This window comes from Lingula anatina, chromosome 7, assembly GCF_051362555.1.
Source record: "Lingula anatina isolate TDL-2025a chromosome 7, LinAna3.0, whole genome shotgun sequence".
In the NCBI taxonomy this organism is placed as follows: Eukaryota; Metazoa; Brachiopoda; class Lingulata; order Lingulida; family Lingulidae; genus Lingula; species Lingula anatina.
The window spans coordinates 4892771-5136563 of NC_141773.1; the positions used below are offsets into that span (position 1 = coordinate 4892771).

The following is a 243793-nucleotide window of genomic DNA, read 5'->3' on the forward strand; positions in this document are numbered from 1 at the left end:
CATCCATACATAGTGGAAATAGTGGAAATGAAACTCAACTACATTACTGCACATCTTTATATGACAGAAGTACGTATAATAAGAACAGTAAGTACAACCTGCCCAAACAAACTGCCTCTGGAGGCAGAGGATACTGGGTAAGCAGCTTCTCCTGTACCCGGGGAATTTGTAGAATGGAACGGCCCAGCATCGCTGTTCTTCAGGACGCTCACTTCAAAATCGACCCCTTTATAATTCATTCGAGGGTATGTATGTCGAAGAAAAGCGTCGATTCCATCAGTTAAATTCTCGAATAGTCGTTGGGCCTCGCTGAAATGATCAACAGTTTTCCGCAACCGCACCGAAAAAGAAGCAGTGAAGAAAATATTCTCGTAGTTTGGGAGGGCGCATTCATCTGGCTTTGCTAAGTCATATACCCAAGCGCCATATGGGTAAAATGTAGTTATATCTTTCTCGACAAATAACGACCTATACGTCATACAAATGCTTTTATATCTGCATGGGTCGTTTAGCTGCTTTTTGGGATCAAATCTGAGAATTAAGGGGAAAGGGAGATTACGCATGTGATGAAGAGGAGATTCGGAGCATTCGTCGTCCTGTTTACACATGTTCTGAAAAAGAATGCAACGTTTTAATGGATGTAAAATTTGTGAGTCTGTCTTTAATTTTATAAAACTGTGTCTAAGTCGAATTTGTTCATTGGTATTTTCATATATATTTATATCCAAAGAAACATTATGGTCAGAATGCATTGGAGTATTAACAAATATTTTTAATCTAAAATGAGGATAATTTAAAGAAAACAGGTCTGAAGAAGTGCAATTCACGTTTAAGTGTTCAGCACTGTTCTAAGGCAGACGAGGTCCAACTTTTTCACGTCAAACGATCAAAAAAGCATGATTCGCTTAGATCTGCATACGCCTTTTTAACAAAACAGAAGGAAATATCGACATCCCTTCATTTATGTTTGGTTTTATTTTATTATTTCTCACGTCTTAATCGGAATGAAAGTGCTCTATAGCATATTCAGTCATACTATTGAGATTTTTGCATAATTCTGTTTCATATTCTCAACTAAAAAACGCATGTGATATTTAAAAGACGCGGGTCATTATTCGTTTCAGATAACAGTTATTAATACATACGCCATTCGATTTTCCCTGGCACATTAAGTCCCTTTCAACATTTATCAGTGCAGAAAAGCCACGCGGTTCCATTGTTTTCAACTCCATGTCACCTGTAAAACAAGATGAGTCTCTATGATAAATTGATACGAATGCGTATGTTTTGACCGATATAGATGTTGTTGAGGCTGTGAATTTCTCATGGAAAGACAAAAGGCAAATGATAATAGAAAGTGTCAACATGTATGTATAGTTGCAGATCATAGTAAGATACTGTGCTGTAAAACATTTTGCGAATTAAAAAGAGTATAGGTAAACCATTTGAAATATGGATTGAAGAATAAAAAAAATACTAAAATGCTATCCATGCAACCCAGAAACGAACAAGCTGTCAAAGATTCTTCAACCGAAAACAAAACGTGAATGTAAATAGCTAAGCTGGCATATCACTTCCTTATTATTCAAAAGCTCCTTACCGACGTCGGCGCATTCTTGAATCTTCTGCAATGTGTTCGGCAGTACACGGCAAATCCAACAGAAAATGTTTCGACTAAATAAATAACCTACTACTTTATCATGAGAGTAGGTCACCGACACGGGGCCAGACTCGCAAAGTTTTGCATATTCAGCGTCAGCGTCCGGTGAACATTCAAGGGAATTCAAACCTCTTAAAGGGTCATGGTTTCCCTCAGGACCGATGCAAGGGCGTCCTGGATAATATTCTGGGGAATCAAAGATTAGAATGCAATCGTCCATATGAAAAATCATATGCAAAATCTCAGCAACAGTCCAAACTTTTTGAAAGGTTTCAACTTGTGTTTCGTCACACGCAATCGTGGGTTTCCAGGCTTTGTGTGATGTAACTTTGTGACAGGTTGCGCAGAAAATGTTTTTGAATGTGACGTTTGCCTCCGTTGACGAGACAGGCAGCATGATATTAATGTCATTAGACCAGCCTTTGAACTCACATTTTTGGCGGACAACTTCGTCATGCCAGTGACTTGGGCATGAAGAGACAATCCAAAAATACTTACTGCCTACGCCCCATATTTGCTTGTTCCCCTGTAGCCAACATTCTGTGTCATTTTGGCTTATATCAATTTCCGTGATTTTTGTCTCCCTACAGTATTGATTGTATGGCCAACAGCAATCTCCAAACACGTTGCACAAATCGTCACAGAAGCAGGTGACCAAAATCATGTCTTCATTTGGCTGGCCTATACGACTGGCACAGAATGGGGTGTTTACTGTGACGTTAAACGGTATCAAACGACCAGGGGGATCTTTTGTTAAACTAGCTTCATCGTTTTTGGGGGATATCGATACGGGACGGAACGTGTACTCCCCGAATTTAGAATCGTTTTGGTGTGCACTCCTAAGGCTTGTCTATTGGGCAGCGTTCAAGTTCGGTACTTCTGATGTGACTCTCGAGAAACCATAACGTCCACCCGTTCCCTTCTTCACAGTTTCTTGTTCCCCCTTGGTCGACTGGTGATAAGTGAAGTTTCTCAAGAAAAATGGTGTTGAAGACGTGAATGATCTGACATTATTCTGACTTGTAAGATGGTTAGCATTTGTCAGTTTCTCAGCATTTCCCATCTGCAGCTGCTCTATAAAGACAAAAAAACATAATGTCTGCCTTAGAAACTTCATTGTCCAATACTTCTTTCTAAATAGCGGCGATAGCGGCCAGTAACATTTATATACCCCCGGCAAACTACTTCTGACCGGATAATATTCCCCATGTATTGCCACGAAGGAAGCGTATCGTGTTTTTGAATGACACGACAATAAGAAGGAAGGTGAGATCCGATTGAGAGAAATATCACTAACAACATGACCTTAGCTAATTGCTTGTCTTGGCCACGAAAACATGTTGGGCATCGACAGCGTTCTTATAATGCCTGGAACAGCTTCTATCATTGTGGTAAAGTTCTACCCTGCGGATAACATTGTCCACGGGTGAAATTCTTATCTTCGGGATGCCAGTTCTCTGTATTTATCGGTGTTTCACATAGGCAGGTTAAACAGGTTTCTGGTGGGAAATATATTCATCCAATACCATAATGGTACTAGTTGCTATAGACTTTGTGATCATCCGAGCTAGTTGCTAATGAAACATTTATTCATAGCATATTGCGTTAATAAACCCCCCGCAGTGGCCATGTTTCGCTTTAATGAAAAAATAATTAGGTATAAGTACAGTTAATGATGTGAGAAATTCAGTCCGTTAATGTAAAATAGTTAACTTTATTAGATTATATCTGGATGTAATAAAGATTCATCACTATTAACTTGACATTTTACACTGTTCTATTAATATTTTCCCCATCTCTTCAATTTTCTAAGATGATCATATAAAAATGGCAGTAAACTGTTAATTTTGTTTTATGTTAAAAAATTGTTAAAAGTGGAAAAAATATTTCACAACAGTGCAGTCTTGTTTACATTTTGGCAATTTCAAGTTGTGACTTTGAAGTTCTATGGGCCTGAAGACCTTTGCTAGTCACATTTTCTAAATATCCATGATGCTAATTTTTTATTATTTAAACTTGATTGTCATTATGCTGCTAAACATAATGTAATATTGCATCAAAATTTGAAGAAACCCCTATTTTGGGCACTGCTCACATGATGACCATTTAAGGAAAACCATGTCACTTACTGTTCTCAAACTTACAGGAAAAAACATGGGACTAAAATCCAGCTTCAGTAGGCAATGCAGTCTGTTTGGTAGTTCTTTCTGGCAGTTAAACAGTTTTTTGTGAAAATTTAATTTTTTCACATATTGGCATTTTCAAGGTGTGACTTTGAAGTTCCATGGGCCTGATGACCTTCACTAGTCACATTTTCTGAATATCCATGATACTAGTATTTATTATTAAAAATGATGGTCATTATGATGTTAAATATTATGTAATGTTGCATCAAAATTTGAAGAAACCCCTATTTTGGGCACTGCTTCCATGATGACCATTTAAGGAAAACTATGTCACTTACTGTTCTCAAACTTACAGGAAAGAAACATATGGGACTAAAATACAGCTTCAGTGGGCAATTCAGTCTGTTTGATAAATTTTTCTGGCAGTTGAACAGTTTTTTGTGAAAATTTAATTTTTCACATATTGGCATTTTCAAGGTGTGACTTAGAACCTCCACGAGCTTGAGGACCCATGCTAGCCACATTTTCTGAAAATTCATGATACTAATATTTTATTATTAAAAATTGATGGTCATTATGCTGTTAAGCATTATGTAATATTGCATCAAAATAGAAGAAAACACAATTTTGGGTGCTGCTGCCATGATGACCATTATGGGAAAACCGTGTTACTTATGATTGTCAAACTTTCAACAAAGAAACACAGGACTAAAATGCAGCCTGAGTTTGCTTCTTTTTCTGGAAGTTATACATTTTAGTGAAATATTCATTATTATCGTATTGGCATATTCATTGTTGGACTCAGAGCTCCCATGGACATGAAGCCTAATGGTAATCAAATTTTCTACATGTCCATGCTATTTATAGTCAATAATCAAAAATTGGTGATAATTTTTTTATGTAATGTTACATCAAAATTGACAAAAAATCTTGTGTTACTTATTATTATTTTAATAATTTTATTATAATTTTAACATACAAGTATGATTTTTAGGATTTTTAGGATTGGCATGCAGTTCAAATTAGAAAGCCAGCTCAATTGGGTTATCTGTTATTATTGGATTTATGCAATTTTGTGTGGAATTTTCATTATTCTTATTCTGGTATTTTCAAAGTGTGAACTTGAACTTCCATGGGCCTTCTGCTTGTTACACATTTTACTTACATCGGTATTACCTGTTGAGCATAATTAAATTTTGATGGTGAATTTGCAGTAAAGCATAATGTATCAGAATTGACAGTCAATGAGAGTAAGAGAGGTATTACATACAGCCCATTCTTAGTCAACAATAACTGGCCTTGGTCACGAAATCGTCTACAGATTTTGAAACTTTTTTATAAAGAATTATTGTGTTTTTAAAACGTTTTTTAAAAAAAACGTGATGGTACAAATGTAAGACGTTACTTCTATGGACGTTTTGGTATAATCATTAATACGTTCGATTGGCTACTACTTGATGCATCAACCGTGAACGGCCCATTGGGCCTCATAAAATGGTATTTTAAGGAGTTTGAAAAATTAATAAGTACGGTTGTTAAACCTCTCGATTATGTCGTTAGTAAATCATCACAGTGACTGTCTCAAGATTAAGTTGTGTCTAATAATAAGTGTTAATTCTAGTTGTAGAAGTTTTCCTTTTCTTCAAGCATTAAACATACCCCGCATATCATCTGTTCTAGACTAAAGAGGCCATACGTATAATACCAGCAACAGCATGTGTCTGCTTCCAATCTTATCACTGTGTCATTTGACACATCCATTGCATTTTGCCATTTTGTTTTTATTTTAAAGTCGGTGTAACGTAAATGAGAGTTCTCCATGATAAAGAGTCCTCTTCCCATTCAATGTAAGCCTCGCTCTAGTTTTGGCCACATTAGTTCAGGCGAAGCCTAAATGGAGGTCTGGCTTTCTGTTACACGGACCCTCAGTTTCGTTACACTAAACTTATCGATTTTATTCCAATGAATACAGAGCGCTATGTGCAGTGCTGATTTCACTGAGAATACGAATAAGGATAGAAGGAGATGGGCAGTGCTTCCAGCAAGACAAAGTACAAATCCACTGTACCAAATGAATTGAAGTTATCATAAACGCAATTCATTTTCCATCACACTAGATGTCATACTTGCCCGCTTGGGGGCCACCAACCTTGCAACCCCACAAACGAAATTTGTGCAAAATTGTTGGTAAATAATTACTTTTGCTGACTCGTCGCATCATAATTTTTAGGATGATGAGTCTTATTGAATATTTGATATATAATTTTTATCACTAAGGCCATAACATTTATTACAGGCAACAATTTGCTACATTGTTATTATTGTTAAAACGATTAGGATAGAAGGGTTAAAAGCGGCCTTGTTTGGCCAAATAACGAACAATCAATATTCCTTGTTGCCTTCTTTCTTGCTATGAATGAGACTATAAAAGTTTGTGGTACACTGAGATGGAGGAGACATAAACATCTAAGTAGTCAACACGTCCTACAACATAACTGAACCCAATTGGACAAGTTTTGACCAATGCCTGGAATGTTATTCCAGATTAAACTCTAAAAAACTTTTCCAAGGATTGCCTTGCCTGGTACATGTTAGGCGTAACAATGACCGTTGCTGTGACTAGATACAGACGTGAAGGTTCTTTGTGTGGCGTGTAACTTTTTTACAGTCGACAATTTGGAAAATACGGAGATCCGAAATATCGCTTTTAACGGTTGTCGTAGGATTTATAATAGGCAATGTATTTTTGATTGCTTCATTGGTAAATTCAATTAATGACCTGATGTCACAATGACATCAATGAGATAATTAAAACACGATTTTAAATCCCAATTTTCATTTATCAGTCCGAAAAATAGGAAAAACTGATGAAAAAGGATTTGGGAAAAATATTCCATATTAAATGTCAAGTCTGTATAAGCATAGGCAACTCAAAGTTTAAATAGTCCTTTCTATTTTGAGATGAGACAGCAATCGGTATGGGGCCTAACTTTACTCCTGATCAAGATTTTATCACGAAAATTGGCAACACGAGTGTATAGGCTGCAATCCCGTACCGTCATTTTGGTTAAATGGTTTTGTAATGGAGTTACGAGCCTATGATTACAATTTTCATTAAACAAAGGCATCGTCAGTTTTATCAACAAAAACAGCTTAACTAAGACATTAAAGAAAAATCGCTGGCCGGATTTTGGAGTACTAAATGGAGTCATTAAATCAGCGTTGAAACGCTGATTGTGGGTGCTCGTATAAAAGAGAAATCTGAGAAACCGATTTTCAGTTTTCATCCCAATATCGCAATTATGTCGTCATCCATACGATGACATATGTGGAAATGTTATTCACTTAAGTAACTTTACACTGTTGGATATATAGCAGTAGAAAAGGAGTTTTTGGATTTCGACTTCATTTTTATCTAGCTGTTATTTATGATGTCAATGTCTATCTGCTTATTGAACCAACTACACCAGGCAACTCCTCCCTCGCACTGGAAGTGTAACGAAACTGAGGGGCCGTGTAAAAGAAAATCCACCCTCCATTTATAAATAAGTAACTCATGACTAATGTTTTAACCAATATATCATGTGGGTTTATAACTTTAAAACAAAGAAATCGATATATAATACCTTGGAGTCGCATTTTTAGAGAAAAATTATGGTGTGCTTTTTCGAACAACTAGTGCTACGATTCTATTTTCTATGAAAAATAGAAAATTGACTTCCACCAAATATTCTGTACGTAGAGCGCGGTAACAGTGTCCAATCGAGTTAGAGTTCTCATAGGCCAAAACATATCACGCTGCACCTATTCTAAGAAAACAAAAGCGAACACGATCATTTGGATGGTATTAAGTTACCCATTTTGCTTTGTGACTCGAGCACGAATGCTTGATTTAATTCTGTGGACATTGAATACAATAACGACTGATGTTCGGGTATTATTTTTATCACATTTGAGATGTTCTCCTTTGTTGTATGGTGGTCATTCAACATGTTAGGGCCTTGTCCCTACACAAACATCTTTTCAAAACAAAGGCGGTATCGCATGTTCGGATAACATTTCTACCACAATTCACAGGTCTTTCTTTGTTGTGCAGTCACCATTAAGATATCTTAAGCCTGACTGTATTTCCTTCTATCGCAATTACCTTTTCAAACCAAACCGGGAATCGAATGGCAAATTTAACAGTATAAGTGTGTAGTGTAAAAATATCATATGTATTGTCTTTCTGACTTAAAAAAAGCTGCTGTGTGACTCTTGGAACAGAATCTCAGTGATCGCCATACAGTGAGCATTTTCCCAGGCCAGAGAACCACCTTAAGCATTCTATTACCCACAGTATTCTATTAAATAAGCTGACGCCAAAAATGTACCTAGCCATTATCTGAACTGATCAATTAAGATCTAATTGAATAAAACTGACGTTGACACACCATTGTGTCAGTTACACCAATTCATTATTCACCAATACAATATCACCTGCACCTCACAATCGCATTTAAATTCTTCCTGGCGTTGAGAAGAGTACTGCAAAGCTGGTGATTTTAAGAATACGAGTAGTTGTAAGAGTGAGAGTAATATTGTAAGGATATGTTACCCACAGTACAGGGAAAGCAAAGTTATACACTTAGCAAAATATCAGCAGACATAATGTCAAGTGAGACCAGAAGAGGTGAGTTTATGAATTTATTATCATTTATGGACGTACAGACAGGCACACAAGAAAATGTAGATACCGGTAGAGTATTTGAGAATTTATGTGAGTTAATCGAAAAAGTAATAGATGATAAGATCCAGAAATGGTGTCCAAAAAAGGCCCCTTTTTTTTTACTTAACCATATTTTAAAAGTGTGTTTGTCATACTCTTTATCAGAGCTTTAGGCTGATATAAAAAAAAAGGGAAATGCTTCTAACAAATAAGGACGGTAACACGATTTAGCAACAAATAGGAGTAAATATACAAAAGACAGAGATATTTTTGACAAACAGTAACGAAAAAAGGCGTTTCAATGAAAACGTATTTCCAATTTAGCAATAGAAATTTTCTTAGACCTCGGGTGGTATGCATTTTTAGACATTTTTTCAAGATCATATGACTTTTAAACAATCTCTTTTTACGCTGTATTAACGTTCCTTTTTCTAAATTACTTTGACTGCATTTAGAACGATCCACAGATTTAGAACGAACCATCTGGATCGACCTAACTCCCTAGGGGTTCACGCTAAATTGCTGTCAGCCGAGTCCACTTTAGTTAGTTACTCCCTTACAGCTTTTAGTAGGAGGGACAGACATTTACGCTGATTAAGCTGACACCAATCTCGTGAGATTACCAGCGGGATAGATCGATCTAAAAATCTCTGGGAATGCAATCTTAGTCAAGTCTAAATTCATCTTCAGATGCCCTGGTTTTGTCTGAATGTTCTCAACGCTATGGAACGTTATCCATTATTCATCAGTTTCTCTTGGTTTGTTCAAAATCCAGTTCTCCGCTGGTTCTTGCAGTTGAAATTATATTTGCGTTCTGAATAAATGTTGTGTAAAAAATTGCATAGCTAACACAGTCTGCTGCGCAAGCATTAAGGCCAGTAGAAGGGTAAACAAGGATTTTAATCATGTTTTTGAGTTTTTTGTGTTTTTATATTAATCAAAAAAGTATTTAAAAAATTGGATGTAATAACTTTTTTGAATTTGCACCGCAAAATGTGTTTTTTGATGCGTTTTTCAACCGGCACGCGCCCCTGTCAGGCTGACGACTGGGCCACGCCTCTGTTGCTAACGGCCGTTGCCATGAGGGGGTGGAGCAAAGTTAAGGAGTTATAAGCCGATAACGTGTGCTGTAACAGTCCATAAGTCTTCCATTAGCTAGGCAGTAAAGATGTATAGTACGCGATGGGGAAGACAAAAGTTCGTGTTAAAAGTCCTTTTCCAGAGGAAAGAAAGAAAAATTTAAAAGAGAGTATGCGCGGCGGTTGGGGAAAACTGTTCTTTTAAACGTACTGTTATTACAAAAAATCCAAACTTCCCCTTGTCATTATATGCTTGTACATATATACAGGTATATGTATAATATACAGGGGGTACGCCCAGCTGAGCGTCTCCTTTTTATCTTAGCTGGCATTTCGAGAGATACCGCTCTGAAGTAATCACTGGATTTTTCCGTTGACCTGACAATTACCAAGTGCCGAGAAAATAATCCTGCAGCGTTACCTTTCAAAAACTCGTATTAACACGAGTGACAGCCACTTGCTCTCGACAGACAGTTTCATCTGATCACTTTGACAATAACAGAGAAGGAAGCTACCAGGTAAATTTGCTCGATTGGCGAAAAAGGCAACTTCACACCTCTTAATTGCGGTTACACGTAATTGCCTTTGTTAGCGCTTCCTTCTACATATCCTTGACACCCTACTTGGCATCGCTAGGGCCTCTCCAGAGCTATCAATCAAGTCTAACGCCTGATCGGAAAATGTTACAAAAGCGCCATTTTCTGGCATTTCAAAGCACCCAAACAGAATATCTTTAGATGACAATGAACAATGGTTCCATCTGATCATATAACCGATAACAGGTAAATTTGTCAGCTAAGCATTTGACTAATAAGCTCTGTTAACCAACCTGTGAACGTTTTTGGCTGTTAAAACAGCTTTCTTGATAAACGAGATAAGTGAATCGGTTTCATGTATATCTCACTATCTGAGCAACTGATCGTTACTAAAATTACACAAATTGTTGTTGGGAATGTGGACTACAGTCCGATGTCAGGGATTTTAGAGGAAATTGTTTGTTTGAAAGTAATCATCTTTTGAAGTGAAAACCCCATTGAAATATGGGTTAATTTAACGTAAAAGACGATTAAATCAAAAGTAAATAGTTTACGGCAATTCCCTGGTACCCAATTGTAGTGCTTTCACCTAGCTTTATGAGGCTGTTGGAATCACTTGAATAGCTGTCTTGGTTATAGAGAAAATCCCAAATTCAAAACGGCATCCCCCCCTCCCCCCCCCCCCCCAAAAAAAAATGGCACTATAGCATCATTCTACAATCTGTTTTTAATTGGCCTTTTGGGAAGTATTTTTTAATTTCTTTATAAAAATTCATAAGCCCAGGGCATTGTTTCTATGCCTTTGGCCGTTTTTCTACTAGTGGCCTTAAAGCGATTGTTGAGCGTGCAGCGCTAACTGCCAAAATATTTGATCTAGGTACATCTGCCTGTCGCCAAACTCTAATGTTCCAATGCTGTCCAGAAAATACCTTAATTCTAATGTTCATAACTACCATAATATTAATAACATTAAAAGATCTTTGAAACGCACATTTTATTCAGATACATAAATGACAATCTCTTTGATAGACAAATAAATATAAATGGTGAATTCTGAGGTTGAAACAGTTAAAGATTTAACTATCTTAGCATATATATGATGATTTAAAATATCGCATCAACAAAGACAAAATTGTTTGTACGGCTCGGCAACGCATCCTGAATTCATCTGGTGTTTGATATAAATCCATATCATCCAAGAAATCCTGGTAATCACAAATTTTACCAGGAGGTGACACTCTCCTTCACAGTCTGGTATGGTAGCGCTAAAGTGAAAAACAAGAATAGCCTCGATAGCGCAGTGAAAACTGGTGGGGCAGAAATTATTCCACTGGAATCCTATATGAGAGCTGATTGCTTAAGAAAATGAAGTAGTCAATCGAGAGACTCTGGTCATCCAGCGAATAGTTTGTTCAAGCCAATGACATCAATGTCTCGAAATTTGTCCTTTTGATCAATTGACGGATCACAGAGATTGTCATATATATATATATATATATCAACAAAAGACGGTGACATAATTAAGTGGTTAGGTCCCCTAAACACCTTACCCTTCTTAATCGTTAATTAATCTCTCGTTCCATCCGTCAGATTGCAGTGCAAATGTTTCTCTGAATATCAGTTAGGTAATTAAATATCTTTCTACGACAAACGCGTAATAAAAACAATGAGCACAACCTGCCAAAGAAAATAACTTCGCGAGGCGGAGGATGCTGGATAATCTATTTTCTTTATGGCTTCTTCCGGCACGGTAGAACTGAGCGATTCAGATGTGTTCCTCACGAGGCTCACTTTAAAAGTGACCCCTTTATGATTTTTTATAGGGTGAACTTGTCGAAGGAAAGCGTCGAATTCATTAGTAAAATTCTGGAACAATAGTTGAGCCTCGTTGATATGGTCAACACTTTTCCGCAGCCACACTGGGACGGTAGTAGTGATGAAATCTCTCTCGTAGTTTGGGAGGACACATTCTCGCATCCCCCCTCCAGTGATCGTCCATGCGCCGTATGGAAAAAATTCTGAAATATCTTTCTCTGCAAAAAACAACATATACGCCGTGCAAAGTGGCCTGTGCCTGCATGGGTACTCTAGGTGCTGGTTGGGATCGAATCTGAGAGTTAAGGCGAAAGGAAGGTTACGCATATGACGAAGGGGGGGTGAGCAGAAAGTTTCCTCCACGCAACATCCCTCGTCTTGTATACTCTTGTTCTGAAATAGAACGTCAAGCGCTTATTTTAATATTAAACATGTTACACTGTCGATAATCGTATAAAACGGGGTCTAAAATGACTATCCTAATTAGTATTTTCAGCAAATAACACAATTCCTACAAATTATTATGTTCATTACATATTGGGACATTTGATGGAAGATGGAAATGTCGACACCGGATTCACTTACATTTGGCGTTTTTCGTTTACAGGTCTGGACTAAAAAAGTAAGTTGTTTTGAAAAAATATTTAAATACAAATGAGACTTTGTCAATTTCGAAACGTGAATAGAATACCTGCGTTGTTGTAATTTCAATTTTACGCATTTGCAGATACGGAGTATCATATTTAAGCAAACACATGTTAAGAGATAGCAATAAGGGCAGCGGTGGGTCATTATTCCTTTCAGACAACAATCATTTATGCTTACGTCATGCAGTTTCCCTTGGCAATGTAATTCCCGTTGAACATCTATCACTGCAGAAAAGCCAAGCGGTTCAATTGTTTTCGTCTTCCTTTCACCTGTAAAAGAGGATTAATCTCAATGATAAAGTTAAACAATTGCATATATTTTGACCAAAGATGTTATGGGGACGAAGTCGTTTTCCATCAAAAGACAAAAGCCAGATGTGAACAGAATAGAACAGAATAAAAGTTAGCGTAATAACTACAACTGTTCTGGGTTAACCTAAAACAAGTCGTGAAGGAGAAAGGTCATTTATAAATCAACCGAAATATAGATTGAACGGATACAGTGATAATGTCATACATGCAACTCTAGCACAAACAAGTTGTCAAAGACGTTTCAATCGAAAAATTGCGTGTAAATAGCTAATATGGGAAATGGTATTTTTTACTGAAAATAAAGTAGCTCACCAATGTCATCACATTGTTTTATCTCCATTTGTGTTTCCAAGGGCAAACCACAAATCCAACAGAAAATGTTTCGACCAAACGAGTAACCGAGGGGGCCGTGAAAGTAGGTTACCAACACGGGTCCAACCTCACAAAGTCTGGTAAATTCGGGATCAGCGTCCCTTAAGCAATTTCCATAATTCAAGATTCTTCCAGGATCATGGCTTCCCTGAGGACCAATACAAGGACGTCCTTGGTAAAAGTCTGGGGTATCAAAGAAAAGCATGCAATCTTTCATATGAAAAATCAAATGCAAAATCTCAGCAACCGTCCAAACGTTTTGAAAGGTTTCGACTTGTGTTTGGTCACACGCAATCATGGGTTTCCATGCTTTATGTGATGTAACTTTGTGACAGGTCGCGCAGAAAATGTTTTTGAATGTGACGTTTGCCTCCGTTGACGAGACAGGCAGCATGATATTAATGTCATTAGACCAGCCTTTGAACTCGCATTTTTGGCGGACAACTTCATCATGCCAGTGACTTGGGCATGAAGAGACGATCCAAAAATACCTACGGCTAACCCCCCATATTTGTTTGTTCCCCTGTAGCCAACATTCTGTGTCATTTTTGCTTATCTCAATTCCCGTGACTTTTGTCTCCCTACAGTATTGGTCGTATGGCCAACAGCAGTCTCCAAACACGTTACACAAATCGTCACAGAAGCAGGTGACCAGAATCATGTCATCCATCGACTCTCCTGTACGATTGACACAGAACGGGGTGTTTACTGTGACGTTAAACGGTATCAAACTTCTCGGTGGATATGTTGTTGGACTAGCTTCATCGTTGGTGGGGAATATTGAAACGGGTCGGAAAGGATGGTCCGCTAATTCAGAATCATTTTGGGGTAGACTCCTAGCGCTTGTATATACCTGGGAGTTTGAGTTCGGCACTTTTGCTGTGACGTTAGGGAAACCATTTCTTTCTTCTGTAAACATCTTCGCTGTTGTTTGTGTCCCCTTAACCGATTGGTGACCGCCATCACTGAAGTTTGTTAAGAAAAACAGTGTTGAAGGCGAGATTAATATGGTATTACTCCAAGTTGTGGGATAGGTCGTGTTTTTCACAGTCGTAGCATTCCCAATCTGTAGCTGCTCTAGAATGACAAAAACACATAATGCCAGCATTAGTAACAGCTTCATCGTCAACTGTCAAATGTTTTTTCTAAAAAATACGAGACAGTGCTTCCAGGGGCTTATATACATGTGCACGTGGATGACTACTTTTGACTGGTTAGTATTTCCAATGTAGTGCTGCAAAGGTGGCCTTTTGTGTTAGGAATCACGTAACAGTATGATGACAAATAGGAGCCAGTGAGATTGAGAGAGGTATTACATACAGCCCTTTCTTAGTCAACAATAACTGGTCTTGGTCAAGAAATAGTATACTGATTTTGAAACTTTTTTGTAAATGGTCATTCAGAATTCTTGTGTGTTTAAAACGTTTTAAAGAAAAAAAATGTGATGTAAAGAAGTTACCTCTACAGACATTTTGGTATAATCATTGATTCGTTCGATTGGCAACTACTTGATGCATCAACCGTGAACGGCTCATTGGGCCTCATAAAATGGTATTTTAAGGAGTTTGAAAAATTCATTAGTACGGTTTTAAAACCTTTCGATTATGTCGTTAGTTAATCATCACTGAGACCGCCTCAAGATTAAGTGGTGTCTTATAATAAGTGTTACTTCGAGTTGTACAAAGTCTCGTTTTTGTCAAGCCTTCAAAATATCCCGCATGTCAGCTGCTCTGGACTAAAGAGGCCATACGTATGTATAATACCAGCAATAGCATGTGTCTGTATCCATCCTTATCACTGTGTCTGACCGTACCGAAGGCGTCGCTTTGTCATTCGACACATCTGTTGTTTATCCTCTTACTGCTAGACGGCATTTTGTTTTTACTTTAAAGTCGGTATAACGTAAACGAAAGTCCCCCATGATAAAGAGTCCGCTTCTCATTCATTGTAAGCCCAGCCCTAAATTTTGACAACATTAGGTCAGGCGAACCCGAAATGGAGGGCTGACTTTCTGTTACACGGACCCTTGGTTTCGTAACACTAACTTTACCGATTTTATTTTCAATACACCAATACAGAGCACTATGTGCAGTGCTGAGAAGGTTTTTTTTTCACTGGGAATAAGAAGAAGGATAGAAGGAGATTGGCAGTGCTTCCAGCAAGACAAATTCACTGTACCTAATATAAATTGAAGTTATCATAAACCCAATTCATTTTCCATCACAGTAGATGTTATACTTCCCCTCTTTTTTTGGGCACAAATCCAACTTTGATTTATTTATTTTTATTTGTTATTAATGCTGACAGTTTTGGAAAGAAAAGAATTGGATGCAAAACTGCAAATTATGGCCGTTTTATCGGTTACAATTGTTACTTTATAAGAATAGAAACTGTGGTTATAAGTTACTTTTCACATTGTTACTATTTCTTTCATCTTTCTGACTACTATATGCACGGAAAGTACAGAATTTCTAATGGAAGCTAAGAAGAAACAGGTTGTATTTCATTATATTGATTATGCGACACCGCAAGTTAAATTAAATTACAGATGCAACAAGTTAAACCTGCAGTTAGCTGCAACATCTACACTATAAACATAATCCGCTGCTCGTGCCAAGCAGTCGAATAAAAGAACAATTCGCGACGGGTATAAAAGTAAACAAAGGGGTCTTCCTACACAGTCGACTTGGTGATTAGGCCAGGTATGATATTCTGGTTAAGTTGAGCGACTCATCCTGTATTTATCCAATGTGCCCTTTGTTGTTATAACCTTGTAATTTCCAATGTAATATTCGTCTGTTGCATGTGTTTAGGGCTCAACGACGGACAATTAGTGGTCGTCAACGGTGCGTTGATGTATCGTATTTCAATTACTGCTGACGAGATACATCTGCTGACATGTAAAGGTAACCAATAAAACGCGCTTAGGCTACTGTTTGCCTGAAATCGGAGGGTTACTATATTTGGTCAATGCTTGAGAATGCTTACTGAGATCAGACTTTAAAACCATTGTTGTTATGATCACTCGGTGATTGAGAAAAACGCACATGCTAGCGGTCGTTTAAATTGCAGTGCGTAACAGTGTTTCACAAAATAGAAAAAGACAGACATTGCCAGAAAGATTATTGTGCCACACTGAACGGTCCGCACAGTTTTATAGCGTTATCCCAAGTCTGATGTACCTACACAGAGGCCGCGCCCAGAGTATCAAAATCTTACTGTCAAGGGTTCAGGACTCGGTGTCTTCTGGATATGCTGATGCAATTAAACAAAAACATCCAGTCTGTTCAGAATGAGGGAGAAATTGCCACCAAAATGCGATTTTCAAATCTCATAGCAAACACCTAACTGGTTTAATCTGATAAGAATACCAGAAGACCTAAGAGGAACCACTGTAAACAGCAAAACAACGTCGTCTGTTTCTCTAATGAGGAACCCTGACCGTTTCTGGCTAGAACACTGAATGTGTCAACTAGTCAAAACAGAGTAAAGGGACATCCTGAAGAGGCCTAGGCAGAAGCATGTGTCGCGTCTCAATTGACTAGGGTCATTGACAGCGTCAGTATCTGGTATGCATACCACATTGGTACCAAGACACCAAAGGCAGTCATCGCTGAAAACCTGAAACAGACCAAATAAAATAATAATCTGGAAACCACTTGGCTGTAATTTGATAGGGGGCACCTTAGGAAAAAAATTAAGTCGCACGAAGAGATTGCCCGTTCACACAGAGCGCTTTTAGCAGATAGCCTACAGAACCAAGGGAATGAGCAGCTAACTTGGTCATCAAAATCAAAATATTTGAACCACATAGACAATATATGGGTAGGTCATTGCACACCGAATGAACGGCCAACATTTCCCACAACAAAACTGAACCAAAATGCACAATTTTTGACCAATGCCTGGAATGTTATTCCAGATTAAAATCTAAAAACCTTTTCCGAGGATTGCTAGGCGTACCAGTGACCGTTACTGTGACTAGATACAGACGTGAAGGTACTTTGTGTGGCGTGTAACTTTTTTACAGTCGACAATTTGGAAAATATGGAGATCTGAAATATCGCTTTTAATGGTTATGGTATGACTTATAATAGGCAATGTATTTTTGTTTGCTTCACTGGTAAATTCAATTAATGAACTGATGTCACAATGACATCAAAGAGATAATTAAAAGTTATTAAAACACGATTTTCATTTATCAGGCAGAAAAATAGGAAAAACTGATGAAAATCGATTTGGGGAAAATATTCCATTAAATGTCAAGTCCGTATAAGCATAGGCAACTCAAAGCTTTAATCGTCCTTTCTATTTTGAGGTGAGACAGCAATCGGTATGGGGCCTAACTTTATTCTTGAACAAGATTTTATCACGAAATTGGCAACAAGAGTGTATAGGCTACAATCCTGTGCCGTCATTTTGGTTAATTGGTTTTGTTATGAATTTATGGAGTTACGAGCCTTGAATTACAGATTTTCATTAAACAAATGTATCATTTGTTTTATCAATAATCAAATCTAAACTAAGACATTTAAGAAAAATCGCTGACAGGATTTTGGAGTACCAAAGGTGTCATTAAATCAGCGTTAAAACGGCGATCGTGGGTGCTCAGGTAAAAGAGAAATTTGAGAAACCGATTTTCAGTTTTCATCCCAAAATTACAATTATGACGTCATCCATAAGATGACATATGTGTAAATGTTATTTACTCACTTAACACTGAAGAATGCATAGCAATAGAAAGGAAGTTTATGGGTTTCGACTTCATTTTTATCTAACTGTTATTTATGATGCCAATGTCCATCTGCTTATTGAACCAAATACACTCCTCCATCGCACTGAAAGTGTAACGAAACTGAGGGGCCGTGTAAAAGAGAATCCCACCCTCCATTTATAAATAACTCATGGCCAATTTAAACAAATAGATCATATGGGTTTTAAATTTTTAAACAAAGAAATCGATGTTTAATACTTTGGAGTCGCATTTTCAGGAAAAAAATAATAGGGTGCCTTTTCGAACGCCTGGTGCTACGATTCTATATTCTATGGAAAATTGAAAATTGGCTTCCATCAAATATGCTGTACGTAAAGCGCGGTAACAGTGTCCAATGGTGTTATCACGTTGCATCTATTCTAAGAAAACAAAAGCGAACACGATGATTTGGTATTAAGTTACCCATTTTGCTTTGTGATACAAGCACGAATGCTTGATTTAATTCTGTGGACATTGCGCGAATACAATAACGACTGATGTTCGGGTATTATTTTTATCACAATTGAGATGTTCTCCTTTGTTGTATGGTGGTCATTCAACATGTTAGGGTCGTGTCCCTACACACAAGCATCTTTTCAAAACAAAGTCGGTATCGCATGTTCGGATAACATTTCTACCACAATTCAGAGTTCATTCTTGTTTGTGCAGTCACCATTAAGATATCTTTAGTCTGAATGTATTTCCCGCTATCGCAATTACCTTTTCAAACCAAACCGGGAATCGAATGGCAAATTTAACAGTATAATTGTGTAGTGTAAAAAATATCCTATTTATTGTCTTTCTGGCTTGAAAAAAAACCCGCTGTGTGACTCTTGGGGACAGAACCTTAGTGGTCGCCATGCAGTGAGCATTTGCCCAGAGAACCACCTAGAGTATAATCTACCATCATGAATTGATTAAATAAGTGGACGCCAATAACATCTTTTGTCACATGAACTGATTAATTAAGATTAAATTGAATAACACTGACGTTGAGACACCGTTGTGTTAGTTTTTTATTCAAGAGTTCAATATCACCTGCATCTCACAACCACATTTTAATTCTTCCTGGCGTTGAGAAGAATACTGCAAACCTGGTGATTTAAACCCACCGTCACACTTATTCAAAATCAGCAGGAATCAAGCAGAACCAAATTTCATACTATATTTGGGAAGAAATTTCAAATTGACCTAAATTCTTGTAAGAATGTAGTTGGAATACACTGAATGCGCTTGAATCCGCCTGGAATGATTCCTGCACATTTCGGCTGTATTAGCTCTCAAATGCAGCTCGAATGTAGTTGGAAAACTAGGAATATCAATAATGCTTTCAGAATGCAGTCAGAATATTTAGAATACATTTCGAATGCCGTACGAGTGCAGTTCGACTGCTGGCTGAAATAGGATCGAGATGCACTCGAGTTGCATTCTGGCTCATTCTAGCAGGATTTGAAGTGTCTTGCCATTTCGGTTCTCCCTCGAATGTAATCAGAATGTTTCGAATGCTGTTGGAATGCCGTAAGAATATTTAAAATGCAGACATAGTGCAGTTAGAATTGTAAGAACAAAATGATTGTATCAAACTTTGTTTATGGTTTATTGCACCAGATATGCTGAGCAGGCACGTCTATCACATTCCTTTAATAAAAGGACCCCATTAGCATAAGTGAATAGTCCTAGTTGTCACACCCAGGAGAGTGTGGGTCAGTTAGGTGTGTGCTGCAGAGGAGTGCAGAGGTGTAGAAATGCAGTGGCAATTTCATGTTTACCCAGTAGAGACATAATGGTAAGATGTTTATGCCAATTTTGTACATAATGTATTTTATCAGTATTGCTTTGTTAATATTATATAATTTATTCATTAATAACCTGGTTGCTAAATTTATTTAATTTGTAATTTGTATTATAAACTCAGATGTTATGTGAGAAGTGGTGATACCAGCTAGACAAATAAGTGACAATTGTATTTTCTTTGTTTTAGTTACAAGGCTGTTTCAACCTGAGAATATTTGAAAATAAAGCTCAAGTAAAGGAATATGCCAGTTGTCATTTGCCTCGTTTTTCTGTGGCCCCTGCGAGCTACAAAGTGTAACATTGCTGAAAAGAAAGCCACGCCCTAGTGAAACTCACCATTGAGAAACCTCTGCCAGATTGATATAACTGTTGCTATGTCTGAAAAAAGGAAGACCCCCACGATGAGGGAAGACATTATTACTGAAAGGGCCGAAGCGCTCAAATTGTCTAGGGCCTCCTATATGGGCAAATTAACCAAACTTTACCATGATATAGACATTTTAATGGTGGATTTTAGCAACTACCTACCAGTTATGAAGAAAAGGGAAGCTGTAAGCGAGATATTCGGTAGACTTTCCCAGACTCACCAAGATTATATTGACATCCTCTATCATCTAGATCCAACCAAAGCAGAAGAAGCTAATGAAGTTTTTAGCTGCGTACAAAGCAACAAACAGGAATTCGATCGTCGATGCAGAGAATGGGAGGAAACAAGAGCCAACCAAAGACAACAAGAGACAGCCACTTTAAAGGATGACGCTAAAGAAGAAGCCTCCAGCAACGCTAGTACCTCCTCTTCTCGCAGGTCAACAGCCTCAAGTAGGGCGAGTGAAAAACTGATGGAATCAAGAGTGAAGGCACAAGTAGCAAAGCTGAAATTACAACAACTGTCAAATGAAGAGGATGTGAAACTGAAGCTGTTAATTGATGAGCAGGAATATGAGCGCAAGAGACGTAACAGTGAAAGAGAAGCTAAGCTGTTAGAAGTAAAAAATGAAGCTGATCGCGCTGAACTAGAAGCTAAATTGTGGGCTGAGGAAATCGCCAAGTGGGACGATATTTTACATGAACAGTTGGCAAATAAAACTGAAATAAATACTTGTTGTATTTCAGGAGTAGTTCCTGATTCTTTAACATCTGTTGCTAATCCTGTATATGTTACCTCCCCGATGACATCACTTGGTTTCAGTGTTCCCCACTCTCCCACTGTACATGATAGTCAACATTTAGATGTGCCATTAGCTGCCGTCAGTGCTACCCGACCTCCAATGCTGAATACCACTGCACCGTCAGAAAGTCAGCGTGTTACCCCGCCGATGTCCATTACACCGCAGCAGATTAATGTGACACCAGCCAGTGTGACCTCGTCAGTTCAAAGTACCTTCCAGAATGTCATACACTCTCCAGCTGTGTATCCAAATACACTGGTGGTCAGCCAGCAGGACAGCAGACAGGACACTCTTCTCTTTCCATTGCAGCATATGGTTCAAAGTATGAATATGCCAAAGCGTGAGTTTTTGTATTTTGATGGGAATCCTCTTGATTATCCTTCTTTTATCAAGAACTTTGAAATAAATGTTGAAGATCAAGTGCAAGATAATCGTGTCAGACTGTCATATTTGATTCAGTTTTGTACAGGCAAAGCAAAGAGTGCCATCAAAGATTGTATAATTTTACCTCCAAATCAAGGTTACCAAGAAGCAAAAAATATTTTGTTTACGCATTTCGGTCAACGACATGTTGTGATACGCAATCTCATCCAAAGGTGTACTACAGGTCCAGCTTTGAAGCCACAGCAATGTGTAGAATTATCACTGTTAGTCAGAGATATGAAATCTTGTTTGTTGAGCTGCAGACAGATGGGATACAGCGGTGACCTCAACTCCTTTGACACCATGAGCCAAATAGTTAAGCGGCTTCCGTTACATTTACAGAGTGAATGGGCCAAGGAAGCAGGCAGAAGGCAGTCAGGACTACATGGGAATGTTGATGTGACCTTTGAAGATCTAACGAACTTCCTCGAAAATAAGGCTGTTATAGCTAATTCAAGTTATGGCATGCTGATTGGTTCCAAACCAGACAAGCCAAGTGGTCACGTCATATCAAGATCCAAACCAGCACACAGGGTGACAACAAGTGCAACAGCAGCAACTGTCCAGCCATCATCCAGCCACACAAGTCACAGTGAAACCAAATTTTGTTTGTTTTGTAAAATGAAAAACCATGATTTATCTCATTGTTTTAAATTTGCAAAGTTGCCATATATTGAAAGAAGAGAATTTATCAGAAAAAATAAACTATGCAATCTGTGTTTATCATGTGAACCCCCACACTTTGCAAGAACTTGTCGTGTGAAACAAGGGTGTACCATTGAAGGTTGTGGAAAAAGACATCACACTCTCATGCATTCAGTATCATCTCCTCAGGGTGCGGACACAGATCCCTCACCAGGTGATGTGGCATCGATCAGCTTTGGAAGAGTTAAAAGGCAGTCGTCCCGCACTGTGCTCCCAGTGGTACCCGTCAGAGTGTGTAGTCAAAGTGGAATAGAAATACAAACATATGCATTTTTAGATAGTGGTTCAGATTCCAGCATTTGTTTATCCAGTCTAGCTGAAAAATTGTCAGTTAAGGGAGAGCCAATTAAATACAAGCTGTCCACAATGAATGCAGAGAACGTTGTCCATGGAAGGGAAATCCAGCTTGAAGTGAAACACCTTACCTCCAATGAAGGCATTATGATTGACCGACTTTTGACGGCAAACACGCTACCTGTGTTAAGTAGACAAATACCAAGTGTTGAAGATATTTCATGTTGGCCACATCTTAAGGGCATTGAACTACAGGAATTAGAGCAGAAGGAAGTTGGAATCCTCATTGGCTGTGATGTTACTGAAGCCCATTGGTCACTTGATGAACGCCGTGGTAAGAAGAAACAACCAGTTGGTGTAAAAACAATCTTAGGTTGGACTATCATGGGCCCCATCGATGAAAAAGGCAGTGAATCGCCATCAGTTAATTTCATTCACTTGGATCAGACCATCAATTGCAGTGCTCCCATAGAGTGCATGGAATCAGTTTCCATGAAGCTTGAACGGATGTGGATGACGGAATTCAATGAAAATTTAGCTGATGTGAAGGACGGCATGTCTATGGAAGATCGGCGAGCTAAAGATATAATGGACAAGTCAGTAGTTTTAGTTGACGGCCATTATCAAATTAGCGAATAAGAGCTACAAGAACTTACAAGAATACTATCATAATGCCATTCGATAATTTTCCACTTGGAATGCACTTCGAAAGTTTTTAACATGAGCAAAATAATCGGGCCGGCCACAAGAATGGGTAAAAATATTTGGAATGACTCGGAATTTTTGGATTGCTCTTCGAATATCCAGGAACGCACAAAGAATTGTCTTTCCGACGGCATTCTTGCTCATTCCTCCCCTAGTGTGACGTGGGTTTAGCGAATAAGATTGATTGCAAGAGTGAGAGTAATTGTAAGATGTTACCCACAGTACAGAGCAAGCAAAGTAATACACTTAGCAAAGTATCAGCGGGCTTAATGTCAAGTGAGACTAAAAAAGGTGAGTTTATGAATCTATTCCGATACATGGCCGTACAGACAGGCACACGAAAAATTGTAGAAACCCCTCCTGAATTCTGGAGATAGGTAAACAATATCTAGTTCTGGGGGGGGGGGCAGTTCAGTAAATGTTTAGTGCGTTATTGTGTAACCGACTGGCTGAATGACAATAACTTAAGAGCGGACGACCAAAATAGTTTCAGAACACAAAGATCATGTATTTGCATTCAAATGCATTGTTGAACCAACACATAAGCTTTTGCCAAGTTCAATGATTTACAAAAATATTTTCATAACGTTTTATTGCTTAGATATAGCTATTATGTTATATAAGTTAAAGATAAATATTTTTCAACACTCGATAAAATTTTCTATTTACCCCATCTATGAAATAAATATTTCACTTACTCCCATTCTTGACTTCCATTGCCTCGCCTTCCACAAGTCAAAACAATTAAAACTCAAAAATCGAAAAGGTGTTATATCGACTACTTGTCGCCCATACAAAAAGGCTTTCGGTGATCACTTGTTTTCAATTTAGAAACAGGAATTTTCTTTGACTTCGGTTACCATGCATTTTTATGCATTTTTCAAGATCATATGACTTTAAATCAATCTGTATTTACGAGATACACTTGTTTTCTGTCTTCCTAAAATGTTCCTTTTTCTAAATTACTTTGTCTGGACTAGTTCCAGCTTCAGATGCCCTGGTTTTGTCTGAATGTTCTCCTCGCTGTGGAACGTTATTAATTTTTCATAAGTTTCTCTTGGTTTGTTCAAAATCTAGTTCTCCGCTGGTTCTTGCAGTTGAAATTATATTTGTGCTCTGAATGAATGTTGTATAAAAAAACAAAGTCTGCTGTGCATACAATTATACAATTGTTGAGCGTGCAGCACTGACTGCCCAAATATTTGATCTAGGTACGACTGCCTGTTGCCAAACTGAAGTGTTCTAATGCAGTCAAGAAAATACCTAAATTCTGATGTTCATAACTACCATAAAAGATTTTTGAAACGAACCTTTTATTCAGATACATAAATGGCAGTCTCTTACATATATAGTGAAAAATGAATTCTGAGGTTGAAACAGTTAAAGATTTTACTATCTTAGCATATATATCTCTGATGATTTAAAATGTCGCATCAACAAAGACAAAATCATTTGTACGGCTTAGCAACGCGTCCTTAATTCATCCGTTGTTAGATATAATTCCATACCATCCAAGAATTGCTGGTAATTTAAAATTTTACCAGGAGGTGCTTGGGGTGTGTTGACACTCTCCTTCACAGCCTGGTATGGTAGCGCTACTGTGAAAAACAAGAATCGCCTCGATAGCATAGTGAAAACTGGTGGGGCAGAAATTATTTCCACTGGAATTCTATATGAGAGGTGATTGCTTAAGAAATTTAATTAGTCAATCCAGAGACTCTGGTCATCCAGCGAATAGTTTGTTCAAGTCAATGACATCAATGTCTCCAATTGGACCTTTTGATCAATTAACGGGTCACACAGATTGTCATTTTTATGTATATGTCAAAAAAAGCAGTGACATACATGCAATTAAGCGGTTTGGTCCCTCAAACACCTTTCCCTTCTTAATCGTTAATTAATATCTCGTTCTATCCGTCAGATTACAGTGCAAATGTTTATCTGAATATCAATTAAGTAATCAAATATCTTTCTACGACAGACATGTAATAAAAACCATTAGCACAAAACGCCAAAGAAAATAACTTCGCGAGACAGAGGATGCTGGAGAGTCTGTTTTCTTTATGGCTTCTTCCGGCACGGTAGAACTGAGCGGTTCAGATGTGTTCCTCACGAGGCTCACTTTAAAAGTGACCCCTTTATGATTTTTTATAGGGTGAACTTGTCGAAAATAAGCGTCGATTTCATCAGTAAAATTCTCGAAAAATAGTTGAGCCTCGTTGATGTGGTCAACGCTCTTCCGTAGCCACACGGGAAAAGTAGTAGTGAAGAAATCCCTCTCGTAGTTTGGGAAGACACATTCACGCATATCCCCTTCAGCGATCGTCCATGCGCCGTATGGAAAAAATTCTGAAATATCTTTCTCAACAAAAAACAACTTATATGTCGTGCAAAGTGGCTCGTGGCTACATGGGTACTCTAGGTGCTGTTTGGGATCGAATCTAAGAGTTAGGAAGAAAGGAAGGTTACGCATATGACGAAGGGGGGGTGAACAGAAAATTTGCCCCTCGGAACATCCATCGCCTTGTATACTCGTGTTCTGAAAGAGAACGCCAAGTGCTTTATGAATATTAAACATGCTAGACTGTCGATAATTGTTTAAAATGGCGTCTAGATTGAATATCCTAATTAGTGTTTTCAGCAAATAACATATTTCCTACAAAATATTTTGTTCATTACATATTGGCATATTTGAGAAAAAATTAATGTGGCATATTTAAAATGAACAGATTTGATAAAAGTTAAATGTGTTTTGATGTTTTCATCTATGTACTAATTCAGAAACCTGAGTTTCCTCCTTTTAATTTAAATGTCCATACATGCAAATTGATTATGATCCGCTCAGACATTGCAAATGGAGACAATGGGTTCACTTACATTTGATGTTTTTCGTTTATAGGTCTGGATTGAGAAAGGTAAGTTGCTTTGAAGGATTTTTAAATACAAATAAGACTTTGTCAATTTCGAAACGTGAATAGAATACCTCCGTTGCTTCAATTTCAATTTTACGCATTTGCAGATACAGAGTATCATATTTCAGCCAACACCTGTTGGGAGATAGCAGTAAGACACAGTAGTAGGCCATTATTCTTTTAAGAAAACATTCATTTATGCTTACGTTATGCAGTTCCCTTTGGCAAAGCAATTCCCTTTGAACATCTATAACTGCAGAAAAGCCAAGCGGTTCAATTGTTTTCGTCTTTCTGTTACCTGTAAAATAGGATTAATCTCAATGATAAAGTTACACAATTGCATATATTTTGGCCAAAGATGTCGTTTTTCATCAAAAGACAAAAACCAGATGTGAACAAAATAAGAGTTAGCACAAAAACTGCAACTCTTGCGGGTTAACCTAAACTATGTCCTGAAGGAGAAAGGCCATTTACAATAATCAACTGAAATATCCGTTGAATGGATAAGGTGATAATGTCATTCATTCAACTCTAGCAACAAGTTGTCAATGATGTTTTAACCGAAAAACGGCGTGTCAAGAGTTAACATGGGAAATATATATATTTTTTTTTTATTTAAAATAAAGTGGCTCACCAATGTCATCACATTTTTTTATCTCCAGGTGTATTTCCTGCGGCAAACCACAAATCCAACAGAAAATGTTTCGACCAAACGAGTAACCGAAGGGGTCATGATAGTAGGTCACCGACACGGGGCCAAACTCACAAAGTCTGGTAGATTCGGGGTCAGCGTCCCGTAAGCACTTTCCATTATTCAAGATTCTTCCAGGATCATGACTTCCCTGAGGACCAATACAAGGGCGTCCAGGGTAAAAGTCCGGGGTATCAAATAATAGCATGCAATCGTCCATATGCAAAATCAAATGCAAAATCTCAGTAACAGTGCGAACTTTTTGAAAGGTTTCTTCTTGTGTAATGTCACAAGCAATCATGGGTTTCCATGCTTTGTGTGATGTAACTTTGTGACAGGTGGCGCAGAAAATGTTTTTGAATGTGACGTTTGCCTCCGTTGACGAAACAGGCAGCATGATATTAATGTCATTAGACCAGCCTTTGAACTCGCATTTTTGGCGGACAACTTCATCATGCCAATGACTTGGACATGAAGAGACAATCCAAAAATACCTACGGTTTACACCCAATATCTGTTTGTTCCCCTGTAGCCAACACTCTGTGTCATTTTTGCTTATCTCAATCCCCGTGACTTTTGTCTCCCTACAGTATTGATTGTATGGCCAACAGCAGTCTCCAAACACGTTACACAAATCGTCACAGAAGCAGGTGACCAGAATCATGTCACCTATCGACTCCCCACTACGATTGACACAGAACGGGGTGTTTATCGTGACGTTAAACGGTATCAAACTTTTCGTCGGATATATTTTTGAACTAGCTTCATCGTTTGTGGGGGATATTGAAACGGGTCGGAAAGGATGGTCCGCTAATTCAGAATCATTTTGGCGTGGACTCCTAGGGCTTGTGTATACCCGGGAGTTTGATTTCGCCACTTTCGCTGTGACGTAAGAGGAACCATTCCTTTCGTCAGTGAACATCTTCCCTGTTGTTTGCTTCCCCTCGACTGATTGGTGACGGCCGTCACTGAAGTTTGTCAAGAAAAATGGTGTTGAAGACGAGATTAATGTAGCATTACTCCAAGTCGTGGGATAGGTCGCGTTTTTCACAGTCGCAGCATTACCAATATGTGGCTGTTCTAGTGTGACGAAAACACATAATGCCAGCATTAGTAACAACGCCATTGTCAGCTGTTCGATATTTTTGTGTATGCCACGCAGCAGTGCTTCCAGGGGTTTTTATAGACATGGATGGCTTCTTTTGATTGGCTAGCATATCTAATATAGTGCTGCAAAGGTGACCTTTCTTATTAGGAGTCACGCTATGTACAGTGTGATGATAAATATGCACCTGTGACAATGTAAACCACCACTGGTCTTTTTATGAGTGGTCGTTCAGCATTCTTGCGTTTTTAAAATGTTTTAAGTAAAATTGGGATGTGTAGACGTTATTTCTACAGACATCTTTGGTATAATCATTAATACGTCTGATATGCGATTTGATTGGCTACTACTTGATGCATCAACCGTTAACAGTTCATAGGGCTTCATAAAATGGAATTCTTCAGGCGTTTGTAGAACTCATTAGTAAGCTTGGTAGACGTCTCGATTATGTCTTTAATGAAACATCACATTAAACCGTCTCGAGATTTAGTGGTGTCATAATAATTAGTATTATTCTAAGTTGTATAAGGTCTCGCTTTTGTCAAGCCGTCAATATCCCCTGTATGCCACTGCAATTTCGAATGTAATTTGTTGCAAGTGTTAAGGGCTCAACAATGGCGGTTTTGTGGCCAGGATCGGTGTGTTGCCGTTTTGACTTGTTGTTCCGATCACTTAGTAAGTGACTGTGAAAATTAATTGCTTTTGTTTTGTTTTAAACTTATAAATTGTTAAAGCTCAGTAAATGTCCATCCATTGTAGTTCAGCTTCAGATCTATATTCTTTTATCTAAATGATACAAAAAAGGAAAAAAAGAAAATAAACATTTACGCCAATGTCACTCAAATCATCTCTGTTACTGCTTTCATAACTTGACAATAAGTATTTGGTCTTGGTTAAGAAGCACTGGTACATTTAAGATTATTATGTACCTCAGTATCTGCATGATATATGTAAAACAAAAAACCATGGGAAAACCAAATATGGCTATCTACTGTGCATGCATATTATTTAATAAAATGTTATTAATTTGTTGACAAAACTTGGACTAAATGATATTGTAGCCCTTTATTATCATCCAGATACCGAAACTGAGTTGCTTTCTGCATCTAACTATTCTATTATGCATCTAGCTTTGTGCTGATTTAAAACAATGAAAAAACAAAACAATATAAAATATCAGCCTTTATATTTATCGTTGCAATGTATAAGCAACTTAAAGCTTTAATCGTCAATTTATCGCCTTTCTATTTCGAGGTGATTAACAATCGGTATGGCGCGTAACGTTATCCCGGAACAAGATTTTATTACGAAAATTGGTCGAGTTTTACAAGCGTGTATAGGCTACAATCCCGTGCCGTCATTGGTGTTAAAATGTTTTTGTTGTTAGGAGCTCCTATTACAGATTTTCATTAAATGAAGGCATTATTTTGCTTTATCGACGATAAAATCTAACTGAGACGTTTAAGAATCGCTAGCAGGAATTTGGAGTACTAAATGGTGTCATTAAATCGCTGATCGTGGGTGCTCAGGTGAAAGAAAAATTTAATTTCAGTATTCATTCCAAAATCCCAATAATGACGTCACACATAAAATGACGCGTGTCATTTTGTAAAATGTAAATGTCAATTACTTTGGTCACTGAACACTGACGATTTATTTATTACCCAACAGAATGTCTGTATGTAAGGCAGTAAATAAGGAGTCTTGGGCTAAGGGTAACAATATCCTTAGGGTCTTTTGGTTTTCGCCCTCATTTATATACCTGTAGCTGTGCTTTATCATATAGATGTTTATATGCTTATTGAACCAACTAAACTAGGAAACTCTTCCCTCGCACTGAAAGTTTAACGAAACTGATAGAGCGTGTAGCAACAGGGCTCCGTATCTCGAAAGGTTCGCTATGTTGCGCACGTACGTTAGTGTCTCGATTCCATAACCGATTCTATTTCGAGATACAGGGCCATGGAATCGAGACACTTGCGCACGTGCAAGTGCGTCTCGATTTCATTGCCCCGTATCTCGAAATAGAATCGGTAATGGAATCGAGACACTAACGCACGTGCGCAACATAGCGAACCTTTCGAGATACGGAGCCCTGTTCCGCCCTCCATTTCGTTATAATGGTTAGGGTTAGCCAGAATTGAGTAAGTCAAAATCTATGGCGAAGCTCACGCATACAAATGAATGGAAAAGAGACTCTTTGTCATAAGAAGCTCTCTGTCGCTTTACACCGACCCGAAGGACGCGCTTTTGCAGCTGCAGCGTATGCCGCTAAAGCCTAGGTCCCAACTGAACGTACGGGCTGCTACGTGTAGTCTACAGCCAAAAAAAATTGGGAAAACGCGGGAGTTCGTGCGTGAGGAGCACGTCCATCGTGCGACTTTTGGAGGACGGAAACCGTGCGTCCAAAACGTAGTTGGGACCTAGGCTTAACTCACTATATATCTACAGCACAGCCGCCTCACATGGAGCGGAACTTGAACAACTTGTGCTGTTAAGAGGGTCGACGGTTAGTCCTTCAATAGACTAACCAAATTTGGTATTGTCTCCATTATTATTTTAGCAGCCTTCCACAACAACAGATGAACTCAAACCACGAGCACCTGATCAAGCCCAGATTGGCCTATTTCCGGTATTTAGTTACCTATTTTGCTTTGTGATATTCACATGAATGCTTCGTTAAAGTCCCTGGGCACTGACTACAATAAAGGTTGTTGTTCGTGTTTTATTTGAAATGACTCTCTTTGTTGTAGAATTGTTATTTAGATACCTTCAACATTTTAGGGCCTTGTCCTTTACACCTGCGTCTTTTCAAAACAAAATCGGTATCGGGTGTTTGGATAACATTTCTACCACTATTCAGATGTCTTTCTTTGTTGTGCAGCCACCAAAACGACATCTTTAGTCTTAATGTATTTCCCGCTATTGTAATTATCTTTTCAGACCAAACCAGGAATCGTATGGCAAATTTAACAGTATAGTTGTGTGGTGTAAATATATCATATTTATTGTCTTTCTAACTAAAGAAAACGCCGTTTGACTTGGTGGTCACCATTCAGTGGGCATATTCCCAGAAAACCACCTTAAGCATAATCTACGCACATGGATCGATTAGATAGTTTGAATGTCAAAAACATACAATTACATAACTGAACAATAAAATTCCATTGAATAAAACTGATGTCGATACACAATTTTGTCAGAAGTACCAGATTATTATTCAACAGTACATATCACCCGGATCTCCTATCGCATTTAAATTCTTTTCTGGCGTTGAGAAGAATACGGCTTTAAGAATACGAGTAATTGTAAAAGTGAGAGTAATTGTAAGTAGACGTTATACCCACAGTACAGAGAAAGCAGAGTTATAGACTTAATAAAAAAGCAGCAGACTTAATGTCAAGTGAGACCAGAAAAGATGAGTTTATGAATTTATTCTCATATATGGACGTACAGACAGGCACATGACAAAATGTAGATAGTGTATTTGAAAATATATGTGGGTTGATTATGATAATTGGTGATAAGATGCAGAAATGGTGTCCGAAAAAGGTCCAAAGTAGACTTAAACCATAACTTAAACTGTATTGGTCATACTTCTATTATCAGAGCTTTGGACTGATATTGAAAACAGGAAAGTGCTCCTTACAATTAATGACAGTAAAACAATTAAGCAACAGATAAAAAGTGAATATATAAAAGACAGAGATATTTTGTGATAAACAGTTACGAAAAGCAGAGAGAAAATATAACTAAGCCCAAAGAGTGCTTAGGTAAAGCCTCGGTCACAACCGTCGTACGGGCTCTTACGGCCTGTTTGCGTCCAAATTTTGCGCAGAATATCAAGTGCAACGCATGTCTCCCTTGCGAAATCTGGAGTTCGCAGACAGCTCGTATGCACGTACGGAGGATGTTGGACATGTCCAAAAGATTCTACGAATAATCTGCGAACAGCGAGGCCGCAAACGTATCTTGCTTCACTCGCAAGGAGTTCGCAAGTGAGACGTGTGTGGTCCAAGACGCACGTCGCAAGCAATGAAGGAGCAAGTGCCTTCATACGCACGCCTTCACAACTAACGATCAAAGTCGAAAGCACCGCGGAAGTACGTCGCACGTGCGTCACCCCTACGCCAGGAGAATAACAGGTGTACTCACGACGCACGGTCGTGTCTCGAAAATTAACGAAGATCATGCTACCTGTGCAACAATTTTCAAAAATTTCGAATTTTGCTTAATTCAGCTTCTAATATGCCTCCAAAAGGCAAGAAAAAATTCTTAGAGAGCAGAAAAGAAGGGAGAAAGAAGAAAACAGAAGAGGAGAACAGTAGGCAAAATTGACGTACGCTGTTAGTAGGCCTACGTCATCACAAGTTTGTGAGGCAAGTGTGAAGCAAAATGGAACTACTTCGCCGTGCGTTGCTTTCTCTTCAATAGTGGTGAGTGCGTGCCACGTACGAAGGTAGCAAGACAAACTCAAGAAATGAGTAGAATTTCCACAGCCCCTCCACATTGCTTGAAAGGACATCTCATTTGGCCTTTGCAACTCGCAAGGCAGACTTTCGCCTACCTCTACGACCTCCACGGCTTCTACTGCACGCAAAATTCGCAGGGGACGTACGATCCTAAAATCCGTGCATCCGGTTGCGACAGTGGCTTACGGTATCAACAGAAAATCCTGCTGAATTCTGGAGAAAGGTAAACAACTTTTAGTTATAGGAGAAAAAATGAGTCTAATAAGCGTTTAGTGCAGTATTGTGCGACGACTGTCTGCTAAGCTGAAAAACAATAATTTACTAGCGAATGGGCAGAAATGGTTTCAGAAAACATACATAGTGACTTTGCATTAAACGGCATTATTACACCAAAATGCAGGTGCATGGATCATTCATTGATCTACAAAAACATTTTATTGCTTCGATAGAGATATTTTGCTGTTTAACATTGGAAAATGTCATAGAGTGTTTAAAATATTAACCATAAAACATCTGCTTGTGTTAAAATCAGTGACGTATATACCATCTGGTTCAACTCTCCAACTGGTGTGAGACAAGGCTACAATCCTTCGCCAACTTTTAAAATAATGTCCTCCATTTTTACAAATGCTTTGAGTCTTTCAGTGTATGTGACATACAAGGGCGTAATTATATAAAAGTGCAGCCAATCTATAATTTTGTCTACAATGGACGACGAGTAGTTGACTTATACCACGGCTGGCTCTTCAAACAATAGGAAGCGTATGAAAATACAGAAAAGCCCGTATGCGAAATACAAGTGCAATAAAGTGACTGGAGAAGAAAGGACTGTGCCCGAAGCGCGCGTCATATGACGTCGAGTGGTTTAAGAGGCTACCTGGTCATTGTAGCTGGAAGTACACGGGAGTGGAGCCGTGAGTGCGAATTAAAGCGGATTTTCTGACGGCATGGTAAGTTAATATTTTTGCATTTCGGTATTTTGAGCAGAGAATACTTGTAGAAATACGGGGTATATGATATGAGAACGTGTCACAAAGCTTGAAATGGGAAAACTGTGCGTATTTTCAGTCACCTTTTTTTCTAATTACTTGCTGCATGGACCGACAGCGCGCAAAGAAAAAAAGTAATACGAGGCTGTTAATGGTTGGTTTTCCTGTGCAACGTTAGCATTTATAAAGATTTTTTTCACCTTCTTGCATTACAAGTAGTTTCAGGGTCTCCAGATGACACCATCCATGAAGTAAAGTCAACCTAGACCTGCAGGTGGTAGAGGAGACATACTGTCAAGCATACAAATGAACCTTATACAAATGCCTAGTAACTGTTCGTTCTTACCAGGGAAGATGCGAAAAGTAATATAATCACTTAAATCTGTGCCAACTAAACTCAAAGACGAGTTGCATAGAATGACATTTAAAAAATGTAAAAGTGAATCCAAAATAATTCACCCTTATTTCAAAATCGTTGTGAAACTAAAATTAACATTGTAAAATATTTTATGTAAAATTTGATAAAGATATATTGAAAAATAAAAAATTACAAAAATACCAAGGCTGTAGAATTTGGTCTTAGGGTCAACATGATTGTGACGTTGTCCACTAAATTCATCATATTGTGCTTGTGGAGACAGCGATGAACCACAATCGTTTGCAGGGAACAAAGGATTCGCGTGCCACCCCTTGAAAAAGAAAGGAACGTGTTTTCTGACTTCTTGATGTCTAAATATTTTATTTTTAGGTGTTCCCAAAACGAAATTCTGTGTTATAAGGATTTTATTTATTGTCATGTAACACACTTTGGCTTGAAAAGGCGCATTTTAAAAAGAGGGGGTAGGAGAAGTAACGGTTTATAATTTCGATTTGTAATTGCTATCATTACTGCAAAAGGGTAAGTTAAATTGGCAAAAAAAAAAGATTTGAAAGGGCAGTATTTCTAGAACAGAATAAAGTAAGACTTGGATATGATCTATGTATCATTGTGTATGAAAACGACTTTTAACACATATATGAAGTGGGCGTAACATTGGACGAGTTTGGAACACAGGGTGACAATTGTATTCCTAGTTACAGAACTAGGCCCAGTTTTCAATCTTTAAAGGTTTTTGCTTTTATAAATATCATACAACTATAAAATTAATATTTCACTTGCTCCCATTCTTGACTTCCATTGCCTCGCCTTCCAAAAATCAAACTTACAGTCAAAACTAGAAAATGGAAAAATATTATATCAACTACTTGACGCCCATGCAAAAAGACTTTTCGATGATAACTTGATTTCAATTAAGTAATAGCAATTTTTCTTTGAACTCAGGTGTCATGAGTTTTTTGACATGTTTCAAGATCATATGACCTTTGAACAATCTGTATTTACACGATACATTTGTTTTTCCATCTTCCTAAAATAGTCGCCCTTTTTCTAAGTCTATTTTCAGTTCCAGATGCCCTAATTTTGTCAAAATGTTCTCAACGCTGTGGAACGTTCTCTATTTTTCGTAAGGTTTACTTGGTTGGTAAAAGATGCATACAAAGTCAATTTTTTGTCACAAAAACCTACCAAATGCCAGCATATACTTTCAAGTAGTATAACTAAGAGAATTACCAAAAGGCATCATTTGGTTTTACCCGAAAATGATGTTTGAACGGATTTTTCTGATACCATTCTATGCTGTATGTCAATGGGACAGAAAAGTAGGTCACGAAAGTAGGTTAAATTTCCGACCAAAAATTTAAAGAGAGGAGCAGTCTAAAGAGCTTTTATGGCTAATCGAGTGATCCATTCAGCTGGCATGTCGAATTTATTTGAGTCGTATAAGAAACTAGTAGAAGTGATTACATGTGTTACTGGGAATCCACGCTCCACCGATGCTCGGTTCGTATGTACCTTTAATGACTGGTTCAGATATTTGGCTCTCCACGGGCTCTTTCAAGTGGAATTTAATTATATTTGTACTTTGAATTAATTATGCATAATAATTGTGTATTTACTAAATTCTGCTGTGCAAGCATTAAAACTATATGTGCATTTGTGTTGAGCGTGCAGCACTTACTGCCCAAATATGAATTTGACCTAGGTACGACTGTATGACTGCAAGTGTTCCAATGCAGTCATGAAAAGACTTTAATACTCATGTTCATAATTACCACAATACCAGTAAAAGATTTTGGAAACGAACTTTTTATTCAGATACGCACTAGGTAGCCTCTTTTGACAAAAATACCAAGAGTGGATTTTGAGGTCAAAATAATCACAGATTTTCAGTACGTAATTCTGGCATACGTAATTCTGAAGAGCTAAAATGACACAAAATGAATGAAGACAAATGAAAACAAAATTGTTGGAACGACTCAGCAACGCCACCCTGCTTCATCTGGCGTTTGCAATCTTGATATAGTAAGCGCGAAATTCTAGTGATTTAAAATTTTACGAGGAGGTTATTGGGGTGTGATGACGTTCTCCTTCACAACCTGTTATGTTAGTGTTACAATGAAAACTAAGAATCGCCTCGATAACATAGTGAAACATGGTGGAAAAGGAATTATTTCCACTGGAAATTCTATATGAAAGCTGACTGCTAAAGAAATTGTGGTCAATCGAGAGATTATGGTCCAGCAGCGGATAGTTTCTTCAAGTCAATAACATCAATGAAATTGGTCATTTTCATCAAATAACAGATCATAGAGATTTTCATTTGTACGTCAATTAATTCAAGTATAACAGATTGTTAAGTCCGTTCAGACGGCGACATGAGCGGTTAGGTTCAGCAAACATCTTACAATTCTTAACTGTTAATCAATGTCTCGTTCCATCCGTCAAATTGCAGTGTATTGCAAATGTATCTCTGAAAATCAATTAAGTCATAAAATATATTTATGCGAAATATGTGTAATAAAAACCATTGGCACAACCTGCCAAAGAAAACAACTTCGCGAGGCGGAAGATGCTGGATAATCTGTTTTCTTTATGGCTTCTTCCGGCACGTTAGAACTGAGTTGTTCAGAGGTATTCCTAACAAGGCTCACTTCAAAAGTGACCCTTTTATGAATTTTTATAGGGTGAACTTGTCGAAGAAAAGCGTCGAATTCATCAGTTAAATTCTCGAACAATAGTTGAGCCTCGTTGATATGGTCAACGCTTTTCCGCAGCCACACTGGAAAAGTAGTAGTGATGAAATCTCTCTCGTAGTTTGGGAGGACACATTCACGCATCCCCCCTCCAGCGATCGTCCATGCACCGTATGGAAAAAATTCTGAAATACCTTTCTCTGCAAAAAACGACTTATACGCCGTGCAAAGTGGCCTGTGGCTACATGGGTGCTCTAGGTGCTGGTTGGGATCGAATTTGAGAGTAAGGAAGAAAGGAAGGTTACGCATATGACGAAGGGGGGGTGAGAGGAAAGTTTCCTCCACGGAACATTCCTCGCCTTGTTTATTCGTGTTCTGAAAGAGAACGTCACGTGATTTAATATTAAACATGCTAGACTGTACAAAACGGAGTCTAAATTGACTCTGCTAATCAGTATTTTCAGCAAATAACATATTTCCTACGAAATATTATGTTCATTACATCTTGGGACAAAAAATATATGTGGTATATTTAAAATTAACAGAAATGAAGAAAGTTCACGCAGTGTTGATGTTTTCAATCAAGCACTAAATCAGAAACCTGAGTTTCAGTGCTAAAGAATTCGAGCTTCTTCCTTTTAAATTTAATGGCCATACATCTGATTTGATCATGATCAGTTCAGACATTTCAGATGGAAATGGCTACACCGGGTTCACTTACATTTAGCGTTTTTCATTTTTTTCCTTTACAGGTCTGGACTAAGAAAGGTAAGTTGCTTTGAAGGATGTTTAAATACAAATGAGACTTAGTCAATTTCGAAACGTGAATAGAATACCTGCGTTGCTTCAATTTCAATTTTACGCATTTGCAGATACAGAGTATCATATTTCAGCCAACACCTGTTGGGAGATAGCAGTAAGACACAGTAGTAGACCATTATTCTTTTAAGAAAACAATCATTTATGCTTACGTCGTGCAGTTTCCCTTGGCCAGGCAATTCCCGTTGAACATCTATCACTGCAGAAAAGCCAAGCGGTTCGATTGTTTTTGTCTTCCTGTTGCCTGTAAAATAGAATCAATCTCAATGATAAAGTTACACAATTGCGTATATTTTGACCAAAGATGTCGTTATGGAGATGGTGTCTTTTCCATTAAATGACAAAAACCAGATGTGAACAGATTAAGAGTTAGCGCAATAATTGTTACTGTTCCGGGTCATAGCCCTGTCGTGCAGGAGAAAGTTCATTTACGAATCAATAGATATGTTGATTGACCGGATAAGGTGATAATGTCATTAATTTAACTCTAGCACGAACAAGTGGTCAAAGATGTTTCAACCAAAAACGGCGTGTAAGTAGCTTACATGGGAAATGAGTTTGTATTGAAAATTAAGTGGCTCACCAATGTCATCACATTTTTTTATCTCCAGAACCATGTCCAGCGGCAAACGACAAATCCAACAGAAAATGTTTCGACCAAAAGAGTACCCATAAAAGCCATGAACGTAGGTCATCGACACGGGGCCAAACTCACAAAGCCTGGTAGATTCGGCGGCAGCGTCCCGTAAGCACAGTTCATTATTCAAACTTGTTTTAGGATCATGATTTCCCTGAGGACCAATACAAGGGCGCCCTGGGTAAAAGTCCGGGGTATCAAAGAACAGCATGCAATCCTCCATATGCAAAATCATTTGCAAAATTTCAGCAACGGTCCGAACTTTTTGAAAGGTTTCCTTTTGTTCAATGTTACAAGCAATCATGGGCTTCCATGCTTTGTGTGATGTAACTTTGTGACAGGTCGCGCAGAAAATGTTTTTGAATGTGACGTTTGCCTCCTTTGACGAGACAGGCAGCATAATATCAATGTCATTAGACCAGCCTTTGAACTCGCATTTTTGGCGGACAACTTCATCATGCCAGTGAAGTGGACATGAAGAGACGATCCAAAAATACCTACTGCCTACGCCCCTTATTTCTTTATTCCCCTGTAGCCAACATTCTGTGTCATTGCTGGATATCTCAATTCCCGTGACTTTTGTCTCTGTGCAGTATTGATCGTATGGCCAACAGCAGTCTCCAAACACGTTACACAAATCATCACAGAAGCAGGTGACCAAAATCATGTCATCCATCGACTCTCTTGTACTCTTGACACAGAACGGGATGTTTACTGTGACGTCAAGCGGTATCAAATTTTTTGGTGGAAATGTTGTTGAACTAGCTTCATCGTTTGTGGGAAATATAGAAACAGGTCGGAATGGAAGGTCGAACTCAGATTCATTTTGCCGGGAGTTTGAGTTCGGCACTTTTGCTGTGACGTTGGAGAAACCATACCTTTCGTCAGGTAACATCTTCTCTGTTGCTTGTTTCCCCTCTTTCTTTTGGTGACGACCGTAACTGAAGTTTGTCAAGAAAAAAGGTGTTGAAGACGAGATTAATGAAGCATTACTCCAAGTTGTGTGATAGGTCGCGTTTTTCACAGTCTCAGCATTACCAATCAGTGGCTGCTCTAGACTGACACAAACACATAGTGCCAGCATTAGTAACAACTTCATTGTCAACTGCCTATTATGTTTGTTAACCACGCTACGGTGCTTTCTAGGGTTTATATACACATGGGTAACTACTTGTGACTGGTTAGTTTTCCAATGTAATGCCGGCAAAGTGGCCTATAATGTTTGGAGTGACGCAACATAGGAGCCAATGAGAATGAGAGAGCACAGCCCTTTAGCGGTCAACCACAGGTCTTGGTCATGATAACGTCTACTGATTTGAAACTTTTTCATAAATGATCGTTCAAAATGCTTGCTTTTTAAAACGACTTTTTGTTTAAACGTACTGTTAGACGTTGCTTCTCCCGACGTTTTGGTATAATTATTAATACGTCTGAAAAACGCTGCGTTTCGGTTGGCTAGTGCATGATGCTTCAACCGTGACCGGCTCACTAGGCTTCGTTAAATGGTATTTTAAGGCGTTTGAAAAATTATTTGTACGGTTGTTAGACGTGTCGAGTAATATGCCGTTAATGAATCATCACTGTAAACCATTTCGAGATTTAGTGGTGTCCCAGTTAATAAGTATTACTCCGAGTTGTACAAGGTCTCGTTTTTGTTAAGCCTTCAACATGGCCGCTGTAAAAGACTTTAGACGACATACGTATAATGCCAGCAGTCGCAACACCTTCATTATGTGCTGAATCCATTCTTATCACCCTGTCTGACCGTACCGTAGGCGTCACAGGTACCGTTGTCGTCCAACTCATCTTCTGTTTATCCTCCTTCTGCTAAACTGTATTTTATTTTTATTTTAAATCCCGTGTAACGCACAGAGAGTCCCCCGTGATAGAGAGTCCGCTCTCTGTCACGCGTTTCGTTATAAGCATCTAACCGAAATGTGCGGGGGGGGGGAAGACATCAAAACATGTAGCGTGCTTGAAGGACAAAATCTTGAGCAAAAGTGGCCATTGGAGCAGACGGCAACAAAAAATATATTTAATAAACAAGACCTCATTTCAACCATCTCCAACCCGAGAGCAGTTGCCCCTACGCTTCTTGCCAAAATAGTTCGCGGGATGAATAATAACTGTAGCACAGAAATGGAAAAATTGAACACAAGGAAAGAACACGCTGCACTTTCTACTTTGCAAATTTGATCTAAAAAACCTACTATTTGAATTTCTCTAATGACTCATGCAAAGTATGGCATGGTACATGTTAAGAAAATAGATGAAGCTTCAGGGAAAATTATTTCTTCTTCCTTGCTGATTTATCGATTTTTTTTTTTTTTTTTTCAGAGCGCTATGTGCAGTGCCGTTTTTTGTTTTCATCATTGATAATACAAAGATGGATAGAACGAGATGGACAGTGGTTCCAGCTAGACAATATCGTGCAAATTCACGTATACCTTGTAAAATGAAGGCACCATAAACCCAATTCATCTTCCATTTCACGAGCTAAAATTTGGGCACCAATTTAAATATAATTTGTCTTATTCAAACACTTTAACAGGTAATTCAGCTGTGGCCAAGTCTGTCGGAGTGAACAGACGAAACAGTCAGCAGGTAAAGCAAATGTCTGGATCCATCATAAATAAAAACTTTTTGACTATCAAAACTGAGATCCAATGACACTATTTTCACATAAATTTTCTTGTTTTTATTTGTTAATAATCCTGATAGTTTTGAAAAGAAAATAATTGGATGCAATTTTGCAAACAATGGTTGTTTCATTGGTTATAACTGTTACTTCCAAAACATAGAAACCGCAGTTTTAAGCTACTTTCCGCATTATAAATATTTCTTTCATTTTTCTGACTACAATATGCACGAAAAGGACCATCGTTCTTATGTAAGCAAAGAAGAGACAGATTATATTGGACATTCTTTGGATTATTTCATTGTTGTTATTCATTAAGTTAAATGGAATACCAGATGTCGCAGGTATAACCTGCAATGAGCTATCTACTATAAACATATTCCGCTACGCGTGCCAAGTAGTTGAACAAAAACACAACTCGCGACGGGTACATGAGTAGATGAAAGGATATTCCTTCGCAGTCGACATAATTATTAGACCAGTCACCATATCCTAGTAAGTTACACGACCCACCCTGTATTTACCCAATTTGACTTTCGTAGTTATGACCTGTAATTTCCAATGTAAGTCTGTTGCATGTGCTAAGGGCTCATTGACGGGGGTTTAGTGGTCGATAACGGTGCGTTGCCGTATCGACTAGAACCATTTTAGTTACTGCTGACGAGATGCATTTCCTGACAACTACAGGTCACTAATAAAAGGCGCTAAGCCTGTACTGTTTACTGAAATCGGATGGTTATTATATATGGTTAGTGCGTGAGAATGCTTACTGAGATTAGACTTTATAGTGTTGTTATGATCACTTAGTAAGTTGCTGTGCAAATGAATTGTTTTTGTTTTGTTTTGAATAAACACTGCCGTGTTAAAGCTCACCAGATTTCTTTCGATTGTCGCTCAGCTTCAAGTCTATATTTTTTATCTTAATGATACAAAAAAAGGAAAATAAAAATATACGCCAATGACACTCAAACCATCTCTATTACTATTATGACAATTGTATTCCTCGTTACAGAACTAGGCCCAGTTTTCAATCTTTAAAGGTTTTGACTTTTATAAATATTATACAACTATAAAATTAATATTTCACTTGCTCCCATTCTTGACTTCCATTGCCTCGCCTTCCAAAAATCAAAACTTACAGTCAAAACTCGAAAACGGAAAAATGTTATATCAACTACTTGACGCCCATGCAAAAAGACTTTTCGATGATAACTTGATTTCAATTTAGTAATAGCAATTTTTCTTTGAACTCAGGTGGCATGAGTTTTTTTGACATTTTCAAGATCATATGACCTTTGAACAATCTGTATTTACACGAAACATTTGTTTTCCATCTTCCTAAAATAGTCACAAAAACCTACCAAATGCCAGCATATAGTTTCAAGTAGTATAACTAAGAGAATTATTAGAAGACATTGTTTGATTTTACCCGAAAATGATGTTTGAACGGATTTTTCTGATACCATTCTATGCTGTATGTCAATGGGACAGAAAAGTAGGTCACGAAAGTAGGTTAAATTTCCGACCAAAAATTTAAAGAAAGAAGCAGTTTAAACCTCTTTAATGTATAATCGAATGATCTGTTCAGTTTATCCCTTGACATGTCGGATTTATTTACATATGTTACTGGGAATCCACGCTCCACCGATGCTCGGTTCGTATGTACCTTTAATGATTGGTTCAGATATTTGGCTCTCCACTGGCTCTTTCAAGTGGATATTATATTTGTGCTCTGAACGAATTTTGCGTAATAAGTGTGTATCTACAAAATTCTGCTGTGCAAGCATTAAACCGATGTGTGCATGTGTTGAGCGTGCAGCACTTACTGCCCAAATATGAATTTGACTTAGGTACGACTGTATGACTGCAAGTGTTCCAATGCAGTCATGAAAAGACTTTAATGCTCATGTTCATATCTAAACAAAAACAGTAAAAGATTTGGAAACGAACTTTTTATTCAGATACGTACTTGGCAGCCTCTTTTGACAAAAATACCAAGAGTGGATTCTGAGGTCAAAATAATTACAGACTTTCAACACGTAATTCTGAAGAGGTAAAATGAGACAAAATGAATGAAGACAAATGAAAACAAAATTGTTGGAACGACTCAGCAACGCCACCCTGCTTCATCTGGCATTTGCAATTCTGATATATTAAACGTGAAACTCTAGAGATTTAAAATTTTACGAGGAGGTAATTGGGGTGTGATGACGTTTGTTTATGTTAGAGTTACAATGAAAACTAAGAATCGCCTCGATAACATAGTGAAAATTGGTGGAAAAGGATTTTTTTCCACTGGAAATTCTATATGAGAGCTGACTGCTAAAGAAATTGTGGTCAATCGAGAGATTATGGTCCAGCAGCGAATAGTTTCTTCAAGTCAATGACATCAATGGAATTGGTCATTTCCATTAAATAACAGATGGTAGAGATTTTCATTTGCACATCAATAAATTCCAAGTATAACAGATTGTTAAGACCGTTAAGACGGAGACATGAGCGGTTAGGTTCAGCGAACATCTTACAATTGTTAATCGTTAATCTATGTCTCGTTCCATTCGTCAGATTGAAGTGTATTGCAAATGTATCTCTGAAAATCAATTAAGTCATAAAATATATTTATGCGAAAGATGTGTAATAAAAACCATTAGCACAACCTGCCAAAGAAAACAACTTCGCGAGGCGGAAGATGCTGGATAATCTGTTTTCTTTATGGCTTCTTCCGGCACGTTAGAACTGAGCGGTTCAGAGATGTTCCTAACAAGGCTTACTTCAAAAGTGACCCCTTTGTGAATTTTTATAGGGTGAACTTGTCGAAGGAAAGCGTCGAATTCATCAGTTAAATTCTCGAACAATAGTTGAGCCTCGTTGATATGGTCAACGCTTTTCCGCAGCCACACTGGAAAAGTAGTAGTGATGAAATCTCTCTCATAGTTTGGGAGGACACATTCACGCATCCCCCCTCCAGCGATCGTCCATGCGCCGTATGGAAAAAATTCTGAAATACCTTTCTCTGCAAAAAACGACTTATACGCCGTGCAAAGTGGCCTGTGGCTACATGGGTACTCTAGGTGCTGGTTGGGATCGAATTTGAGAGTAAGGAAGAAAGGAAGGTTACGCATATGACGAAGGGGGGGTGAGAGGAAAGTTTCCTCCACGGAACATTCCTCGCCTTGTTTATTCGTGTTCTGAAAGAGAACGTCACGTGATTTAATATTAAACATGCTAGACTGTACAAAACGGAGTCTAAATTGACTCTGCTAATTAGTATTTTCAGCAAATAACATATTTCCTACGAAATATTATGTTCATTACATATTGGGACAAAAAAATATATGTGGTATATTTAAAATTACCAGAAATGAAGAAATTTCACGCAGTGTTGATGTTTTCAATCAAGCACTAAATAAGAAACCTGAGTTTCAGTGCTAAAGAATTCGAGCTACTTCCTTTTAAATTTAATGGCCATACATCTGATTTGATCATGATCAGTTCAGACATTTCAGATGGAAATGGCTACACCGGGTTCACTTACATTTGGCGTTTTTCATTTTTTTTTTTTTCCTTTACAGGTCTGGACTAAGAAAGGTAATTTGCTTTGAAGGATGTTTAAATACAAATTTCGAAACGTGAATAGAATACCTGTGTTGCTTCAATTTCAATTTTACGCATTTGCAGATACAGAGTATCATATTTCAGTCAACACCTGTTGGGAGATAGCAGTAAGACGCACTAGTAGACCATTATTCCTTTAAGAAAACAATCATTTATATGCTTACGTCATGCAGTTTCCCTTGGCCAGGCAATTCCCGTTGAACATCTATCACTGCAGAAAAGCCAAGCGGTTCAATTGTTTTTGTCTTCCTGTTGCCTGTAAAATAGAATCAATCTCAATGATAAAGTTACACAATTGCGTATATTTTGACCAAAGATGTCGTTATGGAGATGGTGTATTTTCCATTAAATGACAAACACCAGATGTGAACAGATTAAGAGTTAGGGCAATAATTGTTACTGTTCCGGGTCATAACCCTGTCGTGAAGAAGAAAGTTCATTTACGAATCAATAGATATGTTGATTGACCGGATAAGGTGATAATGTCATTAATTTAACTCTAGCACGAACAAGTGGTCAAAGATGTTTTAACCGAAAACGGCGTGTAAGTAGCTAACATGGGAAATGAGTTTGTATGGAAAATTAAGTGGCTCACCAATGTCATCACATTTTTTTATCTCCAGAACCATGTCCAGCGGCAAACGACAAATCCAACAGAAAATGTTTCGACCAAAAGAGTACCCGAAAATGCCATGAACGTAGGTCATCGACACGGGGCCAAACTCACAAAGCCTGGTAGATTCGGCGGCAGCGTCCCGTAAGCACAGTTCATTTTTCAAACTTGTTTTAGGATCATGATTTCCCTGAGGACCAATACAAGGGCGCCCTGGGTAAAAGTCCGGGGTATCAAAGAATAGCATGCAATGTTTCATATGAAAAATCATATGCAAAATTTCAGCAACGGTCCGAACTTTTTGAAAGGTTTCCTTTTGTTCAATGTTACAAGCAATCATGGGCTTCCATGCTTTGTGTGATGAAACTTTGTGACAGGTCGCGCAGAAAATGTTTTTGAATGTGACGTTTGCCTTCTTTGACGAGACAGGCAGCATAATATCAATGTCATTAGACCAGCCTTTGAACTCGCATTTTTGGCGGACAACTTCATCATGCCAGTGAAGTGGACATGAAGAGACGATCCAAAAATACCTACTGCCTACGCCCCTTATTTCTTTATTCCCCTGTAGCCAACATTCTGTGTCATTGCTGGATATCTCAATTCCCGTGACTTTTGTCTCTGTGCAGTATTGATTGTATGGCCAACAGCAGTCCCCAAACACGTTACACAAATCGTCACAGAAACATGTGACCAGAATCATGTCATCCATCGACTCTCCTGTACGATTGACACAGAACGGGATGTTTACTGTGACGTCAAGCGGTATCAAATTTTTCGGTGGAAATGTTGTTGAACTAGCTTCATCGTTTGTGGGAAATATAGAAACAGGTCGGAATGGAAGGTCGGCTAATTCAGATTCATTTTGCCGGGAGCTTGAGTTCGGCACTTTTGCTGTGACGTTGGAGAAACCATACCTTTCGTCAGGTAACATCTTCTCTGTTGCTTGTTTCCCCTCTTTCTTTTGGTTACGACCGTAACTGAAGTTTGTCAAGAAAAAAGGTGTTGAAGCCGAGATTAATGAAGCATTACTCCAAGTTGTGTGATAGGCCGCGTTTTTCACAGTCTCAGCATTACCAATCTGTGACTCTAGACTGACACAAACACATAGTGCCAGCATTAGTAACAACTTCATTGTCAACTGCCTATTATGTTAGTGTTAACCACGCTACGGTGCTCTCTGGGGTTTATATACACATGGGTGACTACTTGTGACTGGTTAATTTTCCAACGTAATGCCGGCAAAGTGGCCTATAATGTTTGGTGTGACGCAACAATGAGCCAATGAGAATGAGAGAGCACCCCCCTTTAGCAGTCAACCACAGGTTTGGGTCATGATAACGTTTACTGATTTGAAACCTTTTCATAAATGATCGTTCAAAATGCTTGCTTTTTAAAACGACTTTTTGTTTAAACGTACTGTTAGACGTTGCTTCTCCCGACGTTTTGGTATAATTATTAATACGTCTGAAAAACGCTGCGTTTCGGTTGGCTACTGCATGATGCTTCAACCGTGAACGGCTCACTAGGCTTCGTTAAATGGTATTTTAAGGCGTTTGAAAAATTATTTGTACGCTTGTTAGACGTGTCGAGTAATATGCCGTTAATGAATCATCATTGTAAACTGTTTCGAGATTTAGTGGTGTCTCAATTATTACAATAAGCCAATAAGTATATACCAATAAGTATTACTCCGAGTTGCACAAGGTCTCGTTTTTGACAAGTATTCAACATCACCGCTGTAATAGACTTAAGACGACATACGTATAATACACATGTACCAGCAGTCGCAACACCTTCAATTTGTGCTGAATCTATTCTTATCACCCTGTCTGACCGTACCGTAGGCGTCACAGGTACCGTCCAAATCCTCTTTTGTTTATCCTCTTTCTGCTAAACTGTATTTTATATTTATTTTAAATCTCGTGTAACGTACAGAGAGTCCCCCGTGATAGAGAGTCCGCTCTCTGTCACGCGTTTTGTTATAAACATCTAACCGAAATGTGCGGGGGGAAAAGACATATCAAAACATGTAGCGTGCTTGAAGAATAAAATGTTGAGCAAAAGTGGCCTTTGGAGCAGACGGCAACAAAAAAAATAATAATAAACAAGACCTCATTTCAACCATCTCCAACCCGAGAGCAGTTGCCCCTACGCTTCTTGCCAAAATAGTTCGCGGGATGAATAATAACTGTAGCACAGAAATGGAAAAATTGAACACAAGAAAAGAACACGCTGCACTTTCTACTTTGCAAATTTGATCTCAAAAACCTACCATTTGAATTTCTCTAATGACTCATGCAAAGTATGGCATGGTACATGTTAAGAAAATAGATGAAGCTTCAGGGAAAATTATTTCTTCTTCCTTGCTGATTTATCGATTTTTTTTTCAGAGCGCTATGTGCAGTGCCGTTTTTTTTTTTTTTTTTTTTTTTCAACATTGATAATACAAAGAGGGATAGAACGAGATGGACAGTGGTTCCAGCTAGACAATATCGTGCAAATTCACGTATACCTAGTAAAATGAAGGCACCATAAACCCAATTCATCTTCCATTTCACGAGCTAAAATTTGGGTACCAATTTAAATATAATTTGTCTTATTCAAACACTTTAACAGGTAATTCAGCTGTGGCCAAGTCTGTCGGAGTGAACAAACGAAACAGTCAGCAGGTAAAGCAAATATCTGGATCCATCATAAATAAAAACTTTTTGACTATCAAAACTGAGATGCAATGAAACTACAGACTTGACATTTAATATGGAATATTTTTTTCCAAATCATATTTCATCAGTTTTTTCCTATTTTGCTGACTGATAAATGAAAACAAGGATTAAAATCGTGTTTTAATAACTTTTAATTATCTCTTTGGTGTCATTGTGACAACAGTTCATTAATGGAATTCGCCAGAGAAGCAAACAAAAACACATTGCCTATTCTATGCCATACGACAACCATTAAAAGAGATATTTTGGATCTCCATATTTTCCAAATTATTGTCTGTAAAAGAGTTACACGCTCCACAAAGGACCCTCATGTCAGTGTCTAGTAACAAGTAAAGGTTGCTGTTACGCCTGACCTCTTTTGGCTGCTACCAGCGCTCGCAAGTGGCAAGGCATTCCTTGGAATAGGTTTTTAGAGTTCAATCTGGAATAACATTCCAGGCATCGGTCAAAATCTGTCCAAGTTGGTCCAGTTTTGTTGTATGACATTTAGGCCATTGATTTGACGAGTAATAGCTTACCCACATATTGTCTATGTGGTTCAAATATGGTGATTTTGATGACCAAGGTAGCTGCTCATTCCCTTGGTTCTGTAAGTAATCTGCTATTAGAAGTGCTCTGTGTGAACCGGCAATCTCACCGTGCAACCTAAAATTGTTCCTAAGTTGCCCCCTATCAAATGATAGTCAAGTGGTTCCCAGATTATTCCTTTATTTCATTTGGTTCAGGTTTTCTTCGATGACTACCATTGGTGTTTTGGCACCAATGTTGTATCCACCCCAAATAGTGACGCTGTTAATGACCTTAGTCACTTTAGACGCAGTACACGCTTTCTCGTTGGACTCTTCTGGATGTCTGTAAACTCTGTTTTGACTAGTTGAGCGGTACAGGTGAAATCTAACCTCAATAAAGAAAGCCACGAGGTTTCAGTGTTCAACCCAGAAACGGTCAAGGTCCCCAATTCATTAGAGAAACATACAACGATGTTTTGCTGTTTACAGTTGGTTCCTCGGAGGTCGTCTGGTATTCTAACCTGCTAAAACCAGTTTGGTGTTCGCTAAGGGCCTTGCAAAAAGCGTTTTGTTGGAAATTTACCCCTCATTCTTAACGGACTGTGTGTTTTTGTTTAGTCGCAACAGCATATCCCGAAAGACAGGGGGTCTTGTACCCTGGTGGTAAGATTTCAATACATTGGGTGTGTCCTCTGTGTAGGTACATCAGTCTGGGCATTACTTTATAAAACTGTACGGACCGTTTCGTTTGGCGCAATTATTTGTCTGACAATGTCTGTCTTTTTCGCGCCATTCTGACACAGATTAACAAATTTGTAAAGCACTGCATAGTGCATTTTACACACTGCAAAACCGACCACTTGCATGCAAAATTTCAAAATTTTCTATGCAGTAGTTGCCGACATATGGATACTTTTTTGACAGAACCATGCTTTGCCAAAGCAATGCTTTGACCTGCCCAAAGGAGCACTACCCAATGAAATTACTGCATATTACATAATTCAGCAGCGCAACAAACCTGGTATTCAGTTAATTGGTAGCGACACACCTGACTACACACTTCTCCATTCACACATCTTATTTGAGATCAGAGTTTTTTTTTTAAAAAGAGCGCATTTTTACGTAGACATACCTTCGAAACTGAAATATTCCATATTAAATGTCAAGTCTGTATTTTCACATAAATTTTCTTGTTTTTATTTGTTAATAATCCTGATAGTTTTGCAAAGAAAATAATTGGATGCAATTTTGCAAACAATGATTGTTTCATTGGTTGTAACTGTTACTTCCAAAACATAGAAACCGCAGTTTTAAGCTACTTACCGCATTATAAATATTTCTTTCATTTTTCTGACTACAATATGCACGAAAAGGACCATCGTTCTAATGTAAGCAAAGAAGAGACAGATTATATTGGACGTTCTTTGGATTATTTCATTGTTGTTATTCATCAAGTTAAATGGAATACCAGATGTCACACGTTTAACCTGCAATGAGCTAGCTACTATAAACATTTCCGCTGCGCGTGCCAAGTAGTTGAACAAAAGCACAACTCGCGACGGGTACATGAGTAGATGAAAGGATATTCCTTCGCAGTCGACTTAATTATTAGACCAGTCACCATATCCTAGTAAGTTACACGACCCACCCTGTATTTACCCAATTTGACTTTCGTAGTTATGACCTGTAATTTCCAATGTAAGTCTGTTGCATGTGCTAAGGGCTCATTGACGGGGGTTTAGTGGTCGGTAACGGTGCGTTGCCGTATCGACTAGAACCATTTTAGTTACTGCTGACGAGATGCATTTCCTGACAACTACAGGTCACTAATAAAAGGCGCTAAGCCTGTACTGTTTACTGAAATCGGATGGTTATTATATATGGTTAGTACGTGAGAATGCTTACTGAGATTAGACTTTATAGTGTTGTTATGATCACTTAGTAAGTTGTTGTGCAAATGAATTGTTTTTGTTTTGTTTTGAATAAACACTGCCGTGTTAAAGCTCACCAGATTCTTTCGATTGTCGCTCAGCTTCAAGTCTATATTTTTTATCTTAATGATACAAAAAAAGGAAAATAAAAATATACGCCAATGACACTCAAACCATCTCTATTACTGCATTCATAAAGTGACAGTACGTCTTTGGTTTTGGTTAAAAATAACATTTAAGATTATTATTTACCTCAATATCTTCATGATATATGTGAAACAAACCATCATTTTGAAAACCAAAAAATGGCTATCTACATGTATATTATTTGATAAAATCTTTTTAATTTGTTGACAAAGCTTGGACTTGTGGGTGTTTTGGATTTTGACTTCAATTTTATTTGGTTGTTCTTAATCACATTGATGCCTATCTGCTTATTGAACCAACTACACCAGGAAACTCCTCCCTCGCACTGGAAGTGTAACGAAACGGATGGTCCGTGTAACAGAAAGCCAACCTGAGCTTCAGAGATAACTTGACACTAACCTCTTCACAAAAGCCTATCTTCATCGTGTCAAGTTACCTCTGACGAAAATAGTTTGACCTAGTTTATATAAGCCAATCGAATCCAAGTTTCAAAAATTTTCACCAAAGTTTGGTGAAAACGCTGATTGGTTGACCGTCAATCGGTAATCCTCGGCTGATTCCGCAAGCTCCATACTAACAACAAAGTTATTGTCGAGTGCGGAGACATCCGAACAGTGCCGAGTGCATAACCGTACACAAAGAAAGCATGGCGTCTTCTACGAGTGACTACGTAAAATAATGTGTTAAGTTATCTCTTGATAATTTGCAAAATATGAGTATATCGGAATTGAAACCAGAGCAGTTTGAGGCCCTACATCATTATCTACTGAGGGACCGCAAATGAACGGAAAGCGGACTCTCTGTCATGGGGGACTCTTATGTCTTTTTTTCTTTTTTTTTTTTGGGGGGGGGTGTCGGGTTGATTCGATATTTTATGAAAAATTTTAATTTGACTTCCATCAAGTGTGCTGTACGTAAAGCGCGGTAACAGTATCAAATCATGTTACAGTTTGTCGAAAACATTTAACTATGTTGCACATATTCTAAGATAACAAAAGCGAACACAATGGTTTGGATGGTTTCACGTTTCCCATTTTGCTTTGTGATATAAGCACGAATGCTCATTTAATTCTGTGGACTTTGACTACAAAAGCGATTGGTGTTCGGGTTTTATTTTTATCACAAGTGATATGTTCTTCTTTGTTGTACAGTCGCCGTTTAGATACGTTCAACCTTTTAGGGTCTTGTCCTTAACACAAGCATCTTTACAAAACAAACCGGTATCGCATGTTATGACATTTCTACCACAATTCAGATGTCTTTCTTTGTTGTGCAGTCACCATTAAGATATCTTTAGTCCTAAAGCATTTCCCGTCATAATCGCAACTACCTTTTCAAACTAAACCGGGAATCGGATAGCAAATTCAACAGCTAAATTGTGTAGTGTAAAGATATCATATTTGTTGTCTTTCTGACATGAAAAAAAAACGCTTTACTCTTGGGAACAGAACTCATTGGTCGCCATGCAGTGAGCATTTTCACAGACAACCACCTAAAGCATAATATACCCACATGAGTCTATTAAATAAGATGAACGCCAAAAACATATCTGGCCACATGAACTGATCAATTAAGATTAAATTAAATGAAACTGCCGTTGTCACACCATTATGTCAGATACGCTAGTTTATTATTCAACAGTACATATCACCTGCATCTCCCAATCTCATTCAAATTCTTCCTGGCGTTGAGAAGAATACGGCAAGGCTGGTAATTTTACGAATTCGAGTGTAATTGTAAGGAGACCGTTATACCCAGAGTACAGTGCAAGCAAAGTTATAGACTTAATAAAATATCAGCAGACTTAATGTCAATTGGGACCAGAAAAATGGTGAGTAAATGAATCTATGCTAATATATGGACGTACAGACAAGCACGCAACAAAATGTAGATAGTGTATTTGAAAATTTATGTGGGTTGATCGAAAACGTAATAGATGACAAGATCCAGAAATGGTGTTCGAAAAGGCCCATAATATACATTATAGTACTTTATAATCTTAAAATATATTGGTAATACTGTTTTATCAGAGCTTTGGATTGAAGTAAAAATAGAAAGGGCTTCAAACAAGGACAGTGAAACTATTAAGCATGAGAAAAGGAGTGAATATACAAAAGACATATATATTTTGATAAACAGTTACGAAAAGCAGAAGGAAATTATAAAGAGACCATGAGATGCTTCGGTGGGGTATCAACAAAAAATTCTACCGAATTCTGATAAAGATAAACCATCTCTAGATTTAGGAGAAAGACACTCCAGTTTAGTGACAATATGTATACCATTTGATTCATCTGTCCTACTGGTGTGAGGCAAGTCGACAAAATTTCGCCAACTTTGTCCTCCAATTTTGCCAATGACATGCAATTCATGATCTAGGAGCTGGAATAACGTATGAGGACAATCAAGTGTCAGTTCCACTATACACGACATTGTACTGGATGCACCGTCGGCAAATAATTTTCAGGTGTAAGCGCTGGAAGGCAACTCATGCTGCAATGAAATTGTAATTTATTCACCTCTAGACACTTCATTGTAAGGGTTTCTGATCATACTAGTCCATAAGATCTGGTGGGAAAATAGACTACGCTTAAAATTAAACATGCCGTTCCATTTTTGGGACTGTAAGATAATTTGAGTGCTATAAAACTCAAATGTCCAAGGGAAAGTACATCGTATTCCTTGCCATTCTATCACGATTTGAACACTTTGACTGGGACTTTTTTTCCTATCATTGTGGTGAATTGGCCAGCTAATAGGTGCAGTCAAATTGACACGTACTCTCTTGTGACCTTAATAATAATAGTAATAAGTTTTTTATTTGGTGCCTCACATACTACCTCAACACTCCTTACAGTGGATAATATAACTAAAATCTTTAAAATTACTACATTATTTAAATCTAAAACACTCATCGGAACCATTTACCTTTTTGAAAAATCCAAGATGGCCACCAAAAAAATTAAAAAGGATACAAAAACGGATAACATTTCAACCACAATTCAGATGTCTTCCTTTGTTGTGCATCTTTTGATGAAGTAAATAAAAGAACGGATGCCACAAAGCCAATAAAGAAATTATAAAGAGCTATAAAAATACGCTTAAAATCTGTTTGTTATTAGTATTCAGAAAAATAGGAAAATATTAAAAAAATTACATTAACAAAACGCTAATGCTATTCATAAATTGCAAACCCTGTATACGACTTATCTCTGTATCCTGACGGTGGGTGGGAGAAAAATAACCTGAAAAAATACTGACTTGGCATAAAGTATAATTTCATGATTTTTTTTGTTTTGCCTCTTTATACACAAAAATATTTACTGTTAACCTTCACAAGAAAGAAACCATTCTATTCTCAATTAAGAACTTCTGGTGTGACTTTTTTGTCCATTTTCTATATCCAAGCAATCTTCTACATCACTGTGGTAATTGCCATTTCTGAAAGTTTCAAGAAAACAAGTCCTGCAGAGAGAATGCCAAGCATTCAACTCACTTAAATGGCAAGGAGCTGTAGATAGTGTTCCAGGTAACTTGACCATATGTCGTGTTATGAAAACAGTCTTAAAACGCGTGCTGAACTATAATGGAATTCCCCTTACAATCTGACCAAGACAATAGTCGAAAAGAAGAAACTTCAGTTAGCATATCAGCTTATCTGATGTTAGTATCCAATACAAATTAAAGTTCGGATAACATTTCTACCACGTTTCGGATATTTTTCTTTGTTGTGCAGTCACCATTAAAATATCTTTAGTCCTAATGTATTTGCCTCTTTCACAACTACCTTTTCAAACAAAACAGGGCATCGAATGACAACTTTAACAGTATAATTGTGTAGTGTAAAAATATCATATTTATTGTCTTGAAAAAGAAAAACCGCCGTTTGACTCTTGGGAGCAGAACTCATTAGTGGCCATGCAGTGAGCAATTTCGCAATGGGCCACCTAAAGCATAATCTGCCCCCATTAGTTATTACATGAGTTTAACGCCAAAAACATATCTTTCCACATGAACTGATCAAATTAGATTAAATTGAATGAAACTGATGTTGAAACACCATTATGTGAGTTACACTAGTTTATTATTCAACATTACATATCACCTGGATCTCACAATCACATATATATTCTTCTTGGCGTTGAGTAAAATACTGCAAAGCTGGTGATTTTACGAATACGAGTTTAATTGTAAGGAGATGATACCCTCAGTACAGGGGAAGCAAAGTTATACACTTAATAAAATATGAGCAGACTTAATGTCAAGTGAGACCAGAAAAGGTGAGTTTATGAATCAATTCTCATATATGGACGTACAGACAGGCACACAACGAAGTTTATATAGAGCATTTGAAAATGTATGTCAAAATCGTAATATATGATAAGATCCAGAAATGGTTTCCGAAAAATGCCCATAGTAGACTAAACCATAAAGTAAAACTGCACCAGTCATATTTTAATCAGAGCTTTGGACTGATGTAAAAGAAAAAGAAAAAAGAAAAGAAAAGCGCTTTTAAAAAAATAAAGACAGTAAAACGACAGTTAGGGAGTGAATATATACAAAAGACAGATATTTTTCAGTTACGAAAAACAACAAGAAAATATAAAGAGACCCAAATAGATGCTTAGGTAGGGTATGGGCAGAAAACCCTCCTGAATTCTGGAGTTAGGTAAACAATCTCTAGAAAAAACAGTTTAGAAAATATATAGTGCGTTATTGTGTTACCGACTGGCTGAATGACAATAACTTACGAGCGGACGACCAAAATGGTTTTAGAAAACAGAGATCATGTCTTTGCATTCAACGGCATTGTTAAACCAACACACAGGTGTTTGCATCCTTTATTGACCTTCAAAAATATTTTATTACGTATATAGAGATATATCATGCTGTATAAGTTATTGATAAATGGGGTAAATGGAAAATTTTACCGAGTGATGAAAAATATTTACCATAAAACATCTGCTTGTGTTGCAATGACACCATCTGGTTCAACTGTCCTACTGGTGTGAGGCAAGGCGACAATATTTCGCCAACTTTATCCTCCTAGTAAGAACCAGGGGCGCGTATCTCGAAAGCCTCGCGCATTGCGACCGTGCGCAAGCGCCTCGATTCCATAACTCGCCCGTACTCACCCCATATAATACATTGTATATTTGATATAGCGATTCGCAATACGCGATGCTTTCGAGATACGGGGCCCAGGGTTATTTGAATTTTTTTTTTTTTTTTTTTTTGGGGGGGGGGGGGGGGGGGGGAGGGGGGTCCGGAACGACAGGCCTCGGAATTGAAGCTGATCATCGGCCGCTTGGCGAGGGGTTCGGGGCCAGCCCAAGAGCCCCGAAAAAGACGGTGTTTTGGAGAGCAAAAAGTGCCCTTTGGTGCCGTTTAGAACTATGATTTAACTGGTCAATGTCCTAATTTCAAGAGAGAAATATCGGTGTGATATATTTTTCGGAAAACGAAAGGGGTGTCAGGACCCCCTGCCCCTCCCTCTAATTCCGCCACTGAGTAGGCCTACTACTTACAACACGAGTAGTACAATGTATGCGACAAATAGGGGAGTAATTATACTGAAGCGCAACCAAGATATAATTTGCTCTTGTATGTCGCATACAGTGGATAACGAGTAGTTGTAACTGACTCATACCACGGCTGGTGCTTCGAACAATAGGACGAACGCACCAAACCGTATGACAATACAAACAAGCCTGCACAAGTGCAATTATCCTTTTGTTCGAAGCGCCAGTCAAGGTAGAAATGAAATTCGTGATCTAGGAGCTGGAATAACGTATGAGGACAACCAAATGTCAGTTCCACTATACATGACATTGTTCTGGATGTACCTTCAGCACAGGTGCTGACGCTGGAAGGCAACTCATACTGCAAAGAAATTGAAATTTGTTCCCTATATTAGCCTACGCTTCAACGTCAGGGGCGGATTTAGGCCGTCTTCTTTGTCTTCCAGAAGGCGGTCAGAGTTTCAAGTTAACATTGACGGGTATCCATTTTTCTGTCGCAAGACGGTCAGAAATGGAGGATGGATCAACAAAGGTAATTTGGAGACTGTCAGAAAATTCTCTGGGTCCGCCTCTAAATGTAAAGGTTTCTGATCATACTAGTCCAGAAGGTCTGCCTGGAAGATACGCTAAAATTAAACATTCCGTTCCATTTTTGGGACTGTAAGGGCGTATTCCCATAGATTTTAGATCGATCTATCCCCGTGGGGAGTCTCACTAGATTACTGTCAGATAATCCGGCCAAGATGATTTGAGTGCTATAAACCCCAGATATCCAAAAGTTATTACCATTGGGTCCGCTTACTTCATATTCCTCGCCATTATGTCACGACTTGAACACTAATTGGGACTTTTTACTATCAATGTGGTACATTGACCAGCAGTCAAATTGACAGAAGCAGTCAAATTGACACGTAGGCCTACTCTCTTGTGACCTTGACCGTTACTTTCGTAGGAAAACTTGGAGAGCGCTGCTCAGAAGTCAAGCCAGTCCTTTCACATTAGCCTTGTTATCGGCGATAGAACAAAGAGTTATGATTTTTACTGGCAACTTATGAAAAATTAAAGTATTAAGTATGACTAGCGGTCTTCAATATTTGTTATTCTACACGTTTTAAACAAAATCTATAAACATAAATAACGCTCACAATTATGTAAATGGTTTGAAACGATAATGAGGGACACATATAAGTTAGGAGATAAGTTCACTTTGCGGTCCGCGGTATACTAAAAGCTGTTACATGGGAATATAACTGAATTGTACAAGGTGCCATGTACCAGAAAGTCCCCCGTGACAGAGAGTCCGCTTCCCATTACTTCGGGTAAGCCTCGCCCTAGATTTTGACCCACTTAGGTCAGACTAACCCTAACCATTATAACTGTACGGAGAGCGGACTTTCTGTCACACGGAACCTCAGTTTCGTGACACTGGTGTGACAGAATGGTAGTCCTAGGCATTATATATATAAGTACAGGTTAGGGTGATTTCCCAGAGATTTAGATCGATCTAAAGATTAAGTTTTAGATCGACCTAACTCCCTGGGGGTTCACGCTAAATTGCAGTCAACCGAGCGGGCACCATAGTTAATTACCCCCTTACAGCTTTTAGTAGGCGGGACAGACGCTTAAGCCGGCCAAGCTGACAGTAATCTAGTGAGACTCCCCACAGGGATAGATCGATCTAAAAATCTATGGAAATGGGGTGTTAGGGTTAGTTGGAGTATTGGGGTTATAGTACATGGGACCTGCACAAAGTAATGGGGGACTGACTACGGATCCTAGCGGACTACCATTCCTGTCACACCGGCCGCTGTTGAGGGGAAGTGGCATCGTTCTGCCTGTGCTAAAATGATTGGGCATAATTCTCATTTTGTATTGTTATATCTCCATGCGGTGTAAGATACTTGGAGAATTGGATTGCAATTATGATGACAGAGAAGAGTCATCTAAAATAGTGATATGTTTAATTGTAAATAAACCTAAGGATAAGGCACGATATTTAAGGAATACATGTAGATTAGTTTAAGGCGGTCAGTTCGATTCAGAATCCCAAAAGTTCAATATACCATAAATTATGTTAGTGTGTTTGCTTTTATTTATAACATATAACCTTTATCTTATGTTTTTTATGTACAAAATTCGGTAACTTGAAGGCCAATGATACTTTTATATTCACGCCACCTTAATTAAAATAAAAAAATTAAAATTAATGCTATTTAAAACAATACGTTGGAAACAAGAGAGGTGTGTGTTAATCTGATTGCATTCAGCAAGGTCCCGGGGAGATGGATCGCTCTACTCTGAACAGTGGAGACCTCTGTGGACACATTTGTCACGTGCCCAAGAAGACCTAAACTGTTCTGTAAATGTTCAACCTCAGTCAGCAGCATTAATCAGCACGCGGTATATAATTACTCACGGGCTGCTCGAGGGCATGTCAGATAATTAATTTGATTACATTGACTGCTTTTAACGAAAATCCCCGCAGAGATGGATCGATCCAGCTGGTACGATGTCTGAATCTAAATGCTCCCATTGAGAATAAGCCATAAATGTGACCTTTTGTACGCGTTGGTTATTATGAAAATAAGCTAGTTGTATTTTTTCGTGAAAATTATAGAGTTGGATGCATGCTCCCCTTCCAAAAAGTCTTACCCTCCCCGCATTCATGTAATGAGAGGCAATATAAGGATGTGAGCAGTAGTGTATAAAACGATTCTAGGACAATACCCCCCGGACGATCCCCCCCCCCCCCCCCCCCCCAAGAAATATATATTTATATACAATATAAAGTGTAAAGTTTAAAATAATTCATCCATTTTCTTAATATTTTTAGTGTTATAATATAACTTCATCATGAAACAAATAATTTTATAACAAATTCCATTTTAATTGAGTACAAGTACAGGAAGATTTATTAAGTATCTAATCGAAGTATAACCACCTATCAGGTAAAAGTGGGGTAAACAGATGAAAAGGTAAACAGATATTTTATAAATATTTTAGTGTGGTGGGTGGTGGTCAAGCAATTAAAAGTGACAAAAAGTCACAGGGATATTTGGATATGAGAGAAAATCTGTTTATCCCACCTCTCCCTAGAGATGCACCTTGATTCAAGACTTACTGAATCAAGGGGGGGGGGGAGAAATAAAGCAATTAAAAGTAACAGTTAATTCATCAAAGGGCTACCTGGATGAGTGAGATTATCTGTTTACCCCTCCTTTACCTGGAGATATGTATACTTTGATCAGATTTTTAATAAAATGTTCTGTACTTCTATCTGGAAAATTTCATGTACTTGTACTCCTTGAAAGGAAATTGTTTAATAAAATTAATATTATCTATCCTTGATTTGCATCATCACACTAAGAAATATTCAGAAAATGGATGAAAAGATTTGAACTTTTATATTTGTATATAAATATATATATATTCTTCAGGGGGGGAATCGCCCGGGGGGGGGGGAATAGTCCGGGGGGGGGGGGGGGGAATTGTCCTGATACCGTATAAAACTGTCTAGCGAGGCCATTTAAAACAGAAATGGATAACATTTTACCACTTTTCAGATGTCTTCCTTTGTTGTGCAGCTTTTGATGAAGTTAATAAAAGAACTGATGCCACAAAGACACTAAAGAAATTATAAAGAGCTATTAAGATATGCTTAAAATCTGTTAGTTATTATTATTCAGAAAAATAGGAAAACATCGAAAAAAATTGCAATTACAATCATTTGATGCGATCTCTCGTTGTTGTGACATCTTTCTCTACTCAATCATAAAATACAATTCAATTAAGGATTCTTATAGAAATGAGATATTTATTTTCTTTTGGCAAGATATTTTGCACTATTGTTTCACGTGTGACAGTAAAAGCCATGATATCCTGGTATGTTGCCTTAAAACGACGGTATAAAAAGTCTTTCTGTAGTCTTCAAAGGTACTCACAAAATGGCGTTCACCTGGACAAAACATTTCAAAGTAACTCGAAAAATGAAAAGAAAAAAAAAGATCTTGTTGATAAAAATGCAAATGTAATACTACAATTCACAATTTATTTATGTTGGCAAACAAGTGTCCCTTACACAATGTCTTTCAATGGTAACGCCATGAGGACTTCTACCTTTTGTCTTGTAAGGTACCCCATTATCACCTACATGCCACTTAAGAAACAAAAGTAAAAGCCTTTATATATGCGTAGACACATGATAAAGGTCAAATACTACATTTTCATCACCTTATAACTTAAAGAAAAGAAAAAAAAATCAGATAAAATCTGTACAAAATTTCACATTCAATAATAACACAGATGTACCTTGTTAAATACATCCAGTGGACCCTGTTTTAGTTTGTACAAATAGATACAAATAGATACAATTTACATACAATATTACACTCTCTATAATACAACAGCACCTTCAATGCTAACATTCACCAGGTCTTGTTCCACTAATAAACCTGATAAATTAATCAGTCATTAGCTCATTCAAACCTGAATCAATCTAAGTACAAAATAAAGCATATAAGCAAAGAAGTCTCTTGTACCTCCTTGATTTAAGTAACCAAAATTTCATGTCATGTTGTTAACTAAAATTCATAAATAAAACATTTACATACAGAACTGAGTAGAAAAGATGCAACTTGTGAGTTATAAAGACAACGTGTAACTTGGGTTTATTTGTATATAGTCAACTGGCATGTCAAAGCCCGGTTCTTGTAAAATAGTTGGCATTACTGGACTGTAAAATTCTTGGGTAAACATATAATAGTCCAATAAGTAATATGCTAAAAACTGACATCAAGAAACTTCATTTAATATATTGTAACACATCAGTAATCTATACTAAGAACAGCTCTATACGCAGTGCTGGGTAAATCACTTCCATCAAAAAAGTTTTCAGACCTACAAATACTACAAATAAGTTAAAGAAGCCACATATAAATATACAAAACTCCAGTTAAACAAAACGTTGTGTTTGGAATTGCACATTAAAAAGATGATTTTTTTCTTACCATTAAGTTCCCAAGGACAGACATGGATGTGTAATCCCCAGAAGAAAATTGTGAAGAAAAAACATCCGAGCTCTGCTCCTTACATTTCTCACCTAACTTCCATAGCAACCAAAACAATGGAACATAAATATTATCCTAGGAACTGAACGCCTGACATTGATGGTTTTAAGCTTCCTTTCAACAGTGAACGCTACAATAATGTATGCTAATGCTATTCATAAATTTCAAACCCTGTACACGACTTCTCTCTGTACCCTGACGGTGGGAGAAAAATAACATGAAACAATACTGACTTGGTATACATTCAGTATAAACTGTATATGATTGAAATCTTGGGAACTGTATTTGCTTTTCTTCAAGACAACTACTTTCAGTTATCAACATAATATAATCTCAAATTCCATTTCTTTTTACGTTATTAATTACATGATTTTTTTTGTTTCGTTTTGTTTCTTTATACACAAAAATATTAACTGTTAAACCTTCACAAGAAAGAAACCATTCTATTCGCATTTCAGAACTTCTCCATTTTCAATATTCCAGCAATGTCATCATATCCCTATGGTGGCCATAATTCCCACAGCAGAAAAATGACATTTCTGAAAAGTTCAGGAAAACGAGTCCTGCAGAGAGAAGGCCAACCGTTCAACTCACTTAAATGGCAAAGAGCTGTAGATAGTGTTCCAAGTAATTTGACCACATGTCGTGTTATGAATACAGCTTCAAAATGCATGCTGAGCTACAATAGGTATTCTGCTTACAATCTGACCAAGACAATAGTCACAAAGAAGAAGCTTCAGTAAGCATATCAGCTTATGTGATGTTAGTTTTCCATTCAATTCAAGAAGTTCCCATCATACAATGACAGCAGTTTTTACAGAAATAATAGTTTACAATGCTACATTCAGAACACATCTGGTGTTGTCATGGTAACTACATGGTCCAAAAGAAGACTTACATTGGATCCAATAACAAGCTCCCCCTTTTGAAATAAAAAATGTCCTTGTATTTTTTTAAAACCTTGTACCTTCCAATAGCACTTCTCCCCAAATCGGCAAATGAAGCCTCTTTAACATGGTATTTCCTCAACATAAGAGGATTTCCCTTCATTCTTGGTATGAAACTAGGTTGCATCTCTTACTATGTGTTCCATCACACAGAAGTAACCACTGAAGGCTTTTTAAGGATCTACCAGAACACCCGTAACAATAGCCACCATGTGTATTCCACACCAGTGGACCTAAACGCAACAGCAGGCCCCTGACAAATGATGCCACATCTGTTTGCGATTGTTTTAGGTAGCCAGCATTGGTATGAAGAGGACCTCATGTAATTTAGAAGTGCTTCCTTTCTGGAAGTAACATTTAGCAGAGGAAATGCCTCTCTACTGGAGAATAGTAAATCACAAAGTTATTCTACAGAATACATGTCAGGCGAGTGCCTATAGTCTGAATGAGGTATGGGTGTTGACTGGGTCCTGTCTTGATGGTGGCCCTCTTGTGATGGATATGTAAAACTGCTGTCTAATGTGCCTTCTGAAAAAGACAGATAGAAATTAAGATCTTCAATTGGAAATTATATGAATACCTTACAAAATAAGTTTTGGGTTGACACAAAAAAATGGAAATAAAAAGTTGAAATTGTTACTTTTACCAACCATTCCCTCAAAAAAAAAAAAAAAAATTACCATTCTGGAGTATTTAAGGGCATAATCACCAAGTTCTAAGCACTGGAAGTGCGATATTTTCTATGTAAAACTTACCATTACTACTGAGATCAGTGTTGGTGGCCTGATCCTTCATCTGTGTTCCTGTATATGGGGACTGCTGCTCTCTGCTGGGACGCTTTCGCCTACGTTTGTGTTTTGCAGAGCCCTGAGAGGGATATGAATGCTCACTGGTTGTACCGAGATCATGTGACCTGGGGGTCTGACCTCTGACCCCTGATATGTGGTCATGTGACCTGAAAAAAAATCAAGCAAGCCAATTAGCAAATGGATGATAAAATGATTCAGCAGTTGACAACCAAAGGCATATCACCAATTCAAAAATCCATTAAATGCATGATCAAAAAGTAATTCCCTAGAATTTCCATTTTCATACAGTTTTGGACCAGACAAAGTTCTTATTATTTGTAGAAGTTCCATATTGAGACCAAAATGAGTGACATACCAAAATATATGCATTACTATTGCTTTGTAAATTTCATTTGTTATTATATCTGGACTTCAGAGCTGATCAGATAGTTTCAAAGACGGAAAAGGCAAATATACAAAGATATATTTGCCATATCCTATCACCAGCATGAATTGTATATTGCATTGCATTGCATTGCATTGCATTGCATTGCATTGCATTATATAACCCAGTCATACCTGTGGACATAGTTATTATGTAACCTGATGGCACTGTAGTCAGGTGGGTCACTAGGTATATGATCACGTGATTGGGGAATATTGGAATTCATATGTTCTGGAAGATATATACCAACACTTAATTGACATAAACACATCAGAGATGATGGTAATTAGATAAAATGATAATAATGGGGAAAATAGAAAGATATCGCAAAGCGGTATAACCATTTAACTTCATCTGCTAGATATTTGTAAAAAATATATTTTTCATTAAGAGGTATCACATAAGAAAGTGAAAGAGTATGTGTCATTATGACAAACAAAAAATTTTAATTTCTATAACACACTCAAAACATGGAAATTAAGGTTCCACTGCACATAAATAGAGTTATGTTCAAAGACTCTGAAATAGCTGAGTGCAAATAACTCTGACATTTGATGTCGTTTTGAAGAATAAAAAAATATTATAACACAATTTTATGTCTGAAATAAAAGAGCCAGTGGAAATACATTTTTGGAAGCTCACCTGTATTGTTATCATGGTATGATGGATAGGGATTTCTCTCTAAGGTATTATAATTACTGTCGTTAGGATAACCAAAAGTCTGCAGTGGACGATGAGGTAGAGTACTCTGTGTTGTGTACGGATCATCAGGATTTGACTGAAGAGGAAACTGATAACTTATCATCTTTTCATATTTTTTTTTTATCATGGATGAAAAATATGTGGAAGATTTTTAAGAATTCAGCGATTTTTTTTCAACCTTATGTAACTTTCAATATCTTAAGAAGATTCTTAGCATTTCAACACTGAAGATTTTAATGGCATCAACATGTAGATTTCCTAATTGAATTTAAACATAAAATTTACTTAAGTAAAGAATTCCAAATATATAGATCCCAAAATGCAACAAATACTTTCAATTCTCAACAAAATCAACTCTGTTCACTAACCTCATTTTCAGATATGGCTTCTTCTTCATTATCACTGTTATGCAGAGGCTCAAGCTGCGTCATTGGGTTCACATTTATATTCATCTTGCCATTGCCATTGGGAATATGGCCATTTCCTGCATGTCCATTGCTCAAATGTCCATTAGGGGTTTTCCCATTCAGGCCATTTAAGAGGAAGCCATTGCCGTGTTTTGCTCGCATGCTGTCATTGTGAATTCGTTGCGACGGGTCTTGGAATTTGTAGCGAGCATTTGCATCCAAAGCAGCTGCTAAAATATGGACCAAAATGGCTTATAAGCAATTATTCTTTTTAAATCTCACCTCGATGTCAATTATGTTTGAATAGTGAAGCATTTTGCTGTAGATTTGGAAATAATCTAAAAACCACTTTCAGAGTATACTCATTTCAGGTTTGCAGAAAGGGAAACCCTTTAAACCAATCAGTATAACTTACCCATCATCCTCCTCTGCTGTCGTTGTTTCCAGGCGCACATGACCATGAAAATGACCAGTAACAACATCATCACGCCCAGGACTACCCCTAACACCATGTACAGCAGCTCATTGCTCTTCTGGGTGCTATTGGCTGGCACTGCATTGTCATCTTTGACATCATCTTGACCATCATCTAGAATTATACATTCATATATGTTGTTTACCTGCATATGATGAGAGAGAGAGAGAGAGAGAGAGAGAGTGCGCCTGTGTGTTTAATATTTTCTCTTTAATACTTTGTCTGCCTCCTACCTAACCCTTTAATATAAAAAACACAATGGTTTAAAGTGTTTTGAAACAGTTATGCAAACACCACACAAAATCTGGGACACAAATGTTCACTTTTTTTTCCTTTGGACTTATAAATTTCATGTGTACCACCTACCTAAATGTGGGCCCAGTCCATTACCCGGAGGTCGCGTGACTGGGGTCAGAATACCTGTGGGGAATGGGGTGAACATAGGCTGACTGCCATCTGCAGCTAGAGAGAGAAAACAACACATTTTAACATCTCTTTATATTTCATATCCATTTTATAGAATCAAGCCAAATACATCACAGAATAAGTCAGAATATTATGGAGTTTTTTTTTTTATGTCATCAACATTATCTTCTGGCTTCTTATTATACTTAAAACTTATTTATAAAATCCACAAAAAGAGGAAGTTGCTTTTTCCAAACATAGCCACTCAGAAAATTTGAATAATAAAACAAATAGAAGGCCTTGGCTTTAATAAACCTGCAAAAAAAAACACAAAAAATCTATATCTTGTGTGAAAATAACATGGACAGACAAAATTATCAGAATATAAACAGAAACATAGTGTCTGTACACAAAATAGCCTGGTATTCAGATATAATCCAGTCATTAAAAAGCCATCATCAAATTATCAAATACCTAGAGTTTTCATGGCCACTTTGTTGCTGAAATCACTGGCCCCAGCCAAATTAAAGCACTGCATCTTAAAGGAATACTGTGTATCAGGGGTGAGCCCTATGATTCTGTATTTGGTCTCCACTGGCGGCACAGTCACCTTCTGGCTCTGGGAATCTGGAGCATTGTATGGCTTATAATGGATCCAGAAGCCATCTATTGGCCCTTCCCCGATGTGATGGGCATACTGAAATAAAATATTGGCAGAGAAGTCAGAAAACCAATTAATGTAGTTAATTAATTATTTTATGAAAATTTTGCTTAATGTTCATGATCCAAATACAAATTTTAAACATATAAAAGGAGCACACCACAGTTCTCCCATTAAAATAGTTTGTAACCTAAAAATCTGCATATTACCTAAGTTTTTCTTAATATCTCTGATTCAGAATAAAAAAAATAGATACATTAAAACAAAAACATGCTCCCCTTGAGCTTACCTGCCATTCAATTTCCATAGCGTATGCTGATGGTTTGACCTGTACTATGACAGGGCCCACTTCAGGGGCGCTGGGGTGTGAGGTCGGGCCAGCGACGAGGGTAAAAGGCGGCGATGTGGGACCCACTGCATTGTCATTGTTGGAGTAAACAGCTGCAATTCTGAACTTGTACGAGTGGCCTGAAATAAAACAGGAAGGCTGCATGACAACAAAAACAGTATATTGAACTTTGTAGTTAAAAAGTGTCCACCATTTATGCTGCTAAACAACATCTTCCCATCATTGTGTGATGAGACAATGTTAAATCAATATCTTTATCTGATCAGTAGACAAGGACAAAGTTAATATCTGAAATTTATCACTGTGCTTTACCCAGAGATAAGTAGTGGGTCTTTAAAAATACCTTCAAAATGCAGCTATACACTGTGGTGTGCAAGCATAGGTACAACACCCAGAAGCCAGATTTCTGGATAGAACTGAAAGACCTTCATCTCAATTAAACAAAACTACATTTATCAAATGACCTTTACCTAAGCTAAGTCCTCGAAGCTCATATCTGAACTGGTTATCAGGAATGTCTTCATCTATTGTCCTCCACCTTCCCTTATTCCCTCTTCTCTTGTGTCTTTTGTACTGAACCCTGAACAGCGTCACTCTCAGCCCGTCATTTGGCGGCACGCTCCATTCTAACATCACAGAGGAGTCTGACAACTGAGTAACCGCTGGTCTCGAAGGCGGAACTTTCTTCCTCCCTCCACTCCCTCGGTGACCTTGGTTCTCGCCTCTGCTGGAGGGAGTGGTTGGGGGATGGCGCTGGGTGGTGCACAGTGTGGACTGTTTGTATCGAGGATTGTCTCGGCTTCTGTCCACTGATGCAGGCTCTGAAGAAAGTCACAACATTCATATCAAGGAACAAAGAACACCACTCAGGGAGGGTAAACATCTGCCATGGTAGCTTAGTTCTCATTATCTTTCATCAATTATTAAGTACTAAATTGAATTAAAGATCATCATCAAAATCTGACCAATTTAAAGTTAGCGCATTTCTGAACTATCCTGAAAATTTTATTTCAAAAATGCCAATTACTTTAGGTTATTAATTTAAAAACCAACATAAACACAACAAAAACTCTTTCTTGGCAGGGATTACTTGTGAAAATTTCCTCTGCTCTCAGTTCAGAATAGTTATATTTAAATGCTCATCTTTGAAAACATATCAATATATCAGAAAAACATATTATTTCAGATAATTTTCAAACCAAAATATTTTTTACAAGTATAATTTTGGGGCAATTTTATGTCACTCCATAAACCACGAAAACCAAACTGCTAAAATTCCATCATATTCTTTCAACTGGGTACCTTCAATGCCCAGTGCTTAAATTGATACACTAATCACCCATGTCAGCCAGCAAGCCATTTCAACATGTCCCAATAAAATACCTCTCCCTAGGCATACACTTATTATGGACAGGAAAGAAACCTTGTCATCCCTATAGGAAGCAGTCTAATAGGCCAAGGAACAACACCCATGGAGAGACTGTAGCCCCTTTCAGGATCAAGTTTGCGGAACTCAGATTTACCACACTCCTCCCTCGGGTTGTGCCAATAAACACAGTCAATTATATTCAAATTGATGTCAATTTCCTTGTAGAAAAAAAGCTACCAAGAGAGAACTGATGGATACCAGATGAAACAGAAACCTGCGACCAGGTGGCAAAAACCATCACCTGTGTGGGAGTATGTGAAAAATGATTTACTGTCATTATATAAAATTTTTTTGGTATATCATTTTTGTGTTAAACAACCTGAACATGACTAACAACACATGTAAGTTGCCCATAAATCACCTGTATATGGGCATTTTTACAATCCTGGGCTCCTTTTTTTCCCACCAAGGGTCAAAAATAGAAGTCATTTTTGTGTTGAAATGTGTACTTTTCTTGAAAGTATAGACCTGAAGGGTATAAGAAATGACAATCCCGAGATAAAACCTTGTGTATGTATAAAGATATGATCATTTGAATTTTGAAAATCATTTTTTTAATTTTCATAAGCTAAACCTTGAAGTGTGTGACTTTTATGGTAATTTAAGGTATTGATCTCCAAAAAACCACTTAGTTTTACTCAGAGAGTATTGCTCTTTTATGTATTTGCAAAAAAAATGGATGAAAATATCCAAAATTTGACGAATCAATGACATTTTGCAATTTTCCTGTTTCAGTATTAAATGTGACTCCAAGTTTTTGATTCTGAGATATTCTGAGGACTTCTGTACTTCACTTTACCTTGCATTAGTTCTTTATGTTATGCTTCATGATTGTGTAAAATATTATTTTGCACGGACATGTGTGCTAATTGCAGTGTCATGTTAAAATAAATGTCCTTTCCGAAACATCCCTGTTTCGGAAAGGACAATTTTTTAACATTTATGATATTGTTTTAATATATTGTAGTATTTGAGTTTTTATAAGTTTTAGGTGAAGTCTTTGAATAACTGGGCAAAATAGGTGGAAGCTGAACTAAAATTGAAGTCTTTTTATTACATTTTGTGCTTGTTTTGTCTATTTTGTACTAGTAATTCATTACTGGAATTTTATTTTATTAAATATTGATTCTGAGATATATTCCAGGTATTCTTTACGCCATTATACCTTATTTCAGTTTCTTTTGTTACAGTGCATAGCTGTATAAAATATTATTTGACAATGTCAGATTTACCAACAGTAAAGACATGTTTAAAAATATGTCCTTTTAGACATGTCCTTGTTTCGGAATGGACATTTGTTTAACATTTATGAAATTGCCTTAAGATCTCATAGTATGTTGTTTTACAAGGTACAGGTGAATCAATCATTAGACAAAATATGAGTAAACTAGATTAAAACTGAATTGTTTTTATTACATTAATTGGTCATTTTGGATAGTTTTTTATTCTTTTTTGAAATGTTACTCCCTTAGTATTTGATCATGATATAAAATAGAGTCTTCTACACTCCATTATACCCTATTCTACTTCCTTTTGTAACAGCTCATAGCTGTATAAAATATTATTTGACAAGGTCAGGTTTAAATTTAGTAATTACATTTTTAAATATGTCCTTTTAGGCATGTCCTGTGTTTCGGAATGGACATTTATTTAACATTAATGAAATTGCTTAAATGGTTTATATATATATATATATATATATATATATATATATATATATATATATATATATATATATATATATATATATCATGATGTATGTATATATTATAGATAATCACAGGAAGTTTATTATAACCCTGTGTCTGCCTGCAAGCGCCTCTGTAAACCGTGCCAGTGAACTATTTTCGAATACTTTTTTGTACATCATAAGTAAGCAGTATTTAAAGTAAGGTAAGCTATATTATTCAAAATTATATTCTACATAAATTTGATGTGCTTCCCATCATCCTCTTCTTCATGAATAATAAATAGATGAGCAGACCAAAGAGTAAACAAGTGTTTTAGACAATGTGTTAAAAAATGTCCTTTCCGATACAAAGCATCCAAATTACCTATATTTCTATTTATACTGATATAATCTCTTCAATTAATTGTTAATTTAACTTTGAAATACATGAACTTTGGGAAAATATGCAATGGAAGTTCTAGTAGATCCAAAGAAAAGATCCTGACTGGCAAAAATGAATTTTTTTGTTGAGGATATACTGTATATAGAAATTTAAAAAGATGCCATTGAAGAAATGTTTTTCTATTATTTTCATGTCATATGCATGATGCTCTAACAGTAATTTGCTCATGTCAAGTGAAACATACAGCATTAAAGACAGAATTCTCTCTATTTATAACATTGGCAATGTAAAGGTACTTTGTTTCGGAATGGACAATTTTTAACAAGCATCTCAAAAAAGACCACAGTTAAATGGGTTTCTGTGCACTGGGGTTTTCTTATATAAAAATAAATATCACATGTCCTGGGCTTTAGAGAAATATATATTGTTACTGGCTAGGTGTCAACATGTTCTTTTTATGTAAGAGAAACCCAATGTTTCGGAATGGACAAATTTAACGGAAAAACACGGTAGGGTTATTTTGCACTCCATGTCAAGCTCCAGAATCATCGCGCAGATTTCATTATTTGATACAAACAATACCAATACATCCAAATAATGATTAGGATGGTAAATTATACTGTATGTTTTATGATATATTTTCTGGAAGTCATTTATTTTTGTTTCGGAATGGACATTTCGTTTAACAGAAATACCAGCATGCCATTAAAAGGCTTTTTTTTACTAGGATACACCTCTCTCCTGTTAATATTTAAACTTTTTTGCTTCCACCATACTACTGAGTGTTTTATAATCCAAGAAAAATGCAATGTCAAACACTGTTTTAATTTATTTCAGATTGCTTTTTATTTCATACGACTAAAACGGGAAAAATTTTTGGTCATTTTTCGGACTTTGCTTTAGCATATCTTTGGACTCGGTGGTGATATTTGGTTTCTATTTTCAGTGTTTATCTTCACTTACACCATTCTCTAACATAGTGATAAAATAATTCTTTGATCGTATGTATGTAATTTGTTAATTAGCAATATGTGGGAAAATCTGAAAAGTGCCCAGGATTGTAAAAATGCCCATATGAAGAGTTACATAGTGCAATGGGAGAGGGGGGGTGTTCTGATCACACATTTGTTAGAAAAAATGTCCTTACATGAATAATGCACTAATGAATCTAATGGGATATAAACTGCAAGAATGAAGACCAATTCAGCTTATTCAGTGCAACGAGGTGATCAAAAGTTAGGTAAATTAATGAAACTTTTTAATGGTCCACTGAATCCTTATTTTCCACACTGCAGAAGAACAGCTGACTTGACAGACACATTTCTGTCTTTCAAAAGAGAGCAATTCTTAAGTGTATATATGTGTACTGTACCGTACATGAAAATTGGTTTTGCTTACTCTCATCAACTTCATAATGGCTGTCAGAATTTTTCAAACTCAATGAACAAAGTGGACAATCAAGAGATACCTGTTGCTTATATTTTTACAGTTTTTGGAAAGGAAAAATACCAAATTACTTGCAGTTTATACCAAATCTTTTGGGTTAGAAGTGCACACTGAGTGAGGGTCAATCCGGGGCAGCGCTAGCAGTTTCTCTTTTGCTTAGACAAATCACTCATTTACTCTACTTTTTTCTCCAAATGGTTTTAAAATTGACTAAAACAAGCTAAATCAACCATTTTTTTAGCCAATTTAAGTCAGTTTTAGCATTTGGCTAAGTTTGGTGAGTTTTAGCGCCACCCGAGGACAATGCAGAGGACTTCAATACACAGGGTAAAGTTTACCTCTGATAGTAGCGTTCCCAGTAACCAGTAGATGAGCAGTAGCAATGGAGAACCCAAATCTATTGACAGCTACACACATATAAGCACCCGACTCCCACGGTTGCACATTAAATATCTTCAACGACCCATCCTCAATAATATGGCGTGGGTCTGGCCTCAAGGGGCGCCCCTCTTGCCTCCATCTCAACTCGTCTGCACCCTCGGCGATACAGTACAACACTGCCATTTCTCCGACTTTACGTTCAGTATTAGCTGGACGTAAAGTAAATATTGGTTTGTTGGGATGGTCGTTGTTACTGCTGACACCGTCCGTGTTGCTGTTGCTAGAGTCACCGTTATTGCTGCCACTGTTAGTGCTGGCAATACTGCTGCTGGTGGTAACAGCGGATGGGGAGACTGTGAAGCAAACGGTGCAATGTTAGTAGTTATGGCAAGCTAGCAACATTGATGGAACAATACAACCAACACCATGGAAACTCTGGAGAACATCTGATATATATATATGACATGTGCAGATTGAGAATGTCATATATTTATGTGTGTGTGTGTGTATGTGTGAGTGTGTGTCTGTGTATGTGTGTGTGTACTAGCATGTGTTCCTGTTTGTTTGAGTAACTCTGCCAATGCATACCAAGAGGCAAAACACTGCATTTTTCAGTGAGATGGTTAAAAGTATAATATACATCCAATTACTTTGTCTATAATTTTAAATAATGCTGTCATCATAGCCAATGAAAAGTGTAAGAATTTATATTTTTCACTGATGATGTCATACCAGAGTTCCTATGTTTTTAGTGCAAACGTGATAATAACTTGAAGGCAGTGAAAGTGCAGCAGCATACTAATATAGTGATGTGTCGTATAAAGTTATCAAATATTTTAATGCTGAACAAAAAAAGTAAACGAACATGAGCTCAGAATTCAACCCATAATATTCCTTACTCCATCTTTTAGCCACTTATTCTTACCAATTTATTTAAGGAATTTCATTTTAGATGAAAAAAATGTTCCGAATCGACAAAGATCAAAGATGCTATGAAAAGGGAAGGAGGGAGATATACTGCTTGCTACAGACATATCTAATATGTAATATTCAGCTAAATCATCTCTTAATAATAAGCCTATCTGACCTCCCCCTTGTTGTCAAATATGTTAACATTGAGATAAATCTTAGCAATCCGTCAAATTGCGATGTCAATTTCAACTTGGCCTAGCTGAGTTTTAATCCAAACATACATGAGGCCTTAGTATGATATGGAATTGTGATTATCTCCACTGCTTAACTGTGATACAAATTATATTTTTAGCCTAATTGTGATGTAAATCGGCCTTCTGTCCTGGACAAATCGATCACTTAATTGTATTTCAGATCAGTAACAGTTTTTAGGACAAACAGATTTTACTAAGTGATATACATTAACATGTTTATCTCTCCAATTCAATTCTGACTGCTCGATTTGATGATATTGAGAAAGTTGAAACATCTTTTTCCTTTATTTCTTGTGCTTCTACTCACAATTCAGGTTATATAAAATATCTATCTATCTAGCTTCCTCACCTGGACCGTCATCTGGTTGTATGTCCTGAACATTGCCATCGTCATCTGGGATCTTAGGTGCCTGCAGGAGCTTAAATCTCTCAGTGTTGGGACTGACTAGTTCCTCACCATTACTGTACACTGCAGCTATCCTGAACTTGTATGGAATTCCTAGGGAGGAAAAGCATGGGGTTTTATGATACATCATCTTTTGCCAAACATGCTATTAAATAAAGAAATTGGTCTTTGGATATATGTAAAGCAAGAGAATTAAAAATTAATAATAATGAGGTTTGAGCAGTCTTGGTGTACGTGCTTTCACAGTTTCTTCCTTTTTAAAAATTCATTTATCAACTTCTTTGACACTTCTCGTTAGTATCATCTTTTTGTACGTTTGATTTTCTTTATTTTGCTAAAATGGAACTCATTCGCAGAAAACACAAGAAAAAGCTAACAAGGGCCCAGACATCAAAAGGAGCCCTCTATTTACCTGTACGCAGTCCTTGGAGAGAAAACATGCAAGCGGAGCAGGCGGAGGTGTTAGCGTGGGTCTTCCACACCCCTTCCTCCTTATACTGCACCTTGAAGTACTTCACAGGGGTCTGCAGGTTCAGGGGCACTGACCACTTCAGAAGAACCATGTTTTCCTCGATCTGCAGTACCTCTGGCATGGTGGGAGGGAGGACACCGTCTGAAAAACAGGTAATATAAAATACATCACTTTGCAGTTTGGGCAGTCGACACAAGCACCATCTATAGTTCAGATAAGCACCATCTATTGCTGCCAGCAGTGACCTAAGCCACTGGTTATATCATGAGTGTCAGTTTCATTGACTTCCGACAAAGGGCACACCATCATTAAGGTGATGATTTTTTCCCTTCCTGCATCATGTAACTTGGATTCTTTGGTATACTAATTGTAGTTAATTTATTTGGGATGACTTATTGTTTGCACTGAGATAAACAGTTTACATAAAAAAAATTAATTTACTTTCTCTCTATTTTTCTTTAGGTCTCAAGATACCTTTGACTATTTAAACTTTTTACCTATACTTTATTTCTACTTCTCCATCCACAGACAGACAGACCTTTAAATACACTTCCAAACATTAATAAAAACAAAATGACAAACAGGCACACAGACAGACAAAAGCATTACTTTGTGAAGAACTAGACACCCCTTCCTCTCCACCCTCAGAGCCCCCTGGTGGCTGATTGGTGGTGCTGTTGCTAGGGATCACAGTCAACATGGCGTAGGCATAGGTGGCACCATACTTGTTGCTAACCAGGCACTGCCATATACCAGAGTGGCGCATCTGGATGTTGGAGACTGTGATGCTGGTGTCTGAAAACAGTTCGATTTTTGTATATATCAATTAAAGATAATATATATATATGAGATAAACCATCCGGCTTAAACACTAGCATGCTATCTTGTATAATTTTTTTTCTTCCTCTCCCTTTTTTAGATTTAAACTAAGATTTATCAGAGGAGAACAAATAATTAGAACTTATAAAACAAGCATGCATAAAGGGAAAATAACATATAAATTCTATTATAGGAAAATCTTTTAATTATCAGGACAAACAAATGTTTTTGATGGTGCAATTTCTGAGCTGTTTCTATGGTAACGAGAAAGCTTTACATGTTATACACCAATTACACAAAATACATATCCTTTACAGAGAGCATGCAGATTTCATATATTCCATGCATTTTTATACAGAGAGAATTTTATTTTTAATCCTCTAAAACATGCTTTTTTCTGTTTGACAACAACAAACTAGTACGCATTTTGAAACGCTTACCATTTTCACTTACTGTGGCCCAATGATAAACAAAGGGAGAAAATTTCAGTCAGTGACAATCAATTATCTTAAGTCAATCATCTTATCTGTGTACCTTATTTTTGCCTTCCATTCACAAAGGTTCAAGTAAAACAATTTATATAGAATGTCCTCTCTAAATGCCTTAAAGTTAAAAACAATCAACACAGTGACATTTTCTAATTGACATCTGGTATTAAATTTGAAAGAAGCTGTGTGCGCATGTGCGTGTAACCACAGAGAGTAATTGTAAATCTTATTTTTTCAAACACCAGCTCTTACCTTGCACCTGTATACTCTGATCAGTGTCTGGTACAGGCTCTCCGTCATGGACCCACTGTGTCTTTATTCTGGCCGTGCCATATGTCTCACAGTGAAATGTCACAGTGTCCCCTACTGTCACCACTTTATTACTGGGGGCATTGGTTATCTCTGGCGGGACTGAATCATGAAACAAAGTATGTGAGATGTAATTCTGACGTATTTCATTTAATAAAATATAATAATAATGACAACTTAATCAAAAGCAAATAAATACATGTAATACATTGTACGAGCAAAAAAAAAAAAAAAAAAAAAAAAAAACATGAAATAAATACTAATACATAAACAGTGCAATTTTATTGTAAATACACCCAAAACATGAAATCAAATCAGCTGTTAAAAGGTGAATATTATGTTTGCCTTCAAGTTCAAACCAAATTTGGACTCAGTTCTTTACTGAACTTTGGCATAGATAAAAATTCCAGCCATCAAATTGTTGTGTTGTCTGGAATCATTGTTAGAAATTAACGCTGGACTGTCTGCCCGGGGCTGACAACTTTCAGAATGGGCTGAGAAGTTTTCCTACCTGGCAGACATTCAGTCCACCTACTTTTCAAGATGGCTGGACTTTCAGTCCAGCAACTAATTTTCCTAAGAGGCAACACTGGCTGGAATCATATCTTTCACCACACCTATTGTGTTAGATGTGACTGGTAACAATGCTCACCTAACACATCCACCATTGCTATAGCTGTGACTGCTGAGTCCACCTCATTGTCTCCACTGCATATATACGTCCCTATGTCCTGAATCTGGACATTTTCTATCAGCAGAGTACCTAGAATCAAAAAGGAAAATATCATTATCTGCATCATGCATAGTACGTTATTGGAGAGTACGCACTTATTTTTCATTTTTACTTCTTTATCAATTTTTTTAGATCTTGAGTCAAAAATTTATGAGCAAATCAGTTAATTTCAAGTGTCCATCCACTGTGTATATTCATGAGCTTGAATGAGGGGGGTTAATGTCACTGTTACAGTGTAATCAGCATTTAATTTTCATACATGTGGTTATTCAAATTACAATATTCTATTAAAATGTAATATAAGGCAATCTACTTATTTTAAATTCTTCACCATATTTTGGCATTTAAACTTCAAAATGAATAAGCAGAATATGCCAGAGATTTTAACCTAAAGAAAATGTCTTTTCGTAACAGTCAGCCTGGTTCAGGAAGCATGCAAATCCATTTCACACACGCCTCATAGATCAAAGTCAGTGCTGCATTCCCAACGAGGAAAAATAGAAGTTGGGAACCAGCCGACTGTCACAAGTCTCTCACATATCAGGATGAAGAATTCAGCATACCCTTTCCATTCATTAAGTAAACCTTAATCACTCACTCACACATTCTCTCAAGTTACTCAGTAATTGCGGAGAAAAACACTGAAAACCAAACACTAGAGGATGCGTTAGAATACAATCTCTGAAACGGCACCAAAGCCTCCCAAAACAGCTCCAGGCTGTGGAGCCTAATAAAAGAGCTCCCTCCTCTCTCTCTGTGGTTCCGTGACTCTGTTTGCCTAAACTTTCAACATCTGTTGTTCTCTGCCATGTTGACAGTGGTTTTTGTTGTGTGGGTCTTGAACGCAGCTGGACGGCAGTGGTACTAAGGGTTAATCAAAACTGCTACTGCTGCTGAGACTGGGAGCAAAAGGGCCTGTAAACTGTGGAGTTTTATAACCTTTGTTTCTTTTTTCTGGAGCAAAGTTCCTACACCATTCATTACTAATACACCTTACATTGAGTTTTAACCTTTCAAAACATTTGTCCACCTTAGACTCTTTGATGATTTGATGAACCAAGTTATGAAATTTGTTTTGTGTGGATAAATTTTTCACAAAAAAAATCCTTTGTCCTTAATAATGAAAGAATCCAAAATGCTCTCACTTTTACCACAGCACAGACAGAAATTAATCATAGAAAAGTTAAAAAATCTGAAGTGGGACTAATAGAGACCAAGAACTGCACCCCATGAGGCGAACCAACTGAGATTTTTCTCTTTGATTTCTCTCTCTTCCCTAGAGAAACCCGTCCTTCGGTCCCAGACAACAGTCTGCTTGGTTCGTTAACCACAGGTCTTGCTTCATGTCTCAGTCAATCCTAATATCACCAAACACACTGATGAAACAAAATCATGTGCTTAATTTCATTTTAATAAATTGTACTAATGGGCTCGAGTCTGTAGAAAACTTGGAGCGGAAATTGAAGTGACAACTGACTGATTATGTAATTTGTACCAAAGGAGAACTGGCTTGTGTTTGAAAAAACTGAAAATTTGGTTGACGCTTTCCGTTTTCTTTCCATTTTTTAGTAGTGAGACACAGTTGACTCTTTTGTTCTATTTTCTTTGCATTCCTATTTTTTTCTTTGAAATCAACTTTTGCAAAAAGTTTCACAGGATATCATGGAATTTTATCCCTCAGTTCTATTCAATAACCTTTAAACATACACAGGGGCAGATTTAGGCCGTCTTCTGGGTCTTCCAGAAGACGGTCAGATTTTCAAGTTTACATTAAAAGGTATCTTATTTTTTCTGTTGGAAGACGGTCAAAATTGGAGGATAGATCAATAAATATAATTTGGAAGACTGTCAGAAAATAGCTCTGGATCCGCCCCTGATACATATATATTCAATGCACACAAATTGATTTTCATACCACAGATTAAAGTCTTATCCACACTTCCCAAATCAACTCGGTGAGTTTTTGAAATGGGAAAAGAAATCTGTTCAATAGTAATTGGCCCTGAAATACATGTTTAATGCATTTAACAAATACTACTTCATAAAGCTTTTTTTAATCACTAGTTAAAATAATTGTACCGATGAGCAAAAACAGATGAACAGATCTTAAGAAGCAGTAACAAATTCAGCATCAGGTTAACTTTCAAAGCCAAATACCTGTGAAACTGGTCTGAACTAACAACGAAGGAAAAATAATTAAAACTAAGAAAAAATCCGAAAAACTTTCTCGTTCTCCATCAACTTTTCCAGCCAGCTGCTGATGTCATGTTTGTGATGTATAAGGGCTCATTCAGAATGTAAGTATCGACCCAACTACTTGGGGACTCTTGCTGAATGCATTCAGATAAACAGATCAACACACTTTGAGTAGAATACAAATACAGCTGGTCATTATACCAGTATATTGGAATCAAGAAGAGGTGTGTTTATCTGTTAAACTGATTGCAATCAGCAAGAGTCCCTGCAGAGTTAGATCAGTCTACGTAGAAAGATTGGGAATAAGCCCTTTAAACACTGTTTTCACCCTTTTGCTGTCAGAGGTCTGATATGTCAAGATCACTTGGTTGACTTATGCAAGGAAATAATTTGATAACTGGCGAAAAGAAAATACATCTAATGACTAACAAGGGCAGACTGTGGTTTCCCTGGGTCGAATTTGAGGTTTTCCCTGGCTGCACCTTGCAATATCATTCACACATGATCATTTAAAAAGTGACGGGAGAAATAACACCTGGAAACTGAAAACATCCTTCATCATTTTCACTTTTGTGGTTGATTTTAAAAGTTATTACAAAACCATCACATACAGTCCTACACCAGTGACATCATTGAAAAGCAACGGCAATTACAGCAGCTATTCTTAATATGACAAAGATCATTTAAAGATAGGAAAAATAGCCTCATCCTTTCAAAATCTGTCACATTTTTCCTTAGCTCCCAAGTAAAGTATGACAGGAGAGAAAAAATATTCACTGTGGGAAACAAAAGACTGAGGTTTACTAAAGCTATATATACTATCTCGTAGATGGAGGCGGCAAAGAGAGAAGATCCTGTGAGAACAAAGCCATGTTTTCCCTAGCACTGAGATTGATAAGATAGCCAGAGGTGTCTGCATTGAGGGGAAGTCATTCTGACAGCTCCACATAGCATGCATTTCTACAGTCTGGCTAGAGTTTCCAATGCCTTGCATTACTCACTGGTCAGCAACTGCCCAGACCAGAGTCCATAAATTGACCAGTGTCAATCTGGGGGCACTTGCTGAGTATCTCACCTATGATATCTGGACAGTTTATTTCATAAAGCAACAACAAATAACTGAAGTCCCCTGTTGTCTGTTAGTTTGAGCTGGTTATTGATAAGCAATGGATGTGATGGCAATTGTGACAGTTGAGACAGGCCATCATTGTGTTTTTAGGCATTGTGTTTCCAGTATCTAAATAATCAATCTTCAACTGAATTTTCTATTGTCTATCACTCACAGAACATACTTCCAAAGATATCTGTTCTTCCCTTTCTTTCACGCACCTACATCAAACCTCACAACACCCACACACCATAACAAATCCATGGATGATACTTACCAAACTCTTGCCTAAATCGCCCCTCTGGCAGCTGTCCACCATATTTGTCCCATGATACCCTAGGGACGGGAGAGCCACCCACGGCACACTCCAGGGTCAGGGTACTCCCCAGGATGACCTCGGTATTCTTAGGGGGCGGCAGGATGAAATGGGGACCAACGTTAGCCAGTGGTGCTGGAATTGACAAGAATAGAAATAAATAATTATTCAGTAAACAAGAATACAAAGTAAAGTTCGGTACCTGTCATAAATGAGATAAGTTGATTAAAAATTTATAGATCTGTTCAATCTTTTGGAGTTTTCACCTCCTGGGGTAGCATACAGGCTCAGGCTGTTATCATCTGCAATTAAAACCATAACCATACCATGACCATACCAAAGCAATTAAAATAATCTTTTATGCTATTCTTTCTTTTCTAGGCATTTCATACTTTGTATCCAAACTGGTGAACTGACAGTATCTGAGAGATAAAAGTAAGATAAAAATATATATGGATTTATTAACATTACTAACTTCACATTTTTGGGCACAAACACAGCATATTTTCTGCCTGGTACAGATGTCGGAATTATGGAACAAATGCAAATTTGAACTGCACATGAATGCACTTGCAAAAAAAATAACAACTGTGTAAAACATTCATTTTCAAAATTCAAATACAGCCTTGTATAACATTCCCTTCAAGCCACTTCATTATTCTAGCACATGAAACTATCAACTGTTTCCCAAAAGAAAACACTGGCTTGCTAAGAACAATAGTTTACCATGGTGTATAAGCCTGAGAATCAGGTTCTATGGGCCAGTCTAACGTGTTATTTATCAATGGTAAAAGCCAAATCAAAATATTTAAACATACTACATAAACACACTACATGCTGAATTGGCTCTGTGTTGCCAGACCATCCATATCCCTTTAACCTGCTAAGTAAGCTAGAAAACTAAAACAATCAACAGTTCTGAAACTGTTTTTGCCTATCCAGTCTCTGGGCCCCAAACCTTTACATAGCAGGCCTTCCAAACAGGATTTTTTCGTCAGTTAAAATAGAAATATTTATTTGAACTTTGGGAATAGGATTACACTTCTTTCAGTGAGGGTTAGAGTTTAGGTAAACTGTGTTCAAATTGTGACTGGCCCCATAGTCAAAATTTTAAGAGGATGTTTTGGGAAAAAGATGACAGACATAATCATTTTACTGATACCAGAAACCATTACAAACAATCGCCCAACAGACAAGAAGGGATACAATTTAGCCTCTCCAAAATCAATGGAAAGATTTGTGAAAAGACTGCTTTTTCATAAATGACTGCAACTTAAATGACAAGAGTACACGACAGAGTAGACAATTACTACAGATGAAATTAAACACCACTTTTTTATCAGTGTCTTAAATCATTTTGGGGGGGATTAATTTATTATATAGAATTTTTTTATGGTTTTGGTCATTCTAATGATATCGTACCTCTTGTGTGACAAATTCCTTACATTATGTGTTCCTTTTTCATGCTTTTTTCCCAGGTAAAAGATAGAGAAAATAACAGATCGTACCTCATCTTAACTAAACATAATGATAGGACTAGAAGAAACAAAATGTGTTTTGTGTGATGGAAGATTGTACACAGAAGAAAAGCACTTTGAAATGGCCCAAACCTGAACTATCAATTAGCCACATGCAACATTTTAACACCATACCAGACAGGCATGTTGGATATTCAGAACAGCACTAATTATGCTCCGTTTTTCCTTGTCACATTTTGCTTGGAGTTATGCAAGTGGCATACCTCAAATGTTTGTTTTTAATTTGCCGACAGCTTTGTAACATTGCTACTCACACCCAAATCATGAAAGAATTCTGCTCGTTATTCGGTGCTTTGCTGACATTTTTTGATTGTAGTGAGGATAGAAGCAGAATGTAAGTTCTAAAGGTTGCCTTGCTGTTAACGGTAGTATTTGGGAACATTTCTGCCAGGGACCTGCAGTCTATCTGCCATCACATGATGATAAAAGGCAAAATAATGCATACATTATCTTTATGATGTTACTGACTTTCTTTAAAAGAAAGAATACATGCCACTGCTGATAGATGATTGACCCATCTTGTTCCAAAACTTTTAATATTCTAAGGTGCACAATAAACAAAGAATTATGGAATCAAAGATGCAATACTTTCATCAAGTCTAATAGATATGAAGGCATGATTATACATAGATAAAAGGCATGCCTATTCATCTCTTATCCTGCTAAACTTTCAGTATAAGTACATAAGTCGAGGCAGTATGGATGCAATTATATTTTGAAGAACCTGCCACATCCGAATGAACTGAATCGATTATCTGATAGTAATTAAAATAAAACTTGTTGAACATGGTGAAAAAATAGACAACTCTGTGGCACACACTCACAGGAAAGGTTGTCTTTGGTCTTTTGTAGAAGTCAGAGGGAAGCACGCACAGTTCCAACGAGGAGCGACAGTCGTGCCAGCCCCATGAGCGGCCAAATTTAGATCCACCCGTAATTGAAGCCAGCTATCGCATCAAACTCCCCGATACACACAAGATCAGGTTTGTTTCAGTACAATAGATGCCTTTCTGAAACTGATTTAACTGAACAGCAGGCAAGCATGTTTTCCTTTCCCTCCCGTTTTTAAAAGATAGTATTTTTGATAGATATTTGAGCTCCATGTCATTTTCTTTTAATGGGGGACCACTTTCATTTATTACAAACATATTCAAGGAACAATTTTTTTTTCACTTCTGTGTGACAACCAATTATGGAATATATCTGTTTTCCCTTCCTATTTCTCAAAACAATCTATCAAAATACAAACTGACAAATAATATCTTCTAAAAATAGCAAATTTGTCTAAAATATCTCATAAAAATGAAAGCACGTGGTATTTAAGTCAACCACTCTTGGGTTATATGGAAGACAAGGTCACCATCCACACCCACGTTTTCAATTAACTCCAGCAAGATGAAACTGTCTGCAGATAAAATGCCAGCTGAAATACCAGCGCAAACAATACGAGTTTGTCCTATACAAACCAGCAGGGGCACCTGTAACACCTCCCCTCCCATTTGTTTCTACCGCTACCATTTCAATAAAAAAAACCCTGCTTTTGTTTTTACGCCACCGAACACTATCTTTTCCCATGTTGGATGGATCAAAATGCCAAATTTGACCTTAATTTTTTTTCCGCGATAGCAGTCCCAAGTATACTGCTCTATAAAAACAGGCGCTGTTTGCATATGTTTATTTGGCACATATATCACCATGATATCCAACTGTATTTACAGCTTGGATGATTCTTATATCATTGCGTTCGTTTCTCACACTATGGTAGTAATACAAAATAATATCACCCGAGGCAATAAAACTTGTAGTACGATAAAAGTAGCATAGAATTTAATAAGCCCAAAGTGGCTACAGGTTTAGTAGTAGTAGAGAACGGAGTCGTTGCAACAGAAGAAACGGCGTCAATGAACTGTACTTGGCGTCAAGTACATACTCTAACCTGGAGCCTGTTTAACAATAATAGAACTTAAGCTTAAAAGTTGACCTGTACTTTTAGAACAAATTGTTAGTTTTCTCTGACCCAAGTTAATTCCCTGGTAGACAAATTTCATGAAATATTAGTTTTGCAATGAGAAAGAAAAGTTTACTGTTTCCAACATAATAATAGGCTTTAGGAAACTCCTGCACAAATTTTGCTGAACCGAAGAAGACCAAAAACTGTGAGGTTCTCTCAGTACACACCATATCTTCACAACAACCTTTTTTCCTCACAAAACATCAAGGACTTCAATTTTTTTCTTCTTTTTAGGAATAAAAAAGGTGTCACGATCATATAATACCATCCTGTTATCTCCACACCTGCCATCCACCAGTCTCACCACATCTTTCTGTCACAGCACAAAGTGGGTCTTAACACTGGCTAAAAAAACCTATTAACTTCCGTCACCCTGTCAACCCTCCCCAGCAAGACACTCTCCTTTCTATTATACACACCAAGGGCCATTCCTCATTTATACCATTGGGAAACACAAGGATAGATTGGGACTTTGATTTGTTATCCTCATCTTGGTCACGGCAGACTCGCAACACGGGCCCTAAATCAGGATACTCAGTGAAGAGAGACTGATATGACAACACCTGCCTCTGAGGTGTTATTAAAACTCCAAACTTATCCCCGTGCAGATCAATCAGTGTCACCATGTCACCATGGAAACCAAAAAAAGTCCCCCCTCCCCTTTGTTAGACTATACTGTTTAGGTATACAGGCAAGCAAGACTTGTGACGGGACTGGTGTAGTGATAGCCTATCAGGATTGTCAAGCAACCACAGACAAGTCAATGAGGACAAGATTTGGTTTCTAAGGTGATGAATTAAAAAAAAAAAAAAAAAGAAAACTAAGTGTCTGGAATGAACTGAATGTAAGGATGGGGAGCTGGGATTCCCTTTGCATTCCATATTGATAAGGTTTTTCAGTTTATTTTTCTCATCAAATCTATACACAGTACCAAGTTTACTGTAATTCTCTTTCATGGGTAACAGAATTGACAAAACATTCTATTATTTTCAGGCCTATTGGTAGGGGTATGGGGGTGCTGGAAAGTGTATGCTCTGAATGAAAATTTCATTAAAGTTCTATTACGTTTCTCAAACTGGACTTACTAAGAGGGTAAAAAGATCCACCTTTTCAGAAAATGAAATCCTTTGAAAACTTTGGCAACAGGCCTGATTTGAGAAAGTCACAGAAGCGTCAAACATCTTGGAACAACACACTTGCCTTTATTCCACAATAAATCACAAGATGAATCTATTATACATGGTCATCAGACCTAGTTGTACAGTGGGACAGAATACCACAAACACTCTAAATTCCTTTTTGTAATTCTTAGTCTCAGCTTTGACTCTCAGGGTGTCTATAGTAAATTTGCCCAGAGCAAATCACTAAAGGAAACTTTCCCCAGAAACACTCAGTGGCAGGCAGGGTGAGGTAGTCCATCATTCCTGGCAATTGGCACCAGGGGCTTAATTAGCCATCAGTTCCAGACACCAAATAGACCCAGAGATGGGAAGGAAATTGGGTTTCTATTAAAAAACTGCCTCTTTTAAGTGAATTACATGATGTTTTACTGACACTCCTATCTTTAGCTGACAAAGTGATAGCAAGTCTATCAGTAAGGGGGAGAAAAAATTCTACAACCAATGTTAATTTTTCTTAACTGCAAAATATGTTTGTAGCTTGCTTTTCCAGGAAATGGCTCCTGACTCTATATTCTTATCTAAAAACAAATATCAGGGGAGGAAATGGTTGTTTTAAGTGTTCACATACTTTTGAAACACTGTAAGAAGATCTGTAGTGTTTTCCCCAATGCTAACACCTTCCTGTGTGAAACCAATTATCTTTCAACAAGCAAATGAAGTAACTGTGCAATTACAACGAAAAAATTCACCGATAGGGTACTCGGGGTTCCTTAAGAGAGTTGAGAGTTTGAAGAGGCGCACCCAAATAAAACTGACACGCTTAAGTGCATTATCTAAAAGCCCCCTAAGAGACATGGCTGCTCTTTCCTCTGTCTGGTACGTGTTGGAACTTCTGCTTTAATTAAAAGGTGCTACCTTACAGGGTGTTGAAAAGAATGAAGTCTGGTTGCATAAAAGATGTCAGATTTTTTCAACACATTAATACCCTTAAACCCAGAGCGTGTTATGACTTAAGGTTATTATTTACAGAATTTTATACCACTTTCCACAACAGAGTGTAAACACATTTGTATAAGTATGTTTCATGTATGACACAGCCCAAAACAGTTTTCAGACACTCAAATGACTGCAAGGCAAATCTCTACATGAATTATAAGCAGAAGTATGGTCTTAAGATAAAATCTCTCCTATGGACATCAAATTAAAGACTGATAACTGACAGAAAATTAACCAATTAACAAAACCAGCCTCAAGCTCTCTTTCAGTCAATATTCCCCTCATTAAACGAACCCTGCCATTCCATTTTTGCTGGAGTTGGGGGGAGATGCCTGGAATAGTGCACCTGGCTGACCTCTGTGGCCAAAAATATGTACCTAACTTCACCATTAGACCAATTTCTACATGGAAAATCTGCCTGCATCATATGCTGATAAGACTTTTACAGGGAAAGGGCAATATGTGTTACTTAAATTTGGATACACTTTGCCATTTTATAAAGTTTCCCCGGGCAAAAACATACCATCTTACTTTGATTTATCGACGCCATTACATCTTTCAAATTTGGAGGGATGGAACTAGCAGAGTTGCCAACTAAAAAGGTTTATCTTCATTTTTAAGGAATTCACATTTTTCACAGTAGGCTTGCACCCATTCACCTACTGAGTTCTCAACAAGGCCTCAGAATAAAATATTTTACATGGCATGTTTTTTTTTCCCTAAATAACAATTTAAAAAGTTCAGCCTCAAAGCTGCTGCTTTCACTTTCAAATGTAGATCCAAAAACTTTCTCCAACTCACAAAATCCAGAAAAAAAAGAACTTTTGGTTACAACTGGTTCACATATGTTCTCCCTTTTCTGCAATTTCATCTCCCACGAAAAAGTTGGAGTTCTTCATTCCCATTGCTTTTTTAAAAGTGTCTGGTTACAGTGTTACATAGTGGAGTTTAGACGGCAGACTGCTGTAACACCTGGTAATCATAACTAGACTCAATAGTCACGGTTCCACTTAGTACACAGTAGAACACACTCTTCTAATCCCATCCTGATGAGCACATAGTGCTGGCATTCTTAGGATGTGAATTCCAGTTCAGCAAAAAGAAAAGAAGATTCACAAAAAAATGAATAAATAAATAAAAATAAAATTAATTGGAAAATCATCCTCTTCCAGTGGAAATACACATAACTCAAGAAAGACCTTTACAACCAGGTAAAATAAAAGAATTGGACAAATTAGGAGAAAATGGCAGTGATCTTCTGTGAATAGTTAAAGTTATATAAGCAGCCAAAGAGTGGTGCAGAGATATAGAGGTGAATATCCTGAATTGCAGAGGGCTTTCTCAGGGTCAGATTTCACTGGGGTTCTTGGTCTTCCAAAAAATTCTGAAATATTCACGTTCTAATTTTCCACTCTTAAAACTGTCAGAAAGCAAAAGTGAAATCCACACTGAATGGGAAGTACCTCTAGTGAAAAAAGATGCTTAAAATTTTTCTCAGCTTGAAAAAAATCAAGTTGTTTAAAAACATTACAAATGAGAAGGAAGAAACAGAAGATAAAGACTGACAAGACTTTTTTTCTACTGGCAAAGAGAACAACTCAAGGATTTCTCAGCATTTCTCCCAGATGCTAATATATTCAGAAGTAATTACAACAGAGGTGATAGAGAGGCTATCTGGAAGCACCAGCGCTGTGGGGAATGTTCAATTATGATTTTTAGCATATCTCACAGATTTCTCATGATGGACCAAATGACCAGTAGAGAAATCTTCAAAATCTGTAAAATAGGTTTAGCAAGAGCAAACGTTACTAGTTGCCCAAAAAGTGTTCTCTAAATTTACGACAGCTGGAATGGCATTTTTTTTTTTTTTACATTCTTCAGCATTTATTTTAATTTTTTTTATTTCATGTGACCCGAAGGCAAACAACCATTCAGTAACATAAAACTGCCACTTTCCTCCATTTCTTTAGGAGAGCTCAGAGTAAGTTTTTTTTCCTGAAAAGCATCACATTTATACATATCATATTTATCCAGTATATACTTACTACTTATTTTGAGTTGTATTTGTTTTGTTGAATCTTTCTTCTTTCCACTGACGGTATTTTTCACTATACAGCTATAGAGGCCCTGGTCACTCTGCCGGACAGCTCCAATGTGAAGGTTACCACTCGGGTGAAGCTTGTACCTCTCTGGAAGTTTTGATTATTACACTTAAATAGAGATATTTTCCATTCATAACAAAGGAAAATAATGAATGCTGCTAATTGGTTTAGTTTTGATCTTTTTTTCATTAAACTTAATCCTTTGTCAACCAGGTTTTTATTTCTTTACTAGTTGCCATCAAGTATTGACTGCCAATCTTTATTTTTTCATTACTAAAGAAATGTAACACAGAATATCAGTTTGGCTCCTCTGATTTCAAATCATCTACACATACATGTAGCTTTGCATTGCCTTTAAAAATATTACATTTTGGTAAATCAAAATATCTAATGATAAAAAATTTGAAATCATTTTCATTTTACGCATCTGCATCTTCCATTTTTTCCCCATTTTTTACGTGTAAAATATCCAAAAGGTCTTTAGATAACCACCTACCAGTTGACTTATCTATCGTTGTACTATTAATCTCAAATATTGCAACTGGTGTGGGTTCGCCCTTGGGAATTTCACAGGGGATCACAGCTGTGTTGCCTTCTGTTGCATTCACCACCACAACTTCAATGCCTCGAGATTGACCTCCATTAGTGAAATGACCCAATCCTTTAAAAGAAAATTTCTCTGATTAACAACTTTGACTCAAACAAATCGAGTGCTTCAAAGTTAAATAAACTTACTAGCAAACATATGGCAAAAAGTTTTGATACAGAAACAACATATACCATAATTTGAAATACACAGGCTTTTAGCAAGAAGCATACCCTACTTCCAGCTTGCTTCTTCCTTATTTCAGAGCTCTTTCTACAAAAAGAAGCCACTTTATCAGTAGGTTTTTCTAGATGACAAAATGGGGGGGGGGGGGGGGTTATAAATTGCTTATCTTCTCTGAATACTGTTAGGAAACCATAAAAGATGTCAAATTGAAAGTAAAATTAAAGAGTTTATTATATCTGATACACTTACGTGCTCTATGTAACTTTGCAGGTTTGCTTAATATTGTTCCTTCGGGAGTGCTCCCCACACACATATATGTCCCTGCATGTCTTTTGGCCTTAAATGCTGATATATGTAAGGAATTGTCCGCCCTGATCTGCATGCGATCATCAGTACTTGGTTCAATGTAATGTCCATTGTACTTCCATCGAATTTCAGCTGTAGGTGGTGCCACTTGGCAAGATAAGACCACCTCTGCATTTTTCTTCACAACTTGGGACTCTGGTTCCACAACAAAACTTGGGAGCACTTCTGTAAATAAAGAAAATGAAAGTGAGGATTTTATTTCAAACAGGAACATAAAATATTTACAGATGAAGAATTCTATGTAGTATATTAAACCTTTTATATGGCAGGCAATTAGGAAGGAGTATAGGCTAATAAAAAGACAACTTATCGAAGACCATTTCATATACATTTTCCTGTTATCTCTGCAAGAAAGCTTCAATTATCTCTTAAACCTGCTCTCCAAGTTATCTTCACAAGCAATTTTCATACGCCATTAACACTGAGCTAGAGTTTCCCTATCTTGTAAAACTGCTCACGTTCACCCCAAGTGGTCCAATAAAGGGGCTGTGTTGGGTGGAACCAAGCATGTTCCAGGAAGCAATGGGGCTATTACGATCTCCGTAAGGTCGTGTTGAACATTTCCTGCCTGAGCCAGATGGATCTTTGAAGGCAGGAGAACTGACATGAAGAGACCCCAAGACAACCTGGGCTAGTTACAAAGTGCTAGGTGGATGATTCAGGATTGCCTGTAGTATTAAACAAGGCCTGCCTAGCACCTGCCTCGGTTGAATTCTTCATTGAAATATTACTATGAACCGAGTTTGTGATGAAAGATATTTTTATGATTCCTTACACAAATTGGATTATTTTATCACTACTAATTTTATTCATTTATTTATTAACCTATTTATTCATTATTGTATTATTTCATTATCAATTTTATCTTTTTGGGTTAAGGGAATAGATGAAATAATAAAACAGACTAGAGTGATTTAACCTACAGACAGGGACTTTCCATCAAAATAAAGACCTGGGGAAGAAATCCCTCCAAATGCCATTTCATGCTTGTATAAAGAGAAAATCCACAGGTTTTGGTCATAGGTTGTGCACTCTCACCTGAAACTGCCTTTAAACTTTTCCCAAAACATCCCTCTTACTGTTTTAATTTTTATCAAACTTTCTTATGTCAAACTTGGAATTATTCAGACAAATTTTAAGGCTTGTGCTCAAACCGACATGGCCACAGTTAAGGGGAAATAGAGGCCATGATGAAATGATGAAACTTCATGCAAGATGTTGTTCAAGGTTTATGTTTTGAGATAAAATTCAACCTGTTGGGAATGTTTTTATTTCAATCATTATTATTATTATTATTATTATTTGAAAGAATTTTTGTATGAAAAGGTATCAAAAGGGCAACATTCGATCCTTAGTTAACTTCAATAACAGGACACTGTAGCCAAAGACACATTTCTTAAAAAGAGCTGAAGCAACTAGAACTATTAAAAGCTTGGTTGATGGCCAGTAAGCTATTGCCAGAAACAAGGCAGTGAATGAAGGAAAAAAGAGATGCCAGTGCATGATATAGGAACCAGCCACTTGGTGTACAAACTTTGTAACTGGAGGCAAAAGATTGAGAGGTGTACAGCAAACTTTTGGAATACATCAAGTGTCCAGTATCAATACACTTAAGTGGAATATGTGTTCAGTGAAATGAAGATGTTTCAGGAATAAGTGAAATGCAACCACTTTGATCACAAAGCATGTTTTGTAACTCCAGGGGCTGATCCAAACCTGATCTGGAGACAAGACACAAACAATGAACATCTTGAACGTCCCCTTACACAATACATTCACACTAAGGTACCTGAATGGACTCCTAACACAACACAATCAAGATAAAAGGCACATTGTAAGACATTCTCCAATGTGAAAAATATTACAACATAAACTGGAAGCTCCTCCTCCATTCTACCCAGCAAACTTCAGGGAAAACAGACTGGGCAGTGTGAATAGTGAGGGGCGACTTCAGATGTTGTTCCTTAGAGAACTTTCACAACTGTCTTTAGTCAGTTCCTTACAGAGAGAGAGAGAGAGGAAAGTGATTCTAAAAGGAAACCAAAACAAAGCACCTTTTCAACAAATAGGATGCCACATAGGACTTGAATGATTTTATCTAAGACCAGAAAGTGTTCCCATATTAAAAAGATTGCAAAAAAGATTAGACAAATAGGATGCCACATAGGACTTAAATGATTTTATCTAAGACCAAAAACGGTTCCCATATTAAAAAGATCGCAAAAAAAGATTAAGACTCAATGGTAGCCACTTTAGCTCGATCAGTGGACAAAAATCTTCCTTCCTATACTCCAACAGCTGTACAACTTCCTGTGTAGAGATATTTGGGGCCGAGATATTGACAGGAAACTCGACAACTATGTGACATTCTTTCAGGTTTGCAATATTGCAGAAACACACACTGGGGCCCTGTTCCCAGCTACACTAACTGATGGATTCTACCTGATCATTACAGGGTATAGCACAGTTTTTAATAAGAAGGCATGATGTAATCTGGAGTTTTGGTATTATCTCATTTAGCCTGGGTGTGAACATGACTAAGTTTTGGAATGAGATATAATAGAAGGAAACAGGCAGGATGGGATTTTTCGTTTTTTTTTTTTTTTTCCTCCATAATATTAAAGAAAAACACCATTCACAAAATGGTGTAAGACTTGATTAATATCCAGCTCCATGTGCTACTGGTATAGTGATAAAAGCCCCTGAAAAAAAAAATTAAATTTTGAACCTTTTATATTCACCATAATCCTGCATCTCTGCCAACAACTTTCACTGGTTCTCCTGATGCTGCATTCAGCAACATATACACATCACTTTCATGACATGAAACATAAAACATGGACCAAAAAGAGAAGTTAACCCCCGAGGTGTCCAGAGAACAAACATCAATGGACAATGTCCCAGGCTCAGGTCGCCACTAAAAAACAACAGTCAGTCCTAGTGAGGCCAAACAGCCCTAGTAGACCATCCAACTAACAACATGGTTGGTATTTTAGCAAGGGGATCCCAGTAATCAAGTTACTAACTAAATTCCTGTGTTCTTGTGGCTCACATCATGTTCTGTGTTGCTGTCTGGTTTAATAGGCTTCTCGACAGACATGGCCGTGACAGTGGTCCACTTAGGTCAGGATCACTGTCAAGGTACTGGGGTCAAAGCCCTAGCGTCACCACTTTTCAAATCATAGGGCCCCCCTCCCCCTACTCCACCTAAAAGGCCCTACCTGGCCCAATACAAATTTCACAGAATCAGGAAAAGACTTTAATGCATATATAAAAAGATCTAAAAGCAGCATAAGTGACATGAATCCGACCATGTAAAACTGGGCAGCATATGCTTGAAAAAGATCACAAAGATAATAAGCAAAATTAATTTTCCACTAAAAAAAGGAAAAAACAGCCAGATAAAAATAGATCATCAATTGCAAGTCTTGCTGCAATCATTTCCTCACTCCCAAAGCTGCATCAATTTTTCATATCCCAGATGTACAGAACCCTTCACTCAGGTGACTCTAATCACTCTTGGACCATCCCAAAGCCTGGCCAGCAAGTCCCTGGACCTGCTGTAATGTGACCCTTAATGAGCACCTGTGTTAAAAGATATGTTGGACAAGCTATCAATAGACTCGGGTTTCAATTTTCCAATCAAAGCACAGCATTATTCCCCAGTGGCCCTCATTCCATCCCATTGTTCGCCTTCACCCCAAATGTTTACCCGTCTTTGTCTCCTAAGATCATCTGTTAGCCAAAGGACAAAATATTGAGGGACAAAATATTTCTCGGGGGGCCTTATGGGTAGAAAAAAAAGCCCTGACTCATGGCAGCTTTGGACTTCTTTTGAGGTCTACATCTTTTATAACTGGAGCTATATATTGATATCAAATACTTCAGCTGTAATGTGTCATCTGCAAGTTACAAAATTCCTTTTTTAACATTCACTTTGTGGACTCAATAGAAAACATGTTGCAGGAAAAGCTGTTTCTTGTTCCTATTATAAGGCATTAAATAATCAGCTATGAAAGACATTGTCAACAATATGAACTACATATCTGTTCCTGTCCATGTTCTAACCATGGGCATATAAGCAAACCTCCACTGAACACAATCTATAATGTCACAGTTCATGTGTGGTCCAGCAAGGAGACGGACACTATCACAATGACACAGATATCTGGTGACAGTGGCCAATGACCTTGGGATCAGGGGTGACAAACATGACAGACAGAGGTGGTGGGACAGTAATCCCTGTGTCATTCACTGTAATCACATGTAGGACAAGTTTTGGTCTTGGACAATGGCCAAATGATTTGTACAGAATGGAAACCTGGAACTTGTTAAAATATGAAATATCTGGAGGAAACGATATATGCCCACAAGCTCATCATGGAGAAATAATTTGTTTCCTTTTTCTTTGCAAAACTGGTACTTGGACATTCTTTAGTGATTAAATACAATAAAGTAATGCCATGTCTTGCATGATTTTCCTGTCAGTTTTTCACCAGCTGAAACTTCTCTGACAAAAGAAATACAATATTTTTTTACCCTTTTCTGTTTGTCCTTCAAAATTTTAATCAATTTTTAAACAGTGTTTGAAAAACTCTAAAGTCATTCAATTATCAGCCAGCCCCTCCCCCTGCGCCAACCAGTGTCGAGTTATTCCATTTTACCATCTGAACAACAATTAGAGTCTTGCCTTTTTCGCCAAGAGTTCTCACGTTCACGTCACAGTCTGTGATCAAAGCTAGCAGTCTCATGTTAGTCACACATATTGAAATTCTACATCAAAGTCCATGTATTTGACATATACACAGTGGAATGTGGCTGTCTACATGACCAATGGGATCTTTTTAAATATTAGCACAAAAACAAGGTAAACAGTTTGTTCTTTTCAAGGTGCTGGAAGCATCTTTTTTAATCTTCAAAGGATTGCGAATACAAAACAAAGTTTGGGGGTTATAAAAGCCATGTCAAGCAATTTGTATTTAGTGCCATATTGCTTAAAATGTTATTTTTTCTTATCAAATGATTTGTAAACCAAAAACTTGTCAAGCCAGATTTCGAGGCAAGTGTACAAAAGCACATTTCAACACAACAGCAGCAGCTCTCTTTGTAAAGTAAAAAACTTCTGACAAGATATGCTTAACTTCACTTCCTTCCATGATCTAATTCAATTGATAAAACTGTCAGAGGAAGTCCTCCTTAAACAGTATCCTAGTTACCTTCAATTTCTAGACATTAAATTCAGTCTTAAAATGAGAACTAACTCAATTTCGTTTGGAACAAGAATCTTGTTCCGTCTCAGCACTCTCTGGCAACTGACACCTTTCTGGTGTTTTCAGACACCTGACCTGGCTCCTGTTATGATCCAGGTCTGCTGGACATCACTTTAATTGGCCTTAAAAACAACAACAGTTTCAGCAAAAACAACACCCCTGCCTTCTCAGAACGAGACCCTGCGGCTGATGACAAAAAGTGAGGGGATGCGGAAAAAATGTCCTTCAGTTAGAGGCCTCAGTGACTTTATTCTATCCTCCCAGGCCATTTACTGGCATATTCACCATAAAGTAGATAACCTCTAATTAAAATCTTCGTTTGTTTGTTTTTCAAATAAAAATCAGGAAGTTATGTTTAACTGAACTTCTAAACTTAAAATCTTACAGTTTCTTTTCTAATACTGCATGCAAATTTTCACAGCCTGAAAATAAATGCGCCTTTCGTGTTGAGGTAATGTTGAACAACTAAACTAAAATTACATAGTAAACAAATTCCATCATTTCCCTGGCAGATAAACTACTTTTTCTGGGTGGTCCCCCATGAGTCTTTAAACTAGCCTAACATCTCCCCAATTCCCTACCTCATGACTTCAAATTAGCCACTCAGATTTGACATGCCAAGGCACAAGCCAATCAGAACCCTGAGAAAATTCCACCCTGTGATTTCAAGCCAATGAAATCGCGAGAATAATTCCACCCTGTCCTTCTATTTTGGAGCAGACTACATCTCCCTGCCTTATTGTGTTATCGCCTACTGCTTGGGTGGGCTGTGTAATTATTGCCAAGCAATCAACTGGTTCTTTTTTACTGCTATTCATTTGTGTAACTGAAGCCAGTCTAGGGCAGAGGCTAATGCCTAAGTGCATACAACCAGGCTGAAGAAAACAGTATCAGGAACATCCTTTTGCTGTGGTGGAAGTTAAAATCATCCAAGACTGGGTACTTTGTAAATATAGGGCTCTCAGTGTGCTTATGCACAAGTTAGGGTAATTTACCTTTTCTAACTCATCGAGTAACCTTTATTTTTTATGTCCGAGCAGATCGTGCATTATATCAGGTGAGGCAAGGAAAATGGACGAAAAATGCATTACTCGATAGGACTGTCTCTAACAGTTGGGACAGCAGTAATGCAATTATCCTTCAACATTTGATCGAGTAATTTACAGGCAGAACTATATTGGACAAGAAAAAAAAAAAACTGAATTTCAATCAAACAATTATCCCACATGAATTTTCAACAGAAAACACACTCAATATGAGCTGGCAGCAAAAATGACCTAACAAACTCTTCTCTTTTTTCCCTACAAAGCTTAATATCATGCTATCGTTTCTTCATTTACTGTGCACAACCATAAAGTTTCCTTTGGTAGCATGTGGATTTTACAGAAAGATTAGAAAATACATCTTCCATTTTGAAAGTTATTTGGACAGATATAATTCAATTATGGTGGCAGAATGTATTTCATCCAAATCCCCTGATATATTGATTTGTCTGAGGACCTTTTTTCATTTGGAAATATTGATTTCCCTTTTTTTTCCAAATCTCTGTATAACAGTGCAGTTTTGGGTTAAGATTATAATTCATTGGATTCTTATTATCCTAATGCTGGATTACTAATTTTGGTGAAATAAAAAAAAATCCGAATGCAAATTAATGGCTGCCACTTCCCAAAATTTCTCCATTTTCCTCCAACACAGTATTCTTGGATGGCAAGACTCGAAATCCATTTACCCATTCAAACAGATAACTGGCGACCTCTGACAGAGAAAAACAGAATGACTCAGCTGCCCTGCCGTGCCACTCAGCTCAGACAGGCAAACAAGTCTCACTGGAAAGAAAATGAAAATCCTTTTGTTTTAGCCAATGAAAAATTGAATTACCTCGTTGCAGCAGACGTAAATCACTGTCAAACTGCGCCACCTTGTCATCCAGTACGGAAAACTAAAGCAATGAATTGGGGCCTTAAAACAGGACAAAAAGGGGGATTTCTCAACCATCCATGTTCAAGGACCTTATTTGTTACAGCACTGCCCTACACAAGTATAGTGCTATAGTAAGGCATCTGTGACCATTTCTCTCTTCAAAGTTCCTTTTCTGTTCCTATTCCCTATATTGATTAAAATGTGTTCAGGCAACTGACAGAATAAAGTGAATTATTTTCATTAATTTCAACCTACTGGTGCACACGTCTCTTTCTTTCCTTTTTTTACACAGTCACTAGACAAATCAGATGCATAAAAAGTGAAAATAAGGGGAAATATTCAAAATTTTCAACCGTGTAGGCTTCTTTCTCCTGATCAGATATTTTTATTATCAATTTTTACATTATCAACACTGTTAAATAAAAACAGACTCATAACCAAAATATTCTTTACATTCATACTGAAAACCATGACCTTCTACTCAAGACTATAAACCATTTCTTCCTAACGGTGCTCAGTTTACCGGGTTACCGATAATAAAGTTCAAAATGCGTAGATCGACCATTAATCTTGTAACTCTCAATTAAATATTCCCCTCAAATAAAGGAAATCAATAGTGACAAATATGCAGAAAATGTGTTACTGCCTAGGTGTATATGGAAGAGCATGGAAGAGCATGGAAAATCACTACTCTCTCCTCCTGTTTCCATTCAGCTTGCACTTCAACATCATCTATCTTCGCAACCTCTTGAACGGTGTGAATGTTGCCACGATCAGATGTCAGAGCCTTGGAAGAGCAGTAGTATGTTTTCAGTAAAAACACTGACCCAAATCTTACAACATCTAAACATTATCAAAAGGAGCCTTCAGTTTAAACCTAATATGCACCCTTAAGCTTTCAGGCAAATGTCAGTGTGTTAGGATAAAGTGAGTTTTCTCTATCGTAGCTAAGTGGCGCTGTTGAAATGAATCTGCCCTGAGTCACTATGCGTTACTTTGGTGAAAACAGAAGTTTTACGGGCTCAGGTCTCATGGACAGAGGGGGGGGGGCTTTAGGAATCAGAGGGGACTCTACGAAAGAACCACCCTTTTGACTCAAAAATTTCCATTCTGAATCAAAATTTAATCTAGGTGCTTTGCAATTTCTCAACTTGGGATAATTAAGAAGGTAAAGGGGTCCACTTTTTTTAGACCACCCCCCTTCCTAGAAATTGCTGGCTAAAGGCCTCACAAGTTTGTGGAATAAAGATTGCCTCAACATCAAATACCTAGAGAAAACAGAGAACACATTGTAAACAAGGCATTGAAAATAATACTGCCAAAAAGATATACATTCTCTTAAGAAAACAAAACAAAAGTAAACTTAAAACAAAAGCTAAATTCCACCAAAATATTGTCTGTTCATAATATGCCACAAAAGTAATCAAACAAAGGGTTTTTAAAAGAGATCAGCGAATACCTCTAACAGAAAATCTGACCAGAGGTATAAAGTCCCAGGTTTAAAATAAATAACTTTTTTTTCCTTATTTTTTTCATAAAGCTTTAGTAACATAGTGTTACACTGCACAAAGATGTAGGAGTGGAGACAACAAAGCCAGAGGTATTAGACTTCCTAGGACAATAGTAATAGTATTAGCGTCACTTTATCGCAGGACATGTTGCAATGCCAGATATGTGGTGTTATGATACAGCATTTCATGGCGTAGAATGAGAGAGTACAGAGTGAGAAAGATAACACTTCATGTGACACCTGGGCAAACGACTTCTGTTACTGAGCCAAACATAAAAATACATTCATCACAAACGTGGCTGAGAAATCCAGAATGCAGACAAAATATTTCCATACGTCTCTCCGTAATAAAAGGGCTTTTCTATCATCCAAGCATCCATCTGCATTCAAAAACATTGGAAAGCATCAAACATCTTGCCAAAATGACCGTCTTTTCTAACATAAGTCACTGTACAGAGGTAACTTTAGTGTTATATTTTTGATAGAACAATATGGAGCAAGTGATTTGTTAGGACAGAATTTCTCACTGTTCTCATTTACCCATATTTTCTACATTAGAGATAGATTCTTGCTGTTTACAGGTGCTATTCTGTTGTTAATAAAACATTCAACAATAGGCCTTTACATTTTGAGCACTGTCATGTTGAAAACTCTGTTACAATTATATTTTTCACGAGATAAAAAGAAAAACAACAATTTGAATTATATTTTTCACAGTTGACGATGGGGGGGGGGGTTTGAAAATTGTGACACCAGACTCAGCACTTCCTTTTAACAACCATCAATATAATCAAATGAGACAAGAGATACCAAAGCAGATGTACCATCCATTCTCCTGTCATCAGATGTATTCAAGTTTGAAGTGCCTACTTCTGAATTATGCAATGGCTAAATAAAGATGTGGGTATGGGAGGGGGAAGGGGGTGCTCCTGAGTACCAGTGTAACTGGATAATCCATTCATTTAAGAGCAAAGAGGCAGATGACCTGAATGACATAACCTAAATAGTGGGATGTAGACCCTGGCAGAGGTATATAGACAGACCCTGACAGTGAGCAGTTCTACACAACAATGCCATTTTGGATATGGCATGCCTCCAAAAACACTCCCTTTCGACAAATAAGATCTATTTACAAGAAAGATAGACACCATCATGGCCTGCTCAAATACCTGGCCTTAGACGTGTTCTTGGGCCTAAGTATTTGAATTGTGGTGTCCTTGATTTGTAGTATGAATAAACATTGTCATGCTTTACCTGGTGTGACAGATTCCAGTATCCATGGCAACAGCAGGTAACAGGATAACAGCCACTGCATGTGACACATGGGTAACTCCATACTGCTTGGCTTTGGACAACTTGGGTTTAGTGGTTTTAGCGTCTCTCTGCTGTTTTTATTGTCTCAGCTTCATCTCCTGCGAAAATAAATGAAATCAATTGAAACAACATTATTGATATTATTGTTGTGGTGTTATGAAACAGCAATCATGAGAAGTACCTGCCAAAGGGACTCCTTAATGTCATTATTAAATGTCACTGCAGGTATTATTATACCTTAAAGGCATTATGGAATGGCTTATCCATTAATAGTAAACAAAGATATCTAAAATATGTGTCATGTTACTGTAAGACATAAAGATCTGCCATTTTTACTGTAAGAGCTGGAACATATGATTCTTTGTCTTTTCTTACTTACTTATAATAAAACAGTAAATGACACCAATACTTGTAACTAACTGCATGTAAATCAAAACATGCAAAATTATATTTAACTATATCTTTGAATACAACAAAGGTACAGATATATCACCATTGTTACTGCTGCAATTGCATCCTTTTCTACCAGATTTTGTCTCCACAGAGACGTATTCACTACATACTGACACAGCAGCAGACAGATAGTGCTATGATGCATTTGCTACAATATATGTTGATGTGCACCTTAAATACAGGTATGTAAGGACTCTTTGAGTTTATGAAATGTTACCATGGCAACCATCAAATCCACACATCCTTGTATTCAACATGTGACCAAGGTCCTCTGATGAAAGGTCGATAATGGCATGCTTCAATTGGAAGAAAACATGTTCTGTCTCTTTAGAAACTGTTACACTTTTCTCTTTTTTACCGTCATTACACAAGCTCCATTGCCAAACCAATCTCACTCTCCTCTTTCCAGTGTATCAGCTATCATTCACCAAGATGCCATGTGATTCATCTCCAGTGTGAACTGAATCAATAATCCGCACTCTTTACAAATGTCAACATATTCAAATCAACTGACAATGCCTTGTGAATGAGACTCCTAGTGGGAGGGGGTGATCTCTATACTGAATCTACAGAATTTTATTCCAAGATATTTACAAGCTCTGCAATATATAATTTCTTGAACTGTGGCAACTGACCTTGAAAGAAGTCTCTCCTTTTCTATTCTGACACTTTCGTATCTGATCCTCTCCACCCCCCACCCCCCCAAAAAAAGCTAAAATCAAGGCTTGCAGCAAAGAGATATTTATACAGTATAAGGCCATGTCTTGTTTTAAAAAGGACCTTCAATTCAATATATATCCAATGCAATTACCACTATTATCAAAGATTCTTGTTATCTCTTTTTCTAAATTCCATCTATAAAACTGTGAGTCACACTGTCACAAAGAAGTCACAATAACTAGGTGTCACACTTCTAATCAAATTCTGGTCACCAAGAAGTCCCCCAGCTATGGACTGCTGAAGGCCTTTCCTATATAATACCCTACACACCGTCTTGGCTTCATTACTCAGATCAATTACAGTCTACAGCTAATTACCGACTTCATTATCATTCAAACTCCAGTGAACAAACCAATAACTTAATCCTCACTCTCTCTCTGGAGGGCTCACTCTTGCTGTGTTTATGTTCTGACCATATATATATACAGACTCCAGGGCACCTTGGCCGCATTCACAACCAAAACTGATCCGTGGACAAACAGGTCCATGGATCAAATATGGCCGATCAACTTGTTCTGAACGCACCCTTTCATTGGCATACCTGGACCCTAGCCAGATAGATTCTTATTCAGCATATTAAAGAATCAAATTACAAATTGTTCTTAGTATTGTGTCACACATCAGAGGTACAAAAGATCTTTTGGGACAGAATTTTAGAGACAAATTTGGTCCCCAACTTCAGTTCTGGACAAATCTGCAGCAATCTCTTCTAAACCAGAGAAACTGTTCTGAAAATCTGCCCAATTTTCTGAATATGAATTGCAATTTAGCATGAGAATATTCCTATGTCATAAATCGGGGGGAAAAGTCTGGCATTTTGTGAAAAACCTCTGAAAATATGGCATTGGTACCAGACCTACCCCTTCCCCTCCTAAGTATTTATTGCAGATCTGCATATATCTCAAAAATTATAGTTTTGGTTCCCAAACAAGTCAGAAAAATCTCATCCCTGATAAATATCTTCAAGCCTTGTCTGGAAATGCACCGAGAGTCCTGAATATGGATTGCCATTTTGCATGAGGTGCTCTGCATGACATAATTGACTGTGAGCAATGATCAGACTCTGGTGACAGGCTCCCACATTAGTGACACATCCAATTAAACTCCTTGCAAAAATCAAGAGGCTGGATTAATGAGTCAGTCAATATAAATTCATCTCAGTGTGGGATGTGTTTCTCCAAATAAGCAGACTATATTGGGTTTTAGTACATTGTTAACACAGCATCCAGGGGCAGGATTTATGACTGGTAGTTTTCCAGGTAAAAAAAAATGTCCCTGTGCTGAGATAGCATTACATCTAATAAAGAGAAATCACCTGGAAGTGAGAGAGGAAGACAAGAAATAGGTGACCATCCCCACTACCATGTAAACTATGATAGGATTGTCTTGAATCAAGAGCAGACTAACTGAAAACAATCAGTAACACATTTGCTTAAAGAGACACACAAGATATTTATGCAATAAAAAATAAAATTATTATTTTATTACTATCTTTATTATTTTTTCCTGAACATTTTAGCACATTTTTCCTAATCACCAAGGCAAACTCGATCTGCCCCAAACTCTGGTAAAAATTGCATTTCCCCAGTTCAAAATTTCTGATCTCTCCCTCCACAATAATTATCCATCCATCTTCATCTCACTAACGAGAATGACAAAAAATTAGAAATCTAGAACCAAAAATCGAGTTTATAGACCATAATTTGCATGGATATCATCAATAACAATTACTTACCACATAATAAACTCATTTCCAGGCTTCTGATTATGTACCTGACATACCAACCAACATTAAAGAACTTACCTATTTCCTTCCAGGAAAATCTCTTAGGCTACGACAAGAGTTGGGTTTCACTGTAGAAAATCAATTTCCTCAATTTCAGTCAGAGAAATTAAATGACAACCTGTGATTACCAGGAGACGTAGCAGACAACATGCATGTTTTCGTGAAAGCTCAACTCCGCAGAGAAACCCTAGCTGATCATGAGTCACTCAAGGGATTAAAAAATCAATAAAATCCATCAAAGTACTCTGATATTATGATATTTTAAAAGGGTACTTTTTGTAGCATTGCTGCTAGCTTTCTTTATCTGCAAGAGGTATTTGCTGAACTCCTACAGCAAAGATTGCAATACGAAGTCAAGTCTCACTCTGAGCCATCAAAGATTTCCTCTGTGCAATGTCATTCAAGTCAAAAATTTCAACTCCAGATACTGAGCACCTACTGCACCATCCAAAGGTATTTTTTGTCACAAACTATTGCCTCTTTAATCCAAAGTGACAACTAATGCCACTCTTTTTTTTATATAAATCATCTTATCAGGTTTTGTCACAGGTAGAGCATGATCTCAATGTGTTTACCCATAACAGAATGGTTCTAAAACTAAAAATAAACCCATCTTAAATTTTTTTTGTTAGTATCTGAAGTCACTCACTGGTGCACTGACACCAATGTAATCACTAAGGCAAACTGGTTTCGACACAATATTATATTATGGGTGCATATTAAATTATGATTCTCAATTAAGTTGCTCACATTCTCCCTGCTGAACAACTTTCGACCCCATTTGAAGGCGCATAATTCTATTTGGGAAATGTGCACTTGACTTACAAAAGGTGTCCGCTTCCAGTCTGGAATTTCATGTGCAAATCACCGCCAGTTATGACAGCAGACCTGTGTAACTCTCAAAAATTACAGCAATGTCTTTTAAGTCGCCGCAGAGTCGTGGAACATGATTGACAGGCATAATTCCAATCTTTCTTCTTTGCCCTTTTCCATCTCCTTGAGCAAACTAATTCCTCTGTTCACCAAGCAGCAACATTCAAATTACGCAATTTGCTCTGCGAAGCAAATACAAAGCCACTGTTTTGAATTGGACACAAAGGCAAACATGATTGACAGGCGTAATTCCACACTTAACTTTAAGTCCTTCAGACTAGAGTGAGCAATCGTTCTGGCAGAAATGTCATCAAACCGTGTGCAGTCACCAGAACTGACAGTGCTCATTCCGTCCCTGATCCGCTCTTTCATATCGCAATTCAGACTCCGCCAAGTGTGCGCCCTCTCATCTACTCTAATGTGACAAAACACTCATTGTTCCCAGCTATCCCTGCTTCACTGATAGGAACACCTCCGGGGCTTGGGGGCCAGGCCCACAATAGAAACATTCAAGTGAACTCTGCAGCCTCGCAGAATGGAAGAAAGAAACATTTGGATACAGGGTATAGTCCTGGAGTATAGACGTGACATAATGGGGGGAAAATACTGCTCCATTCTGGAACGGTTGGCTTAAGTTCACACAAAGGGGCATTGCATTCAGATTTCAATGCGTGGCGCCGGGGTCTTTAGTGTTTCCCCCTACCCCTCACCTGCATTGGCATAGGAAGAGAAACAAGCACACGTGCACAAGCCAGGAAATAACCGCAGCAGATGCAAACATCGAATGAATTTAAGGGCAGTTGTCTGAGAACCAAACTTGATTCACTTGGTTAACTTCCCACACTCAAAAGAACAGTGAAAGGAGTAGTTAACCGCTCCAACAAACCCACGATTCCAAATGTTCCTCGAAAAAGACACTGAATCCAATTTTCCCATATTTGTTTTGCAATCTTGAAAAGATCATTTGGTGCTTTCCAGGTAAGCAGAACATCTTTTAACAAGGCTGCAAATAAGGTGTCACTTTCAAAGCGATAGGAAGTTACCACTCACAGACAACCTGCACTAGCTACTATTCTAGAATCTCTCTTTCATGCACAGTGGTCAATTTCTCTCTCATCTGACACAAATAACCTTCATTTTATTTTCACATTTTTAAGTTTAATAATTATTGCACATCAAAAATAAAACAAAATGTTTCACTTGATTCATCTTTTAACATTCTGTCCACTGACTATTTCATCGAGGAAAAGAAAGTCTAAATATCACTTTTATCATTTTTTGCCATGGCCCAAACTTTGCACATACGTTCTAACCGTATTAACTGAAATAAATACAACCTACCCCATAGTCTACAGAAACAATTTCAAAAAGTTATCTTCCACTAGCACTTGTGAATCTGCTACACAACAGGAAAATCCACTTACAATCAGTCCTTAATTTCTAAACTAATTACCAGTCCACAATCGCTTTATCTCTGGTAATTGCCAACAATGACACGACTAAGTGTGTACAATTTCAGCATCCATTTCCATTAATTGTATTAGATACGCAATTCCAGTGTTCCTGAATGATTAGTTTTAGTGCCTGCTGTGATCAACTATCATCATCCCATTTTTTTTTTTTTTTTTTTTTTTGCTAATACATATCACCAGTTTTAATTTCTATCAACCCATCTTTCTTTTAACTGGTCTAATAAATGTCAAAACTGTTCTCATCTGATATTTATGTCCCTCGATAACTGCAACTACATATTTTATTCCAACATCCCATACACCTGTCAAACCGTCAAAAACAAAACATTTCATTCACTCTACATTTGGACAGACAGAAAATCCTTAGAATTATGTTGGCATTACCTTCAAGGATACAATCCCTACCATGGTGGAAGTCCTCATTGAAGAGCAATCATGTTTAACAGCCCACTTACTCTAAAACACTTTGATATCATGGAAGATGAGCTACTAGCAGATGTCATATTGAAACAAGGCCTTTCCTACTCATGTAACACATCTATCATGACTTTGTCAGATCAAAGAGAAGTGTCTGGAGGTGTTGGCAATAAACCTTCCAGTGCATCTTTCTTTGAAGCAATGCCTTCCATGGGAGAAATCAAAGGCAACAGAACACATCCTACACAATGTCAGAGTAGGGACATTCCCCACTAAAATACTCCATGTTGATGAAAGGTCATAGTGTCCAAGAGTTGTTTATAATTGAGTCAGTACCCAAGGCCAAGAACATTTGGCAAGGTCAAGGTTACTATTTCAAGAACACAGGTACACTTCTTCTGCCTTTTCTGGATGAGTTTCTGCTTGTCTTCTGGAGTAATATATTTGAATAACTACCTCAGAATGCACATCCACAAAATCACTCCCTGAGAGTTATGATGTGAATAGTGTTCCCTTCCTGAAGGCTCATTTAGTACAATATAATATAGAGTGGAACCCATGGAGTTTATAAATGAAATAATCCATTACCAAGAATGTTCAATGCAATCAAAAAGGCCGTAACTAGATACAAAGAAGCCCTAAAATAGCCAAACCCTTTTCGCAGATTAGCCGTTCTTTGGTGGTTGTGATAAATCTGAAAAGTTAGAGGTATTCAGGACATGGTTCACGGCCTTATTACCACAGATAGGTGCCCAGCCGCTACATTTCTCTCACCACCTTGGCTGACAAAACTGTTTCATCCATGTGCTCTGATCAAAAGGAACTTCTCCTGATTGAAGAGGAGTTTTTAATCAATGGTGTTCAGACTATTAGATGATTTCTGAAGGTCAAATATGTACAGAATGTTACTAGCGTGACTATCTTAGTGAAAAATCAAGCAAGAACATACACATCTGCATACTTTGAAGCTCTTGTGATTATAAAAGTAACCATTTAAAAATATTAATATTTCAAGCAACTGTACTATGAATGCTTATACCAAATGGGCGGCATAATTTCTATACATAGCATATACCCAAATAAAAAGAATACTATATAATATAATAATAATAACAATAAAATTTAAGAAACTAAGAAACAAAATGCTTTATCTTCACAAGTGATCAATGAATGTTGCTGTATGGTTCAATCCAACAGACATCTCTCTCAGCTATTTTTATACCACCTAGATAAAACCTGGTAACAACCCCAACAAGAACATTACATAAACAAAACAAGCACTACATCATGGAAATGGCCCACTAATATACCACAACTATTCTGCTGGGCCTCTTCCAGGAATTATATAACCACATTCAGGAATTGCAGATATACTTCTGGGAATTGCACACACATTTCTAGGATTGCCAAACTGGCAGAAGTATTCATGATGAAGTACCAGCTGCAAGAACACTGCAACATCTTGTATAGTTTTTTGATCTGCTATTCACAATTTTTTTTTCCTATGGCTTAAACAGTACACTAGGCACAAATGTTATTTAGGCCCTGTGTCTAAATATCAATTATGCATGGCAGCCAACATTACCCATGTAACATACCATTAAACAGAAAAAATAACAAAAATTACCATTCATTTTTTTTTTGTACTAATACTTCCATTTTTTTTATTGTGCAACTTAAACAGATGACTTTATAAATAAATTGAATACAAGGTAATAAAAAGCATAATGTACAGGTATACTTCTCTCACTCCACCCAGCTCCTGTTTCTTCCCAATCATCAACAAAGCCATACAGAAGGGAGATAAACAAGCACATAAAACTAGACTACCTTCCAATCTAGCATTATTAACACCGTTTACCTGTAATACTTTTATGCGGACACTTAGGTATAAATCAGCTGGCGGTGAAAACCCACATGAATCACTAGTGAATGGAATTGGCAACCTTTTTACTCTGCCCTGGTATTATGCGGTATGATACAGATGTGGGAACTTCGACTGCCTTTTCTTGCTGAAAGTGCCCTTGGAAGGAAATGAATGGTGAAGGGAGGAAGGAGGAAAGGAAGGGAATTTATCTAGCAGAATCTGCTATCGTTACAAATATCTTCAGTGCAGGAGTTTATCCAAGATTTTGAAATAAGGTGTTCAGATCCATTTTCATATTGAGACAGGCCATACAGGAGCTTCAATAAGAAAAGTCTTTTTTATTTAAATGGCCGTCCAAAACTGAAATTGGGTTATCCAAAAGACAGCTGGAAAATTGCCTGCCTAATGCCCTGCTTTAGTGGCAATTGGCAAATTCAGCTCTAAAAGAAAACTTCTCAAAATTCAGTGTCAAGTTTTGCAACATGTCTTATGCAGATCATAAAACCTACTAGATTGAACAAGCCTCTCATTGGCAACAAGCAACATTGGATCTACAAGTAGGTTCTATGCCATTCTTAAAACTGTGTCAACTAAGGGGGTGAAATGGCCCAATTTTTCAACTCCCCCTCCCCAACTTCTGAAATTGCTGGTACAGGCCTGCCACACCATGTTGATTCAGAAGTAGCTTTTCACAGCCTTCAACTCTTTAAAACACAACCTCTACCCAGTCTATTGTAATAACTCCCTACCTATCCATATGACTACAGCATCCTCTCTCTCTCTCTCTTTCTCTCTCTCTCTCTCTCCACCTCCATCCTGTCAATACATTAGTCTGACTTATCACCTACTAAAACCCCCTCATTAGACCCACTCAGTGCCTGGGCCTAGGGGCAGGGGACAAGTTCCACAAAATCACATCAGACCGAGTATCGGTCTGAACTTTTAAACCAACTTTATATGAAATAATGCATCTGTTTTGTGCCAAGAAAGGAACAGCAACTGTTTTGGACCAATGTTTGCTAATTTTAGCAGACTACTGCAGATCTTTCCTGCTCTGATATTATAGATGAAAAGTTTGGTTTACAGCAAGTTCTAGTTTCGTGTTTATTGGTGAAACCCTCTTCTGTAAGAAGATTGATTCCCCAGTCACAGATATTACATGCCCTTACACCACAATTACACTGATTTATGCCAGCTACAGGCTGCTAATACATCGCTGCAAAAAAACTAAAGGAATAAAAATGTGTTTTTGGCAAACCAAGTTGCTGACTCACTACCATAAACTTTTTACCTCTTAACCAAGAAGATGGCAAAATCAACACTTTTCCACATTTTTACCTCTGCCAATGAAAGTTGTTTCACCAATGCTGGTTTGGTGATTTGTTAGTGAACAAGGCACATCAATATATTTCATAATAGCTAATATTTTCACACTTTGCCAGGTGGTTTAGAATGCTCTCTAGCTTGACTCATTAAAACTAGTAAAACATCACATGCTAACAACCTCGTATATCAAACAATAACTCAACAGCATCATGCTTCAAAATACCTTCCTATCCGCAAATACAGAAAAACACAAGAACAAGCCATCAATTTTTGAAAGCCAGGACCCTCTGTAATCCCTTACCGTCAAAATCTACCATCAAGATATTTCCAGTAGGTGTAGGCCTGCTAGTCAGCCTCCCTCTCCTTATTCCAACCAGGTAATGTTTTATAACATACCTGGTATGCAGGAGTCTCCCTCCTGACCACTAATGATGTATTTACGATCACATGGCAGCATAAATCCAATTAAAGCGAGGCCTAACACCTATAATTAATAATCTTTATCCTTTAGGGTTGTGCTGATGGTTATCTAGGAAGAGGATAACACTTGTAAAGGTTTTATGTGGTAATGAATGATAAGTTTGAGTGAGGACGGTAAGGGATGAGTGAGGACAGTAAGGGGATATTTTGGCTGCATTATCTCTCTGAATTTAGAAATGTAAACATGTTCAAAGCAGGACTTATCTTAGACACATTGTGGATCTATATATAACTTTATTTAAGATAAAAAAACTGAATCATAGTTGGATCTAAATCTGTCCTTGTGTGAACACGACTCACAGAAAATGAAATAAAGTCAGAAATGAAGTCCAACAGCTGAAGGGTCCAGGCCTTGGACATTCAATTAATTCACTCTCTACTTTGACCATGTGTCTTTTCTGTCTGTGTCAATTCCTATAATCTCCCCATATGTTGTTTTATTGGAGGGCAGCTGCTCAGGAAAAGCCTTGCTTTTTTAGTCAATTTGATAACAGTCGTGTATGTGACAGCCTCTGTCAATGCCACTCTTATTACACAACCAGAATTAATTAAATTTCCATCAACATTACTTGTTCCTTTCAAAGAAAGAAATAGCCTTATTCGTAACAATGTGGAAAAACCAAAAGTGATGCAATGAAATTTCATTAATGATAAGAAACCCATCTCAGAAAATCAAATATTTAGCAAACCTTTCTCAGAAAATCAAAAATTTGATCTAGGAAATAACAATCTATGGTTAATTTACTTCATCTATATTTCACTAAGTCAATTCTATTCTAATTTTTAATTTCTTCCTTTCATTATATATATATATATATATATATATATATATATATTTTTTTTTTTTTTTTTTTTTTTTTTTTTTTTTTTTTTGGGGGGGGGGGGGAGGGAGCATTAGGGTAGAATGTAACAGAGAGATACCGCATTAATCTAAACGGAAAATATAAAACAACAAAAACACATTAGAATACACAATTATGAAATATGATAGGTCATCCTACATACTAACACCTTCCCTATCTCCTAGACTACATCCCTGCCACTCTGTACTCACAGCTCATTAACGCCTCGTTATCCCCTCTCCTGTCCAGACGTTCCGCCATTACAGACACTTAGCGCAAACTTTACCACTCAGACAACAGCCAGGCATTTACTCCCATCAGCCATAATGAGACAATGAGAGAAACAGAGACAATGAGAGAAACACTGGTTATATTATTACTGTCTGAGAGGCCAGCAACATGTTCCAGAAGTAAATTTACACAGTGAAATTCAACTACTGGCAGGCTGGGAAGCCCATTAGCCATTACCTGGCTGTTACATCAATATTGGTTTTCTATTAACACTGGAAGGCTGCTGCCCAGGTCATTAAAGAGCAGTTCTGTGGTTTGGCGGAACTATACAAAATACATTAGGACATTAGTGTTGATTGATCTGCAACCCTGGTCATTTGTTTCTTGTTGTCGTGGCTGTATCTGGCCAGTAATCTTAAAGCCATTCCTGAACATGACTAGTGAATAGAACATTCTGCTGAACTTTACTTTCAACACAGACAAGAGTGCAAACATTGTAACAAGAGCTGGAGTGATAAATTCAACGAGAGAAACAGAAGTTGAGGTTTTATTTCAGATCTATAAAACTGGGGTTGGGGGATTAATCAAGTCAATTAATATATCCTGTGTGGCATCAAATAGGCTGTGAACAAAGTTTGAAAACTGTCTGAATTTGTTCCTGTTAACTTTCAGTCTACTTCAAGTAGAAGTTGTCTCTCCTCTTTCAGTCTAAAATTGAGACTAATTGCCATTCAGAGACCAATCTAAATCGCCTTTCTAAGACCATTCCCTGTCTGTAATAATGATGATGGCTATTAAGATTTAACAGGGATTAGTAAGAATACAGTGAAGAAACGGCTTCAACAAAGGGTACAATGAGAGAGAGAGAGAGAGAGAGAGAGAGAGAGAATGAATTTCATCTTGGAAAAAGTATCATTATCTTACCATGGTATCCAAACCCTTTAGCACTCCATCATTCTAGCCTTTAATTCCATAACAGAAAATTTTCACAACACCATAGTCTGACCCAAAAAAAAAAAACTATTTTTTATAGACAAAACCAAGTACCTTGATATCTTGCCAACACAGGTCTGTATAAGATGGAACTTCTGATATATCTTCTTATATCTTCTACTGTCAAAATCCACTTAATATCCTCAATCAATAGCAGTTATATAAGTCCTATATTCCTTCTATGTATCCACACTCCAGTGAGTTAAACTGCAGAGCTGATTTCTTGATACCTGGAATTAGAAAAGAATCCTGGATTAATTCCATGTGTCTTATCAAGTGGTTTATAGCAGTTATGCTCCTTAAATATCTGTAACTGAAAACCGAAGCCTCCAAAGTACAGAATGTAATTCTGTGTTATAAATTTTCCCTTCATGATTTCCATAATTGTAAATTAAAGAAAGAATCCATCGCTTGTAGCGTACCACAGCTACACTTTTCTTCCCTGTGAATGAGTGCATTTTAGGCATTAACCACTAGGGCTTCATCTCTCCCCTAGGGGGCTCCACACATCCTGCCTTCAATCACATGTTTGCCGTCCACCTTAATTAATCTAATTATCACCAATGAGTGTTCTGGCCATAGATCAATCTGCTGACCAGCATGCTCTGGCCATTTCTTATCTATATCCATCTGTTGACTGGCCCCTTGACCATTTCGGACAGACTGAACACCAAGGAATTTTCAAGGTGCATTTTTTTCCCCCAATAATTTCTCTTTTGCTATATGTTTGTTTTCCCACATGTGTTCAAAATTCCGTATATAAATGCCTGACAATTGTGATGCTCAGGCTCTTTATTTAAGCAATATCATATCAGTTTTCTTTTTTTTCTCTGGGGTATAATTGCTAAATATGTTCAGGTAATTATCAAAGAGATAACAGAAAATCAGTGCCTATTTCTTAAAAGCCGTCATAAATCATACATATATCTTAAAATGGACACGTAATCATTACTGTCAAAATTCTTTCAGAATTTCACCAACAAATGGCTCTTTAAATACCCCATCACAGTTTAACATCATTGTCATCACCGCCATCATCACCATCATCAACAGGGAAAACCAGCAGCAATGACGAAACACACATCACAATAATAACACACTATGGACCAGTAAGGGGCATCAGTTGTCCAAATGAATCAAACAAAATATTCCCAGCATCAGCACAGACTCAAACATCCAAATTAGCTTTGTGCACTGATCCCCTATTCCACAGCCAGTCTACAATTTACATTCCCCATATTATTCTGAAACTTAATCCCGATGGTTTCCTGCACAGGGGGCACTGTTGCTGGGACCGCTAAATAGAGCGGGTCATCACCCTGTAGGGATGGACACAATGCCCAGTGTCCAGCCCCTCTCACCTGTCCATTCATTAAGCTCTCCAGAGGTCAGTCTCTAATGAGCCTGCCTGCCTGCCCACTGGGGTAACATTTCAGACACAGAACAAAGAAGGGGTTTTGTTTGTATGGGGTTTTGTTCTGTGGACATTTCTGATGTTTGAAAGAAATGCCCATTATAAACAGTGTTATTTATAACTAAATTGGTTCAAAGAATAAAAAAATGATACAAATTTAAGCATTGTATATTTCAATTTGAAAAATGTCTAAATAATCACATTACTTTCAATTTATTCGATATAATTTAACTCAAAAGAGTATTTCAAAGCAAATACAAAGAAAAACATTTAGAAGTGACCAAAATGGAGACCAGTGTCTGTAAGGAAATATTTTCAAATTTAAGAAAAACATTCTCCGATCTCATCCAAACATTCATTATGTGTATCCCATGAAAACTGATTTCCTGCTCTCCACATTCATCATCAGTAAGCCCAACACCACCAGTAACTCTATACCCTAGATCTCATCTTAACTTTGGATTTTCATTGACAAGTCTCATTTCAAACATGTAGAAAGACTCCATAAGAAGAATACAACCTTGTAAAGTGACTCACATATGCAATTTCATACACAAACAGTCGAGTCAACTTTGTAAGTGTTTCGATGAGAAGGGAGACAAAAATCAATGCTGTAACAGCACGGAAGAAAACAGGCCATATTGTTCGCCTTCATAAAGTAAAGCCCATTTTAGGATGAGGTAATATTCTGGACACATTCTAACAAGGCAGTCTGTTTGTATTTTCTTACGACAACAACAACACAGAGAGAGGAATGAAATTAAAATTTGCACAGGGCTGTGTAAATGCAGTAGCCATTAGAAAAGTAATGGTGTGAAGAACAGTGCACCTGTTCCACGTCTGATCTTACTTCTCTCTCAAACCAAAGCCTGATTTTCCCTCTAAAACAACATCTCAAAATAAAATAATAGAAAAATCAATAATTATGAATCAAATACCTCGGTTTTTTTCTGGTTTTTTATTACCAAAAGAAAGTGAAGAAGTTCTATGAGATAATCTAATAAATCTGCAATAATATTCCGAATTATAACTTTATTGTATAAGCAACTGTCCTACCTAGAAAATATGGACAAATATTACACATTTACGCTTCAAAAGTTTGTTCTTCTTTTTAGACATGTATCTATCCATGTGTCTTTTATTTGTTATATTTGTACCACAAATAAGATAATAAACTCGATCCAAATGACACGATGACATTTCACAAAGCAAGAAATTCCACAAAAAAAAAGGCATCTGGTATCACTTTTATATTGCTTTTTACACATTATCTTGTCACTTGTCAAACTGACAGGTAAAAGTGACACAGGTAAAATAAGCAGGTGAGATATTGGTATTACAAGGCAATGAACCAGATCACTGACAACAAAATTACATCACAAAACATGTTCAGCCATCAAAGAAAGACAATAAGACATCTGGCATCTGACTTGTACTTAAATGAACAATCATACAGATTTGAAAAATTGTAGTATAATGAGACAGAAAATGGAAGAATCTTTAACCAACACAATAACAACCTTTCATAGCTACACAGAATTAAAAACAATAATTCATATATCCTTCAATAGTACTCCAAAAGTATCAAAAATATTACGATTCAATACCTTACTTCTTCCTGAACAATCTTGTCTATCCTGTAAATTTCATCAAAATTTATGAAGTACTTTTTAAGATATCTTGTCCCCATACCAATGAAAACAAACTAAATGAGCCTCCAGTAGGGTATCCTAGCCAATACAGGTTCAACCTCCAATCAATACCTCATCAATACCAAGGGATGGATACATCATCAATACAAATGAACTGAAGTCACCAAGGGACAAATCAAACACTTCTAAACCCAGACCTTAGCTCAGGCAACTTACATGACAGACTTTGGGGTTGGGTGTTGGAAGAGGCCATCTTCTGGGTCTTTCAGAAAAAAGTGTCAGAAATTTTCATGTTTACATTGACAGGCATCGATTTTTTTCTGTCAGAAGATGGTCAAAAATGGAGGATGGATCGACAAAGATAAATGGAGGATGGATCGACTGTCAGAAAATATCTCTGGATCCTCCACGGAGACCTTTGGCAAGCACCTGTTGATATTACGATAACCCCCTCCCCCCCCCCTCCAACCCCAATCTACTTCACTAAGACATCTACCAGTAGCATTTGTGTCCCAATGCCATGTGTCAGCAGTGTAAAGACCATGTCTGATTTGGGCAGCAAACAACTTGTGTATAATCCTGTGTCCCCTTGGGATTATCTGGGTGTCAGGGACAGGTAATCCTGGGGTTAATCAATGTGTATCCCAGGGGACAGTTACAAGGAATGACTTAAGACCGTCTTAATTTTTAGACTAAAAAGTTTAGTCTACTTTGACCCAAGCTGAACAACTATGAACGTAACTATAGGTGGAATAAAGACTTATCTTTGGGCTAATGTCCTTGTCTGAAATTTGTCACTGGGCTATTCTGACAGGTGCTTGTTGCCTCTCAAACTTCTCACCTATTACTAGCACCTATTATTCTTGAAATATAAAACAAAAGCTTTCTCTTCTTACCTGTAGGAAAGCCAGGCATATATCCTCAGTAAATTTCCAAATCCAGTTGGTAGTAAGTAAATTCCAATACCTCGGACCAAATCGACCTGAATTAAGCTGGATTTGTAAAAACCAATAACCAGATATAATCTCTTCCTCTGCTTGTAGTTCTAATGAATCCAATGTACCACGCTTTAAAAACCAATCAGACATTGATTGTTTCAATACAAGTCTGGTGTACACTGCTCCAACATGACACACTGCCCAAAGGATGTGTCCCCGTAGAGTTCCTATGAGACTTATTTTCCTGCTGAGACTCACATCCAATATTCTCCACATCAGATTCTCCTTATGAGAAGCCCCAGTCTCTCTGAACTCATTCCACCCCCTCCACCTGAGCAGGCAGGCCTGTCAATCCCTCTCTACGCCTTACAGCCAATCAATTCACCTGGTTGAAAAATGACTGTTAATCAGCGTCCAATGGTAACCCGCGGGGCCCCAGCCTCACAGAGCACAATACTCCACCATGTTAAATTATAGACCTAAAGGTCGCGGGGTCACTTTGTATTACACATACACAGCGCCCATCAAAACATGCACTACGATGGAGCACAATCCCCGCTTTAAGCCTGGACTAACAATACGGGACAAAGCCCCTGAATAGACCCATCTTGTTTGTGTGTTTGGACAAGCAGTCGTGGCCAGCCAAGTTTTGTTTAGATTGAGGCAAAATTCCTCCATGTAATCTTGCCTTTCAGTTGGGCTACTGTCAAATTATCTGCCCCATGATCAAAATTGGTCCCTGTTCAGCTTTCCATTAGGAAGAGGCTTGGGTCAAGGCACTAAGAAGAACTGGATACTTTGTTCATGGGTCCTCAGTATTGATACGATCTGTCGAGAACATGGTCTAACATGGCATAAGCTGCCATTCCTGTTCTCATCTTGTTCAGCATAGAAGATGAAGTTGAAAGACAGGAAAATGGATAGAAATGTAGCAGCTCAGTTAATAGCCATTTTTGGGGTTCAGATGTTTTTTTGCAATGTTTGCTGCAGTGTACACCTGGTAAAGCATTTTAAACTGCTGAAGTAAATTGGAAACAAACTATTGAGTAATTGTTGCAACTAGCTGTTAGGAGCAAACACCCTGTTTTTAATCAGTGGTATGTTCTTTTACTTGAACAAATATGGAGCATTCTACATTGTGTAATCTCACTTGAAAGGAATGGAATGCATGTCAGCTATGTATCACCCTCTTCTGCTCACCAAGTGCTATTTTACAGCTACTGAGAATGATTTTCAAAAGTATTTCAAAAGAGAAGAAAATAAACTAATCAACTCCCATAAGATTTCTTTGAAATATTTTGTTTCTCTCATTTCTCCCCAAAAATTTGGAGCAGAGGTTACCAAGGCAATTATAGCAGGTCAGTCTCACTGTGAGCACCTGGGGGTGACCCGAGGGAAAGATTGACCCATTGTTATCCCTGGTTATTTCCCTTTGATGTCTCACCTCATATATGCTGATCAATGCCCACATCAAAACTCATTAAATCAATAAGAAATCAACCAGTACAAAAGCAACATGTGGCCCCTTTGACATTGTTTTCTTATACCAACACGCCCAATGGTAGATCATCTCTCTCTCTCTCTCTCTCTCTCTCTCTCTCTCTCTCTCTCTCTCATGCACACACTCCGAAATTCATTCACCATCAACTGAGAAATTTATTTAAGAGATTACAAATCCACTTTGGAGATTTGGTATTCTGTCCAATAAATCCATTCTGATTCTAAAATAACACAGGGAACATGTTAATACACAATTGGTTGAATTTGTGAGAGAAGAGGCCACTTAGTTTAGAACAAATTCTTAAGATAATTAACCTAAGTCTTGGGGGATTTTAATGTATTTGCCTGCATTACTGTTGGGTATATAATAACAAAGAGAGCAAACAACTTTACCCTTGTTTTTGTAATAATCAGCTATGTCAATGAGACTTCTACAGAACATACCAGGGGTACATCTGTATTAATGCAAATGTTCTTGAAACAGAGCACTTGGGGTCCACAGATTCCTACTTCCAAAACAATTGAGAGCTTAGTTTTAAATTAAACATGAGGCTAATGTGATTAAGAACCCTCTCAGATATAAGTCCTGTTTCCCTAGTAGGAGAAACTTCCACCTATTTGCAGCCATCATGGTAATGCACTGGGACGTCACACAAATCTGGAAAGGCCAGATCTGGGTTCTATTTTGATAAGAGATTTTGGAAATGAAGGTTCTATTTCTGCTCTGAGGGTTCTGATGATACATCCCTTCCTATTTCATAATGTGTCCTGGCAGAGGCTCCCCGCAGGCTGTTTATATTGAAAATCAGTTTGATATTATCTTACCCAAATGAGAAATTGGTTTTGATAGCTAAATTTATAGAAAAATAACAACTTTTTGCTAAGTCAAACAGGAAAAGTCAGCTGCCAGTAGTTCATACTTGTGCGGATTGTTTATTTCTCAGTTTGAGATGTGTCATATGCTCTAAAATGGCCCCTTTTGAGAGAGAGAGAGAGAGAGAGAGAGAGAGAGAGAGAGAGAGAGAGAGAGAGAGAGAGAGAGAGAGAGAGAGAGAAATTGGGACTGATGGCCATATTCACACCATGTAGAGTGTTGATTCTATATCAAATGAACAGTGGTCTAAACAATACACAGAACTCTGTCATCATCAATCTGAGAAAGATAGAATAGGACCAGGAACATAGTGCCACATCATACAGAAAATACAAGCAAAATGGGGTGTGCTCCTAACCACAGCCGTACCCCCAGATGCTTCACTCAAACAGGACAGGACAGGAAAGCTAATATCAATTGGCATGGGGGGTGGGGGGTGGGGGGGCGAGGGTAGAAAAAGCAGAATACCTGACTGTTTTATTAAAGCCACACTGTGCAAACAAATTCAAGTGGCCTGCAGAAAAATGCACCCCGTAACTCAAAAGGTAAAAGGATCCGTCACGGGTAAACCTCAAGCCCAGCTCGTTTGATTCTCCTGTTGGGAAAAAGGATCCTCAGATTTTCCTCCCCTCAATCCCAAAAGGTTAAGCATGTTTGTACACAACTGGGTCTCTAGGTGCAAACTGTGTACATGACCAATGCAACAACCCAGGTTCAGTTTCTTCAGGGGCACACTTCTATTTAATAACACAAATAATGTGTTTTATCGACTATTAAGACCCATTACTTCTAGATGTGTTTATGTCAAATATAAACAGCGTTAATTCTAGCATGCTCCCGGTGGAGTTAAGATCTACAATAAGAGGGAAGGAAGACATGGTGCAACTTATGCAAAAAACTCGCTATGAATCTGAAACTCCAGACAGAAAATGAGGGAAGTTCAGAAAATTGGCAATACCTGGGTATTTCTATGTTTATCCCAAAGTTTTTAAATGGAAAAACAACACTCTGATGTTAGCTAGACCCAGGCAAACAACTTAACGCATACAGGATTGCGTAAAGTGCCTAGGTTTTACAATTTGTTATGCTAAGGACTTCTAAATTAATTCAACAGCAGTCGTCGAGTCTGCAAGCACTGGTATAGATTACACAATGATATAAAAGAGTATTGTTGTGTGGAAATGCAGACCAAACTCTTCTTATCCAACCTTAAAATTCACTCTAGTTGAACCAAGGAAAATTTATGATCCTCTCCTAGGTATAAAAATGTCAAGTGTATTTAATAAAGCTGTAATTTCTCTCTGCATGCAAAAACTATTTGGAGATGGTTAATGTGGTGCCCTATTAAAATGCCTGGCAGTCAATCTTTTTACCATAAATGTTAAAGCAAGGTTAAAGTCAGTGGAATTTCAGAACTATTACAGCAATCCTGCATAACCTGGGCTTTGTTTGAGGAGGATTTTACACCTCATAAAACAACAATTGCAGAAATACCTGAAAGTCTAGCAAACTGAATCATTGCTGACAAGGTTTGAATAATTAGAAACTTTTAAAGCACCCTGGATGGAAAGAGTTTTATATCACCTACAATGTATATCAAAAAGCCTTGTAACTGCTTTTATACAGAAAATGACAAAGATTTGAGGCAATTGATAATTTTCTCTTGATAAACAATACCCCGTTCACACTACAGTTGCCAAAATGCGCATTTCTATAATTCGGATTTTTCGTAAGGAATCCGATTCGGTATTGGGTTCACACTCGCTAAGCGAATCCGAATCCCACGTTGAAAATTTCAGGTAAAACTTCCTGTTTTGAACACTCGCGCATGCGCCGCACAGGAAATCTTAAAATATCAACAAAAATTTGTGACGAAAAATGCAACTCAAAAGACATTCCAGCATTCTTGAGAAGTATAAGGTGGCAAAATAAGTTTGTTTCCTCATGTTGTAGTGAGTGGTGACCGCCAAATACGTTTGGTGCAATCGCTAAAGTAATAAACCAGCGTTCATAGATATCCGCACTTATCTGCACACATGCGCAGTAAGATATGTACAGGTGTCGATTCCGGTAAGTTATCCGGATCGCGCTTAGAAATCCACCTCGCTTGCAGGATTTTGAAAATGCGCATTTTCAAAATCCTCTTGCGTTCACACTACTGCATTTATTCGAATTGTGACCTAATTCGCAACTTATCCGGATAACTGAGCGTAGTGTGAACGGGGTACAAGAGAGAGAGAGAGAGAGAGAATGAATGAATACTAATAACCAACATGGCAACATGAGGCAGATCCTTCTTTAAATGTTTACCTGTAAAATGTCCAGCTCATAACTTACTCTAGAACTTGCAGTTGTTTAATGTTATCTTCAATGACAATCCAACACTTTTTAAACACTTTTCAATAAAAAAAACCTCAAGCTATATAACTACAGTCCATCTTCTGGCCATGTTTTCCCTGTCACATCCAGTTTAAAATGCCCCATAAAGTAAGAACCAATGGCACTGGTCACTCACCTGCACTTAACAACTTCCCCTATTAACTTGACCAGCAAACTAGCTCCCCATTAAAAGGCTTTACTTTGCACTTCCACCAAATTAATAGCCCCGTGATTTGACCATTAATAGCCCCGTGATGTCACCTGCCCATTGTCCACTACCTGGCTTCCTATTGTCCACTCTATGGCCAGAATAGGACTGCCATGCCGTAACATCACACAGGTAATTGCATAGTGGTCAAGGCATACCTGTTTAATGACAGATCTCTCCTTTGATGTTACCTCAGAACTCTTGCTGTATTGGGCAGTTACAGGGGAACATATTTTATTGGCATGTCCACCTGTGAAGTCAATGGGTCTGTACGACCATGCACACACACACACGGTGTCACGCAACAACTTTCACAGGGAATTTGGTTTGGGCTTTATGACCAACATTTGAATTCAGTTAGACCCAAGATAAAAAATCTTCTTAAAACTTACTTTTCTTGAAGATTTATCATTCTCCTTCTGTCTACCTTACAAGAAACAAACCAGTAGATTTCAGCCCAAATATTCATGCTAACTGATCAGTCTATAACCAGGGGCGGATTTAAAGATATTTTCTGACATTCTTCCAAATCATCTTCGTTGATCCATCCTCCATTTTTGACTGTCTTCCGACAATAAAAATTAGATACCCGTCGATGTTAACTTAAAGATCTGACCGTCTTCCAGAAGACCCAGAAGACGGCCTAAATCCGCCCCTGTATAACCCCATGGTTTAACATTTCATCAATCATTATACAAGCATGAACTAGGTTAGCATCATATTTGTCTCCCATGTTCTCTCCAAGACATTCCTTACATTGCTGCTGATCTTTATTCTTTGTCTTTTGTTTTTCTTTTGTACAGTAGCCAGTTATGTAAACCATGGAAGACTGACACTTGTTTCTTTGACTCATACGTTATCTAATTTGATTTTTTCTTTAATTCTTTTTGCTCTTTTTCAAATGATGATTCTTTTGTTCTTCCTGTGAATTTTGGTCCTAGAATTTACAACATCTTTCAGAGTAAGACCAAAAATTTTCTGCTGCTTAAACATGCAGCAAAATTCCATATAATAACCAGACTAGCGTCCTCAGAAACACCTTTTGAGACCTTTGGTATTAATCAAAGATTTGCATCAGGTTTCCCCAATGCCATTGCATTGTTACTGATCAAATACATCTAATGTAACAGTGTAATTATAAGATTGAGTCCCCCAATCATTTAATTTCTCCTCACTGTAAACAGGTCTTTAAAATATCATCAATACATATCCCATCCAGTCAGCCTTTGAAACCGTGACACTGGACACGCAGCCAGACAAAGTGGGGCATTGACAAAGGAAAAGTCTATTGAAATGCCGAGACCAGTTAACATTTGACGAATTCCTGTGTGAACTTGGTGCAGGCATCTTTGAGCAAATTCTAAATATTAAAGGACAAACCAAGCGTGTTTACACAGAGCAAACTGTGTTCAAAATACATTACCCATTTCATTCCTTAAAACTTCATTCGCCAAACTGCCTGCAGTACCAAGACTGAAACACAGCTGAACCAGAAACGCAAGTGTAAATCTGCCTTATATTTCTGCCAAACTGTCACCAATGGTCAGCTTACATATTTCACTGGACATTCAACTGGACAAAGGGGCAGACAAGATAATGGTCCGAGGGCACCCCTGCCTCAGCACTTCTATGCAAGTTCTAAAGGGAGGCGCTGACATAACAGAGGTCAACGGGTACAGGGCTAAACCTCTCTTTTCAAAACTCATCTGTAATCGAAGGGCGACTTCTTTTTAAAAATACAACCATGTTTTATCTGATTAAAGGGTTTATGGGATTACTACAGGGACGTATTTCTGGATAATATAGAAGATTTAAAAGGGTTGTGTACCTAGCAAAATGCAGGCATTATCTGCTTCAGTGATAGCTCTTCTTGCGATAAATTGAAATGATAAGGATAAAAAGCCAGAGCAGTTGCATAAATAGTGATACAAGCATCGACACAATATACAGTAATACTTTCCACTAAGAAAGAGATCTTAAGCCAAAACAGCACAGAAATCGTCAACCATGCTTTAGACATGGAAAAAAATCATGAAACAAACAACATTTTATTCAGAGAGACGAGAGAAGACCAATCTTCCGAGTTCTGGTCCTGTCCCTAGTGAAAAGCGCACAGTTGACAACCATAATCCCATCACAATATTCAAAGCCGATTTGGACCTCTCCAAACATGTTAAGTTAGATAAGAGAAATTAGGGGGCAGTACACCAGGCAGATTAGAAGTGAAACGTTTTCCTCTTTTCACACAGCAGCTATTTTGAAATGAAATCCAATTATGAGCAAAATATGTTTACAGAAGCTGATCCAGTTTATGTGTTTGGTAGATGAAGGATTTGTGGAGAGGGAAAAGGAACCAGACAATTTTCTCCACAGCGTGTTACTAAATGTTCGTTGGTAAAATTTCATGTTTCTGTTTGTTGTTTTTCTTGCCAATGATTGGGGTTTGTTTTCATACGATGGTGTGTCTGTTTGTTGTTTGTTAGTAGATAGAATATGTCAAAAAAGTCCACAGCAAATATTACCTTTCGTTTCAATATTATTCGTTTGATAATTTAAAAAAATTAAATCACAGTAACCAACATGGTACAACTATTAACAAACCTTTTGGTTGCTTTTTTATCAAGGTTACCATACAACTAACTTTTGTTCATTTTAGCACTACTGCCTTGAGAAAACAACAAAATATAACGCACCTAAAAGAAAAAAAAAAGCCTGGTACTTGAAAAGAACACTTCAATAAAACTATTTAGCCTTCATTAATCCATGCAGCCTAATTAAAGGCTAACTACTTGAACTAATGAGATTATCCTGGCAATTCATTGACATGACCTTCAACCTGTAGAATTTTGTGGTTTATCGTGGAAATGATCAAAAGTAATTCTAGCCCGAAGCATGATCACCACATAAAGCAACATAACAAAAGAAGGACTCAAAATAAGTGTGTACACAAATCATTGATTTCAAATGAGGAAAGGATGGAGACCAGAGCATAAAGGGCTTACAATAAAACAGATCCATTGTGAATTCTAAAACCAAGGCTTATGAGATGCCGCTTGTGTTTTTTCAGTTAAAGTTTGGTTAGAATTCACCTTTGGTGTATGAAATAAGAACAGATGATCCCAATGGCCACAGAGAAACCAACTGTCACTGAAAATTATTGACACCCAATCTTTATATCTTCTGAAATACATTTCAGACAGAAATGAGTAATCTTTAGCAATAATCGTTTTTGAAATAAAAACATGTCTACAGATCATGTTTCTTGCACTATTCAAACATGGCCGAAACATTTTAAAACCCTGACAAGTTTATGTTTAAAATGCACAATTCCATGGTTATTTATCTTCCTTAATTGTAGGCAAGATGTTATATAGTATAGAAAAGAGAACCTTAAATTACAACTTACTATATAACACTTCTTTGTACGACGTAGACACCAGAAATGAAGTACCCCTCCTTTTTTTGAGTTTCATCAAAGACAGGAAGTTACTAAATCATGTCCCACAATAGCCTTGTCTAAAAAAGTTTCACTTCTATGGCATATGTGTATTCGAAGTCACAATCAGGTCCGTTTAAATGAAAAAAGTGTTTTAATGCTAGAGAAGAAGTATCAGTGCTAAAGGAAAAGTTATTACAACAGCCTTGCCCAAGCAAAGTAGCCTCTTCAGCAAATTTAAGGACAAAAAGGAGAGAAAAAACATGGATAAATCTCTTTAATGCTCTCTTAGGGGGCTTCCTTTCCTTTGGCTTTAGGCAGCAGTCTGTTTACACCGCTCCCACTAATTTCCTCCTTCAAATATTAACCGATTTATCCCAATTGATTTTTCTCTCTCCAAATGTTAGCAGAGGGAAACCCAATGGGATAGGTGATCTTTAAACTCCTTCCTGTCCTCACAGCAAAAAGTGGTCTTCGAATTAGTTCTCCATTCAGCGTAATCATTTCTTAAATTCATACTTTTTATTCAGAGCTATTTTCTTTAAGGTGGTCCTGATATGTAGTGCCAGTTAAATTGACTAGCCATCATTTTATAGCTCCTATGGGCATTGGAGGACCCTAGGTGACATCCCTGCAGAATGATGTGTGTGGCAACTGTAGTCTCCCAGGTAGACAGAGTAATGATGTAACTAGACGCATTCACATCAAAATCAACTTAAAACAAACTATACTGCATCACTTGACACGCAGAAAAAATTGAACATGTAAAGAACTTCTGTGTGATCACCTTTTTTTTCTTTTAAACCCATGACAAGCCATCTGTCTGTCTGATGACATCATCTCGATTCTGCCCCAAGTTGGTTCCAGTGTGAATGTTTCCAGGAACATATTTTACTGAACAAACTGTGTATACCTTCTGACACAGCAGGCACAAAGTAAGTCAAAAGGTTTTGAAATTTGACAGAAAACACCGCCTTTTGCATGGTGTCCCTCAGTACAACTTTTACCATCAATGAAGTACTTTATGAAAAATGACCTCCAATCTCTTACAGTGGATGACATTTCAAAGATCAATAGGAACTAGAAGAATAGAATTTTAATGCATCTTACCTCAACTTTTGGAGAAAATGTCCTTTAAAATCTTCTCATTGAAAGGTCTGCAATGAAATAAAGGGTGTTCTTTAGGTGTTGAAGTAAATGGTCAACAGTTAAAGTACATCATTTCTCAGAGTGGTAAACATTGATACAACTGTAGAATATTTAACTAAACATAGCATAAACATAAGATGAGATGTGTTGATTAAAACTGTCAACGCCTCTATTTGCCAACAACTTTAACATGGCTACCCAATGGTCAATAGAACTAGTAATGGTCAGCGCAATGACAACGTCCACTGAGCAGAAGTAGATTTAACTCAAGCAGTGCATTAAACAAAAATCATGAAATGTTTCATAAACAGTATGTTACCTCCATTGAAAAGAAACTGGCAAAGTCAAAGCTTGGAGTGACAAACATTTTGAACCTTTTCTGCTGAACTGATATTTCTACTTCTCACACTCTGGGTCTCTCATAATGCAATTTATTGATTGGTTTCAGAATTTCCAATACCCCATGCATATTCTAACTACCACAGGCTAAGCCTGACTTATACCAGCTCTTTCTAGATTTCTCCTTCAATCTTTCAATAAAAACAAACTTTCCAGAAGACAACAAAAAGTCTGCACAGGTCAGGTAATTTCCACATTAAATCTACTATTACAATTACATGCCCAATAAGACTTGGTTTTGAAGTGTACATCGCTAACAGGAAGTCTGCCAAGATGGCTGGACCTCTTGCTTCTCTTTTAACTTCCAGAGACAGTTCAATTACTTTAATGTCATATTCCTGACATTAGCCAATATTCCAAACAAACAAAGTCGGAAAACAAGGTTAACATCAGACCCCCTGAGATCACAAACATTTATCTTTTTTGGATCGAAAAAAAAAAATTAAACATGCAGACTGTCGATCCCACAACATTCAGACAATTTCAGATAACTTCTCCTTGCTTCCTAGATCTATCTTATCCCAACCTTTCGAATTCCTTTATTGAAAATGTCAGGTATGCCTAATATCCCATAGAAATTCAGCAGTTTTGAAGCCAACTTGAAGTTAGACCCCAGCGGATTGGAATCAACAACAGGTGCCCCCAGACATTACACAATATTGACAACTGCTGGGGCTCCAGGGGTGCCACAATTACGTTTGCCTAACTCAATTAACCATTAATAATCAAACCCAATAACTTCTCCATTCTCTATTTAATTCTACATACTGCGTATATTGAAAAATGTGACCAATAATTAATGAACGGAGTTACACTGTTCCTGGACATACAAAAAAAGAGATTTCAATTTTTTCTATGTAATTGCTTTTAAATGTTTTTTAAACTGTTCTTGATTAAATCAATGTCATGTTGTTTTCCCTGACATTTCTTGGATTTTTTTTCTGCTAAAAACCTTGATCTTAATGCTCCCCCTTAATGTGCATACCAGTGCATACCAAAAATCTGGTGATGAAAACTTTATTGTATAATTCTAAATGTAGCTCTCAACCCAGACTAACGACCAATATTTCAATTATTGCGGTAAAGTAAACAAATTTTTTAAATTCTCTTTATTCATTATCTTAAGCCCTCTTAAGTACAGTGCCAAGTGCTAGCAGTGGAGTCTTATCTACTTATTCAGGAGTGAAGTGTTTAAATGAAAATTAAATTGTTTACCTTGGGATTTTATCAAGTGAGGGGCGGTGGAAAATGCTGCTTGTTCAAAGTAGTTTTTGGTGTTAAATGAAAATAAGTCCATGAATATCAACTTCCAAACCACATCTAAATCAGCAGGGTCCGTTACATCTTAATGCAATCTCTACGCACCAATGATTACACTCTACAAACACTGTATTCCTCAGGGTGTTATATTTTTCATCCCAGCACTACCTCACCCTTCGTTTCCAGGGTACACTGTGTCTTCACCCTTAACACCATTCATCGGTCAAATTCCTACATCACCCCAATTCCCCGGGTACCACATATCTTCACTCTCATTTGTAACCAGCACCATAACTCTGAAATTCACCTCAATCTCCAGGGTACAAGACATCTTTAATATAAACTGTAACCAGCACTACATCTCTAAAACCCACCTCAAACCCCAGGGTACAGACATCCACATATCCACATTTCAAACTAGAGTCCAACTTGACAATAACATTACAAACACTCCACTTTAGATTATCAACAACTCCTTCACTGTTCCCATCCCCACTTGACAGAAGCTCAAGTGTTGGATTTGGTCGACTTATAAGAGCCTCATTGAAAACTGAACACACTGCAGAGACACTGATAGCTACCAAGGGCACAGATCACAAGGGACCCTTAAAAAGTTTGAATCTGAAGTAGTTTTAACGATAAGGCCAATGCAAATTGTTAATACAGCGAACCTATCATGTTTATAAAGTTTCAGTTTTGCTTCATGCTCCAGAATACTTGTGACTGTTAATTCTAGCAGTGGCTTGCTTGCTCATGAAGAGCAGGTGTCATTTCACTTGATAAGTCCTTCTTTTTTTTTTTTTTCCTTGACTAGTGTGTCATGTATTCATTGAGCTTCTCTAATTTTGTGGTTTCCCCTCATCAAGAACACATAAAAACAGCACCATACTAAACAACACAGACTAGAGTTATGTTCTCCCGAATCATTCACTCAACATGAACTTTTTAAAGAAGAATCCACCCCTGGCCAAAATCGATCTAATGAAGTGCTGGTTCTGAAGAAGAGATAGTGTAACGGGATTGGAAAAAATGAGATAACAAGAGATAAACCCCAGCACTTGCCCTTTTGTATGTTATAGTCACATTACTCCCGACCTGCGACCTTATAAAGTAGATTACATTAACTCACGATATGATAGGCTACAGAGACTGCGAGCTAACTACAGTTGTAAGTGTGCTTAACATTTGCCTGCTAAGAGGCATATAATGGTCTGTTGAAAGTCTTTAAGTAGCAATATTTCACTTTAACGGGGAAACAATTAAAGTTGTCTGTGAAAAAGTTCCAAATATAAAACACCATAAATATATCTGTCTCAGGGCTAAATTATAAAAGCTCTTCCAAAGATAGATTAAAAGATTCATAAAATCAGTTGTTATGGCAACAACTGTAGACAAATTAGTGAACAAAACAAAAGCTTTCATATCATGTTTAAAATTTTACTTTTTAAAATTTTTTAAAATCAGTTTGCCTTATAAATTAAGTAATACAAGTTAAATCATTTCCTTTGAAAAATAACAAAGATGTAAGTCACCATTAACAAGTTGTCTGAGATTTGTGAACCCTGATAAATAAGAAACAACTGTTTCTAATCACAAAAAAGAGAAAAAAATGAATTTTTTTTCTGAAATCTGTTTCAACCCTAAAATCAGAAAATACACATTTTACCAAACATTGCGATGGTCACTAGATAATTTTGAATGTACGTTGTACCTAGTTCAACATCTTACAACACGTCTTACAACTCATCTTCTTACAACACATACACAAGCAGACAGAACAAGTACCTGTACACATATCCAATATCCTCCAACCAGTGTCCACTCCCAAATAAAATACCCCAACTGCCAGGGGACAATTAAACCAGAAAATCTGAACATTCTTGTCCTGAAACACGACCCTCCACGTGTCTACAGCAGTCTGTGCCGCAACAAGTGACAAACACAGGAAATATATTTGTCAGTTTTCACCCCTGTAAGTTTCAATGCCCCATGGCTTACGCCCGGGAGCAAAAATTAACTCACTTGATAGGTGTGAACCCGCTTGAACCTCGGCACCGATATTTCAATATTTTTGCCCCCTTTGTTTTCCCAGACTGCAAACATTGGTTGCAATATCTAAAGAAAACACCAGCGGGATCTATTTTGTTAGCTGTGAGCACTGAGCCGCAGGCTATGGTGGGTAAGAATGGGGGTGGGGCACGCAGAAGTGACCAACTTTGTTTTTCAGACGCAAACACACAAGTCGTCTTGACGATTGTTCTTGATCATACATTTCCTTCAGATGTGGATTAAGGAACAGAATCACACAAATTCACATTTATTTCAACTACACCTAGAAATTAATTATAATCTGTAGATTAAGGTGAATAAGAAGTTCTGAATAAGTTCTATACATCAGCTGTAACAAAACGAAACTTTCTAACACATTCTCCCAAACGTCTCATATAGAGCAACAGGTCATAGTAAATAAACGCCCCAGGGTAGAAGCTGTAAGGAAGAAGCAATGAACACTTCGCTTATTATAAATAATTCATAAGGGCATCTGGACACTTGGCTTAAGGCGTATTCCCAGAGCTTTTAGATCGATCTATCCCCACGGGGAGTCTCACTAGATAATTCAGATAAGTCTCGGCTTAAATGTCCGTCCCGCCTACTACAAGCTGTAAGGGGGTAATGAACTTTCGTGTCCGCATGGCTGACAGCTATTTAGCGTGAACCCCCAGAGAGTTAGGTCGATCTAAAGTAGATCAATCTAATCTCTGGGAATGGGGTCTTAGACACATTCAGATACACCAATCGTACTAGCTGGGTCAGTCCAACTTTGTGTGGGATTCTCGCTAAATTGCAATCAGTGGAATCAGCTTCATTGTCTGACACCTCACCTCCTCGCGCACCTAGAGGGTAATTAACTACCATGTGCCAATTAAGCCGATTCCAGCTTTTGCACTTAAGCCAGGAACCCCAAAGACTTGGACTGACCCAGCTAGTACAATGTGTGAATCTGTATGCACCATATAATTCAGAATTTCAGCTGGCTACAGTAAAGGGGTAGCACTTCTTTGCTTTTCAGATTTAAAGATATACATATTTATATTGAATATCACAATCACAGAGCTCACAATTATACTCAAAGACTTTCAGGGCCAAAAGCACTGTCCACCTTAAACTAAATTTTGGACATTTCCACATTGTGAATTTCTGAATGACTTCTACCCAGCAGTTGCGTATATTATTTTGTAATATCTCAATAACAGAACAACAATGGATATTTTTATCGGCCTCCCACACTCTCCCCGAGCTATACAGCATTTCCCTACAGGATAACAATACCAGCGACCCTTGCAATGATTGGCTAGTGCCAAAAAGAACTAAAGATTTCATTATTTCTCTGCTATTGAATACCTAATAATAACATTTATCAGTTTCTGGTTACTTTTTTATCAGAAATAAGCCACCCAAGGCTGTGGGAGGGATTGTGGTCAAGGTACAGTAATCTTTATATAACACTGGGCATATGAATTGTCAATTTTATGGTGTTATACATCTCAATTACATCACACACTTTGCAACATATACATTTTTTTTACATGATGCTATGTTAGTTTTACCAGTGATTTCTTCATTTTTTCAAAGCCAATTGCTACCTTTCAGATTTTTGATATATGTTTTCTTTATTATTTGTAAAACTCCTGAACTTATAGCTTATTATTTAATTTCCTCATAATTTGTCATCAACTGTGTCCCAATAACCATTATATAACCTGCTCCTATCCCATAATAATCTTACACATTCTATCCCATAATATATCCCAGCTGCTTCTTTTTTTATATTCTGAAAATTTCCCCAGTGCCTGAGGCTGTTATTCTGGCTTCTGCCACAACTGCCAGACAACATATTCCCAACTGTTTCAGAGCAGCGGCTGACTACGCAGTTTCTACAAAATTGGCTCTGTTTGTGGCAGTTTTATGGTTTCTTGCTGTGTTACTGTTGGTTCCAACACCGACTGTTCAAATGCAACAAATTGTGTCAAAGAGAGCAAATCAAATTAAATTTTCTATGTGGATTTTTTTCCAAAAGAAAGAAGTTATAAAACCAGATAAATGCATGTATCACCTTAAATCAATTCCTATTGCCATCATCAGTAAGGCTGGCTTAGTCTGAAGACATTTCTTCAACATAAATATTAGTACTTTCAGGCCATCATTTTTTTTTTTTTTTACACATTTATAAAATATGTTTATGTGCATTTTTCTACACATTGTTTAGAATTCCCTGTATACTTCCTATCCAGCATAACATAAAAATAGCATTAAAAAGAAAACAAAGAATGAAGAAAAAAATATTATAAAAGTTCCTCTAAAATTACCCTCATTGGAAATGGGCAGGTAGTGGCTCGAGATCTCTACGCCCATGTCCACTTGTCAGAATGTCTGTACATAATCACAATCAAAGCACCAACATGGTGAAATTAACACCCAAAGTGCAGGCCAGAAATTTACTCCCTAATCTATCCCCTTACTGGCAATTCCAATTCTAAACCCAGAGGTGTGTTTCTTATTTTCCTGGGAATGAAAGCTTTGATCTGGGCTTTCTTTTCACAGGGGGAGTCAAGGGGAGAGAGGTCCTGTTCAAATTCACAAATAATTGGGTAAAGGTATTGGGCAACACTACAAACTATTGGGAGAGAGGCTGGAAATGGGGGTAACAAGTGATAAAGGGATTGTAAAATTGCAGTTGTATTGGACAAGAGGGTGAAGACCAGGGTGTGTGTGACATGAAGCTTTTCACAGCAATATATCATGTATCTGAGAGGTGGAGGATGGGATAAACAGCAAATAACAGTTGAAAACAAAGAATACACAGCATTTTGATACTTCAGGAAATGTTAATACGAAGTTCAAAACTAAGCAGAACAAGCTATTGTTCTGCAAACCACGCCTACCCTAAATATTTCATTTTTTTTCAAAACGTAAATTCCAACCCACATCAACCAAAGGCATCGGAAAATATCAGACGGAAGACTTCTGCAACATCCCCCCAAAATGAACATGACTTTACCTTCAAAATGTGACCATTATTTCTTCCAGTCTCTGACCTCCATCTTCTCCCCAGTCAACTAGTCTGGCATCAATGAAGGAACAAGCCTCCGCCTGGCAGGGGAGCCCTCCAATGGCAACTGTTTCATCATGTCAAATCACCACCACTCCATATTGCAGAGGGCAGAGAGAGAGAGAGAGAGAGAGAAGGGAGAGAGGAGGTATGGAGGGAGGGTTGCAAGTCAATGTACCCTGAGTTTTATTCTAGCAGAAAATAATCTTGTTTTCCAAGAAATCCCACTTACCTTCAGCCAAAAAAGCTGACAGTCAGGCAAGAAAGGGAGAAGAACGCATTTATGTCTTTTAGAACAACTGGAACCCCTGGAAACTAGGACAATGTCACTCTCACAGACACACTTTTCTTCAAAATGTCCAGAAGAAATTAAATGTTATGAGTAATGCAGTCCCACAGACCACTGCACCGGCACCCTGATGGTAGGAGAACTGAACAAATAACATATCATTTGTGCTCTGTGCCAAAAATAAGAGCCATGTTCAGTCCATTGGCCATCAGCCGGAGATGGAAGACAGCTGCTGCTACATATTTCAGTCAGTTTAAGAAGGCATCTGTTTTTCTTTTTATTTTTTCCAGTAACATTCATAAGTAAAAATCTTTCAAAAACTAGAGGATCAGAGAGGCGATACCGCCTCCGGATATTGTACCACCAGCTGGAGTAAGCGCATTCGTATGGACCCCCCACCCAAAAAAAGGGACTCCACCACCAGTCTTGTGCTTGACAAGCTCTATAAAATGCAATCAACAAGAATTCTCAAAATATGCAAAAAAAAAAAAAAAAAAAAAAAAAAAAAAAAAAAAAACTAAATATGGTACAATCAAAGTTCAGTTCATCGTAAAAAGTAGGTCAAGGGTCCAGTAAATTGCCTCTTATGACTTTCTATTCCAGGTCAATAGTAAATATGGACCTATCTCTGCCAGTTTTGGAGAGAAAAGGGAACAAAATTTGCAAAGTTCAATTCATGGTTAAAAGTAGGTCAAAGGTCAATTCAAGGTCACATTTAGATTGCCAGTATATGACTTTCTACTCAAGTTCAATAGTAACCATGGACCTATCTCTGCCAGTTTTGGAGATAAAAGGGAACAAAATTTGCAAAGTTCAATTCATGGTTAAAAGTAGGTCAAAGGTCAATTTAAGGGTCACAGTAAATTGCCTCGTATGACTTTCTATTCAAATTCAATAGTAACTCTGGGCCAGTATGTGACTTCCTATTCAACTTTAATAGTAACTATAGACCTATCTCTGCCAGTTTTGGAGATATAAGGGACTAAATGTTATAATTTTCACAACCACAATGTACTTTTTGATACAGTATAACTCGAAAACTGTATGGAATACAAAAAAACGGAGACCATCTGCAGTGTTAGGCTTTACATGCTCTACAAAATGCAAAAAAGAACAGGTCTCTAGCATTAATGGTTCCCGAATTATAGACAGTTTTCAGTTTCGGTATCTTATGGTCGTTACTCCCGTGAAAATGCACTGATTGACCCCGAATTCACGGAGATGAAAGATGACCCAAAGGGGAACACTTTCCAATAACATTATTGGTTAAGTCTGTGTAGTGTCTGAATAACAGCAAAAATAATTTTTTTTTTTTAAAAATTCATTTTTTTGAAAATTTTGGCCCGTTTGACCTTGAAACAAAGGTCAAAGGTCAAATCCAAGGGTATATTTGAAATCTCCACATATGACTTTCGGTCAGTCGTCTGTAGAAATTTTTCCCATAATTCCTTCTGTAGGGTAGATAATTGGCATTGAATTTTCAAAAATTTTGACAAAGGTGCAATTCAACGAGTGTCACGCCCAGGTCAATGCACCGACTGAGACAAAAAAACTTGGGGGTTCAAGTTGAGGTTATATGTGACCTAAATCCAAGAGATGGAGACAGGGGTCCTTGCGGTCTAGGAGGAGAAGCGGTAACGGTGACTTGTATCCGGCGCCAGACGCGGAGCCGGCGGAGCAAACGGAGCCAACGGAGCCGGCGGAGCCGCAGGAGCCGGCGGAGCCGGACGAGACGGGTCGGGACTAAAACCATGAGTACCGCCAGCGTACACGCTGGTGGTACTAAATAGTAAGGTAAATTGCAAGAGTGAAAGTTTATAGCAGATTGGCATTCCAAATTCTCTAAATTGATCTTATCTTGACTGGCAGATCAGCCTGCCATCTAGTGGTTCTGTTGCCACCTGGTGGTTTTCACATCTCCTGTGAACCCCGACCTAAACCATGTTCAATAGGTTGATGAGAAAAAAATGAACAGCCATTCCCACTCAAACGTAGCCATCAATCTAACAAATTGCCTTTAAAACCCTGTTGCTATACCTTCTAGTTGCCATGGAAACTCATATCAATCAGCTTAAACAACGGTTAATTGCTGTTCACCCTTCAGAGGCACCACATTAGCATTGTAAATCAACAGTATATACTTGTTTAAGAAACAATAATGCACATTGCAACTGTTAAAGGTCTGAAGACTTTGGACAACTTGTGACTATAAACAACAAAGAAATGCCATGAAAACTGGTTTTAAAACAAAGGAAGGCTTAATTAAGGTGCTGGTAAAAGTTCAATCCATGACAAGTTGAAATATTTCTTTTATCCAAATTGATCATCAAGGCATCTTTAATATATGTCTAAAAGGGAAGAAACAAGTCAATTGCATAGAAAAATCCCAATCACGCAACTTTCTAGAAAATGGCCAACAGTTTTAAAAGCAATCAAGGGCAGTCTTCTTTTTCTGCATTGTTCAAAATAAACTTCAATTTCCATTGTTTTATTATGATGGTTATCAATTGTGGAATGTAAAAAAATGATCTTATATGAAAGCAGGACTAGTGTAGATACACACCTTCTGGGCAAGAGATTTCAAACCTGTTCGTTCTTCTTGAATTCAATTTCTTCAGAAATGTCAAAAAGTCCAAACCTTTTTTCTTATACTGAAGTGGAATCACTGACCCATAGAAAGTTACAGTTTCAGCAATGAATTCAATGTGAGTTTAATTGCTCATAATGATCTAGTGAGGGTAACAGGAGAAGAGCTATATAAAAGAGACCTTTACATCCATTTCTGTGGATATGTATGGGCAAGCTGGGCATGCCTAGGGTTTTTCAATCATTCCGTCCCCTCCCCTCACTGCCAGAGCCCATCAGACTATTTCAGCTATCCTTTTCAGAAAACAGTATTCTTTCCCAAACCTCTTCTTATCTAAATATTCTGGCACTGCATTTATTGACTATAGCTATTACAAGCTAAACTTACCATCAATTAAACACCTTCAATTTTTTCTTTACGAACTTAAGAAATATAAATTTCAAAGGAAAATGATCTAATATCCTTCACATGGCAATAGAGTTCCTTAGCAGTTGCAGAGAGTCACGCCTAAACTTTGTTTAAATTTGCAAAAAAAAAAATAATAATAATAATAACAGCAATAAGGGCAGGACAGACTTGACACAACTACTTTTAAAACACACTTTTTTTTTTTTTTTTTTGCCTTAGTCAGCCTCCTAACAGACATAAAGAAAAAGCAGCATCCATCAAAGCAACACCTTTTAAAAAGCGACTTCTGTGAACAACCCGATTCCATGTTCTTATCTACTTCAGTCTTTTGAAATCCATCAAAATTGACACAGAGTGTGAGAAAGGCTCACAAAGTTCAGGGTTCTGAGCTGTATCTATTTGAAGTCTGTGACAATAACGGAGGCCCATTTGATGTGAGCTGTGTGAAAGAGTTTTAAAATGCTGTGATCTTGCTCCGTGGCAAATTAACAGTCAGGCCATGAATGATGATAAAACCGGGCACAGATACAGAAAGTTGTAGTTTGTCTGCATTTGATTTCAGTCATATAGTTTTTTTTTTTTTTTTTTTTTTTTTGTTTTTTTTTCACCCTTGAGTTTTTTAAATAAATTTTTCAGTCTTTTTTCTTCGTCTCTTTTTACTTTTTTAGAGGAGGTAGGTTAGAAAAAAGTTTGTGTAGATGACAACATTTGATAAACAAATTAAATTTCTATCAACTATTTAAAATATTATAACTCATAAGCAAAAAAACACCAATTAATTGCTTTAACCTCTCTTTAAAAACTGACAAGAAAAATAATAAAGATACTTGATAAATCAAAAATATTCTTTCAGATCGAAACCAGCAGTATAATGACAGATCCCAATAACATACTCCATTCTCAGTTACTGCCCTTATATCACAGCTGATTCCGGCCACAGAATGGTTCACAAAGGAAACATGTTTTGTATTCCACCTCTGACACCAGATAAAATCCTCATTCCAATCAAAGGTGGATAAAGCTGGTGCCAAATCTTGAAAGTCTGAGACATAAATCTTTCCTGGGTGATGTAGATGGTCGTTGTTATCGTTGTTATCATGAACAGGCCTTCCTTTCACACCAATAGTGTATACAGGGTTGACTGATGACAGTTTTAGGGTATTAAACTTCCTCTACCACTTTCGATGTATTGCTGTGTGCACATCTAAGGCATTGGGGCCAGGATTTTTTTTAAGTTTTCATAAACAAATATGTTTTTCAGTACTTCACACATCTCATGCATTTTTATTAATTTTATTCCACATTATTATTATTGTAATTATTTGCGTGTTTCATTTCATTTTTTTTTTTTTGTTCTCTTTTTTGCTTTCTTTTACTAATTATTTTTTGTGTGTGTTCCAAGTTATGCAAAAACTAACACAAAATGAAAATGAATTCTTAACATATAAAATCATATTTTGTTTGTTTCTAAATGGTATATCCATTGATGAAATCAACACATTTTATGGTCAACAATTTTTTTTCTGCCAAAAAAACATTCCCATGCAAGACCAGATAATTTGCAACCAAGAGATTTATCGAATTGTTTAAAATATCAGAACTTGAAACCAAAAAGAAAGAAAACACCACATTCATTTCAACACTAAAATTGAATTGGAGACCAGAGAAGTGACATACTTCTGTCTAGACATATTGTCTGCGGGGCAAACTGTGACCAAAATATCTATAACTCAACCAAAGAAAAAGCCTGCCTTGATAAATCTCAGGGAATTATTTTTTTAAAAAATGAAACACACACGCCCCTGCTCCTGTTCAAGTTACGTTTATCGGGCACGACACTTTGTACGTTTCTTTCTTCATTTCCGTGAGATCGTCATGTTTGTATACAAATACCAGTCATCTGATAACGGTGGTTATAATAGTGATAAAAACTATAATTTCTTGTTCTGACATTGTTCCCAGCAGGTTTCTATGTGTTCGGCAGTTGTCAAGGCATGGCATATATCCACTGATCTATGGTACTTTGATACACTATGATAGTAACCAGACATTTTGGTAGCTTTGATAAATGATTTAAGAGTTTTGTTACCTCTCAATGTTGATGGTGATAAAAAAATCCTTTAAAATTTTTCTTCTGAATGTTTCTGAGAGCAATTTTACTTGGACCATTATAGAATTACAATGTTTAACCTAAAAATTACTTCCAAATCATAATTGCTTGCACCAACATTTAGCATCACCTCTAAATAGAAGCAGTTCAACATTCCGAGAAACAAACTCAGGACCCCAGCAATGGATCTCCATTTTTTGGAATCACTATCTCAACATAAGAAAGGCATTTGTGAACAAGAATGGCATCGAAAATTTTTTTTTTTATTTCACTATTTTAAACCTTTATCTAGTCATTTATTTATACGTATATTTCATATATTTACTAAAACATTTATTTGTTTGTTTGTTTATTTAGTTATTTATTTATTTGCCTTTTTGTACAGCTTCTTAGGTGAAGAGGTACTTAAAGAGGTCGACTTAATAACTTGTTATTAAAAAGTCACCCCTGTCTGTGCTGTGGAGTTGGCTGCTGGCATGGCAAGTGTGACCTTTCATTCAAGTGGATAGCACTATCACTCCCAATATTACCCCAGCTTACTATAGGCCCAATTGTTACCCCTGGCTGACAGAGAGGAGCTCCTATTACAACAAAAACCAAACTTCTCACCCAGGTCTCCGAGTTTTGGTGATAACTGAATGTGTTTGTGATTGCCTGCGGGTCGGTGAAAAAATAATATAATTTTTGCACTTTGGAAAGGAGCTGGGTTAATAACCTGAAGTAAATAGTCCACTGTTGCCATAGAAACATCTGATCTGCATTCTGGTATCCTTCTGTGTAAACAGACATCAATTTTTAAAAACAAAACAAAAAATAAAACATACAAACAAAGAACACTTCAGTAAGATAAAACCACATACGCATTCTTCACTTGAAAGACATAGTTAAAAGGCATATTTTTTATGTAAATACCTATACATAAAATATATAAGGATGATCAAGAGGCCTTCTCTAACGTTCCTGCCTCAGTGTTCAAAAGAACTCCCTGCCAGAGAAGAAAAGAATAAGAAGAAAGCTGTGTGGTGCAGAACACACAGAGTTTACCAATAAAATTAATTACAAATATGCTATCAAAGCAAGCAAAGCAAATATCAAAACAAAACACCTTTGTTTTAAGCCAAATTCCAGTGAACTCAGCGAGGTTATTTTTTAAAAGGTCAAACAAATGCTCACATCCAGTTTTCTCACAGGTTTTTGTAAGTTTTGTTTTCAATAGTAAACCAAAATCAAACTAACATGTTGACATTTAAGTAGAAAAGAACACATACAGGACTTTTACTGCTGCAGATAAATACTGGATTAATGCCAGCTGAATTATTCTGTAATCTGCAATTCCTTATAAATCCTTGTGAATATCTATGGAAATATCTATGTACATTTACAAAAAATGTTTTTTGATTCTTTCTTTTACACCAGACTGAGCTGGTAAAATATAAAGAGAGGAAGAAGAAGAAGACATTCTAAACTATCAAAAATCTTCAAATTATCCAACTTTGAAATACACCTTAAAAGTGAGAGTAATAATACATAAACAGTACTGGGTGGGTTAAGTTGAAGATACTGTCCACAAATGATTGAATACAGATACATTCATACCAGTTACAATGCCAATGGGGGATTGGAAACAAGGATGAAGCATACCACAATACAAACCTAATTTTCCCAAGCATTTTTCATCACATGCACAAGATTTCCAATACTTCTGACATGCATCAAGCTGGCAATCCAGCTTCAACCTTCACAGTTCTTCCTATCATCCATTCCTTTCGTCTTGACCAAACATCATAGGGCCCTAGCAGGGATGATGAATGTAATATACAGCTTAATCTCAACAGGGATTGACAAGAATTTTTATTTGGCCTGGCTAGTGTATATCTATGAGGAATTCTACCAGTTGCACTCCAGCTGTACATTCTGGATTGTGTTGAAAAGGAAGGTGATTGTGATTAAGACTGACCACTTAAATCTGCCCACTGACAGCAACAAGCTTTTCTATCTTCTCTACTGCTCTGGGTCAGGTACAGACAATTCCAGATCTACCCACAAACAGAACCAGACTTTCCTATCTTCTCCCACTGCTGTGGTTCAAATAAAAGGTCTGTACATAGCTCTGACCAAGCTGACTACTCTTGGAGAAGCAACACACATGCAATGACAACAGACCTTTGGGCCTGGTGAAAGAAGTGAGGTACAGGCAAAACCAATTCTACACCCCTTATTCACTGTCTATTGCTTTCAAACTTCTGGCTCTTTTTTGTGAGCAGCCAGAAACAGTACAGGGTTTCAGTAATGAACCCTTTATCTTACTGAGAGAAATGAGATACAATACAAGCCAGTCTAGTTCTATACCCATGAGCCATTTCCTAACTGTAGGAAGGTTCTGGATCTTCAAATTGTACTTGATGTTTGATCACATTTAATGAGAAATTGGTCAATCAAAATAAATCTACATATAATATATATATATTAGCCAAATACTTCAAACAAAGGAAATTTAAGTACTTACATGACAGGCTTAGAACCTAATGGTAGCGGCTTCCAAACCACCAAAAATCAGCAAATCAGCCCAAATGGGAGACTTTCCAGAGCTGGAAGAAAAGGAATAATAGAAGTAGTCAAATTGTTTTAATTCTTAAAAGACACTTCATGCCACAGAACCTGGCAAAACTCTATACAGAATTTAAAAAAGTCAGGCTCTGTTTTCAGTATTACTGATGAACTTGTAACTTGTTTTCAGTTGAACCTAATATAACCTGTAACACAGTTCAACGCTATCTTGTCGGCAACGTCTGCAAATAAAGTTTGAGCTGAAATAAAAGGAAACGCCACATTCACAGAGCTTTCAACTCAAGGAACACTCACAGTGATCCTTCCCTTTGAGATGCCAATTTGTCTTGCCTAATTTTTATTGCAGCATCCAATTTGCAGGTAATCGCAGAAATGTATCACCTGTAACCCTTTCCTGAATCCACACAATGTTTCCTGTGTTCACCAAAACGAAACCTGCTTGCAATTCAGCCATGAATACTTTTCAGTCATAACATTAGATAAGACTTAGGCAGCCTTATTGCAAAGAACAAGAGCCATCTCTTTAGGTCAACAAAAAGATATCTATTCAATAGTATTAACTGCCAACACATGATTAACATGGATGTTCAACCTCTGCATTCCCTCCCTACAGCTCAACAATGACACTCGTTCAACTGTAGAAATAACTCGACTGTGGATGCCTTTGCACGCTTGTAAATTGGTTGATGTTTCAAATTGTGACATCCGGAAAGAACAGAGTAATCTTAGTCTCCAATCTAATTCCCTAACCTCTAGAGAACAGTCCCAAACCTACCTAAGCATGGCATATTTAACCCCTCTCTTCCCTTTTCAAATCATTGCCCATGTTCCCTGCAAAAAGGAAGCTTGAAGCAGTAACCCTGTGACCTGGTTCTGCTAGATCAAGCCAAGCTTATCTTTGAATTGAAGACAATGCTGTCATTAATAAAAAAAAAGGCACCTCTCTGTGTTTGCACTGCCATCTTGAAATTAAGAGTTGAGAAAGGACTCTTTGGGAAATGGAGTCCAGAAGAGAGCTCACAGTTTGAACCAGACGCGGTGCCTGGCAAGGCAGGTAGTGTTTTTCGCTGACATGCCAACAGTTTAAAAGAAACCAGCAGACGCACATGATCAAAGAGGGAGAGTTAAACAACACAGCACAGAAGCTTTTTTAATATTTCTCAAGACAGTAGTTGAGGTTGAAAGGGGGCCTGGTATATTGTAAGAACTTTCTTTCTCAAGTCACAAAGTTCTGGCGTTGGCTTCTCTCTCTGGTATTTGCTTTCGCAGCTGGTACCTTGCTGCGAGAAAATGCACGCAGGCAGGCACGTACACATACACCTATACTTGCAAACATGACAATACAAATATGCTTTCAAACCATGCTAAGAATTACATGACTCTTCCTAACACTTTCATCAATTACCAAATGAAACAAAACTTTCATTTTATTTTTATAAACATTTCCCATACAAGTTCTTCATACTGAGAGATACTAAGTTCCAGCAGATCCCATATACAGAAATCTGGACATCGCTTCTGAAATAAAACAGTGAAGCTTGAGCACTATTTTATAAACAGGAGATTGTATCCACCAGTCAGAAGTGGGTACTGCTACTATATAGTTTGAAGTGCCCGATGTAAGGTTAACTCAAGGTTTACACAGTGACCAATGCCGTTATGTTGACCAGGTGTATGGGCACTCGACTGTTGCCTCTAAACAAAGACCCTCATGGCCAAACAGTTCTATGTGGCCAATGGAGGCAGAGTTTCTGCAGAAAAAGGTAGGCATGTTGGAATGTAAAACACAGAAATCTGTGAGATTATGGCTCATCTTTTTTCTATCACATTGTTCAAATTTCAATATTCACAGTAACTGGTTGTTTATCCAAGTAATTGCATATATAAGTGTCTATTTGTTTGCTTTTTAAATAGAAAATTAAATCAAATAAGCCATGTTTAACAGTATTATCACAGATTTTCAAAATTCAGCATGGTCACCATACTTTTTTGTCCAATATTTTCTTACTTTTTCATCATGAATCATCTTTCATCAGGAGGAGCCATTCAAACATATGCTGTTGACTTACATCAATCACTACCTACACAATACAACAACAGCTTTCAATTTTTTCACCAAACTGTTCAAGACAAGGGACCTTGGAATAACTAGCTCTGTCAGAATATCAACATTCCAATGCTATAGGGCATATCCACTTTCCAGATGTACCACGAAAAACAGAAGAAGAAATACAAGGATCTGCAAACTTGCAATCTGCCAAATTTGTATACAAAACAGTGAGCAGTTTTCCTCATTTGCCAGCCATTACAGGGGCTTTCACAAATATCCCACAAGCAAGACTGTATTTTAATCTGTTTGTATAAAATATGACTTAAATACTATGGTTACAATGTCCACTGTCCATTTGTGAGACTCCTTCACAATAATTCCCAAAACAAAAAAATAATATAATAATCATATTAGCCTAATAATGTTGATACCTTGAGTTACTATTTTTCCAAGGTTCTAAAACCTTTTCTACACCCTGTAAGTCCCATCATACCTTTCAAGGTCACGTATAATTTTTTTGGTGTGATGGGATTGTTTTGTTTTGGTCATTTAAGGCAAGCTTTTACCAAGTTGGATAAACCACTTTTCCACTGTAAATATTACTTTGTAGGTGCTGTTGTTGAGATTTATGTTGAACATGGTGCATTATTTAATGCCTTCATGGAAAAGCACTGAAAGAAAACCTCACATCAACTGGAAAAGGAAAGACATATCATTTCATTGATGCTTTCATTATCAAACATTATACACTTTTGCTCTGCTTCCTGCAAATGTCCAAATCAATATTCGAAAAAAAAATTTTAAAAAAATAGTTTTCAGACAATATCAGGCATATAAAACAGTAAATTTGGTATTTCAGAAACATTTCTTTAAATTTCTCATTCTAACTTCAACGCCATATTTAAAATGACCAAACTCGCTCCTGCTGACCTTTTAGCCATATTTCTATTACCTGATGACCAGCAAGGTCACGTCTGCTTCTACATTAAACACACATCCGCTATCGCTATCGACTTCTCATCACATAAAAAAGCTTTTGGGAAACAGTTACACTTGGCTTTAATGCAAACATTCATCCGGGATGGAGGAGGAGGAAACAGTTGTTTTAAATTACAACAAGAGAGCAGAACTACTTGCTATTCCTATTCTCAACATTAGTAGATCACAATGATGAAGCACATCGATTTTGTTGTATTGTAAAATGACCTTCAACTATAAATTAAATCCGATTGAATGTTTTATCTGAGTGGAAGTGTTAAAAACTTACATAAGATGTTTATTGGATGAAATGATCTGTCATCATTTTCATTTACTTCTAGACAAAATTATATAATGTTGATATCATCACAAAAGGGGAAACAGCTCATACTAAAATACATGTCAGAATGGAATTAAACTACTATCTAGAGAAATTTACCAAATGAAACACACTGATTCATTTATCAGATGAATTATTTGGTTAAATGCTCCCAAAACATCCTCTCTTTCTGATAGGACTTCTGTATGTTGCATCCCCGTGAACGATTATCTGTCATATCTGGGTGAACTTTTCAAAGCATGAGTGATGGCAAAGAACCCAGTCTGTGAAAGAACAGATAGGACAGCAACCAGCAAGAAACAGCAATTACCACAAGAAAAAAGCCTCCTTTCAGGAAACATTGCACCAGAAAAATCCTGTGTTGAAGGCAGCTCTCTTCTTCTAATTTTCTTCTTTTCTTTTTTTTTTTCTATATCCAAAACAGCTGCACAACATGTTCATCTGACGTAATTAAGAACAATAAGAATTTTAGGATAGTTGTGCACAAAATAAACAAACGCGAGTGAAGTACAGATGGAGGAACCTGGTCCCAATTTGAGGAGCTCTGAAAATACAACTGTCAATACTTACGTCAAACTTCCTTCCAGCATTAACAAGTGGTTGTAATATTTGTCTCAGGGTTCAAAAATTCCAAGATGAAAATCATATTTTAACAAAGAAAACTGAACTCCAAAATTCCTTTGATGCCCTCTCAGTATCACTTACATTCCATTGTCAGGATTATTACGTCTGTCCAGCAATCAAAAAGAAAAGATCAACATGACAATTCTTCAATTGCACATAGTTCCTAATGGTTCCATTGTGAAAGACAGCTAGTGTTGAATTATAAGATTCTGGAAAGCACAATGGCAAGGGAAAGTGCTGCCATTGTGAAAGCTATGGAAAACAAAGATTTTAAGTTACTCTTCTACATAAAAAAAACGTAACTCCAATATTCCTTTGATGGTGTCTCTGTATCAGTTTTATTCCACTGTCAGGATTCTTATGTCTGTCTAGCAATTAAAATGAAAATATCAACATGACAACTATTAAACTGCACAAAAATCCTTCTATGTTACGTTACTTTTCCCTCTGATACGATGGTTAAGTGGCGAATCGAAACACCAAAAATGTCTTCTTATCCCATTCAAATCAATCACAGGCCCTGTATGCAACTCTGTTTGACTGAGGAAGTGGGTGTTTTAAGGGAGGGACCGAACACGACAAAGAAATGTACGACAAGATCGTAAACTTTCTGCAAGCAGCAGGTCCTAAACTCAAACTACTATTAACAGAGCTATAGAATATGCTTAGAGTGGAGAGCAAAGTACATATCAGACTTATGCCATGATAACCTTTTTACAAACCAAATGAGTTCATGTTGATGGTGTTTTCAAATATATTTACCAAATGTATTCTTTCATATGCTAATACCATAAATGTATTTTTCAACTTGCATAGAGTGATGCCCACAACCCGATATTGTTCACAATTATCATACAGACGAGAGCATTTCATCCTTTTCTTTTGACAAAATTCATGATGCAATAATAAAAATTATATTTCAAACAGAAACTGTCACTTGTTGCAGCTTTTTTTTTTTTTTTTTTTTTTTTTTTTTTGCTGTCAATAGCTTCCTATTAACATACTACACTCTGGTAGACAACAAGCAAAAAATAAAAGAAATAGAAAATTTGAACTGGGCCCCATGTTTTTTCTTGATGTCAACAGTTAACCATTTTTTCTTATTTACTGCTCTCTGGTAAGCAATGGACAACAGGAAAGATGACGCTAAAGTTTTTTTACTGTAATGTCTGTCTACTACTTTAATATTGACAACTAAAACTAGCACCCTGTGAATCCAGGTAGGTGCCAAAGTTCCACTGGATACCTAGGGTGCCGCCGCATGTCAGACAACTCGACTCATTAATCCTAAGATTTTCCTGAGAAGGAAAAAGGACGTACGGGGCAGGCGTTCTCTGGAACCTTCTCTCGGGTTTAGGACTGCCCCCTATCCACCCTTTGAACTAGAGAGTACGGTTCACTTGATAATTGCTTGTGGCAACACAGATTTCCAACTGCAACCTGAAAGAGTGCTGCCATTTTGAATTAGGTCTTTTCTGAAACACCCTTTTCCAGCAATGGATTTTGGAGTCCGTCCAACCTCACTAATCATCCTTTTATAGTGTCAGAGACTAAATTTTTATCTATTTTTCATTGTCCCATCTAGTTTTTATAAATAGCTTTTCAAGTGTGTTAACTGCTTTAGAGCTTGCCTGGCCTAGAGGTACACATTGGAGCCCAAAATATGAATAAGTATCCAAACTTTGGATTTGTTTGAAATTATGACATGTCATCCCTCAGCAAAATGTTTTCACTATATTTTGTTATTTCAACTGCAGAATGTTTTTGTTCTTTTTTATCAGGGTCACTGTACATTATGCAAAGAACATGCTATGGATTATGGGTAATAAGAAACAGGCCATGTACTGGACTTAACAAGCATTCTATGGGGGAACTTACACTCAATTTTTTTCTTTTTTTGCTTTTTTCCAAGGTGAGGGTAAATCTGTTAACAAGTGGAATTTCATTTTAAAACCTTGCTAACAAGTGGGCTTTCAGTTTAAAAAACCTTGAAAAAAAAATGGGATGAAAAATACATTGTGCGGCACTGCCTGAACAAATAATTAAACAGGCAGTTTGCTATGAGCAACAAATTACGACTTTGGTGTCAGTCTACAATTATTTAAAAGAAATGTGGATAAACAAATAAAGAAATATCAGAGACTTACACTGCTTTCAATATTTATCTTCAAAATGGCTTAACCCCCCTCCCTCACAAAAAAAAAGTTCCAATTGGGCATAAAAGATTTGAGCACGGTTATATTTTGATACATATACCATAATCTAAGAGGTCAAACCAAAAAAAAAGGCAGACATTTAACACGGATGAGACTGCCATTATGTGAAAAAGTCTTAAATTACAGCATAGGGTCCAGAACCTACCCCCCCCCCCCCCTTCTTTATTTACTGCAGATCTGCATCGATCTCATAAATGAAAATTATCGCTCTCAAAAAGTCTGATATATGCCAATAGTCTGTATATAATCTCATACCTGACTCAAACCACTCTTAACAGAATAGACATTTCAGCAGCAAACGTTTCACAGTGGGCATCAAAAGAAACTTTTACTCTAAAATGATGAAAGTTGACAAACTCATCATATCCTAAAACAAACCAGCAGTTATCAAGCCAAACCAACACAAACCAGAGGCCGAGAAAGACGGAGAAATTCTAACATGAAAGGCAACCCAGCATGTAGTCGGAGGCGCACTACATTCATATGGATCCCTGGCTCTGCCGACTTGACCTTTCCCCAGCTTCAGGCAAGTTTCATTTTTCTTGCTTCAATTTCCTTTTCTGTGATGCACGCCAAAGTGAAAATTATATTGTAAGGAGGCTAAGGAGTAGCTCTTAATTTTTTATTGCTACAGTGTGACTTCCTTGGAGAGACAGTAGTCAATGGAACCCCTTCAGGAATTGCTGGACAGCTTGATGGTTGGGATAACAACAAGGATGTCTTTGTGTTCTACATGTTATTTGTATCATCTTCAGGCCTCCACTGCCTCAAGCAACAAGCCCAATATACCAATACCGAACACGAAGAGACTTGAGAAGAGTTAAGTACCCTAGGGTCATCACCTTACTAAATTTAAATTTTGCTTTAATCTGAACAATGCAGACAGCCTCCAGACTATATTTGTAATAGAGAATGAGAGATGTTATAACAAATAAATGAAAAATGTACAGTATATCTCTGTAAACTAAAAGAAAATTTGCACCAAGTGCACAAAGAATAGAAAACGCTTTCTTATGTATTTAAAGAAACTCCAGATACAAAAAAAAATTAAAAATAAAACTTACCAGTTAAGTCCCATGTCTCTGTATACATTATACTGAACAATAAAAAGAAAACTTTCATTATGACTTCCTTGTTATTGTCAATAAACCACCTTTATGACTCTCTTGTGCTTTCTAGCAGAAAACAAACAAGAAACAAAATAAACAGAAACATTCAGTTGCAAACTAGAAGCAACTTAAACAGAAACATTCCCAATCTTTTTTTAAAAAGACATGCTCTCCCAAAATGGGGGAAACTGAAACACCTGTATCACTTATGTTCTTACCAAAGGACTCAGTGTACAATTAGACATACCCTGACCTAAAAGCCACCCCTAGGGTCTCAAAAGCCACCCCTGGGGTCTCACAAGAAGACGCTGGGGACAGAGCACCATATGACAGCAGAGTAGAGGAGAGACTTTAGGCGTAGACTAAAAATTTGTCAGGACAGGATAAATCAAATAAATAAACACAAACCACAAAATAAAAACACTCAAATTTGACACACTGACTTAATATGCTTGAACAACTCAAAATTTTGATCAAAAATAGTTTCATTTATAGCGCTGTGATTTTTCTCAATTTTTTTAGAACAAGTCCATCTTGTTTTCTTTCCTTTTTTCCCCTTGAACAAGCCTCCAGCCTGCTGCAGCAAGGGACAACAGCACACACAACGTACTTCCTCGGCAACAAAAAGTATGTCACTATATAAAACCTCTTAACCTCTGTTTCAACTGGTTTTCAATCTCCCCCTCCAGGGCACTGCCGACAATACAGGTACATTCACTCACAGAGGTACTCCCGAGTAGATTCCACTCTCTATATGCAACCCATCGCTGAGCACATATTTTGAACACCTTGCCGAACTCTCTCTCTCCCAGGCTGTGTTATATTCAAGCACATTAAATCCCTTTTGGTTATTTTCAGCTATCTGTTGACCTAAAGAGAGGTGGGCCAAAAAACTTTGTTCATCCTTTCTTTTTTTTTCTCCTCTTTTGAATTTCATGAGCAACAAAAGTACGCCATTAAGATACCTCACAGTTAGAGGTATTAATACTCCTGTGGCTCTTACCATCAAGGCAGGCTTTAATATGCCTCTAAACAGCAAGTCCACTACCACTTAACCTCGATGGAATTGGCATCCATTTAAAGCGGACTGGTGTTTACCATGGATGCTAGCTTGAAAAGCAGGAGCCTCACAGTGGCCTGCCTGCTGGATACAATGAACACAGAAAAGATCACTGGTATTAAACGCAGCCCAGGCAAGAAACCACACTCCGTTTATACATTACGTACCTACCTCGCCTTGGGGGCTGCGACGGCTGCCGTACTCCTATAACACATACACTTCCAACACCACTGAATCCTGTAGTATAACTACTCAGATGTGTAGTAAACAGATATAGTGTGAAAAGCTCTTTGGAGGTTAAGACCGTTTAGGCTCAGCTATACACCAGCCAAAGACTCTGACTAGAGACTCGGGTTTCCGCAGATATTATTAATGAGCCTCAAGTTGCTGAGTGAAGTACTTGCTCCCATGACCCTGACAAGGGGCCCAACACATGCTGAGGGGGGCGGGGCTTGGGTTCTAACTCCCATTCCGATTGGTTGTATTAAATGAAGTGCACATGGAACCCTGCCTTTCATTGGCTCCTAGGCATGTTTTCTGGTTGTAATGAGGGACACCTGACTGCTGCCGTTGTTTGTGCATTTAATGATGCCAGGCATGTCAAACTTTTTTGATTGGCGGCACAGCTTGAGCGGCTTAATGAGAGAAATGCTCGCACCTTTAGCTGGGGGGAAACCAACGGAAATGGAAAAAATAGGAGGTAAATCATTCTTGGGGAAGAACTAATGGAAAAATGTTTCCTATCTTTTCTGACAGACATTTATTCATGCAACAAGTTCTTAGCCTGTTTCTTAGAAATGGTAAGCCATCTATTTCTTTTTCATTCTTTAGAGCATTTTGAATTCTGTCTTTGAATATGCTTTTATCCTAATAATTCAGCAAAACATACCACTATACATTTATAAAACAGTTTTGCCCACCATTTTCACTTATTAAAGGTCCTAGCAAAAATGGTTACCAATAAAAAATCAAATCTTCAAATATTCTCTCAAATATTCTCAGTAAAGCCATTTACATTATATCAATGAGTTTTCACATTTATATATGCTTGGTTATCTTTCTTCTTTCAAGTCCCAATTTCAAATACTACTTTAATTCTAATCTCAAACTGACTCATTCTCAACCATGTCCAGTCATTTTTAACTGAACCAAGAGGTCACCAACTGGTCACTCTGTGGTCAAAGGTGATGGACGATGGTGTTTCAGTCAAAGTGACAACTTCTTTGTCATCACACCTTTTGAACAGGGAAGGAAAAAAAAAGATGAGTTGACACTAGAGTCACCTGGTGGTGGAAACTGAAAGTAGCCAAAAGTGGAGATCAAAACTGCTGCCAAAAAAGGGGGAACCATATCTTAATGTGTTGTATTTCTTTTAAAGAAATATGAGTGGCAATTTTATTTTATTTGTGTTGATCCAGATAACAAAACAAAACGAGCGCGCAGAAGAAGTTTACCTCTGTCGCCAAATTTTCATTCTTTTCCCACTTAAAATCATATGACAGGATTGATTCATTACATAATTTGGATTTCTATTAAAACTCTCCGCAAAAAGAACCTGATACAAGGGTCTCTGCGACGCTTTGATCTGTCACCTTTCTAGAGAGATAAAACCAGCTCTTATATAAAGTTACCTTTTAAACGTCCTAACCCTTTGTCCCATTGCCAATGTTGGAATGTTGTGCAGTTCAAACAAACATGTCTCGGTGCCCATCTACAATTGTATTGAACTTGCTATCTCCTTGTATTTGCTTTCAAATTCAATTATGCTGAGCAAATTTGAGGCTGTTACCATACAGCTTGAGCTTGGAAGAATCAAAATAGCAAATCGGCTGATAACAACTCATGTTGACTATTTTTTCCCAATCTTTACGGTAAATGTTCACAAATTTCAAACACTCAAATTATACCAATACCTCATTCTTATAAGTATTATTTTTTAGTTATTTGCAAAAATAATAATAATGAAGATAATAACTTTATGTTAAAAAGCTGACCTTATAACTGAGAATTCATCACTCTTCTCAAACACAATGCATTATTCATAAAGCATTATTTTGAACAACAGAATTTTATATACTTGTACATTTCTACAATTTAATAATCAATGTCATTGTGTTCAAATTTAGAGAGTAATTATTGTATAATATTATGCACAATTCGAACCTAGGAAAGCACAAAACTTATATAATGAAAATGCATTTCAGAAATATTCCAGTAGCCCAGTAGTCAAAACAGATTTCAAATTTGTTTCTATTTCTATTGATGCACATGCTGAACATCACATTATCGTCTCATATTTCAGAAAAGAATAACAAAAAAAATCTCAAAGTAATTTTCAAATGCATAATCGGTTCTTTTTGAAAAGAACAACAAAGCTTTCAATGCATCAGATTCAAAATGCATCCTTGTTGTTAAATATTGGAAGGTGGAAATAACAAGTTCCTTTACCATAAAAAAGATATTTGTATCTCCACCCACTTCTTCTGACAAGAGAACATGATCAATCAGTGACAACTCCAAACACGTGTAAGATAAAAGGCTGACAAAAAGTGGTTAGGATACAATAATGTTTTCACATTGCACTCTCAAAGGGAACATAAAGAAAGACCAAAAAATACCATTAATATGACTATTGTTTTAATCTCCTAGTCCACCCCCTCCTTCTCTCTCTCTCTCTTTCATACACACAAACACAAACACTCAAACAATGGACACATACACACACAGTCACTTACACACACAAACAAACACATACACAAAGATACACAGTCACACGTACATGCAGTTATGCACACACACACACACACACACACACACCTGTTTAACAGTTCCATCATCTTATCAGATAACACATTGGGAACTGGTCACAGATAACTACAACACATTTTCCTCATGCAATATTACCATTAAAGTCAGTCGAGGTACAGAAACGAGCACAGTGAATTAATGACCTCTACATTTGGGTTAGATGTTGTCACTGTCAAATATAATAACAGGGCATCCTTCGGCAACACATACCTTATAACCTCAAGAAATGACACCTGAAAACCCCTTTGAAGTTTTTTCCACTGAACTTCTTCCACAAAAGTATGCAGCTTTTTCAAAACTTAACTAAAATGTAATTTGACAGCAGTTTTGCATTAAACTGGAATAAAATCTAGCAGAGCCTCCATCTATTTTCTTCTCTGCATCCGTCCAGTCTTGAAAATAACTTCAGCACTACTGTAGGTCAGGCTATGTGGGCCTCACCACACTTGTACCAAGGAAACAATTTGTTTCCAATTTTTTCTTACCCTGTCCGTTACACATGATATTCCATTTGAAAGGTATCCCTTTCCTGTTCTCTGCCCATTTCTCTGTGAAAACTATTCAGACACAGACAAGCTCTATGTTACCCCCTACACAATTCATCTTCTTTTATCTCTACGTGTCTGCCGAAAATAAACAGAATATCCCTAAGGTTTGTTCTCCATACTTCTGGGGCCCCCTTGTTGAAGGTCCTCAAGACCCCACAAATACCCATATACAAGAATGACGAATCTAAGTTATCTTCAGAACTTACTTATTATAACTAAAACAAAATTCATGCGAGTTAAAATCCAACGTTTTAAAACATGTTTAACTTTGTGGACACTAATTATTTAAGGTGGAGAATAAGTTACTAACTATCTCAAAAAATCACAACTGATTAACATTTTATATAATAACCATTGCCTTTTAATTAATTTCATTAAATAATCACATTATGGAAATTGAATTTTGGGTGGAATATCCGAAACTTGAGATCTGAGTAAAGTGCAAAACATCAAAAAGTTGAACAAAATATCCAGATTTGAAATAACATACAATGAACTCTGCATAACTCCTTATCTATAACTTGAATGACTATATCATATCTTGTAGTACAGATTTTTTTTCCTTTGGTATAAGTTTAAGTTAATATGACCATTGCTTTATTTAAATCCTAACATACAAAGGACAAATTTTCTAGTCTTAAGTTTTCATCTCCATCAAGATAAAACTGCCATGACACGAGCTTCTTTTGGTAAGACAGTGTTAACTGCATCGACAGAAACTGCATGTTTCAAGTTAAAAAGTTGATTGGAAATTCAGTCTGTGAGAACCATCACACCAAAATCTGGCAAAACACCTTGCGGGGGCTCACTTTCAAAAGCAAGAAACCAAGGGACCCTAATCTGTATTCTGCAATGTTAGAGCCGCAGTGACACCTCCATTTGATCACCTGTGTAATTAAAGCAAAAGTGTCAAATTAACAGATCCTTTGCACCCAAGGTGACAATGCCACAATGCACTGGAATGTGTCGAAGACAGAGATTGATGTGACGCGCGAGAGAAGATCTTAGTTGCCCGGTTGAAAGAAAAGAGAGCCAGTTCCATTACCTAATATCAATTGCAGCTCAATGGCGGCTGTGTAAAGATGAGATTAGCGGTTTGTGATTGAAATGAAGAGAAACCTGGCTTAGTGCTCTAAAACTGCTGCACCTTTTTGTGATTTTTTTTTCAATAGCACGTATCCTGAAAACAAAACCTTTATCTCTAAAAACATGTAGTGCTTTTTTTTCAGATTAATCATAGTCTTGCCTGTCTCCTGCCTAGCTGACACCAGTATAATGAGGGCATGTTATGTAATACAATTATTTTCTAAAGAACATCCTATATGACTCTGTGGGACTCAATAGGAATTCTGTGACACATCCTATAGGATTCTCATGTAGGACATATGTCCTATAAGATCCTGTAGGATTTTGGGCCAATTTTCCTGCCGGACACTACATGGAATTTCTGTAAGAGATGTACACAGTATCTGGGATGTAAACAATTACATCAAGAGTCTATATAATTTTTTGCTGCTGCAGGGTTGGGAAAATCATGTTCATGTATATGCTATGTCACACCATTCTGAGGAAATTTATCATTTACTAAAATCATAACCGCTTCTGGTGCCGTCTGACTCTGTTCGATTTCTCTTAAATTAATTCTTCAAATCAGGATTATCTGCACTATATAGAAATATGACCAATTTTTAAAAACAAACACATTTAACCTATATGTCATTTGTAAATTTACACATCAAAGTCTCTTTTGCTTTTGCTCTCACATCTGCACTACATTGACTCTTTTTGTCCTTTTTAGAAAGTAATTGTAACTGTCAGAATTACACTGAGATGCACTGACTTGAACCCATTTCACAAAAGAACTTAAGCAAGAAAAAAATGGCCTAAACTTTAAGACAAAAATCTTAGTCTACTTTGGTCCCAGATAAATCAGGAGTCGTCCAATTTCATGATATATTGTGCCTATTTAACAACAAAAAAAGTCACTGTTAATGTTTCAATAATTATCAATACTTACATTTAACTGGAGTGGATCAATTTTTGGTCTCAAAGTATCAACCAATTTTTTGGCTGAAATTTCTCTGTGACTCCAGACTCAGAACTCTCCCCGGAGGGTCTTGTCAATTTGACATATTCTACTGGGTCTTTATACGGAGTAACCACTACGACCAAAAGTTACACAAAGAAAATACCATCATAAAAAAAATTAGTCCCCGAATTATGTTCACAGCAGGAGCTGAAACAAAGCATTGCATGACGAAGATGATTTTTCATCATTAAAGATGGAGTTGGACGGGAACTATAAAGTTATCTTTATTGAGTAATAATGGATGCCGCTGTGCTAGTTCTGTATCTCTGACCTACGAAAACTGTAAAGTCTGGAATGGGATGAGAGAACACTGAAAATGGAGACAAACCTCACCCTTCTCCTTAATTCTTCCCGTTTTTTTGATGATTTGTAAAACAAAAATGGTTGAATTTGCATGTCCCAATGCATGCAAATCCCGATTACTGTATAACCTCTGTGACAAACTGACAGAACACAATTGTGAAAAGGAGTTCACATATTTAGTAAATATCAAAATTAATACTCATGATGTTGCTAGACACCAAATGTTTTTCACCAACTGTAGTCACAATAAATGCATCATTTTTTATCAAAAACTAATATTGTGCATACAAAGGAAGGCCTACTTTGTTTGGGAATGTCACATTTTTGGTAAAAAAAAAAACACACACAAGGGCCAAAATAACAACCTGAGAGTCTTATAAAGAATATGAAGGACATAAAAATATTAAAGTACAATACTGTAAACATGCACCTTTAAGTGTGAATTTCTATATTTTAGATAACTCTAGAGCCATAAAAACCATGCCTTCCCGAGTCAAATGACATCAAAATGACAGCTAAATACAACCTGACTTATCCTCCCAGCATGGGGTTTTAACTGAACATGCTATATTGCATGATCTGAAGACAAAGAGGATGCACTGAACACTGGGACTAAAAAAAAATCAAGTTTTTTTTTTTTAAACCCCACCTTCATGCAGATTGTAACCAGCATATTTCAAAGGGAGGAGGTTCTTTTTTTCTGAAAAACTGATTCTTTTTTTACAAATGTGACAAAGAACCTTGATTAAATTCTGATTCAAAGGCATTCTTTTCATGGTCAAGAGTTGTTCATTGAAGCCCCTTGCTTGCATTCCCCCTTCCCAATGCCTAAATGCCTGCCTTGTCCCAAAAATGTAATCTCCCACCTATATAGACAAAACTCTTTATCAAGCTGACATAGAACCTTGATCAGATTTTGATTCAGAGCATAACTTTTGATAATGAAAAGAGTGGTTCATTCAAACCCCCTTTGAATCCCCTCTCAATACCCACAGGTCTGCCTTGTTACAAAAAAGGGGTGATCCTGCAGCTACTTATACAAAACTGTCAATGCCTTTCTCTCTACTGTTTAACCTACAGAGAAGTCCACAGGCTTTCAAGTTAATTAATTTCCCATCCAATAGCTTATTATCTAGCTGAACTTTGCAACCAAATAAACAATCAACAAGTAGTTAGCTGATTACTACCTATGCCAACACAGAAAATTGTTTGTTTGTTTGTTGGCAAGATATAACGGACTTTCTATAATATTTTGATATATTTTGATAAAATTTTTAGGATAAAGAGGGGGGAAGGATATTTTCAAAGATTTTTTTGTTGTTCATCACTGTTTGTCTTGATGACCTGTCCTCTCAGAGTGTTCTCTAATTAACATATATTTTAATTTCAAACATTTATATTTAGACTCACAATTTTGAAACAAAAATAAATAAATACAAAATCATGAAATTCCATGAGCTCATTGAGCTTGTAAATATCTGGTGATAATCTAAAATCAACAAGATCAACTTTATTGAAGATCATGTAGAATTATAGTATTTTTTCAAAACTTTACCGATACTTATGTCATGTTAAACACAAAATTCTATAGGATGTATTTTTTTCATAAGCAATAAAATTGAAAACTTGTTGAATTTCAGGATAAAATGCTTTGAATATTCTTCAGATTCAACTGACACCCTGTGATTTTACAGAAAAAACATTTATTTTGAATCTTAGCCCTCTTGAGATGAAAAAAATTCCAAGTGGTTGTTAAACAGGCAATCTTGGCTGCTGACATAAAGAGTTATATAAAATAGGATAAAAATCTTGCAGAACAAAAAATTATGTCCCATGCACCAATCACAACCTTTTTTACAAATACCAGGATGCAAAAAGAACCTATCACAGTTGGTGTAACAAACCCAGAACCTATGTCAAAAAGGCAAAGGGTTATCTAGTTGGAAAATATGTCTGTCCCCGCCGCCTGTTAAGTTGCACTCATCAGAATACCCCCAAAACTGGCACTTCCTTCTACGAACACCTCTTCACCATGGTCTTGCACCTGCACGACACCTGAAGGTCACATGAAGGTCATGTGATCGGATGGTGACTGATGAAGCAGTTCACATTGTCAGGGGTAATCAAGTTGGAAAACGTGTCTTTCTGCAATTTTTTCACTATACTTTGCAGGTTCTTAGGAAACTGGATATCAATATCAATTTGTTTGCTTCCAATTAGTCGTAATTTTGAGTACAAAGTGCTGTATCATCATCACAAGTGCATTCGGACTGACAGACAATATTGTACTTTGAGAGATCATTGAAATTCATGACATAAATGCAATAAAAAATAGCAATAGCAAATAGAAAAAAAATTAAATACAACAAGTAGCAATTCTCAGAAGTAAGTGAGATACGTTAATAATTTTGTTTAATGGCTTATATCAAAATAACACCAAAACCTTGTTTTACTTTGCTCAGCATCCTTCCGAATGCACTCGAAAAACTTCTTTCAATTTTTTCTTCTTTTTTTCTTTCCAAGGATGTCAATGGGTATCATTCAGTTCTAGAGGAAGTACTCCTAGACCTCTCTCTCCACGAACTGACCCAACCAACCCACCCTTTTCTAGACGCAACAAGCCAAAGTGCAATAGTTATACTAAAACTATTCTCCAACAGCACTCTTCCACCTACTTAATCTTAAACTATAGGACAAAAGTACCAATAAACTCTTCCAAAGGACTTAAATGCATTTTCTTTCTTTATGACTTAATTCATACAATGAATAATTATCCATGTTGTTACATGTTACATTACAAAGTATATAACAGTTTGAACAAAAAACAATCACACACTCGTGCTCAAACATATACTAGGATGCAAGTGTAGGTTTAAGCATTGGTTTAACACATTTCAATATGATGGTCATTGTTCTTTACCTCATCCTTTGTCACATTCCTTAGCTTTCTGCCAATATCAATTTAATTCAAAAGCTTTTGTGAATTAAACTGCTTATTCCACTTTCCTTTTTTTTTTACTTACTTTCTTTACCCTCTTTTTCTTTTTATTTTCGTGAAATTTACGAAAAAATAACAATCTACCATTTTGCCAAGAAAAAAAGGGATAAGGGGGATGTTGGTAAAAATTTGCCTCATTTTAAACAGCAAATTTACCACTCTTTAGAAGCTGTAGGATGACCCCCTTCCAACCCCCCCCCCCCACCCCCCAATAGCTACCAACAGAAAGAAAGAATACTATGGAACAGTCTAAGACATTGCTAGAACCTCTAGAACATGCACTTCAACTTACCTAGCTTGTATCATCTGTTTTCTTAGCGAATTGTAAAAAAACTCCCTCAACAGTTGGTTTTCTGAAAGACAATATTTTAACCATTATGTTGACGTAATTTTAATTTTTCAAGGTGATAGTTCAAAGATAAGTGGATGCTACCAGTTTACAAAACAGTTTACCTAAACACCTTCGAACAAAAAAATCATGTCATTAAGTTCAGTGCCTTCACCTGTCAAATTTGACATTTGATTTGGATCCATTACTTGCTCTCAGCTTTGAATGTTCCCTTACCCAGCCCACGTTTTTATTTTATAATATTTATCTTTACTTTTTGGTGGAAATTTGCTGGCAACTGTAATTCATCAATTCAATATTGCCATTTGCATTGTTCTCTCGTACATGTTAAAGCTGTTCAACAAAAAAAACATGGCAGGAGAGAGAATCAATGGTTGCTCCTTTCAATTTTCTACTCATGACATACAACAAATTGCATTACTCTTCAACCTCTTTAATTGACCTTTCATCCTCATCTCAAATCTTCAGCAATTCATCAAGAAACATCTGATAACCCCCTAAAAACCTTGATCAATACACATACCTTCAAAACTTTTTAATGAGGTTTAAAGAGATTGAAGGAGCAAAACCTTTCCTTTGGCTCCAAGATCATTAGCAAAAAGTTCAAGAAGACCATCAATCATATGTTGGCAAAAGAGTTTTCTAATAATGAGTCCATTCTGGTGTTGTTTTTCTACTGTATATATTTAATGGACTTTAAGCAGTGTTCATTATAAGTTAAATATTATTGAAGTCATTATTTAGCTTTTTTTTTCTTTAATTTTTTTTTTTTTTTTTTTGCTTTCTTTAATGTTAATTGTCTAGATAATGAGAATGAAAAAAGCTTTCTTTTTTATCAAATTATTTCAATAGAAAACATACGTGTAATTGCAGCTGCTAGTAAATTTTTTTCTGACTTGCTTGTTTCATTTCTGCTTATTTTTTTTTTTTTCTCACTGCTTGTGAAGATACTCTTCTTGTACATTTTTTTCTTTTACTTTGCATCAGCTTTTATCTTAATCCTCTGAAATGCTCGGCTTTTAACACGTAATTAACTTAGGCACACGGCACAATAGAAATTGTTAAAAGGATATTGGCCGAAAAATGCCTGTGTGTCGAGAGAGGAAATGTCAGCCCCAAAGTCCGTCCTCCCACTGGTTTAATGAACTTTGGGGTGTCGCGGATTAATTGGGACCCCTTGGCACTGCGAAGGCCTGTGACAGTTGAACCCAAAAAATGTCCAATTAGATATCTGGTCAACCCAATTTTGTCACATTTAACAATGTCACTTGTGTTCCTTGTGAAAGAAAATTGTTGTTATGACTAAGCACAGGAGAAGATAGGAGGGGCAAAACATGAAAAAAAAATTATGAAAAATTTGGTCAATCCACACTGGCACATATTTAGCAAGTGAAAGATAAATAAAGAAGTTGTTTTCATAATCAGATTTAAACAAATCTAGAGGGGGGAAATGTGTTACATTTCTGCTATTGCTAGTTTTACTGGCATAAGTTCTTCTTTTGGTTTGCAGTGCTTCAAATGAAAACGTTATCTCTGAGGCCATTTTGAAGAGAATTAATTAGCTAAAATATTGACTGACATGCCAATTACACTCCCCTGACCACACCCACCTTCCACAGGAGGAAAAAATTCATACAAGTATGACTGACAGCAGGTATTCATGGCATTCACTTAAAACACAGATAATAACTTTTCCATAAGCACAGTAACTGTAATGAACTTTCACTTAACGTGGACACTTTTAAACCCAAGAATTTGTCTATTGCATGGTTTATAGACAAAATTGCCATTATCACTTCGTGCTACAGGTTTGTGATTGCAATCACCAAACTAGATTTCTTAGTGGGATTGAAGAAATACCACATGAAAGCTGGCCAAATTTTTTGCAGAGAAGATATGTTCGAACGGGAGTGATGCAAAGTTTACTGTATTTGCAAGAGGTCTGTGCCAGTCCGTATCAATCCAATCTTTAGAAAGTAAATGGCAAGCCAGTGGCGGAAATTGATGGTCAAACCCTCTATAAACTTTTACGGAATCTCTGGTATGACATCGAACTGATGGCAAGGGATTTGTAACGCCTGTGACCTTGGTGAAAAAATCTAGTGAAAAAAGCTGGTGAAAAAAATAATAAACCAGTACTCACATGTCAACTATTTCACACTTTGTGGGAATATTTTCACAAGTTCTGTGTCACAGAGTATGGTGCCTGAACTGCTGTTTTAACTAATTACTGGAAACAGTTCTTGTTAGCTTGTTAGTATATTGATAGCCGAGAGAGAGAGAGAGAGAGAGGAGAGAGAGAGAGAGAGAGGAGGGGGGGATATATTCTGGGACATATTTGACTCCAAAACCCCAAACCAAGACATCAGCACTAGCACCAGCAATTCAAACTTCCCACATCTCTTTTATCTTTTTAAAAGTTTTCTTTAATGACACCAAACAACATCCAACTTGACTCCACATCTCTCTTATCTAAGTTCTTTTTGGATGGTTCAATTTCTTTAGATCTTCCCTCCCTGTAACAAGAGACCCATCTGATCAGATTTATCTTCTGTGCCAGTAGAAAGGTGGGAGGATTCCGTCTGACCTAACAGCAGTGTCAGCGCACAGGGCGTGAACATAGACATCACCCGACACTTCCTCAATCATCAAGACAATTACAAAGTGTCTGGAAGTGCATACACGCCACTGCTAATTCATTAAATTCACCCCATCTTCATCTTTTGATGTCATGGGAGATACTGTTTGGTCATACAAATACAGTCTGAAGATTCCAAATATCTTGTCATATTATTTTGTAAGTACAACAATTTTCTTTTTTTTTTTTCTTCATTCTGTTGACATGACAGATACCTTTTTTGTATTATTATTATTATTATTATTATTATTATTATTATTATTATCTTTGACATAATAAAAGCCATATTAAGATCCCTTATGCCTTGCCATATTCTATCAAGAAGAAACCTTTGTTATTTTGCTCAATTATGTGAAAGCTGAACTGATATTAGTTAAAATTTCTTTACACAAATATCAACACATCTTTAATTGGATATTTTCATATCTTATGGTAATTTTTAATGGAATTTTTTTTTCAATTAATTTATTTGCAACAAGATGGCGTCAGATACAAAAATGACTAAAATATCAATAAAATTGCCATCATTCTCACCTTGCTATCTTTTAAAAAAATCTTCCAGCGGGATCAAATTCCTGAATCTTCTTGTCACTTAATAAACTTGGCAGACAATTAAGTTGACTTTTCTTCTCAACTCTTCTAAACCACCTTTCAGAGCCCTATCTGCAAAAATCAAACGATCAGTCAATTAATTAATCAGTCAATATAATTAACTAACCAATAAGCCAACTTGCTAATTTAACAAATAAATAAATAAACGGAAGTGAAATCAAACTTAAAGGACATTGGCTTTTCAAAATTTTAATTTCTGATCACAAACACATCAAACAAATTTCTTTCTCTAGCATTCCAGTATTCACACAAACTATGTTTAATTAGATTAATGTTTTACTGTTGACACGATGCAATGTTATGAAACCGGTCCAAGACACTCAATATAAATCTGGCTTTTAAACAGTCAGGTAGAAGCAGAGAGTTTCAAATACAGGGATCGCAGAGAGCTGCATTTTGTAAAAATAAAGAAAAAATGTTGACCTTACAAATTTTCTTAGTGCAATAAACACTTATAACTTGCTTCATGGCAGAAAATCATAAGTTCTGCCAAAAACATGTGTCTATGCAGGTGCAACATCTATTACGTAAACCATCGCTCCGGTTTCCTCACTACACCGCAACGCAACGCAACTCAGCATGCAGAGGGTGAATCATTCACTTTAACTTGAGTCATGTGTTCCTGCCAAATTTTCGCACCCCCTCTCCCCTCCACCCCCCCCCTGGCCCCCCTTTCTCTCACTTCACTCATGCTCGTAAGTTTCCCAACCTATGAAATCTCTTCAGACAAATGCCTTCTCATGCCTCAACCAATGAAAACCTGTAAGACAAAATGGCTTCAAAAGTTTCATACTGAATACCAGATAAAACAATTCTGAAGACTTATCAATCATGTTGACATAAAGCAGTGAAGAATATCAAACAGCTATTACACAATTTTCATCTTTTATCTCTCATCCATTTCTCAGATCATTATATTCAGTTATTAAACCACTGGAAGTAGATTCTTGTATGACTCTTTTTTTTTCAACTGTTTCATCTCTCATTAAGTTAAGTTACCTTAACCAATGGTAGGAGAATTATCTATTTCCAAGCTACCTCCAATAAACTTCACCAAAGTATCCAGTCACCTTACCAAATTCAACACCTGGGCTGTGCCACAAAACTTCTAATCCAAGCCATGGATAACATTACACAGCATGCTGTAATGTGACACCCAAAACACCTGGATGCTTATCTGTCCTATCTAATTTAAATTCAAAACAAAACAGCAAAGCTGTCAAATGTCCAGGCATAAAGCAGAAAATAATGATCACACTGCACAAAATAATATAACATAATGCTTAACAGTACCACCATCATCTCAATCTCTGTAAATGTTCAACTTGCATTACATGGCAGTTTAATTCCAAACACACTTCTCATTTCTTTCCTTCATTCAATAACTAGCTCTTCCACTTGCACACAAACTCTTGAACTCAAATCACCACGATGCACTTGTATCTTTTTTTATTGCCACCACGCTGAGATGTCAACTAACTCAAGTATTCTCCAGAAATGCTGCTTCTGTCTTGCTGCATACAGACGTCCCTTTTATGTTTAGCAGTCCATTCTCTTTGCAGTTGAGAGGCCATTTTACACAATAACAAACTCCGAAAATTGGGCTAAAATTTCACTTTACTTTGTTATATATGTATATATACTTCTTTATATATTAAGCAGCAATATATGCTAAACCTGCTTTATAAAAAAAGACACAGCTATTACATTTAACCCATATGCTCTGTATTCATTATTAAAGGTGTATTATGGATTTAACAGAGAGAGAGAGAGAGAGAGATGGGAAGGTTTTCTTGTCTTCTTCATTTTTTTTTCTGAAAGTTGACATTTTTATTAAGACTGGTGGTATCATATCCAGTAGACAGTATCGACTTCTACTGACTGGGACAGACTGTGGAGCAATTGTACTCCCAGTGTCACCATACTCTTTATTAAAGATGCCAGTCCTGATAAATGAAAATTTGGATTATTGATGAAAATCAAGGGAGGTTTCTGATTCTGTCTTCCAAAATTATTTAATAAAAATAGAACATTTATCTAAGCCAAATACAAATTCCTATATCTATCAACCCAGAAGGCAAACATTGTTATTTTGTAATAATGTTTATTTTTTCATTTATTTATATTCATTTTTTCATTGATTCATTCAGTTATTTATCTATTAATTATTTGTTCATTTTTTGCAGGGGGCATCTCAGCACAATATAACTACATGTAAAAATACTGTATCAGCAAAATATTACACACAGTGCATGCTATGTATCCAGTTTTCATTTCAATTTCCCCACACAACGGTTACACTGTGTTCCCTGCGGTAGAAGACCCTAGGTCTGCCGCCTGCATCTGATATATGACAAAATGCTCTTAATAAAACCCCACCATCCATCAACTTATGGGAACAAAATAAAGAAAAGAAAAAACTGAGAGACAATAGCCAGAAATAGAGATGCCTCACCAACAGGGTTATGATACTGAAATAAAGAGATAAGAATATGTCCGATTTAATTCTGGGCATATATCGTTATCCTCTTCATACATATAAGACTTCAAATATGGATTTTCATCCTCCTATCCATATTATAACCCACTTATGTCCAGTAGATGCCCCAAACCTGTATAATGTAATTCCCCCACACCACGAACCAGCACTGTCCAACAAGTGCCCTGGGTGTGTATTACATTCTTCATCCATGTCAAGGCCCACAACCCTCTAGCAGGTGCCTTGGACATGTATAATTAAGTGTGTGGAGGGAGGAAAGTATTGCTGTCACCCCCAATGGTCTTCCCAAGGTCTTGGCTTACATCGAGGACAATATCGCATGGTTTCCAAGCCATGTCTCTGTTCTCCAGCCTCCCTACCTCTGGCTGCGTGGGGACGATAGGACAGCAAAATAATGAAGATCATAGTGAGATAAAAAAAAAACCAAATTAAGGATGTCTTGGTCATCATTCACAGTCACATTACAGATTCAATGCAGGGTGTGTGGCTATTGGTTCTTGTAGGAAGATATAGAGATACCAGTATACAGGCAGGCACACCTGTGGATTCAGTCTTTTAAATAATCTTTTATTTGCCCATTGATTAACTTTCTCTTTGCTTGCTTGTGTAGGCTCCATATCCACATTTTATTTATTTAATTTATTTATTTATTTATTTATTTTTTTTGTTTGTTTGTTAGTTTGTATATTTACAAGAGAAAGTAAGTCAAACAGTATAAATATTCAAATATTTAAAAAGTGATGGAGGTTTGTATCTGTATTGTTTATGTGGCCAGGGTAAAAACGTGAAGAAAAGATCTAATAAATTCCCCCACGTGCACACACTATCACCGTATAGACATACACACACTTGGCCGCGGAAACTTCTAATTAGCTCATATCACAGGGGCGGATTGAGGCCGTCTTCTGGGTCTTCTGGAAGACGGTCAGATTTTCAAGTTTACATTGACGGGCATCTAATTTTTTCTGTCAGAAGACGGTCAAAAATAGAGGATGGGTCAACAAAGAAAATTTGGAAGACGGTCAGAAAATAGCTCTGGATCTGCCCCTGTATCAGTACAAATTTCCAATGGTTATTGCAGCACAAACATGCACAACATCTACATATACACCCAAATGGCCCGTAGTTTTTCCTCTGCCCCCTTCATTTTTTGTTATTGATGGAAGTTACAATGAGATTGAAGGGAGATAGCAAAACAAACATACTTTTACCATAAACACAAGTAAATATCACAGCAACACGTGTTAACAACTGAAATGCCAGAGGGTGAACTGACATGCGTTATCATGGCTAACATATATGTCTAATGCTGTTGGTTAGAATATTAGAAATGTTAGAAGAAGCAAATTTCAAGTCTCGTGGGTAAAAAATATATCAGTCTCTACAGAAATGAGTAACTTTTTTTACTATCACCACTGTAGTATTAAGAATCACTCAAAAAGCTATTTCACCATTTTCTTTATTATGTGGATTTTTTTCAAGTTAATTTCTATTAACTTAAAGCTAAGTTTCAATCTTAAACTAAGAATCGACTTTCCTACAAATTGAATTTCATTTCATGATGTGTATTTTGGTATGCTTCTTTTATATTTTTAAAATGTCAAACTCTGGATAAAACTTTACCACAAACAATATCTGATAAATCAGATACATTTTAGATAAACAAAAAACAAATGATTCCAATGATCAAGATCTGAGTTTCATTAATTAATGACTAACAGATCATATCTGCCTTTGAATTCTTTCAAATCTGATTAACCATTACTTTCAGCATTTACTGAATTTCAACATGCACCAAAAGCCGTTTTCTTCTAAAATAACAACAGCCTTCTCACATGCTATTTATTTATGTGGATTCTGTATGTCTCTACCCACTGCCATTAAAACAACAAAATAATCCTCCAGAAATTTCTCAAAATTTTCAAACGCCTAACCTTAATAATATTCTACTTTTGCAAAATTTATTAATTAGAAGCAACCAATTCCTTCTCAGCTCAAAGCAAACTTACTTTTTAAAACTATTGAATAATCATTTAACAAACAAAATGTTTTGGGAAGTTAAAAATTCATGCTGTATAGCTTTATTGAATAGTTATTGTAAACTTTCCAAAGGGCACTTTAATCTTACATATTTTCTATTTAACGATGAGGTGATCTTTTAAATCATCCGTCAATATCAATGTGAGTTAAATTCTGGCAATTTAAGTTGTTGTTTTTTTTCTTTTTTGGTCTTAGCAAAATACAGAACAAGGTGAGGCAGACATTCTTAGATAAATACAGAACAAGGTGAGGCAGACTAAAGAAAATGCCAAAAAGATATCCAGGTTTCGTAAATACAATTCAATGCTGAAATCTGTGACAGTTTGCCCTATCAATGTGAATCAAATCTTACAATCCACTTCAAACGCATCCCTCATCCAACCCACTTGTTCTAGCCGAGGCTGCTAATCATGGCTGCCAGCTAAAACCAAGCTGCGCCTCTCCCATTGGACGATTTTTTGGCAGGACTTCTTTGAAGTATACATTGCATTCCTGCATCGATTAGTTTTGGTTTGTAAGACTAGGATAATTTCTCTCTCTCCCCTGGTTCCAATCTTTATAACCCTCTTTTATTTATTATTGAGAATGACAGAGGTGAGGCCTTTGCCAAAGAGGTGATTCTGAGAGAGAGAGAGAGAGAGAGAGAGATAAAGAGTAAGAGAGAGTTTTGGTAAACAGCAAGTTAAAACGCAAAAAATCATAAAACTCCAATGAACTTTGCAAAGTCCTAGATTATTTTTTTTTACCCTTATATAGCAACTGACACCACAAGTCCCCCCAGTCTAACCCGGCACACAAAAGCTACTTTCATCCCACAACAAATTTCTCTACAAATATTCCTCTGACACAATAACACCAAACAAAACCCAAGCCAAATTAATTTTAAATAAGTTTGTTGAAAAAAGATATCTCAAAGACAGAAGCACTTCAAGTGGAAAATGTTCATTTCACGCTTCCAGTGCCAACAAACACAGGTTAAAACATCCACCTCAATCCTTCACACACGTTCACAGCCATCAAAGAAAACTCCCAATCAAAAAACCATGGACAAAACTGATTTTCTACTGATAATTCATATTCGGGCCAAAATCTGTTATAAATTAGGCCCAGTACATGGATATCAAACAAGCTGAGGGTGTGTTGATCTGACAGAGTTCATGTCCCTCAGGATCTCCTCACAATGACACAAGTCGGGTTACAAACAGGGGTTTCTCTTGATCGTCATTGTCTGGCACACTGGGCTGCATCCAGTGACAGACAAGGATGATGGTCTTTGTCACCTTGAAATAATTTGATCAGAAATAAGGGTAGAAGTGTGAGGAGAGCAGAGGGAGGGGGGAGAGAGGGGGGGGGTATGGGTTTGTGTACTTCCCTTGCTTGTAAAGTTCTCCTCCTTAACCATGCTCCCCCTAAACCCCCCCCCCTCTCCTCCATAACACATCAAAACACCTGTTCCTGGGTATTAAGAGGAGTTAACCAGTATTGCACTACCTTGTTCAGTAATTCAGTCAATTTCTTGAAGATTTAGACACCTGTCCTTGTCCAAAAGTAAAGTCTACAGAATCAATAGATTGGAAATACTCAGAACCAATGATACTTATAAAGCATGTCTCCTTTTTTCAGCTGTGCATTTCTCCACACAAAACTGAAACAATTGCATTGTAAAAAAGGGCATAACATTTTTTTACTTTGTCCTCATATCACTTAAAACTTATGCCTTAACATTAACATTTAATTAAACATTCCCCTGTTAAGTATAAACTTTATCTAACTATAATGACTTGTGGAAGGGCACCAAAAATGTGACCCGACAATCTCTCTACCCTGTATCATCATCAATCTTTTCTAGTCAATTCCCCAAAATCAAATTAATTTCAGATCAGCAGGTTCCTGTTTCCAGAATGACCATACATAATAATATCTCTTGGCCTCATCTGTCCTTTTCCTCTGACAATAAAACCTGAAATGTCAGGAGCATGGGAAAAATAAACACATTCCAGCACTAGGTTTGTTGATAACTAGAAGAAATACAATGCGAGTACAATGGTAGTGTTTCCTGTCAACAGGTCAATTACACTGATATAACAAAGTGCATAGGAAATATTGAATGCTGTCTATTTGCCCAATTTCTTTTTTCCCTTTCTTCACAACGTAATCACACGTGTGCATACAGCCATGGATGCATGCACATACACAGTTACATATATTCAACTTCTCATCTTTGCCTTCTATATTGTTTCACCTGCTTGCTCTCTCTTCTTTTCCCTTTCTCTCTCAACTTCTCTCTCTCTCTCTCCCTCTCCCTCTCTCTCGTACAAAATATAATATACAAAAGAGGAATCTTCTCTGCCACCTTAAGTATATCTTATTAACTGATTCAGCAATGTCAGGAGAAGATGCTCACCTCCTTCCTCACACTGATACTTCCTCTGTTAATCTGAGCACTCATTCAAGTTTCAAGTAGCCATTAAAGAACTTCAGAACAACCGAAGGGTCTACATCACATTTTACCTAACAACTACTCATTACTGGAATTATTCACTCAATGATCACAGGTGTAAATTTAGCAAATGACTGTGAAGGCAATCAATGGTTAAAGATAGGCCCTTTTCATACTGAACAGTTTATTTTAGGGATAAAGCTGTACTTTGATGGGATAACAACTGTTCATTTTGGCCAAAAAATGGATTTTCCTAGGATAAATGAGTTTTCCCATACTTACTAATGGTTAGTGATCCCATTCCAACATTTAACGTTAGCCCGTTTTTTTAAATTATTATTATTATATTTAAAGTTTATTTAAGAGAGTAGCCATCTATGGAGGTCACATGCTGCGATGGCAAGCACAGCTTCCAAAATGCCCCCCCCCCCTTTTGATGGTAAAAAAGAATTCATTTAAGTGTTATGAGATACAAGAAAAAATTCAACATCAATCTGATATTGCCTTCAGTCTACACTGATGTCATGCTTTTTTTCTTTAGTTACTGAAGATGTTGTCATAAGTGAGTTACTTACACAAGTGCTGTATCCTGTTAGTCTTGGGAGAAATCTGGGCAGTATGTGGAAAAACTGGAAAAGAAGGAGAAGGTATTCAGTCAATCAATAAGTTCATTGCTTTCACAGCAATAACAGCTGTGGTATGTATTGAAGTAACACGATCAAATCTTAATTTTTTCATAAGCTGGAATTAATAGGCATGAAAACTGCTTAACTTGAATCTTTGCATAAACTGAACATTTTTTTCTTGGGGAGGGGGGGGGTATTGTCAAAGTCCTACCTGTTCCTTTTTTTAAAAAAACATTGATCTGTATTAGTCCTATGAAACATACATCTGTCACTTTTCAACATTTTCTAAAGGGGATTTATCGATAGAATTTCCAAGAATTTCACACCGTTTTGTGACAGATGTAGGATTCCTCTGTTATCAACCTCAGGCTTATTTATTTCTCTCCATGTATCAGTGATAAATTACACACATCAAAATCCTCACTCCTTCACATACCCCTAGTGACATAATATGTAAAAGAAGCAGCTTGTTGCAACAGAATTATTAGCTATTAATCAGCACTGTTTTCTGTCGCAATACGATAAGGAAAAACACCTCTCCGTGCAACAGAGGTATCTCAAGGACATGGTGGTTGTATCTGTCAATTACAGAATTGGGTGTTGGGGAAGTTCTATACCAGTGAACAGTTGACAGAAACTGGTGAACAGATAGTACCTGCATCTGTAACCAAATGGCACAACTACCTATTATTTGAACTTTCAGAAAAAACACCTTCTAGTAAGTATGTGCTACAACTATTTTTTCTTCTTTTTTTCAAAAAAAAAATAAATAATAATAATAATAATAATAATAATAATAATAATAATAATAATAATAATGGTGGATTCAGTTCCTGTTCTTTACAAACTAGAGAGACAAGGCTATGTTGAGAGCAAGGGCACCTGCAACACAGTCTCCTATGAAAAAGTTAGCTATTTTCAATCTAATGAAGGGACAACACCCACTTTATGCAATTCCCACTCTCAAAACTTCTCTGAGATCATGAGGCCGACATGTCATATGTAGTAGCCATTCCAGACTGGCACATGTCACTCTTTGTCAGGGGGCGGAGACTGGGGTCAATGGGCAGGGCCAGGAGGAAGAGAGTGGGGTCAGGGGAATGGAGACTGGGGTCAGTGGGCGGAACCAGGAACCAGAGACTGGGGTCAAGGGGTGGAGACTAGGGTCAGGGAATGGAGACCGGGGTCAGGGAGGGATGGGATCTGGATCAGGGGGAGATGACATAGAAACAATGATAAGGCACAGTTCACAGAGTTAGCTGGACCTCCTCAGACCCTGCAGGGGATGCCAAAATGTGGTGTGGGGGTACAAGCTGCAGGAACCTAAGGGACTGGAGAGGGAGACCTGTGAGATGGGAGAACCTTATATTTGTATGATTTTGATCTTCTCTTTTAGTGTATTACCTCTCTCTCTCTCTCTCTCTCTCTCTCTCTCTCTCTCTCTCTCTCTCTCTCCCTCTGTTGTGTGTATGTGCGTATATGCATGAGTACCTGCACGCACACGTACTCTAACACAAACCAGTCGGGCAACACATCTGTCCCTCTGTCACACTACTTTTCTATTCTCTATGTGCCTGTTTTACGATTTGCTTGGATCCTGATGTCAAATGGCTCTTCAACACCAGCCACAAGAACAGTTGCTCAATTATCAACATACAAAAATAGAAAACAGATTCTGTATCATAACTTCCTATTGGTCTCACAGAGAGAAAACCCAGGGTTCAAGCACACAGAATTATTCTCTTTGGGACACGGAGATTAATCTAAGACGTTTGCACCGAATCACCCCTTCTCATATCACTTCTTATGGCAGGCACACTTCAATGTAGAAAGATAGGGAAATTGCTGCAATTTCTGTACTAAAACACTAAATCATCAGGAAACAGTGATACCTGACCTATGACCTACGGTCACATGACCCTCTGCTACCAGGGGGCACTCTGTATCAAGAGATGTCAATTTTCCGAAATTTCTTACAGTATTCCCACCGATTTCGAGTTGTTTGCACCAATGAACCTTTCTACCTAAAAGTGCAACATTTAAAGGGTTTCTTGATCAAATTAATTATGAATATGGAAACAAGTGACTGTGTGACCTACAAAAACAATGAACATTTGTTTCTCTTTTCCCTTTTTCAGACCATTTTTTTTTCGATACATTAAATGATAAGCAAATTAAAAAAATGATCAGCATTTAAGAAATTCGAGAGCAATATCTGCCATTAATAGTCAAGAGTGAAAGCCAAGAGCTGACTTTCAGTGGCTTTAATCACCATCTGTGAAAGATGTTATATTCCAGCCACTTTGATTTTTAATAATTTCATCATTTCTACATATATATATATTCTTTTTATCTTCTAATACAATTTGAGGGTGCTAACAACTGAGCATTTATATTGGCAATCCCCTATAATAACCACAAAAAATAATGTAACTGAGCAAAAAAATGACGTTTTTAAGCAGTATTTGTTAAAGGACAAAGGACAAAGAAAAAGAAAATTAAATCATCATTACTAGTCATCCAGAATTTAACAGACATCATAAAGACCTACAGTATGTGATTCGTGATACACCTATCTCATGTTTAATTATTTGTCGATTTAAAAAAACAAACAAACATGTACACTCATGTTATCAAACTGAAATGAACTTGACAATGGAGAAACTTCAAAGAAAAACAATAAATAAATGTATAAATTACCAGTGCAAACCTATTAATAAACAGCATACACAATGCACTAAAAACAATGTAATTATGAAAGGAAATATCAACTCTGCAGGAGCTGATAACGGTGTCTCTCTCCCATCTTTCCAGCAGTACATCACGTCCTAGCTTCACTCCCTCCCCCATACCGAGGAAGTTATAGAGGTTCAAGTGGGAGGAAATCATCGCCCAGCAGTATCAAGAGTTGATTCTGAGAGCTCTGCACCGACTCACCTTGTCAAACATCACCAAATCTAACAGCTCTTCTCTCGCATATGCCAACCTGGCACAAATCTGTGCTCGTTGTATCATTTTAGTGCTTAATTTGTATGTTTTTTTTTGGATCTTTTTCTCATAGTTTCCTTAAAAAGAACTGAAAACTTTTTTCTCTGGGTCCTGGTTGTATTCAAACCATTCTAGACAACTGACAGGCCTCCATTTTCATCATGGACATGAAAATCTTTAAAAGATGTCAATCAATATTTCTCTGATCATAGCACTTGCAGCCAAAAGCTGATCACATACAATAACAAATGAGTATGAATGTTGTTGAAAAGGTCTGCTTGCTTCCATATTTCACGATTTTGGTCCTTTTAATCTGGCTGTTTGCCTACCTGAAACCTCTTCAATAGGCAAGTGTCACAAAAAATTTTTGGTTCCTATGGGCCATGGTACCTATGCAACATACCCCCTCCCCTTAACACCAATATCCACTACACCTTTCAATTCTAAATAAAATGTTAAGCAATCTTGTTTTCTCAATCATACTGTTTTAGCTTAATCTGGTTTTGAACTTGTATGACACTTTTTCCAGGTCTGTTGTTGGGTCGGTTTTGGGGGATACTTTGAACAAACTGCCTTTTTAAAAGGAAAAAAGGTCTGCCCTGAATCCAAATTTTGATCTTGTTTCTATGCCATCAAAGTGAATAGTTACGCCTTTTCAGAAAAAAAAAAACAAAACCTCCTTTGAAATTGCTGGCTACAGGTCTATTTTCAGTTCAAGAAATCATCGCTTTACATTTATAATGTCTGCTGTATCAGACATAGATAAAGAACAGCCATTTTGGCCAGAACAGGTAGCTTCTAGTCAAATTCAGATCTAGATTCTACACAACATACCTCAGTCCATTAATGAGTTAAAAAACAGTTTTCAGAAATAGAACCTTGAAATTATTGGCTACAGGACTACTGTAGTGTATAGATGCCACAACAAGCCTGATATAAACTTGAAAAGCTGAATAGTTTCTTCTGTGGAGTTAAATCAAATATTAAAATATTCATAACTAGAAACAATAATGGCAATTATGATAAATATCAAAAGATATTCCAGTATCACTTACAGATCAATTCCACAAAATAGAAACAAAAACTAAATGACTAACCTGGTATTTTGCCTTCAGCCAGTCAAGTATGGGTACTTCCAAAGAAAATATCTGCAATCTAAAACGAAAAACAGAAACTTAACAACAATACCATAATTCTACTTCACAAACAATATCGCCGCATATTACCCCTACCAAATAGGCTCAGAATCAGCTGTAAAAACAATCAAAATTTTTACATGCAATATATCTTTTCAAGCAAGCCATATTCAATGTGTTTTTGATAAGTAAAAAGCCTTATTCCGAACCCATTACAACCATTTAAATTCCTCTCTGAACTCGGAGGATTGCTCCCCCACTTGGCTTTCGTTAACTTTTTCCTTCTTCTGAATAAATTCTGATGACGAGGAGCTAGTTTCTGATTAGAGTTGAAAAACCCAGACTGGTGTTTGTCTATAATCAAGGTTTTCTTAAGAGTATTTAAAGAAATAGTTTTTCTTTTTTTTTTTTTTTTTTTTTTGCATTAATTTGGATGGGGTATGACTAACGCAGTAACACCTGTGGTTAAATAGTTTCATTGGTTTTTAGAAGTTGCTTATAACTTTGAATTCTGGATACCAGTAATAAAACTGAAACGGTACTCAGTGTGCGTGTGTGTGTGTGTGTGTGTGTGTGTGTGTGTGTGTGTGTGTGTGTGTAAATGCATGTCTTTGTATTATCACATTTGTGTGCATGCAGTATTATAAATGTTCAAAATGGGCATGCATTACACCAATAGCAAAACCTATTCCTTCAGACACTTACATGCTTCAGATGCAGCAAAACTGTCAGAAATGTAAAAACAAATCTTCTATACCATGTGGCCCAACCTGCAAAGAAAGAGATAACATTTTTAATTATCACTGCCAAAAAATACATTTGGTTAAACCATTTTGAAATGTAACCAATTTATATCATTTGGGTACACCTTGTGTCAGTAGTTCATGTCAAAGAGGTCTTATATCTATCTGGATGTCACTCACACCTGTCATGGCTGAAAATGATCAGTACAGGACACATCAGTAGGTCTTAACTTGGACAATTCATATACGGTCATGCGTCTCACAGCACTACCCTAAATAACTAACACATCAAAAGTAATGCACAACAATCATAATGGTCATATCCTAAATCTATAATACCTTCACTGAAAGCTTGCAACCAACAGAAACAAATTTAAAGAAGCCTTCAATGAGACAACTTTATGACAACAAACAAGGGTTCTCTGACTCACCTCCACAACCAAATTACGCTCTACCTGACCAGTCATAACATCTGCCTGAAAACTACCTCTATCCCTCTCCCGTGTCCTATCGCCTGGGGTGCATGCTTCATACGACCATTATCTACTTGTTCATCTTGTACGACAACAAAACACCTATAATTTGGGGCTGAATGTTGTACCAGAAAAAAAAAAGAAATTCACAAGATTTTCTTTAAAAACTGGGACCCTACAGCTTGGATGGTTGTTCTGACTGTACATATGATGGCTAGATAATAGCAACAGATTTAAGAAGTGAATCGATAGCAGGTGTAGGTACACTATAAATATTGTCCATTTATAAAATGATTGTGACACTTTTGGGAAACCTAATACTGCCCTGCAGGTTTTTTATGTTTATTACTATTCTGACTGATTTATTTTTAGTTCTGATTTAAATTTTTCCAATTTATTCCATTTAATATTTCATTGCAATAATCTAATGCATCAAAACCAATTCAAACCTTTCCTGCTTTTAACTCAAATACAAAAGCCAATTCATGTAATTATCACTACATTATTTGTAAGTGTACATGCATGTATTCCTGTGTACTCAAGTGTTTTGTTTGTATTGGATCTACTGTTTATTGCCACATTTTCCTGAATAAACAAACAAAAAACCTGGAAGATGGATAAATTTAACAATGCACACTTAACACCTTCAAACTAGCTTGTTAATCCAAGCAGATCTTTTGAAATTCTGATGGCACCTCTATTGCTTGCACTACCTGAGCCAAGTTGACAGAAGTTTACCGATTCCCCAAACAGAATACACAACTCCCCAAGGGCTTAAGCTCAACCCTCACCCACCATTTCAATGCCACCCAGGGTCTACTACCATTTGTATCTCCCCCACACTCTGTCATCCTACCCTTCATTGTCCTACCACTTGTAAAATCTCTACCAGTATCTCCTATACAAATCAGTTTCTTACTTCAGCACCGACACACCATATACTTCACACTGTCAGAGCATAGCTTTCTAATGTCAAAACCCGCAAGAGGGTGCAAAAAAAAAGGAGAAATTGTGCTATTCACAACCCGATGTTATTATATCCAATGTGCCCCATCCAAAGACTGTGATTGTTTTAATATAAAAAGAAAAAGATTCCCCCACCGTTTCACGTGGCTGTGCCTCCAATTGTTTTGTATGTGCAGACAGGATAATGATGATAAATTACGTGTAGAAACAGTTACGAGTTACAAGTCAATACAAAATGAGGACTGCCTATTAGGGAAACGCTCCAGCTCCCCCGGCCATTATTGAGTGATTTTGGTAGCTTCTCCTATTCAGAAGGTAGATGTTGAATTTTCATGTTTTACAACAGGTCGCATTTAAGGTGAAGGCACGTCAATATTGTACACGATATGCACAATTTCTTTCATCCTGCAATAAGCTTGGATTGCAGTTTTGGTTTTCATGTACTTTTTTATTGTGTTCAAAAAGTCTTTTTTTTTTTTACAAAAAGAAAAAAGCACATGCACCTAGACTTTTAACTTCTTCTAACAAGTGATGCAACAAAATTTGAATTTAAAAACATTGGATTTTTTGACAAATTGCCCCTTTTCACTATAAAGATATTTATGGCAATTTATGTCAGATGCTATCCTGAATGAAATAAGTAAATATAAATGTCTATGCCTAATTAAATGTCTACATATATACATAATTCATTGAATTTATTTCTTCAATTTGAAAGCAAAATTACCAATTTCATAAACTTTTGTAGTTCACTGTAGATAAAAGAAGTATCTAAATCATTCACAATGGCTGCGACTGGTACAAGTTATAGTCAATAACCCTGCTTGTAACTCTAACTTGGGTGTAACAATTTGGGTTTGATCCATGTGCAATGTTGTGCAAGTGCTGATAAGGCAGTGTATGTAGACTCTCGTCTCCACAGTCTGCAAGCTTTAATGAAGCCGACGTAATAATCTGAGCTTTTTTTCCACTTATTTTGGCACAGCGGTTGTTTCGTCATCTTATTACAGTTGGTAACAACATTATTTTTTTATCTTCCTAACATGTCACAAAAATAAAGAAAACATTCTGAGTATCCCTGACCTCTATTATCAAATGATTAATATAATAACCAATACAGATTGGTGAATAGTTACATGGCGAAATCTGACTTGAAGTTGTTTTTTATTTCAAACAGAACTTAATACAACATATCCACTCAAACTACAATGATCAGAAATCCAAGCTTGAATTGCAATATATTCTGTTCCAAAGTTTGCACATAGAGCATTGCAGATCTTTACACAATTCCATCATTAACTTTATCACTATCTTAAGGGTTATCCATCTTCATCAACAGTTTCACAAAGTCTACAAAAAGTAGACATTTTCCAGAATCCCCCCCCCCCCATCCCACTTCAGATATTACAAGGTGAAAAGCTTATAATGATGAACTTTGACAGCAATTTGGATCATCATTTTTGTTCTTTTTCAAAAGCCTACCAAGGGGATGTTTTGATTCCCCCAGCCATCCCTACCCCATTGTGTTAGTTGTGATAATGTATCAGAGAGTGCAATGTGTTGGGATGAGATAAAAAAACTCAGTATTTCAAAACAAAATCTTCCCCTCTTTCTCCCTCATGAAAAGACAACATGCACTGTGATCAAAGTAGAACAATGTTAGCCAACCTGGGGCCGGTTTCACAAAGCAGTAGTTAGTTAGAACAACTAACTACTGAACTACCTCGCTAACGAGCAAACTTAGCGATTTTCAAGGGGTGTTTCACGAAGCAGTAGTTAACTTATCGCTAAGTTCAGTCGTAAAGTTCGGTCGCTAGTTCTCTCGTTACTCACCGTAGTCTCGAAACCGTCTGCCGGAAGTGGAACTCTTGCGTAAAAGTGTCACGAAAGCACTAACTCTCCAATTTTTGGTGGCTGGAAATGCATAAGAACGTCTGCTTGGAGGTCGTCGTAAAGAATTTCTACCACCTTTTTGCCGCTCTTTTTGTCACAGCTAGGCGCAACCTCTCGTAAATTGCATCATCGTGTGTATATTCTAATAGATTCTGCCTTTCATGAAAACGTCGTAGTCTACGTTGCCGTCTGGCGGTACGGTTAGCAAGAAAGGTAGCCGCCATATTGGATACAAAGACAAACGACAGACAACGGTAACTAAGCAACCTTTTTATTTCGCTCATTACGCATGCGTACGATGAAACTCTAGAGTTAGCGACTGGTCTGACCAGTCGTTAAATATCCATGGTAACAACGAGACAATAACGAGCGAGAGAACTAGCGACTGCTTCGTGAAACGGCACTCTAACTAGCGAGAGGCTAACTACCGATCGCTAACTAACTACTGCTTTGTGAAACCGGCCCCTGATGTTTTTTTTTAATATTTTAACAAATTAGAATGAAGCTTTGCCAATAGAAAATGACAACAAAACAAGAATAAACCATATCCAATGTATCCCCAATCCTATGATGAATAGAGTTAATCTTTTAAAATATTGCAATAATTCCATTACTGATATTTTGAGCAAAGTTAAGGGTGAGTTTTTTTTTTTTTTTTTTTTTTTTGCATTCAATTTTTTACACTGCTTAATTACCATGTCAAGATTTCATTGCTAACTTATAATGAACTGTCTCTATAGAGTAGTTCCAATACCATTCAGGGATTGAAATACATTGTTCGATACAGCTTAAATTTGAGTAAAAATGCTGTTCAAACTGGCGTCTCCACACTTTTGTTCAGAATGCGTAACTAAAACTCTGTCAACAAAATATTTCAAATGATAAAAATACTTAACAGCTTATAGCAGTGAAATGGAGTCGACAAAGGAATTTGACATATTTTTCTTCCTATAAGACTTGGTACAAAACTCTCTGCCAATTCATGCTATACACTAAGTTTCACAAAAGGGATCAGTTCTCTCCCTTTTCAAATGTTACTAATGTTACACTACTTTGGCATATATACTAAATCAATGAAAACAGCATCTAAAAAAAGGTTTACTGAAAACAAACTATCAGCACACCTACTAAATCTTTCCAAATCTGCCACAGAGGAGAACTCTAACAGTTGTTCTTCTTTACGAGATATAATCTATACAGTCAATATACTTACTCTTTTAGGTACTTTAGAACTGCAAACACGATCCCAATGTTGAAACTGCGGCACTCACATCACACCACCAACCAATCCAAAAGGCATTTCAACTACTGTCTGACAGGTTGCCATGGTAACCACATTTTTTGAATCAACCGAGGAATGAAGACTTTATGCTTCGCACCTTTGCGCCTTGTCAGTTTTGATGATTTGACTCGGAGAAAGCCAGCAGCTTATCGCTGATACAAAATTGTGCCCAGCTTGGTAACTATGGCAACCTGGTTTCAGTTTCCATGGCGCTAGCAACTCCTGATTAGCCACAGCCTGGCTGTAATTTGGCCCAAGTGGCTGCAGGCCCCGTTTTATCCAAATATTTTTACAGAGTCCTGCCCATCACAATTGATTGCTGACATAGGCCTAGAAAGGTTACAAATGTTTGCGATTGCCTTACTCTCAAGAAATCAGATCCTTCGGGTGTGTAAAATACCCTTGCCCTTGTTCAGCAGGGTGGGGTTGTGTTAAGAAAAGTATTTTAGTTTCCCCTACTTTCCATTTTCTTTATGTATATATTCAAATTATACAAAAAGAGCAAGATTTTTTTTTTAATTTGTCTAAAATATAATGAATTACCAATGCACTTAACACTTTACTCCCTCTCTCTCTCTCTCTTTCTCTCTCTCTCTCTCTCTCGTTTGCTTCCTTAGCTATATAAAACACTTGCTCAAAGTTTCTTCTGAACATCTCAAATGTTTCAGGTATTTTATCTTTCCACTTCTGAGGAGCAGCCACTAGCCACAGGGAAGAAAATCATGTCTTGATTTTCCTAATAACCCAAGGGGCAGAGTCATATGTCAATTTTCACTAATCCAATTTACTACATCTTTCAAAAAAAAAAAAAAAAAAAAAAAAAGGCGGGAGTTTTTTTAGATTTGTATGCCAAGCCACTTTAGCATCTACTTCAAAAGCATTTACAATTGCAATTTTCTTTCTACATAAAATTCAAGCTGCTATTGTGCTATTATTGCCCCAAAAGAACTGCAGGCAGCAAGCATGCCGAAGACAAAATTTTAAATGGCTGTTCTTGGAATGAATTACAATTGTTTAAGTAAGACAGCAGTCTTCAGTCACTATATAAATACCAGTATAATTCACAGATTCAATATTTATTTTTCAATAAAAATCTGTTTCAACTTGACAAATTTCCATTTGGACTCTTATACTCCAAAGAGGAAACATAAAAGCTGGAAATATCGTCATTTCATTGTTGTTCAATTTTCCTTTTATCTCTCCATCAAATCACTGCAAATCTTCTGCAATGACTGTTGACAGATAGGAGAGTTTCATTGTTTTAATAACAATACCAAGGCTACCAGACATCAATAGGGAGGATTCCCCTAAAACTGAATAAACAACACAGCTTAACACGCGCTTAAAGAGAAACATTGCCAACTCTTACCCTTTCTTACTGTTCTCCAAATCTAAGGGCGTATTCCCATAGATTTTAGATCTATCTATCCCCGTGGGGAGTCTCACTAGATTACTGTCAGATAATCCGGCTTAAGCGTCTGCCCCGCCTACTACAAGCTGTAAGGGGGTAATTCACTTTGGCTGACCGCTTGGCTGATAAGCTATTAAGCGTGAACCCCCAGGGAATTAGGTCAATCTAGTTTGGATTGATCTAATCTCTGGGAATGGGGTCTAAGAGTGCATACAGAACAGCAGACTAACAGATCTAGGGATCAAATATGGCGACCCACCTAAAAACTTTCCACTTATTTCTCTATTAGACACTGAATAGATTCTCTGCGGGTATTAAGCAACAAGCATTCAAGTGGGTCGGCCATATTTAATCCCAAGATCCATTACTGTACCCCGCAGGGACGATGTGTGGGGAGGCGTGTGAGAGGCGGAGAGACTATTAAAAGATTAGGCGGTTTTTCTTTCATGTACGTCCGCCATTTTTAGTTCTCAGGATTTGTAAAGCCTGGCTCAATTCGTTGAGAATGCGGCCTTAGTCTGCTGTTCTGAACGTGCTATAATGGAACACTTTACTGCATCCCAACAAGACGATGGGGTCAGGACATTGCAAATCTTTATTTTTCAGAACAATCAAGGATACAGATACACAGTTAAAAAGAACGAATAAACAATGCAATGGTTTTAAAAACAAACACAAAAATATAATCAAAACTGAAGTGTTTAAAAAAAAACAACAAAGGATTGGAAAATGTGACCATGAACCAAACTTGGCAATTGGTAAGGCAAGTGTGACGCAAAATGAGAAAATGAAAGAAAAAAGTCAAGGAGGATTTCAAAAAATCTCAAAAGGCTAATCATTTTGTAAGTGCTAAAAGAAAATGGCTTCTTCCTTCATGCTCATGACTAACACTTCTCCTCATTTTTACACATTTCACAACCAGCAGTTAAACTCATTTCAGGAAACTTTCAATAATTTCAGAACCAGAGCAGTATTCAGAAACCTTTTAAAAACTTAGCACACTTCGACCGTTTACACAATAAATCACAGTCCTAAGCCCCCTTACACCTGGGATGCTACGAAGACGCTGATTCCATTTTGCAGGCTATTATTGCACGGTTCTGAGAAGAAAGTCATATTTCACAGAGAAGAAGCAAGAACAGTCGCACTTCCAACTTGTGGTTAAAAGAGTTTTTAAAAATCTGAATTATTGCTTTCTCACAAAAATGGACCCAACTTGATCCATCTATGGTGTTGTAAGTGTAAATGCAGCACAGCACTTGTTAAAATAACACATGGCTAGGAAACAAGATCAGTCCTTACATGATTTTACCAGAACAGTAGGAACAGTTACTCTTTGCACACCATACCCCTATTTCTGTGAGATCAAATGAAAAACTTTCTCACCCTCTCTATAAAACATTTTAGGCAGATGTCATATTCATGACTTTAGATCACAGTAGTGTATAGTTCACCCTGATTTCAAAACCAGATATGTAAACTACACATATATAAATATCCGATCTTTCAAAACCAGGTACTTTCCTGGTTTAGATCTGGTTTACAGAAAAACTGAACTTGAACCAATAAGTAAAATCAGCCTTCTGAAGCTCTTATGCTTCTGCTTCGCCAATACCAACCTGATATGCTTTAGAAAGAAAAACAAAAACAACAAGATATCAAACCTTATTTCAGAAATATTTCTAATAGTATGTAACAATGTTTAGTGTCACTGATCACTAATGTACAGTTCTTCTTTTCGATCTTTACATACAGCATTACAATACTTTCAACTTCTGGAGTAAAAAACAAACTAATTGCTCATTACACTACTCAAAAAATGTTCTACTTCTTATATTGTCCTCTGTTGTTGTTGGCATTTTTTTTCTTCTTTTTTAATCACTAAAATGGCAAAACATGTCTGTTCTCATTGAGGCCTATTCCCAAACAAACCCTGCCTCCGTATCTGTCACTGGATATTTCTCCTTTAGGAACCAGCAATCAATGCAAACAAACTGCCTTGAACAATGTTAATTTTAGAACCCAGTTGTCACTTTCAATCCCTTCCAAATCCTAAGTAACAAGCAGCGAAAATAAGTGGTATTCACAGAAAACCTGCCATTTTCCCTAGAGGTGAATTTGCCATGATAAAAAAGGTTAACGAAGGGATCTTATCACAGACCACTTGGTGGCTAGAAGACTAAACCTGACAGCACTGGCTGCCAAAGTTTCCATACATCTCGCTGGAGTATCATAATTACCAATTTCACTGGCAACGGGTGAGCACCTAACTTGCCATAGTTAATGATATTGCTAATTTGAAAATGTTACAGCTGTTTTGTTTTTGATGTTTTTTCCCAATCTTTTTTTTTTTTTTTTTTTGTAAGCTGCAGTCTGACATGCATGTTGCTCTTAATAGTTGTCCCGAAATGAAAATGTGAAAACAAGCTGTTCATTAGCGACCCATTATAACTGTAAAGACTTGTATACATTCACTTCTGAGGGAAGATCAAACATTTAATGTTTCGTAAATTGAAAAAAATTTAAATAAGTCATTAAGTCATAGGAAAATTAGAATGATATTTCTGAAACAAAAGACAAACATAAGTTTTAAAAAACAAATTTGAGAGAAAGACCAAATCCTTTTTTTTTTTTTTTTGCTTCAGAAAACACTGCCAACTTTTACAGAAATAAAATTTTGGCAAGAAATGGTTCGAGACTTTTTTCTTTCCAACACCAGTGCTTCTTCTTTCCTCAATTCTCTTAGATAACTAAACAACCATTCCCACATGTCCCCTTGGTGCCCTGTACATATATGATATTTGCTGAGGTGCATAAATGTTTTTGCAGCAATTAGATAGGGTATATTAGATTAGAACTAACTGACGGATGGTGGAAAAAGATTAGGAGAAAAAAAATTACCCTGCCAAGTAGAAAAGAATAGAGCATCCTACCAGAAATTTTCTTAAGACTTTTCTTGTTTTCCATATTTGATTTTTTTTTTCATTTTCATTATATTCCTTATGTAACATCAGATATCTTTTATTTACTTTCCGTCTTTGTAAATATGAAACATTTTCAGTCATAAACAAGGTAAATGTTTAGGTTCCAAGTTGCATAATCCAATTCCACGTCTCTCAACTTTTATCCCACCGTCCTCCAGAAATACTCGCGCTAATAGATCAAATTCAAAAGGTGTTTAACTGTTATTTTAGCGCAGTTGTTTTCCAACACCTTGATAATTCCTCTCACAACCTACCTAAGCCTCTTCTGGAAGTTTATAATACCTTAAAGAACTGAAAGCGGAGACGACACGAGCCAATAAAACCAATGGGTTTAGACATTCAGCTGACTAATTTTATTGATAACGTCTTGAACTGGGTTTGAAAAATGATCTGGTTAAAATGGGAGTTAGAACGTCAATTGGTTATACAGGTGAAGTTTGGGTTGTTCTTCAGTTATAAATAAAACACTGAAATGCTTATTTAGCTGAAAGAAAAAATTGTCAAATTGTTTGCCAATACCTTAATTTTTTTTTTTACACTAAATAATAACTCTGAAAGTTAGCAAAGCTTATAAAATTTTCTGTATTGGTTTTTCAACTAAATAAATATTAATTTTTGAAAACGTTCTGAAATTGCTTGGGTTTTGTTTCACCAATTATAATGTAAAAATGACCATTAAATATTGGGGCAATGAAAAATATACAGGTGCTATGTCATTATATTCTTTTATCATTAAAAAATGGTCCAAAGTGAAAATTTTCTTATTTTTATTCTAAACAATTCAAGCTCGCTCCATCCAATCAGCAGAATCAGTTTATTAGCAAACTCATTCTTACGTTTATATAATAGCTAAGCATTTTACTATTTTAAATGACACTGTGACGTGTTTTAGTTTAAATCAGATTTGTGAAAGAGCAAATTCCCTTGTTATTTCTCCTGGCTGAAGATAACTAAGGTTAGACAACTAACACTGTAACCCGCTGCTAGCTCCTCACACATGACACCGGGAAGATCGACCAAAAACAACGAGAAGTCAAAATAATGAGGTTACCGTAAACTAAAAAAATAGCACACAGAATTGACAACATGGCTTCCCCCTCGTGTTGTCCGTAAACGCTCATGACAAGTTAATTATATGCAAGAAACCTGCCGATCCTCTTACCAGTATTGTTGTATCTGTTGGCAAACTAGATCTTTTACACTGGCTCATAGTCAACAGAATGATAATTTGAGATTTTGAAATAATCAACATGCGAGTGCTTGTTCGTACCAATCGCATATCAGTATAACTACTGGGGTAGCACTAACACTCGCCAATTTAGCCAAATGCTAAATCTGACATAAGTCGGCTAAACAAAAAATGGTTGATTTGACTTGTTTTAGTCAAATTTAAACTGTTTGGAGTAATAAGTGATGAAAAAGTAGTGATTTGGCTGAGAGAAAAAAATTGCCAGCGCTACCCCAGGACTTATTATACTAATTTCATGACACTGACAAAAATATGAACGAACAACTTACAACTTAATTTATCATTTTTCAAATATATTATTTCATCAAGGCGATGCTACGTTAAATTGTCTGTTTTGGTCAAAAACTGAAAACTTTTGGAAATCAAATTCAAGCTATACCCGTTCTTACTTTTTTCCATTTATAAAAACCAGAAAAACAATGTTATTCCTTCTGTTATTTTGTCCACTACATCACTACATCCTTAGATTTGATTGTGAGTTCTCCATGCAATATTTGAAGTCATGAATAACTTGATTTCTTCCCTTATTTATCTACTGATAAAAGAATATTAGAATAAACATATGTAGTTAATAAACTTACTTGAAAATTAAATCAAAAACAACATGCACTGTATTCAACATTTCTTAGGCATTGGTAAATTATCGTAAGCTGTGAAGATATATTTACCTTTAAACTCACACACTTCTCTTCACTGTTCAGTCTAGAGAGGCGGGTCTTCTTCTAGGTAGTCTGAACAAACTTCTTCAAGCAGCAGTCTGAAACAGAAGTGATTTGTCACAGCTCTCTGCCTGATAATAAACAAAACTTGGAGGAAGCTGTTGACTCCCAAATGGTGCTGACACCTGTTGGCAATAAAACAAACCAATGGTGCAAAGTTGGCTTGGTAGGACCAATTAGCTGGCTGGAGTAAATCTTCAACTGAGGAAAATTTAACCTACAGACTATGACTGATATCAGTAGAGTATGTTACCAGAATCGAGTCAATGAGCAATTTCTGTTCTCATCCTTCATTTTTTTATTTTCTAAATTAAATGATATTCATTGACCTATTTTTTAATTTGTTAATTTTATTATTCATCAGCCAATTCATATTATTCATTGATTTATTAACTGATCTATTTATTCATTCAGTTATTTATCTATTTACTGACTTTTTGACTTACTTGGGATGCATTTTCTCAGTATGATCAATGTTCTTATTTTGCACCACTGATATATTATAAAACAGAAGTAATTCCTTCCTTCCTTTGTAAATTTCTAAAATGCCACATCATCTTCCTTTCATGTTTTTTTAGTATTCATATGTTTCTAATGACTTACTAAGTTAAGTCTAATATCCCAAGTCTGAATGTAACACAGCTTAAAAATTGAAACAAATGGCAAATGGGAAGACAAATGGCAAGCCCTCTCCTATTGAAATACCTCCCCAAAACAGTCGGGACAAAAAAATAGCAGGGGAAAAAAGTTAATCTTCTTTGAACCACATGATTTAGTACCCTCATATCCATAACTACATGGCTAAATGTCTTGTACTTTGCATACTCTACAAACCTCTGTGGGCATAAATCACGGCCTGTGCTGCTCTCTGAGCAATCTTCTATGGCAGCGTTCACACGTGCATCACTCGGTCCATTCCTTAGAACCATAGGCCGTATTCAGAACAGTGTAATAACTAGGCTGTGGGTCAAATATGGCAACCGACTAAAAAGCTTGTTGTCCAATCTGCTAATAGACACTGAAAAGATTCCCCGTAGAGAAGTATTCAAGTGGGTTAGCCATATTTGACCCTCGGACTTGTTAGTCAACTGTTCTAAATGTGGCCACACACGCATACTTTGATTTCATCTCACACCAGCAAAACACTGCCAGTGTGACAAAAATGGTTGTCCTAAGAATGGAAGTCTGGGGTACCATATATGATTAGTACAGGTTAGGGTTCATCAGAGTATTGGGATTTGTATCTTGGACGAATGTCACCTGTACAATGTAAGGGGAACGGGCTACGGTTCCTAGTGGATTACCATTCCTGTCACATGGGCTGAATATGAAGCAAAGAAACTCACTGGACTGATGCTGTGCAGAGATGAGTTGATTGCAATAATATAATACTACAATCACACTTACACCAGACTGTTCTGACATGAGACTTAAAATACATAATAGTAAATGCTGAGGTAATAACCAGCTTCTATCTACAGACACAACAATGTTACATGCAACTGAAATGAGTGCGGAACAAGAGGAGCTCAACAAAAATCTGACAAAATGCTGTTTCAAAGACCGGTTTAGATTCATCAGTTTGTGAACAGACCCTCTTAAGCCACAGCAGTGTTGAAGTAGGCAGATGATTTAGAGAACAAATGGCGGTCCACCTCCTGCTTGTCACTGGATGAAGCGCACCATTTCAGGAGACCATTTTACTTAAACCATGTCTGAATCTTTTTTGTTGTTTTTCTGCACTCACTCCAAGGTGGGGCGTTGTCACCGTTCACTTTCAGTAATTCATTTCTGCGACAACTGTTTCGCACTGTACATAACATCCCCTTGGTAATGATAGAATTGTTTTTCTTTTGAGACTTCAAAAGAGATTGTTTTAAAAGTTAATGGACATTAGTGAATGTTCGACAGCACATTACACGACTGCCATGAACTGTGACATTTTCCACACCTAATTGTCTCTTCCGGTGCTTAGGCTGTGGATTAAAGGGCCTTAAATAATACTCCAATAACCACCGAGTTATACCACAGCATTGTGTTTTATTAACTTAGTTGTGACGCTATTCCTGTTCAATATTTTAAATGGTTAATTTTCTGAAAGTTCTCAGATTATGGTCTTCAGGGACTCTGCAATTTTTTTTTTTTTTTTTTTTTTTTTTTTTTTTTTTTTTTTGACATGTAGCAAGAAATTCCACAATATAAGAATAACAGCAGAAAATTAAAAGTCTAACCCACAGACATCACCTATTTCGGCAAAATGGCGTATGTAAATAACGTCCCTTCCAACAATAGAGAAAAGCATACTCTTAACAACAAAAGAATTCCAAAACTTATCTAATTGTTTATGTCATTTCTAATATTTATATATATCCAGTAGAGAAAGTCCCATCCTTTTAACTCTTGAAGTCTTGGATTTGCCAATATTTCAATTTGAAACATTTCCCCTTTTCCTTCCATATTGTACCAATACAACACAAGTGGAACGTTTCAGTTTCTTTCTTAACATCTGCTACCAGTAATTACACAAAATGACAAATCTGCTGAGTTTCTACATCAGCCATTGCAATATTGTATTATTCAGTTGTTGGAAAGATGCATTTTTTACCCCAAAAAAAATTAGACAAAAAAAGAATGAAAAAGGACCCCTTCTGAGAAATTGACATGCTCTCGCTGCCTGTAAGGTCAGAGTCAAGCAACCTACACATTTTACATGCATTTTTCACCACAACTTTCATGTTCAACTCAACCTCTGGATGTGTGGTCTAGGTGATGAGTTACCACTAATTAATCAGTGCAAATAATGAGATTTACACCCTACCATAAAGGATAATTTGTCCCATTGTACATAACCAGCAGAACATTAGCCAGCAGCTGAGAAAACACTGCTCACTTAGTCAACAGGTTGCCTCCAGACACTTTTTAGGGCTTCAAGTTAATTTCTTCAAGTAGACACCATTTCTCAAGAATGTTCTATGTGTCAGCACAACTAAACACAACAGAACAACAAAATATGTGCAAACCATCTCATTTTAAATACTTGGGACACAGTGCTTCTTGAATTACATTGCTCACCGATGCCACCTATTGATTAAACAACAAACTATTCACTATACCACACATTTCAGTGCTGACCAAAATTATCCCCCCCCCCCCCCCCACTCCATTGTCCATACCCAAAAGGTCAACCACATAATGTCAATAAGACACTGGACATTTTATGGTCCCTGGTAGCTGGAGGGTAGGGAGGCCTGAGCTGACCCTACAACTGGCCCCACAACTGACCCTCTTCATGTGAAGACCACAGGAAAAGGAAACCCGATGGTATCAGGACGATATTTCCGCATCACTGGGTCAATATTTCTGCACCACTATCTATACACAAGACTCCAGTGACAATGGCATGGTGAAAAAATACTTAAACTACAATTCTAAAGAGATTAGTTTTGCAGATGAGCTGGACCTCTTAAAGCCAGAGACCACAAATGGTACAATGCTTCTATATTTTTCACTCATCCCTACTTGAATAAACATAACTTGATTTTGTTCATGGAATAATAAACAGTGCCATCAAGATATTTTTATTCATTGTAAGGTTTGGAAGATTTGATATCATCTGGCAGTGAGTCTAAATGCATCATCTGGATAAGAAAATGTGGTTTTTCTCTTTTGGATGGAGGATAAAGAAGAGACAGATATACATGTATTTGAAATAAAAGCAATGTGTTCTTCAGATAAATCTAAATAAAACGTCTTTTTTTCTAACAATACACGCTTACTAATAATATGTTAACTTCTTAAAGTGTTCCTTTGTAAAGTCTAGTGAACATCTTAAATGGATTTTAGACTTGATCATGAGAATAATTATATATAATAGATATTTTTATCGCCATAATCTCTCAAGTGAGCAGTATCCACTTTGTCCTGTCCAATTTCCCTGTCCATAATATCCATAATAATATCTTGATTTTTGTAGTTTAAGCCATACTTTGGGCGAAAACTAAAAAGACACACCTGCCTCAATACCCCCTCTGTCGACCCCCCCCCCCCCCCCCCACTCCCATCTGACTCTGAAACATGATAGAACAAAGAAAGTTTTGGAAGAAAATCTCACCTCCACCAGACAGAGGAAGCCGCCAGAACCCCCCTCCCCAGTTTACTCCCCTTTCAATTTCCCCCCCAATATCCCTGAATGGCACCAAGATTATTTTTCCGACCTCTGCCCCACTGCCAACCATGTGCACAATACTGTAGCACCAAGGGTATTTGTGACTCCTTGTGTAACGCCACTAATTTCACCCCAAGGGGATGTACATTGCCAGTCGACCATGGAGGAAGAAAAAGGCACCTCCATGCTTCACCCAGTGATGCTGTCAAGAAAACAAAATTTGTCCCCCGACGCGCTTTCCACCTTGTTCTTTTTACTGTGAGCGAAAACCACAAATATTCTTCCTGTGATGTAGAGCTAAAGTAAATTGAAAATCATGAAAGGTGTTTTATAAATTTTCAAATTTTTAGCCTGCAGCAGTGAAGCTGGTGCTGGAACCTTGCTACAATGGCGTGTCCTAAATAGAGGTAGCGTTAACACAAGAAAACAGGCCTCCCCTTGCCACAGGTGAGAAATCCTATTTTTACCCTTTTGTTTTAAATCAAACACTCACACCTGGACTTTGTTGAGAACTTCAGAAACATGCATCTTTGAATTTCTTAGCCCAGGGCGATGAAGGTTCTCCTGTACAAAGTATATACAATTTCAAAGGTTCCGTTTTCCTATTTTCTAATAATAGTCCATGATTTATAATTAGAAAGTCTCTCTTTCTGCATGGCCCCACAAAAAATATATTACAGAGACCCCAAATCAATTTTGCCACACAAACAAAATATTCTGAAATGGAAAGATAAATCAAATTCCTCATAGCCCACTTATGTTCCACATGAAATGCTCCTGCACAGGTCTTGAAAGAAAATGAAAATCACCACTGAATAATCTAATGATATCCAACCTCAGAACTTGAAATTCAACTTAAATTTGAAAATAAAAAAAAGAAAATTTCATAACTCACCACAGACCAAGAACCAAGCAGACACCATTGTACCACATCCAAAAGAATACTACTGCTATGTTCATTGAAGTGTGCTCCGTTTTTCAAACCAAAAATACCCTAGGGGCAGGCAGTAGCCTGAGGCTAAACCCCTTGAGCAGTTCAACCATGTCTTCTAATCGCGTTTTAGGCACGTATGAAATGCGCTATGTTAGGTGGTGTATTTCCTCACGGGTCAACCCACTTCCTCCCTCAGGCGTTACTCTACTATGTGAATGGACCAAACGGTGGGTTTAAAAAAAGAATTTGTTTACCTTCCCTTTGCAGATCTCCACAAAAGAGTGTATAGGTTTAGTGCCTTGAGTCACACGTCTTCAGGAGAAGCAGAATGGCTGCCTGCCCCTGCGACCTCAGCCATTCTCCGCCTCATCATGGCTCGTGGAGACCGGCTGCCAATCCTCGTCAAATTGCACAGAAAATGCTGCTTTCTTTTCACGCAAATTATTACCACTGTGACACCTGTAAGCTTCTGTTTGTTTATTTGGTCTATAAACCACACTTCTAAAGGCGTCTAGCAATGTTGGCGCTTTCAGGTTATGACATCGCAATTATGTCAACGTTCCCCCTGACCCCTCCTCTTCTTCCACCTGACCCTGCCTCTCATACATGCCTTATTTACTTTGTATTCCATCTCCTTGCATTGGTCAAATTGTTAATTCTGTTACAAATAAATACAATGTATTAAGAAATTGGATGTTGACTATTATTCCCTCCATTTCTGCGCCATTTCATCGAGCTGCAAAGGCATGGCTTTGTGACGGGCAAATAAAAACGCAACAAGGTTTTCTTCTCTCGTCAGGCAAGAAAAGTTAGACGCTGTGTCCACAGAGAAGGCAAACAATAACACTCCCCACGGACACATTGTGAAATGATGAGTGTAAAAAAAAGAAACTCACTGTGTTGGAAATAAAATCGGTGTACCTGATTCTATGTTTGGACCATTAATCCTTTGTGAATAAATTATGTTCACGGCAAATTACATTCAAGACTTTCTTAAAAATATATGGGAAAAGTATTTTTTGTTATGAACATTTTCAAGAGGATTATAAAAAGCACTAATAAGAATGATTTGATTGAGTATACATTACACTTTGGCTCAATATTTAATATCGCTGTTAAACAAGTTATGTTATGCCTGCCTATATGAAACACTTAAAGCATTGTTTATTTAGCTAAAAAATGTCTACATGATCTACTTTCAGCCCATTCAAATTAATGCTAACTAGCATATTTACACCTCACAGAAAGCTAGTATAGTTCATTCAAAAAGCCAGCCTATCCATTTCAATTCCAAGTCAATAGACCCAATTTTAAGAAAAGCAATTGAAATAAATTGAACAGTATTGGTAAATATTGTTTAAATAAGAGTAGTATTGCTACATTATAATATGAAAGATAAAATTTTCTTTGGACAAAAAATGTTAGCTTTTGGTTTACCTGTTAGGAAACTTGTATAAGAAGAGAATCTGATTTGAGGACGGGTAAAAATAAAAATTGCTAACAACAGACTATTTGTTAAGTAGAGACGAAAGCGGACAATTAAAAAAATTAAAATGTTTGCACTGAAGGCATGCAGGTCCGTATGTGTGTGGAGGGGGGGGGGGGGGGGGGGGAAGCATAAATACAACACCTTTTACCCAGATAAATCAGGAAATTATTTTAAGTTTTGATTGAAAGCAGTATATCACTCTTATGAATGATAAAGACAGGCTGTTTTCAAAGGCAAAGTTCTGAGTTCCTTGAAGTACCCTAACACACTTCACTCAAAACAGAGGAACTAGCGTGCTCCATTTCTTGAAAATCCTTTTGACCAGAAAGGACCAGAATGCTCACTAACTATTACTATTTTTCCTTAACTATTATCTTTTCAATCCTAATTAATCCTAATTTTCTACCTAAATATAATTCACATATAGAGGAATAAACATACAAAAAATGGGTCTTCCAACTTTTTTACTTTTTTTAATATTTTCACTTTAAGTGTCAAATATCCTTCCAAAATGGAAAAAAAATACCACGGAATGGCCCATACTTGTTGTAATGGAACCTTTCTTAACCCAACAAATATGGAAATATTTTAAGTCATTTATATTGAGTTACCTTACCAGTCAAGGTGGGTAAAAATCTGCTACTCAGAACTACGCGTCATTGGTACATCTTCCAAGATGAAACATCTGTCTCCATGGCATCAATGTAACACATTTACACCTTCATCGTACCCTTAAAAAGAAAATATATCATTTTTCTCATAAATATTATAAAATGTAAAACTAATGAACACCAAAAGGAATTACCACTAACAGCATCCTTCAATTCTGTTATATACACAAATACTAGTTGATATATGAAGGTCAAGGGTTTCAAAATACCAACATCTCTAGTAATGTTTATCAGTTGTAATAAAAAAAAACAAAGGTCACTCAGAGATTTAAAATAGAATTTATAATCAAATATAATGTATAAATGGCTTCCTTCAAGATGCATTCTACTCCAGACTAAAACAGACTAGGAATAAGCTACCAGAACATTGCCCACAAAGTAACATGGAACAAAAAGTCCCCACCCCACCTCGATCCAATATGCAATAGCTCTTTTAAACAAAGATATTGGGCCTATTCCACAAAAATCATAATGTATCAATACTCTCAATATTTCAACCACAAGCTGCATATTTATATCAACTAAGTCAGATTCAGCATGGATTAAAAAAGACAAAAAAATTCCAGTCTTCAATTTTTAGATATAAAGAATTTCCACAAAACTGATGACCGGGTAAAATATATACTAGTACAGTTTTCTTCCCTGGTACACTTTTAAAAATATCTTTTAAGTTTTTAAAATACTATATTTCTTAAATCCTATGGACATCAACCTATATATCTATAGATACAGTAAGTATTCAGGATGTCCACTGTGAGCACACTCCCTTACCATTTCTGCCACCACTATCTGCAGCGTCTCAAGAACCCCCTAAATGTACCGTTAGAAATACCCAATGGCAACTGTCAATATTTCCCTAGGAAGTCTATTCCCTCTTAAACTCGACAAAATGTTGACACATTAAGCCTAGTCGGTCTGTAAATTTTGTAGTTGACGGCTTTAATCCAATAAACTGAAGAAGGGATTAGGCTGAACGACCTTTAACAAGGCTACTGTTGGCTGTGATTAACACTTCAGTTTTTGACTTGGTTGGAATAGGACACCCTTTTGAAAATTTTGTTTGATCGAGAGATTGTGTTTTCTTGTTTAATTTTAAGATTTTGATTGATTCTTCTTTGACGACAAAGCTGACGTTAGGGTTGAAAATGTTTGAATTAACCCCTAGAAGCAAATCCATAATAGTTCACTAGTCAGGAACACATACTAGTGCTTCTTGGAGAGTAAAAAAAAAATACTAGTATAAACCTTCTTTCATTATCTTGCACTCCAAATTATGTAGTAGCCAACATGTCATTGCTTAGAAAGCAACATCCATTTACAACGACTTACAAATTTTGTGCCATTTTTTATATATGTATATATAATATTTTTCTTTAATGCTTGCATTTAATCTTTTAGTTCCTAAACTAGTCAGAACATAAAGTGGAAGAAGTCTTCATCACTTCTTTTGTGATTTACAATCAATAAAAATAACTTAACAGTGAAAAATGTAGGATTTTGCAAGGGGGAATGGGAGACAAGATTTCATAAAATAGTACTAATGAAGTTATATACAAATTCTTTTTTTTTTTTTTTCAATTTTTTTATTTTCTGAAATTTTCATTTATTTCACAGAAAATATTAAGTGTTAGATAAGAACAATATTTTAATTGGTAGGTCACCAGAATGGATAACTTGCTTTTTTGTCTCATTTTGCTGGTTATCAGTTGTTTTTAGAATGAAGAATGATGAAGAAGAAGAAGTTTAAGCGAGTAATGGCATATACAAAGTATAAGTTTATATCTATGTGGTATTTCTAAGTTTGAAACTCAACAGAGAGAAGGTTGATATGAATAAGATATCGCTAAAGAGACTCAGAAAATGATTTTTTTTATGCCAGAATCTCATACAAAACTCTTGTAGTCTCTCTGGAGTCTTCTTTCTAATTATGACAACATACAATCATTGCATGCCATCACACAGCAGGAGCACACTTAGCACACTCATGGCAGAGCTATTTCAGACCCTATTAAACCTCCTCTCTACCAAGGGGGGTGACATTTAAAGAATATCCACATATATCAGTCAGTTGCAGTGTGTATTTGAGCAGAAAAGTTGATGACGTGGTCTCCTTGCCACCTCTATACAGAGCAGTGACATCGTTCTATGTAGGTCTGCTGTAATCCAGAGAACCATGAAATAATTTTCCAGCTGATCAAGCAAGCTGCATGGTTGACGCGAGAGAGATGGACCAGATTTTTACGCCTCAGTGTTCGCAATTTTGTGGTCTAGAGGACAGATATGATGAGGTATTCTACCAGAGTGCATATTAACTGTGCAGTTTTACAGAGTTTTAAATGTTTTGGATCTAATTACTATGTACAGCAAATGTTGTGTTACATATTTGTGGAAATAAAAGTACAGATTAATCTGAAAGTTACAAGGTTACAAATAACCTAGACAGATAATATATTTGACAAATATCTTACAGTCAAGTAAAGGCGTACAAAAAAGTCTCAAATCCATGAAGCACTTGATCCACAGTATTTTATAAATGTTCACAGGCTTGTACACAAGCACTTAGAGATACTGAAAAGAAAATTTTCACTTATGGTAAAATTGCAGCATTTTAGTGTGTATCAAAGAACCATATGTCCCCAGATATCATATAAATGACCTCTAAGAGTGCATTCCCAGAGATTTAGATCGATCCAATGGACCATCCGGATCGTCCTAACTCCCTGGGGGTTCACGCTAAATTGCAGTCAGTCGAGAGCGCACAACAGTTGATTACCCCCTTACAGCTTTTAGTAGGCGGGACAGACGCTTAAGCCAGCTAAGCTGACAGTAATCTAGTAAGACTCCCCACAGGGATAGATCAATCTAAAATCTGAGGGAATGGGGTCTAACAGACCATTCCCATAACCCTATACTGACTGGCATCTAATTTTTTCTGTCGGAAGATGGTCAAAAAATGAAGGATTGATCAACAAAGATAAATTAGAAGACTACCAGAAATATCTGCCCCTGTGACAGGTCTAGTAACTATATCATACGCTCTGCTACAGAACCCCAAAATTAAGATGACTAGATAAGAAATTGGTAAGTAATGTAGTATATACTTAAAACTTGCCGATAACTGACATAGTCCAAAAGGCATGCTTTTGCTTGTATTTGAACATTTGAAAATGAAGAAGCTTAGCTGACAGATATCACAATGAACAGTCAGACACTTATTGCAAAATTAATCCAAACATTATTTTCTTGCAAAACTCAAGGAGTGGTAGGGTGGGGAAACATTTTCTCCTACTCACAAATCAATGTGTGGTCTATCCCCACATTTGGATTTGGCATTTAATAACAATTTTAATGAAATGATTTTTTTCGAAATGTCATTTAGACCAACTGGCTGTTGACAGTCATGAAAAGTGCACTAAGTCGAGTGTCTTAGGCCTCATTCATTTAAGCTGATTGCACTCAGCAAGAGTTCCTGCAGAGTTGGATCTATGTAAACTGATGGAGTTTATGGGAATTGGGTCTTATTCACATAACACAAGAAAATCATACAATGTTTTATAGCAGGCCTTTGTGCCATACAAAATACAGACAATTTTCTTGAAAAACTTCATAAAATGGTATGGCAACCACCTTGGTTCTAAAGGTAAATACTAAATTTGGTACACTTCAAACACACTTTCCTTTAAAGGGCTTCAACATCTAACTAACTTTGGAAGTATTAGAAGCTTTACAGGATCATAGGTCATTTTCAAATGCATGCAGATGACTTTTAATTATTAAGCTACAAAATTTAACTAAAAGTGCATGGTGTAGTCTTTTCCCTTTGCAAACCCCTGTATGAATTGCCATAGGGTCATTGGAAGCAAGTTGGGGAGACACTGTTAATACAGACAAGGTACAGGGTCTGTATTTTTCAATCTACTGTCTTTTATCCCTTCCAGTTTTGATTCCATGAGGACATATTAACCGAAGTTACATCCAACAATTAATATCACCCAGGGCATGAAATAGCCATTTCAGAACACAAGCTAGTAAATGCCAATTTAATGCCGTTAATGTTAAGATGGTAAAAACTAATGCTCATCAAACTGAGAACGTGCTAACAACAACGTCAAGGCCTCAAATTACTGGGAAAATGACAAGCACGACTGCAACTTCAACAAGGCATTTCCTGAGAGAGACCAGCAATAATTTACGATGCCAGTGTGCCAAATTTCAATTTACGTTAACACGGAGGACACTGTCTAAACACACTAATTAATGAGCAAGTACCGACTGTACTAGCCAAGAGTTTGAAGACGCCACAGTCAGTAACATAGTAAATTAGTAAAAGGACAGCATGCTGTTCACAGAGACTCAAAGTAAAATATCCACATTTTTAAGGAGTATTTTGGAGTCACTGAGGCTCTTTCTCCGCTCACACACAACCGCGTATAGGCTTGTTTTCACAGAATGCACACGCAGTCTTATATGTGGAGATAACAGTCACCGACTTACCGCACAAATTCATAAGCATAACTTCATCCGTTGTTTGGGGTACCTCAATATGCTAATGAGGTGGTTTATTTCCGGGACTGCAATCCCGCACTGCACCGCATTTCCTGTCACAGCTACCGCAATACCGCTTCAGACTCTGAGACTCAGTGCTCTTTTGATCAGAACTTGGGGAAGTCCAAGAAAGACATTACACATTCTTTTTTTTTTAAACCAACGTTTACACCCTTTTGCAATTTAAGTATCGAAAAAATCTTTCAGGTCTCCTAAATTTATCCAATGTTATGGAGCAGTGATTATGGACTACAAAATGTAATCAGTTTGGTGTCTCATCCAAGCACATCAAACACAATATAGCATCTTTGCAGCGTGAAGAATTTGTGGCCTCGTTGTCATCAAACCGAAGCTATTAGCACCAGTTCATATTTATAAAACTGCTTTTCGTTGTCTATTGTCTTGTCCAGAGGTAGAAAACACGTTTTGTCTCTAGGAAATCTATATACTTGCAATTAATTGTAGGCTACATACTCTTAAAGGCAATTTTCTATGCTATAGGGGGTATGGTATGTATAAGGTCTATGATAGGCCCCCATTCGATGAACAAATGCCTAGTGTTTAGAACTGTCGAGCTTCACACCTAGTATAACAATGGGCTGTATATTAAAAGATAAAATTAAAGTTAACTTAACTCGTGCTGGAAAATATTCGACGGGCATAAAAGCGAAAGGGCTGAAAGCGCAGTATATCCGTATGTTCTTAGTTAATGATCTTAATTAAATACTGGAACTAAAAAAAGTGAGTTTTTTTTTTCTTTTTTTACTCTGAATTTTATTATCATTTTTATAAGGAAGGTGTTTTTATTTATATGTCACTGGAGCAATTTAGTACATATCGACAGATAGGCCTATATGCAGACCTAATTTTTTACTTGATTATTCACAGAATGAATGAAAAAGAAACGAAAAACAGTGTCAGAAACACACTTCTCCCTGCAGTAAAATTTATTCCATAAAAACACTAGAATAATAAAAGAAAAAAGTAAATGCATACCAGATAAAAGATAACCTAACATAAATACAATTAACTGATAATCCGTTGAAGAAATGGAACGTGCAGCGTCTCTGTATCTGTCTTCTCACAAATGCTCATTGAAATGGGATTTCTCTCAAAATCCAATCGAAATTTAAATTAAACATACGAAATTCGCTCTTGTTGTGATAACAGCGACAAGTTTATTTTCTATTTTATATACGTTTATTGTACTATCAGCTTACACGACCTAATGCCGCGCATTGATAGTACAATATTCCGGTATAATCGGAAAGATTATCAGTGTGCTCGTAAAATATAATTTCTCCTGGAGTAACCCCGTCGCTACTGTTAAGGAGCCAATTATTAACGAAAGCGAGGTTTTCAGAGGTCTTGAAAAATACTGTTGCAGTGATCAAGTGGATGTTTTCAAAGATACTTTACGAGACTATCAGCGTTCCAGAAATACCGCGCCGTTGTCGTCATCCTTTTGTGCCCATTGATTAAGTATGATATCCGACCGAAGAATTCATTTAGTCGGTTCTGGCCATCTTGATGTTTCTCTCTCCGGACCACAATCTGGAGACCATGGCGTCACTGAGAGGCCAGTCGTAAATCTGGACCTGAAAATTGGTGCATATAGGCGGTTAGAAATACCCCAAAAAATCTGATCAAAATGTTAATATTTTTAAAAGTCGCGAGTTCTTAACATACGTTGATCTGAGAGAGCATTATTTGATCTTGGCAGGCATCTTTAAAAAACGAAAGTAATAGTATCAAATTTGACGTTTTACAGAAGTTGAGCTATTACTATTGAAAGTTTCATAAAAGTGAAAATGAAGATAACGCTCGGTAACGTTTGGCCTTGTGAAGTCTTATTCTTTAACAGTCTTATTCTTCACTTTATATCCCAACATGTGCTGTACAATAATGCATTGAATTTATCTTAGAACTGAGGATATTTTACCTCATCGAGGAAGCCGATCAGGTTGGTGTTGCTGAAACCGAAGTTGGTCTCACAGTCCAAGTCTCTGCCCATGTAAAGTGGAGCAAGGGTAGCTGGGATAGCGCCTGGGGGAGACAAAATAATGATATGACGATTTTTATGAACTCAAACGTTTTTGATCCATTGGCCCAATGTTATAACGTGATTGGACAATCAACAACTACCATAATCTCTTGTGCGATAGCGAGAGTTCCACGCGGGTATGATATTTACTTAATCCCATGTGTGTAATGTTTAAATTGCAATTGAAGTGGACATTTTGTGATTTTAGAAGTTTTGAATATAAGCTTTATAAATCTGTGAATTGGTAAACATCAGTGTTTTGGAGCAGGCGAGGTAGCCGTACCGCGCACCACAAACAAATTAAGAGTTTTTTAAAAGCACGGACTTTTGTGTGGAACAAAGCGGTACCCACCAATTTTTGTAACCCGACAGAGTTAGTATTTACCAACATGTTGATACCCTGCAGTGAATTTTTTTTTTTTTTGGTCATAATATAATATTATGGCGGGAATGCTTTCGCGGTACTGCACAATGTACACGTGGAGCCACTAGTTCCACAAAACCACAGCTTGAAACCGCGTCATATGCACATGTATTGCAAGATGTGTAATTAAAAAGTATTTGTTGGATTTTGCAGAGAATGTAATCGTAATATATTCAATTCAACATTGATAACTAGCAATTGAAATCCACATACCAACGGCGATCTCGTCGAGGACGACCTTTCCGTTGAAGTGCAATTTCAGTCTAAGTCCATCATAGACCAAGACAACATGGTTGAAACCACTTCCGCCCTGAAAAAGAAACAAATGTTTACCACCTGTGTAGAGTTTTACATTCGGGTTTGTAATTAAAATCCACAGATTTAATTATAAATATCGCAAAACTTTAACACAGGTTGCTTAAAATAAGTATGGATAAACAAAAGAAATATCTGATATTTTAATAAACACCAATATTACAAAATGAATTCATGGCAAGCAACACCTAAGGTACTTGTCCGACGGGTGACAAACATGTTAGGCCCAGATATAAAGTCTGACTCACAGAGGCTCCAAGGTTCACAGTCTGGAGGGTGCCGTTGTTGTTGACCAGGACACGTCCACCGAACACGCCCCCTTCGGACCACATGCTGATGGTTGGCTCGACGGCGCAGTTACCGTTGTTCAAAAGACCATCACGCACGTTCTTGGTATAGGCTTGGTTGTCGTACCAGAAAGAGATGGTGAGGGCAGAGCCCCATGGGTAGTTGTTGAAACGTGGGACCTCGCAGTGGACGGTGCCGTTGAAGTGGGCGGAGTTGCCGACCTTTCCTGATGAAAGTTCCACACCAGCGCAGTCTGTCCAGAAGTTATCGACGGTGGTGTCGGTGTTCTCGTCGAATGGCCACAGGGCAATAGCCTGGAGATCTGTAAGAAATATCCTTTCCGTTTTTATGGGCTCATCAGATTAACCAACGTGGAAAAGATCGCAAAAGTTATAGAACGAAAATATTAGATACCACACAAAAAGAATCTATCAAATAAAAGAAATTAAAAAAATTATCAAATTAAAGAATCTATCAAATAAAAGAAACAGAAAGCCCCCTTTTAATATCTTATTTTTTTAGCAAATATCTGACCCAATTACGTCAGTCTAACTCCAACCTGGACCCTCCGTTTCGTTCTATCGGAACACATGGAGTCTTACCTGGAACCATGCACATGCATCTCTGAACGTTGAACTCCCACTGTCCGCAGCTGACACGCTCGATTCTGGTGTCGTCACCAAGGGTCTGGGATCTGTAGAAGGTGTTGACATCACCCCAGACGGCCAAGTAGGTCCATCCGTCAGGGCCGTCACATTTGCCGTCAAACTGGGGAAGGGTAGTGTAACCGATCGTGGTGGTTGGTGGGGGAGCTGAGAGAAAAGCAGGCGGTGACGTTAAACGTTATGTTTCAAAGTTTCGAAGACTTTAAGGATCAGATGTCCTTTATCTTAATTTTTTTCACGTTTTTATTAATTAATCAATTAAATTATCTATTTATTTATTTATTTATTCAAAAAATCTGATTCACATTTCTGGCACAATCGCTGATGCTCGCTTTCTTCAAAAGAGTACACCTACTTCTTGGTGGGCACTGTGGGTATGGAGCCTTGCTGCCTGGGCAAGTGGCGACCTCACAGGGGACACAAGTCACGATGGTGCCGTCGAAGAGGGTACCTTCGGCACAAGCCTTCACGGTGACCCTGGTGTTTAAGTTCTCGTCCAAGTCGCACTGAAGGTAGGTCTTGCAATCATCTGGGTTCTCGTAGTAGCCCACGCCGTTTCTCTCTTCGATGCATTTCTTGCAGAAATCGAAGAATTTTGGGGCTGCAATGAAATGTTCTTCGTAATAATTATAATCGAAGATGTATATTCACCATTCGCCTAGTTTTGATTATCCTTGTTAATAAGTGTTATTTTTCCTGCTGGCCCTTTATAAAAATAACTTCTTTACAAATTTACAACCCGTATATATCCATAACTGACAGAGACATCTTAGTACAGATTCATTTCTACTGTTTAGACTCAATTCTTTATTTCTTTGGCGAAGAAACCGGCTCCAGTCCGATAAGACACACCCTTTTAACATCGAATTCAAGCTGTCCATCAAACACACCACGTTCGAACCACGTGTTTACCACGTGGTAACCACATTATAACGTCACAGCAACATGGTAGCCACGTGATCCCATCGTGAAGTGTTTTCTGGGCATGGTTCTTCTCGTTTTCTCATACTCACGTCCCAATAGATAAATGTAATGCAATCAACGACACATTAATTCTCCGCGTTCACTCTTAAAGTCTGGTACTTACGGAGATGGTGCTCGTCGTATCTGGCGAGGGCACTGCCCACCAATGCGAGGATCAGGATGCTGTACATGGCGGCTCTGAAAGCCGAGCAAATTTTTAAAAAACATTTTTGTCTGTAATCTTCAACTCAAAATTTGCATAGATCTAAAATACAGGTGGTTTTGCCATTCTTAAATGAAATAAACCCCGTTGGTTCAGTTGCATCTTCCTTTCCTCTAGATATCGGAATAAATGAATATTAGAAATTAATATACTGTGTAAATTATAGATTGTCTTTTGAAGACGTCCAAGTGTATTTTTCCAGTCATTTTTACACAGAAATTTTTTAACAAATTTTAATGAATTTATTCCTTGTGGAAAGAATCAACTTAACGTTATCATGTACATTGTACTATCTGCCGTACTGCTAAGTATTAATCACATTAAGCCGAGAACATGAGTGTTAATCACAGCAGAGACAAAGAAGACGCGGCACTCACCTTCACAGGTTGTTGATCTGTCCCAGCTGTCAGCGAACACGATGCCAGGGCTATGGTTCCCTGGGTCCTTTTATACGGCACCTCAAACAATACCTTCGTGCATTGTCCGATACGAGATATATTTTACTTACAATGGGGTCTCTGATGGTCGTTAACCTTCGGCATGTGATTGAAAAGATAAAGATAAATTGCTGATGCTTTTTTCACCATGCCTGTGTTTAGGTGGCCATTTCTTAAGAGATGTTCATCTGAAGTGTTGGACGGTGATTAGTTTGAACACGCCTTGAGTGTGGTGAAAAACCACCAGGCTATCATTGCTCAGAACAGAACAACAACTTATTTTTTTAAGGTTTGGAGATGGTTAAGTATGTGAAATCTTCGCTGCCATTGATTTAAGTGTGGGCACCTGATCTGGCGGCCCCGAGCACGAGAGTCCGACCTTGGAAGGTCAGATATACAGACTCAAAAATGGTCTTTCGCCAACGCTTTCGTCACATCTATATTTTGAGGCTTTTTACAAAAAAAAATAATGCTTCTAAACTTCTTGTCTTTTAGCAAGAAAATTCTAGATAAGTGTCTGTACTCATGGACATAATAACGTTTTGTCCATGCTGTACTAGACCCGCCCTAAGTCCATTATGTGTGCATGGACACTAACGTGTTATTAAGATATTTGAATAGTCCATTCAATATTAGACGAAATCCGCGTAAAATGGTTGTCTCCAATTTAGTGGAAACGCGTTGACGCGCCTGAAACACGGCATTACCTTTTTTTATAATATTTTTTCTAGGGGTTGTGGGTTTGACTTTTCCAAGACTGGCCTCCCCGGGTAAAGAAGGAAAACACTGTACTGCAGGCATCTCCTGCTGTTTCAATTCAAGAAAAAATGATGAGACAGAATCTTAGATAATATCTCAGATCGCACTCAAAAAAGAATATGTGGACAATTCTTGTTAATACATAGATATCTCTGTGGTTAGACTGTTATACGTTTATTAAAGTAGTAAAAGTGGGGTACATCATTCTCAGTAAAAATTTTCTGACAAATTTGGAAGAAATGTTTATTTTTATTTTGTTCAAAATAATTTGTTCAACACTTAACCAGTTTGTTGTTGGAGACAAGACTGTGGTCCCAATGTAATTTTAACCGTACAATAAAAAAGATTAATGTCCATAATGGTATTATGTCTGTTTCAAGATATGAAGGACAAATGGCAGTAATGGGGGCACGCCATCGCGACAAACTATTGCCATACTTGCTTCGTCGGGATTATTTTTTTAGATGAATTTCACTCATAAGGGTAGTTCAGTAGATTGGTAGGAATCTGCTTCTTCATGTATGGTTAGAGCTTCTCCACTTTTTAACTACGATAGTGGATTTCTTATTGTTGGGCGTGCCTCTCGCATACATAATTTCCCCTCAAAACGATAGCAAAATGATAACGGACAAAATGTTTCATTGGTAATTCAATAAATTTGCCTTATTTGTTACAGAAATGCAGTGTATGGTACACTTGAACACGTTTTAGTTTAGCATCGAGACAGTCACGAAATCATGCCGTCAAATATCTTAATAACTGATCACGTAGACACTTTGTTATGAATGGAGGCCTTTATGACAACTGCTGGACCCTCGCATGAGCGAGTTACTTCGGGGAAAATTTTGGAGCCAGGGTATTATTAAAAAGTCGATGTAAACTTGTTGATAAACATGTGTATCTTAGCAATCACACCAGACCCCTATGAGTCATCGATGATATCTCAGGTTTTGTAATGTGTTTGTTTTATTTTTCTAGCCCGAAGTAATCGCAGCCAGAGAACGTAGTTATTATTCTGTAAATTATGATGTTGGTCATGTTACAGTCAACCCCTATACTCTCGTGCATGTGCTCCGAGGTTCTCTTTAATCGTGGCACTGTTCTTAGAAATGGCGATTGTTTTCACAGTGTGTCCCGTTTTCAGAATTCACTTTCCCACATATAATAACGCGTTTACAAGCGCCAACTATGTCATAGCGTGTTGCATGGTGGTCCAGATAGGCGCACTGCCATTTCCCATTAAGGAGTCGACACACTAAAGCCTAGGTCCCAACCGGCCTGCGACGTGTGGTCTACGGCCAAAAAAATTGGGGAAATGTGGGAGTTCGTGCGTGAGGAGCACGTCCTTCGTGCGAATTTTGGAGGACGCAAACAGCACGTAGAAACTTTTCGGCATGATCAACACCAATTACTTGCTTTCTTCCCTGCGATCTAGCTACGTCTTAGCCGGACGCAAGGAACCTAAAAACTGTGCGTCCAAAATGAGTTGAGACCTAGGCTTAACACACCTGTGCAGCTTCCAGCACTACCGGAAGTAGGCATGCACACAAGCCGGAATCGGCTAACCGGGCATGCACGTGGAAAGGTGAATTTGCATATTACATGATCAAATAAATGACGCTTGCCGATTGGTCGATAGGCTGTCAATTGCAGTCAATTATTTTGGTGAGTTGACATGAAGGTCAACTCATTCTACCATCCCGGAGTAACAGGAATGGGAGTCCTAGGAATGGAAGTCCGGGCTCCCATATGATGAGTACAGGTTAGGGTTAGTTGGAGTAATGGGGTCAGTATGTGGAAACCATTTCACCTAGGTGCAAAATAATGGGAAGCGGACTACGATTCCTAGCGGACCTCCATTCCTGTTACACCGGATCTCCATGTCGGCTGCATGAGTTAGATATCCGTCATAAAGTTATATATGTGTCTTAATTATTTCCAATAATCGAAAAAATGCGTGACCATGTAACAAAGCAGTTATAGACTTAGAGTTTTGGTCACCTCTGGGCTAGCTTCTACTCTCAGCTGGGATAATTATTGTCAGTAATTGTATTGCCTACCATAACCATCACCAGTATGAAGTGCCTAGAAAATAAATGACTCAAATTGAAACAATGCTAACAAAGGTCCATTCGGGGCCCGACGGAGCTCGAATAATTTCCCACTGGAATCCAACGATGGTAAAGTCTGTTTTTAGGGCAAATTTCAAATAATCACCGTCACTACAAATAAACCCAACCAATATTTTTACGAAATCCTTGTATAATTACCGTTTTATTTTTGTATTCTGCTCAACGTCAGCAGAACGCGTGTCAATCTGTTAATCCGATTGGATTCAGCCAGAGTCCCCGAGTAAATTGGATATAATGAGGGCTGGACAAAATAAATAAATAAATAAATAAATAAGAAATAAATAAACCAGCATGCCAAGGCTATCAGATACAAGTATACGTAACCTACTGTTTTTTTTACAAGACACAAAATTAAGTAAAAAATACAATCAGCGTCTGTCCTCTTTTGAGCAATGATTGGCCAACATACGGGATACAGTCTATGAGGGTTTTTAAACGAAATTCAATATTACCCTTCAGTTCGTGACGGCAATTTTCTCCTTTTAACAACAGGTAATACGTTTGTCGTTGTTTCGGCCAGGTCACTTATGCTTGTCAATATCTAGGTGATCTTGTTCCAGGAATCTATCACTGGCATTTGCCCTTTCTTCTCCCTTGGGAATATGAGCGCGGAAAGTTACTGGTAGCTCTTTTTTCCAATACAGTATAAGAGGTGAATGGACCTACAATTTCTTAAGCTGCCCAGGTCCGCCTCTCTCTCGCTCTTTCTTTTTCAACCATTATCGAGTTAAGTTTTTGACCACTGAAAATTACATATCGCCAGAATCGTATTTATATACCGGTACACTACATGTATTTATCAGGTGGTCGGCTACTTGGCTAACGATCGCCTGGTTACTCCAAACGGCAATTTTCGTCTGAATTCAGAAACTATATCTTGTATTAACATGTTTTAACAAGAATCAAATTACACATAGTTCTTACAGCTGGCTTAATAAGTCTTTTATAAGTGCAGTGATACACAAAATTAAAAATGCGAGGGATTACTTGAAGAAGGAAAACAGATGCTACTGTAGATAAGCCCACTCTCCACCAGAGGTCCTTCTGTACTGTAGCTGTCACAAAAGTAGAACCTGCTAGACATTCAAATGGAGATTGACGGTAGGTTATTTTACAGAGGAAGCCAGGTGACAGCCAGGTGACGGCAATCACTTAAGTGGAAAAACGTGCTTGGCTTATAGGTGTCCATTAACCACATTAAGACATCAATCTAACCATATATACCAGGTTTAAATTAAACCAAGAAAAAGTCTAAACGAGTCATCAGATTCATTTGGGTCCTTCTTGGAAAATCCGAATTTAAGACTACTTTTTGTTAGATGGGGTTAGTGAAGAGAACCGGGAGAATGTTATTGTTAAGTCATGAGAATCGAAAATCACGAGCTGAACTTTTGAGTATTTTTCAAATTGATGTGTAAACCAAAAGCTTTTTTAAAAAGCATTCTTGAACTTATAAATTATATTTTTGGATAATTATACCTCAATGATGTGTTACCCGGACCACGAGATGAAAAGTGGATATCTGGAAAAGCTATGCATAAAGCCTATATTGTTCATTGGGGGTGAGATATGACATTGCCTATAATTAAAGAAATTAGTACGTACCAGTACTTGCATAGCTGAGGAATGCATATTATAATGGAAACTAAATGGAAGCAGAATAATTCTACTCTTTACAGAGAGTGTAAACGTATTTTATAAGTAAAAATGCTTCCCCATTGTTATGTTTATTGTGAATATAAAGACAAACTACTTTTTCAGTCTGTGTTACGAAACCATTGCATTGCGCCTATGAAAATGTGAAAATGATCACTCATCTATCTAGATGTACATATACATTTACATACTATTTGACAATTAGTTTACTGTTGGGTGTTGAAACTATCCTATCTGATAGAAATGGTAGAACTAATAACAAAATCATTGTTATATCATTTTGAAAATAAACCTTTTTTAAAAGTACATATAGTACAAAAACGTGTATGAAATGTTGTACGTGTGAATAAGAGAGATATATACTGGTCCTGCGGCACAGCGGTCATGAATTGTGAACATATCATTCATAATTTCATGAATTTTGTAAAAAAAAAAAATGGGAATTGGAAACCTTGAAATTAAAGTTTGTGGAACCTGCTTCCCCGAAATTATAACAAGTACAAATAATTTATCTAACATGTTAATAGAACATCATTTACTTTCCTTGTGGTACCATCAAATGTTCAAAGAGAGGTTTGATGTCCATCATGTAACTTTTACCAGATACATCGTTTTGCACTTTCAAAAATGTTGACATTTTTGCCAACGCCCAGAAAGTCTACCTCCTGAAGTCGTGTCTTCTTTTTACCTCAAATGCCACACTTGTCTTTTAATACCAGCACAGTATGGCACTGCAGCTCCGCGGTTCATTTACTGAATTCGTAGAAACTTAAAACCAGGTGATGTCTGCTTGGAAACTGATGCGAGAGAAAGGCTGCATTCACAACCGAAGTTGATCCGAGGACTAACAGATCCGCGGATCAAATATGGCCGACCCACGTGAATGCTTGCCGCGTAATCCCCGCCGGGAATCAATTCGGCGTCTGTTGGAGGATTATGCTCAAGCTTTCAAGTTGTTTTGCTATATTTGATCCTGGACTTTGTCAGTCCGCGGATCAACTTTTGTTGTGAATGCAGCCTTAATCACCTTGTGCTGAACGTGCTCATTGCCTCCAAGGTGAACTCCCAAGGACGAACTAACACGCCACGGAGCACGCGGACCGACACTCATATTAAAAAGCGAACTGGAATGTCACGTTGCCATCAATGTTCTAAATATGATTTCCTGTGAGTTTTGAAAAAAAAGGATAACGTCAGACTGTGAAAGAAATCTGAGGTTGAAATATTGACTTGCAGTTATGCTAGACTAATAGATATTAACAATCCATCATTTCACTTATGAAAGTCACTTGCGGCGCCAGGACAGCCAAAAGGCGGGGAGGGACATTTAATTTGCTTCCATCCCTCTACCGGCTGCAATGTTGTTTTGGAACGAAAGAAATCACGCAATTAGGAGCATGTTTGCTGCAAAAAGAACATTCATTTTTTTTTTTTTTTTTTGAAAGCAGTGTGGTGAATCCATCGGCATGTTGTTGAACGTGAGGCGTAGAAGGAGACTTTTCGACTAAAAGAGTTTGCTCATAAGCAAGATTCGTCAGGAAAATGAATAAAATTTGTTTTTGACCTTCTCCCCCTGTGATTTTTTGGATACGTATGACAAAAGATACAAGCGTGTGCTGATAAATTGGACTTTTGGGTTACTAAAATGCGTGCAAGTCTCATAAATAAAATAAATTAAAATGTTTTTGCATCTGATTATTTTCTTCATGGCCTTTCCATGCTGGTGAACTTTTTATTGCAGGAAGAAAACTGCATCAAAGTGAAATTTGGTTCCTGCAATTTGCACTCTTCGGTCTCGGAAGTTATACCAGGGTGACATAACGACGGTTTGACCCACGGGGTTGTCAGGACTACAGAGACGAATGGGTCCTTTTCATATCTAGCGGCAAAGTCTTCCCTCCCGTTCCAGTTTGAGAGATTGACAACTGAAGACTGCATTCACATTCAAAGTTGACCCGCGGACTCTCAGACTTGAGGATCAAATATGGCCGACCCACTTGAAACCTTACCGCTTAATCCCTGCAGGGAATCAGTGTCTAATTCAGTGTCTGCTAGGGGTTTATGCGACAAGCTTTCAAGTGGACCGGCCATATTTGATCCGCGGATCTGTTAGTCCTCAGATCACCTTGTTCTGAATGCGGCCTAATAGCCTGGCTAATAAGTAAAAGCTCCTCTTCCCCCCCCCCCCATTCCCAGACCCCCGACCTAACCCCCACCCCACAGTGAACGCTTAAAACGGCCAGATAGACATTGTTTGACAATTTAGGGCTTCCAGAAGGTAGTCTTGTACTAAAAGCTTCCTTCCACCGTACATGGACGGGAGCATGCTCGGTCAGAGGTACTGAGAGGCCTGGAGTCCCTCGTGGAGCAGTGCTACAGGTAGGTACCTTGAGCATGATGAATGAAGCTTGTGTCTGTGAGACCCTCCACCCTGACAAAAGGCCGTCCACTGCTGTTCAATCACTTTTTTACTGACCCCGGAGAGTTACTCCCTTGACAATTCCTTCCTTTTTTTTAAAGTTTAGACTACTGCTGTAATTTCTCTACGGGGAGGTTTTGTAGGATGTGCAGGCAATACATTTTATCGCCTTCATCCTTAAAATGAAATATCAAGCTCAGCAATTTGTTGGCTTGAAATGGCTTCGTTTTGCCTCCTTTATTATTTTTCTTTGAAATAAGTATCGCTTGACTTAAGTTAGTTTGCGTTTTTCATTTGAAAATTGCTCACGGAATCGCAATTTCTGTGAATGCCCCCCGTTGACCAAGACGGCCGACATAGCTAGAGTTTTCTCGGAAGCAATTATTTACAAAACAACAATTTTGTCTTCAACATTAGACGACTTTCACGGACAATAAAGGGTTGATTGGTTTGATATCTCTATTGAACAATGCTTACTGCCAGTTATTTATCGACATATTTAGTAATTCATCTATCTCTTTATTTATCAAATTATCTGTTGATTTGCCTGCTTGCTCTTTAAATCCATTAATTTTTGTCTTGGTAGTTAAGGTCGACCATATCAAAAAAGACAGAAGAGATATGGTACTCGAATTATTGCAGTTGTATCTGTTATTTTGCAGCACGTATGGTGTGACGAAGCTGTTTGACTATCACTTAGCCATGATCTGTAACTGTCCTCTCAATCTTATACAAGAATCATTGCTTATAAAGGAAAATGAATCATTTCAAAGAACAAAGGTTCTACCTTGTTGTACATGACTTAAATAAGGTTCAAATAAAACGTATTAGAAAGATTGTGTTTTGAAGACATATATTGTCTCAGCCTAAAATATTAATTGCATGCGACTTTGCCTTGTCATAATGACAGACGTTAAAAGTCCTCAGAGAATGACCTAATGACACCTTATTTTAATATCTGAGGATTCGTTAAAAACGTGTTTATGAAAGATATTTCTATGGCTTTTCACTGCATGTGTGGTTATTCACTTGTCTGTTTCGCGTTTTTTGCCAAACGGCACGTCATCTCCGAAATGGAGTAAAGAAAGGGTGGTTACATTGGATTCATACAGGTACGTGTTACCTGTAAAAATCAATGGGAGCCGCACCTTTTATATTAGGAGACTCGCTTGTGCATGGCTGTGGCCTCTGGAAGAGAGCAATATAGTATCATCAGGATACTTTTAGGTAAAATGTTGTTTTTCCCATGATTCTCTGCGTGCGTAACACCTGGGAAAATTTTTACGGACTTTTTTCACAGACATTCATGCAATAAAGGTAATTAAATAATGTAAAACAAGTCAATATTAAAAGGATTCGTTATAGTTTATCATATCTGTTGGATAAAATATACGGAAATGACCATGGTAAATTTGCGAATTAAAATTGAAAGAGATTGCAAAACACCGATGATTTATGCACATGTTGATGTTAGTTATAAGCTATAAAGAGACCAAGGGTAGTATTTATATAAAGGGTTATTATGAATTCTCTTAGTGGCCTTTTGAAAACGTCAGTAGAATTTGGACTCGCCTGTACTAACAGCAGTGTATATGCACAGGTCGGCTGTTTTCATCTACCGGTACATATCAACTAAGCTTCCGTAAGTAAACAAAACTATGATTAATAATGATATTTTGAACAGCGTTCGTGAACCCACATTCCACGCGGAATAACTTGGCTTGCGTTCCTTAAGTTAGCAAAAGAACAGACTGAGTGGATAGGCACAGGAATTTAGACCAGGCAGACATCAGTTTGAATTCTGGAGCTTTAAGATGGCCTATACCGGTAAGTCCTCTGCCTCTCTACTTTTAAAGTATAGACGTATTCGAATGGTGACTGGGACCCTATCCTTGAAGGCTCTAACAATTTGCTAATTAATTGAGAGGGGTATGGCGGTGGAGAGGGGGGGGGGGGGTACAAGAATAAAAAACGAGGGCAATTTACTGCCGGTATAATATGTAAGAGATATTGAAAAAAATCCCTTCGTCATTTCGCTAGATGCATGAGCTGATCTTGGGGAGGGAGAAGGGGTGAGGGAGGACCTCAGAGGCCATAGAAGAGAAGGGGCCCATGCCACCTACCTGCTACCCTGGAACCAACCTTGCTTATAAAACATATAAATATATAAAAAACATCGTTCGTAATACAAAACTCAACCTGAGATGTTGATGTACGTTGGCAATGGATCCCGGTAGATGCAGGAGTTGCCCCCCCCCCCCCCCCCCCCCTTCTCAGAAGTTGCAGCCAAAAGGAACCGTATATATACAACAAAATTACACTTTGCGTGCAATGATAGCCTCTTGGTCCCTTGAAGAACAAGTAGAGAATACCCGGCAGTTAACTTTGCGTCGTGTCGTGTTTTTGCGCTTATTTTAGACGAAGCCTCGTGCAACCGACAGAACAATCATCTTTTTAATATCTTAATAAAGCAGTCGCTACAATCAATGATGAGTGAAATTGCCAAGGGATTCCATGCATATTATTTGTGTATTACCATTATCTGTTTCTGTTTCTTTTCATTCGTTTATTTATTCATTGTTGATATATTTCGTCTTTTTTTCTAAAAATGGATCTAAATGTGGGTTATCTAGGCAGCAACAGTCTATGAGTATTTTAGGCAGTTTTATTAGCTGATATATAGTTTTTATACCACTGGTGGAACGCCATGGCTAATGTGTTTTTGTGATAATGGGAGTTTTCAGATTCACGTTATCGTACCAGCAGGATCGATCTATCTTTGCGGGGATTCTCAATAAAGTACAGTAAATTATCCCCCTAGGGGCTTGAAGGGGCTGTCAGACAGTTGATCTGATTGCACTGATTGCACTTTAGCATGAATCCTCACAGAGTTAGATCGATCCTGCAAGTACAGGTACGATAACTTAGCTGAATGCTCCCAGTGTGTTATATGCTATAGCAAAGTGTTCAAGGAGACTACGCAATCAATGTAATCAACCCGAGAAGATATTAATCGAGAGAGATCTTTACAAACGCAAGCCAGAGAAAACCTTTTAAACACATACACCGTTACGTGACGGCAGAGGAGTACCGAGGTAGACATCATATTGAATAAAGCTCATTTTTACAAAAAATTCATATTAAAAGATCATGGCGTCAGGCTCGTGCGCTTTCCTAATATTTAACTCTTCACTAAGTTAATCCATAGTCGAGTGGTATATGGTGAGAAATACTGTTTAAGAACTTTTTTCTCTTGTTTTTGCCATTATCAGTCAATTTAAACTGCTCATTTGAACACTTTACAAGATCTTTTTAGGACCCCATTTCCAGAGATTAGATCGATCTACTTTAGATCGACCTAACTCCCTGGGGGTTCACGCTAAATAGCTGTCAGCCGGGCGGACACGAAAGTTAATTACCCCCTTACAGCTTGTAGTAGGCGGGACGGACATTTAAGCCGGATTATCTGACAGTAATCTAGTGAGACTACCCGCGGGGATAGATCGATCTAAAAGCTCTGGGAATACAGCCTAGGAAAAAAAGCCCTAAAAATCACAAACAACTATCAGTATAATTCAGGCAACCATTGGAACGACCTTGAGGCCTACAACTGTTAGAAAATCGACCCTGATGGACCTCAAAATATTGATCCTAGAAAATCGTTAATAGCCGGATCCGCGTTTCAAGGTGAACGCTTCCCCCCTTAACGCCAATTAGTCAATCTGTGTTGATGGTGAAGGAGAATATATTGGCTTTTGACAAAATACAGTTCAAATAACCTTTTTTTCTTGATGTTTAGAAAATAAAAATTTAGAATTCAAAAACGGGCTTAAACATTTATATGCCAATCTGAACAGTTTTGTACAGGTATTTACCTTGATGTGGAGAGGATGGATGATATCTACAGAAAAATAATTTTTAGCATATTAACCCATAGGATCTGACCGTAAAATACGAATAGAAATGGCCATGCTATTCCATTTTTGCGAGTGTAAAATATTGGGAGTGTCATGAACTCCAAATGCGCCAAAGTAGTTACTTTTTGGTTCGTTGACATTATATTCCTTATAAATTTGCCATGATTTGAAGATTGACACTGGAATTTTTTCCTATCAATGAGGTGAGTTGGCCAGCCAATAAGAGCAGTCAAATTGTAGCCTTCTCTCGTGACCTTGACCGTAACTATGCGTACTACTACTAAGCTAGGAGTACTGCGCAGAAGTCAAGCCAGTCCCGTCAAAAACGTCAAGGTCAAATTAACCTTATCACCGGCAATATTGGCCTTCCTATTGGTTAAAAGGTATAAATTGTTCCGAAAGAACAAAGAGATATGCTTTTAACTGCCGGTCTACGAAAAATGGACACATTTTGTGTGGTTAACGGCCATCAATATTTATTATTTTGGAATTCTTTCCACAAAATCTTTTAGAAGAAATTACACTCACGATTATACAGACGGTTTGAAACGATGTCGACTGACACCTAATAGACTATAACGCAATGCATACCTACAAGTACTTATGGCAAAAAATCATCAATCTTTAGCCAGTAGACAATGTCTGGTGTGGGGAGAAGTCCAACGATCCTCCCTTTTCCAGAAAAAAATTCCGTTTCGAGTCGAATTCGATGTGGACATCTGGGTTTTGGGTCGACAAAGAGGGCAAAAAGGTCCATTTTATTTTAGATAAAACCTCTTTTTTCAAAGGCCTTTATTTTATTACGAGCTCGAGAACATGTTGTTTCACCAGTGATTTGTTCATCGTCGGATGCAGTTTGTATTGAAAGATTAGCAGTGTTGTGCTTGCAAATAAGTACATATTTTCTTAGATTTTATCATTCTATTATTTCCACGTATTGACCGCGACATTTCCATAAAGGGAAATATATTGTGACATTGTGTCAAAGAAAACGCAGTTTCTCCAGGAATTATTTCTTAAACCATGTTGCATATTAGATCAAGGAATAGGATTTTTGAGGTACTGAGGTTGGACAAAAGATGAAATTGTGCCAAATTTCAAGGGTACAGTACTTCGTTCACGCAAAAAAAAAAAAAAAAAAAAAAATTCAATAGGCGGCCAACGTATTTTAAAGCGCTTGTTGAGCAATTCGGTGATTAAGTTTAAAAGCTCTGACAGTTCATGTTCTACATGTATGGTCGGTTTGCATAGATTCCACCACGTACAGAAATACAGGATGATACACAAGGTAAATAAGTGCAAATGTGAAAAAAAATCATTCATGTAACGGAGTCCACTATCAATCAAAACCAGGTGCTTTTGTGGCAGGCAGGCGCAAGGCTTCGTCTGAATATTTTTTTTTTCATCCGCACTATTAAATATCCGGAAAATCTCATGCGGAATGTACTCTTCATTCAACACAATGCGCACTTGTGCCTGGGCAACTTTTAATTATGAATCCTGGACACAAAAAACAAAACAACTGCTTTACGTACCAAGGTTGTTGAGATCAAATACTAATAATAATGTTATTTGGGGTAATTATTCTCTTCGCCAAATGTTTGTTTCTGGGGTACTACTGTAGAGTCCATCTATCTGTCTGTCTGTCTGTCTGTTTGTTCGTCACGCCCTTGCCTGGTAGCATTACGACAATGAGCAACGAAGCCTCCAGTACAGAATTCATGATTTAGCATCTAAATTGGGTTGGGATATGAAACATGAATTGCTACCGCACTCCTCAATAATCGGGATAGTGCAAACAAAAGAAATAAGAATATTGCGTTATGTGATTGTGACAATTGACAGCTCGCATTCCTCTCAATTCAGCTGTTCGCGTCGCTTGACATTTATTCAAAGGTTGATACGTGTCGACCAATAGTCGATTTCTGTTCTTCTACTGCTTCGCATACCGTTAAGAGAGCGCTGTAGTTCGCCTGCCAATTGAAATATTGGTTTTGTGGAATCCCAGTAATTTTCTGGTCTTTGGCAGACAATTTTGAAGGTTAAGTGGAAAGTGAATTTTTCTCAGAAATGGTTAGTTGCAACAATTTTAAATACTTAGTTTATTAAAAGTAGAGATAAGTCTAATTTTGGATAAGTCTAATTTTAGAGTTTACGTGGTAAAATTCAACGCAAAGCTGACGGTGAGACCTTTGACGAGGTTACCTTGATTTTTTTATATTCTTGATTCTAATTCTACTGCATGACGAAGAGCATTTACTTACTTAGACTGATAAGGTTGAACATGTTTTAGGAGAGAGAGAGAGAGAGATTCAATTATTATGATGCCAGACACAAACATATACATCTCAATCCTCCACTATAGCCATGGTGCAGTGCCAAAGAAAGGACAATAAATTTGTAGCCGGGCCTATTCAAGTATAAATTTCTTCAATTACTGACCACTTCTGTTTTGGACAAGTAGATTCCACATATCTTGTCCAGCTTGTTTAGTTAGAACCAAAATGTTTTGCATACGCCGTGCTGTATCGTTGGAAGCCACATGGTGGATGCCATTTAGGTAGAAAGTTCAACTAAGTTGATGAAGTAGTTGAAGTCGTCACAACCCGTCCCTACATTCTCTCTGTGCTTGTAAACAGTTTCACCAGGTGAAGTATTTGGATTTTCACACTTTATTGGAATATATATTGTGTTTGACTTTTAGGATGATGACTTTATAATACAATAATGCTCATGTTCCTACTAGACTACAAACTTATGATAACGATAGTTAATTTCTGTGCCACACAAGCGGACAAAGCAAAGACCAGTTTATTTACATATAAGCTTGGGAAGTTAGGTGCAACTCGATTATCTAATACTGCTGCTTCATGTAGGTCAACTTTGTCACCTTTTTCATTTTAAAAATATATATTTATTTTAATTATTATAATAATATTGACTATCCTTATTATCAGAACAAACAGAATAATTTTTTCTAATTTTAAGACTTTCGGAAGATCATTTGTGTGGAAAGTTCCAAAAAAAAAAAAAGAACAAGTTAGCAGAATTTTGCCACAAAACGCTTTACCCGTAAATACATATTTTAAGAGGAAAAATGTCGGTTAGAGGAAGGTTTGGTCCTACAACAGATAATGAGATGAGTAAATCAAAGAAAAGTCAAGGTTTGAGTAGTGCATGTATTTATGTTTATCTGATTTTCACGCGTCTGTTATCCATCAATCTGAGATCTCTCTCGGAAGACGTTAAAGTGCAGAAGACGTAGGTGACATGACAAAGCCCATTTATCGCTTTGAGCTGTGCGACATATAGTGCTTCATCCCTGGAGTGCTGGTGACATTTGCAGGGGCGGTTTCTTTACAATAACAACGTGGCGTAGAACTGGAGACTGGAGCATGCAAACTGGAAATCACTTAGCCCCTTTACCGGTCAAAATACCTGCAAGGATGCACAGTTCCATCTCCTCACTACTGTCCTTTTTAAACCCCTCCCCCCCTCTCTCTCTCTCTCTCTCTCTCTCTCTCTCTGATCGTATAAGTTGGGGTCGTTTCTAGGGCAAATACCATGAGTAATAAAAGCAATTTCTATTCAACTAACGACTCTGTCGCTGTAAAATAACACTCCAATCCTTGTTCCGATATGGCGCAGTTAACGTTACAAGTACGAATGGAGGAATCCTTCCTTTAATATTGAATCAAAACCAATTTACCAACGGTAATTACAACTGGTTCCATCTTTGTTCTGAAACAAACCCCCTGAACTTTTCTCTTGGCATTGCTATTTTATGTATATGTATGTCTTCGAACGGTATTAAATTTATTTTGCTCGTTTTGATACGATATTATTGATTTTGCATTTGGAAATGAGTACCTTAGTAACCAAAACCACTGGTTCTACCCACACGTACTCACTCATGTATTTTGTAATCGCCCAATGTGCAATAGAGTGATGTTTCTCTATTCATCGATGGATTTTTCATAACGATTACATTATACCTCGTACTGTATCCCTCTACTGCACTCGCGTGAAATATGTTAGTTCTATCAGTGATGTTTTATTCCAAACCGAAGTCTTTTGCTTTCTCAAAATTTGAATAATACAAATGAAATAGCTAGGCAAAGAAGCAAAATAGTGTATAACGTCCAAAGCCTTCGTAGTGAAATCAAAGCTCTGCGAGACATGATGTTTTATTCCAAACTGCAGGGGTTTTTCTTTTTAAAATTTAAATAATTCAAATGTAAATGCAACAGGCATGGAAGCAAGACAGTGTATAACGTCCGGAGTGTTAGTAATGAAATCAAGGGACAACTAGACACTGCAACGCTTAAATGAACATTGGCGCCGAGAACGTCAAGACAAACATACATGCAGAATACCTTTACTTCCCCATACAGAGAAACGATTTAATGTATTTTTACTTACACGATAATTCATATAAGAGAAATGCTTAGTGTACACGCGAACGGTTTGATATTTTGACTGTGTGATTTCTCACGTTTTCCCCAAATGTCCCCGTTTAATATATTTGTTATTATATTTCACCTGAAGGCAAGAATTAAAGATATTTAATCTTATATGAAATTATATATGAAATTGAAATTTCTGTACGTGTATCCATTTATCATTGTAATCGTCATACCTTCTACTTTTACAAAAGTCGAACGATTTTACCATATAGTACAAAACATTTATGTCAACATTCTGGTGGTTTTAAAATCGCCATTCTTGGCTGATGACTTTGATGCATGATTTATCTTGAGTGTCTAGAGGATTCAACCTGTGCTTCATTGGCTCGTTCGCGAGACGGTGTTTTCCTCTTTTATTTAAAACTTCCTTCTTCCCTCAAAAAAAAAACAAAAAAAAAACAATGAAATGCATTTAGCGCAATTCGTACAAAATTAAAAACAGTCAATATTCAATTATATAACACGATCAATATTGGCGAATGTTTTGCATTAAAAACGTAGGATGGTTGTTGCAGAGTCTCTCTTTTGGAGATCCCACTGATAATAGTCCACTGGAAGACCAGGAGAGTGTTCCTGGCTAAGGAACGGGGAAGGTTCTCACACACACACACACACATTACAAAAATTGTTTTTACTCCCCCACCTTTTATTAATACATGGGATCCCACGCACCAATAAGGAAATGGTGTTTTAACTCCCGGCGTTGGCAGGATATACATGTCAAGCCAACCAAAGTAAGTCCCTCCAACTTCTTCTTTGACCTTTAAAGGAAGCTTCGAGAATGCACTGCGTTGTTTTTCTTCAAACTCAATTACCTTCTTCTGAGGACAATTGAAATATGATTTATAATCCATAACAATTCAGATATGATAATCTGTTTTCCCGTGTTGCGCAGCATGTTGTCAATACCACCTCTTTTTTTTAACGAGCAATTTTTCAGTGATTCATAAACCATGAAAAAGATTTACCGCATAATTCCCCTTCTTAATATCAAACGCGATTCTCTTCTTCGCACCGCGCATACACACGCGTAAGTATCGTATGTCATCAAAATGAAATGATTTTTTACATGCCTGGGAAGAGGGGGGGGGGGTAGAAACTCAAAGGCCAATACGTTTAAAAGGGAATGAGATATTGGGTTTTCAACACTATCATTGATAATTTCTTCACGTATCCTTTAATTGTTCACCTGTTCCTAACCTTCTGTCTTCGCCTCGGATTACCTGCACAACCGGGCATGACAGATCTGGAGCTAAAATGTCACTCTCTTTTGTGAGAAGTGCTGCTGCGGTAATCCATATATCTAATCGCTCTAATTTCCGATCAAATAACAACTATTTTTTATCCACTTTGCTACTGAGATCGTTTAGGAATAGCGCTGATGCTGGGGGAGCAAATGGCGGCAACTAGAGACAATTTAAACGAGGGATCTTCCGCTGCTTAGAGGCAATTATGTGTGATAAATTATCTGGTATCTCTGGCCACAAACCTCGTAATTGGAACTAATTGGAGATTAAGCGCCGAGGCATTATTGGTTCATGCTGTTACTTTTTATATCAGGAAGCCTTGGTATTGAAAACGAGCGTCTCAATTAGAAAGAATTGTGGGCGGCGCAATTTAGCCCTTCTCTCGGGTAAAATACGATAAATTTTTAATGAAGATTAAAATTCCTGATCCAATCGCTGACAAACAGTATATGAAAACCAACACAGATTGCGTGTTACTTCTTGCTTAACGTTTTATCTGTTACTTCCATTTTTCACGTATACTGTTGATATATATAATCCATCGCGGTAATACATGGTTTGAGCTAAATCACATGTATATAAGTGAATATGTTTAATGCCTTTGAACAAAGACAAAGACGTTTCGTCTACCTTTCAGAAACCTCAAATTCCATGAAGGAAGACCCTGTTGGATGACGTCACGGCTGCCTGAAGGTCGCTAGAATTCATCAAATGCATAGACAGTTGGACTTGCAGCATGACTCACTGAGGGACTAGGTTTAGAAAGTAAAGACATTTCGTCGTCTGAGTTTCATGTGGTCACGCAAGAGTTTTCTGGTTTTGGCACAATCAGTTTGAAGTATAAGAGAAGATTATCTGACACGACAACGCTCACATCTGAGAATGAGCGGAACATTGTTAATGTAGAGGTAACAAAGAACCATGCGCATAATAGATTTTCTAGGGTTTCTGCTGGCAGCATTGGATGCGATACCAAGTAAGTATTCAGTATTCAGCGATATTTTTAATGAATGGCTTTGTTTATTTTTGCTACATTGGATGATTAACTTAGTTGTTTATCTGTTTATTTATTAACCGTCATATTATTGAATCATACATTTCCTTTTTTTTAATTTTTATGTTGTATTCTGAAAGCATTTCAATTATTTGTCATCGGGTATCATTTCACTGCTGGAGTTCTGCACAAACTATCCAGAAAATCTATGCTCTGTGTTTTTCGGTGATCAAGAACGTAGATACACATTACTGAGAATCGCACCAGAAACAACTAGGTGTCATACCCTAGGTCTTGGAAGCCAAATCTGGAACCGAAGCCATGTCGAATACGTGCATATACAACACGGGTTATTTCACAGGGAGCAGTCCAGCTAGCACAGAACTTTATTATAACGTTACCATAACGTTTACATAACCAACCAACGTTATAGTAACGTTATAGTAACGTTATGTGTTTGCTTGGGGTACACTTATCTCGACCACCCCAGATTGACAACTAGGTACTAATGTGAAATCACACAACAAAGTTTTTTACTCCCCTTCACTGGTTTTCCACAATCTTGATTTCTGAATTTAGTAAATTAAAAAGCCTTGCCGCCCTCTGCGGCTCCTTTTACTAAGTAGCTGACTCTCGTACGAAATAACCATGCAGATTAATTTATGGAAAAATGGGGTTCCCATATTATTAGTGCAGGCTAGGGTTATTTGGAGTATTGGGGTTAGTACATGGGACGAAAGTCACCTGTAATGTAATTGGGAACTGACTACGGTTCGTAGCAGACTACCATACCGAGGGGCGTAACAAGGGCCTAGGATCCTCAGTTCCGGGGATTCAATCGCATTTAAAAAAGTTTATGACGATGTTCTAAAAGCAGTGTAAGGAATCACTAACCTCACACAGGGTTTATTTCACGAATATGTAACCTTAAAGCGGCGTGTTTGGTTCAGTTTTTATTGTACAAATTATTTTCACTATCAACGCAGCTGATGGTTCATTTCCATTCTGAAGTCAGGGAGCTCACGATTTTCTCTTGGCAGAGTGTAAATTATAGATGGAAATTACACACAGTAGAGGCGCCATGTGTTGTAATTGGTTTATTAATGCACCCTGGGTTTTAGAGACGACTGGAAACTCTCTTAGTCTCTGATATCTGCTGTGTTCTGGGAAAGTCAGAGCGATTCTGATTGTAGAGAGGTGGTTTTTAAGTGACCCCTTGGGGTGGTTTATGCTTTTAACGGGAAAAAGGACATATTGCATACGCGTTGGTGAACTAATTAAAATGGCCCGTCCGTTATTGGGTTTGGTACGGTAACAAATTATATATAAGGTATTCAGTAATGAGCCATCATCGACGTTGGATCTGATGGGCCGTTGGGGTGCTTAATTTTGGCCCCCTCCTTTCCTCGCAAAAACCACCAAAACAAAACAAAGGCGAGTTAGTTCCCATCGCTGTCCCATGTATACATGTACATGTATAGCTGTCTTACAGTAAATTGTGCTGGCCTGTTTTGTAAGTCCTTTTGTATTGACCCCCCCCCCCCCAATAAAAATGGAACCACCAGAGATATTACCATACTATGAGAGGTACATATGCAAAATGTTACCAGACATTTTCTAGCGAATACATTTTTATAAGTTTTTTCTAACCGAGGACAGTTCACAGGTTATGTACAGTTCATAGGGTATGTACAGAGTATGTACAGGGTTGTACATCTGTACTAGAATCCGAACAGCGTATGTGGATGAATGTCTGATATAGCATCTGATATAACTAAACATTTTACTGTTCATTGGAAATCATGAGGTAAACTTCGTGTCGTCATTCGAGACAAGAAAACACGTGATAATCCGCGTGAGGTGAAGATAGGGCGAAACTCTATGCCACTGGAATGTCATCTCAGAAAGCAATAAAAAGGGTGACACGCAAAACACGTTGATTTCGTGTTGTTGAACAACAAACAATGAAACAGATCTGAAGAGCAACAACCAGGAAAATAATGGATAATTTCTGTCAGCTTTTATTCGCTACCCCACCGCACTGGCTATTTTGTCTTTATTTCTGACCTCACTTTCCTTCCAATTCCGCTTTATTTACTCTAAGTCGCGAGACGTATGCTTTTTCGGATGTTTTCAAAATTTCCATAGATGTAAAATATTTTGCTTCGTTAAGTATTTCAAGTTAAAAGGTTATGATATTAACCAGAATGAAAATGGTATGCATCATTGTAGGGCCTATATGCATGCGTGACGTGTGTGTGTGTGTGTGTGTGTGTGTGTGTGTGTGTGTGTGTGTGTGTACGTTTTCGTTTGCGTTTGTGCGTGCGAAAGTGCTTGCGTGCCCCTTGTGTTTCACTCTATGAAAAAGTGCACACGTATGTGTCTCTGTACATGTGCCAGTGAGTGCGCGAAGCGCACCAAGGCGCGTGCTTGAGTTTTCTCTCAAATGTCTCTGTCACATACTGTATATATCGGGGGATGGTTCTTGGTCCTAGCTTGTGTGTAACTAGACAGCTGACTAGATATGTTATTATCTCAAATGTGCTTGATAACCTAAATTGCAAGAAACCTTATAGTCGGTGATACAATATGCGATAATTCAACAATTACTCAAGCTGAAGCAATAACTGGGATAAAAATTCATCAATGATTCAATGCCCAGCCGTAATCTAAAGTTCTCGTGAGTATGTGTTTTGAAGCATTTTGACAGTTAATTGTTTGAATTGATAAGATAGTGTTTTGAATGGCATCTTTTGATATTTCGATCAAATTGAATGTAGCAATTGAAACAGTTCTATCGTACCAAGGCTCGCTAGATAGGCGAACACTGAAGACATCATGGTAAGTAGAATATAGTAGTACCACTACTATCAAAGTCAGTTGATACGTGTAAACCGACGCCTCACATGTGTTTGAAAGAAAGATACGTGACTTACATGTACTATAAGACCGTTTAATGAGACTTTTAAGGCTATTTACATTCCCGCTAAATAATGTGCGACAGTCTGCTAAAAATGACCCGAAAACTGGTGTTAACTTTAAGACTAAACTTATGGTCAATATTTGTCCATGATAGATAAGGGTTATAGCTCAGACTGGGTAACGGCCTGCAGGTCAGTGAGGAGCCAGGACGTGTGTGTGTGTGTGTGTGTGTGTATATATATATATATTCTACCCAACTGAACTATATATATATATATATATATATATATATATATATATATATATATATATATATATATATTTTTTTTTTTTTTTTTTTTTTTTTTTTTCAGTTGAGTAGAATGTGCTTGTGCCGCTAGCAGAGCGAGCCCAAATAGAAGTGCTTCGCTGGGTATAACGTATATGTATAGGTTTGCCAAAGGTACAACTTACTCCGTTATACTGCTTATGCAGACTTTGTATCTTATTTGCTCAAGTTATCATACAATCTCACGGCATGTCACAAATTCATTGGGTTAGTGCATGTAGTTCTACCTTTTTCAAGAAAGGAAAGCGTCAATCCGAAATTTAGTTTCATCTTTAAAGTTTTAAGTTTTAGTTTATTTGAACGGGACAATTCAGTTGTTGCAGCTCCCGTAAAGTGTAGTAGTATCTCTACCGCCTTATCTAATGTACTTAGTGTACGTCGTATATTAGATGTGGAGACTGTTATCCTTCGATATACATTAGCGTCAACCGGTTCCTATCAATCACGCCTCTTGACAAGCTTGTAGAAGAGTTGATGAAATGTACCACAAATACTCACGCGGTAGTCTTCAGACCCGCGCCATATGCTAAAAAAAAAACAACTAACAGAAATCGCACTGGGTAAAACTACGGATTATATCCAACGGGATGGAGGAGAGAACGGTCAATTTGGAAAAATCTGATACAAGTGAATCATCTCTTGGCTCCTTGAAGACACCAAAACATATCTGTTATACAAACATACAGTATGTAGCCGGGCTGTATCAAGCCATTTCAAAGGGGAGGTAACTTTCTTAAAAAGTGGACCTTTTTAGATGTACCCCGTTGGTTGACCCAATCTGAGAAATGGCATAGAATTTATATCACATTTTGAGTCAGGGTGGGCATTCTCCGGCCAAAAGTTTGGTTCATTCGAAGCCCTTACCCCTACCCACGGACCTATAGCGTTAAGGTACCGGTGTACGGTAGTTCGGAGATTCACTACATGGAGGCTTCGAGGCCTCATTTGGAAGCCGAATTTTAGATGTCTGAAAGATCGTTTCCCAAACTATTTCTATGCATGTTCGGGGGTACATTGTCCTATAGTGCAGTTGCGATTTTCACCATAGTCAGTGTTCGTGGTCGTCATGGGTGATGTTTTGAAACTACAATGTATAAATGTACTTTTAATTTTAAAGTAACCTTTGGACCAATACTCATACGGTCGCTTGACCTCTGGACTAATTAATATAGGGACCAGCAAAGATGCGGAGTCTTTTTTGCTGGAAGAACATTTAGCCAGTTTTTTTTTCTATCTGTATTGCTTCAGTGACCCCTCAGGGCAATGACCCTCTGCGGCGTCTGGTCGTACAGAGCGGGTCACGGCTGGTCCCCATGGTAATTCCATGGACATCACCTAGGACATCAACGTCAATCTTAATAAATGATGGCGTGTACGAGAAAAGGCCATGGTCAATGCGACTGATCGATGAATCTTCTCAGCGCATGGATTTAAATAAAAAAGGAAATCAAATCCCGGATATTGTTCTCTATGCCTGGATACCCGTGCAATGACACCGTCTGGCGCGACGTTGATTGGCATAGATTTTTTGGGTTTAAACACGAGAATTCAATGACAGATCCAGTCGGTACATGGAACACAGGTGGGCACAGCCCTCTCTTTCGCCATTCACTCCCATCCCCCCCCCACCCCCCCACCCCCACCCACCTCCAACACCCCAGGATAAAAAGATAACCAAGAAAATGGTCCATCCCTGGATCCACATGATTTACTTAGACCCCATTCCCATAGATTATAGATCAATCTATCCCTGTGGGGAGTCTCACTAGATTACTGCCAGCTTAGCCGGCTTAAGCGTCTGTCCCGCCTACTAAAAGCTGTAAGGGTGTAATTAACTATGGTGCTCGCACGGTTGACTGCAATTTAGCGTGTAACCCCAGGGAGTTAGGTCGATCTAAATCTTAATCTCTGGATTGATCTAAATCTCTGGGAATGCACTCTTAGACTACCCTAGTCTACTGTTTATAATGTGTCGAACGAAGAAAGGCTAAAAAAATTAAAAATCCGCTGCACTCCCTGCTTCAACCCCCTCCCCCCCCCCCCCCCCCCCAACAATATTGTATCCACAAGTGGAAGGTATCACACATTACCAGTGTTACTTTGTTACCACGGTACTGTTATAGGCGACAGACGCTGTTTTGAAAGCAATGTGCAAATCTCATTCTGCGCAGCGTTCGTAAAACTGCACACCAGTATGGCCTGCTCGTTATCACACACTGTTTTCCTATTTTGCGTCTGAAAAATCCCCTTTGTTATTGTAATTAGTTAGAATAACAAATGACAAGCCGTCGATAAAATGACATTATCATTCATATTGTACCGAAATGGCAAATGCTCTTACGTTTTATCGACAAACAAAGCGGCATAAGAAACAGATGATTGTTGCCGAGAATAAACAACGGCCACTAAATTTAGAATGAAATTTTCTGGAAAAATAAGGCCAATGCTCCACGGTGCTGCATGTCATGTAAACGTACTAGCATGATGTCCTTGTACCCATAATATTCAAGGTTTATAAGAAGCTTGGAAATCAAAGGGGGGGGGGGGGAACGCGGTTTGAACGGGCAGGCAATTTAGCTTACGTCCGTCATAGGTCACATCCCCAATGAAACTATCAGTCTACGTAGATCGATTCAACTCCACAGGGACTCTTGCTGAGTGCAATCAGATACGACGGTAGTTGCATTGGGGTTGAGCCCTTAAAGCATTGAAAAGTACAAGCTTGTTAACTTGAAATCATACTTCCCAACTGTACTCTAAGGTTTAATGTCATGATGGAACAAAAAGAATACCAAGAAAATGAATTCAGTGAAATGTCAGCAGTACCCTGCGGGGCTCAAGATGTCTGCTGTCTTCACCAAGAACTAGTGATTATGTATCTCCAGCGCCTGAAGTTAATCAATACCAGTGTCGATTGTCTGTCTGTCGGTCTGTCTGCCTTTTGTATAGCTGTTGGTCCTTTTAATGTCAGTATCGGAATCGCCTCTCCGTTTCATAGAATTTTTAATCCGTTTATTGTTATTGTTATCATTTGTTGATGTTGTCAGTCTAACAGACATGGCAGGCCCTTAAATGTATTCAGTGGGCGTGTACGTTCTTTACATATAACAAACATGGATTTCCTGATGATATAAGCAACTGTTGATAAAATTATGATCGACTGGCATATAAGCTCGTTTTCGATTTCTAAATTTCTCAATTTTAACCTCATGAGTGAAATTGACCAGCCCCTTTCCTTAAACGGTTTTGGAAGTGGTACCTTGGCCGTTAAGGGGAATAGAAATATCCAGAAAACCTAAGTTGTTGTTGTTGTATAAAGGTTTAACCTTTGCCTTGAATCCGACCTTGATCTGTTCCAGCCAAGGACGTTCAATGTACGTTTTTGGTTCCAGCCAACCATGCCCATGTTGATATTTAACCCTCCTTAAGTTCACATTATCACCAATAACTTCGATTTGCACCATGAGGGGAGGCTTTCATTCGTATAATCAATCTCATGTCGACAAATCAACGTTGAATAGCTTGGGGTTGTTTGCACAAAAGAACATCAGAACGAAGGCTGGTCATAGCTTTTAAAGCAAAATTTTTTTGCAGATTTCACTTCAGGTTAAATCTACAGTGGTCGTCTAAAAAGGTGTGACCTCTGGTCTTAAGCAGTTGCCATTTGTTTCATGTCACATGTTTCTTGGCCATAAAAATACCCAGATAAAATCTTGGGCAAGACTTATCTTGGATCAAAGAAGCTGAAATTTTAGCCTAAAAGATAATACCAATCTTTGGTCTAAAGTTCCTCGTTGAAGCAGCCCTCCAAGATAGGCAAACCAGACATAACCATCTGATGGTGTCATGGAGACGAGTAAACGCTGTTAATTATCAACAGGGTGGTCGTGATCATAATCGATCATTTATTTTAAGAAAATAAACGCTCTAGCTCTCTCGACAAACACATCTGTCATAAGAGGACTGGCTAAAATCTAAGATCCATGAAACTAACTTGTTTGGTGGGTCCTAGCTGCAACGCAACTTTATTTCTAGCTCGATGTCGTGATCGTCGAGAAAAGTTTCCTGACGTGGTGTTTGTAACGTATCTTGTATGCCAGTGAACAGCTGATTTACTAGAACCTAATTAGATTGTGACCCAAATTAGATTTGCTCTTTTGACATATGGGTATTGGAGTCAAGCTAAGACTGTACGTGAGTATGAACACATCAACCCAATTAAGCTCGGGACAAGGTGGGTTTGGATCGATTGGGGGCAATTATACACGTATTAGCATTCAATGAGAGTTTCTTATTTGAAAGACACAACTGTTTTATGTAGGTCGTATGGGATGGTGTAAGTACTAATAAGATATGGCATAGACATTCCACCCCCATATTATTGTCGTATTGTTTATTCAGATTGTTCATTATTCAGATGGGAGAGAAAAAGCATGCACTGAGGTTTGGCCTACAGAACCGTGTCTATCCACTTCAAGTACCTTTTGGGGGTAGCGGGAAAATCGATGAACGTAATAGTTTTGTGTTATTACCTTGATCCCCCTATGTAAAGATAACCATTTCGCTCATGTTATCAGAAACCTGCTTAGAGGCCTATCTCTTTTTTAAAAGTTCATGACAGTCGGTCCCCTTTTAGTGCTTTAATTGTATTTCGGCAGAGAAGAGTAAGAATTGTAAATGGAGTGACCAACCATTCAAAAAAAAAAAAAAAAAAAGAACGAAGGGGGAGATTCCACTAGTTAGTCTGTCCCCTTGTTTCCCCCCCCTCCCCACACTCATACGCCTTTGTTATTGGTTTGAGCACAAAAGCAACGCGGAAATTTGTAAAACAGAAACATATTATGGCCTTTAGATTTAATCACATTCCTGACATCGCATAATAGAGGTTGAAATATCAAAGCGTGTTACGAAGTGGTCATATGCAGTGCACTAATGTAATGTCTTCGGGCACAAGGACGGATTCAGGCGCCATGCAATCTACTTATGTAAGGTTAGCTATTAGAGTGTGATGTTAAAAAATTCAGAAGTTACGTGTGTTTTATAAAATTGCAAGAGTAATTTTGTCTATGGGGGGGGGGGGGGGGGGGCTTTGAAATTGTGATTGGGAAACCTAGGCGGCAAGTAGACGAACTAGTGACTGGTCAAGTACATGGTGAATACTTCTAAAGTTATTAACTAAAAAAACTTACACTTTGATGAGAAAATAGCTTTGAAAAGTCCGTTAAATGGCCTGGACACCAACCATTCATCAAGAGGAGCTGAAACAACGGTTTATAGTGGTACCTTCAAATACCAGAGAATGCTCCAATGACGCCGACACCGAGATTGTTGACTTTTGGTTAAGATGTAGGTCATTTGAATGTCAGAATTGCACCTGATAGCACGTATTTCAGTAGATTTTTAATGGACCGTCCCTCAAAGGCGTTATTTTATGTAACCGCTACATGTCAGTGTTGTTCCACGATAGTCTATTTACTTATTTATTTATTTATTAAACTTCATTTATTGAGAGCAGAAACATGGTGAATCTACAATGCATTTTCCCCATGGTCCTTGTAAGATAAGCAAGACTTGGTTTACTTCTAACGGTTTTAAAATAATTCCATGTTAGTACAAATCGAATTGATCGATGGAGTCAACATCAAATAGTGCAGATAAAAATTCTTGCGGTTAAGTATTATATTTGAAGATAACAGGCACGAGAACGGAATAAAAACTCCATTTGACCATCCTAGAGTAGTTTGCTTACAGATCTCTGTACGGCCCTTAGCTTTAGCTTCCCCTAAGACTGGATATATTGGAGATTTCAGTGGTTAGAACTATATTATATTCCATTTGTCCCTCAAGTAAATACTTACAGTGTAACAAATATGCATTGGACATAAACATCAATAGTTCAGATATTGTGTTATAAATGAACGAGTTCAAAATAATATTGCAGTTTTTACAAGATTAGGTGTGAGTGGTATTTCTGTTCTCCCTGTGCGTACATGTATGATGGCAGAACATCTGCTCTCTCTCTTCGATATATGACATAATTAAGGGAAGAGAATCTTCACTGAACTCACGAGCTCTCGAGGTAATAAAACAATCTAGTCCATTGGGTCTACCCATTTCACTGTTGAAAATCGGTGGTACCGATCGCAATGTTTTATCGTTGGTTTATTACTTTGGAATCCCAGTATTAGATTTTTTCTCAGATGTGATACCACGCTACTGAATGAGTCAGAACATTCCCTCTCTCTCCGATGCACGATTTGGTGGTAAATGTCAGGTCTTACATCAACTTAGGTTTTAATAACAGCGCGTGCAATATTTTATGGCAAAAAAGTCATTTCCTAGCAGTTTTATCAGATATTACCGTGACGCAAAGCGAGATTCGGAATACGGGGAGAAATTAGCGCCGGGGGGGTGGGCAGATAGCTATAGTGAAATGTCCTGTTAAACGTACAGATGTGTTATTTCAAAAAAAAAAGAAAGAGTCGAGATTCATTTCTTTTTATTATCCGTTGAAGCCTGGAAGTAAGCTCTCCGGAAGTCCATTCATCTAGACTATTACACAGCTAACTGGCAGGCAGTTCACATAATAGGCCGTGATTTGGTTTCTTCATTAAATGCGAAACTTGAGAATACTTATGTCGACACTCAAATCAAGACTTATAAGCTTGGGCATCTCGATTGAGAATAAAACATCTCTGAGGTTCTCTCACTGATTTTCACAGGGAGATTAAGACTAGGGAGTATGTACTAGGGTATAAACCAAATCACCAGGGTAGACTCCAAGTACATCATTTCAGGTGAATTGCTTCAAAGATTGTCCATTGTGTTTAACTTATATTTCCTTTTTTTTGTTCTCTAGATGTGACATCCAATTATATGGACCGAGAGAATGCTGATGCTATTGCCAACAGACATATTGACTTCCGCCAAGGAGAAAAAGACTTGAAAAAACCATTTCAATCAAAGAGAGCACTTCCCGAGGAACGCGGAACTGGGACCCCATATCGACATCAAATTTCCTCGCGTCAAAGCCTTCCTGACAACCGAACGAACACGAAAGGGGTCCATAACTATTCACATCCTAAAGGCCTTCCGCACAAGAACTTCAGCCAAACCGGTCAGAATAATTCCATTATATCTCTTGATGTACAGGGCGTGGACCGGAGTTCTGAAAAGAATATGTTCGATCCCACCGCCTTTGACACGCTTCCCTCCTCTCAGTTCATGGAGATAAGAGTAGCAGATGCTATTCAAATGTACGTTCGACCGGTTATCGCTTTTGTAGGTGTCTTGGGTAATGCCCTAACGATTGCAGTTATGCTACGCCCTACGCTGCGTGATACACAGGGGAGTATGTACTTCGTTGCTCTTTCCGCTGTGGATTTGACGATCCTTATTTTGAATATCCCAAGACACACCACCCGTGCTTACGTAGATTTTGACATCCGGAAAGTGTCACAGTGGACGTGTCGATGGCATATTTTTCTTTTGTGGAGTTTTATGGACCTGAGCGCATGGATCATCGCTGCCATCGCGATAGACAGGGCCATTGCTGTGTGTCAGCCGCTCAGAAAGAGACAAATAACCACCCGCAGAAGAAACAGAATCGTTTTGCTCTTTTTGACGTTCCTAACTTTTGCCGTCAACTTTCACGTGTTTTGGAGCTTTGGAGATTCCTTTGAAAGTTCCATTAATGGGACCACTCTCATTGGCCACTGTGAGCTGAACACAGAGGCTGGGTTATACGCTTTCAATACAAAGGTGCGTCCGTGGGTGGACCTCTTAGTATGGAACATAATCCCACTAATGATAATGCTCATTTGCAACTATTTTATAATCGCAAACTTAAGAAAAGTGGTGGCTCAGCGGAAGTTATTGAATTTTAAGCGGCACCACTGTATGACCAATAAAGCAAACAGGACAACGGTTTCTCTAGCTCTCATGCTCATAGCTATTAGTATATCGTTCTTCATCTTCACTAGTCCCACCGCCATCTACCTTATCATCGAATACGAAGACCCAACAACTCAGTCTGTGGACGACGAACAGCACCTCAAGGCAAGAAAAAATATGATCTACAGCATACTGGGTGTCGTCACGGCCACAAACTATGCCACGAACTTTATCTGTTACTGCGTCAGCGGGACGCACTTTCGACGAGAAGCGATGTCGGTCTTTGTGAAGAGGAAACCCAGCGCGTCAACAATGGAACGAAAGCTGTCGGAGTCGCCATTATCGAGAGAAGAGCCCAGTATCGTGTCCAGGGCTCTTGGTAACAGCGAGGAGGTGTATAAAATGGTCAGCTATCTTGCCTCCACTGACTATTCACCGGTGCCACAAATTGGGGAATCCGACACAGTTTAAAGTTGTCTTAAAAAGATTTATTGTTGTTGTTATATGTCTGTACTTAAATAATTTTGTTCAAATATTTTGTCTTATTATTATTATTATTGATCAATTTCTATGTTGGTAGTTGTGGATAATTCCAAAATATATTAAGCCACATGAATTATTTGTTGGTTGTGGTCCGTGATAGCCAAACCAGCATTTGTTTTCAAGAAATCATCACTGATCTCTTAAATGAAGCGAGAATAATAATAAAATATTAATGTCGCCAGAAAAAAGTTCTCGTGAATTTCATATTTTGTAAATCGACACTGTGCGAGACGTAATAGTGAAAATAACAACAGTGTTTACCCTTAGTCTACACAATAACAATTATGGCATGTATAATGTTGATAGTGCCTTGGAATTTAAAGCAGTTTATAATCCGTAAAATTGTGGAAATCTTAATGGTGCCTGATAATTCGCATGTGTTTAGGGTACACAATTATTCCAGACATTGGCAAGGTTTCCGATACCCTTTGAATACATCTGTACTTGTGAAGGGGTTCGTGCATGTTGCTAAACGCCAGTGTCGTAAGGGAATGGCCTTTGTGATGGAAAATGATAAGCGAACGACGCCTATGTGTGTAAATTAGGCTTGCAGGAAAAACATTTCACCACTCAGAAGTAAAATGATCCTCGTTTTTGTCACATAAGTCCGGGAGAAAAAAGCGACCGGGTTAAATGTTATCCCAGAAGCACAAAATATACTTAAGCCAGGTGCCTCTCACCACTCTCTACCAGAGCCACAGAGTTTATATTCCATTAGATATTCACGGATATTTTTCTCTGGCTAATCTGGTAAAGAGTAATTTCTCACGGGTGTCTGTGGTAGAAGGTAGCGTCTTAGGGGGCCCTGTGGTAGAGGGTAGCCTCTCATGGGCTGTTAATTTAGTTCATGTAAAGGTCAATAACAGTTGTTGTCACCTGTTGGGAGCTCTTGGTCTCATGCCATCCCCTCCTTTTCGAATCTTTATCCATTTGTTTTCAATGTTCATTTTATTATCGCATATTGCCCAATCGATCCGAGGTATTTATTTGCATGCATGGTTTTGTTAGTGTAAGGAATGGGCGAATTCTTCAATCTATGATTGCGTTTAGTGAAAGTGTAGACTTCTTAGTGGTTTTCGTATTGAATTGTTTACATTTAGTTATACATTAAGTATGGGTGAAATATATATCTAGGTTTAAAAGATATTTAGAAAAAGACTTATTTTGAATAAAAAATGAATGTAAATAACGAATTGTTGGTGTAATTGATCGATGAAACGTTTCCTATTCACTCAAAAGACGAGAACACATCTTCGCTGCAGTAAACAATTTTATCCACATGAAATGATAACATCGATAGTAAAATTATAAATGTTTTTAGCATCAACAAACACTTGTACTTTCAAAAACACCTCCAGTTTGTCTTAAACTTACGCTGTGATCTATGATGTCTTCTTGGGTTTCAAAGTAGCGAAAACAACACCAATGCTTCTTTTGCATATGTGATTTGCTATCAAAACCACTTCCTGCATTCTCCAATTAAATCCGTTAAAAACCCCGTCGCACACGCTACTACTACCAGGATTGTGTGCCGACGAGAGCCATTAATTATTCGCAGAACGTTCCTGTACTCTCACATCTACCATATGACAAGTGTGATGATGCAATATGTTGACAGCAAAACTACCTCAGGATTGGAAAACAAGATAATGCACCTTTCACGTATCGCCTACGGTATATCAGGCTCAAGCCCACGAAGCTTTTAACCTCCATAGGAAGTTCGCTTTCTAGGCACGATTTGTTATTTAATACATGGGTCTGGAAACGGAGTCTCTGGAGACGTGTCTTTAAGCAGCTTTCTTGACGTAGTGAGTAAAATCAGTCTGTTGTCATATTACCTTCGCTCTAAATAACTGAACCATATTTTATTTGTGGGAGGGAACACAAAATAATTGACTGGAAAAGGCCTTCAATAATAATTGTCATTTCTCTAATGCTTAGCTTTAAATAGATAATATTGGCGTGAATGTGGGATTTATGCAGCGTTTATCTTACAATTATCCCAATTTCTTTTTTTTAATTTGTCAAGTTTGTTCAACAAACTAGTCTACCGGAGAAAGAATCAAAGCGGCATGGAACATTTGGGTTTCTGACGGGAAGAGCCTCTCTTGTAGCTGAAATTAAAGCAAATAGAATTGTATAAATTGTATGAAATATAGTTTACTATTATTAACCAAAACAGATATTAGTCGAGAACGCCTACTTTGGCGTGTAAAGACGAACACGCTGAAGTACACGTGTGGATGCATGCATATTCGTGCTCTCATGCTAACACACGACCTAATATGATCAACACTAAAGATTTGCCTGCACTTACACATACACGTAGAAATCTGTGGTTACCCTACACGTGAAAAGACGTGTGCTTTTGTTCACTTTTTGCACCTTAAATGCTAATACATTCCCATAAATCCACCAGAGCCTAAATACAGTAGGCGTCACGACCACGACACGACAGTAGATATTTGTGTCAGCTTGACTGAATCAAAACAACAATACCTAAGACAAAACCTGATTTATGTTAGGCATTTGTATCGCAGGAAAGGAAATGTACAATTTTCTCCTGATTGCACCCCGTCAACATTAATCTACGACCCGTTTTACATAAGAGCTATAGCCCAAAGATTGTCCTGAACTTTCAGACCCAAGTTCAAGTCTACTTTCATGCACCCAAAATAAATCGGCAGTAGAGCAATGAATGAAACGCTTTACCTGGTTTATAACAGGAGAGACATGGTTTACGTTTCAGAGCAATATTTACTTTATATTTACATATCAACAACCCCTGGTGTGAATTTAATTTGAACCGACCAAACTAAGGCCAATTTTGGAGTTTAGGCTATTTTGTAAAACCAGTCCCTGAGCACTGTATTCCTTGTGGGAACTCACCTAAAAGACGGCACTCGTTTCGTGTCACACACCTTCCGTTTTCAAAAAACGGTCTTTCCATCGGGCACATGCACCCGGGCTTGCACGTTGTCACACAGCGTGGGGAGGGGTTAGAGCACGTGCGAGTGCACGTCAGTCCGCAGTTGGAGAATACAAGGCCGTCTGGGCAGACTGAAATTATGGAGAACGGAAAAAGGACAGTCAGTGTATCATAAAAAAATAAATTCCTTTCGGCGCAGTAAAACGGGGCATAAAATAAAAGCTTACAAACAGCGTATAAAATCCGTGTGTGAATTATGTTTCTACTCAACACACACATTTTTTAAGTGATTTTCAACAAAAAGTAAAAGAGGGCTGTGACAAAATTTTTCGCCTCCTTTGATTTGAAGACACCATTTAAAGGTTCGGTTGTTTGCAAAACTTGAATAATGGTCATAGACGGTGGTGAGCCACTAGGCTATACCGTTGAAGCCTCCGACATACTGTAAAATTACATTCGGACACAGTGGCTTGAATTTTACGAACAATTTCATTTTTTTTACCCTTCATAAATATAAAACAGGTCATTTGAGAAGTAAAAAAAACTTAACTTGTGCAAAACATTTCGACTTTGGTGTTGCTGTAAAGCCTGCCTCAGTGGGAAGGTACATGTAACTTTCTACATCTTAAATTACTTTTTAAAAATGAGATTAGTATAAACACACTATTTACACCTATAAATGAAATTATTCAAAGTCCCCTGGAGAGATTACCTTGAGATGGTCCGGGAGGTCTTCTTGGTCTTTGCAGAGGATTTCTAGGGGCTGGAAATGAACAAATGGTATTTGAAAAGATTAAAGCTGATATTGGACTTCAATCCTATGAAAATAACAAGGTTCTCCCTGTCCTGTGCAACCCTAATGAATCTCTATACCAGCTATCGGCCAGTGTGATCGCATCATCATTAACTATGACCAAAGCCTGTCAAAAGCGGCCAAAGGTTCTGGAACACGATTCCAACGTTTCGCCTAATTTATCTTTAACTTTATCTTTATCTTAAAGTCTGCCGAAACATCGCAACGTGAAACATCCAAATGTGTTAGCTGTGACGCCTATTTTACGCAAATGCGTTTCCATTCGAAAAAGGAAGTTTGATAATAAATGTATAAGATACATTGACTGTAGGGTGACAAAAATGCTTAGGGCAGCTGGTCACGTAGATGGTAGGAAAAGGTATACAGCTTTTAAAGTTATTTAATAATGTCAAGGAATTGGGCAGTCCCTCTTGCCCCTCCCCTTTACAGCCTTCGGTGCTGGATACCAAATGCAAATTTTCTTGGGATCCTCGAAAATGCTCCACTCGAATCATCACTAATAAGTTCATGTCTGATGATACACAATTTGTTTTCTGTGAAAAAAGGAAAAATGTTTTATGTATGTAGTGTTGTTGTTCTTTCTTTAAGAAAAAACTAAACAAACTGAAATGTTTGAGACTTACGCAGAGGATCCGTGGTTTGCACGCGAGTCTGACCGCCAATTCTCGGAACCATGCACGTGTTCTCGCACTCTGCGCGAGATCTGAAATTATTCCCGTTGCCACGACAGCCACCATACTCAAACTGCTCACACCGTCCAGCGTTGGCGTTGTAGTGGAAGCGATCTAATCTGGCTCGGCAGGGACCGACATCCTTTCCCAATGTACATACTTGGTTTGAGGTTTGCCCCAATCCTGTATATGTAATAGATGGTATAAGATGAAATGGTGATTTTGGCAGTTGAAATTGTATTTTCATGTATAACAAACAAGCAATCATTTTAAAGTTAGTTATTGATACTCTTATATGTTATAAAATATTTTATATATATATACTTTTATAAGTACGAATGTGCTCATATGTACACGTGTATATGTGTGTACAGTGTATATGTACCGCGTATGTACATGCATAAGTACGTCTGTATAGGTCGGTAACCATACATGTTGCTGTTTTGAGGAGTTAAGACTGCATGTACCGCGTGTATTTCTTAATATCGCGCCAACAAATATGAGCGTCACTATACTCACCGTCAGGGACACACCTAGGCGCAGGCTGGGGGCAAGGTGCCCGGATGCAGAATATTGTGTCCTGTACACACCTTGTGCCCGGACCACAAGGATTGTTCTGAAGCGGGAATAATGTGTAATGTTAATATATAAATACAGGCACAGGAGCTTCACTAAACATACTGTACTGTATAATGAAATGGATATGAACTTAATGTCGAGAGAACTTGATATAATTCAAGTACAAAAGTCAAACTTTAAAAATTATTATCTTCATTTAAAAAAAAATGAAAATTACAAAATGAGTATTCTTATTAAGTCTTTAAATGCATCATTCGTGAATATTAACCCTGTTTCCTTGCGATATGATCCATTTTTGAGAAGTGTCAAACATGAATTGGGTTAAAGAATTGGCCTAACAATTGGAGCTTGTATTTAACAAAATGACTAAACGCAAGGGCAGAGTGATGAGAATATACTCTGCATGTACAACAAGGTTTCCAGTGTGTTTGCAGTTTTACACTAGGTCCTAGAGAGCGGTCGTCTCAACCTAAATGTGTTAGTTGTCCTGATCTGAAATTGTGCTGCACCATGTTTCGCGTGTAGTTAGATTCCCATCTGTTATCAAGGATACTAAGGCATGAATCATAAACGTCGCTTGGCTTCAGTTCAAAAACTCCCTTTTTTAAAATCATGATAAACGCTCCTTTGCCATTCCTGTAGATATTCATCTCAAATTACTGGTAAACAAACCAAAATCACCCAAGACGCCGACATTAAAGAACAATGGATATCATAACATACGACAGCAGGTATTGGCGTCTCCACTGGCCCTCGTTTAGACACATTTAGTATTTACCGACGAGATGTTTCTGATAGCATTTAACCTGGAATCCGGCACCGTAATATTAACTGGTGAAGTATCGTGACCATTGTGGTAGCAGCATATAATTATAGAGCAACAGGGGAGCGCCATTATATGGGTGAAGCACGCAAGACAACGGCTGTTGCTTTTTAACGTGCAGGGTCAGTTTCTCAAAACATCATTAGACACAGACCTTTTGGTCTTATCATTAAGACAGTAAATGGTGGTCTAATTCAATTTAGAATACACTTCCAGTAGTGCATTAACATAAGGCAACAATTGGTTTAAACAATTAGCCACAGGGACTCCTTTCTTTTATAAGACAAGTTCATTTTGGCCACTACTCATTAATCTTCAGTTTAGCCGACTAATAAAAAAAATGGGCTTTAAAATGACACCTACTTTCGGTCTTAAGTCAATCGATGAAAAGGGACCCACTGATAAGATTATTACTACAAAAAACATGAAAGCTTTCCCCAGCAGAGACAACAAGGTAAAAATAATCAATGTCTTGATGAGTGAGTGTGGACGTGGGAAACTCCAGCCAATTACCAGTGATAAATAATGTCCCGCGCTTAATGGTTGTTTTCGGCCTAGATCTCATGAAATAAATAAGGAAGTAAACAAGGGGGCGTGGTCGACAATGGTGGTCAAATTGTAATAAAGAGAGAAAGGAGTCATTGAGGAGTGGTTAGGGCCACGATGAGATAAATGGACACTGAAGATGTGGGGTGGAATTTCTGAACTAAACCAATGCAAAATTATTATTGACAGCCATTATGTAACTTGATTCATGCCATTTTTTAATGCATGAAAAAAGATATCATTTATTTGACAACTGCTTCCAGATTTGTCCTCCATGTGGGAAACTGCAGCGACCAGAACAAATAAGCCATGCTTAGAAAAGACGTTTGCCAAAAAGTTCAGCTTTTCTGAAAATGGTATATTTTTTTAACTGACAGAAAGGTCTAAGCAGCATAACAAGATTTTTATAATAGATATTATGCTTACAAATAAAGAACTATTTTAATTGTCATTGGCAAATAACGTTTTTTATAACTGAGGAAAGTATTTAATTGTCCTTGTACTATAAAAACAAATAATTTTTTCACATTTTCCAGCACGCTTTCTCTAATGAATGTAGACATTTAAACCATCTAAAAGATTGTTACATTAAACTGTATTCGTTCAACGTGAAAACGATTAATGGTCTATGACGTTGTACATGCACCAGCATTTGCAAATGGTATGAATTCACTTCACGTAGGGCAACTCTATGATGTAGTCATCACAAAGTACGTGGATGATTAATCATACAGCGCAATAATAAATTTTCTATGGAATCTTTAGATTCAACCATAACTTTTTTCTACTTACAGACAGGCATGGCCCTCCAACTTGCTGTGCCTATAAATACAAACAGATTTTTGAATATATAGTTATAGACTGAATGAAATATACTTTCTCACGTGCATAAAGCATGTTCTGCAGAAATAATTTTAGATCATGTGTTAAGTTACCCACCCGTTTTACTTTTTGACGTGCAAGATATCAGTTTTTTTTTCAAATATTTCAAATTTCATTCAGTGCTATATTTAAAGTTACTGCTGTGTAACTACTAAGAAATCAAATTCCAAACTCCGTTATTCAAAAAACTAAAGCCAATTAAATTGAATAGCCTTACCGTAGCTAAGCCCACCAAACAAAACATCGAAAATACCACAACAGCTGTTGGCATGTCCATTTTCAAATCTCTCTATCTCTCTCTATTTATTTATCTATCTCTGTCTGTTTCAAACTAGAGCCTTGTTAGCGCTGGGACATATATACCCTGGCTAGCGTGTCTTGGGTCCATGAAGCGGCCACCGCTGTCCAATTGACCGGACCAGACTTGAGACAATGTATGTATGACTTACTTCATACGAGTCATAAACGATGATAGGCATGGTATGTAGTCTGTGCAGTAGTTTGATAGCTAAGTCTCAGTTTCTTCAAGATTTACCTTACTTTACTTTAATTTACTTTACTTTACAAAAATCATTACATTCTGCAACTGTTTATTTTTTATTTTTAGTGAACACAGACGCCTATTATACATATACATAATTCTTTTAATGATCGACCAATTCAAAGCAAGGACAGAAACCGAAATCGCTACACAAATGTGCTTTGTACACGCAATTTCTGGCAATATCCTAGACCTGAAGGTGCAAAGTAACTGAACGTTTTCTAGAGCTGTTGGAACACTTAAGTGGATGTGAAAAATACTTGTACTGGGTGCTGTGACTGTTGTTTCATCACAGAAGGCACTGCTGTTATTACTGTTCTTGTAATCAGTAATCAAAAGATTAAAAAGATCTACTTCTTACTTTCAGGTCAACGCAACTCTTTTCTAATCACATATATATATGTATATGTTCTGTTTCCGTGACAAACCGACTACTTATAGATAAATGATTTACATGTATGTTAAAGGCTCAAAATATTGCTTATTGGCATACTGCTAATCATGAGAGTATAATCGTGGCATTCACACTGTGCCCAAGTTAATCCTTGAAAGATGCCCTGAACTTTTTCACCCCATGGTATGTACATGTAGTTACACTGATCGCAGACGCGCATACCACTTAGACACCATTTCATTATTGCACAGTATCGAGGCCTATACCCAGTAGCTAATCTAACATCTTGATATATTATGTGGTCATTGGCATTCCTTAATACATATTATTATTTCTATTAAATAGACAACGAACAATCACTTATGAGGAAATGGCCAATAGAGTTTCTATTGTAAATAGCTCTAGAAATTTATATAGACTTCACGAGGGAAAGGGGGGCTGGTGGAGTCTGAATGTTAGCAGACGAAATATTGGCTGGTATTGATAAAAGAAACTAGTCATTTCAAACAGAGCTAATGACACTGTTCAACACTTATGCGGAGATTGCTAAAAAAAAAACAGCCCATTCTTTTGACAATATTTATTTTCTTACAAGGTAAAATGATTTACAACAAACAAAACAACGGTATACAACACAAAAACTACATACATGTGTATAATTCTTCTTCTATAAACATTAATTTCCTTATTATACAATCGTTATTCCTTATTCCCAATAAATACCAGAGATTTCCGTTTTCGTCTAAGGTACTGAACTATTAGTTTTGAAGCCATATCTCGCACTGATTTCTAAATAGATGTGACTAAACTTAAATAGAAGAACAACACGTTTCGTACAGTAACTACAAGTAAACACGTGCAGTGGATGTATGTACTGGTATACTGACGCATAAAAAATTATGGAATATAGAATATATGTATCTATATACATATACAGAACTATAGCAAAGAATACATATACAAATATGCGTCTTAACACTTGCAGGCCGTACCGGTAAAGTTGCATCTGCTCTCACTTACAAATTACACAATAAGGAAAATGTACGTTGCAATAAGTCAAAAAGTCAGAACTTTTCATATGGGAGATGTAGATGACTGTGCTTTGGGATGTAGCTCAATGAACAATATTTGTTTAGATATAAAATGATATCGTGATATGTTAGCAGGTTATTCTGCCGGTCAATGGATCGGTGTAAAACTCTCTGTTGAAGCAGCGGAATAAGAAGGCAAGACTCGATGGTTTTGTACCTGCAATGAAAAAAATATTAACTCAAATGACCACTGCGTCATATATTCTGACATGTTTAACATTTAGTCATAAGGTTAGTAAGGTTCTACTCAGCACACATGTGATGGTTGACATGTTTTGATAATTTTAATCAAATTAAATACTTAAAAATTGTAAAACTAGCTGATATATGCACTGTTAAGCCTACGTGATAACTTTCGTTCGAAATCTTTCCAATTAGTGGCGCTAATAGACAATAAAAACTACACCGATATCTGAAACACACCGTTTGATTCTATATATAGCGACTGACACCTCATAACGTTTTAAGTGTATTTCACCTGTTTGTGGGCACTCCTCGGCCGCGATACACCTCCCCTCGTGAAGCACTGGGGCGCTGCGCGGGCATTCACACCCTAGCGTACACACCATCATACACACCGGGTTGGGGTTGGAGCACGTGGGCGGACACGGGGAGCCGCACAGTCTAAAGACTTGTCTGGGAACTGGACAAGATGCTGAAAGATTGAATTCGCTTAGAAATATGTGAAGTACAAAATTGGAATCAAGTGAAGGTGTGCAATGAAACTGTCTGGACGCATAACCAAGAAATAATTTTAATAATTGTTACAGTGAGGTGAAAATTAGCCAAATAAAATTTGTGACATATTCGAACAAATAAAAATAAATAGGGCCCCATCCTTCCCCTTCCATCGAACTCTTGTCTCTTTGCAGTGACACCTAACACCGTGAAAATGAAAATAGATAAAATAAATACTTACAATCCGCCTGTTGGCTCTGCTGAGTGACCTCCCCAGATGACCTTGCGCATGCGCTTTGACAGTCCTGAAGTGATCCAAAATTGTTCCCGTTTCCTCCACAACCGCCGTAGATGAATTCCTCACACGTGTTTGACTCCGAGTTGAAATAATATTTTGTATAATAGCCTCGACAATGGCCCACAACTTTTGGCTCGCGACAAACGTCTGAAAATAGACAAAAATAATCAGTTATAATAAAATTTTAAAACTGAAATTTATTCTGTTTGAGCATGAGTTTATGGTCAGTCTCAGGGCAAAAATCTCAGCCGTCTTGAATTCTAGTTTTACACTGTTTATTTTTTATTCAAAAAGCAGCTTCACTGGTTTTTAGCAATTGGCTATCTGTTCACTCATTTAGAGCAAAACTCTCTGAAACAGAATAAAATGCCATTTGGAATGTTGCAATTCTCATTGTATTAAAATAATGTCCACCGAGTTTATGATTAAGAATTGAAATTTTCACCATAGCCTATAATATTTTATATCGATTTGAATTTTGTAAGTTAAGGAATGCACACACCAGAGTGCTTTGCAGAAAATGGTAAACCGTCATTTGACGTGAAATTTATAAAATCAGATGATTATAACAATAAACTAACACAATAAACTTCCTACTTCACCTCCACTTGACGGTATAGCTAACAGAAAGAGAAGGTGTAATTTACTATTTAGTGTTGGGCATTTCAAATACCACTGTCCATTAGATGGACATGTACTTTGAATATGGTTACAAAATCAAGCAGAACAGAATGAAACAAAACGTGCATACACCGTGCATACACAGTGCCTTTAATTGTATGATACTAAAGAATTCCCTACAATATTTCAATTTGCTTGGCCCAGCTCAAAAATTCAACCACCAAAGTTTGTTCTTAAACAACAACTCTGTATAAAATAGTTTATGACGAGTGAATTTAGAACCTACCAACACATAGTGGTTTAGGCTGAGGACAAGGACTGGTGACGCAAACTGCTGTCTCCTGTTGGCATTGGGTACCGGCCGGGCACTCCATATCCTAATATATGAAATGATACTTGAAGTTATCACCGTTTTTAAATGACACTACTGTTTATTGATGAAAAAATAACAAATGAATGGATCGTGAGGATCAAAACTGAGCTCCTTATGCAAACGCCAAAATGGTGTGTCTTGCTAAAGGTATAGGTACATGTACGGCTTTCTTCAAATTAGCCTATATAACGACGTGAAAGTCACATTTTGTGTAATGTCCGATGATAAAAAGTGACCCCATCAAGTAGATATTTGTATGTGTCAATCGTTGAGATGGAATAATAGGTAAGTAAATAAAATTAAATCTCACCTTGCAAGAAGTGGCCTCTCTCTGTTGTATCTGTTGGACAGCCACCGCAGGCGAACCCGGGCAAGCGTTCTGGCAATCTTCAAGCGTCAGGAAGTTGTTTCCGTTTGCGTCGCAGCCGCCATATGTAAACGACTCACAGGCATTTGTTTCGGCATTGAAATAAAACCTTGGGATGGACATCCTGCACCTGCCTATAACCTTAGGCTCACTGCACACATCTAAAATAACGAGAATTGAACGTCAGTGAGTAAAAAAGTATAAAGCCACAATTAACTCGCCCTAACTCTATCTGAAGTGCAGATGACGAACCGTATATTGTATGGTAGGCACCTTCAAGAATAACCAACGGAAAAATAAGCACCTACTATGTCTAAACTTTGCGTGTATATTTACTGATTTATAGCATATTTACTTAATACTAAAAATGCAAACTCAAAATAGAAAAATGGAGCTTCCATAAATACAATTAAAGGTGCCGTACGATATATCATCATGTGATCAACACCAAACGTGTTTAAGGATATATCTACCTTTTGGAGTTTCTTCGATGCCTACTTGTGGCTTGCCTGAGGCTTGGACTGAAAAATAAGATATTATTGATTTTAATTTTTTAAGTCGCTTTCACTGGCAGCAGATGGAACCAACTGGAGCATCTAGGAAGTGCGACTTCAATACATTTCCAAAATATTTGGAGTTGTACATGTATGGTTTATATTGCAGCATGTACCGGAAAGTTCTCTTTATTGTATTTTTCCGCCGAAATCCAATCAATTGAACATTCGCTACGAATGTCGATGAGAAACACAAGCATATTATATACTGACCCAACTCTGCATATTTTATTCAATTTTTGATATAAAACAATCATTACCACAAATATAAAAGGCATAAAAAAACTCACCGACACACTCAGGTTCAGACTGTGGACAGGGGGCAGTGACACACGCTGTGGTATACTGGCGACACACTGAGCCATCTGGACAACTTATATCCTGTTAGAATAATACAATATTGATTAAACTGACATCATCAAAAGCCATTTCTTTCTGGACATTTGATTGGTAACGATTATAAATCATGCCTTTGTAAATGTTAAAAGCAAATACCATTAAAATTGACCTTTTCCTTGTTAATGATTTCAAAAATTGTCAATGTGGATACACTGATTCCACTTTTAAATAATTTAAACACAGGTTAATTTCCCCGAGGAAATAGTGTTTATTTCCTCCAGTACAAAAAATAAATGTGTGCTATGCGGAAAATCGGTCGTGACGATCGAGACCGCACACATAGCATCACTGGGATATCCCACAAATATGCGATGGTGTCGTCCACGACATGGTCCAGTGCATGCACTCGGCAATTAACCAATAAACAGGTGACCAGGAAGAAGTACCATTGTTGCACCTACAACAATGTTGTTGTACTGCTATTTTGTTTGTCTCGGGGGCACCTTTATTTGGGACTTGGGTAAGTTTTATTTCATATACAGTATACATAAGGTTTGGGCGCCACGACATTTAAAGAATAAATAAAAAAGCCTTTCCCTCTGAATGTCATCTTGTAAGTTTTTATTTTTTTTTATTATTATTATTTTTTTTTTTTTGACAAGTCTCCCGGTCAAAGTGATGCATTCAAATATGTTGATGAAGGTGAAAGGCGCATTCAGAACAATTTGACCCGCGGACTAACAGATCGCGGATCAAATATGACCGATCCACTTGAAAGCTTACCGCATAATCCTCTAATATACACTACAAAGATTCCCTGCGTGGGTTACTCAGTAAGCTTTCATGTGGGTCGGCCATATTTTGGTTGTGAGTGCGGTCAAAGAGAAGCAGATTGCATTATGTCCTATAAATTCACGAGTACATGATATGAGCAGGTTAATATTAGGGTGCTTTCCCAGAGATTTAGATCGATCTAAAGATTAAGTTTTAGATCGACCTAACTCCCTTGGGGTTCACGCTAAATTGCAGTCAGCCGAGCGGGCACCATAGTTAATTACCCCCTTACAGCTTTTAGTAGGCGGGACAGACGCTTAAGCCGGCCAAGCTGACAGTAATCTAGTGAGACTCCCCACAGGGATAGATCGATCTAAAAATCTATGGAAATGGGGTGTTACACTGCTTTCGCTTGGCAAATGACCGTATCAACGGAATACAAACGTTATGTGGAAGCTAAAGTAATGTGAAGCAATTTTTTATAGGCATTTTAATGTTAACGTCCGTTATTAAATTTAATCTGTATTGCACTATTGGCATCTGGTTAAGAAAAAGTGTGACTTACCTCGCACGTTTTGCCTTGCATCTATAATGAAAAAAAAAGACAATTAAAGAGTGATACAGACTGTAATTTGATAAGACTGTAATTTGATAATATCTTCTGCGCTGCCACACGTTGAGATATAAACTAAAAACTGTCATAAACTACGTATAGTACTTGTTGCTGGAAACATTGTTCTTGACTATTCCCATTCATTTCGACATGTGGCACCATTCTTTAAATACTTACACTGATTAATTGCTTCAGATTGTAGATCTAAATATGATCTTAATATTTACAACTATCATTTTTCAATTTATATCATTTTTAATCATAATGAATCAATGTGTTGCTGCATTTTCAAAGTGCAGAGATACCTACCACGGCTGACGAGCTTTGAAAGAGAAGAACAGACAGCACGATGAGAACTTTACTGGAGATCCACACCATCTTGCTGCTTCGGTAGATTTAATGGAACAACCAGAGAAGAGTTTCAAAAACACATATCCTTTTACAAATAACACAAATGATGATATCACTTGATGGCGATAAAAGCTGAATTGAGCTGTTATCCATCCACCGGTGACTTAAATACATCAGCGGTCGAGGAAATAGCCCTCATCTCGTGACGTGGGTGAATCTAAGAACTGACCCGCGTGGCGTTACTTAATCTTGATAAAGACACGTTTGTCAAACGATACATTTATGAAGAGAATCAAGGGGTCACAGACAATTCGTGACTAAGGCTGACCGGTCCTTCATTAAACAGGGCGGTAGCGATGTCGCCGAAAGTTTTGCTTCCGGGCGCTTCTAACACTGCTTCTAAAAATAAATCGAAATTCCTTATCGCAATGAAGAACGTGCTGTTATCATATGTGGACTAACCAATGGTCATTTATATTAAAATTTTAACGCTGAATTTATCTCCATGGGGTGACTGATTTTGTAGTCATCGTACTGGGTGTTTTTTTTTTTTTAATTTAACTAATGTCATAATACAGGCCTGTAGCCAGCAATTTCAAAAGGGGGGTTCTTTTTCTGAAAAAGTGGACCTTTTTCCATATAAACGTCATGTACATAGATCAGATTTTACCCAGAGCGGACCTTTTCCCAGCAAAAGGGGCTGTTCTTTCGAACCGCCCGAAACCCCCCCCCCCCCCCCCCCCCCCCCCCCCCCCCCCCCCCCCCCCCCCCCCCACCCCCACGGCTACGGGCCTGTAATAAGATGTGATAATATGCTATGATCTATAACTGTTGGTTAAGGTTGCTGTAACAAGTTCCGAATAAGATGTTCCAAAAGTGCGGACCTCCACAAAAGCAGAAAGCAACCGTCTGATATACATAAGGTCATCCGGATTCAGATGAAATTGTGACCCTTTTTTCAATTCTGAATAATTGTCTATCATAAAAATTTTCATCAGAATTTGTGAGGAATATTTTGCAATGTCTAAATATGTCTAAACAACTAATAAGCTCACGCCGATGGAAACATGACTGAGCATACGGGCTCATTTTAAGAGTCTATATTATTTTAGAAGAGTATAAAATGAAAATGAAAAATCAACTAGAATAAATGAAAGAATATGTAAATTCTCGCCGGAATTATTGAGAAATGAGGAAA

At 37.4% G+C, this 243793-nt stretch overlaps 7 protein-coding genes across 23 annotated transcripts; 1 reads left to right on the forward strand and 6 right to left on the reverse strand.

The window, feature by feature from the left end:
- Window positions 1–36837: 36837 nt before the first annotated feature.
- On the reverse strand, window positions 36838–39067 carry LOC147760655 (uncharacterized). The gene is made up of 3 exons (XM_087017123.1): window positions 37742–39067; window positions 37311–37402; window positions 36838–36843 (listed from the first exon to the last, which is right to left on the reverse strand). Exons 1-3 carry the CDS (start codon window positions 38892–38894, stop codon window positions 36838–36840), a joined length of 1251 nt encoding a protein of 416 aa, XP_086873249.1. The 5' UTR covers window positions 38895–39067.
- Window positions 39068–42376: 3309 nt separating this feature from the next.
- LOC147760656 (uncharacterized) lies at window positions 42377–46092 on the reverse strand. Its single transcript, XM_087016560.1, has 3 exons — window positions 44644–46092; window positions 44213–44304; window positions 42377–43621 (listed from the first exon to the last, which is right to left on the reverse strand). The coding sequence occupies exons 1-3, from the start codon at window positions 45794–45796 to the stop codon at window positions 43040–43042; spliced, it is 1827 nt and encodes a 608-aa protein (XP_086872686.1). The 5' UTR covers window positions 45797–46092; the 3' UTR covers window positions 42377–43039.
- Window positions 46093–59149: 13057 nt separating this feature from the next.
- On the reverse strand, window positions 59150–193752 carry LOC106174354 (brother of CDO). Of its 17 annotated transcripts, none has more exons than XM_087018341.1 (32): window positions 193672–193752; window positions 189123–189237; window positions 181868–181956; window positions 170904–170968; window positions 170160–170217; window positions 166024–166077; window positions 158391–158519; window positions 155162–155222; window positions 137685–137766; window positions 122977–123023; window positions 109520–109695; window positions 97946–98103; window positions 87872–88153; window positions 87347–87511; window positions 86794–86937; window positions 79044–79217; window positions 75382–75492; window positions 74673–74831; window positions 73723–73908; window positions 73054–73254; window positions 72585–72734; window positions 71027–71422; window positions 66212–66562; window positions 65682–65860; window positions 65206–65428; window positions 64693–64788; window positions 64267–64440; window positions 63813–64081; window positions 63385–63520; window positions 62877–62973; window positions 62265–62464; window positions 59150–62037 (listed from the first exon to the last, which is right to left on the reverse strand). In XM_087018341.1, exons 12-32 carry the CDS (start codon window positions 98025–98027, stop codon window positions 61913–61915), a joined length of 3900 nt encoding a protein of 1299 aa, XP_086874467.1. In that variant the 5' UTR covers window positions 98028–98103; window positions 109520–109695; window positions 122977–123023; window positions 137685–137766; window positions 155162–155222; window positions 158391–158519; window positions 166024–166077; window positions 170160–170217; window positions 170904–170968; window positions 181868–181956; window positions 189123–189237; window positions 193672–193752; the 3' UTR covers window positions 59150–61912. The 17 variants fall into 17 exon arrangements, with proteins under 17 accessions (XP_086874467.1, XP_086874451.1, XP_086874452.1 ...); XM_087018325.1 differs by having other exon boundaries at window positions 63385–63532; XM_087018326.1 differs by having other exon boundaries at window positions 63385–63532; window positions 189118–189237.
- Window positions 193753–194651: 899 nt separating this feature from the next.
- Window positions 194652–199126, reverse strand: LOC106176151 (uncharacterized). Its single transcript, XM_087018635.1, has 8 exons — window positions 199022–199126; window positions 198546–198619; window positions 197814–198059; window positions 197396–197605; window positions 196754–197115; window positions 196404–196500; window positions 195665–195768; window positions 194652–195320 (listed from the first exon to the last, which is right to left on the reverse strand). Exons 2-8 carry the CDS (start codon window positions 198610–198612, stop codon window positions 195231–195233), a joined length of 1176 nt encoding a protein of 391 aa, XP_086874761.1. The 5' UTR covers window positions 198613–198619; window positions 199022–199126; the 3' UTR covers window positions 194652–195230.
- Window positions 199127–207811: 8685 nt separating this feature from the next.
- LOC106176152 (kappa-type opioid receptor-like) lies at window positions 207812–229540 on the forward strand. The gene is made up of 3 exons (XM_013558406.2): window positions 207812–207874; window positions 216315–216653; window positions 226781–229540. Exons 2-3 carry the CDS (start codon window positions 216599–216601, stop codon window positions 228283–228285), a joined length of 1560 nt encoding a protein of 519 aa, XP_013413860.2. The 5' UTR covers window positions 207812–207874; window positions 216315–216598; the 3' UTR covers window positions 228286–229540.
- A 69-nt stretch (window positions 229541–229609) lies between these two features.
- LOC106176150 (uncharacterized) lies at window positions 229610–236000 on the reverse strand. Its single transcript, XM_013558404.2, has 7 exons — window positions 235819–236000; window positions 235512–235541; window positions 233291–233387; window positions 232724–232954; window positions 231999–232049; window positions 231247–231417; window positions 229610–230471 (listed from the first exon to the last, which is right to left on the reverse strand). The coding sequence occupies exons 1-7, from the start codon at window positions 235876–235878 to the stop codon at window positions 230392–230394; spliced, it is 720 nt and encodes a 239-aa protein (XP_013413858.2). The 5' UTR covers window positions 235879–236000; the 3' UTR covers window positions 229610–230391.
- A 1101-nt stretch (window positions 236001–237101) lies between these two features.
- LOC106176148 (putative Kunitz-type serine protease inhibitor) lies at window positions 237102–242778 on the reverse strand. The gene is made up of 9 exons (XM_087018077.1): window positions 242554–242778; window positions 242197–242217; window positions 240809–240899; window positions 240438–240485; window positions 239908–240125; window positions 239511–239601; window positions 238547–238750; window positions 238106–238282; window positions 237102–237784 (listed from the first exon to the last, which is right to left on the reverse strand). Exons 1-9 carry the CDS (start codon window positions 242620–242622, stop codon window positions 237696–237698), a joined length of 1008 nt encoding a protein of 335 aa, XP_086874203.1. The 5' UTR covers window positions 242623–242778; the 3' UTR covers window positions 237102–237695.
- Between the last annotated feature and the right edge of the window lie 1015 nt (window positions 242779–243793).

Bases quoted from the DNA above. Each gene is read 5' to 3' on its own strand.
- LOC147760655 (XM_087017123.1), bottom strand. From the start codon at position 38,894: ATGAAGTTGTTACTAATGCTGGCACTATGTGTTTGTGTCAGTCTAGAG. The intron at 37,403-37,741 runs GTGAGCCACTTA...TCTATTTTACAG, and splicing joins AAAAAAATGTGATGACATTG to GCAACAGGAAGACAAAAACA.
- LOC147760656 (XM_087016560.1), bottom strand. From the start codon at position 45,796: ATGAAGTTGTTACTAATGCTGGCACTATGTGTTTGTGTCAGTCTAGAG. The intron at 44,305-44,643 runs GTGAGCCACTTA...TCTATTTTACAG, and splicing joins AAAAAAATGTGATGACATTG to GCAACAGGAAGACAAAAACA. The intron at 43,622-44,212 runs GTAAGCATATAA...GTTCTCTTTCAG, and splicing joins GCCAAGGGAAACTGCATGAC to AACACGAATAAACAAGGCGA.
- LOC106176148 (XM_087018077.1), bottom strand. From the start codon at position 242,622: ATGGTGTGGATCTCCAGTAAAGTTCTCATCGTGCTGTCTGTTCTTCTC. The intron at 242,218-242,553 runs GTAGGTATCTCT...TTTTCATTATAG, and splicing joins TTCAAAGCTCGTCAGCCGTG to ATGCAAGGCAAAACGTGCGA. The intron at 238,751-239,510 runs GTAGGTTCTAAA...GTCTATTTTCAG, and splicing joins GCCTAAACCACTATGTGTTG to ACGTTTGTCGCGAGCCAAAA.
- LOC106176152 (XM_013558406.2), top strand. From the start codon at position 216,599: ATGCGCATAATAGATTTTCTAGGGTTTCTGCTGGCAGCATTGGATGCG. The intron at 216,654-226,780 runs GTAAGTATTCAG...TTTGTTCTCTAG, and splicing joins AGCATTGGATGCGATACCAA to ATGTGACATCCAATTATATG.
- LOC106176150 (XM_013558404.2), bottom strand. From the start codon at position 235,878: ATGGACATGCCAACAGCTGTTGTGGTATTTTCGATGTTTTGTTTGGTG. The intron at 235,542-235,818 runs GTAAGGCTATTC...TTGTATTTATAG, and splicing joins GTTTGGTGGGCTTAGCTACG to GCACAGCAAGTTGGAGGGCC. The intron at 231,418-231,998 runs GTAATCTCTCCA...CCATAATTTCAG, and splicing joins ACCTCCCGGACCATCTCAAG to TCTGCCCAGACGGCCTTGTA.
- LOC106174354 (XM_087018329.1), bottom strand. From the start codon at position 98,027: ATGGAGTTACCCATGTGTCACATGCAGTGGCTGTTATCCTGTTACCTG. The intron at 88,154-97,945 runs GTAAAGCATGAC...CTTTATTTACAG, and splicing joins ACTGGAATCTGTCACACCAG to AAGTGCTCCCAAGTTTTGTT. The intron at 65,861-66,211 runs GTAAAGGTCATT...GTTTTATTTCAG, and splicing joins GCTTCGAGGACTTAGCTTAG to GCCACTCGTACAAGTTCAGA.
- LOC106176151 (XM_087018635.1), bottom strand. From the start codon at position 198,612: ATGTACAGCATCCTGATCCTCGCATTGGTGGGCAGTGCCCTCGCCAGA. The intron at 198,060-198,545 runs GTAAGTACCAGA...ATTTCATTGCAG, and splicing joins ATACGACGAGCACCATCTCC to CCCCAAAATTCTTCGATTTC. The intron at 197,116-197,395 runs GTAAGACTCCAT...TATTTCTTACAG, and splicing joins ATGCATGTGCATGGTTCCAG to ATCTCCAGGCTATTGCCCTG.